At 51.3% G+C, this 256,555-nt stretch overlaps 10 protein-coding genes across 18 annotated transcripts; 4 read left to right on the top strand and 6 right to left on the bottom strand.

Annotated features, from left to right (window-relative positions):
• Positions 1–3,436: 3,436 nt before the first annotated feature.
• On the top strand, positions 3,437–17,102 carry LOC122369388. Of its 2 annotated transcripts, none has more exons than XR_006254393.1 (5): positions 3,437–5,655; positions 6,027–6,098; positions 10,580–10,612; positions 15,374–15,549; positions 16,033–17,102. XR_006254393.1 is itself a non-coding variant. In XM_043344101.1 (5 exons), exons 1-5 carry the CDS (start codon positions 5,586–5,588, stop codon positions 16,036–16,038), a joined length of 357 nt encoding a protein of 118 aa, XP_043200036.1. In that variant the 5' UTR covers positions 4,196–5,585; the 3' UTR covers positions 16,039–17,102. The 2 variants fall into 2 exon arrangements, 1 of the variants encoding a protein (XP_043200036.1); XM_043344101.1 differs by having other exon boundaries at positions 4,196–5,655.
• Positions 17,103–61,031: 43,929 nt separating this feature from the next.
• On the top strand, positions 61,032–88,754 carry LOC122369387 (cysteine-rich motor neuron 1 protein-like). Its single transcript, XM_043344100.1, has 11 exons — positions 61,032–61,119; positions 72,908–73,168; positions 76,327–76,509; positions 82,254–82,433; positions 83,188–83,392; positions 83,711–83,910; positions 84,238–84,393; positions 84,679–85,125; positions 85,332–85,514; positions 85,787–85,912; positions 86,230–88,754. Exons 1-11 carry the CDS (start codon positions 61,032–61,034, stop codon positions 86,493–86,495), a joined length of 2,295 nt encoding a protein of 764 aa, XP_043200035.1. The 3' UTR covers positions 86,496–88,754.
• On the bottom strand, positions 88,556–92,093 carry LOC122369381 (spermatogenesis-associated protein 17-like). Its single transcript, XM_043344085.1, has 7 exons — positions 91,705–92,093; positions 91,189–91,360; positions 90,787–90,941; positions 90,442–90,591; positions 89,986–90,115; positions 89,648–89,796; positions 88,556–89,262 (listed from the first exon to the last, which is right to left on the bottom strand). Exons 1-7 carry the CDS (start codon positions 91,770–91,772, stop codon positions 89,091–89,093), a joined length of 996 nt encoding a protein of 331 aa, XP_043200020.1. The 5' UTR covers positions 91,773–92,093; the 3' UTR covers positions 88,556–89,090.
• A 56-nt stretch (positions 92,094–92,149) lies between these two features.
• LOC122369383 (cysteine-rich PDZ-binding protein-like) lies at positions 92,150–97,076 on the bottom strand. 3 transcript variants are annotated; one of them, XM_043344088.1, is made up of 2 exons: positions 97,021–97,076; positions 92,150–93,089 (listed from the first exon to the last, which is right to left on the bottom strand). In XM_043344088.1, the coding sequence occupies exon 2, from the start codon at positions 93,069–93,071 to the stop codon at positions 92,766–92,768; it is 306 nt and encodes a 101-aa protein (XP_043200023.1). In that variant the 5' UTR covers positions 93,072–93,089; positions 97,021–97,076; the 3' UTR covers positions 92,150–92,765. The 3 variants fall into 3 exon arrangements, with proteins under 3 accessions (XP_043200023.1, XP_043200025.1, XP_043200026.1); XM_043344090.1 differs by having other exon boundaries at positions 92,150–93,088; positions 97,016–97,037; XM_043344091.1 differs by lacking the exon at positions 97,021–97,076 and adding an exon at positions 95,292–95,322 and having other exon boundaries at positions 92,150–93,088.
• LOC122369382 (mitochondrial dicarboxylate carrier-like) lies at positions 93,734–104,196 on the bottom strand. 2 transcript variants are annotated; one of them, XM_043344086.1, is made up of 2 exons: positions 104,173–104,196; positions 93,734–95,406 (listed from the first exon to the last, which is right to left on the bottom strand). In XM_043344086.1, the coding sequence occupies exons 1-2, from the start codon at positions 104,193–104,195 to the stop codon at positions 94,521–94,523; spliced, it is 909 nt and encodes a 302-aa protein (XP_043200021.1). In that variant the 5' UTR covers position 104,196; the 3' UTR covers positions 93,734–94,520. The 2 variants fall into 2 exon arrangements, with proteins under 2 accessions (XP_043200021.1, XP_043200022.1); XM_043344087.1 differs by lacking the exon at positions 104,173–104,196 and having other exon boundaries at positions 93,734–95,690.
• Positions 104,197–111,289: 7,093 nt separating this feature from the next.
• On the bottom strand, positions 111,290–226,007 carry LOC122369379 (girdin-like). The gene is made up of 30 exons (XM_043344084.1): positions 225,706–226,007; positions 218,879–218,967; positions 199,457–199,562; positions 151,221–151,427; positions 145,533–145,670; positions 142,781–142,950; positions 137,310–137,391; positions 136,248–136,426; positions 130,091–130,217; positions 129,682–129,820; positions 128,412–128,596; positions 127,494–127,646; positions 126,977–127,096; positions 126,034–126,180; positions 121,212–121,337; positions 120,178–120,486; positions 119,607–119,864; positions 119,148–119,332; positions 118,812–118,929; positions 118,185–118,577; positions 117,730–117,903; positions 117,308–117,442; positions 116,811–117,011; positions 116,210–116,448; positions 114,891–115,099; positions 114,372–114,560; positions 113,969–114,085; positions 113,631–113,758; positions 112,737–112,930; positions 111,290–112,416 (listed from the first exon to the last, which is right to left on the bottom strand). Exons 1-30 carry the CDS (start codon positions 225,757–225,759, stop codon positions 112,116–112,118), a joined length of 5,172 nt encoding a protein of 1,723 aa, XP_043200019.1. The 5' UTR covers positions 225,760–226,007; the 3' UTR covers positions 111,290–112,115.
• Positions 226,008–227,107: 1,100 nt separating this feature from the next.
• LOC122369386 (thioredoxin, mitochondrial-like) lies at positions 227,108–230,137 on the top strand. Of its 2 annotated transcripts, none has more exons than XM_043344097.1 (4): positions 227,108–227,250; positions 227,675–227,757; positions 228,524–228,760; positions 229,210–230,137. In XM_043344097.1, exons 2-4 carry the CDS (start codon positions 227,707–227,709, stop codon positions 229,417–229,419), a joined length of 498 nt encoding a protein of 165 aa, XP_043200032.1. In that variant the 5' UTR covers positions 227,108–227,250; positions 227,675–227,706; the 3' UTR covers positions 229,420–230,137. The 2 variants fall into 2 exon arrangements, with proteins under 2 accessions (XP_043200032.1, XP_043200034.1); XM_043344099.1 differs by having other exon boundaries at positions 227,191–227,304.
• Positions 230,138–230,563: 426 nt separating this feature from the next.
• LOC122369384 (eukaryotic translation initiation factor 2-alpha kinase 1-like) lies at positions 230,564–236,329 on the bottom strand. The gene is made up of 4 exons (XM_043344092.1): positions 236,126–236,329; positions 234,263–234,471; positions 233,849–233,992; positions 230,564–233,459 (listed from the first exon to the last, which is right to left on the bottom strand). The coding sequence occupies exons 2-4, from the start codon at positions 234,455–234,457 to the stop codon at positions 231,564–231,566; spliced, it is 2,235 nt and encodes a 744-aa protein (XP_043200027.1). The 5' UTR covers positions 234,458–234,471; positions 236,126–236,329; the 3' UTR covers positions 230,564–231,563.
• A 109-nt stretch (positions 236,330–236,438) lies between these two features.
• LOC122369385 lies at positions 236,439–248,208 on the top strand. Of its 4 annotated transcripts, XM_043344095.1 has the most exons (4): positions 236,568–236,609; positions 244,768–244,978; positions 245,099–245,436; positions 245,926–248,208. In XM_043344095.1, the coding sequence occupies exons 3-4, from the start codon at positions 245,166–245,168 to the stop codon at positions 247,380–247,382; spliced, it is 1,728 nt and encodes a 575-aa protein (XP_043200030.1). In that variant the 5' UTR covers positions 236,568–236,609; positions 244,768–244,978; positions 245,099–245,165; the 3' UTR covers positions 247,383–248,208. The 4 variants fall into 4 exon arrangements, with proteins under 4 accessions (XP_043200031.1, XP_043200030.1, XP_043200028.1 ...); XM_043344096.1 differs by lacking the exons at positions 236,568–236,609; positions 244,768–244,978 and adding an exon at positions 236,439–236,504; XM_043344093.1 differs by lacking the exons at positions 236,568–236,609; positions 244,768–244,978 and adding an exon at positions 244,528–244,726 and having other exon boundaries at positions 245,157–245,436.
• Positions 248,209–251,158: 2,950 nt separating this feature from the next.
• LOC122369389 (probable thiopurine S-methyltransferase) lies at positions 251,159–256,555 on the bottom strand. The gene is made up of 6 exons (XM_043344102.1): positions 254,939–256,555; positions 254,616–254,739; positions 253,962–254,089; positions 253,404–253,534; positions 252,692–252,845; positions 251,159–252,054 (listed from the first exon to the last, which is right to left on the bottom strand). The coding sequence occupies exons 1-5, from the start codon at positions 255,112–255,114 to the stop codon at positions 252,724–252,726; spliced, it is 681 nt and encodes a 226-aa protein (XP_043200037.1). The 5' UTR covers positions 255,115–256,555; the 3' UTR covers positions 251,159–252,054; positions 252,692–252,723.

Below are 256,555 nucleotides of genomic sequence, written 5' to 3'. Positions count from 1 at the left end.
CTCTCTCTCTCTCTCTCTCTCTCTCTCTCTCTCTCTCCTCTCTCCTCTCTCTCTCTCTCTCTCTCTCTCTCTCTCTCTCTCTCTCTCTCTCTCCCCTCCTCCCCTCCCCTCCCCTCCCTCCCCTATGTCCTATTCACCGATCCTCACTGCTCGCTCGGGCCGCGTAGAGTGAGGCTCTGCCGACTCGCTCTGACCGCCCGCCGGTGACGTCACGGCCCCTCCGGCAAGGTCAGGTCAGGCCACCGCTCGCTAGTGCCGGCCGGACTTGTCGGTCCGAAGCCATACTAGCTCCGGAACGCTACGGCAAAGACTGGTTAACCGGAATAGAGCCATATCGACCCAAACTCTTATTCCGACGGCGTTCCGTTTACACCGCCCAAATCTGGCGTGCCGGAGTCGCTAGGGCAAAACGGACTTGAGCCAAACCAATTGCTGGCTGGGAAACTTCCTTTAGTATTTTATGTTAGCTAATAGCTATCAATATTTGACAGGGCGCATAGCTGGATCATATGGGAAGAGGATGCTGCTTGCTGCTCTCCTACTCCCGTGGCAGACATAAAGGCGCGCAGCGTCACTCACGTAAAAATGGACGAGGTAAGACTGACTATGGTGCCTACATTTGTGTTGTTACCAGTTACTCAGTCCACCCAAATCTACTTGTATCTATGCTAATCAACACATCATAATTCAATCGTTTTTTCTGGTTTTTCTTTAGACATTGTTCTTTTTTTGGCTCACTACCTGATCCTACATTTTAAAATCACTCGCCGAATCACTGGTGATGGTTAAAAAATCAAGACAGCATTCATCCTCCTACCGCCATGCTTCCTTATGCGTTGCCATATCTTTTCTTTCCAGAAGTCCTCCCTTCATCTCCTGGTCAGCCGGCCGCGTGGATGAAACCCCTCCTCACACCACTGAGTATCATGTATACCACAAATATCCTGGACTTGACTTGACTATGACGACTCATGAGCTGCGACCGGCTACCCATGCGATGGACGGAGCTCCGCCGCCCGTCCTGACCCCGGACGCTAGAAGGTGGGATGCTCTCATCTGCGTGAGACTTCTGAGACTGCGACCGGAGCCCCGCCGCCCGTCCCGACCTCTGACGCTGGAAGGTGGGATGCTCTTCATCTGCGTGAGACTTCTGAGACTGCGACCGGAGGCCCGCCGCCCGTCCCGACCCCGACGCTAGAAGGTGGGATGCTCATCATCTGCGTGAGACTTCTGAGACTGCGGCCAGCCCCGCCGCCCGTCCCGACCTCTGACGCTGAAGTGGGATGCTCATCTGCGTGAGACTTCTGAGACTGCGGGAGCCCCACCGCCCGTCCCGACCTCTGACGCTGGAAGGATGCTCTTCATCTGCGTGAGACTTCTGAGACTGCGACCGGAGCCCCGCCGCCCGTCCCGACCCCGACGCTAGAAGGTGGGATGCTCTTCATCTGCGTGAGACTTCTGAGACTGCGACCGGAGCCCCGCCGCCCGTCCCGACCCCGGACGCTAGAAGATGGGATGCTCTTCATCTGCGTGAGACTTCTGAGACTGCGACCGGAGCCCCGCCGCCCGTCCCGACCCCGGACGCAGAAGGTGGGATGCTCTTCATCTGCGTGAGACTTCTGAGACTGCGACCGGAGGCCCGCCGCCCGTCCCGACCCCGGACGCTGGAAGGTGGGATGCTCTCATCTGCGTGAGACTTCTGAGACTGCGACCGGAGGCCCGCCGCCCGTCCCGACCCCGGACGCTAGAAGTGGATGCTCATCATCTGCGTGAGACTTCTGAGACTGCGACCGGAGGCCCGCCGCCCGTCCCGACCCCGGACGCTGGAAGGTGGGATGCTCTTCATCTGCGTGAGACTTCTGAGACTGCGACCGGAGCCCCGCCGCCCGTCCCGACCCCGGACGCTGGAAGGTGGGATGCTCTTCATCTGCGTGAGACTTCTGAGACTGCGACCGGAGGCCCGCCGCCCGTCCCGACCCCGGACGCTGAAGGTGGATGCTCTCATCTGCGTGAGACTTCTGAGACTGCGGCCAGCCCCCGCGCCCGTCCCGACCCACGCTAGAAGGTGGGATGCTCTCATCTGCGTGAGACTTCTGAGACTGCGACCGGAGCCCCGCCGCCCGTCCCGACCCCGGACGCTGGAAGGTGGGATGCTCTTCATCTGCGTGAGACTTCTGAGACTGCGACCGGAGCCCGCCGCCCGTCCCGACCCCGGACGCTAGAAGGTGGGATGCTCTTCATCTGCGTGAGACTTCTGAGACTGCGACCGAGCCCCGCCGCCCGTCCCGACCTCTGACGCTGGAAGGTGGGATGCTCTTCATCTGCGTGAGACTTCTGAGACTGCGACCGGAGCCCCCCGCCGCCCCCCGACCCCGGACGCTGGAAGGTGGGATGCTCTTCTGCGTGAGACTTCTGAGACTGCGACCGGAGCCCCCGCCCGTCCCGACCCCGACGCTAGAAGGTGGGATGCTCTTCATCTGCGTGAGACTTCTGAGACTGCGACCGGAGCCCCGCCGCCCGTCCCGACCCCGGACGCTGGAAGGTGGGATGCTCTTCATCTGCGTGAGACTTCTGAGACTGCGGCCAGCCCCGCCGCCCGTCCCGACCCCGGACGCTAGAAGGTGGGATGCTCTTCATCTGCGTGAGACTTCTGAGACTGCGACCGGAGCCCCGCCGCCCGTCCCGACCCCGGACGCTAAAGGTGGGATGCTCTTCATCTGCGTGAGACTTCTGAGACTGCGACCGGAGCCCCGCCGCCCGTCCCGACCCCGGACGCTAGAAGTGGGATGCTCTCATCTGCGTGAGACTTCTGAGACTGCGACCGGAGCCCCGCCGCCCGTCCCGACCCCGGACGCTGAAGGTGGGATGCTCTCATCTGCGTGAGACTTCTGAGACTGCGACCAGCCCGCCGCCCGTCCCGACCCGACGCTGGAAGGTGGGATGCTCATCATCTGCGTGAGACTTCTGAGACTGCGACCGAGCCCCGCCGCCCGTCCCGACCCCGACGCTGGAAGGTGGGATGCTCATCATCTGCGTGAGACTTCTGAGACTGCGGCCAGAGCCCCGCCGCCCGTCCCGACCTCTGACGCTGGAAGGTGGGATGCTCTTCATCTGCGTGAGACTTCTGAGACTGCGACCGGAGCCCCCGCCGCCCGTCCCGACCCCGGACGCTGGAAGGTGGGATGTTCTTCATCTGCGTGAGACTTCTGAGACTGCGACCGGAGGCCCGCCGCCCGTCCCGACCCCGGACGCTAGAAGGTGGGATGCTCTTCATCTGCGTGAGACTTCTGAGACTGCGACCGGAGCCCCGCCGCCCGTCCCGACCCCGGACGCTGGAAGGTGGGATGCTCTTTATCTGCGTGAGACTTCTGAGACTGCGACCGGAGGCCCGCCGCCCGTCCCGACCGCGGACGCTAGAAGGTGGGTGCTCATCTGCGTGAGACTTCTGAGACTGCGGCCAGAGCCCCGCCGCCCGTCCCGACCTCTGAAGCGGGAAGGCGGGCTGATGCCCGTCATCTGCGTGCGACTTCCGAGACTGCGGCTGGAGGCCTGCCGCCCGTCCCGACCCCGGACGCTAGAAGATGGGATGCTCTTCATCTGTGTACAACTACTGGGGCGACGGTTGGAGCCCCGTCTCGTGTTTCCCCACCTACCTCTGAGACGGGAGTTTGTGGGTCAGTAAAAACCTCTTATTCAACAGCACTGCCAACTGAACTGATCGACATGACGCCGTTCTCTGCAAGCGAGTACGACCTTATGTCACCCACCTGCTCTACTTCGAGGGCTTCAGTCCAGGATGCAGGGGACCATGGCACATGGACTTTTCCTGAGCACTTGATGTGCAATCAAACAGAGATCACGGCTCCCGAGAACCACCATTTGGAGGAGAACGAATACGGAGAACAGGGAGCTGAGTCTGATGTCAGCGACGGTGTTGAGGTGGCTCCGCCCCAGCACAGTTCTCAGTCGCGTACATCTCAGTCGGCGAGGAACGGCGCATCGTGCGGCGAAGTGCGGAAAAAAAATGTTTGCATATATTGCAAGCAAAAGAGAAATCTGATATGGCGCCATATCAAGACGGTCCACCGTGACGAGAAGGAAGTCAAGGATATACAGGAGTGTGATTCTGAGCAGGAACGAAAAATGAAAATCACCGTGATGATCAACAAAGGCAACATGGAGCACAACAAACTCGTCCTACAAAGGGTGAAGGTGACATGATCTTGGGAAGGAAGTCGGACCAGGCGTCCGTGGACGACTACGTGCCATGTCCTTACTGCTATCTTTTTGTGGTTAAAACCAACATGATGCAGCACATAAAACATCACTGTGTGGCTCGCAAAACAGAATGCCCAGACATTCCCACGGTGCTGGCAGAGAGCCGGACGCTCCTGAGTGACGGCCAAGAAAAATACTGGGTATCACAAGGACATATTGTCTCGTATGCACGACGATGCAGTTACGAAGACCATAAAGAACGATGAACTCCTGAAGAAGTGGGGTGCCAACTTGCACGCGAAACTTGGAAGGTCGGGTTTTGCGCAGATAAGCCAGCGCCTAAGGATGATGGGCGAAGTTGTCCAAGCAGCCGGAAAGAGCATGCAAGAGCTGATCAATGGCGAAGGATTTGATACGGTTGTAAGTGCCACCAAATCCGTCTGTGGGTTTGAGCAGGACAAGCTAAACGCCCACACGGGGCTGCCCACATACAAAACTCCTTCAAAGGCCATGCGGATTGGAGGCGAACTACGACAGCTGGCTGCTCTCAAGAAGGGCATTGCGCTGATCAAGAAAGAAGAAAGCGAAGTGAAAGATGCTGAGGCGTTCTTGTATCACGTGGACCAATTCTGGAATGTGAAGATCAGCAGCGTAGCGCTGAAGAACCGCGAGTCGAACAAGTATGACAAGAAAGACATGCTGCCCTTTACCAGCGATTTGAAGCTTTTCACCGAAAAAATGAAGGAACGAGTGAAAGAAATGACAGAAAAGGGAATACATGGCATGACAGACTATGCAAGGCTGAGCAAAGCGGTTCTCGCCCGTTTGCTAGTATTCAACAAACGCCGTCCTAAGGAGCTTAGCAGCATCCTGCTGCAATCATGGATCAACCGAGAGATGTACAAACAAGAGACGGTAGAAGAAGTGAACAAGTCAATGGGTGAAACAGAAAAGAAGTTGTTCAACGAGCTCGACGTCGTCATGTCCCGCGGCAAGTGCGGGAACAAGGTCCCCACCCTGATACCGAGCGACTGCGCGGCTCCGCTGCAGCTACTGGTAGACAACCGGGAGACGTACATTGACAAGGATAACAAGTATCTGTTCGCAAACCCTCTGGCGAGGACTACAGGACACTACAACGCAGGCGTGGTGCTTAAAGAGCAGTTGTCGGACATGGCACTAAACAGGGCAGATCTCTTCCATGCAACAAAACTACGGAAATATTGTGCTACAACGTCCCAGATTCTAGAGATGGGTGAATTCGATATGGAGGTGCTCACCCGGCACATGGGACATGACAAAGACGTGCATCGTGGTACTACAGACTGTCAGACGCTACTCACGAACTGACGCGTGCCTCCATCCTGATGATGAAGCTGGACGAAGGATGCCTCTCAAAATATAGCGGACGGAGCCTGGAGGAGATGCTCACTGAAGGTAACTAATCGTTTGTACATGTGCTAATCGTAACATCACCATTCGTCTGTCATTTTAGCAGACATTTCATGCAGTTAAAGCATTAATTTGCAATGTAGTGTTAAAGAGGCAATGCAATAACACCATGAAGAGAATCGTACAGAGCGAAGGCAATGTAAGACCGTTAAAGTTCACTGGTACTACTAGGTTATATGCAGACCCATGGTGCTGTACTTCAGATTAAGGACGAGCGCGGATAGCCAAAGCAGTCCGGGTACCACCGTAGCACATATGTTCCGTTCAGCGTTTTTTTTCAGAAATGCTTGCCCATTATGGCAGGCACTTATTTTGCATCACACATATTCTTAAATCTGACAGAGACGGTTTTTCAGAGGACTTCGACGAGCCAGGCTCTGAAAATGAGGGCGGTCCGGCTGATGATCGCCAAGAGGACGATGAAGGAGGTGAGGCGCATTCACTACATCTATAGTGTGTTCCATGTCAAGCTTGCGGCTGAAGTGCTCTGTTGAAGGCAGTGCGTGATTTCTGTGCATACATCTTACATTCTAAGACTCAAATTATTGAATGGAGTAGCGCGCTCAGCGAATTGCCTGGAACTGCCAAGGGGACTCCGACCGCAAGCTTGATATGGAACAGACTATAGTCCGGCCTGAAGTTTTATAGTGGGAGGGCAATTGCATAGGTGAGTTCATATGCATTTATTGAAGCACTGCGATCGATGCAGGATAATAAGCGTATCGCTCAATAACTGCATTGTCCATGCGAGAATGCCTTTACTCACGTCCGTCTGAGGAGGGAGGGAATCCGACCCATGGTGATTTTTTTTTTTGCAATAGCAGCTCGATGGCGGCGTGAAGCGCCGCCCGCCACCCAACCTCGTCTACCCTCGGCCTCGTTTGCAATTTTGCTAAATCTGTTACATATGAAATGTCATATGCAAAAAAAGTATTTAAGCAACACTCACTGCGTCTCCTTTGGTGAAATCTTGAGCTTAACGTATTGAGACAAAATATTTTGATAAAGCTCGATAGGGCTTGTTCTAAGTTATCGAATGCTATCTTAATTGTTCTAGCTTTTATGTTTTTTTTTCGAGACACGTAGCGTTTCGTGCTGAAAAGCGCCATTTTTATTTTTAATGCTGGCTTTTATCATGCAAACCCTCTAAATATTGATGTAGTTAGGGAGCGAGGACTCATGAGCCCCTTTCCCATGAAAATTTGCTGTTTTTAGTTCCATGGGAGCGAAACGTAAGTGGGGTCGTATCAAGCCCCCCCCCCCCCCTCAGTCGTTCTTGTTCGGGGTGGCAAAAAAAAAGCAGTAGACAGGTGCAGGTTTAGGGGACGTCGTGCTAACGAAACGACAAACTCAAAATCTTTAACAAGACATGAAGCGAAAAGATCTTTTTGGCCGGAGGAATCCAGAGCGTCGTAAGCCTCGTCGTAACTGCGACGTGTCGCAAGTTGTGTAGTAAGTCGTTTTTGGAGGGATCAATCGATGAGTAGCGTTACTTAAAGGGACTATCCCACCTTCTAAAATGTTATTAAAACCAGTTAAATTGTGCCCGACTTTATAGATTGGATGACCAGGAACACGGTTCTGGCATTTATTTTTCATTAAACATCTTAGACTTCCCATATTCCAAACACAAACTTTCAAATATGTGACGTCACAGCCCAAAATTACCTCCTTCCCCAGGCCACATTACTGTCATAAAGCAGATTCTTTTTACTTTGTAGGCACCACAACAAAGTTCAGACCAAGTTTTAAGCGATTTTTCAACGAACAAACCCATTTAAATCAGAACGACTAAACGAGGTGACGTCACACTAACGGTCGCTCCATGTTGAAGATAGGGCCTTGTACAAGGCCCATTTTCAAATGAAGGGAACGAATTTCTTCAACACCAGGAGGCCGCGGGGGTTGCAACCTAGATAGATATAGGTTTCTGAACCTCGCCGCAAACTTGGCTATCTCAACTCAAACCCCATGTTAAAGGTGGGATAGTCCCTTTAAGTAGTAAAGCCTGTCGCAAGTTGCCTGATTTGCGACACAACTTACGAATTTGAAATAGCAGTCGTAAGTTGTGTCGTAAGCTAACCTTGCTTTGAGGAAGAGGTCACAGGTCACAGGTCATTCGGGCCATGGTCACGAAATTTACATGGTTAGTGTAAAATTGTTTGAACTTGAGTTAAAATTTGGTTACAATCCGTTGACGCTAACGCGAGTTATAGAGCTTGAACCGACGGGTCATCTGTGAGGCCTCAATCCGTGCCAGCGAGTGTTAAAAATGGTGCATAATATGTTATATTCAAATTCATTGGGGTATTCAGGGATACAAAGCAGCCTTATATCATTCCAGCAACTACTGGCGAGTCCAGAAAGGCGATCTTGGACGTTGCGAGGGGCATCCCCCAAAAGATTCTCCCAATTCCAAAAACGACGTGTCTCAGATGGCCCCCATGACTCCAATTTAGCTCTGTGATGACCCCAGTTGACCTCTGTGATCTGCCGTGTCTCAGATGACCTCCGTGACCTCCCATTGAGCTCTCTCATTACTCCGAGCTGACCTCTGTGACCTGACGTGTCTCAGATGACTTCCGAGTTTTGTGATGACCCCAAGTTGACCTCTGTGACCTGACGAGTCCTATATGACCTCCAATTGAGCTCTCTCATGACTCCGAGCTGACCTCTGTGACCTGACGTGTCCCAATTGAGCTCTGTGATGAGCCCAAGCTGACCTCTGTGACCAGACGTGTCCCAGATGATCTCAAATTGAGCTCTGTGATGACCCCAAGTTGACCTCTCTGACCTGACGTGTCCCAGATGACCTCTATGACCTCTAAGTGACCTCTGATAACCCCAAGCTGACTTCTGTGACCTGACGTGTCCCAGCTGATCTCAAATTGAGGTCTCTGATGACCCCAAGTTGACCTCTGTGACCTGAAGTGTCCCCAGATGGCCTACAATTGAGCCCTGTGGTGACCTCAAGTTGACCTCTGTGACCTGACGTGTCTCATGACCCCCATGACCTCCAATAGAGCTCTGTGATAACCCCCAAGTTGACCTCTGTGACCTGACGTATCTCAGATGACCCATATGACCTCCAATTGAGCTCTGTGATGACCCCAAGTTGACCTCTGTGACTTGACGTGTCCCAGATGACCTCCGTGACCTCCAATTGAGCTCTTTGATGACCCCAAGCTGACTCTTGTGACCTGACGTGTCCCAGTTGACCTCCAATTGAGCTCTGTGATGACCCAAAGTTAACCTCTGTGACCTGACGTGTCCCCAAGTTGACTTCTGTGACCTGACGTGTCCCAGATGACCTCTGTAACCTCCAATTGTGACCTCCAACTTCAACTCTCTTACCTCTCTGTGACTTCAAACTCTCTGAACTCATTTCTTCTAAAGCATAGCTTCTAGATGCTCTTTAGCCACGAATCTCCTGTGATCGACCCCAAATTTTATGGCAAATTATGTGAGCGTTAGCGATCACAAGTCACCCAGTTGAGACAAAGCTTCAGAATCAGAGAACATGCTTGACCTGGCTGTCTCATAAGCTCTCAAACCAGAAAGGCGAATGTTCCGTTATGCGTGATAGAGTTTTCGACCTTACTGACGTTTACTACGGGATCAGCTGATCGTGTCCTTTTAACCCGCGCACCGACGGGGGTCTGCGCCAACTTAGTACCGACGGGGGGGGGGGCGGATGACCGCCCCCCCCCTGAGATCTCGAGAACGAAGCAAGATAGCGACAAGCGGTAAACGGCATCGGATACGCACGGTCAAGATCTACAATTTTTACTAAGGTCATTTTCAGGTCAGGTCAAAGATGACGTCACAGGGGTCGAAAAAGTCAAAATGGCGGCGCTAAATATGGAGATAGTTTTTCTCGAATAACTTTCGAATTAGTCGAGATAGGAACAAACTAAGGGCCTCATCGTGATCCTCTCGTCAATCCGCATCGAATGATATATATGTTGACCTCGAAAGGTCAAGGTCAAAGGTTGACCTCAGGTCACGTGACCTCGAGGTCATCATGTATATCATTCGATGCGTCTTGACGAGCTGAACACAATGAGACCATCCACGCGTCTGTATCTTGTTCCTGTACGGAGTTATTGGCCAAAAACCTTTGGTGACCTTTGATGACGTCACATGACCTCACAGCTGCCCAACAGCAAAACAGACCTCAAGGTAGTGAAGGTTGATCGTATATGAAGTCATGTATGGTATATGGGGCCATTCCGACCCGTTTTAGTGGTAAAAACAGGGAGTTGATTTTTCCCCCATTGACTTATAATGGGGAGGTCGCGAAATTGACCTGACCTTAGGTCACCGATATCAAAATTCCGAGATATACAAATTGTAGCTACTAATGACCTAATAACATCCTGCGACTTTCAAAGGCCTCCGACATCTACTGTAGCTCTGGCACGGTGACAAAGTTGCAAAAAAGTGACTTGAGGTTGGGTCATTCAAAGTGACCTGGTGACCTGACCTTGAAAGGTAGGAGGTTCAAACTTGCACACCATGTGTAAAATTGATAAGGGAATAGTCATACCAAATTTCGCGGCGCTACGCGCCACGGTTTTCCCGCTATTCGCGAAAAACCTCAGGGGGGCGGATATCCGCCCCCCCCCGTCGGTGCGCGGGTTAAATTCTCGAGTAAAGCGGGTATTTAAGCCTCGTCGTAGCTACGTTCTGTCGTATCCTCCGACAAACCCTCTTTCCTCAACATCCCTCCTTTTTCGCTACGACACAACTTGCGACGGGACATGTGTCGTAACTTGCGACGTGTCGTAGATGGACTTGCGACGCCCCGGCCAAATTTATGTTCTCATGCATAACCATGTAATGTTAACAGAATTACATGGTTAAGTGGTTCTATTCCTAATGTTAACTATATTTTTAATGTCCACAGGCCATGAACAGCGGAAGAAGGACCGCAAAAAAAGTAAGTGAAAGGTTTGGCGCCTTACATCGCCTGCATCAGCTTTACGTGTTGCATTATTTTCATAAACGTATTGAAATTTCCTGCATTAAATACCCTCTTTGTTAAATTTGTATACCTTTTTATATGCAAAGAAACAATAAAGTTGATGGTTTGCCCCTCCCGATTTTTTACTCGATAGTAGAGGCACCTATGTATCTTGCGGCAATGGCTAACAAACAAAGAAACGGCAGACAAGGAAGCATGAAGCACCAAGTCCAACACATTCTGCCGTCCAAAGTCAAAACCCCACATGTCAATTTTGGGTCATTTTTCGTTTTTTACACCATTGTGACCAGCTTGCAAAGCTCTATTTCATGCCATGAGGATTTTTTTTCAAAAACCAAAAAAAGCTTTTGGGAGAGGAAAAACAACTTTTGGAATTCACACGTCTTTGAAAAGCACGGAAGTGACACAGTCAAAACCCACTACGTAGGCGAAAACCCACACGTCATGGCTAACCTATGTGCCAGTGACAAAATCCACTCGGTAAACCCAAGACGTTCTTGCAGATTATGAAATGCTGCAACGTCAAAACCAATACGCGCTACACTACACAAGGACGACGTGGGCTTTGTGACATGTGGTTATATGCTGTCTGCATGAGTTTATCCTGTTCGGTCGCGAGGACGTATGGGTTTTTGCCGTCTTGAAGCATCTTTAAAGCCGTATCAATGGACATCAGTATCAAATGGACGATTTGAGATACGGAGAGTGGCACGACATGCCTATAGCAAGTCTCACGGTGTTGCCGAATTCCGAAATGACAGCAGGGGACGAGTTTTGCTGAAGTGGAAAGGATGACGTCACTCAGTTGCTGGAGAGCTGAGGGCTGTTCACGGGCCCTGTGTGCGGTCGGACCGCACACAGCCTCCAAGCTCCGCCCACTGCGTCCCCTACGTCAGCCTTCCGTCACCGCACACAGCGACCGCTGTGGCCGGTCGGGACTGGCCACAGCGGATCGTTCACCGCACGCAGCCGTGACGTCAGAGCCGCCTACCCATCCCCTACCCCCACGCCTGCTGGACGCACCGCACACACCGCACGCAGCAGTGTGCGGTGCCCGTGAACACCCCTCAGGGTCCTTTACAGCTGCCTCTCGAACCTTCTTCTCCGTTAGCGGTGATAGGTGTTCGCCCCTGACGCAGATGACGACCTTTTCCTCATCGGCTTCTTCTACGGGCCCTGTAGTGGACAGCCGCTGGCGTGACAGTGCGTCAGCGACAGTGATCCTGCTGGCAGGGGCGCTCGTCACTTCGTAGACGTACGGTAGCATTCGAGCCTACCACCTAGCAACAGGTGCTCCCGCCCAGTCTGAGAACTTAGGCGAGGAGCGTGTTCATCACGGACTGGCCAGTCCGGAGTGTTAAACGTCGCCCTCAGAGGTAGACGTTCCACCGCTCCATTGCTTGCACGGCACTGAGGGCCTCACGGTCGGACAAAGAGCACCGCTCGTCAGGACAAAGCACTGAGCCGTCAGGACAGCTGTGACATGATGGCACCAGCACCCAGCAGTGCTATCAAATGAATGATTCGGATGCGCGTGGCCGTGACGTCACCACTGTCGGTAGGTCTCGGTTTAAGGGCGTCAGAACCGGGCTGCTCGGTACCATTTTTGATGGTCTGGAACCTTGACTCTTCCCCATCCACTCGAACAGCACTCCTTCCGTAGAATCACAGCAAGTTGTCGGATGTAAGCGCAGACTGGGATGGAGCGATTCGACCAGCAAGTCAGCGAGAGGAAACTTCTGAGCTCCCTAACAAGTTGTGAAGGAGATTCTGGCAAGCAGAGTCTGTCGAGACCAGGCCGGAGGTGATTTGCAGAAATCGTATCAACTCACCGTGCGAGATGAACGCTGATGTTCCTGCTCTCCGGATGGGGTTCCAGTTGCTCACATGCCGACCGGAGATCGATGTTGCTGTAGACTCTGCCATGAAGTCGAGCCTGGTACTCTTCGATTGTCGAAAGAGGATATATCTCAGCCACAATATGTGAGTTGGGCCACCTGATGTCAACGCTGCCCGTTGAATTTGCGAGAGAAGACCTGCGGGTTCACCCATGAGGACGCTTCAATCTTCTCCACGATGTCTTCCGCTCCTCCTGCACCTCATCTCGAACAGAGAGCAAAAGACGGCGCAGCTTGTAGTCCGTGGGCTTAGGGACGAGGATGGGACATTTGGGACGAGGATGCTGTAATGCTGGTAGCCATTGATGGTCGGGAGAATCGCATCCCCCTCCTCTTGTATGGTGAAGACCTCACCTGATGTTGGGAAATGGTGACACCCAGCTTTGCATCAGACCCAGGCCTGTGATGGCTTCCGCAGCGGCCATGTATCCACCAGGAAGAGGCTGGCATCCACCGACTGGTACCGGGCTGTGGCACGCAGACGTCGCAGAGTATTTACCTGTCACGCTGAAATGCATTCTCCCGAACCTGAGGAGGTTGGATGTGGATGGCTCGTAAGTGCATCCCTAGAGACGGCAGACGTACTCTGCACTAAAGTCTCAAGGTCGAGCAGGTTTCACCAGCATCCACCGTAAGTGTCATCGCTTGCCTACGCCTCTCTGCCTCCAGGATGACAGGGCCGGTCACCTTACTTACTGCAGGTGTTTACCTTGCACTGCAACACATGAAACGCCATGGTGGCCTTCTTCACTCGTGTTAACTTCCTCTTTCCGACTGCAGCATAGTGACTTCCTTCCACAGACGCGTCAGGTCACTCGTCTGGCAGGACACTGAGGGGCCCTGGCTGTTGGCATGGTCAGCGAGCCCCTAGCTCCCGCATGGCCTTCTACAGATGCTGGGTGTTCTGTCAACCGCGGCTGTCGGCTGATATTAGCCACTGCGTTGTGTTCATGACGAGCCATCAGACGACTGGAGGATTGAACGCTCGTAGGCTTCACACAAATCGAGCACCTTCTCCAGGGTGAGGGCACCGTCTTGCAGGAACTTCGCTAGATGATGATGCAGGATCTGTTCCACCACGAGGTATCTGATCGTCTTATCTTCAATCGTCCTGAAGTTGTTGCTCTTGTTCTCCGCGGGTCGGCTCATGGCCGGCCGTAGCCCAACGGCTCTCGGTGACTGAGGTAGCCGCGGCTGAAGGCCGCCACGACACCGCCGTCCCAAAGCTGCGTAGGGTCCGATCATATGTTTCCGAGTAGTTGGAGCCTCGCTCCGGCCAAGCATGGGCACCCGAGCAACACGCGCTCCGGTGTGTCCGGACCCTCGCGGCACACCAGGCAGCGCGCCACTGCACTGGGCAGGCCAGGTCGCTGCACTGTGGACACTCGCGCTCGGGGTGGCGTCCGATCCTGCGCAGATAACTCTACGAGTGGCTCCAGTGTCCCGCCCGCAGCTGGTGGACGTTAACCGCCTCGTCCCGAGACACCAGAAGCACCGGCATCGGCATCCGGTCTCCCATAATGTTTTTTGAAGATGCTGTCTGTCCAGCTGCGATGCCATGCCTTGGTGGCGGAGCGGCCAAGGCTGACAGCCTTCACGAAATTAATTCGTATATGATTGTCCAATTCAATTGTCCAATTCAAACAATCAGCCTTTACGAAGCAGCGGACGTCCATCGGGACGGCGGCTTGCGACATGCTGGAGGCCACTTTAGCCAGCACGTCCACCCTTTCGTTGCCGGGTATTCCGCAGTGTGCCGGGATCCACTGTATGAGGACTCGGAGTCAGGAGCAGTCGCCATACGGCGGCACCGAGTGCCGTCGGTCGTCTGACTCCCAGCACCACTCGCCAGCGTGGCGAGCGCCGCCTGCGAGTCTGAGCAGACGATGACTGGGCTCTCCGCCGGGCCGCCTTCCAGCTGTAGCAGCATCTCCAGAGCCCCGCGGATCGTCACCAGCTTAGCGCGGGTACTGCTGCATATCTTGACTGCGGGGGCTCGGAGCTCGTGTTCCTCGCCCGAGGGGAGGATTATCAACGCTTCACTCCCTCTGGCTGAGACACCTCCCTCCGCCGAGCCGTCGCTCCATACCTACACGGCGTCGTCTGGAAGGGTGGCCAGATGTTCCTCCGTTTCCGAGCGCCGGACGTCGGCTGGTGCTGTGCGGCTGATGTGGCTGCCGATGTCTAATTTATCGTCCTGAAGTAACATATATTGGCTAGTGCTCGCAAAGCGGACACATATTCTGTAGTAGTCTCACCAGGCTGTTGGCCTCTCCGACGGAAGATGAGATGCTCTACCGCAACACTGTTTGGACGCTCTAGGTAGGCCCGTTTACCCGGTTGATGCCCGCTAAGCAGTGCTGAACTAAACAACCATGTCTGCTATTTATCACTAAATCACCCGGAGCAGACGAAAGTATATCATGCGGGTATAACAGATGTAAAGTCGGTATCACACCGGGCGTCAGTGTTTCCGAATAAGTATGTAATTAGAAAGTTAACTCTTTGAAACAAAGGTGATGGCCTGAGGTTAAATATTTTGTGCTGTGAGAAAATCATTTAAAGCAACCAGTAATTGGTTGTGTTTTACCTTTTTGTCTATCAGGAAGTTCGTCAACGGTGTCACAATAGAATAATTTTCACCTTTGACAACGTGTATAACTGTAGGGCGGCCCATTACCTGACTAGAAAGGTTGTGAATGCACCCTTGTCCTTCCATCGATGTATTGTGATTGGAAGAGCGTCACGGCGCTGGTAAAAAACTTGCCTCAGGCTAGTCAAGGCGTATAACAGGGTTAACATTTCTTTATTTTTTCAGAGCGATATGTAAAGTGGTCTGTGCCCGAAGTGCAGAGACTGCGGGCGATACTGAAAGCCCGCGGTGGGCGGGTACCCAGTATGGATGACCTCAGAGACCTGTACAAGAGGGAGCCGTTCAACGGCCATAATCTGAATGACATAAGATGCAAGATGTACAAACTTAAACAGAAGGCAGTAAGTATTGACAATGTATTGATGCACTTCTTTGTACTTGGCGCGTATGTTTGTTGCGATGCGCTATATTCGGTTGCTTATTTTAGGCGTGCAAGGGATGATTCCTCCTTGATACTAACTGAGTCAATCGTCAGTTAGTTCTTCAATGTTCATTGTCATAACTATGTAAGTGTGGATAAGGTGACCTATTTTTGAGTTCATAGAACTGGAGCCAGCAGAGCTCCAACCGCATTTTTTTACTTCAATAAGCCAAATTCCAGCGGTATTAACCCTCGCCGGACCTATTGGTTTTCTACATACGCGCCGGCCGAGGGGGGTACTACGACCCCCTCGCCGTTTCGCCCCTGGTGGAGCTAGCGCGTCGCTGAAAAAACGCTTTTGAAAACCGTAATAGGCTCAATATTGTATTTCCTTCACATAGCTCCATGACTCCGTCCGATTTCACGGCGTAACTAACATCAGTTCGGTGGTCCCTGCCCTCAGGAGTGAGCTGCTGGAGCGGCCGGGCCGGGCTGTTCTGGGTTGGGTCCGGACGGGACTTGGGGACCGGCGCCGCCCGCGGCGTCAAATACATGTGTCTGCCCGCGCCCCAATGCCGCCCGCGGCGACAATACATGTGTCTGCCCGCGCCCCGATGCCGCCCGCGGCGACAATACATGTGCCTGCCCGCGCCCCGATGCCGCCCGCGACGTCAGCAGTGCTCTCTGTGGCAGCCAGTGAACAGCCGCCACATGGCCTATGTCAGGATCGCTCGAGGCGCTGCAGTAGGTCCTGCTGGCCGTGTCCGGTGTTTGGTTGTCAAGCTCTGAAGCACCGTTTTTGTTGAGTTTGGTTATCAAGCTCAGAAGTCAGAGGCACCGTTTTTGCTGCGTGATACCGATGGCACGGACGCATGTACCATGTTCGGTTGTGTCTCGTGTGCCTGGTGTAAGTCTAGTGATTGTGTTGATCCGATCGAGTCTGTGCTAGGGTCCAGTGGCAGCGCCCGATGCCGTCGGTCCATGTGTGGTCGGCAAAGGGTGGCCAGCGGCCTAGCGTACGTCGGAGTCGTGAGCGTCAAGATGGCGTGTGAAGTGTGTATGGGTTGTTGTGTATCTCGATAACGTGTTTCCTCATAATGGTTTCGATGCTGTAAGTTCTCGTAAGTCCGTTGTCATCAGTTGTTCTCTGGTGTCCGTCCTTCCCTGTTCGGCACTGGCAGCGGTGCCCGGTGATAGGGCTGAATCGGGCCGGGGGCTGGGCTGTGCTGGGTTGGGTCCGGATGGGACTCGCGGCCCGGAGCCGCCCGCGGCGTCAGTAAGTACATACATTGAGTTTTACATTGAGACAGAAGCACCGTTTTTGTTGAGTGACACCGATGGCACGGACTTGAGTACCATGATCCGTTGTGTGTTGTGTGCCTGGTGTAAGATTGTGTTGATCCGATCGAGTCTGTGCTAGGGTCCAGTGGCAGCGCCCGATGCCGTCGGTCCATGTGTGGTCGGCAAAGGGTGGCCAGTCCGGCAGCTGCATTTTTGTGTCCTTATTGAAATACACTGTCAGTCGTCAGAAAATGAACCTTTTTGCACCGTAGCGGCATGCTGCCGTTGGCGTGACGCTGCACATGTCCACACGGAGCCCGTCGGTGGGCGAGCTGCAGGCGGGGCTGGCGCTGACGGGCGGCGCCAGCCCGCGGCTCGACGGCGCGCTGGCCGACCGGCTCGGCTCCTGCCGGACGCCGCTGGTGGCCTCTCAACTGCTCTGCGCCGTTGCATACCCGTTATTGTCCATTATGTTTTACCGTTCGTGTCTGATTCTGGTCTCCATGGTTGATCCTATGTCGTTCGTGCCAGGTTATGGTAACGTTCTTTCCTGATGTACATACCATCGCGCCATATTCTGGAACCGTTCGTGCCTGGTGACGGTACGCTCTCCAGTCCAAAATGGTGCCGTTTGTACCAGGTTCTGGTGCCGGGTCTCATAACTGTTCGTGTTAGATTACGGTAGTTACTAGTTATGCTTGACTGTTCTGTAGTTCGAGCCTGAATTGCCTCACCATTTGTACCAGCTTATGGTGCTGAGCCTGACGCTGATGCCGTTCGTTCCAGCATTGGATCCCGTTCGTGATATACAGTTGCGCCAAATTCTGGTCCTGCTCGTGCCCGATTTTGGCCACATCCGTGCCAACGATTATCTCAGTTGGACTTTATCGTCATATTGCCTTCATTATTGACCGCAGAAATGGTCCATTGAACTTCGGCACCTTACAAACATTTTATTTGTATGTGCTTGGATTGAATTTATGTGATTTGATTGATTTTATTTATCTTGGATTGAAGCACGCTTTACTCCACTTCGAATGGCGTATCGCCTCTCTCGTTACACATGGGCTCGCGTCGTTTTTTTTCAGCGTGACATTGACCTTGACCTTTGATTTTGAGCACATTTTCGAAATCCTCAGGTTCTCTTCTTTCGTTTGACACCCAATTTTTCCGGTTTGATGCTGCCTGCGGCCTGCCGTCCTCTAGAAGGCTTACTTTGAGATCACTACACATGTGCCGGTTTTTGCCTTTGACCTTGACCTCTGACCTTGAAAATTGACCTGAGGTCAAAATTTTAGGTGCTTTAGAATCGTCTCGTAAGGACCTTTCGTTTGGTATCGCTTCTGTTACCGTAGCTCCCTTATTTACGGAGTTAGACAGGGGGGGGGCGAAAAACGCCCCCCGGGCTGCGGTGGTTGGGATTACCCCCCGGGCCCGGCCGGGTTAAGGTGTAGACCTCGAGTCAAGGTCAGGTCATGGAGCCCCTCAGGCCTCAAGTCACGAAGTTGATCAAAGGATATCATATTGCATAGCATTCGATTCTGCAGGTCTTCCCGAGTCCAATGGTGTCTTTCCCGACTCTCTACTTAAATTTGATCGGGAGTTATTGACGAAAAACTCTTATGACCCTAGTGACGTCGTAAATGACGTCACGCAAGGTCAACAATGCAATAGTGAAGCATCGGACCTTGCAAGGAGTGCATGAAATCACGATTCCATGCAGGGACGTACCCAACGGGGGGCGTCCGCCCCCCCCCCCTTGGGTTTTTTAGGAGGCCCCAGATGGAATCAGGGCCCCGTGGGCCGAAGGTCCACGTTGGTTAAAATCACGTCGGAGGCGAACGAAATTCACGGGAATCCCCCCCCCCCCAAAAAAAACACGTCAGGACAATCAGGGCCCTCTGACCAGCCTGACAAGTGACAGCTAGGGTCCTTCTTACTTCCTGGGGCCTCCTGTGAATAACCGTTAGTGTCTGTGTCTGACCGCTAGGGCCCCTCTGACTCCTCAGTAGAGAGGAGGCCTCTGAAGGTAGGAGGCCCTCTGTAAAGAGGAGACCCTCTGTAGAAAGGAGGCCCCCTGTAGAGAGGAGGCCCCTTTAGAGAGGAGACCCTCTGTAGAAAGGAGCCCACCCGGGATTCCTCCGCCCCCATCCCTTGGCAAAATTCTAGGTATGCGCCTGATTCCATGTGCTTGGGATAGTTTTAGATCATTCCCGGCGCCAAAATAGCAGTTTTCATATTTACCCATTGACTTAATAATGGTGAGGTCACGTAACCGACCTAACCACGTGTGACCTTTAGGAAAAGATCAGAGATATATACAAGTTGTGAGACCTCTGAAGGTCTCACAGATAAAACTTACATCTTCGTAAGTTTCATCTCCCTGTGAAAGTTCCTCTAGCACTGAGGGCGTTGCGAAGTTGCGACATCTGAGGACCGTGCATAGGTTCACTTATGTTATAGGTCACGTCACTGACCTGACCTGAGCTGAAAATACGGCTGATCTCACAAGATCCGGCTTGAGTCAAAGGTCAGGTATGCCAAGTTTCAGCTCTCCATCGCGGGCGTGTTCCGAGCTATTGCCAAAAAAAAAGTATGGGGGCGGCACCCGCCCCCCCCCCCTTGGCCGGCGAGTGCTCGACTTCGACTATTAATTGATGGGAACATATGCCACAATATGCGAATAAACGTAAGATAAGCACCGAATCTGTCCATCGTGCACCTGATAGGTACACCTCAAGAATTATTGCATGTCCGTCCCTCCAGCATCTCAACCTCCGTGCCTCACCGGCGAGCGACGCAGCGATTCAATCCATGAAGGAACATATCCGAATTTTTTCTTCCTAGATAGGCAAAACCTTTCATTAAAAGATGCACAAGTTTATTGCAACATCCTAGATGATGCAATAAATCGAGGCAAAAATGTTGCGATAAACATGTTGCGATAAATTGAAATTTGTTCATCTTGTGTTACGATAAACGCGAGAAACTAGTATGTATGGCTATTTGTTTGGTAACAGTTCTGCTCTATGACAGTCTGTTACCACCTTTGGTTGAGTGGTCCCGGGAGCCGACACTGGCTGATCGGCTGACACGAAAACAGATCACTCCCGCGGGATGGGGCAGGCTGGTGTGGCGGTAAATCAGTCGTCGCAGCTTCGCCGGCACCCCATTCGGTGACATGATTGGAGAAAAGCGGCCGACTCCGTCAGCTGGTGCAGAGTCCCGCGGGTAAATGGCACCCCGACTTACAGATTTGATGGTTCAGGTTTGCGATCATTGCCTCTCTCGATGGTGCAATCCTTTTACCAAGTGCTGAGGATGCTGGATTTTGATATCTGACCTGGGAATCAGGCATACCTATTTTTATCCACCTTATGCATGATCAATGGTCAAGTGTAATTTATCCGTAACGTTCACTGGTGAGCCGCCACCAGTCACCTGATCTGTGACGATTGACATTCCCGGTTGGGGACAGTATCGGAGAGTATTGGTAAAAAGATCGTGATAATTTTTTCCTTACCTTTCCGGCGTTGAGACGATAGTCACTGATACTGTCAGAAATTTTATCATCCATTCATGTTCTGTACGTGTAAATCAGTATTGTAGTGGCTTTGACATGATATGGCCCACCTACACGCTCGTCGCTGGGCTATCGGCTGATTCAGCAGCTATGCAGTCAATCAGTCTTTCATTCATCCAGTCAACTCCAGCATTTGTTTGCTCATCAGCTGCCGCCCATCCTGTCCTGACGCGGTTGCGTCACCATGTAGCCAGGTAGCAGGGAACTCTGCCAGCGCGGTGAGCTGTCTGGTCAGGATTCGCAACTACCTTTTCTATGTCCCCTTACCATCAGTTTACATTATCACCCCTGCACACACACCCTTTACTCCCGTCCCCGCCGCCGGCGTGGCGCAGATAAGTTCCATTTGTCCGGTTACGAAATGTGTTTGGTTTGTGCAGCAGATGTGCGGTGGCCCCTCGCGGGCGAGGCCAATCCCAGGCGTTCCTATCGCGTCACGGGTAAAAATACCGACCGGCCCAGTACCTATCTAATCAGTGCTCGATTATTACTGGACAGTACATACACATAGCGCTCTTACCGAACCGTTAAAGGGAGATAATGAGCTTTCTTTTTTCTTAAATAAAAATTACTCGACATCTATACTATTTCTACTGTAGTTTCTATAAAATATGAAAATTTCCTAGCACATTTTCGTATGTGAAAAAGGTTTTTATTTTTGCAAAAAAGAAGCAGTACTTGCAGTACTTGTAACACCCACCGAAATGCGTTGTCCTTCTCTATAAAAAGTCGCAGTATATGGCGCTTTTGTTTCAAACAGCGACGCTTGGGTTTTTGTTTATGTTATCGCCTTGTTGTTGCTTGCTTGTAAGGATTCTAATTTGAATTAGAGTTAATTCGGTTTAGAATTAATTAGATTCTAATTCGGGGGTACATAGTGCCTACGCTTCTTTGTTTCCAAGTTTCCAAGCGCCACAAATGAACGGCATGCGCCAGAAACGCAGCCAAATCTTGCGATTGCGACTACGAAATTCATTATTTTGGCGTCAGAGCCTGAAGCGAAAAATACAAGCATATTTATTTCAAAAAGACTTCAGGTTTGTCGAACGGTGTTATGAGAATTTTGATAACAGTACTGCATACGTTTTTCAGTGATGCCGCAAAAGTGTTGTATCTGTCTTCTTTTATTGTGCAGTCGGCGGGACCGATTCAAAATTGAGTCGTTGCTACTAAAATAGCACCATATGGCGTCAGATGATGAACAGGAAAAATAGTTGCGTAAATTTAGACATAAACCACCCCCAAACCATGAATATCTTTTGAAGGCACTATAGACGACCATTAACTAACTAGATGTGATAAAGATCAAATGTAAGGAATACGCGCATTTTACAAAATTACATGCAAGTACCAAAAAGTGATGTAAGTACTTATTCAACGGTCATTTTCAGCGCTCCCCGCTAACGTGACTTCAAGTTGAGATATTTGCGGCAAGGTACCGAATTGAGCAAAATGGTTTTAATTTACATTATAACTTGTTGTGTTTTGTCAGAAAATGGTCCTAACTCATATTTTGTGGAAAAAGGTCATTATCTCCCTTTAATGGGGATATGGAAGGCTCTAAACATTAATATGCACTGACCTGCAATACCTGTGTTCTTTGGTTGTCATTTTACTTCATCTTGACTGCGCACGTGAAACCAAATAAGTTAAATAATATTTTTTTACATCACAACTCTGCGTCTTCTGCTACTGTCCTGCACTAATGGTGACAGCGACAGTCAAAGACAGTAGCGATGACCGCGCCGACAGCGTCAACTGTCACTGTCAATTGGCCCTCAGATTTGCTATTGTACGACCACCTGTCGCCCGCTGTTTGTCGCTCAGGTTTTGCGCTCCACGGGACTATGCGCGCAGTCGTGTCGCCGGCTTTTGCGGAACGTTTTTGCACGCATGGCAAATATTTGGCCGTCGTGTGACGCTCGAACGGCTCCGATAGCGGCCGCCCACCGATAGCCTCTGTGCAGTTTTTGTCGGCAGCTACATTTCCATGCGACTTTTTGCAGCCGGGTGGAGTGTGGTTTTAATTACTATCATTGCGCATACATTCATGCTGAACGAACTTCTTTCAACAGTGGATCTGATTCACTAATGGGGGTGTTGGTTTTTACAGCACAGTTACTGTCTCATTTGGGCAGGCGAGTGGCAGGCACTAGTCACATGCACAGAAGGGCAGTGTCGATCTGATCGACCTGATTTATGGAATTGCACCGACACCCCTGTACCTATACAAAACTATGCTTATTCCTCTGTGAATGCAGACGTTTTGCGTCATAGGCTATATTCGCCTTTACTACCTATTTCAAAGAAGGTCGCCCCTTTGGTGTTTGTCACCTTTCCTACAATGCTAGGCTGCGACGCAAGCCAGTGTATTCCACTCCTTACATTGCAACGCATTGACTAGCGACTGTGCTGTAAGCATTTTTCTGACGTTTTGTCGCATTGAGACCCGTCGGCCGCCTCCGTGGATGTGGGGACATTACAGCTAATGAAGTGCGAAGGCGCCGCGCTGGATTGGATGTGCGTCTCTACTCAATAGGCTGAACGCTTCTGGCACATAACTGTGTGCACCATTTGTTCTTATTAAGTTTTTTTCTTTCATATATCTCTCTTCGTCTTTCTTCATCTCTCTCCCTCGCTCCCAGTCCCTCCTTCCCCCGCTCTCTTCTCTCTCCCTCTCTCTCTCTCTCTCTCTCTCTCTCTCTCTCTCTCTCTCTCTCTCTCTCTCCCTCCCTCTCGCTCTCTTTCTTTCTGTATTAGCGATCGAGCGTGTTGATCTGTGGCAGAAGAAATATCACTCAGACTGTTTTCCTTCATGCTTATTGCTTACATTCTGGCGCGATATGTTGCTCTCAGTAGTAGTCTTGACGGCATGGTTTATGTATCAACATTCGGCAAGCAGTTCATTTGCTCGTGCAAATGACAGTTATCTTTACTCCCCTCGCACTACGTCTATTAGGATTTCAACGGGAATTGTGGAACAGTACGGATATCAATGCAGGTTTTCCAGGTGCCCACAGAATAAAAAAAAAAAACACTTAGCTCCCATCCAGACGGATCGAATATTTTTTATCTGTTCCGTATTTCATGTTAGGGCTCACATAACTAGCTGTCATTTGTTATACAGCTTAAGCATTTGTTAGAATTTGAAAGAAATACAGTTCTTACGTTGCTGCATTCGGCCAGCCGAACTACCGAACCGAACCGTTACAACCGTTTTACAAATGGTATCCGCAATTTAGCTGTTTCGGAACACCAACCATTCGAAAGCGGTTTTACTCGGTGTCTCTCGACGTGATAGTAGTGTTCTATGACCAATGGTCAATGGTATACGGAATACAAATATTCAGTATAACATTCAGGCAGAAGGCGTTCAAGTTAAAAACGTGCAGGATCTGCCCATTAGCTTGTGCACTTTGTGCGGGATCATACAGAGAGCGAGGTCTTGTTTCAGAGTAGAGTAGAAACCTCTTCATCAAAATATCTAGCTAGGTAGAACCAAAAACCGATTCAGAGCTACAGTTAACCTTACAGTGATAAACTCTTTTGCGCCAGCCCATAATATACTTACATACCTTAACCTACCGGTACTTGGCAGAATGGATAGGTAAATTGTGGTGATAGAGTCTTTAAGTGGGCGTACGGTGCAACAGAATCAAAGTAGTTATTGGTATATGAGCCAAGAGGCCTCAGCTAAAAAAAGGTCATCATAATGTGCAAAAGTGGTATGCGGCATGTAAAGCTTTAGTTCACGTGACCATTTTTCGTAAAATGTTAATGTTTCAGTGAACGTAACTCCTTTAAGATGAATGCGATGTAATCCCAAGTTAGATCAGATCACCCCGTTTTTTACTTAACAGGCTCACCTTCTCCACGATGCTCATAATCCACGTCAATTGGCGTGTTCAAAAACACCCATAATCAGTCGCCCTGACGCCAAGGTGCGTGCTAACTCGGCGCTCGTCACCATGGTTACGTCACAGTTTGACCTATCGATCATTGGCCCGAACAAATACCGACTAATGATGAATAAAGATGAACAGGCGGGCCAGCGCACACCAGTTGCCGTGTGTGGGACAAACACGATCTGTCACCGACTCTGTGCTCCCCCCTGCAACCCCCCCCCCCCTGTCCCTTCTCACCCCACTGCCACCGCTAGCACTGCAGAACGCTGGTGGCGGATTTCCCCAATCTGTTGTGGGTTGTGAGGGACGTCTGTCGCGCAGCTGCATCAAGTCTTTATATTGTGACGACCGTCCTTCTCTTTTTTAACATTTCCAGCACTAAATTGCTTAAATTACATGTTTTATATAATGAATGGTCGGATACGAAATAGCATATGAAAACACAAAAATCAAAAGTTTCTTTGTAATTTACTATGCTCTTGAACCACCTCAGGAAATAACTTTCAAGTTTCGATTGAAGACAACCATAACTGATCAGCCTCTAATGCGCAATCAGACTATGAGTGCACAAGATTAACAGAAAACTGACGAATCGGGCTAAAACCTGACTTGTACTCTGACAGCATGGACCAGCACTCTGTTTCGTGCTCTACAAAGACCTGACAATTGTCTCTGTAACACCCCGCTACAGTGTATGTACCAAGACGACGAACTAGTCGCACCCGGTCGTCGGGACACCTCCGCAATCTGATTCACACCTGTGACCTGGGTATAGGGTGAATCTCCGCGAACCAGTTCCGGCCCGGGTCTGTCCCCCAGTATGGATAACATAGCCTCTGAGAGGGTGCTGCAGTTATGGGATCGGTCTGCTGTACGGAGATCCTAGCCTCTCCCTGAGCTGCGGCGGTATCGTAAGCCGAGCTGAGAAACTAGCCTCTCCCTGTGCTACAGCGTTATCGCAATGCCATCTGAGCATCGCCCCAGTTGCGGTTATGCCATGAGCCGAGTTGAGGAATTAGCCTCTCCCTGGGTTGTGCCGGTATCGCGAGCCGAGCTTAGGAACTAGCCTCTCCCTGGGCCGCGGCGGTATCATGAGCCTCTGCCGGTGACGCCGGCGCGGTGACAAACAGCTCAGTGTTTGTGGGCTGCACCAGGGCACTGCATTGTCACCTGCACTTTATGGCTACCGAGGTATGTCGGGAATGCACCGGCTCAGCTTAGACCGCCGGCCCGCTCCGGTTTCACGGCTCAGCGCTGATGAGAGCGGTGCATTCTCAGCGACACAGGAGCCAGAGGTGGCAGCGCCGGTCACCGGAGCGTCACGGAAGCGTCCGACGATCACGAGGACACCGGGAGTGACGGCCGGGCCAGGTATGGACGAGTACGGATGTCCTGCAAATACAGCGGTGTGAGCGCAGACACTGAAGCACAGTGGTCGAATGATCGCAGGAGCGGTGGTATCGATGACAGAGATCACGGTTTCACATATCATCGTTACTGAATATCACTGTCAATATGTTTGGATGAGAAAGGCAAGTATCGGTTCTTTCAAAATCGGAAACCATCGAGCACCATAAGTGCCTCCATTATCAATGGAATGAGAGAGTCTTGCTGCTCATTGCTCAGGGCTTTCCCGGGTCATTGCAGCGTCAAGCCTATCATGCTCTCTTCCTCGCCGGGTTCGACGCCTGCCTCTCTCCGCGCCGTTTCCGCCTCCGCGCCGGCGCCGTCTGGTCGGCTCCGCCGCGGGTTTCCAGACCCATCGCCCATCCGGGTGCCTGGCTGGGGTACACACATACGGCGCCGTGCGCCGGAGACCGCCTCGAATCACAACTCCCAGACACCCCCGGATGAAGGTGGGCGTACGGCGCTGTGCGGGGGCGCCGAGTCTAGACTGGCTATCGTCGGCGGTCGCCCGGTGGAGTCCTAAGGTCGGCCCGGCGTCGGGAAAGACAGGCTCTGCTTTAGCCCCCGTCTCTGGCGCAAGGGCCAGGGCTCCGCTGCATGTCCCGCGGGCTGGCGCCGCCGGTATTTGCTGATTAAACAGCGCCTGTTGCGCGGCTACCGGTCGGCGACACGGTTCAGATCTGTCGGCTATCATGTCTGGACGGCTACCGTGCCGGGGTTTTATCGGCTACTGTGCCGAATGTTGATGGGCTATCTGTGCTGTTTTGATGTGTCGCAGCTGTGGCGGCTGTAGGTCTGCTACTGTTAGATTGCTCGCCCCTGTGCCGGCGCTCTTTTATTGCACGCTATTCTTTCGTCGAGTATTATGCCGATTATTCGCTGGTTGATTGGTCACCGGTCTGTCTGACGTCTGTTCCTTTGTTCACAAAAGCCGTGGCCCCTCAGGTGGGCTATTATGTTAACAAAATTTGGGCATTCCTCTTGGCATGCATTCCTCTTGGCTATGATACTGCGTGGTGTTCTGGAATATTCATCACCAGCTCACCACGCATTAAAACAATCAAAGAAACAAAAAATAACAATCTCTCGAATTACGCCCTTTCGACGAAGGGTCGCGACGCCACCGACTGCAAGCCAACACTGCCGTGACTTGACTGCCGGTCTCTCTCCCCACGACCCGGCCACGTAACCGTCCAACAATCCATATCGATCGCTGGCAGTCGCTCGGCGTCGGCCGGTCGGCGGAAGTGGCGACCCTGGCCGTGGCTGAGGTCCAGATGAGGTCACCAGCCGAACGGGCAGACCCCTTTCCAGAGGCAACTGCGCCGCGCCGCCGCTGCTGCGTCGCCACCGTCGCGTCGGTTCGCTCGGAGAGGGGCTAGCTGGCCAAATCCGTGGCCACTGATATTGAAGCGCAGATCAGAAATGAAGGGACCGATCGGCCAGGCTGGGCAGTGCATCCGTCGCCACAATAGGCCTCCGTGGTGGCCCGTGTGGGAGTCCGTCCACTCGCTGGCCGTGTGCCGGGCATCCGGGCCGTCCCCTCTGTCTACATTCCCCTCTCCATAGCCTCGCTCTCTGCGGCGCCCCCTCCGCGCACCAGAGCAGCTCTCTGTTCCCCGACGTCCCCACTGCCACTGCCCGATGGCAGAATGTTGTGGCGCCGGCACTAAACGCACGTCCAGACACATAAATAAGCTGATATCCCCCGCTGTCGGTGATTGTCTCCATTGATCCTGTGATCTCTCCCATACGACCCTATCGTGCTTCCCTTCCGGCGCGGTGGGGCGACACACACAGACAGACACACATACACACACTGCTCATCTGTGCATGTTCATGTGGCCCCTGTGGTACAGACGATCAGCGGATGCGATTTGGCGGAAAGTTGACAGGGGCGTCTGGATTCTGTCTGGACCTGCAGAGCAAGGCTAGTTGGAGACCTGACACATGCCAGATGCCTGTCGCTGAGAGGCTGAATAGGCTAAACGGCATTTGCAATTGGCATGCAATAGTGTTTCCTCGTGCTGTTCATCCGCTGCTCACTATATTCGACCCCTAATCGCCCAATAGGTTGGCCTTATCACTGATTACAATTGTGATTCAATAGTGTTAAATACAGTAGATACATAGCAACCACAACGCAATGTCAGAACAATGAACAGCATATGTTAATCAATCGAGTAAGAGAGACGTTCTCTTTTTCCACTAGATACGATATACCATCAGTCGAATTGTTAACATCCCAGCAATCGGCGGTATACCGAGATGGAATGTTATCGTTATCAAGTGCCGGTGGACTTCGATCAATTTAAAAACACCTTACGTGCTGATGGGGGACTGCAGCCGACTGCTCGTTCAGAAGGCATCTGAAGAATGTCGGTACCTACTCCCAGGTAATGGATCTTTACTCGATGCTCTGAAGATAACGGACAAATAGCGCTCTTGACGAGTTTGAGGCAGAATCTCCTACCTCTATCAGGTGTCGATCAGATCTGCTATCAATAAACATCCCAGTTTTGTTTAGTGTGCTTATGTAGGTCGAATACGAGTACCTACCTATAGAATGACGGTATGTCTATACCTTATCTTCTTCTAGCACAAAGGAGGTAGGTACTACAATTTAGGACAATCTAGGACATACCTACAATCTACATGTTCCGAGTGACCCAGTCCGTGTCCATCATCGCACTTCTTCGTTGCTGAGGTATCTAAGACAATAATTAAGTTGGCCCGATTTCTCCCATGGGGCGCTGCTGCGATGCGCCACATGGGGAGCGTCGGGGCCGCCCTGGCATCCGCCACAGTCCGAATAGAGCGGCGTTTTGCGATGTTGGAAGCGGCGCGCGGGGTGTCAGCCGTTGTTGACTGGTGGTTGGCTGGTCACCACTCTGTCACTGTGACAGATTGACTGGTCTGCCCGCTCAGAGCTGCCCGTCAGAGGCGGGAGCGAGGGGTCAGGTCGTACTGAGGTGGGCCAGAGGCACCTGTCGGTTCGCGCTGTGGAGAAACAGGGTGGGGCGCTCAGTTCTGCAACGCGGGACGTTTTTGGCAGTCTCACTTTGGATGGTTCTGAAAATAGGGTGTTTTCATTTTTTTAATCAGGGCTGACAGTTGACACATTACTTTGACTCTAGTGCAAAACAATGGTATGTAAATAGCATAAGGCATAGGTAAACAGAGCAGTTTGTCGCTGTTTTCGTCCAATGCACTTCCAATAGCGTTAGCAAAGTACCCACAATCCACATGTCATTCTTATCCAGCCGACTATGATGCATCATCGCCATATTGCCCTCCTCTCCCCTCCGAGCTCTACATCGATATGTGCGTTGTCACTGGTACAGGAAATACCGTCCTGCCGTCAGCAATCTCCCTGCGGTGTTCTGGGCGACCCCAAATATTTTCCCGGATATTGCCGGTCACGCGGCACCCCGCTGACGGCGACGATGTCACCACCATAGTTCTGTCGCTGATCGAAGCTGGGACTGTGCTAGCAGAGTCGCCACCTCAGTGAGTGGCGGTGGTTTGTGGTACATACTGGTGGTGGTTTGGCTAAAATAAACCAAACCAAGAACGGGGCAGATGTGCATGGAAACACATGCCGCTGCGGCGGGCGTGCCTTTGCCGTTCGTCAGTGGCACGTCGCGCGTGCCTCCAGAGAGTGACATTCATTATCTGAGCCTGGGAGGCTGAGTGTCACGGCCATTGTTTATTTTGCTAGCGCCAGCTGCAGCCCACCAGATGATCGAGGCTCACCGGAACACGCCATTTCGCTATCGACTGGCACGGGATATGGTCCGTTGCGTTGCGGGACGCTTTGTTTCACCACACTTGCATAGACATTGGACAACTTATAATCAAGAAATTAAACAAATGAAAAACATTGCGACTCTATTGATCAAGAGATCGTGATAGCTATGATCGGCTATTCTTAAGTATTTTTCAAGCGTGGTGCAATCCGTTCGTGGGACGTAGTGACCCAGCGCCGACTGCTACAGTCGGACCCCAGTGATGAAGTGGGCATTGCCGGAACTGAGACAGAGTGACGCAATCTGGCTCAGATCCAGCACCATGGGATCACACCGTGTCACCTGGGGGCACCTGCGCAGTCCGTACCTGCTGCGGAGAACCCCTCCTGCCAACAGTCCACAAATCTGCCCTGCCGTCAGCACCGCGACACAGACTAACGACCTCTGGACATCCGAGCCGGCCTCTGTGGGTTCTGTAGCGCCAAACAACAACAATAACAGGCCGCCTTGGCCCGGGCGGGGCCGTGGGCGCCGACTGACCGAAAGGGATCCACCCCGAACTGGCCAAGTTGGCATCTGACGTCAGCGCGTCGCTCGAGGCCGCCCGACGACCTGGCGGCTGTCTGGCCGGCAGAGCTGTATTGCCAGCCAGGTAGGTAAACAAAACATACTTTCCGTGACGTCATTGGTACACTCAAGGTCACCGTACATGCCAGCTGGCGGACACAGTTATCTCTGTCGAATGGATGTAACTTAACGGAACATCCGACGGCGCATCCGCTGATGGCGTGTTTTTGTGGGGTTTAAAAACCGTTTTTGATTTGATAGGGCAGTCTATCCGACTGGCTGCAGTGATGCTTTGATTCGATAAGTAAGAATATCTGTCGTCTGGGTTGAGACCAAATGGAGCTTCAAAACTGCGTTGCGATGATGCTTTGATGGGATCACAGCGAGTTTGCCACGCTTACGTACTAAGCCGAGGGCGGAGGAGCTCGCTCCGGCAATCTGTTGATAAGCGACTGAAGTGCACGTGACCTCTGATCAGTTAGGGCTGTCGGCTGTCCGCTAATGTCCTCCGTGGGCGGAATGTTGCGCTTCCACATCTCCTGTTGCTGAGGGACGTTCATATTGGAGGCTGTACCAGAGTTCTATGTCCGCCGGGCAGCGCCCCGGGCGGTGACCGGTCGGCTGGTTCAATGCCGAGTAACCCGACACTTAGCGCTCCTTGGATACTGCTGCAGCCACATATTTTATCAATAATCCGCGGTTTGACGAGAGTCAGTTGAATGTCAGTCCCGTCCCGCCCATTTGCGGGACCGGCATTCGTCTTTTTCTCTGCCCCACTTAAGTTGTTACCTGCTACCAATTTCATTCACAGTAACCTCTGTCGACAATCCCTACATTCCAGGCATTGCTCCGGTCGATCACAGCTCCCAGAGGCCGACTTTGTCCCCCGAGTCAACGCCTGAGCACCAATCGACACGCCCCATGTCGTCATCATTTTGATTCACAACGGAAAAATGCGACGACTGGCGCGTCTCTTGGGGTCCACGTAGTTCAAGCACTGCGGGAGGTTCCGGGCCCAAAGGTCCCCGTGGTCTGATGATTCAGGACTCTGGAAGGTGCCATACTGAACGCGGGACGCAGGGAAGGGGTCGGGGACGGTGGACGAAGGAAGCGCTGCAATGTCAGGGCACGTAACAATGGGGAATGGACTGGACACGAGACAAAAGGTATGGCGTGGAACCTGAGACGAGGTAGACAAGATGTACAGTCTGTCTTAAAAGTACCGCGCAAAGTGACGGTGGATCCATCGAGCCTGACTGAGCAAGGGCCTGCTAAATTTGGGTCACCGAAGCAATTGGTATCCTTGTCCATTCCCTAGGTCAATTGGTCGGTGACTTTTAAATTAAAACAGGCCCTTTCTCGGTCAGGCTTTTGGATCCACCGTCACTTTGCGCGGTACTTTTAAGACAGACTGTACGGGAGAGATATATCGCAGGCGTGTCCCGGGTGGATCCTACTGCCAAATTGACGCCAAGTCATTTATACACCTCCCCACATATGGAGGTTTGCAACGGCGGCTGTTGCCAGGTTCGGAAGTATCCGAGCCGTATGTGGTTATCGGAGCTGTTATCTTATCGCAGAAGCTGTTCGTAGAACGTCGGGACGCTCTCCATAGAGTTCAAACACAGCTCGTGGTCGTGCACGCTGTACAAGCTTGTGCAGCGGCGGCGCTGTGCAGCTCTGCATACCTCGAGCTGCCCACGCTCCCAGCGCGGAGCACCGCGGCTCTCCAGATGTCACTAAGCAGCCGCCGCTCTGAGAGTTCTGTGAATGGAGCGGCTCGGTGACATAGACACACAGACGGACACAGACGGATACATAGACGGACACCGACAGACACACAGACGGACACACAGAGGGACATGCAGAAGGGCACGGAGACCGACAGACGGACAAATAGACGGACACACAGAGGGATACATAGACGGACACACAGGCGGACACATTCCGACACACACACACGGATCCAGATGGGCCACGAACTGACACAGACTGACACACACACACACAGACGAACGCACACCGACCTCATCCTCGGGCGGTTGCGGGGCGGTTCTGACGCGGGCCGGCCGGCGGCCCCTGTCGACACCACGACGTACGAACTGCACAACGCACCTGTCAACGACGGCTGCACTCGAGATGTGCCTCCGTTGCAGCGCCAGTTTGTCTGCGGCGCGCCATTTATGTCGTGCTTGTCGACATGCTACAGCTGTTGTCCGTCAGCTGACCTAATCAGTGACAGATCAATGGGACGAATGGGGGAAAGCCCCGCAACAGTTTTACCTCTCTAAGCTGGTATTTACCTGACAGACTAAAGCTAGTTCATGCTTCATACGAGAGCCAGGTGGTACAAGTTAAATTCAGCATATGAAATTATAACAGGTCTTGAGCTGTACTGTATTTCCATCTACCAATCGGTTTCTCACTTCTATTAGGAGGGATCAAGTTCCATCCAATGGAGTGATCGTGAAAGCGGGGATCATAAAGCAGAAGACAGCACGACTCTCCTAGCACGACTGTCGTTGGAAGAGTGGCAGATAACCACTCCATTTTTCTGGCGCTGACGATTATCCTTCAGCACTCACTTGGATTTACGGGAGTTGCCGCCTGTCAGGTCGCCTCATGATTGCCATTGGCTTGTCAGAATCATCTACTGCGCTTCGCTTCCCATTTTCAAACGATTTCCCACTTGGTCAAACACATCCCTCAGAACAGAGCACCGACGGCCACAGCGGGTCGGCCGTCCTCCCGAGCCGCCATTGTCTCTAGCACGGGCTGAACCGAGTCTCGGTAACGCATGTGATGAGCTGACGACGTGTTAGTGTCAGCGGTGTGACGCTGTTACCCGCGTCCTGTCGGACCGGTCGGCAAAAACAGCACGGCTCCCATACAGCTCCTGGTGTCCTGCAGCGGATGGGCCTCTTTGAGGGAGACATCCCGGGACAAAGTGGACGGCTAAGAACACTGTGTGGGTGATGGCATGTCAACACAGGCTGAGAAGATAATGAAGCCCTTTTGGAACTTTGGTGCACTTTCTTCACAAAATATCATACTTAACAACCCAAAAAAGCATGCGAGTAGTGATAAGTCGGCTATTTTAAAAATAAATATAACATGAAATTTGATGCAAAAGGAAGGTAAATTAGCCATACCAGAATAAATATCTACACTACTTTTAAGCTAAAATTAAAGCACTATTATCATGCGTATTACACCATTCCTTCATCAAACCATTTGCAATTTTCAAAAAGTTGGACAATAATGGCTTGGATGCCCTGAAATGAACTATGTAATCTGAACACTAATCGATGTCAATGTGCATATAACTAATTAGGTAGCTGTGGAGAAAAACACTCCGGAATTAATAATTACACACTTTATATTTTGCATGTTTCGCGATTTATCATTGTTAATTAATCCACATTTTCAGGACTTTCTCATTAGTCAGGATTGCTACCAGGGCTCGTAGTTTTTCTTGGCTGATACCAGAATCCTGACAGTCACTCTGGATTTTAAAGACTGACAGTAACAACATGCTAGTAAATCATTTGATCGGTCCTGTTGCTCGTTTGTCTTTGCAATATTCCCACGTGTTGACATGTAAACAAACACTGGAACACGACTACCACAAATACGATCCGTTTATTATCTGTCCAAGTAACGTTGTCGCCAACCGATGATGTGTTACTGTATGATTCCTTATGCCACTTCATGTGTCTCTGTGTGCAACTGTAAGTGGTCGCATAGTTTGTTGCCCTATGTTTGAAGTCAGCTGTGCTACGCGACTTGTTGCTTTTGTGTGTGACTCGCTGTGTTTGTGTTTGTGTGTAGCTCGCTGTTTGTTTTTGTGTAACTCGCTGTGTTTGTGTCAGTGTGTGACTCGTGTCGTGCTGGTGTGTGATTCGTGTGTCTCGCTCTGTTGGTGTACAGTCCTCAGCAGACTGCGTGGTAGGTATTCTTTTTTCGACAAAACCAGTAATAACTCAAAGACTATGTTGTCAGTCGGTCGGAACTCACTGAAAATAGAGGCGCCATGCTCTACTCCTTCGATTGGGTATATCACTAAACAAAGTATATGCCTTGTGTGGCAACAAAATGCAATATTTGTTTTGGGGGCAAATATAAACTTTTAGGTTTTGTTGCCAAACTGGATGGAAAATGAATGCGATGGTAATGCCAATCTAAGGTGCGGAGTCTCGCGCATCTTCCTGTTATGATTTCCGAGCGACCGATAGCATAGTATTCGCGTTATTCTCGGTTTTGTCGAAGAAAGAATACCTACCACGCAGTTTGCAGAGGGCTGTACATATAACTCAGCGTGTCGGTGTCTAATTTGCTGTGTTTCTGCGCCAGCTGTCGGCTGCCAAATCTGCCAGCTGATACTGGGATTCTGCACGTGTACACAAGAGGAGGACTGCCCCGACGTCTCCCGAAACCCCACCGCCTTCTACAGCCGCACAGAGTGCGAGAAGGCGGCCGCGCGCCCGCCGCCGGCCGCCGCCGTCACCGCCGCGCCGACAGGTCAGTCCCGTCCGCACCTCGGACCCAGGACCCAGGGATCCGCGGGCCCACCGGCACACAGACACAGGGAGCCACGGGCACGCGGACCCACGGACCCACGGACCCACGGACCCACGGACCCATGGATCCCAGGGCCCAAGGAACCAACATGCTTTCGCCACGTATAAAAGAGTTCAGTCTATATTTATGGGATCAACCGCTGGCCGAGGACCTTGACTCTCGGTGTACTGCACTGAATGACGTCTCTAGTTGGCACTGTATTGATCTGTCACTGAAGCCATGAATTGATAGGTTAACCTAAGACCACGCCGACTAACGCGCACGAACGATGCAGGCCATTTTTACATCCTCGTCATGTCGTTCATTAGTTTTAGTGCCGTTGGCCAGCGCCTTACACAGCCATACAACCTGCCAGCTGTGTGCACTCTATATAGGTGCGGGGCGGCGGCAGTAGAGCCCCGTCTTCTGAGTTTTCCTTGCGCTGTGACTGCCCACGTGCGCCTACTTGTCGCTAATTGGAGCTGTGACAGCCCACAAGGAGTGGCATGGGGGAGCTCCAGCGGCCCCACGGACCGGCAACCCACGAGTCACTCCAGTATGGTAATGGAAGCCGGTTACAGGACAGGGATAATGACGATGAGTTCGACATGAACGGATGTCTTACCTTCTGTGAATGCACGATGGGTTAGGTATGGACTATAGAGACATGTCCTCGCTAAAGATAAAGCAGCAAATTTATATGTTACCAGCTAGGAGATGGTAATATCAAAGGAGCCGTTGCTCTTAGTTTTCTTTTGTTAAGTTTTATATAACCACTATCTAACAGACCAATATCCTTCGATGTTGGCGTCGCGCACTCGACTGGACCTATTGAGATACTCTGCCCCGCCGTGATTGATACAGCTGCTCTAGCGCAGAGTGCAGAGGACAGCCGACGCAGAGTGCAAGGGACAGCCGCGTGGGCCGTGTGCACACCGCTGTTGTTCCCGACGCAGTGCGGAACATATGAGAGACGCCGAGCGGTGTTGTGGCTGTGCAAGGCTGGAGGACCGATGAACCCACTCTGCACTGATGCTGCTTGCACTGGACCTTGGTGATAATGCCTGACGGACAGTTGAAGAGTGTAGGAAGTTGCAATGCATACTGTTACGGTGCCCTCCGCTTGCCGTGGCACGATGGTGCCGTAGCAGCGCGGAACGGTGGCGCAAGTGGTTAAGGCGCCGGGTTCGCATTGTGAGATGCTATGGTGAAGCGAGTTCGAGTCTCGTCGTTTCCGTGCTTTTGTCGGTGATGGGTGTTTTTGTCTGTGCGTGTGCGCGTGCGCGTGCGCATGCGGATGCGCACGGCGATGTACGTGCTGCACGTTGATTGGTCTGTGCCCGTGACCTCAGCTCGGGCCGAGGCTCGTTTTGGCCTAGCGGTCAGTTGAGACCGGGACTCTGCCAGGTGAGCTCGCTGTCGCCTCCCCGCTCCTTACCTGTGGTCCGAATTGATGGCAACGATTCGGTAACAGCGCCAGGGCGACTCTCTGGTATTCTTTCCCTCCCCTGTCGCGGTGCTTGATTGCTACGAGCACAGACTTTCCTCTTCCTTCCCCGTGCTTGATTGACACGAGCACTTCCTCTTGTACCCGTCATTGTTGTGTGCTAGCACTTGAACTAAAATGGTCACATTGTCATCTGATACTTGCCGCACTGGTCGTTAGATACTTGAACTCACTCGTTACGCACTTAAGTGAATATAAAGCGACCAGTGTACGAAATCTCTGATTCGGGGCTGATCTGGTTCTGTATAGCAGAAACTAGGACAATTGGGGGCAGTCTCGTAACACTGGTGTCAGAATTTTTGCGATACCCACACCTCCCGCCCTCCATCCTTATAAGTGATTACGCAAAGTCCGTTCGACGACATGCCGTTCGACGACATGGACGACGAGAAGAGGATCACAAGGAGCCAAGCAGAGAAGGAGAAGTCGAAGAGTCATATTTCAGATGAACTTGGGGAAAAGATAGCTGTATTGCTACATACGAAGCTGGAAGAGTGCGAGCGGCGGACACAGAAGATATGTGAAGCACAGGTACAACATATCGAGGAGCAGCTCCAGAGCCTCACAGATATTGTGCTGGATCAGAGGCATGCAGCGCAGCCTTGTGACGCTGCGGCACCGAGCAGCGTTCAGCGGTTTGCAGCTCCGAGAGGCCCTCAACCTGCAGCTTCTGATGATATTCGGCAGTGCGATGAGCTACCGACAGGGGCTCCTGAACATGATGCGCGAGCTGGGGATCGGCGCACTCCCCAGAACTTCGATGGCTCTGTATCTTGGGCTGCATACTGCGCTCAATTTGAAGCGATAGCATGCAACAACAGATGGACTGATCCGGAAAAGGCCATGCAACTGGCCGCCAGCCTGAGAGGACCCTGCCCTGGAAATACTGGGTCACCTTCCGGAAGAGCAATACCGTGATTTCAACAAACTCACCGCCGCGCTTAGACAGCGCTTCGGCGTGGAGCACCGAGAGGAAGCGTTCCGAGTCCAATTCCGTTCAAAGTGCAGGCAACCAAGAGAGTCACTTCCTGAGCTAGCTCACGATGTTGAAAGACTGGGACACCTCGCCTACCCATCTGCACCACCCGAATTCAGGGACATTCTGATCCGCGACCAGTTTATTGACGCTCTGGAGAGCGCAGAGATGAAGCTTGCCGTGAAACAGAGCAGACCGGGCTCTCTTGGAGAAGCTCTGGCATGCGCCATCGAAATGGAATCCATGAAGGCTTCATTTGGAAGACCCGAAGCTGTTGCGCAGGGGACCTCTGGTTTCAGGACACGATCGGCGGACACAGAATCACCAACACCAACAGACACTTCACTCTCATCAGTGTAACAAGGGATCCTGGCAACCTTGGAGCGCCTGGAAAATCGGTCAGCAGGAGGCAGGAGAAGTCCTGCGCCCCCTCATACGGGTTCAGGTAACATCCAGCGGCGACCGACGGGACCCTGTTGGAACTGCGGGAGAATGGGTCATCTTCGCCGAGATTGCCGGGCTCCGCGGTCGCAGCAGGCATCGAGGTCGATATCTGGGGGCCGGACGACAGAACACAACTCGGAAAACTAGAACCAGTTGGCGATGAAGGGCGCTCGTCAGCTGATCGGGAACCAAGTCCTGTGAAGCCCTCACCCAATACGAGACAGTGCGACGTGGCATCACTCTTCACAGATGGGACCATCAATGGTAAGCCGTACCCGTTGTTAATCGACACAGGCTCAAACAAAACTATCGTAAGAGCTGATGTCTTTGGTAACATCGACATTCCACTATCGCAAGTGGAACTATGCGGGGTGACGGGCCATCGTGTCCCATTAAAAGGGCCAGCAGAAGCTGAACTGGGTGTTGGAGGCGCACTTGTGCGGATCCCTGTGTACATCGCTGACATCGAAGACCCGTGTATCCTGGGACTGGATTTCCTTAACAGCCACCACTGTCAACTTGATATACCGAATCTGCGCATGGTGTTGGATGGCATGCACGTTCCAGTGCGTATGCACCAAGATGAGCAGCCTGTCCGGACGTTCAGGATAACAGTTCAGAGGGACATCCGGATCCCCCCGAAGTCGGAGGCTATCGTGCAGTGCCGAAAAGAGGGAGATGTGTTCACGGCATCAGCCATTGTCGAGAGAAGCGATGAACTCGACGAAGGACTCATGGTGGGGAAGACACTTGTTGACTGTAGCAGACAATGTGTGCCAGCATTGGTTGCCAATCTTTTGGACAAATCTGTCCACCTGTCACAAGGCACGGTTCTGGGCATTGGTGAGACAGTGGAAGAGATCGAGCAGACAGCACCGTCTAGTCACAAAGCGAGCAGCCTGCCAGAGCATCTGCGTGAGCTGTTTGAGCGAAGTCGCTCGCTCCTTTCAGCCTCTGAGAGCGAACAGCTGGAGAACCTGCTCATTGAATATGCGGATGTCTTCTCCAGGGATGCGACGGATCTCGGATGCACGAATCTCACCGAACACACCATCGACACAGGGGATCAGCGGCCAATCAAATGCCCACCAAGAAAAATTTCCCTCGGGAAACTTGAAGAAGCGCACAAGATAATTGAAGAGATGAAAGAGCAGGGAGTCATAGAACCGTCGAAGAGTCCTTGGTCATTTCCAATTGTCATGGTGAAGAAAAAGGATGGTAGCCATCGATGCTGCGTGGACTATCGGGCTCTCAACGAAGTCACGGTGAAGGACTCCTACCCTCTACCCAGAATAGATGACACTTTGGATGCACTGTCAGGGAGCCAGTGGTTCTCGACGCTTGACCTGAAGTCAGGTTACCATCAGGTGAAAATGGCTGACAGTGACAAAGAAAAAACTGCGTTCTCTGCTGGGGGAAACCTGATGCAGTTCCGGGTCATGCCGTTTGGGCTCTGCAACGCTCCGGCAACATTTGAAAGACTCATGGAGCGAGTTCTGGATGGTCTGACGTGGAAAGCATCTCTCGTGTACCTGGACGATGTGATCGTGCTGGGGAAAACATTCAAGCAGCAGCTATGTCACTTACAAGAAATCCTGGGTAGATTCCGCAGGGTCGGCCTAAAGCTAAACCCGAAAAAGTGCAACCTGTTCCAGCGGCGAGTGAAGTATCTCGGTCATGTTGTATCGGCAGACGGCATCTCCGCCGATGAGGAGAAAACCACTGCGGTACGAAACTGGCCAGTGCCAAAGGACAAAAATCAGCTCCGCAGCTTCCTGGGGCTGTGCACCTACTACAAACGATTTGTGCAGGAGTTCGCCCGAATCGCAGCACCTCTTCATCGTCTCACCAAGAAGGATGAACGCTTCCTGTGGACCAACGAATGCCAACGTGCTTTCGAAGAGCTGAAGGAGCGGTTGGTATCAGCCCCAGTCCTGGCGTACCCCAACGAATCAGACCCATTTGTGCTTGACACCGACGCCAGCAGCTGCAGCATCGGCGGCGTTCTCTCTCAGATACAGGACGGGCAAGAGCACGTGATTGCCTACTTCAGCCGGTCTCTGAGCAGTCCAGAGCGAAATTACTGTGTGACCCGTAAAGAGCTGTTGGCGATCGTGGAGTCGATGAAGCACTTTCACCACTATCTCTATGGTAGGCACTTCGTGACTCGAACAGACCATGCAGCTCTACAGTGGCTCCGGAAGCTGAAAGAACCCGAGGGGCAACTGGCCAGATGGATCGCCCGAGTGGACCAGTACGATTTTGAGATCCGATATCGCCCAGGAAAAACGCACCACAATGCCGATGCTCTCAGCAGGAGACCATGTGCCTCAGCCTGCAGACACTGTGGTTCCAAGGAAGATGCCAACAGTCTGCAGTGCAAACAGCTGACCGCATCAATGCCAGAAGAGGTAAAGTCCCGTGGTGGAAGACCACAAAGCAGCACAAAACCATCGCACACACTTCCCAAAGCCAGCGATTCCTCGAGACTCAGTAGTGATGCACAGCACCAGAGGGCAAGACTCCTGATACCTGAGGCAGTCTCAGTGGCTGAGCTGAGACAAGCTCAGCAAGAAGACGACAGCATTGGGCCCATTCTTCGTCATTTGAATGCTGGACAACTGCGACCAGCCTGGGACCAGGTCAGCTATCTGGGGCCAGAAGCAAAGAATTTGTGGTCCCAGTGGGATGCACTGAGGGTCAGCGATGGGGTTCTGGAACACAGATGGGAGTCTACTGATGGTCTAAGTTTTCATTGGTAGGTGGTCGTACCCAAGAAGGTTCGTCCAAACGTTTTAAAGCAACAGCACGACAACATTTCCAGTGGTCACCTCGGTACAAAGAAAACTCTGGGACGATTGCGTCAGAAATTTTACTGGTTGGGAATGCGGAATGATGTGAAAGAGTGGTGCAGATCTTGTGATGTATGCTGCGCCAAGAAAGGTCCTCAAAGGCAGGGAAACGCCCCGTTGCAGCTTCTCATCAGTGGCGCTCCAATGGAAAGAGTGGCTGTAGACATCGCTGGACCATTGCCGGTCACCAAGTCAGGCAACAGGTTCATCTGCGTCACAATGGACTACTTCACAAAATGGCCGGAAGCCATCGCTGTCCCTAATCAAGAGGCTGGAACCATCGCCCGCGCTCTCGTTGACAACTTTTTCTCACGCTTTGGAGTCCCTGATGAGCTCCATTCAGACCAAGGCAGAAATTTCGAGTCAAAAGTGTTCCGTACATGCTGCGATCTTCTGGGGATAAGAAAAACCAGGACCACTCCCCTCAGACCTCAGTCAGATGGCATGGTAGAGCGGTTTAATCGAACTCTGGGAGAGGAGTTAGCCAAGTTCTGCGCTGACGGACAGGACGACTGGGACGAGAAGCTGCCACTCCTGCTGATGGCATACCGTTCTGCAGAGCACGAGATAACGAATTTATCTCCAGCATGCATGATGTTTGGCCACGAGCTACGCATGCCTGTGGACCTGGTGATCGGGCGACCACCAGACACAGATCCCCCAGTGGACAGTGCAACCTACGTGGGACGCCTGAAACGGCACCTGGATGATGTCCATCAGGTCGTCCGACGTCGTCTTAAGGTGGCTGCAGATGCTATAAAGCAAAGACATGACAAAAACTCAAGGGAAGCTGCCTTCAACAAAGGAGATCAAGTGTGGTTGTACAACCCACGTCGAGTAAAAGGGAAGTCGCCCAAGCTCATGGGTGACTGGGAGGGGCCGTATGTCGTGGTTCATCGCTTGTCAGACGTCACTTACCGCATACAGAGGGTTGCCCATGGAAAACGCAAAATGGTGCATGTCAACCGACTGTGGAAGTACCACACACCCGACTTCAGCTGGGACAGCGGTACTGGAACCCTGAGAGCGGCGGATCCTACTTCCACTCCACGAAGTGATCCTCCAACTGAGATGTCGATTTATCCAGCCGATACAACCTCCGTCCACGTCAGACCCCCCGAAGCCACTCTTACAATTCCACCTAGTTTTTTTTTTAACGGTGGGTGACGTTGGCATAAGCATAGCAAAATGTTCTTTGTGTCATCATCTGCATGTTTTCTGCCGTTTTATGTTCTCCTCTTCAGGATGGATTTGCTGGAGGAGATCCTTTCGGCTGCCCCTGCTCAGGACGACCTAGAGCTGGACGAAACCGACCTGGAATGGCTACGAGAACTGCAGCCTCCGAGGGCCTTCCGTGATGCACGGCGCCTGCACATGATCTGCGGCGGTTCGATTGCCAGGGACGCCCCTGTCACGGTGAGGGAGCCCGACGAACTCCTATCACTAGCTCAGGGCGGCCAGACCTGGAGGCTTCTTCTCGACGCTGCGTCGGAGCATGTTCGGTCTTGGACATCAGAAGTTGAGGACCGTGGACTTGAGGTGGGCAGCGCTGTCATCTGGTTAACAGGAAATGATGTTTACCCCCGCCGACATACATCGGCGGCCATCAGCGGTCTTCCTGCACGCTGTGAGGCCCTCCGCAAGGTGGTGACGGGGACCATCGCGGCTCTTCATGTCGTGGCGCGGACCGTTCTGATCCTGGGACCGTTGCCTCGGCGCATGGACCTGGGGAGACCCTGGGAGCAGACACCTGCGTATCATCTGGAGCGCCATGTCGGTAGATTCATCGCAGATATGGACGACGTGTGCCTTCTTCCGCTCGGGCGGCGTCTCTGTACCAGGAGACGGAGCCGCCACCTGGTGCGAAATGAGAACTTTTTTCGAGTGGATGGGGTCCATCTGTCGGAGGAAGGTTATGCACGCCTTTTACCCGGCTTCCCACGTGGCTGACCTCCAAGTGAAGAGTTGTATCTGTTCTGATAGTGCCTATGGTTTGGTATTTATGTTTAATTTATGAATTGTTCAAGGATCCTGAATTTCGTGCGCACGGATAGTTTGCGGGTCGCAAACTTGTTGGGGAGGGGATAGTGTTACGGTGCCCTCCGCTTGCCGTGGCACGATGGTGCCGTAGCAGCGCGGAACGGTGGCGCAAGTGGTTAAGGCGCCGGGTTCGCATTGTGAGATGCTATGGTGAAGCGAGTTCGAGTCTCGTCGTTTCCGTGCTTTTGTCGGTGATGGGTGTTTTTGTCTGTGCGTGTGCGCGTGCGCGTGCGCGTGCGCGTGCGCATGCGGATGCGCACGGCGATGTACGTGCTGCACGTTGATTGGTCTGTGCCCGTGACCTCGGCTCGGGCCGAGGCTCGTTTTGGCCTGGCGGTCAGTTGAGACCGGGACTCTGCCAGGTGAGCTCGCTGTCGCCTCCCCGCTCCTTACCTGTGGTCCGAATTGATGGCAACGATTCGGTAACAGCGCCAGGGCGACTCTCTGGTATCCTTTCCCTCCCCTGTCGCGGTGCTTGATTGCTACGAGCACAGACTTTCCTCTTCCTTCCCCGTGCTTGATTGACACGAGCACTTCCTCTTGTACCCGTCATTGTTGTGTGCTAGCACTTGAAATAAAATGGTCACATTGTCATCTGATACTTGCCGCACTGGTCGTTAGATACTTGAACTCACTCGTTACGCACTTAAGTGGATATAAAGCGACCAGTGTACGTAATAAATAGTAAGAAAATTAACCTCACTCTCATTCTATCTAAAAGTAAATTCCGGATTCGAAATAAACAAACTTTTTGAGAAGCTTTCGGCATTGCGCCATCATCAGCTCTGGAGTTTTATTCGCAAACATTTGAGAAAATATGCATTCGGGCTGATAGTTTTGTCTGCAGTTATTTCATCCAGTACTTCCTTCATATTATATAACAGTTGGCGGCGCAAGAACATTTCGTTACACACATGCATGTACTTAGATCGACATCGTATCAAATAAACATCGTATAAGTTAACATCAAATAAACCTCGTATCGTATCGTGCATCATTCTTTTGAACAGATTCTTTTGAACACATAGGAGGCCCAGATATTGTGAAGTAAAACACCTTAAATACATTCATCACACAAACATACAGCGAAAAAAACAAACAAACACATACAACATACAAATAGGACATACACCTTGCAAACAGTCGATCGATGTCGATCAGTCTGTCAGGCTCAGGTACCACGCCGTATCAAAGACCACGATGAGGTTTGTGTGTTAAGGGTAGGTTTCAGATCACGAATGTATATTGATTCCCAAATCTTTCTGTCTGGACCGTCTTTGGAGACATGCAAAATTTGGATCGAGATGTTGTCGCTGCCCAGCTGAATATCTGGATGTTTGGTTTGATGGAAGCCAAAGGGAGTGTCTTCTTTTCTGTTTCTAGCATCTCTGATGTGCTCGTTGTACCTGAGCCTGACAGACCGGCGAGTTTCTCCGATATAAAATGATGCGTTTTCGTCGCACAGCTTACAGTCCATTCGATAGATGACATTTTTTTTGGTGACATTTGCCTTTAAGGCCTGCCTCACACCCATTGCACCGCCTACCGGCCCCCGGACACGGTGGAGGAAGGTAGGCTGACCTAACCAGTTTTTTCTTCAAGCTGGGACCTCCCTTCCACGCTACCCTTATGTTCAGATGACTACTCCTGATGATGCCTTCTGTCTTACGGCAGAGTTCATCATCCACGAAAGGGAGGGTCATGAAGGTTTGAGAGGGTTGTTGCTGAGTGGCATGAGTCAGAGAGGCTGATGCTCTTCGGACTGCTTCGTTTTTCAACCGATTGACTAAGTGAGGAGGGTAGCCATTTTTTACGAATAGGTCCTGGATTGTTTTCAAACTGCGCGCCCGAGGGAGTCCCGGGGAGGAGACCCTGATGGCCCGTAAGAATTGTGACCGTACTGTGTTTTTCTTTGTGGAAAGGGGTAGCGCTGAGAGGAAGTGAACGATCACTGGTGATGACATGGGTTTTACGAAAAGTTCACTTGTGTAAGACCCAGACTCCAAAATTGATATTTTGGTGTCAAGGAAAGCCAATGAACCTCCCTTTCGTGGATGATGAACTCTGCCGTAAGACAGAAGGCATCATCAGGAGTAGTCATCTGAACATAAGGGTAGCGTGGAAGGGAGGTCCCAGCTTGAAGAAAAAACTGGTTAGGTCAGCCTACCTTCCTCCACCGTGTCCGGGGGCCGGTAGGCGGTGCAATGGGTGTGAGGCAGGCCTTAAAGGCAAATGTCACCAAAAAAATGTCATCTATCGAATGGACTGTAAGCTGTGCGACGAAAACGCATCATTTATATCGGAGAAACTCGCCGGTCTGTCAGGCTCAGGTACAACGAGCACATCAGAGATGCTAGAAACAGAAAAGAAGACACTCCCTTTGGCTTCCATCAAACCAAACATCCAGATATTCAGCTGGGCAGCGACAACATCTCGATCCAAATTTTGCATGTCTCCAAAGACGGTCCAGACAGAAAGATTTGGGAATCAATATACATTCGTGATCTGAAACCTACCCTTAACACACAAACCTCATCGTGGTCTTTGATACGGCGTGGTACCTGAGCCTGACAGACTGATCGACATCGATCGACTGTTTGCAAGGTGTATGTCCTATTTGTATGTTGTATGTGTTTGTTTGTTTTTTTTCGCTGTATGTTTGTGTGATGAATGTATTTAAGGTGTTTTACTTCACAATATCTGGGCCTCCTATGTGTTCAAAAGAATCTGTTCAAAAGAATGATGCACGATACGATACGAGGTTTATTTGATGTTAACTTATACGATGTTTATTTGATACGATGTCGATCTAAGTACATGCATGTGTGTAACGAAATGTTCTTGCGCCGCCAACTGTTATATAATATGAAGGAAGTACTGGATGAAATAACTGCAGACAAAACTATCAGCCCGAATGCATATTTTCTCAAATGTTTGCGAATAAAACTCCAGAGCTGATGATGGCGCAATGCCGAAAGCTTCTCAAAAAGTTTGTTTTATTTCGAATCCGGAATTTACTTTTAGATAGAATGAGAGTGAGGTTAATTTTCTTACTATTTGTTACAATGTCTCTCAAGTTAGCGTTGAAACATATTCAAGACAGTGTACGTAAATCTCTGATTCGGGGCTGATCTGGTTCTGTATAGCAGAAACTAGGACAATTGGGGGCAGTCTCGTAACAATACGGTAGAAAACTTTCACACTATACGTGTATCGTAAACCCCATGAGTGGCAGCGCTCGGGCATTGCGATTTTTAGCTTTGATCGGTTAAAAAAACACCGTTTAAGATCTAAAGCATTATCTTTCATCCATGATAATTCTAGAATTCGCACATAAACCGGTGCACAGGTGTCACCAATTTAGGTTAGATGAAACTTTGATTAATATAGATTTCAGTTTCAAGTCCCCATGCCCCAACCTCACACTGACCTTCGTTTCTTTGAACAAGCACCGCCACTCCCCCCCCCCCCCCCGTGTCCATATAGGGCACCACGCTGGCTGCTCCTGTCAATTAGGGGTCTCACCAGCCGGCCAATCCCGCACCCACCTTAACAACGCCGTCAGTTTGTTCCACGGGGTGTGAGGGCCGCCGTCGGTACGCGGCCCGGCCTCACAGGACGGTCAGCTCACAGAGCCAGGTCAATCTCACGCATCACTGGGTGACCGGTCAGCCGAGACATGAGCCACCCGAAAACACCGTCTGGTCGGCAGCGATACGGCGCCGGCGGGGCTCCGCGCCGCCCGGCAGGCCCGGTGCACAGGGCGCCCGGCTCACGGCGGCCGCTGCGCCCGGCTCACGGCGGCCGCTGCGCCCGGCCGATATAAATCCACTCTGCCGTGTGCTGAGTGGCTGACGCAGCGGCGAGCAGAGGCCTGATTGCTTGTTTTTGGCCCGACGCTGTTGTTTATTGGAGCGGAAAGCCTGTCCAAGGTGTCGAGTCTCGGCTGATATACCGATCTATTAGGCGCTGGCTGCCTCCATAAATAGTATGGAAATGCTCCGCGGCCCGTCCCTAAGGAATGCCTCATTAGTTTGATTATCTCGCCGCATTCTTTCACAGTCAGACTATCTGGAAAACAATGTTTAGTCTAGACACACAGATTATGCAAGATAACACCTTCAGATAACAGGACTTCGGAATTTCGCACAATAATGACGCAACAGGGACACGTCTACCTGCGTTGTATACCTTGAGACGTGGGTAGTGATTGCTTTCGCGTGAGCTCATGATCATCATGTTGGACGATGCTTTGTTTATCCTTCGTAATGCATGCGATTGAAGAAAGACAAAGTGTTCCCCCGGCTTTGTATGACATTCGACACTCATCTTCTGTCACATAATCCCTCTACATCTGCGCCTGGCTGCAATCGGATCATCCCATCTGCTCCCGAGGTCGCGCGCCGCGCGTTCGAGGTAGCGCGGCGCCGTCGTGCCTCCGTTCATAGCGTATCAAATTCCGTTTGTGCTCGCCGGCCCTGGCGCTCCGATCCATACCGGTGTGCGTGTACCGAGCACCGAGCACCGAGCACCGAGCACCGAGCACCGAGCACCGAGCACCGAGCACTGTGCGCCGCGGCCACATCAGGTGGGCAGGCGCGGCTCAGTTACACCGCTGCTTTCACTGGGCGGCAGCACACAGAGCGTCCGGCCGAGATCCCGCCGGACAGCGTGTCGCCGCGGGTTTGGAGGCGATGTCGGGCCGCTTATCTCACCCTGAGCTGCCGCAGCGCGGTCCCAGGCGCTGTTCTGAGGCGTCACTAGCGCTGTTGCGCTGTTGAAACTGTCCAGCTAAGAGGATGGAGGCCATGACTGAGGTCGCCGGATTTTCCAACGCTGAGCCGCTCACAGAATACCCGGGAAGTTGTTCAAATAGGATTTGGCTAATACACTTTCGCGTGTTTGTGGAGCAACACGAAGAAGTTATCGAGGATTATTTTCAGCATTGTTGCATAAGCTGAGAAATGCAAATGAGGATGATAAAAATAAACATCGCTAGCCTCGACAAAAATCAGAGCTAGGTGAGATTATGGTCAGAAAAAGACTTCGCCCATGTCGGGTGTTTGTATGTATCGAGTACAACCAAGACCCTTTAGAATAGGAAAAGGTTATGCTTTATTCAGTTCTGCTAGCGTGCGCCAGAGTTTCCTGTCAAAAGATGGAGATTTACGTTTAGGCATTTTCGTTCATAATGCGCCAATGCTTCGATTAAATCCTGTCGATGCTATACAATTTCAATTTTTATTCTGTCACCCGATTCCATTTACTTGCATGCGAGGATTTACAGTGAATGAGATTCATACGAAACGATGCCATTCAATGTTTTGCGGATAAATCAGTTAAAGGGACCCTCCCACCTTAACATTAGTTTCGAGTTGAGATAGCCAAATTGGTGGCCATGGCCTGAAAATACCGGTTTGGGCATTCACAACATCGAAAAATGCTTTAATTCGGAGATATGGAATTTCAAACTTGCAGTTTTCGGATTCTAAGGGGCTAATGCATTGGAATGCCCCCTTAGAATTTGTGACGTCAGCGGAGATCTAACGATTTTTAAATCTTTTACTAAAACGTTTGGCAGCACGCGGTGGTATATGCTGCTTTGCGCGCAACAAATGCCGCACTTTCAAATAAAGTCGCTAGGAACAGCGGAGATCCCAAAAAGTAAACAAAAGTAAAAGTCTAATATCTTGAAAACCGGTGAATATTTTTCGATGAAATTTGGTAGATATTCATTTTTGCTCTTTCTGAACCGAGCGACATCACTTTCATGCCAATTCATTAACTTTTTTGAAGGTGGGAGGGTCCCTTTAACATTAAGTTCAAGCTAAAAGCTGTTTACAACATCATGAATGTCCGTTGAAAGGCTTAAATCAGGAATGATCGACAGAACGTCCTAACCATCCCAGCCCATGCGCCGTGCTGTGACCGCGAACACTGAGCCCGGACAGAATTGCCTGGCGTGGCCAGCTCTGTCTCCCGAGTCCGACCATGTCTGCGGGCCGGTTTTTCGGATACACCTCACTGGCACCTTAATCAGACGCCGATAACACGGGAGAAAGTGACCCACCCAGACGCTGCCCTTGATCATCTGACCCTCATCTCGTGGCGACCCCCACCCTGCGCTCCTCTCCTCCCCTCCCCCTCCTCTAACTGATTAGGCGCGCAGCTAATGAGTTCAATCGGCGTGCGCCCGATCCGTTGGACGGCCGTAGCGCACGCTACCCCCGGGCGATAGCACCGCCGGTGGGGACGGGGGGGGGGGCGTGTCGGCCGATCCTGGTGGTCTGATCACCCACCCCGCCAACGTCAGACTGCCGGCACGTCACTGAAAAAGGCTCGGCTTCCGTCCCGATGGCGTGCGCTCCGGCGCCGGCCGCGGGCGTAGGCGGGGGCTAGGGTAGATGAGTAGGGCGGGGGTGGTTATATCCGCCGTCACCGGCAGAATTAGGGCTGGTAGGGGAATTGAAAACAGGGGTCAGCTTATTCAGATCGGCGGAAGGGTGCATAGAAATTACGGTAGGGTTAATATTGACCGCATTGCAGCGGAGGGCGTTGAAATGGAGAGCCGGCCGTGTAGGAAGGGTGGGATGTTGATGAGGGAGGGGAGGGACGGACAGGAAAGGTGACGATCTGGTGCCACGCACGTCACACAGGCACGGCATGGCACGGCACGGCACGACACGGCACGACACGGGACGGAACATAACGGAACGGTACAGCGCCACACGGCGCCCGGGGAGCTCGAGAGCCGACCCGGGGCACGGCGCGGCGCAACATGACAAGGGACGGCTCGTCGTGACCGGCGTGGGTGTGTGGGATGTGCACACTGACTCACACAGGCGGGGCAGCCGCTGCCGGTGCTGGGAGACAGGAGTGGTGGCGATGCAGGAAGATCTCGCGACCGCGGAGCGCGGAGAGCGCCGGAACCCAGTGTTTTCCGGCCCCTCAGTCAGCACACGGTGATCGCACAGTTACAGAGTCGTTTGACTTCGGCGGGTGCCAAGTGCAATCTGCAAATCATCGAACAATCGCAATGAATCGTTGCCAGCTCATTGAGGCAAGGCATGAGTCGCTAAGTATTATGTTTGCACGCTCGCTCATGAGGCTCGGCTCTAAGTTATTCGGTATAAGTGATGCCTGTTGAGCCAATGTATAAGTGTATATGCATGATTGCCGACAGACCACTACTCAAGGCGTTATTTATGGTGTTGTAGTCTACTGCAGGGCGCGCTTCGCAATGGGTGCCAAACTGCAGTCTCGTTGGACCCCGTGTTTATTGTCGGCCATGGGGCCAGCGGTGTGTTACAGGGCTAATCTCTCAGCGGAGCAGAGCGTGATGTGAAAGATCCATCTTCCACTGATATAGAGCTTAGATACCTCTGCGCACTCGTTACACCAAGGCAACACCAAGGCCTCATTTGACTGCCCAGCAGTTCCAGTAGCCCTATCTAAAACAGACCCAACCCATCGTCGATACTGGAACTCCTACCTTCAGCGCTAGACCCTCGAGTCATCTGCCGTGTAATTGCTGGGGTGCGGCGGTGTGGCCTCCGCGGCGACTCTTACTGTTATCACTGCTGACTCAACCAGGCGTGGTTAGCAGGCGATCCGATGATCGGCCGCCCTCCCAGCGGTCCCCGGCCGGTGCCAGTCCTAATCACCGCCGTAATTAAGTCGCCTCGGACCCTCCGCGCCGCCATCCACTATGTCACGCGTTATCGTGTAATAGCCTGATAGGCATTTGATTGGTACCGGGCGCTGGCCGGGCCGGGACGGTGGGAATCGCTCCCCGGCCACAGCGCGTGACGGTTGAGCGTGGGTAACACGGATTTCGATACAAGTGGGAAGAGAAAATGGAAAAGAAATGCTCAGTCAGACTGAGCTATAAGCTAAGTAGTCAGACTATTTGAAACATGTTCCTTTGAATATTTTTGAGTGGTTATGGGCACACAAAACTGAAAACTGAGGAAGCGTGGTTCCCAATCCGTTTTGACACCTTATGCACAGGTAAATATAACCGATCATCAATGCCCTTGCATTTTGCAACGGTGTGAGAGCTGCCGTTGCCGCTCTCCTCGCGCTGTCGGATAATGCTTGGTATTATGGCATGTTGCGTGTGGAATGTTTTCCATGCATGACGAAAGCTGACATCGATCCGGCTACTGAGATGTTATTTTTCCATTCCAAAACTCAGCGCTAGCTTTTCCTTGTGTTTTTCATTTCCTCGTCGGATTGTGCCAACGCCTTGGCCAACGTTCCTTTTGTGACCAGAAAAGGAGAAGCCTTTTATTATTCTTTGCATTCTAATAAACCTCGGCATTTATCTGTAGCTGTATTCTTACCTCAAAACGAGAACGTTTTAAGTGCTACCAGAACCTTAGGAATAAAGATGTGCAGCGGTCCGCACACCATCACTTTAGCAAAGGCAAATTGTCCGTCTGTCCAGGCAATCTGAACCTTGTCAGCCCCATTTTTCCAGATGCAGGCTATCGGCCAGGCCAAGTATCTGTTTCGAAATGCTTATTTGCCTAGCTTAATGGGTCCACGACTCTATTCGAGACGACTATGAGGGAACGGTCGTTGCATAATAATCCCAATGCACATATGTTAGCTATCGCTCAACTCTTCTCTGTTTGAACATTCAGTTCGGGGCCAACGGCGATAAGTAAATACAATGTACGAAAAGCTTCTTTGTTGGAGCGTGCCTGGGAACAGTTATAAAAGTAACAGTAAAAAGTGTACCGTGTGAACAAGTGGTTACTGGTTATGATGGGTTGATATTTTAATTTTGTTTGTGTGTTATGTGACATTTATGAAGCAACGCTAATTAAGCCTCGTAACAAAAATACTCCCAGCTGTGCCAATATTGAGGATGGTTCACATATGTATACTTCCTGTCAATGAAAATTGGGATGCACATCACCATCCAATTTTTATAAAATATACATGCGTTATAAAATTGAAGGAAATACACAAACTCACATCCGACATTACCCCGAAGCACTCCGTCTGCGGTGACGTCTCTCTCGCAGTGTCGCGGCTCCGTCCGGCGGCGCACAATGGGTGCAGTGCGCGCCGCTCCGTGTCACAATGTATGCGCGGCCGCACTCCGGGGGACGGTCGCTCTGTCACGGGCACGTCCCGCCCCGCCCAGAGCCGGCGGCGGTCACGCACGTGCGTGACCAGTGCGCACCCTCGGCGCGGTCACGGTCGCGCCCAGAGACCGGCAGTGGCTGGTGGGTATGACGGCACGCAGTGGGTTCGTTTGCAAATCGGAGGTGCCACTGTGGGAGCTGGAGAGTGGAGGGGAGGCGGACGATAGAGGCGGAGGCGGGGAAGGCAGAGGCGGTACAGAGACCGGAGGCGGCGGATTGAGGCAGAGACGGGCGGAGGGGCACACCTCTCCACGGTGGGACTGCAGGCTGGGCGGGGTGCTGATGTTGATGAAACTGGCGGTCAGTGAGCCCCCAGTCACGGCCCGGCCCGCAGCCCTCAGTCACGGTCCAGCCCGCGTGGGCCGTCCAATTTGTCAGGATTTGGTCAAGGGCCGGTGACAGTAGGCCGTTTACGCGCTAACCTCAGCGTTTGTGGGCGACGCGCACTGCCTCAGGTGACTTTCAGTTGACGCGGTTAAAAATGTGTGAGACGTGAGCTGCTGTCAGAGGCTGATTTTAGGAGATCTTTGCGCCTCAGCCACAACTGGTGAATGATATATCCGTCGCCCGTCGGTGCTTTGCTGCTATCTGAACGGGGATTTATCTCACTCATGCACCTTGCACGGGACTGCTGAGTTCCCTAAGCGACTTTTGCAGGGAATTTGGGGGATTAGGCAGTTTACACACGACTGTAAATCATCCTTGACACATTAGGTAACTAATTTTATCAGTGAACGAACCGAGCGACCCATAGAGTACAGGTGTTATAGGCGGTCAATGACATCGTAACTGCACTGACATTTCCTACCTACTCGCCTGAAGTGCTTTCAGAAGTGCCATTGCATGAGTTCCTTCTTCCAAGACAAGTGACGATTGTGCTAATATTTTTTTTTTAATTTTATTAGCCGGTATGGCGCCCTTTTGTACTCAATGTCTACCTATCAATAGACATATTAGATAGACATATTGGCATGCTGCTTTCTGGATCAATAAACCGGCATTCATACTTGCGGCTGTGTTATAGGAGCAGTTAACAAAAGTAAGTACGTCATTTTAGGGACTGTGTTGGTAGGACTCTACTTTTGGAATACCAAAATCAGTTTACAATGTAGCGCAATAGGGCTATAGGTGTATGATCTTTAACCTTCCAGGCGGTGGGGGGGGGCATTTTTTGCCCCCCCCCCCCTTAGTTTTTTCGATATATCTCGAGAACACACACACACACACACAAAAAGTTTATTAAGGAACAAAAGATACACGAGGAATAAAGCATGATCAATGAAACATATGGCACAATGTAGCAACATAAAAGTGATAGCAGAGTGGTGCAAAAGCGCAATCGCTTAACTCGAGGCACCACTCTGGAACAAAAATAAAACATGTGAACCAACCGCCGCCGCCGCTGACCAGTCGCTCATGAGCGGTAAATTTTGGTGTTCCATCAGCCGCTCAGCTCTCGGGATTGCAAATTTTGAAAACTTTGAATGAATTTATTTGTTACTACGAAAATCTATTTGTTTTTGTCAAAAACTTTTGAAAGGCGTAAGCCATTTCTCGACTGCCCTCGCCACTCAAGCGATCTCCGTGGATAAGAATGTTCAATTTTTGGTCGGGTGAGTAATTTGCAAAATTTTCTCCCAGTATACGAGAAGCGTTATCAAATAGTGTTTTCCTTTGGGCATCATAATTTCGACAGAATATTACGTAGTGGCGGACATCTTCCTTGAAGTGGCCGCAAGAACAGAGAACCGCTGCGCCGATCGTCACCAAGCTTTCAGTACCCTCCCGAGAATAGCTATTGCACATTTTGGCCAAAAAATTTCCAAAGGCTATGATAGGTTGGACGCTAATGACGTCAGAGTGACGTCATTTCTGGCATTTTCGACCCCAAAAAAAAGGTTTCGCGATCAGGCTTTCAGGCAGGATTTAGCTATCAGGCATACAGCTTTAGAGATACAGAAAAATGTTTCAAACATAAAAGGTGTAGAATTTAGAGGGCTACAAAACTGCCATCTCGCATTTTTGAAATTTTTGGATTTTGACCAAAAAAAAAATGAATATAATAGCCGAAAAATCCAAAAAGTTTTTTTTTAATTTCGAAAACACGGAAGATATGTGATAGACCCTACCGCCTTCTATCTACGTACCAAATTTGAGATCGATACCTCTTTTTTTGGCCAAGTTATAGCGAAAAAAACTGTTCAAAATTGATGACGTGAAAATTTTCAAACTCAATTTTTAGCAATTCTAGACCTCGTAGCGCAAAACAAAGACCACCATTAGACTCTCCGTGACGAGCTGCATCGAATCAGTACCCATTTCATGCAAAAATATCAACTTTGAAATATGACCTTTTTGACCTGACCTTGACCTGACCTCCACCAGAAAGTGACCTAAACCGTAACCGCAGGTTGGCTTGAAATAGACAAACACTATTCGTTAGAATTGTGTTTTTCTATTGAAGAACAACCGGTACCTGATGGCCTTATCACCAACACCATTGAATTGGAAATGAAAAACTGGCCATAAAACATGCATCGCACAACCTTAGTAAAGTTGGGTTCATGTGGTGATCCTTGGTGACCTTTGGTGACCTGACCTGTGACCTGACCTGGTATGATCAGTGACCTCTAATAGCAACATATGTACTAGACAACTGACGCCCTATATCGCTGATTTTCGACAAAATGCGTTTTACTCGGTGTTATAGCGCTTTCCCTAGAAGCCCCGTGAACGGTGAAACATTTTATCTCTGACCTGACCTGTGACGTCATCGGTGACCCCGAGGTCAATGGAATTTGGTTTCCTTCGACAAATTTGACAGAGCTATCGAACGCCGTTTGAATTTTCCGGATCCGTCCAGTAGTTTCGGAGATAGGGGGGGGGGGCAAAAAAATGCCCCCCCCCCACCGGAAGGTGGTCGGGAGGCCAACCGCCTGCCGGGTTAAACCTGTGTGATTTCAGCAGGCGCATACTCACACAAACAACTACACAAGCACGCATACACGACAAATCCACAAACAAAGACACCTACACAAACAGCACAGAGTACTCACAGACACGCATCGTTTGACAGCGGCCGGAGCGATGTCCGCGCTGGGAATAAATGAGGCGCGATAAACTAATTAATTCGCCATCGCCGGTCATTATTCAGTCGGTGGCGATTGTTCTGGACGAAGCAGTCAGTGGCGACTGACGTAACTGACGTGAAACTCGCCGGCGTGTCACGTCATGACAGGGACCCGATCACACTGTGCCGCTAGTAAAGACAGTACCTGCAAGATAAAGGGACGTAGCGAGGCGACATGCACGCATTTGACAGGCCTCCGCAGACTTTTAAAACCTGACTCCATTGTGACTGTAGATTCTCGATAAGTGACACTAGGAAATCGGGGCACAGAGAGGAGTGAATTTGGTATTTTGGCGATCACGCCTTTGACATATCCAGATGCCATCTTGCATCCTCAATGTGTGGCTCGACAGTTACGTCCAATATGCTCCTTTAGAGGCACATTGTTAAGTCTTTGAATTGGCGTTAATGCAGGGCGATGAGCTGATGCCGCAATGCGTCATATACATTTCCAAGATGGTTATGGAGTCTGTCAACAGTTGGTCGATTAGAAGGCCTAGCGGTCGTTAATCGAAGGATGTTGACGGTATTTCAGCGCTGTTGAAACATTCCGCCGCTCGGTGTGCTCGTCTCCCAGCCCGCTGTTTATGCCAATGATGTGTACAAATGGCTGTCATATGACCGGTGGCGGCTCGAAGACCATTTGTAATCATACCTCGGCTGCATGGAGAGTCGCCGGGCCGGCGGCACGTCCGAGCGCGGGAGATTCCGACACCACTGACCGTGACCGTGCGTGGGACTTATAAAGTCGAGCAGAAACGCTCTGAGCATCAACCATTTTAAATTACATCCAGCAGAGGTCACTTTTTTGAATGCCTACGTTTTTCTTACGACACGCGGCTCAAATTAACAAGGTACGGACTTTATAGCAGCCTAATCCTTATTTTACCTCAGATGTGTTTGTGTTTCGATTTGTCTATTTGTAAAATAAAGATTTTTACACAGTCCTTTGAATATTACTCTAACTTTATTCTTCTCTGGCTTTGTCTATGTATTTACTTTTCAAAGAGTTTGTTTTCCAGTTGCCACTGTTCCATGTAGGCACCATGAACTTAATGACTACCTTGGGCGAAAAAATATCGGGCTTCGGTGTTGAAACAACGTCCCGACGGCATTTCTTTCCCATACCCGTGCCAATGCGGCTCCACCTGGAAGGTGTTCCATAACTGGCCGTCGTTTTTTTCCTGCTTTTCTCTGTGGCCTTTCTCGGCTAGCCCTGCGTCTGTTTGCCCGGTGCCAACTGTGGTTTATTATCACCATACCTCCGACGCCGTGGTGGGTCTCCTCCTCTGGCCTGAGTGGACTGACCGACGACCGGTTGAACGGGAGGCCTCAGAGGGCGGGTTGTGGGTCAGTCGGTCACACGAGTGAGTGTGAAGTTGTGAAGGCAGGGAAGCTGGCTGGAGGTCAGAGCAACAGCTTCCGTTGGTTTGGACAAATTTGGAGAATTCCCTGTCGAACATGCTGCATGGTCAGTCTATTGGTTTCCTTATACGTTCATGCGCCAAGCAGAACGCAGTGCTAGTGGTGTGCGTGGGTAACCGTAACGAGCATTCACTCCGCTCTCCCTTCATGTAACAACGCACACATAGGATCGCTCCTGAATCAGTCCTTTCACGTCAGTCCCTTCACCTGCTCATTGGTAGGAGTCGCGTGCCAATCACCGGCCATTCTTCGGAGCCGTGATGCATATCGCCAATGCACGGGGACGGGGGAGGATACAGCGTTTGTGTGGTGGCATTCATCAAGATCAGATTCTGGTTAGAAGTCCAGCAGGACGAGGATGACACGGTGAAACTTTTCTTTTTGAGAGAGCACGAATGAACGAACAACCGGGTTGGCTGTCGTAAGATACACTCCCTCCTTATCATGGATCATTTGGATCGAGCCGCTAATAATTGTCGAATGGGTCATTCCATTACCTGTTTTAAATTGATAGAGGATGTGTGCATCGGGGCTAAAATGTCATCTCCTCTCACTCACTGGGGGATTGCCAGTCTCTGTCAAAGGTTGGTTTTATCATCGAGCTCATTCCATGACTTATTTCTGTTTTTTTTTTTTTTTTTTTTTTGGTGCAAAGTTTAGACTTTGCCTGATCCATAGATACAGTACCTACTTGTTTTACCACTTATCACCAAACCTTACCCGTGGGCTGTGGCCGCTGTGGGTTGCCACGGTCCCCGAAATAACCTGATCATTGTCATTTTTCGATATTAAATGGGCCCTCATTTTTGCAGTCTCCTCTCGGAGCGCTAATAGTACGGTCCGATATCAGCGCGGCCATATCAAACGGCCGTGGCAGCCGGTACTTCAAAGGTGGCGTAATGGGCCGTGATAGCGGCGTAATGCTTGTAATGATGCTCCTCGGGAGACCGCCACGGATGACCGTCGGTGGAGACGGTATCAGCCAGATTGGATACCAGCGGGACCCAGCGGGGCTCCTCGGCGGGGGATGACGCCTCCCCCCGGTCCGACCTCGGGGGTCCCGCCGTCCCCCACGCTGACCTGAATTCCGCCGGTCACAGGAGAGGTCAATCTGCGCCACTTGCACGGCCGAAATGACCGCCTGCTTGTGCGGTGCACACTGCACAGATGGCTAATAATGGCGGAGAGAGAGAGAAAGAGAGAGAGAGAGAGAGAGAGAGAGAGAGAGAGAGAGAGAGAGAGAGAGTCGACTCGGGAAACGGCATGACTTATGAGAGCGTGATTGCGGATGCAGGCACAGGTAACTAGAACAAGGTAATCGGGACGAGCTGTCCGAGGCCTTGTCTGCTGCTCTGTTGAGCTCCGATTATTAGAAGGAAAGCAAGGTGGTTCCGCTCGTAAAGCCGTTGGGTGGATGAAGTGTGTGCCACTGTAAACTTCGAAACAAGTTCAATTGGCTCTGAGGAATGTAATCCAGTGCATCTGTGGGGTCTCACGATTGGAAATGGAGATTGAAGTTGATCTGTTGCTGCGCCCGCTGCGGCGTGCGGCGGCGTCTTTGTGGATGTCCGACGTCTGTTTTCTTTTCACGAACCACACCCCTTGCCTTCACCATATGACCGAGCAGCCTCTGCTCCTCCGCGACGGCGCCCTGCACCAGCGCCGTTCTAAATATTTATTTGCGATCAGCCCCAGTCGTCGGCCCGGGCCGCCTCTGTCGACTCCGACATCGGAGCCGCTGGAATGCGACGATTCTCAGACCGCGACCTCTGCATTGTTGTGGACCTGTCTCGGGTCTCGCCTCGGCGTCTGGACTGCAGACGCTGCCACTGGATCCGCCGGCGCTCGGCACGCGGGTACGCCCCGGGAGGAAATCCTTGTCTCAGGTGACGCCGCTCGGTCCGGCTAGGATTTGTCGAAGAATGTCGGGCAGGTCGAATTATGAGCTCGGTAGATGTTTTAGTTGACCGCGTACCGGGACTTTTGGAGACGGATGTTTATTCCCTTGGTAGTTAGCGAGAATGCCGGCTTCTACTCGTGCAGGACAAAGTGCTGCACAGTGAAAATGCGCCTGCTTGTGTGCTCGGCTTCAGTGGATGGGTTTCCGCTCTTTGTATGTAGATGATTCCTTCTCAGGTATCATTATGCATGAAAGGTCTGAAGGACTGTAGTTTTTTTCTTCAACCAAAACAGCTTCTGGACGATAAGTCATGAAATGCGCGCAAAGTTACTCGATAAATATATTGGAAAAAAACTTTTTTCATGCACATCTTCAATCGTTGATCATTTGTAGGTCTCGGTCGATAGATTCCACTCAGTTGGTGGTCGGTGGACGGTAGTCGGTGGGTGGTGGGCGGTGGATGGTGCGCGGTGGGCGGCGGGCGGTAGGCGTTCTGCGTGTGCGTGTGCGAAATCACATCTCCCTCGGGCGGATCCGGTGTCGTGTCGTGTCGTGTCACACCGTGTCAGGGTCCGCGGTCGTCTCCGGTGTCAGACGGGCCCGCCGATCCAGCCACTGTGGTTCGGTCCCTTCGGCGGTGGTTATGCAGATTCCCCGACCTCACACCTTACGATGCATGCTAACCACTACAGTTTGTTTATCATCGTTCTCTTTCTGCTCTTTTCCCTCTTTTCGTCACGACACGGTCCTGCCTTACCAGGTCACTAATCGTGCTGTCCTATGTAAAACGTTCTTTAGCTCAAAAACTTCCAGAACGAAAGCACCCTGATTCTTCGAAGCAGGGTTGCATGTGGAGAAACCGTAAGGATGCCTCCTCGCACGTGGCAACACCCTGGAACCGCTGATTTATGGCATGTCGTTACATTTCAGCGACGGGGGCCATATTTCACACCAGTTCCTCATTAGCCACACATCAGTCGACAGCTCCACCTCATGTATGAATTTGGACAATCGATAAACGTATCACTGTCAATAAGGTACTGCATAGAGTTTTAATGCCAATCGGTGTCAGCATTAGATTCTCACTACCTACGTTACTGCGAAGCAGTCTTGATGGCAGCTTTGAACCGTTCACATGGATCCGTGACGGAACGTGGTGATTTCTGATTCGACTCGTTGAAATGGTCTGCATGGAGGCGGAACAATCAGCAGTTGATGGAAGCTGTTGGCGGCTGATTACCCCTAGCAGCCTGTCGGCACGGCTGAGTTCACGGCTCTGTTCTCTCGTATCACGTCACTGGCCCACTGTGCCCGGCTGAGGTCAGCCCGGTCCCCCGGGGGCCGTCATATGACGTCACTGAACAGACTGGGCAGATGCCGGCGGCACCCGGCGCCCTGCACGCGGGGTGCTGGGCGCTGGGGTAGGTGTGAACAGCGCCCCGGGGCTCCTATGAGGTCACCTGGCCCTGGGCTGATGGCCGGAGCAGGATAACGCTCCCAGCCGGCGCCGGGCCGGGGCGGGCCGGACCGATAGCGGGCCGGCCGGGCCGCTGACGGGCCAGATTGGTGAATACCCGGTCCGCTGTGCGCCCTGACCGTCTACAACTGCCCGATGATGTGGAGACAGGAGAGGCTCTGAACAGAGAGTGATAAAGCTGCTCGCCAGCGACGCCGCGCTTTTCCTACGGCATCGCATCGACCACCGGGCGCCAGTGGTTTGATGGCTATGCGACTTCTCATTTCCCCTTCTTTTCCCCTATTCTCTTCCTCCTCGTTTCCTCTCTAGTTATTTATAAACATGAAGGTACCCATACGTGAATGGACGACTGTAAGTGCAATACTTGTTCGTAATGTTGGCGGGAAATATTGTTCAGCGTCCACTTTCCCACCACCAATGAAACTTTTTTTTTGGAATTAGTCCAATCATAGACCTCTGTATACCTCTGTATACCTCTGTATCTGTATACCTCGGTATACCTCTGTATGGTCCAATGAATGCGCACCTTGCTAATGCGGTGACGGACTTTTATCGGCTCATTCACAATAAACCTGACAACTTCGGCTGCGTATTTTTAGATCACCCGACAACGGTACCTTTAATGACCCGATAACGCGTTGAAAGGTATTCGAGATGCAATCTGAATTCCTCGGCCATTTATCACCGGCACATTCCTTCAGTCGCTATCCGTTAATCATGGGAGACGCTCTAATCTACCGCTGTCTTGTCGATGGATCGCAGTAGCCATTTATTCACACACATTTATCTCAGCATATCCCATAGGTTTGTATCTTGACTACGTGTGTCTTCACTTGAACATGTGCTAATTCCGATGTGTTTTACTACGAGGATTCTTTTTCATCTTCTATTGTTGTACAATTAAGATATTTAATCCTGTTTTAGCAGCACCAACATCAAAACATTTTTTTTTACTCAAACATCTAGACTAGACAACATCTATGTAGACATCCGCATGTCAAGAATGAACATTAGAGAACTTTGAAGTGCAGGGATGGTAGATAGGTCGTTTCTGTGGGCCCAGTGGACTGTGAGACATACGTCTTCCTCAGCTGCTGCCGCTCTCTCGTCATCACGCCGCCACATCTGTCCGCCCTCACGGCCAAGGCAGGCGTCATCACTGTCGTCATCGGAGGCGTCATCGGCGGCGTTTCTCGCCGGCGCCGACGGCAGACATGGAGGAATGCCACGCCGGCCCTATTTTGTGCTCTCGTCAGCTGAGACCAAGGCCGGAGGGGCTCGGAATAACCTCCCGAGGGCACTGCTGCCCCCCCCCCGGTCAACCCATGCCCACCGGCTCAAGTTCAGGGTCGTTGTCTAGTCAGCGATTTGGCCGCCAGAGGGTGGGCCAGCGGCGGGTCGGTCGGTCGACGGTCCAGGCCCGCCGGTACGACAGTAGTAGATCGGTGCGACCCGCTGCCGGTGGGTCGAGGGTCCCCGCGAATTGACCCGACCACGAGCCATGGCGCGCCTGTCCCGGACTGTTCTGCTGGTGGTAGTGACCACACACTGCGCCCTAGTCCGCGGCTCCGTCCAGCTCGTGCGTAATGGTAAGTAGAAGAAAGACGTGCTCAACGGGGCTTGATGAATAGTACCAAACCACACCAATGCGTTGGTGTGTTTTGCTAAGATTTGTGGTGATTCTCGGTCACGGGAAAAAATTGTTGCGCTGGACATTGGGTTTTATTTGAATGACTTCTGCTGCCTCCTCCTTTTATCTTTAGTTGTGGATTTGGTTGCCATTCCTTTCGGTTCCATGGAAGTGGTGCTGTTCGAAATGGTACAAATTAGGATAAAGGCAGCTAAGTTATCCAAGTGGACCTATTTTGTCTTAAGAAGCGGTTAAAGTTAAGTTGTCCTACATATTTTGTGAGGAAATAATGGCATTAAATTATCAAATGATATCTGATGCCATATTAGTACCGCAATGGTTATAAAGCAAATGTTCAGTCACTGGAGGTTAGAGCGTTGTTACTGAACCACAATCGACAATATCCGGGGAATCACGCACTATTTCAGAAGATCAAGCCCATTCAGCTGAACACTCCTCGCACGCCTTGGCTCTCTGAATCGCACAACCGCGCATTAAAACGATAGCACGGGAAATCGTATCATTCGCATTGAAAGCAGCCTTCAGTCGTATGGTTCCGGCAAAGACCTGTGTCGGGAATGCAATGCAAGGGATTTGGTGGTCTTTGTTCATGGTGCACCCAGGTGCTGCAAGGCGAGCAAAGGCGATTTGTAGCATTGTTGCAGGATTTATGAGAGGTAGGTAGCGTCTGGATTCTGTCTGATCAGATAAAAACAAACTCGAGGCTGAAGCATTTCCGAACGGACGGTTGGAGCTAGATAAAGTGACCCAGTATGATGGCACGTGCGAAATACGAAGATAATCAGTAGTAACACAGACTTAACACTTGTTCGGCTTTCTAATCTCCGTGTCATGCGACAGATCTTCCAGTTAAAGCTCTTGTAAAACCTCTAGATTATAATCACCCATTATCTCAAAGACCATAAATGACAATCTGCACTCGGGCGCTTTTAGGCCGGCTTTTATGTTCCGCAGTAACCGGCCAAACGACGTCCTGCCATGCTCTCCGTACCACGGTGTTACCAGATCCGACGTTCGAGACACAATCGCGGATCAGCGTTCATTGTGTGACCCTGTCGGTGTCTCTGATCCTCGCTGACGTTACAAGTCTGTGACAAAGACACTGGTCGGTACTGTTGAAACAGACGGTCGCCGTTTTCTCTTCACTGTAGATTGAAGCAGGGATTGTAGAAGGCCGGCAGTTACTGCGGTGGCTCGTTGCCTTCTGTTCTCTGCCATCGTGGTCAATCAGACGGCCGAACGGTGATTGAGTTTTCCGTATCCTTCCTTTCTCCCATCATCTGCTGCATTCGTCCCGTCAAAACTTTACCTAATCCCGCGTTTTTCCTTCGTATCTTGCTCCTGTACCTTGGCATTTGTCCCTTACCTTTCACCCACGTGCACATTGCCCTTCCCGCAGCCATATGGAAGAGGAATAACATCTATCATCCATGCTGTTGCATCTTTTCACTTTGTCATCATTTTCGGCCTTTATCTTACACCTGCAGACATATCTCCCCGCCGCAAAGTATTTACCCGTTTCCCCTTCCCACAGTTTGGCGGTCATTGGTGCTCCTGCGGACAACTGCACTTCCAGCACGCCTTCCCCATCCTCTGTGGTCGCCAGGTGCCGCGACCAGTAGCTTAGTGGTGACTTTCCGGCGATGTCAGTGATGTCTGACCTGCCTGAGCCTGCCACCTACGGTGTTTATTTAGCGGCGAGCTGTCCTAAGTGATCCTGAACCTGCCGGGACCCGCGGTCACTAGGCAGCCGCGGTGGGGTACTCTATCAGGCCTGACGTCCGAACCCTTTCATCTCCCAGCCCTCTGATAGGTGCTGACGTGCCGACTGGCTGGCAACTGGCCTCCCGACTTAGTTTTAAGCGTCCTGCGCTATCAACCGTCTACTGCGCTGGCAGCGCTGCCAACCAACACGCATGCGATGTGTCGGCGCATGGCGAAACCTGACCGCGGATGTTGGTACTGGCTCGGCTTCACTTAGTTTACGGCGTGTTTCGGCGAGGCGATCCGGTTTACTGCGTGCTTTAGCGCAGTGATATACCTGCAGTTGAGGCCATGAAGGATCGACCGACATTGAGAGTACTGGGATGGCGCTTTAGAGAGGCGCATTTGCACTTTGATGGTTTAGGTCATAGGTCACCAATAAGTTGGTCTGAGCTAGTTCTCATGCCTGTGCCATGATCTAGATTGGCTTGGAGTAGGTATGTCGTACCTAACTGGATGCCCGGGACGTCCAGGGCCGTGTGGCAGCCCGTGTGGCAGTGTGTGTGGGCAGTGTGGCGTGGTGGCAGTCGTGTGGCTTTCAACGGAGCTCTGTGAGACGTGACAGGCCCGAAATTGGGTACACCCGCCCGGAATTTATGAAGGGCACTATTACATGACTTTGGCATGAATCACAACAATGAAAAGACTGTGTTCGGCACCGTCCCGCGCTGAAAAGAATGCTGGCAGGGGACATATGCACGCACGCAGGCTCCCAAGGGTCTGTCTTTGCACTCGACCGTTTGTGTTGAGTTCGATAACTAAACGTTCACACCCAGCTATCAGCTGTGCTGCGCCGGGACCAAATATGTGTCAAGTGGCGTCCTTGTGTTTAAAATTAACATATCAGTAGTCTTTTCTTCCAACGGTTACAGGCCAGATGCTTTAGTGTGCACACTGGTCACACTTGTGTGTGCAGTTGCTCCGGGCCTAGTATCGCAATATGCCCCTCCATTGTTGCGAATAAAAGTCTTGGAGGAGTGCTATTTACCTTATTAAACCACATAATTGTCTGGGTTTCGTTATCCCCTGAGAACACCGCCTGTTCACGAACTCGCACGGTGGGTCGTTTTGTTTGCGAACGTCAGATGACGGCAGGTGATCGATTACTGACGAATGACGTCTGACACCGAGAGCCGTCAACGAGCGTCAGCAGGACTGATGACGCCTGACGGCTGACTGCTGACGGCTGACTGCTGACTGCTGACGGTCGAGGTCAGCCCACACGGCACGCAGTCGGTCATTCAGTGGAAGCGAGAGGATCAGCTCAGACAATAACGCCAAAGCAGGTTTTTAAGCAGCCTGCAGAATGACCGTGCTGGTGCCATTTGTGTCTTTGTTAAGGATTTCAGGAAAGAGGGCATGGTGTATTTGAACTTTGGTGTTTATCAAATACACATGAAAATACTTAAATACGGATTTTCATTTGAGAACTGTGCAGTGTGCAGGAACATTAAAAAGGCCTTAGGCAGTAACTAAACGTGAAAACACGACGTTTCATCCGGGAAAAGGTGTTAAGAAAGATCGAAAACTGCATAAATTTCTGTATTTTGATGTCTGAAACTAATAATGAAGCAGACAATGTTGAAACTGGCAGTCCCGATTGCTAATCTTTTTAGCCTTCCTGAAGCCCACCTGACCGGCGGCCAGCGAGCCCGTTCGGCCGGCCATCGCGATCACCGGGCCAAAACCGCGCCGCGGCGGTCTAAATCCGTCGGATCGCGGCCCAAAATAGCGGTCCTCTGCCGGCCTTCGGCCTGTGACCCCGGCGGCCGTACCCGGCGGCGGCGGTGGCTGGGGCCGGCAGGGTGCGTTTTCGCCTACACTTTAGGTACCGCCAGCAGTGCATGTAGCGGCTCAACGATGGTCAATAAGGAATAAACGGCGAAAAGAAGGGCCAGTGTCGATTATGTGTTGCTCTAATTTGTTCGGATTCCAGACAGACGTCAACTAGATGGTGATGGATGGGATAACAGTTACAAACTCGATGTCGGAATGCACTAACCGACAACAAAAGCTGACTGTCGTCAGTGACTGTCGGAAAATTGATAACTGTGTTCGTCAGGAATGCTAAGCTGATATAGCAGCTACTGTGCATTTCGTGACTGCATCACCACCTCTAAAAGAAGGCACCTCGGCTCTGAAAGGAGCGTGAGGAGGCTTCCCTTTGTATATCCCAGCGCTGAGCAACATTGATCAGAGGTGGCATGCACAAAGCGCCCATTCAGTGTCGAGCTGGGTGTGTCTGGCCCGTAGGAGCTAGCCCAGCAGCTGGCCCGTTCGAACCCAGGTCATATGTCAACAATCCATAACAATGACGGAATAGCGGTGACGCGCTGGACACTGAACATTCCTTGGAGGAGAGAGCGGAGGAGTTTGGAGAGAGGGGTGTGACATACGTACCCGTGGGTGACTCACGTGACACCCGACCCACTGATGTTGTCCAGTGCCGAGTTGTGACTCACTTTCCGTAATCGATACGCGGGCGTAAAGCTGACCGGCACACGACGAGTGCTGCGGGTGTACGGAGTTCGATGTGTCACCATTCACCACTGACCAGCCGCAGTGCTGCTTCACCAGTGGCTGGTGGCGTGGCGTGGCCTGGTGACAGGCGGTGAGGCACACGACACCAATACATAAGCTGAGATCAGCTGTCAGAGATTCAATATGTGTACGGTGGTTGTATCGTCACCATCGTCACATCACTTGCATGATCCATAGATCAACTGCAGATTACTTTTGCCAAATTGTCAGGGAACTCAGATTTGTTTTTCAATAGAAAAACACAATTCTAAAGAATAGTGTTTAACCCACGAGTTGCTGGGGGGGCGTTAAACGCCCCCACTTTTTTCGCCGGGCCATAGCATAAAAACGGCGCGCCGCAGGCGCGCCAAATTTTGGGTACCTGTAGGGAATTGATTGAAGTGTATTGTGACAAAGTTTCAAAAAAATCAGTCGGAAAATTTTTGAGATATCGAAGTTTTAGTGACGTCATGATTTCAGAGTTTTCGACCAAAAACGGCATATGTTAAAAAAATGATATAAAATCACAGAATAGACATACAGACATGCCGTAAACGCCATTAGACTGCCAATACCATGGACAATCAAATGGCTATCTTCGATTATTGATTATCGATCAGAATTTTCCAAAATCTTGAACTGAATCTTGGCAATTTCTCGTGACTACTTCACGACCATGATACATGCATTTCTTAAATTGAACTTTCTGAGCCAAACACGTACACATATGACAAAATGAATGTCACCATCGTGTTCTACGCCCTCAATTACCCATAAAACATGTGTCACAGGCTGCGAATATCAGTTTTGATTTTCGGGGATATGTGCCTACCCGGTTGACCTGACCTTGACCCTGACCTATGCCTGACTGACCCCTACATGGAGCTGACACTCTTGTAGGCCTTATATGATGGATTGTGCACCGTTTTGACAGAGTTTATCACGAGAACCGCCCATTGCGAAGTCCTGAAATCCATGCTACTGAAAGCCCGATTTCAGGTATTTGACCTGACCTTGACCCGACCTGTGACCTCGAAATTCAACTTCAAAATACTCATCTGAAGTGTCTCGTCGCGTTCTTTCGTTTGCCGCCTCGTGCGTTTCGCTGCGCCTATTGGTTCTCGAGTTATCGGCTGGGGGCGTTTAACGCCCCCCCCCCCCCAGCAAACGGTGGGTGGCGAAATACCCCAGCAACTGCCGGGTTAACTATTGACAACAAACCTTCGGTTACAAATAGATACAGCCAGTTTTCTGAGGGTAATATGGGTATGGAAGCGGTATGTGCGCACTACGCATGGAATCGCTCGTACAGGGACCCGCAGTTGCTTCTGTACACACTAGTATTTCAGCGTATTCTTTGCCTGTGACACCGTTGGAGGCGAATTGGGAAATGATTGTGTGCTTATTAAAACCACCATCTGAAGGGCTTTAAACTGATGTGCTGCTCTCCTAATTCAGTGAACTTTTTATGGCTATATCAGCAAAACAATGTTTCCAGCGGTTTTTCCTGCCCCATTCCTTCTGAAACCTGGAACCGCTTATTCCATTTACTCCTGCCATCTGACGATGGTCGTGCTGACTACTAGTTCCGGCGCTAGTTACTGCTCCAGTTTTGCACCCGGCACAAACTCAGGCGGCACCGGGCCGTGGCTCGACCATGGGGAGGGTCGGACCGAGCCGACTGCCTGGGGCGCGGTTAGATCGGACGCCCTGCTGGGGAAGGGGACGGGAGTGAGGGGGAGTGGAGGAGGTGGTCACGTGGTCCGTCCAAGCTCGCAGACGACCTGACCTGTCCTGCGCCCAGCCATGTTCCGTGATCCAAAATGGCACGAGAGCTGTGGAATGCCTGGAGGAGACGCTTCGAAAGCGAACTTCAGCAGCACTAATTTACCATATTCTGTGGAGATAAATTAATATTATCTTAATGCAGAAAAAATTGTATGCCCAAGCTGTATAAGCTGTATCTTTTTAAAAGTTGTAAATATAATTATTTTAGGGACTTATAGGTTTCGTATACACAGTGAATTGTGTTACAATTAGCCGTTTCGCTGTTATGGTTACTAACTGAATCTAGTTATCCTTTTTTCTCACAGGGAATGACAATACAATAACAATACGAATAAAACCAGACGTTTCGCACAAAAAAGTGCCTCCGTCAGTGGCAAGAAATAAGTAATTAGGCATACATGTTTTCTTTCGATAACATCGATCAAGTAGTTATCTTTATTTTTTTAAAGATATATTTTCAACAGTTTTTTAAGCACATCATGGAAGCTTATAAACATTTGTGTATTTTATCGGCAACCCGGCTGGCCAGACCGAGACGGTGCCGCATTTAGTTCTCATCGATGTTAAACCTATACACTCATTTTTCTCCACTGACGAAGGCACGTTGTTGTCCGAAACGTTTGGTTTTATTCGCATTGTTTTTATATTGTCATTGTCCGTGAGAAAAACATACTCATATGGACTGGTCTCAGTTCATATAGAAATTGTTGCACATTCATCAACAGAGATAAAATGAATATTAGCCCTCACCACACATATAAGTAGAGGTAAGTAGACCGCGCCCGCTGTTTTACACCAATAAATCGCGGCAAAGCGAAGGATTGCGACGATTCTTTGGTGCCCTGGAGTTAATCAATTTTACAACTTCCCGGAAAATTAAATAGCCCTTATCATTTTTGCGTCTTGTCTGAGAATTTTAAATCCCTGAACCAAATAACCTTTAACCTGTGATTATTTTTCTCAAGATCATGTCAGGCCAGAATAGCAATTGAAAGTCAGCGCACATCTTCTGTGTGTTTCCATAGTCGTTTCGTGATTAGCAACGTCACAACATGTGAAATATATTATCTAATGTTTGTCTCATTAATTGTTGTGGGTGCCAAGGTCACGTGAAACTCAGGTTAAGGTCATTTACTTGAAATGATCTCGGTTAACTTCCTTAAATTTACACCTTTTTACTGTGGTTTTTAGGAAGTGTTGGTTTGAAATTTAGCACCCATTTTAGCATTTGAAAACTAGGCATACTTAGGTATCAGTTATAATGCCTATGCAATATGATGCAAGGCTGTAAATGCTGGTTAACATTCTATATAGCCGGCAGAACGCCTAATGGGTGATCTGGCGTGACTCGTCCTACCCCAAATGCTTTGATACATCATCTTTGATCAAAGCAAGTGCAAATTCGGAGTCAGAAGCAAGCCAAGTCCCAGCAAACTTCACTTGTAGAAATTCTAGCAGGACCCAATTTTCCGTGCTTTTGGGTTATTAACCTGAGCTGGGAGGTCAACCAGTGACCTAGGATCTCAGCATTGACCAGGACATAAAAATAATTGGCTTTTTCTCGTCAGCGATGACCAGGACCCTCAAATCATCGGATTTCTCTCGTCACGAGCAACACGCTCTTTTTTATTTTTCAGCGAAGCTCTGGCTCTTTTTATCAAGGGCCGAATGGCTGAGGGTTTCTACGCCCCTCCGCTACATGTAAGACGCTGAAAAGAAATGCCTAAATAGGTGAGGTTTAAATATCGATTGCTTTTTAAGTGCCGAAGCCCGAAACACTTTAATTTACTTCGATAGCAGTTTTTAAGACCAACGAGCTCGAATAATATAACTTCTTGAACAATGTAAGCACCACATAAAATGAATCGTGAGAGAAGCGGCTCAAGATTAAGGAACTATGAGACACTTAATAAAAAACGGCATAGATTAGAAACTGCACCTAACTTGCACTGGTTTTTAAACCTTTTCGTTGCAGACTGGTAGATTAAATTTTAGGATTGATTTCAGCTGATGCTCAAATGGAGCTATTCATTCGTTCATTCATGCGACCATCCAATTCCATTCATAAAAGAAGCCAGTGACAAAATTGTTCATTTTAGATAAGTGTGAAATACAAACTCAATAAAAGTTTAATGATACGGCAAATTTGACAGCTTTTATAATGAACAGACAAATAACTTTAACGAATCAAGGTTGCGAGCCCCAAATAGGGGAGAGTGAGGTATAGATGAGCCAAGGCGCAAGTTTAGCCACCCCATGTTTCTCAGCTCCTACCGGTCCTATGGCGCTGATTGACTTGAGCTTCCATATGCCGTTCGCTTACGATGCTGCAGTCTTTCACGTGAGACGGCAACGTTCTCACGCTCAGCACCCGGTAACATGTGGTATCGCCCCTGATAACTAAGACATGTTTGGCTTTAAAATGAGATTGTTGTTATCTGCGGTGCATGGATATTTTCCTTAGCGGGTGTCATTAATCGAAAATGGCCACGGGTGGGGCAAGATGAGCCATTTTCACCTGGGGGAAGATGAGCCGGATAAGCCATTGATGTCTCCGCTGTCGAAAACCAAACTGAGCTGCGCTTGTTTCTGCTGAATAAAAATGGTAGGAAATTGTTTTTCTTTGTTGATTACACAAGTTGTAAGTGATTTGCAGATTATCTGAAGGATAAAATGATTTCTTCCGTGATAGAAAACTTGACGAGTTAATGGAAGGCTTAAAACAGTTACTTTTTGATGGAGGAAAAAAACTTTGCCATAAGTATGTATGCCATGGAGTAAATAAAAGAGCCCACTCTTCGCCGCGCCCGGGAAAAGAAGAGATTCGCTTTTTCCATCCATGCTCAACTTTCCCCACGACGTGTCTCAACTTACCCCGCCCATGGGGTAAGATGAGCAACGTGCAAGATGATTTTTGACGTAGCCTTTCAGTACAAAAATAAGCGGTATGAAACATTTCTGGCCACCATTACATGCGCAATGACCACTCTGTCCGTCCAACCCGTAAACGCAGAAAAATGATCAGTAAGGTAGCCTGTAGCTTACGAAAAACAAAAGCGGCTCAACTTACCTCATTCATCCCTACGTTACACAATTGAGGGCATTTTTTAGACCATCACAGTATTTGTCAACAATTGTTGTTTGGGGGGCTGGGGAGGGTGGTTACTGGCTCATACACTGTCCCCCCCCCCCCCAAATAAAAGAAAACGAAACCGATCATCCGCGAAAAGAACTATTGAGCTCGAACCAAGGTGACGAATCGATTTATAGGTATGCAGGATGACTAACGATGCCACTTTTTGACTTCTTGTGTCAAATAAATTCCATCATCTGGATAGCACGTCAACATTCTATTTGACATTTTACAACAAAGGTATACTATTTGGCGCGACTAGCCTCATAAATGTTCTGAAACTAAAACCGTTTCTTGGCAATTAACTTGGACCACGTCATCCCAGCTTATGCACGACAAAAATAAAATAATGCTTCAGGAACCTGGCCTGAATTCGAATGTTTAAAGTTTACTCAAAACGGGTGTGGCTGAGGCACTCTTCGCTACATCTCGTGACGGCCACCATTGTGTCGCATTTTTCGGTAAGCTATAAGTTAATAAGGAAAGGATTGGTGAGTGGGTTGAAAATAGCCCCCCCTCCACCCCCTCCTTCTTCTGGAAACATAAGTAATCGAAAGATCTGGCGATGGTTTATCCAGCTCCTCTGCCGCCGCGCTGCGAGGCCTCGATTCGTTCGGTATGTGGCTTCCTGAGCGGTCCTCCCCGGAGGCAAGGTGAAAGGTCATGGCCTGTATCAGAAATTTATACGTTGCTGAATATGTTTTATAGTTCTTCCAAGGCCTTGGACACCGTTTTATTATATCGGATAAACATTGCACTTTCTTGTCAATCAATACATTTAAAGAAAACTTGACCATAATCTTATACTGCGGCAATTGTAGTTCTGCTTACGGTTGCCTCTTTATGATACGGGCCACCACCACCTCCACTGCGCTGGAGCTCAGGCGTTCTACCCCTCCCCGCTACGGACCGGCCCTCGGGCTAGGTGTGTTAGTACTGAGCGCAAACCTGTAGTAGTCACGTGACTTTCATTCACGTAGCGGGAACGGAAGCTATAGGCGATACCAAGGACGGGCTCTGGGGAGGCAACCGGCGCGGAAAAATAGCACAATTGTAGTTTTGGAAGAATATCTGTTGCGGTAAGAGGAATTATACAAAACATACGTGCTAGGAGCAAACATGTGTTATTCCTCCATACTTTGCGCTACATTTCCTTTCTCCAATGGCCAGCACTTAGCAAATAATAGCGCAATTCTAAATTGGTAATATATGTGTACAGTAGCAACTGCGGGTCCCTGTACCTGCCATTGGCACCGTTTGCTATCGCCTGCGTAGTATCATAATTGGCTCGGCGGGGAAGCCTGCAAGTCTGACCGGACTCGGCGATCGGCGCGACCTTGGCCGGTCGGCAAATCGAATCAGAGTCGCGGCCAGCGACGCCCCACAGCGAAGCCCGATAGATGATTGACATGTGTTGGTACGGTGGCTGCCGCACGCCGCCACCGCCGCCGCTGCGCCACTGCCGCCGCTGCGCCACCACTGCCACCGCCGATAAACCCGCCGCCGCCGCCACCGCTGCCACCTGATTGCCGTCACCACGGTCAACCCATAGGTACGCTGTGGCTCTGTATTTCTACGCTTCATAGCTGACTAAGATGTTAGGTAGACGTACACCATTGGAGTCGGTGTAGGTACTTATATGTTCAGAAAATAGCAATGATTACCTAGATTATGTGGCAAATGCACAACATTTGCAACGCTCCATGGCTCCATGGCATCCTCTTGGTAGATGGGTATAAAGGCGAAACGAGTAGCTGCGCAATCTGGGATCACTCTGCACAGGCTGTCACTTTCTTGTGCATGTAGCTCATGCAATGACTGCGAATGGCGTCTTTGCCACCTCTGCAATGTGCACGCCCATCAACACCTGTGCTATGGTCTCAGTTTGTCCATCAACTGCTCATTGGATTCAGCTCACGGCGCCGGATGATTCATCTGAGCTTCCCTGACGACGTGGCTGACGGTCTGTGTGACGTGACCTGCCTCCGCCCCCTGCCGCCCTCGACTCGGCGCGGCTTCTGCTAGCTGTCGCTGAGATGTTACTCGGAGCGAGATCAATCCATTAGGCCTGCACAGGCCGATAATGCCATTCGGCGAGGATAAACAGCCTGGCGGCCGGTCACAGCCACCGACCCTGTTTATCGACGGAAGTGTATGTTTTGATAGTTCGCTCTGACTAAGTACGAACTGCACGGGACGCTGACACGGTTCGCCCCGGTCCGTGATAGCGACCTATCTCCACGTACGGTCATTGCTCAGCGGTACAGCGACCCGCTATCTCATCTGAGACACGCCAGGCGCCCCATTTGGGACCGTGCAGCCGAATCGTGTTTGCGGCGAGTCATTTGGCCGAGTTTTGGACGAGCAGCGCTTTAATGGTAGAGGAGGGATAACCGGTGTTGCCAACGGCAACCACGACGGACTTATGTATGTGTGGGGTCATTGTGCGGGCTGTACCGTGTTGTGGGAGTGCCGTCCCTGTCCGGCCCCGCTGACCCGATGTCGCCCCTCCTCTCCGCAGCGGCGGCGGACGCGTGCGCCGACGTGTCGTGTCTATCGACGGCCGAGGGCACTTCCCTATCTGGCTGTCCGGTGGACTCGGTGCTGAAACTGGCGCCGCCGGCCCGGCCCAACTGCTGTCCGTCTGTGGCCGAGTGTGTGTGTGACCTCGAGTCGTGCCCACGGCGGCCGCAGTGCGCGCACGGTCAGCCCACCCTGGTCCGCGCCGGAGACAGGAGGCCAGGCAGCTGCTGCAGCATCTGGGACTGCAAGGACAGCGCAGGTGAGAGCGCCGCGGTCAGAGGTCAACTGGGGTCACCGGAGATTAGCCAGAATGAATGTCGGGAGTGAGGGGGAGTACTGAGACCCAGCTGAGCGGCGGACTGTTAGAGGCCGCCCGGAACTCCGGTCATGAAATTTACCAGTCACCCTGGATCACCATCCATCAGCTGGGGCGGCGGGGTTCCGAGCTGCACAGCCCAACCTTGACCGAGATCATGATAACAGACCTCAAGTAGACTAGCATTGTAGCGATAATTAGACCCCTTTGACAGCTGACACTAAGCCCAGTTATGCTGTGTGTTCTCGAGTCCAATCAGATACCCTCAGCATGGTGTGATTGATCCTTTTTGTTTGATTAACCTTAATCTGCCGCCGTTTGTTGTTTCTGTTTGTCGCCGTAATTTTGCTTACCCTGTACCCCAAACTGAGTGTGAATACCAGCACCTAGCCGCCCTAACCCCGTCCCACACACCACTAACGCTCGGTGGCCGCGCCGCAGCCGCGCCCGCAGCCGCGCCCGCCGTGTCCGCGGCGCCGTGCACCAACGTGAGCTGTCCGCCGGCGGCGCCGTGTCCTGCGGACAGCTACCGGTCAGCCCCGGAGGGATGCTGTCCGGGCGCGTGCGTGTGCCAGCCGGCGCCGTGTCCTCTGCCGGCGTGTCCGGGCGGTGCGCGGCCCCGTGTCCTGATGGACGCGTCCGGACAGCCGGGCGCCTGCTGTCCCGTCTACCAGTGCGGTGAGTTGCTATTCCGTCTACCAGTGCGGTAGGTTAGAGGATCTCACCGGGTACCTGCTGCCCCGTCTACCACTGTGGTAGGTATAGCGACTGGGCACCTGCTGTCCCGTCTACATTCTAGTGCGGTAGGTATAGTGTAACCGAGCGCCTGCTGTCCCATCTACTAGTTAGTGCGGTAGGCATACCTACTGAGCGCCGCTGCCCCGTCTAATTTTGTTGTTTAACAGTGCGGATATGTTGCTGTTCCGTCTACCTGCGTGGTATGTTAGTGCTTCTCGCCGGCTGGACTGACTCGCCTCTCTGGAGGACAACTCCAGCGCTTTAGCGAGTCTTTCCTTGAATGGTAATTTGGCGTGGTGACGTGGTGATGACGTGTTTTATCAAAAATTGTCGATTTTATCTTTGTCTTGTTCATCGCTTACCGCAGCTGATCAATATGTCAGCGGAAAAGAAGCCATATCTCCAAGCATATAAAAGTTCTATTGATAGAAATTGTAAGAACCAATTGCATTTCTGCAATGGGATATTATTGTCGCTCCGTTGGATACATTATGAAGATCCTATTCATACCAATCCCTACAGAAATTTATCGACTCTAACGTAATCCCTTATACAGGGTGTCTCAAAAGTTCGTTTACACATTTTCCATGTCAATAAAGCATATAAGAATCGGCCAAAAATCTAAGGTTTTGGTGTCCGTGTGTACACTAGACAAATATGCATGCTTTGACAACTGATTCGGAAGGTTGGAAACCAAACCCTTTGCTGTATCTCCAAAAATATTTGCCCATACCGATTTTCGTCACTCCGTCAGCTGCCGGAGGCTGATAAAAGGTTACCAGCTTTCAAGCTCTTGTAGGGGAATCCCCCGCAGTTTCTGCGTCGGATTTAGGTTTGACGAGCTCCCCGGCAACATCCGCTTCTCCCTGAAAGCCGATAGCTTGCATCGACACCATCCGTGAGTATTTTGTAGGTCTTCTCTGGCGCTAACTCCTTCATGAATGACTGGCGCCGACCTCCCAAGCATCATTTTCCTTTTCAAAACAACCCCATTCCTGAACAAATGGGAAGTGCCAGGGGCAAATTTTTCGCAGCATATCGTAGCAGAATGTGTCGGCCATCTGTTTCTTAGACACATTTTGCAAAATTTGCAAATCCCGAACGCTCGTCATTCCCAATGCCAAGACCATCGCTGGGTTCCGGAGTGTTTTCCTCAGGAGAGGTTCTGCTTTGTAAACGGCCAAAACCTGTCCATCGTGCGGTTTTGTCCGGATTTCGTGTGTAAAAGAAAGCTATTTGCTCCAGATCTGCCTCTTGAAACTTCGTTAGATAAAACTTTACATTAATTGACACTTCTGGAGGGTCACTTGTCCTCGGCATTCACGATTTTTGCATTATTTTCCCTCAAAATTTAGCGTTATAGATATTATAAACAATTTTAAATGATATTTTGTCTTTATTTTATGATGACCTGCAATTTTTGAAACTGGGTAACCTCTGTCTGTGAGCTTCTAGTCAGTTTTCAATAGTTAGGACTGCATTTTCAGCTGCTTTCCGGAGCACGAGTCTGCTGCCGTACGAGGGTCGTTCAAAACGCTGTTAGTCTCGCATGGTTTTGTCCTTCAAAAATTTTAGCCACCGTTTTTATTAGATGATCATCATGTTGTACTCATCCTCGCCGACACTTTGCCATGTGTCATTTCCGACCTAACCATTCCCATTACTCGTGAAGCAGAGAGTTTCTCAGCCGACCCGAGTATGCGACCTCCATTTTCATGCCTGATCCATGGTCAGAGGTGAACCCTTTTTGTGAGCTCATGAAGGGTCGAATGCGCTTGAAAACAATGAAGCTGCTTGAGGAAGGTTGTTACCAATGCCCATGCAAAATTTCGACTGTTAATTTCATGTTGATTCAGAATTATTGACAAAAAAGCATGGCTGGTACCTGTAAGCGAACTTTTGAGACACCCTGTATTATATCGACACATCAACCCCTCTCTCTCTCTCTCTCTCTCTCTCTCTCTCTCTCTCTCTCTCTCTCTCTCTCTCTCTCTCTCTCTCTCTCTCTCTCTCTCTCTCTTTTGTATTTTTATACAAGATGAGTTGATATGTTGTCGTTAATGATAGAGCTGAGTCTCAGTATGACTAAACGACTTCTATCAACAAATTTGATTTGTTTTCTTTGGACATACAAGTTTTATACCGAGACGAAATGGTGTTATTTCGTTTCACACCCATAACGAAATTTTCGCATCACTTCAGCTCGTTCTAATACCGTAAACCATCGAACCTGCTTGGTTTTTTAACTAACCCTGCACAAAAAAAGCATAATAACGGCAATGTTCCCAATACGGTGAATCGTAAAAGATTCTCCGTTCTCGACCTCTATAATGACTGACATTGACATATTCTCCTCTCGGCAGAGGAGAACTCGACGTGCGTGCACCAGGGCAAACGGTACGAGGAGGGAGCCACGTGGCAGATGGACCAGTGCACCACGTGCCATTGCAAGGACGCCGTCAGCTTCTGCGACCAGCTACAGTGCCCCGAGCTGGGGCCGTGCCCCCAGGTGACCGACCCGGGCCAATGCTGTCCCCGCTGCATCGGTGAGTACTTTACTTACCTACAGTCCCACAGAGTACAGTCCACAGCAGAAGTAATGTGTGGTTTCAGTCATGGGTATGTTCTGCTTCTGAAGCTTAGGAACGATTAGCCAGACTACAATGAAACTTTGAATGCAGCTTATATGTATCGTCACCCTTGCAGCTGCAACTTTAGCTATTGACATCTTCTTTTCGATCACTCCGCATTAAACAATCGCCAGTCAAAGCCAACCGTTGAGATAGGTAAAACCCTACATTACTTTAGCGGTGGGCTGTACCAATGTAGCGTCAAGTAGTGGCAGTTAAGCTCCTGAGCTCAATCTTATGAATCCGTGAAATCGATATGGCAGCACTGGCTGACATTCAACTGCAGAAAACGGCTATCAATTAGTATATTGACGGCACCAAGGATTGTTCCGCTGAGTTGGAGAAGCATATGCTTATTTTGCTAGCATTGGTATCACTATTCACTATAAATGTTACCAAATTCCGTGAATAGAATAACACGCCCTTTATACCTATGATGGGGCCATTTGTTTTAATATCAAGTGACGCTTGGTGTTGCACTTCAGATTTTCCTAGTATCGCTAAATGTTAACAAGAAGACATCATATCCGTTTGAAGCACGCGCCGGGCCACCTAGCAACGAACTTTGGCTTTGTCTTTCGAGCAGCTATTGACCGGTCCCTACCTATGTTTGGCTCGGCAATCTGGCATGTTCTGCTAGTACATGCATTATGCGGGTCCCAACTGGTGCTATTTGAGGCAGATGCTTGACACCCGAGCACTGTTCCAAAGCCCTTTTTATGATCTTTAACTTTTGCCAGAGTTATAAAGAGCCGGTGTTGTAGCCGGGAAAAAATGACTTGCTGTTATTGAACCCTGGTCAGGGCGAGGATAGAGGTCTGCTTTTTGTGTCTTGCCAATAATGTCGAGCCGAAACTTCTCTAAAACAACTGTGGTGCGAAGATTAGTTACGACTCATTTCCATGGTCCATGGTAATACAGTGGTAAGCGGTGGCTGGCATTCAAAACAGTGTAGGAATCATTTGACATTTATTCTAAGGTCCATTACATTAGGTCCATTCTAAGGTCTGTGTACTTGCAGACACAACATAAACATGTTCTGGCCTCAGCCGAAGTTTGTGTACTCCAGATGTCTATTTCTATACAGAAATAAGTTATGTGTCACTTGTCCACCCCTCCAGTTTCTTCTCACACGATATGTGTCACAAAGTGGCATTTTTACACAAGCTAAAGGATGATGATTGATACTATCTGATTGATAGTATCTGCCACTCCGATCTGCGATTGCATCAGCTCTGTTGGGTAGCTGAGTAATCTGACACCGGGTCGGCCCGCTGCCGTGCAGCCGCTGTTGGTGTTGTGGCGCGTCCGTAACCGGTAACTCCCCGCTATCCCCGTATATCAGTCAACATGTCAGTCAACATATCAGTCACTCCGCCGTCTCTCATATTGGCCACCATCGGGTGCCCAATGTCGGATATTTGCATACAGATGAAACATGTGTCCGCTTCGACGGCAACACGACGAAAACAAACATCACATCTCAGTCAGTGTCGTTTAGCTGTTTGGCTGCTCACAAATTGTGTGGTAAATTGAACATTAAACTCGTGTTTAATGTCTTGCTGGATACGATTGAAATAACACGAAGTAGTAGAACGTAACAATTTAATTTTGATGCTCAACAATCGATTGGCAACGATAAGAATTAATCTTACAGTTATTCCTTCAACAAATTTATTTAATAGATTTATCATAAATGTTGTCTGCATCAACAAAACGCATAACTAATTGGTGTAGCTACAAGTGAGGGAGTATGTATCACTGGTTCTAATGAAGTGCTCGTAAGCCGGTGCCCATGTTCGTTGGCCCGGTTTCTGTGGTCACCCTTCACCCCGAGTCATTTCTCCGCGATTCATAATATGATCATTCATCCGAGTGGGCTAATTGCGTCATAAACCCAAATTGTATACACATCCCAGTGGGTAACGAGTGTGCTCTCGAATGTTATCGTCGGCGGTGTACGGGATACGCTCTCGTGGGGCCGCTCAACGTTACACTGCGACCGTCACGGCGTCACGGGGCGTGATACCTACTGCCCATGTAGGGGTCAGTGGCCTTTCTCAGCGCCGGGTCCATGCAATGTGAATGGCCTACATAGTCATATCCCCGTAGTAATAGTGAATGCCGGTGAAATAAGCGTGATTGTATCGATTAAGCAGAACACGAGCTTTCTATGAATACTAAAGGCCACTTAGTGACCCTTCGGCTTCTAAAGTCCGATTTGGCTGCCGCTACTCCACCCTTTGTGTCGAGTACGGCAAAAGCTAAATTCAGCTGGACTGCGGCCGAAGATGGCTGTCGTTCCATTCTCTGGTGCGCCCGTGCGACTGTCCGTTGTATCCGCAATACTCTCGGGTTATTTCACGAAACAGAGACGGGCGGACCGCAGCCCTGACCGTGAACCGGGTGCAGCATGCAGCTCCACCTCACGTATACCGTGGCGTGGCAGCGCTCTGAAGTTGCAGGGGTCACTGCAGACCCGTCAGCGGCCCCAACGGTCCCACATTGCTCGCGTCACCATCACCTTGCAACGGTCGTGCTGGCTCGCTACCGCTGCCAGCGCGACCTTGCCAAATATGGGAGGACCCGCCCGGACCCGCCTGGCTCGACTTCGACTAAACGGCCGTCCGGCCACTCCCCATGAGGGAGAGGGAGCGAGGGAAGGGAGGGAGTGATGTATTCATTGACCCGGAGACCTCGCAGGGAAGGGTTGGCGACTAGCGTCACATTTCGTGCCACCCCGGACTAACGATTAATGTCGCTGCCGCGCCGACTGCAGGGATGAATGATGGCAATAGTCATTTGTGCCTTGACGTGCGTGGGGCCCTGGCGGATATTACTTCAACCGCACCGGGCGCCCGAACACAGGCGATAGGGTATAATCCCGTGTAATTAGAGTGGAATTATGAACAGATACGACTGCACCGGGCGCGCCTGTCTGAATGGGGATGATTTAGCAGTATGGTGCAGTAGTGTTACGTCCACTGGGCTGGTGATGTCAGCAGAATGTTGCGATAACGGCACCGCCGCGGGTACGGCTGGTCTTTGGGAGCGGTCTGGGCGTCCCACAACTCCCCTCATAACATGCAGCTATGAGGGCAAGCGTCAGTGTAATTGACGCTAACTTGTGCCTTATTCACAGTTGGAGATAAAAGCATGTCACATAAAAATAGACGGTTTTAGAAGCTATACAATATACATTCATTGCAATTTCATGGTTATTTGTATTTAATAAAGTATCGCAAGACACTTTTTCTTTTACAAACAAGTAGCTCGTCCACAATGCTTGGTTAAAACAAAGATGTAGAAGCATGCATACTTCAAGCATGTTTACACTTATGTACATTTATGCATTATGCATGCATACTTACACGCATACACAGCGTAGAGTCGTACCTACATTCTCACATCTTTGCACTCAGTCTCCGTTGGAACGAGGCATCAGGCAGGGTACTGTCATTTCATGCGGCTATTTATAGACATGCAGCTTGTTGACACCGTATTTGAATTCCTTTATCTGTACCGAGAGCGCTGCTCGAGAGACACAAAGCCACCTATGTCTACACTTGTAGACGCTTGCTTATCGCCGCCTTACGACTGTGTTGCGGCTCTTTACGATGCTGCATAACACAGACGAACCGAGGTCGTAAATTGCACTTCCTCGTAAGAGTGCCATCCGTATACTGACTGGCATGTCATGTCTCGCATAAATGACGATCCAGTTGTCAGAAAGGTGCCTCAGCAACTCAATCGTAGGAGGTACTGGGAATATGGTTGGGCTTCTGCGGGGTTTATACGAAGGCCTATAAATAGCAACACTGCTAGAATTGAATGCATAATGATAGTAATTATTATTTCTGCTATCCCAGTGAGTGAGCAGTGGGCAGTGAGTCAGCTCAATGGCTTCGAGGAGCTACCCTTTATAATGTACAGAGTCTTGCCAGGGTTTATTTTGGTTTTATTCTTATTTCAGTTATTTTCATTTCGGCAAACGGTAATTGGAAAGTTTAGACCTTCTGCTAAACCATAGCGCTACAGAAACCACCGTTGATCACTTCATTTGCATGCCGAGATGTCGCTTATTGCAGAACTGTCTCAGCTTGTCGCTCCACTATACGGAGTGTCGTGTCGGAGTGAACTGCGGACCACCGTCCGGCCTAATGACGCCGTGACCCTTCGGGTGGGGACGGGGTCACATTACGTCACGCGTTCCGGCGCCCCACTGAGATCTCTGTGCCGCCGCCGCGAGCTTGTGGCTCGAGTCACCGGGGCGTGTCATCTAAGCCAGCCCACACTGACCAGGGGAGGAGGGGAGGGGGAGAGGCCCCTTCCGGTCAGTGTGCAATGTTTACCGTACGGCCGGGCCTCAGGCGAGATGGTACCGGAAGCCACCACTGCCGGTCCAGTGTCACCGGGAGCGCTGATTGCGGCCTCATTTAGATGTGGCGGTGTGTCGGAGCAGCTACACTGTGACGTAATGTGACTTGAAGCAATTACGTCTGTTTATTTAGTTAACTTTGTCATGCTTTCTTATGATTATGCTGATGTTTATTTTCATCTAATCTCGATTCTGCATATATGTGTGCACGGGACACAAAATTGTAACCTATTTCTTCTCTGAAAACGTACATAAGTGATGATACGAGTATAAGGTCATAACTCATAACGCTTCCGACCGGGAAGAGTTTCAGTTTGGAGAGAGGAGCTCGGTTGTTTCAGTGAGTAGAGCACATGTTTCAACGAAGACTCCGTCTCCATGGGCCTTGTTATCATGTATCCGACGGGATTGCTAGTACATGCCTCTTGTCGGAAGTGCAATACCTACATCACGGATGTACTGATACTAGGCCGAAAATAGACATGATGTATGCCGGCAATAAATGTCTTTTATTGTGCGTAACTCAAAGCGGGCGTTGAAGCTCGTCAGCTGCCAGTCGGCTTCGCTGAGATTTTGGTTTTACTGAATGCCTCCCACACGCCGTGGGCGGGTATGATTGAGAGGACCACTCGAGGCAGAGTTCCACTCCGTGTTTTCGCCACAGCCCAGCCGGGTCGGAGCGCTGCCGAGCTGACGTCACAGTCCCACTGTGCACGATGACGTCACGGTGGCGCTATCTGCGCGGTGACACGTGACGTAACGGCGAGTGGGTGTGACGCCGCCGGGATGTGACGGCGGTCCTATCTCGGCTGACGGGGCTGCAGGGGCGCGGCGGGGTGGTGGCGAACCGATCGGCAGCGTTCCTTGTTTGCGGTCGTTATTTTTGCTGACAGGACGGCGTCGGTAGCTGTTATGAGTAAGGAAAGTTTGACGTCCACAGGTGTAGGTATTGACAATTGATACCGTAAACAGAGCGTCACCTTTCGAGTTTCGGAAGAAAGTCCGTGCTGCATTCCACCCATGAGAATTTTCTCACATGTTTATTGAGAAATTTTATTACAAACATGCTGCCATCTGTCACTGACCTGTAATTCACAGGTTACTGCCATTGGCGCCATCACCTATTATTTCCACCCTTGACCTGGTAATGAGCACTGCTGGACTTGTCCCACAGCAATCACCATCACACATTCACTCCTAACCGTGACATGAACCCCGTCATACGTTTCAACAAAACTGTCACACACAAGACGGCGCACTGATGACCTTTGACCCTCCACAGACGGGTGCCTCTCTCGGTCGGGCGTGTTCCACAACAACAGCGAGCAGTGGGAGGAGGATGAGTGTACCACGTGCTCGTGCGCCGACAATGAGCTGCACTGCCACATCGCACAGTGCAACCCGCCCTGCAGGAACCCCGTCCACGTGCCCGGCCGCTGCTGCCCCGTCTGCAACCAAACAGGTCAGTGATATGTCAATGTAGCGTTCCGTTTTCCATGGATCATGGAATAGAACTTCAAGTTGTAACATCACTCAAAGCTTTGCACTGATGTGATGTGTGTGTTTGTATTGCTCACTGTTGATATACCGTAGGATGCTTGCAATAGCTTCATATTGCCACTTCTCAGGGGCCAATTATCATCGGCCACATTTCATTTATGGATTCAAGTATTCGTAAATGCTACACAGAGTATCGCTAAGTGTGTTTTATAATTATATTACCTTCGTTTTAACTTTTACCGGAATAATATCGCATGTCGCGTCGGGCCGTATGGATAGTATCAACTTCTGTCCCTAGATGGCAGTCAAGTCGTGCGCCTGAAGGTATACTGTGCCGCACGATCCGTGCGGGCATTCACACGGGGATGGCGCAGCGGAAACATCGGAAAATGACGGAAACTTATGAATATTTCACCGTTACGGTTGAAATGTGATGCCTGGTATATGTTATGAAAGAAAATATGAAATTCATTCATTGCAGCTTTCAAAAACAGTGCTGTTTTTCTGAATGGCAGCATGCGCGTGGGTGATGACTGACGACTTCGAGGGACGGGGCAGACCACTCCCGCGGGGATTGTACGAACGCCGCCGGCCATCGCACCGCCAAACGGGACCGCAGCACTACAAATAAATAGCGGTTCCAGTGAAATGAGCGGTGATTATTTGCCGGCCTGGTGGCGGCGTATGTGACGCGGCCGTGCCGTTTGTTGTTTCAGAGTGCGCCGTGGTGTGCGAGCACGGATACCGAACGGACAGCAAGGGCAGGCCGCTGTGCGAGTGTGTGACGGCCGCCCAGCCGGAGCCAAAGCTACAGCCGCCGCCGGAGCCGACACCAAAGCCACAGCCGCGCTGCCGCGACATGAGCTCCTGCAAGAAACAGTGTCCCCACGGCTTCAAAGTGAACTCCAAAGGCTGTGCGAGGTAGGCAGCCGGCCGTTCGTTACGTGTGTAGAAAAATGTGGATGCAGATTTCTGGATATTTTTATTTTCCACGCCGTTTGAAACACGGTGACTCAACACAGTGACACACGATTTATCAACCTTTGCCCGAAAGTCGCAGTACCCATGCTTTTACTATCGTGAGCCGAACTCCTGCTCGAAACTATACTCCTGGTCGAGGTCCCCTAGTTAGCTCTTGACTGCAGTCATGTCTGCCAGTGATGGATGGAAACGGCAGTGATTCTGTCTTTTAGAGCACCTTTTCAGTTCTGACCATCTCCCCCCCCCCCCCCCCGCCAGGTGTAAGTGCCACCACTGCCGCCGTCTGAAGGGCTGTCCTCTCACCTGCCCTCTGGACGTGAACGACCGAGGCTGCACTGTGTGCCGGTGTCGGGAGGGGGCGACCGGCTTCCCGGCGCCGGTCACCACTCCGACTCCGACTCCGACTCCGACTCCGACTCCGACTCCGACCGTGCACAGACTCAGCTGTGTGTCTACAGGTACGGTCTGAACTGAGGGGTCCCGGGGGTCACCACTCAGTACTCACCACCTAGTTCTGCAGATTTCCTGGATTTTTTTTTTTCTCGATACATTGCCATTTCATTTCGTGAGTCACAATTTAACGCAAAATGAAACTTTCGTGGTAAGGAACTGCATGAGACTGTAATTTCCCAAATTAATTTACAAGTCAGGGCCAGACTGTCGGAAAGGAAGGATCATTGACCATTTCGTTTTAATGCTGGGTATTAAATGAACTCAAAGTTCTTACAAAAGGGTCGTTACTATGCCACCAAACTCAGCTCATCCATGCCCCCCCCCCCCCGCAGCGGGCGAGGTGCACGCGCCAGGAGCCTCCTGGGACGACGGCTGCCGCCAGTGTTATTGTCAACAGGGCACTGAGATGTGCTCTATGATCGCGTGCGCGGTGCCCGCCTGCGAACACCCCGAGATCGAGCCCGGCCAGTGCTGCCCTACGTGTCCCGGTAAGACGGCCGCCAGTGGCGGACGGCCACGGGTTGGGTGTCGGGGTAGGTTTGGTAAAAGAAAGGCGGGAAACGTTGATGCGAGGCAGTAATGCAATCGTGAAATTACATTCGGCGAACTGCGAAGTGTTGGGCACTTTTGGGTCAGTGTTAAAGCCAGAGTAACATACTTGTAGTTTTCATTCACCTCTATGCTGCTTTATTCACATTGAATTCGGTCAAACTGCGTCGACTCCACGCATTAATTGTTCTGAAATAACTGACGCTTAGAACTGGTTGTTTCAGATGACTCTGTGGTGCCTTCACGTCACGTGAACCTGACAGTGTGCCTGTCGGCGACGGGCGGCACTTATCTGGAGGGTCAGACCTGGCACCTGGACAGCTGCACGAGCTGTTTGTGCCGCGGAGGCCGAGTGCTCTGCAGTCACCCGGTCTGCCCGCCGGCCGCCTGTCCCCAACCCGAGCGGCGGCCCGGCCACTGCTGCCCGATCTGTCCCGGCCGCTCGCCGACAGGTGGCAGCACCGAGCCGCCGCCAGAGAGCAGGCGCGGCGGCCGGGCGTGTGCCGCCGGGCCGGGCCCCTCCTGGCCGGACGGCGCCGCCTGGAGGAGCAGCGCCTGCGTCAGCTGCCGCTGCCGGAACGGCGCCACCCGCTGCTACCACGAGCGCTGTCCGAAACTCAGCTGCGAGCGGCCGGTGCTCAGCAAGGGCCGCTGCTGCCCTCACTGCATCGGTTCGTACCAGACATAGCAGACTACCGGTGTCACACACGGAGACGACTTTCCTTCCATTCCGCTTTAGTAATATGGATCAAATAGCCTTGCCATAAACTAGCATGAATTATATATTATTCTTAGATAATATTCACGTGCCCTATACAATCGGTCCCATAAATAGTTTGGCGTAACATGTCACAATCATTTTTCTTCCTTCCCACAGAGGCCACCCGCGACGGCAGCTGTTTCCTTGGTAACCGTACATTGGCCTCGGGCGAGTCGTGGCAGGTAGACGCCTGTAAGAGCTGCGTGTGCCGAGCCGGTCAGCTCAGCTGCGCCCAGAAGGTCTGTTCGACCGCGTGCCGCGGCCCGGTCCCCGCCGGCCACTGCTGTCCCGTCTGCAAAGGTGAGACAGCTGCAGAAGATACCAGTCCGTCTGCGACGACGAAAAAATTTGAAAGTATACTCAAAAGAGCTGTAATTAATGGTTTGCTTTTCGTTTCAAATGTCATCGTTTAATCATCTGTAGCCTGTAGGTGCAGACCTCCTCGGTCTAAAAACGACAATTCGTGCCTATTTCCTTCGTATATTCTTTGCACAGCCGATCAGGCTTTTCCAGCAAAATATCAGTGATTCCTTCGGATTTTCGGCCACACCTCCGCACGCTCCCGTTTTCAGAGGACGTTTCGACCAGCAGCTCCCGTCACAACTATCCGTTCCTGAACGGTACCAGTAAGGTGGCGCACCGTATCCGGGTTCCGGACCCGCCGACCGAGACTCCGGAGCCGGACCCCGAGGAGACGGGTGAGTGCCGGTAGAGTGCCGCTTCGTGGGTGTCCGGGCACTCACATATTCCTGCGGAATCTGGTAATAGCTGGTCGGAGCCAGCCAGAGGCAGGGCGGGAACGAAGTACGGTCCCCTGGCGGCCAACGCTAGTACTATTAGTTCAAACTCTGTCCATAGATGGCGATACTTGTCAGCGCCTGATAGTTATACTGTGCCGCATTACGTTGCCTCAAATCTTCCTTGTTATAAGGCGCGGAGTGGGCAGTGAATTGAACGTTACCCTGCCGTTTCTCGTACCGCTGACTGACGCCGTCTCCTTATGTCCACCTCACAGACGGAGCCGAGCTCACGCTGGTCCAGAAGTTGCTCATTTCGGGGCTGAGCGTACTCACCCTGGTGCTCCTGATAGCCGTGTGTGGCCTCTGCTTTTGTAAGGTACGCAAGAGCAACCGTTTCACGCCCAAAAAGCAGCCCCTCCAGGTGCTGGCTGAGGAGGAGAAGAAGCCACTGAACGGCGCGCAGACGCTCGACTGTTCAGCTCCGCTGAGCACCATCAGCTCGCCGCTGCGTCCGCCTGAGACGGTCATTGGCATGCGATGAGCGCCGCCAGCGCGCGCCCTGCCTTGCCACGTCATTGTATATACTTCATTGTGGGCGCCGCAACGGGGAGGGGTCATGGCTACTTTAAGGATCAAAGCGATTTTGTTCTTGTTTCAAAGTCAGAAGCAAAAGTAGTTGCCTATTAGCTAATGGTAGGATCTGCTAAAGAGTTTGTGTAGTTGGTTGCTTGACTTATCAAAAAGTGATACGTAAGTAGCTCTGCTCCTCCCAGTTGCCGGGACGCCCCTACGTTCATGTAGTCTACCACTGATGGGTTTTTAGAGCCGTCCCGCCAGACTTGTGTCCGCTTCCACTTGACTTGGCTGGCATTCAACGTCCGCGGTGCTCCCGAAGGAACTGAAATTCGAGGCCCGTTCCAGCCATAAAAATCGGTGACTTTTAATCGAACTGCCAACGCGGAGCTTTAACCCTATTCCTGGCGGGCTCCGCCGGGACAAGAAACTGGCGGGGGGGGGCCGATTCGGCCCCCCCCTGAGATCTCGAGAACGAAGCAAGATAGCGACAAACGGTAAACGGCATCGGATACGCACGGTCAAGATCTACAATTTTTACTAAGGTCATTTTCAGGTCAGGTCAAAGATGACGTCACAGGGGTCGAAAGAGTCAAAATGGCGGCGCTAGATATGGAGAGAGCTTTTCTCGAATAACTTTCGAATTAGTCAAGATAGGAACAAACTAAGGGCATCATCGTGATCCTCTCGTCAATCCGCATCGAATGATATATATGTTGACCTCGCAAGGTCAAGGTCAAAGGTTGACCTCAGGTCACGTGACCTCGAGGTCATCATGTATATCATTCGATGCGTCTTGACGAGCTGAACACAATGAGACCATCCACGCGTCTGTATCTTGTTCCTGTACGGAGTTATTGGCCAAAAACCTTTGGTGACCTTTGATGACGTCACATGACCTCACAGCTGCCCAACAGCAAAACAGACCTCAAGGTAGTGAAGGTTGATCGTATATGAAGTCATGTATGGTATATGGGGCCATTCCGACCCGTTTTAGTGGTAAAAACAGGGAGTTGATTTTTCCCCCATTGACTTATAATGGGGAGGTCGCGAAACTGACCTGACCTTAGGTCACCGATATCAAAATTCCGAGATATACAAATTGCACATACTGGTACCCTAACTAAAGCCTGAAGAGAAGAAATTGATCGGTCAAAAACTCTAGCTCTGGCGTGATTGCAAACTTTTCTGAGGTAGGGTCACGAAACCGCCTCTGGTGACCTGACCTGAGGTCAGATCAACTCAAAATTTTCAGACATGTTGCATAGAAGCCTGTTAGGAAAAGTCAGAAAATTTGAGCTTCCTAGCTCAACGCGTTTGGGAGAAATAACCAAAAAACCTCAGGGGGGGGGCTCCTGAGGCCCCCCCCCCCCCCGCCAGGAATAGGGTTAAGTCGCTCGATTTTGATGCTGATTCTGCTTCTGGTTAAACCTGATTAATTTTAAGCTATGGACAAAATTTTAACATATCTACAAGATTTTAGCATCTTATAAGACTTGGGGCCAAAAACAAAAAATAATAGAGAATCACGGATATGACGCCACATTTGTGATCGTTATGGGGCCTCTCTGCTTCTCGAGTGCAGCCGGCACAAGTCTGACCGCGGGGCGGCGCCGGCGGCGACCGGCCGCCGAGCGGTGTGGTGACCTTTGTCTGTGATAATGGCCCCGAATACATGGACAAGGAAATACGTATCACGAACGGGTTTTCCTTATTTGTTATCCGTTTGTAATACGCTTTTACTCTGCCCATGTATTCCTGGTCAATGCCTCTCGCCTGCGACCGTGGCGGCCTTCAACAGTACTCCGACGGACAGCGCGTGTGTATAACAACTGTGTACCGCCCGAGCTGCATGCTGTGGGGTGGTCTGCGCACGCGCGAACTCGGAGCTTCAGATGAATATTTCCTTCGGAAAGTGTTTTGAGCTCGCTGATGTGACGTTTCCATGGCGTTTCCATGTGCGGTCCTAGAGCCAGGACCTCTACATAAGTGTATATTCTGTAGGTAGTGGTTAACAATAAGGCGCCGTTCTTCGATATCGCTATATTTTCAGTTACTATGTTTTCAGATGTGCCAATAGATTCGGTTCGGTATTGTATCTGTGTAAAATGAGCTGCCTAGCGTACTCGCCTTAGTGCTGAGCTCGCAGAATGGTATTATCGAGCTGTCGTACGAGTATTTATGACAACACCAGTGTGTTGTGTCAATACACTGCAATAAAATCCAATAATACCTTTGTGTGCAACAAAATGCATCTTGACGCTCGCCCTTATGTATAGGGGAGGGGGCGGAAGGTCGAACAAACTTCCGGTTTTTGTTGACCATGGGAGATATAACATTCCCTCACATACAAATAATAAAACAAGACACAATTTTCTCACGCTTACAGACTGCAAGCATCCAGACGCTTCAGACAAACGAAATTTACCCAGCGCCAACCAGCCTCCCGACTGCATATCGTCTACTGCGCCGCAGAGATCCCAACAGCCACCTCCAGACAGCACTAACCGTCACCAAACAGTTCGTCAGACCACTATCACCCACCTCCGGCGACCCCGCCGGTCTACACACACCCGTCGAAGGTCTCGACGGGTCTCAGGACGCGGCGGAAGTCACCGCTGCCGACGAATCGACTGCTGTCCGTCTCCCGGAAGGGCGGTGGGGGACGATACGGGACGCTCGCGTGTACCGAGGATAGGAGTGGAGGTAGTAGGTGTGCAGTCGGAGGCCGGAACCTGCCGATGGGGGGGGGAGGGGGCAGTGTGAGACGGTGGAGGAAGAGGAAGAGGGATGTGATCGGTGCGGGGCAGGAGAGAGACAGTGCTGATTGGTGAGGAGCAATGTGATACGGGACTGGTTTTGGTATGATTGGCTACTAGTACTGACTTACAGGAACACAGCGGGAAGGAACAGCAGGGCAAACGAATAGACAGAAACATAAATCTGTGGAACAACAAGGGCCAATGACTATGAACCACAATGCCTTCCGTGCACACTTGGCAACTACCCACTGAGGCAACAGGTACTCAGTCGCTAATGCTGCGGCTATTTACGGCTACTGTGGCTACTCAGGGCTCCTTGCACACCATACGGCTCCCCACGGCTACTTCAGCTACTCACGGCTGTTCGGAGACACAGTGCACCTTGGCCAGTCGCCTCTGGTCGCGCACGGCCGCCTCTGTGTTCTCGAACGGCTCAGCGGTGCGCAGAGACTGACAGGGCCGCCGACTGAGGCGGCGGCGCAGCTCCAGCGGCGGCAGAAACGGGCCCTGGCGAACGAGCGACGACAGGTGAGCGACTGTGCGGTAGCTCAATATCTAGCTCGGTGTCGAACATCTCAAACGAATTCATAGAAAATAAGATATAGCTAAAGAAGAAAAACATAAGAAAAGTTTGATGTTTTGACAAAGTAATATCATAACTTTGCGAAATAAGCTGATCTATGCAACTAAACCTACCTGCAATTTGGAAGCCCCCCATGCGGATTTATCGTCTTCTACTTTGTCTTCGGGTTTGGTTTTGGGTTTCTTCGTTGGACGAACCGGGAACCGAATGCTGGCCAAATGCTTCTCGATACCAATCCTCTCCCTGTGTAAGGACGATCGTTATGACATCAGTTAAATATTATTTTATCACTATGCTGTAAAATTTCAAAGGCATGCAAGATAACGTCTCCTTAACCATCATACATTACCTACGGCACAACGTAATCGCTACTCCAATCCTTGTATTCTTATCATTCAACTCAATGGCCTAAGTCCAGGCAGTACCAAAAGTTCTAGCACTGGCCTACTTACGAGTAGGCCAGTGCTAGCACTCTAGCACTCTAGCACTCGTATACCAGCTTATTAGGAGCTAATAAGCACGTGCCTGCAGCCTCAGCCCGTCTGAGAAGCCGCTGTAACTGACCGCACCTGTGATATGGTGAGTTGTAGACGCCCGGTATCGTCTTAGTGCTGATCATGTGGTGTGTCTTGATGAGCGTCTTCTGCTGTAGGATCTCCGAGGAGCAGACCGTCTTCCGCTCCTCACTCAGCCGTCGACACTCCAGGGCGCACTGAACCCTGTCAGGAGAAAACCGAGAACACGTTAAATCCTTGCGATTGGAACCTATTGAACACACTGGGTAGTAGCAAATTGCACGGCCAAACCTTGTCGAGCAAAAGTTACCGAAAATAATTCTCGACAATCAGGAGCATGAATAAATAAGTCTAAGACATCACAGCTTGCCTCGCACAGCGGCATACTAGCATAAATACCTCAGCTCATCATTCTGGTCGGCCACGAAGTTCAGGTAGCCCTTCCACTCGGCAAAGTTGAACACGAAGAGGCGCGAGCGAAAACCGCGCCATGTTTTCTGGATCAGGGTCGCCTGTCTCCTGTAATAGTCGGCCTGCGCTCGCAGTACAGTCTCCTGAAAAACAAAGAGAGATGGCCAACAGCATGCTATCGTAAACGGTAAAACAGACGCTTGAAAGTCAGCAATGGAATGCAATCGGTGCTTGTAGGTGCAGCGCTCTTCGGGTTTTAATGCTCAAATGCCTACTTGATCATGGAAGATCATTACACACACACACGTTGAGGCTCTCAGATGTCGTTAACAGAGGACAGATGAGCTAGTTAATCACAAGCTTCATGTTCTTCCGTGTCCGGTGTCCCACCTGGAGCAGCCGGCGGTAGTATCGTCGGCCCAGGTAGCCCCGCCAGTGGCGCTGGATCACGGCCGCCAGCTGGTGTAGACGACGCAGCCGGTCCCGAATACGGTACCCGCGCACCCAGCTCTGCAGTCGCACGGCCGCCCGGTACTCCCTGGCCCGGTCCGTGTCGGCCTCACTGAGGGAGAGGACAGGACAGGACAGGACAGGACAGGACAGGACGGGACAGGACAGGACAGGACAGGACGGGACAGGACAGGACAGGACAGGACAGTCACACCACACGGCCGCCCCGTACTCCCTGGCCCGGTCCGTGTCCGCCTCACTGGGGGAGAGGGGGGGAGGGCAGGACAGGACAGGACGGGACAGGACAAGACAACAACACCACACGGCGCACCACCTTACATACATACGTCAGTCATGACGCTACAGCAGCATTGAAACCGAGATGGAAAAAGACGTGTTAAGCCTTCAACTCATTAACAGCATTACTCAAAGACACGCGGATAGTTGAATACTTACTGATGTCTCAAGACGACGAGCTCAGGAAATGTATCCAATTGAACAACGAGTCTCTGATATGTTGTCATGGTGTCCAGCTGGGCGACATACGAGCATTTCGATCTTGCACCCTATTTCATTGTTGAAAGACTACATATCTTTGATCTGTACCTATCATAAGTAAACATCTAAAAGCATAATAGTTTAATGTGTAGCCTATCGTTTGCCTAAGCATGTCGCAAAATGTAGCAATGCGGCACATATGTATCAGAAAATGAGTTTATGAGCCATATGCTCGCGAGTTTACAACGATGACGACCTCCATATTGATGTGCTCGATTACCACCTTCCCAACCGTGGCCACGACCCCTATACCGCTATCAAGATCCGCCTTTGATACAAAATGCACTATCCTATGGAACCGAAGAGTCGCGTTAGAAAATTTAAAAGACGTCAACACACGCTCCCTAGTTCACAGAGATCTTTATTGACACAATTCTTTCTATCTGCATTGTTAAACCAGATAAGGACTTAAAGCTACTTCAGATGGAAAGTAAAGTGCACCTTCGAGTACTCGAGAGAAATACCAATGAATTGCAGAAGTAACGAATGATAGTAAGCGTCGAGCTGGAAGCAGCGTCTACCTTTGCTTCTCAGAGGCATAGAAAACACGATCTTGTGGTGACGAGCAAAAATGACCACGTCACAGTACAATGTCCACATTACTTAATAACTGGTGAGCACCGCACGCTTCACCGGCTTCATCCTTTGTTGAAGTCTGTACGATGAGACAGAAACTAGACAGGTACACGGGACAACTGCTGGGTCACTCAGCGACAATTCACACCGTATGTAAACACAACAACTGAATCTGACACAAACCCACTTCATCAGTTGTCCAATAAAAGTCACGGCTTCACACGTCTGTCAGTCACACCGCATTATCTTCTGTTATTCTGTCATCCGAGATTACTTGATCTCTTACATTATATTCCCACAGAACAAGCACGACGCACACCACATATTGAAGACACGTCATCTGTCCACCACACCACCCTGCAATCACCAGTTCACATCACCGCTCACACTGAACTCTGTTTGTAGTTTTTCGTGTCGAGCAGCTTCTTACCGCACATGGCGCAGATGCCTTTCTTGTAGGCGCACGCCTGACAGTAGTGTGAGCCCACCTGGTGCACCTTTGTGCGGCAGATGCGACACGCGGTGAACGAGCCGCTCGAGTACGGGCTGAAGCGGTTCTTGTTGGAGGTGAGCGCCTTGTTTTCGCCCACCTTTCGGCCGCCCCCCTCTGTGGTGTTCCGTGCGCCCGACTTCCACACGTCTGGCGTGATCACCTTGCCGAGCTTCTTCTGACACTTGTCGCACACCATGTTGGTTAGTCTGATGTCTGTGGGACGGAGGAAAAGATGGTCAGCACACTGACGGGAGATGAACAGGCGAACACTCCTTAATATGTATGACGCAGTCATGTGGATCTTTCGCGCATTTCAAGAAAGTATGCAAAAGGTCAGTAGATAAGGCAAAACATTACAAATGCAGTTTTTGCTTTGATGATTGCCCAAGCTGAACACCGTCGATGTGAAGGTGACAAAGGTGAGGCTGATGAGCTGATGAGGCATCGATGTGAAAGTGACAAAGGTGAGGAACAGCTGAAAGGGAGGAGCTGATGAGGAACACATAGATGGGGCAGTACACTGCAAGATTACTTTACCAATAGTACACTACACTGTAGTGTCCGTATTGAAGGCTTTTTCACCTGCTAGTGCGGGAACTCTGACCAAGGATGAGGCGAGCTACTGAGGACGAGGCAGAGGAAATTTGAGGGGGAAAAAACGAAACAAAACAGAACCTGCAACAAAAAAATCAAGCATAGGATGTTATGAAACGCAATGTGCTGAATATTGCGACGATGTAGGTTTCCTAGAACCCCAATGATGTAATATGCTGATGTCATTGTCAGTTCAAAATATAACAGTTTCAAAGTAAAAAAGTGATATAATGACTCCTATGAGTCCTACTTAGCTGACTCAGATACATGCCCACCGAGGTTTACCACAAAACAATGAGCGACCCAGTTTCAGTCTCATCTGCTCACAGTGCAAAATCTTTCTTTAAGTTATTTCATGTTTATTCAAAATACAGTATTGGTCAATGGTTCAGATGTACATTTTTTTCCAAATTTGTCAACACTTCACTTTCGACAACCAAAGGTAACGAATAAGACATCTCGACCAGTTGTGTAGGCATACACGCGTCACGCAAACATGATCCCCTACCCAAACAAGCTTTAACACTCGCAGCTATAAAGTCGTCGGCCCAAAAGCACATTCAGGAAATAGGCGGAACAGGCTGACGTCCAGAGAACAAATACTCAAACAAGATTCCACGGTCACTAAGAAAACAACTGTAATAAAATGCAGTTAATAAAGATGTAAAATCACTTATGAGATATTGACTGCTCTCACATAAGAAAGCGTCTTGACGCTGGGATTGTGCTCAGTAACGCACATATCAGGCGATCGCGCTTCAGAGGAAGACTTCACCGACACACTGTGTAAATGTCCCTCGGTCTGCAATTCAATTGTTGATTACTGCAGCGTCGATGCACATAATACATCATTATATTGCTATAATTATATCTCAGGTATTCCACGTAGGTAATTGCCACACTAGTATATGCATACACTTTCAAATCATCCTTCAAAGCCAATCATTTCGAATCAATTGCACCTGATCTTGACTGGCCACAGGACAAGTGCCTTGTCGACTTCGAGTGCAAAGCGTTATACTTCAACCATGCAGTCCATCACATGACAACACTAGCTGACCGATGGTAAATCACCAAAGTTGAGTCTCAGCTGCTCCAGGAAGACGAACATGAGCACCGTGTGCGGTCCCAGTCGAACAAAGCGCGGCACGTAGCCTCTGAAGAAGCCCCGCGGTCCCAGCTTGGCCGTGTGTGTGATGATGTGCCACATGCCCCGAAACTCTCCCTGTTTGGCGTTCATAGTGACGGTCTTGATGACGTCCACCGGCTGCGTCATCGTGGTGGCGATGCCGCCCGCGATCAGACTGGCCGTGAAGTGGGCGGTGACGTCGTCGGCAAAGTAGCCGGTGCGCAGCAGTGTCTGTTTGACCTGGTCGTAGAAGCTGAGCTGTCCCACGGTCATCAGAATGGCTCTGGCGGTGGCGGTGGTGCCGCCGGCGAACAGAGTCCTCACGCCCTCCTCTCGCAGCACGCGGATCAAACCGTCCACAGCGTGTTTATAGTTGCGGCGCTTGTCGGGGGCTAGTATTACGTCATTCTGCATGCGTACGTTAATCATGTCGGCCGGCGATCCTATCAGGCCTCCGCACGCGCCACTGCCGGCCGCGATCAGCATCTTCATGTGGAACGGCACCGGCTGGCCGGGCGAGAAGAGCTGCTGTTTGGCGGCCTCGTAGGCGGCGAAACGGAACGTGGAGTAGGTCAGCTGCCGGAGGAGTGCCGCAGAAAGGCCGCTGTACAGGGCGAGCACGCCCTGGCTGCGGACAATGTTCACCACATTGCGGCCGACACTCAGCTTCTTCTGCTGAGTTTGAAGGTGCACCTTAAGCAGGTCAAGTGGATGAGTAAAGCAAGCGGCTCCAGCTGATGCGAGTCCGCCGAAGTACCACTTGGAGATACGAGCTTTATTAGCCATAGCCGACAGACTTTTTTCTCTAGAATGAGAGAATGCTTGTGTCAACAATATTCTTACGGCTAGATTGTTGTGCAGGTGATGACTTTGTACCCAACTGCATCCACTTTTACTGCAACATGGCAGCCATCCTCAACAATGAGCTTGAAACCAAATGCAGTATGCGGACCTAAAGTAAATAAATACCACATCAACTGACAACTAGTGGTGACCACTGACCACCGATCCATAATAAAGCTCTCAACTTGAACCATGGATGCAATTCCAGGCTGCAAAGCATAGCAGCAACACCATTGGGGTCCAAGCTGAAAAGTGAAAATCCATACCAGCCATGACAGCCAACACCAAACAAAAGCCTTGGATTTTTGCTATAGAAGTAAGAAGTTCTAAATCTACACTGGCCCACTGGACTGCAAAGCGTGCCACGTGCGTCGTGCACGCTGAAGTGCACCCAACTTGATGGGAGTGCCCGCCTGGCAAGTAGGAGCAGACACATTTATCCATAATTTGCATGCTTGACACACAGTGTGTCAATATTATGTTCTAGACTCAGCACAAGTAAAACAAAGCCAAACATCACAGCAAAACAAGCAAGGCCCTATTGAAAAGGTCCGATACTTTCAAATTTCAATATCAAATTCAGTCAGCAGTCTTCCATAAAACCACTTGTGTTAATACAGATTTCCAATAGTTCTACACATGCAAGGAATCCTATCTACATAAACTTTTGTTGTTTCGAATATTTATTTTCTTTTGAGGCAAATTGACTTGATGAAATTGAAATTATGCGTATTTTGGCTTATGGGCAGGTTGTCACCCTGTATGCAGGCATCGGTAGGATTGTGATTGCAGGATTGCAAAATCCTGATTGCATTCCTTTTTGGTGGATTGCACCTGGATTTGAAATCCATTCCAAAAAACAGGATTTGATTGCGGATTGGATTGCATCATACTTCCAATTTTTGCAATCCAATCTGGATTGTGTTTGATTAGTGCTTTGAAATGGTTTGTTGCGATTGAAAATTATGAGATCGGCTTCATCGGCCTAATGTACTTTGCTATCAAGGGCTTTATATCGAAACTTGAAATAATTTAAACGCTTTTAATTTAAACGCCCAAAATAATATACGCTGATGAACTACATAGGAAGGGCAAAATTACGTATTTGAGGGCGAGTTTTAAAAATATAAAACAGTGGTTGGGTAGAAGTTTAAATGTGGGGGTGTTTAAGGCAAAAATATTTCCCATAAAATACCTGTGCCTTAGATAGGAGTTACTCGCAATACTAGGTACTACAAATGGGTGATTTGGGGATGGAAGCACGGCCCTATGCCCCCCTCCCTCCCCCAGATCCACTAGTGCACATAATAATACAACAGGATTGCAAAAAAGGATTGCGGATTTGATCACAATCCAAGTGAAAAAAGGGGATTGCGGGTAGGAATGCAATCCACTTCGGCACTAGGAATGTGGATTGGGAATGCAATCCTTTCAAAAAGGATTTCACCGATGCCTGCCTGTATGTAGTCATTTACTGGCATTTTTACATCAAATACAGGATATTAGCTATGCATAATTTACAATTTTATTAGAAAAATCAACAAAAACAAAGGCAAAAGACAAATTTTCACAACCTAGCCCGCGCCGTTTCTGGGTTTCTGCACAATATTGCTTAAAGGGACCCTCCCACCTTCAAAAAAGTGGACATGCCTAAGAGCTGGACTTTTTGCACGCGTTCCCCGCCAGGGGGCGCCACTGAGGAAGCACCCTCTGACGTCACGATAAAACTGCGCGCACTGTGCGCACGGTTCTGTAAGCAAGTAATATAGTGGTGGTTTCATGGTGGAAATTGGAATAAGTATTTTGACGTTGTAAAATTTTTAGCCGTTTTTGTGAAATTGATTAGTAAATGCATTTCAAAAGTATTTATTTGAAGTGTGAAAGGAGAATAATTAGAAGAACATGGATATTTTTGTTCCAAAAGCTTATTATGTGAGACATGATCGGTACTAACGGGTACTTCTAAGAAGTAGTGAAGAAGTACCAAACAGCCTGCTCGGCTACGATCGTCAGCTGTCCTTTGGAGCTGGACTTCAACGCTGTAAAAAAAATATGTGCTGAATTAATTTTTAGTTTCACCAAAATATAAGCATTTTATCATTTCTTTTTCACTTTTGTAATTATTGTTGAGTGAAGAGACATGTTGCTAGTTCTGACAATATAAATTATAAAACGAAATGCAACGATAAATATCTGCTACTAAATTATCACTTTAACCAAATACATGGAGAATCATGCTACCATTGCTTATAAAACGTGCTTATCAATACACAAATGTTTTATTTCAGACAAGAAGGATTTATTTGCCTGAAGTCTTGCGTCATGTGCTACTGCTTTGATTCCAAAGACGCTCTCCGGGTCGGGGTAATTTAGTTCTTCATCGATCGATAAGAGATTTTGATTCCATTGATATCCAAATTGATAAGCTCGGCACCATGGAGTAAGGGCGTCCCCACAGGGGTGACGCAGGAAATATGAATGGCGTTTACACCGACAGTAGTTTCCCACAGCCGGCAATGGGAATCTCCTGTCGGTGTAAACGCCACTATAGTCCCATCCAACTCAAATACTGGGGAATATCCCCGCACTTTTGAGGACGGAAATCTATGGACCCGCTCGAAAAATAGTGGATAAAATGCGGCGAGCTTTCAGTTTTATGGTTGGGTCTCCCTTCCGAGGCACATATTTACGGGGGATATTGGGTCATATTCCCCCGGCGTCCTGATGATCGGCGCCCAGCTCAACGTCGAAGGCGCCCTGATACGCGGCACTGCTATCTGTGAAGGTGCCCAGGTTGCTGCCGCTCGAATTTTGGTCGCCTACTTAACAAAACCTCCGTTGGTGCCATCTCAGTTTCCTCGAGGTCAGGCAACCTTCACACGCCGTTGGCTACCTTGGCTGGCCGGCGACTCGTTCCCCTCGTGGCGACGCTCTTGACATCCAGTCAAAAGTTGGAGTGGCTGGCGCCCCCAGTGGGGGCCGGGGAAGGGGCAGTGGGCCTCCACGTTGCTCTCTTCCCGAGCCTATGGTGACTTGGCTCAACTCTCCTCAATAGAATCTGGATTCTGCACGCTGTATTAACATGGGCGTAGATACCACTACGGACAATACGGACAGTGGGTGTGACAATCAGTAGTGCCATTCATATAGAGGGTGTCATATATGAGCGGAGAGGCAACAGTACAGCTGAGCGGAGAGACAACATTAAAACAACAGTACAGCTGGCGTTGCATGGAGCTGCAGGCAACCGGACAGCGGAGGCTTGCGAAAAATAAACAATTCGTCACTTCAACGTATAAACAATAGTATAAAAAGCAACATAAACACATATTCTCATGGTCGAACCCATGCACTAGCGGCTCACGGCGGGCACAGGCACGCAGTGCGGTAGCGGTACCGGATCACACGTCATGGGCGTTGTCTCAGCATAGGTTGTTATGAGCGGAGAGGCAACAGTACAGCTGAGCGGAGAGACAACATTAAAACAACAGTACAGCTGGCGTTGCATGGAGCTGCAGGCAACCGGACAGCGGAAGCTTGCGAAAAATAAACAATTCGTCACTTCAACGTATAAACAATAGTAAAAGCAACATAAACACATATTCTCATGGTCGAACCCATGCACTAGCGGCTCACGGCGGGCACAGGCACGCAGTGCGGTAGCGGTACCGGATCACACGTCACGGGCGTTGTCTCAGCATAGGTTGTTATGAGCGGAGAGGCAACAGTACAGCTGAGCGGAGAGACAACATTAAAACAACAGTACAGCTGGCGTTGCATGGAGCTGCAGGCAACCGGACAGCGGAGGCTTGCGAAAAATAAACAATTCGTCACTTCAACGTATAAACAATAGTAAAAGCAACATAAACACATATTCTCATGGTCGAACCCATGCACTAGCGGCTCACGGCGGGCACAGGCACGCAGTGCGGTAGCGGTACCGGATCACACGTCATGGGCGTTGTCTCAGCATAGGTTGTTTGCAATCTAGTTGAAGCCTAAGAAGACGGCCAGTGGGGTCTCACTGCTGCTGAGGCGACCTCGGAGACGATGCGTCGCCCCTCCTGTCGGCGACCTGCGGTGAGCAGGACTCCAGATCGCTGTCTGGCACGTTGCCGACACTGCCAGACGCTGTCAGCAGGCCTCACTGCTGCAAGTGATGTGCAGATGGACGCCAGGTGACTTCGTCTGCAGGCGATTCCGGAGACCGCGGCCTCACCAGGCAGTACCACCTGCATCGCCATGTCGGTGTTTCTAGAAATGGAAAAATAACAGTATCGGTGAAGGACAAGCAATACAATGTATTCTGTTTTCCTCTCTTGCAGGTATACGTAATCTACAATTATCATTGTTCCGATTTAATTCAACTGAACCTGAAAATTCCATATTGGCACATTGTTTGACTAAATTTGTGTAGTTGGGAACAGGGGCGACGCCACGAAGCGAATCCCCTCCGTCCCCCCCCCCCCCTGTGGCGACGCCCTTGGTTGGGAAGCAGATTTTTTTAAATACATGTTTGGCTGAACAGTGCGGAAAATATTTCATTGATCACTATAGCTGCAACAAAAATACTGACACAGAAAACATTTGCGCTTACCTGGCTCCTTAGTCAGTCCCGCACAACGGAAGTGGTACCATTTATCGCAGCCGTTGCATCCGACCATCAGTGCTGCACTGATGCTGCTGCACTCCCCACATTCCCAGTACCTTAGGAGCGTCTTGGCTGTGAAAAGATTACATGAGTCATGGCGCATACATGAATAGTAGGATGTTTTATATGTTTAACATCGCATAGCAAAGACACAACAGCTGGGAGTCAAATGTAAGCCAAAGTGTAAGCCCTGCCATGTTTTGCAGACTGGATTTTGAGCAAGAAAAGCTTTGCTAAAAATGACGCTTGACGAAGCCTCATCCTACTGGGCTGTCTGACATGTCTCCCTGTAAAAGCATGTGGCCCTTATATTGTATATATGATGAATATGTTAATAACGCAGAGAAAACACAGTATAAATTATACCCAACGTTTCATCTTAATCGACTTTGTCAAGGGTGTTTGAACAGCTTGAGATGAGTGAAGTGGAAGGGTACCTAGGTACATCTGAAAATAAACTGAATCTGCGTTCAATAAACATTGATTTTGATAATACATTTCACAAATCAACTGCTAATAACAATCATACTAAAATAGCACGACAGATAACTAACAATCGCATGAAGAACTTCTTGATTCGCCTTGACATTGTCGTCCGAACGGGCTCTGGTATTAACTGGATAATTCGCCAGCTGACGCCGTATGGTGGCGCTAGTGGAGCAGCACCATATGACGTCAGCAGAAAACACCGTGAGCAGCTATGAAATGGGAACGAGCACCACGGAAATATCGAAAGGTGATGGACATGTACTGACTTTGGTCATTCAAGTACCACCAACACCATACAAAAACCATATAATATTATCAAGACTGATTCTGGAATCGATTTGTTCGGGTATTTAAAACACAAAAAAAATGTTTGTTACCGAATTCTGAAACAGTATAAGGATATTCTTGTTCCTTACTTTTGCCTTGTGGAGTACTTTTACTTGCTTTCTAGTGCGCCCATCACTATCTTGAAATCTGGATTGCAACGCTGTAGGAAAACTTTATTTCATTTGTCATTTCTTCCACTTTTGAGCAGTGATAATTTATTTGGGTTTATACATTCAATAATGAAGACGGCTCCTAACTTTTTAGGGATCTGCAGTGGCTCTGAGAGTAAAATCAGATATTTTCTAGAAACTTGAGGCCACTATTTTCTTATATGCTAGATAATATACAAATATTGACATGTAAAGAATGATACGGGTGTATAATTCTGCATAAATATCAATTCAAAGTATTTAAATTTTTCAAGAACCTTTTTAATTCTTCCATAATGACTTCTTTCAATACAAGCTGGAAGCAATTTCAATCAATAAAGCAGCACAAGGCAGTACATTGAGCTACAATGATCCATAACCAATCGGCACCTGCAATTTGATTGATCTTCGAGATGTACCCTGCCTGTTTCCTGACTTTCCCTTTTCGTTGTACTGGGTGAAGTGAATATTCTGTGAATATTCTTCTGACAGTCAGTTTTTAATCCTACATTATGTTGTCAATCAGATTTAATTGGTTCAAAAACCGTCGTAGTCCGTCTCATTCGCAGTCTACATCTCCACATGCGCACCCATACATGCTCAAAATTTTCACTACGTATGTACTATGTACCCTGCAGCGTATCCTGATGAAAAATGTTTTGTTGAAATCAGAGACACTTCCCAAGGTAGGCCATAGTACATGGCCATATATTTAAGTCAAAACAGATAAACAGATAAACACAATTCCAATCATCAAGTCAACCAGCATCGACAATCTGCACATAAGTTCTAAACCTATTGTAAGACTACTTTGTATTCAAACTTTGTATTGCAGAAGGGTGGAAGCTGCATGGAATTATGCGACAATTTCAGCGTGCATCCACGCTCGAAAGAGCAGGGTTAATTGTAACAATGTCAATACCATAATAACGTAATTGTAGGTGTTGTGATTCGGTTGTCTCTTGTCTGTGCTGGCCATTGCGCGGGCGGTCCAGCGGCGGAACTCGGCTTCGCCGCCGTGGCGCGCTGGCAGTTGCTTCTTCTTCTTCTTCTGCATCCCATTGCCAACCCGCTCAGGGGGGCGGCGGCGCAGGCGGGTCGAGCGGCGGCTCGGTCCGCCCAACATCCTCGATGAAGGTGACGACCTTCGTCGCCGGGCCGCCGAGGACGTCGACCAGGCGAGGGTCGACACCCCAGCGGCGGCGGCGGGCCGCCTCATAGGCCGGACAATCGGTCAGTAGGTGCGCCGCGCGGTCGGGCTCCCCGCACGCGGGGCATTCGTCGTCGGCTTCCGGGCCAATCTTGTGGAGCGTGTCACGGGTCAGCGGTGATGTGCCGGTCCTCAGCTGGGACAGCGTCACCGACCCCAGCGCGCCAGGGAGTCGTGGCCAGGCGTGGGGTCCGGGTGCGGGTGGGCAGCGGTTGCCCTCTGTCGCGACAGCTCCCGGACATGGCGCGTGACGGCGGCCCGCGCACTCGACAGGTCGATCGGTGCGCTGTCTTGGTCGCCCGCCGTGGCCTCGCCAGCCAGGAGGTCGGCGGTTTCGTTGCCGTCCAGCCCGGCATGGCCTGGCACCCACTGGAGCACCGTCTCGGTGCCGTTCTCGGTGAGGGTGCTCAGCACTCAGCAGCCTCCACACCTCGGCGGCCAGGGCCATGGTCTGGTTAGCTGGGCCGCGGCCAAGTAGTTGGAGCCCAGACCTTGAGTCGGTGAGGAGGCGGACCGACTTGGTCGATGCCAACTCCCCGTCCTCCAGGCCGGCCACAGCCGCGAACGCCTCGCGCATGGCGGTCAGTTCTGCTCTTAGGCTGGAGCAGACCGCCCCTGCAGGAGCGCGCACGGTCTCTTCTCTGTTGAGGTGGTGGAACTGGATCAGCGCCTGCGCCGCCCTGTTCCGTCCGCCGCGAGCCGAGCCGTCCGACCAGATAGTGACGTCCGGGTGCGGGAGCTCTGCAATGGCTCGCAGGGCAGCTTCCCTGCGGACTGCAGGCGGGTCCGACCGGCGGGTGGCCACGGGCAGGTCCACCCTGAAGGTGATGCCGCTGCGGTGGCCCAGCCATGGCGGGTCGCAGCTGTAGAACGCCGAACCTGTAACACAATAGAATTGCAATTGTAACAAAGACCTGCATGGTCAGCACACATCTGTCATCTGCAGTGACTGTCATCCCAAGTTGGTATGAATTGGCACAAAGTTGGGTCATGGTAGCACTAGCAGACGTAGCACAAGCTGTTGTGATATGCCATACCGTAGGACTAGGTCGTAGGTTGTAAATTTTAGGTTTAAGGCTGTAGGTTGTAGGTCAGGTTAGGTAAGGTTTGGTTAGAAAGACCCATTCTCGTGCATCGGGCAGCTTGTGCTACATCTACCTTACCAATACCCAATTTGGATTCCCAAAATTGATGGCAAACAGGCTTTTTGTATAACAAGTGTGGTTAATTGTTCTAATCCCCGCTGCAATGTGAGGGTAACTGCTTTTCTACAATCACAAAATTTGAATTCATATAGGTAGGTGTTTACATGTTCAGAAAATGATACAAAATATGACACGATTATAGCTGCAACTGGATAATGGATACCAACCTCAACTAAAAGTTTCTGCAGCCTTATAACCTAACAAATGACTAAATTGCCAAAATAAATCCCTTAGTACAATAGCTTGACTCTAAAAAATAACAGAAATTTTGCATGCAGACCCTCTGAAATGGAGGGTTTATGAAAATTAACAAAAATAAACATTCACCAATATCAATATGTTGTTATAAATTTCATATGTAGCATAAGCGCCAATACTGCCTTCATTTACAATGTTGCTACTGTTTTCCACTCACAAACGCTGCCCTCCGTGGACAGCAGCAGCAGCAGTGAAACGTCACCCGTGGTGTGACATCATCACCCATGACGTAATGGAAATCCAGTTGTTACCAAGGCCCGTCCGAACGAATGTTGTCTGAAGAAGTTACACATTTGTCTTTTCTGCGCAGCATTTGTGTTTGCCATTTACCGCACCAATGTTCGCCAGCGGTGGTGACTTTTCCTTACCTGCTCACGAAACGTCACACACGACATGACGTCACCCGTAGACGTCATCAAAAAGTCCAGCTCTTAGGCGTGTCCAAAAAAGTTTATGAATTGGCATGAAAGTGATGTCGCTCGGTTCAGACCACAGGGGAGCAAGCATATTTACGTCTGGACAACGAGTTGCGGGGAAGAGTGCTGATTGTGTTGCAGTTTTAGGAGCCGGTGATTAGGCTGGATTTTTGGGTTACTTTTTCGTTCCGATTCATGTATTTCATAGTGTTTGGCTTTTGAATATTTTAGTTCTTTCAGATAAATATTACTTGTCTTACAACTTTTGTAAAAACGTTTCATTTTTTATAAGCCGACGTTCAGAGTCCTAAAAATACATCAGCACTACAATCATTGTAAACAAACAAATGGAGCACACCACTTGGCTCTGTTCCAAGGCCATTTTTGTTTATCTGGTGGTTTTCTTGCTCTTGTACGTCATTTTGTTGGATGTTTTGAATCCCTTAAGATTGACTTATATCATATTTAAGAAGCATGTTGACTGAAAACAATCTGAAGTATCCAGGAGGCTGACAGAGGTCCTGACTACTGAGCAATATCAATATCAAGTTGAACAAGTTATGAAATTTTGGTTGATAAACGCAAGTTGATCGGGCTCATCTATCAGCAAGAAAAAGTAAAATTAAAAGAGCTTATTGTCCAAAAACAAGCTATAATATTGCAGACCTTGGAGCAATACTGAAGAGCACGCTGAGCAGGATCATGCCAGAAAATGTTGACTGATGAGCGCATATTGATGTATTGGTATGAATATTGAATGATAACTAAAACTTACAACAGCAAGATAAATTAGTGCTAACTATCAGGTTAAAATCTAGAATGAATGGACTTGGGCAGTTTGTTAGATGCTATGCAGATTGTAATGTGCATCAGGTACTCAGTGTCTGGCAAATGAAACATGTGATCATTCCATTGCTACTGGAGGAGAAAGCTTGGATCACTAAATCCACTTAATGTTTATTTTGATGTTAATCATCATCACTGTATTTCTTGAAAAAAGGATTGTAGTAAAATTGTCAATGTGACAATCCATGCAACGATGTGATCATATTATGTGTTCATAGTCATTCGTGATAGTCATTATTGGTCCAATATACAATGGCAAAGCTCTCAGTCTCAGCGTTTCTTCCTGTGGATGGCCAGCAGTGACTCAGAGCTTAGAAGCATTAGTTTTCTTCACAGGGCTGGGATAAAAAGTATTGAGGGTAATCTTCCACCAAGGAACTCTACTTTGACATGGTATGAGATGTAGGCACAAGTAGGTAGGTGCTCAGTTCCTATAGTCAGTAGTTGTGTATGTTTAGTCGGGTTAGCTTAGATCAGATTGTTAGTTTTTTAATTTGCCAAATGTCCATAAAAATGTGACCTGAGCAATGAGCATACCTGAACCTGACTAACCTGACAGCTGACCTAACCTCAATCATCACACATATTTGCAGCCTACCCAAGACCTGCATGGCAGTAGCACCCAGTTATAGGTAGGTACTCACCCTAACTCAATCTTACCTGCTAACCTTCAACTTGCCAAAAGTTAGCTGAAGCTCACATTGCCAAGCTGTGTCCAGGGAAACAGTCAACTGAGGAACTGGCTCATTGGGTGGCTGGTGTGAGTCTGTGCATTTAAAGTGTTTCTTCTCTGAAGCTGCTCTGCACTGCTGTATGTCATGTTAGATGCTCAGAAAATGTGGGAAATGATTACTAAGCTACTTTAGTGCTTTGTTAATGCTCGAGACATGAACAAGTACAGATCCTGCAGGGTACAGCTATGAGTTAGGTGCTAGGTGAGTATGTTATGTGAATGTGCTGTTCCCTGTTTGACCGTAAGTATACAAACAAGCACAGGGTCACAGTTATATTCAATCTCCACATAAACATACAACAAAAACGGTCATATAGCATAACTCCGAACACACCACAGATAACTTAAGCCCTTGAAGGCACAAAAATGTTTTGATTAACAGGACAGGTTTACAATATATCCTCTGTCCTTGGGGGATCTTGCTGCCAAGTTGAGGTATGATGACTAAACTTCAGGATTGATCAACCTTTTCTTAGCCACTGCTTATATACGAGAAAGACCAAATGCTTGTTTGTTTTGATTTACAGGACCTGTATACAATATATCCTCTGTCCTTGGGGGATCTTGCTGCCAAGTTGAGGTACGATGACTGAACTTCAGGATTGATCAACCTTTTCTTAGCCACTGCTTATAAACGAGAAAGACCAAATCAAAATGCTTGTTTGTAAACTGCGTTGAAAATTTAATGATCCACCTTCAATTCTGACATGAGGGCACAAATGATATAGTTCCCTCTCCTTTTGGAATACACAAAGCAAAATATTTAATAAATTTTAGTGGATGGACAAGAGCAATTAGCATAGCTTTCCCTCAAGTTAACTTCTGGCACTGTTCTGGTATATAGGGCCTTGGCACTGTTGATGAATTACACTGACGCTTATTCGCTTCATATTTTGTAACAAACGCGCTAAAACTGCAATATAACAGCACTATATGCTTCTTGACAAAATAAAATAGTATTAAAAATTTAGCCCTGATGGCATTCATTCTTGGTGGAAACGTAATTACAAAATATTTTGTAGTAACTATTGAATTCCGGCCGAAAACAGTGCACGGTTTAAAAAAGAATCATTCCAATGACGGTCCATTGTTGCGGTCCTGAAATCGCCACTATTTCCGGCCTCTCCAACGCAACTCGTTGTCCAGACGTAAATATGCGGGGAGCAATGCCGCTTCAACCCTATTGGCCGTAGTGTCTAACGGTGGCGGCCATATTGCGCAGACCAGAAACCGGCTGCCGCCTGTGTTGAGGAATAGGGAATTCGGGACCTCGATTTACGTTTGCGGCCGCCGTATCCGTTACGTTCAAGTTACGTAGATACGGAACCCGGCATCTTACGCAGAATTGAGTGGGGAACACGATCGTATCTTCAGAATTCCTCAAATTCACTCGCCTGACCTACATTTGCCCCGGCCGAGGGGGTTGGTTGAACCCACCTCGCTAATGCACCGCTAATTAAACTAGAATTAAGCGGTAAAGTGGTCGTATGCGGCAAAGTATAATGCAGAGTGACTGGTAGGAACCCGCTGTAAGGGTCTCAGGTCAACCGGTGACCTCTGAGGTCAGGTCAAGTGATCTAAGGCACGGGTTCGGTTTTTGGTAAATAACTTCGCCAAAAATGGCCGTAGAGCCGCGATTTTGATATCATCGTGTTCAGCTAGCTCAGGCGCATCGAGTGATATACTTTTTGTTCGGGTCAGGTCAACTTAGGGTATTGACCTCAGGTCAAGGTCAGGTCAGCACCCCCAGGTCACGAAGCTGGTCGAAAGAGGTCATGTCGCATATCATTCGATTCGGCAGGTCTTCCTGAGTCCATTGGTGGCTTTCCCGACTCGCTAGCTCAATTTGATCGGGAGTTATTGAAGAAAAATGGTGACCCTTGTGACGTCACGAATGACGTCACGCAAGGGCAACAATGCAAATATGAAGCATAGGACCTTGCAAAGAGTGCATGAAATCATGATTTTATATGCTTGAGATAGTTTCAGATCATTCTCGGCGCCAAAATAACAATTTTCATATTTCCCCATTGACTTATAAGGGTTTAACGTATTAGTTCCTTATAGCTGATGATTTTTTAGGATTTCATCTTGTTCTCCACTCAATTCTGCGTAAGATGCCGGGTTCCGTGTCCACATAGCTTGAGCGTAACGGATGCAGCGACCGCAAACGTAAATCGAGGTCCCGAATTCCCTATTCCCCAGCACAGGCGGCGGCCGCTTTCTGGTCTGCGCAACATGGCGGCACCGTTGGACACCATTTGGCGGCCGATGCGCATTCCACATTATAGAGTTCAGTGGTTCAGACAGAGCGAAAACGAATATCTACCAAATTTCACCGAAAAATATTCACCGGTTTTCAAGATATTAGACTTTTACTTTTGTTTACTTTTTTGGGATCTCCGCTGTTTCTAGCGACTTTATTTTAGAAGTGCGGCGTTTGCGGCAGATGTTGCGCGCAAATAGCATATACCACCGCGTGCTACAAAACGTTTTAGTCAAACATTAAAAAATCGTTAGATATCTGCGCTGACGTCACACATTCAGAGGGGTATTCCTAAGCATTAGCCCCTCTGAATCAAAATGCTGCAATTTTGAAATTCAATATTTCCGATTTAAGGCATTTCTCGATGTTGTGAGTGCCGAAACCGGTAATTGTGAGCCAGGGACCCCATTTTGGCTATCTCAACTCAAATCTAATGTTAAGGTGGGAGGGTCCCTTTAATGCTTTGTTGCAAGGTTTTGATCATTTCTGTAACTGAATGTTTTCAGCTCAGCTGATATTTATGACGTCATAAAAAGACAACGAGGGACGGACGGACCCGAGACGGACCTTGGACGGACTCATGACGAACCCATAGCAAACAGCCCCCGTTCACGAGCTTCAGAATTCCTTTACCGTGACGTCATCACGGCGCATGAATTTTCCTTCACCCATAGAAATGCATGCAAAGCATGGTGTGTTTCAGGCGGGCCAAGGAGAAATCTAAGGCCTACATGTGTTCAAAAGACGTACCACTAAGCCAATGGATTCGTCTCATTACGATAAATGGGGTTGAAATCGAAAAAATCGGCCTATATTTGACTAAAATGGGCCTATCAAATGGTCCTTGCAACTCATAATAAAGGATTTCCTCTGCGTTAAAAAAATTGTTTCTTGTGATTTTTATCAGCTACAGGGGAAATCCTTCATAATTGCTACCAGATTACTACCATATTCCCTCGCATTTCTGTTGCGCATTGCCTCACAAATCAGAGTTTTGTGAAGTTAATATTAATTTAATTGTCATATTTCGACTGATTTTGGCGATTTTCAATTATTTCAACGCAGCATGGATCAGATAGCTCTCATAGTTTGCTGAAGAATGTGGCTTTTGCTTGGTTATTTTCAAGTTATCTGTGATTTGATGCGCCGTGATCGTAGCATTATACAAATTACCTATATCAACTTTAAAAATTGAATCAACTTTTGAAGTGAAGTTCACATGAAAAATCAAAAGTTCAAGCATAATAATTGTTTAAAGATAATGATGCAACATGTGTCTCCCAGATGGAACTTATATTTCAATTAAAAACTGAAAATGGAAAACAGAAGATGGATCTGCGGAGTTACTGAGATCACAAGGTGCTCTTGATTGTTGGTAATTGAAGATGTTGAGAGAACTTGTGAATCTACATACCAGTCCTGACTTGCTTGATTGTTTAAAACTATTTTAATTCTCATAATTGTGTAATGTGTAGTGACTGTGCACACTGCGCAGCACATGTGCGCAGAAATGTGAAGGTGGCTGGTAGGTGGGTTAAACTTCGGAGATGCGAATTTGGATGTCAGTTATAAAATTAATGGTTATGCCTTGTAGAGTAAAGCTCTGCTGTTTTTTTGTAATTGCCTTTTTTATAATTGTAACCTACAATGCTGTTAGTTTCATTTTTATTTAAATGCTCGACCAGAATTTGCACTTGTTCATGCATGAATGGCTAAGTTTAGGGTGTTTATTCAACCCTGACTGCTCAAGTTTTTCAAAGGCACATGACACAGCACGGCTAGATCAGCTGGTACCTACCTGTTGACTATTTTTGTTTTTGGTGGTGATGTGTTTGCTGTTTGTCTTTTGCAAGGTGGTCAATGAAATAAAATAATGCATTATTTTGGAATGTTTCCTTGACAGAAGCCAGGAGCCGGATTGATGTGTGCTGGTGAATGAGATGGTTCAAAAGCATTATCTGATGTTTTTCAATGTGCATAAGCCATAACATCCCTTTCATACGCTGAAGTTTTAATAGCTTCTCAGTCTCTGTCATTTTCCTGAAATATTGGTGTACAGTAGATAAGAGACAGTACCTTCTCAGAGGTACCTGCCTTCTGCTGGATGAATATTTAATTGGTTGGACGAAATGGACAGGTAGCCTTATGATAATGTAATGTGAAATCTTATTTCTATAAAACTTTGAAAATGAAGTTCTAATTATTCATATGTGCATACATTTTTGATGACTAAGAAAGTTTTCCACAAGAGTAGAAAATGTGGGAAAGTCTATCAAATAACACATTCTGAAGGCTCAATGCTGACAGAGTGCTGCCTCAAAGAATAACTGACTTGCTGGGTTACGAATATTTCTTTATTTTAATTTTCAAATGTTATGTACAATACATTGCATTGAAATAACAAAATAGTGCAGTAAAATAGTATTGGCGACGATCAAACAACACGTGCGCCATTGATGTCTGCAAAAATTGCTACCAGATTGCTACCAAATCCGTGACGTCACCACGGCGCCTTTATTTCCCTAGTGAACCAACCTGAGTAGTAAAGTAATCTTGCATAGCAAAGTCAGGGCAGTCAGGGAAGCAGCTCAGGTTCCGGAGGAAAGTATATAGTTTGGAGAACGAGGTTCAAAATGAGAGATGAAATTAATTGTCACCGGTGACCACCTCATTTTGCATGGCTTCAGCCTTCAGGGCCGGGACAAGTGCGGCGCACGAGGCCCCTGAACCAGAACAGTGTCTAAACCTTCTTTATTTCTATGGTCTAAACCCCGAAACGCACAACTATCCCTTATTAAACATCGTTTCTAAAGAATAGACTAATATCAGCTCGGCAAGTCGCGAGCACTTACCAAAAATTTTGTTTCTGTAGAAGCCCGGCAGGGGCGCGGAGCCGGAGCCGGAAGTCCGGCTAGGGAGCCGGAGCCGCCGGAGCCGGCATATTTTGCCCTGAGCCGGAGCCGGAGCCGTGAAACAATATAGCCCGGAGCCGGAGCCGTCAAAAAAGGTGGCGACTCCGGCTCCTTTTTTTGAAGAGGAAAAATTATTGGCTTAGTTCGGTTTGAAAGTTCAAGGCAGTAAAACATGTCGTATGTAAATATGAAAATAGCCTTGTTATACAAATACAGAAGCAACGTGCACCAATCCCATCGTCTTTTTTCTTCCACCCGTATTTAATCGCATAGGGGATGTACTGAGTATTGGAGCCGGAGCCGGAGCCGGAGCGGGAGCCGGAGCCGTCTGAAATTTCCACGGCTCCGCATCCTCAAGAAGGTTTTACATTCAACAAAAAATAGCTGTCATAACTTCCATATATTTCGAGACAAAGCGACACGGCACGGTCACATTCAGGTGTACTCTACAGCGCAACGCCTCCTGACTACAACAGATATCACATCGCTTCAACGGTGACAGGACTGGGCGGGAGGCTAGAGTAAGCATACGGGAGCAGACAGCCAGCGCGGCCCTACTACCAGCTAACGGGCGAGGGCCAAACAGCCAGCCAGCTCCGACCGGCGGAGACGGACAGAGATATAGGGAAAAGAGGAGAGGCTAGGGAGACAAACAGACGGACAGACAGACGGACAGACAAGCAGATACTGACTAACGCGCCGGCAGACGCGGGGCACGGACAGGCCCGGCCCCGATAGGAGTCACGGCAGTTGGCAGTGTCCGGTGGTCTGGAAGATTACCGGGGGCGCTCGGCCCGCCCTCAACACGCGCCTCACGGCCGATCCACTCCGGCGCCGCACGCAATACCTCTGCCGTCACCCGCAGGAGAGCCGCACACATCGAGATCAGGAAGATAAAACAATAATTTCCCACTCTGCTACCGACATAGGTACACATACGGCAAACATAAATAATAACACACGACCGATGCGCTCATGATTGTCTTATTCATATAAATGTGCGTTACATAATGCAATACCTACATAAATGAAGAAATGCCACAAGCTGCCATTCGTTTCACTCACGCGACTCGCAAACCGATTCAGCGGCGACTCTGACACAACGAGGCCGGCGCTCGAGCGCGAGTCGATCACCACTCCGCCGCGACAGCTGATTCAGCTGCGGTCTGTAGCACCGAGCGCGGCCGTGTGTGTGTGTACACGCACCCCTACCTACACGCACCCATACTCGTACCAGAGCGCGGCGGCGGCGGCGCGCTCCTTCTGACTGACACCGTCGTCGGCCGCGGGCGGCGGCGGCGCCTGGCGCGGAGGCACGGTCGGCCGCCGCCGCTGCAGGGGTGTGGCCGGCATGCTGCGCGCGCCGGCCGAGGGCGGCACCGGACTGGCCGAGTAGGGCAGCGAGCCCGGCTGGCTGGGCGGCGGCGAGGCGCTCTGACTGGAGCTCGGCGAGTCACACTCGGTCAGCTGCGGCCGGCGCAGCGCTAGTGACTTGGCCGGCAGCGGCGGCGTCCTGAGCGGGGAGCAGAGGCATGGCGTCAGCACGGCGGTACGGTAGCAGCTATGCATACATTCTGATAAAAGACGTGATGAATAGGCCATCACGAGAATTAGGTAAGGAGTTAAGAACGAATGAAAATCGCGAGAAAGACTAATACTGCGGCGAAGCAATAATAATAAAAGACATTCGTCAAACACGTTTTATTTTATTTATTTATTTTTGACTTGATACACAAAACATTTAACATTTAAACTCCGGCAGATTTAAAACGGTAAAAATAGCATTCGAGCGAGTGACCTCTCAAACACGCCATAAAACTGTCTCGCACACACCTGACGTCCGGTGTGCCGGCGGCGGATCTGGCCGGCAGCTTGGGCGGCGGCGCCGGCGACTGGCCGTTGATGGTGATGGTGCCGGTGTCGGTGCTGGTGCTGGACGCGCTGTCGCCCGCGATCGAGATGGTGGTGCAGTGCTCGGTGGAGCCGCCCACGCCCGGCGCCGGGCTCGTGCTGATATTCACCAGACTCTGATGATAGAAGAAAGAAGACGGGTTAGACCCCGGTATAAGGAAGAGCCCATAAAGAGGGGAGAAAGGATGCTGTGACGACCACAACAACCGAAAGGGGGGGGGGCAGACGGAACGGAAGAGAGAATAGCAGGAGAGAATAGTTGGATATAGCAGGCAGGGAAAAGTGACGGGCAAGATAACAAAAAAGGACATGCTCAGTATGCGCATTCCAGATTCCACGTACAAAAGAGGGAGTTGAGTGGCATGGTAGCAAGACAAGACACGAATTAAGGATAAGAATGAACGCCTTTCAAACTTGTCATGAGAATGCCCCTCCTTTTTCATGACCAGTGACGGTATGGGGTACAACCGCAGGCAGGTAAAGGATATGGCATTGAGTCGACCGCCGGATTGATATCGAATCGAATCTAGGGCTGAATGGCCAGAATCGTAGAAAATTCGAACAAGATTACAATGTACAATAATGGAATTTTCAACATCGCATGATTTATATCGCATCGTTCAACGCAAATTCATCACGTCATTTCCTATTCGGCGTGAACTTCAAGACAACGCCACATGGGATCACACCGTCCCACGAATAATCATTCACACAACAGAATCCACCGCAGACCCCTCTTCATGCCGAGACAATGCTCCGCCTTTGCTCTCCACCACGATTCCCTAGACGCGCACCCATGCCATGCTCTCGTCTCACCTGGAAGCATCCTCCGTTGGCGGGCGCGGGCGAGGTCTTCAGTGACACGATGTCGGCCGAGTGTATGCTGGAGATGGAGCCCATCGATGGCCGGATCAGAACCTCCGAGCGGCACGCCGGCAGGCCGTCTGTCGGGAGGGCACCCGTGCGGTCAGCTGTTATAGCTCATGAGGTCAGCTAAAGAAGCATTTATTGGTACTGAAAAACACGGAGTATGTCCATAACTCACATGGTGAGGAAACCCGAGCAAAGCAGCCTGAAGTAAAACTGAAGTCAAGCAAACAAGAGAACGGACTAAAACTGACCGCGTTCGGCCCGTGACCCCTCCCATTACTCACTGGGCTGACTGAGGCCCACGTCCCGTGTGGGTATCGTATCGTCCTCGTCGTTGTAGTACATAGCACGGCGCGTTCGACCCATACCCGGGCCCAAACTGAGCCGGTGGCTCAGCTTCCCTGCACGCGCAAAAAAAAGAACCGATCGTTAACACATATACACAGACACTGTGATCGCAATAAGTTACAAACCGGCAAGGAGCCAGGCATAAGCGATGGCAAAGGAAATGCTTGAGTGGCATCTGTGAGTCTAATTTACATATCACAATACGTTTGAGCATGCTGTTCAGACTTTTCACCGGAAATCGATACTGCGCTACCCTACCCCTCATCAAATCAAGTCTCACCGATGCCTCAACCCCACCCGATTCCAGCTACACTCTCGGTGCGTAGCGCCTGCACTGACCGTTTGCACGCCGGTCGCCGCCGGGGTCGGTGGACCGCAGCAGCGCCGTCTCGTCGATGGAGACGGAGGACCGGTAGCGGCGCCGGTCCTCTGCCAGGGAGAGCGGCCGGCCGCCGCCGCCGCCGCCCCCGCCCAGAGAGCGGCGGGAGGAGGGCCGCTCGGAGCACCGCTCGTCAGCCGCCTCCTCCTCTGCAGAGCGGGGAGAGGGAGGGAGGGAGTCAGACGGCTGGGGAATTAGGGCGGGAGACCAGCTGAGAGAACGAATGTATGCAATAAATAATACGCTTTTAATATTGTAGAATATAACATTTTTTTACAAACAATGTGCACAAGAAAACAAATTTACCCTATACCACATTTCCGTATGCTTCCTTACACTGTGAAACAAAGCAAGACTCCAACGTTGAAAGTTGAAACATGTCTCAAGTCTCAACACAGCCGAAAGCTAAAAGATGCACCCATCCACCCACTTCCAATCAATCCCTCACGTTCCTTTCCCCGCTGCTGAGCTCCACCCACCCTGCTGAGGCGACTTCCGCAGCGAGTCGGGCCCGCTGTCAACGCTGTCGTTTCCGCCGCTGCCGCTGCCCAGACTAGCCGAGTCCGGACTGTCAGTGACGTCATCGAGTCGCGAGCGGGACCGAGAGCGGGCCGTGCGCGGCACCCGGCTGATGAGGTCCGTACCGGCGCGCTTCACTCGCCGAACCAGGTTGGCCCCGAAACCGCGCCTGAGGGAGCGAAGGGGGAGGGAAGTTAGAGAGGGAGTAGGTGTTAAAACTGCATATGGATATGGGGAGAGAAGACGGTAGGTAGGTTTGGAAGGAACACACTGGATGTGAATTTTATAGCTACGCCTACATCAGTGAAAAAAAAAAATGTTCCGGAACCTAAATAGTAGATGAGTGAATAAATCAGTAAAACGGTTTTCAGAGGTACCAAAAGGAGCAGGGCATGGGAGAGTAAGGTCGATAGATTTCCTGGTTTTCGACTTAAGCTGATGGCATCTTCCTGTGCTCACGACTCGTGATGACCAAAAACACAGCATGTGCTCACAAAATACAACATCAACCATCAACATGCAACATTCGGCAATTACTGACAGAAACTCTTATTGCTTTCAGCTGAACAGCTGCAAATTGTGAACTAAGTCGATAAGTAAATACATCTTTGAGCCTGTAAATTCATCAGCCAATCAGTGTGCCGGTATCGCCAGTCATAGATTAATCCCGGCGAACACTGGCTCTGAGACGGCTTGAAGTGGGGTGTTGCGTCGGACTGGTCGTCACAGCTCGCCCAAGAGACCTCAGACTGACTCATGCTCGAAAAAAAAAATGTCTATGCTTAACTCAACTGTTCTGATTATTCCTTCAGGAATAGCTAATTCATAACAACAGCATGCAATAGACTAGCATACAACGACGTACAAACAGCCAACGACACATCCGAATTGTGTACAAGACAACGTGTACGGAACTCACGAGTATTGAGGAGACAGAGATCCACGGTCGCTAAGAGAGCACCGTGGGTTAGTTGGCACTGAGTCGATGGACCTTTAATACAGCACAAGTTAGTGCATGCCCGCTGATTGTTATTTCAGGACATGAATTGATACACAGCAGAGGCAGGTACGTACGCCAACTTTAAACCTAACGACAACCACACAACTCGGGTGTTAAACAAAATACCGAAGCTATTCAAAGTTGAAGCTTGGCTTAGCCAGATGCTGGCATGTGAACAGCGAAGCACTTCGTAGACTAGCAGACTACGTTATTAACCATAGCTGTGCACTGTGTTAGCAAGGTGTCTACCAGAACCCATCGGTCCATATAGGTACTGACTTTTTCGGCGTGTAGTTGTCCATCCGCCGATACTGCTCCATGATTTTCTCCTCGAGTTTCTCCTTCTGCCGTCGGAGGTTGTTGAGCTTGTCGGCCAGGCTGCGCTCCTCCTCGTGGAAGTGGTCCTTCTCCTCGAGTGTGGCGGACAGCAGGTCATGGTACTGGGTGAGCAGCACCGTCACCTGGCCCATAAGGGAGCGGCGGTCCTCCTCCAGTGCCGTGTTCAACTGTGTCAGCACCTGACGGGGGGGGGGGGACAAAGGGTCAGTCACTGAGCTGTGTCAGCACCTGACGGGGGGGGGGACAAAGGGTCAGTCACTGAGCTGTGTCAGCACCTGACGGGGGGGGGGGGGACAAAGGGTCAGTCACTGAGCTGTGTCAGCACCTAGAGAGAGGAGACAGCGGGTCAGTTACTGCAATGGCGTGTTCAGCTGCGTCAGAACCTGGGAGCGCGCACACACAATTAGATGAAATATGACAGGACACGCCTCCAACGTCCAGTCAAATGAACTCGAGTTTCGATACTTGTGCAGAAAACGGCACAGCCTAGATAGCTCCAAGAGCTCAATCCTCTCTCCGGCACACCGCGCGGCCGTCTCACCTCACATCGGTTGGAGAGTTTGGAGATTTCCACCTCCAGGCCGTTGATGTGGTCCCGGTTGTCGCACATCTGGCCGCTGACCTCTGTCTGCTTCAGCTTCAGCGAGTTGTTCTCAGACTTGAGCGACTTGTAGTCCGACTGCAGCGACTTGTACTCGGTCTTCAGCTTCTCGTTGGCCGTGAACAGACTGCGGAAATCGTCCTGCGAAAAACGGCGGCGGCATGCGTTAGACGGGTGACGTAATTGCTGCCTAACGGCGTTATATTGTTAGAAAAAAAAAACAAACAGCATCGCTGTCATATTGTGGGATAATAATGAAAAGCTTATGATGCACTGGATGTGCTTTTGCAACATTTAGACAAATGCAAGCATTTGAGTTAAGCGATGAGTCAATGATGAGACGCACACAAAATGCGAAAACTGACTTTGGGATTGACTATTGGAATATCATTGACGTTACGCTATTCTCCATACACCACTCATGAATCGGTCCAAACCTTGAGCCTGGAGTGTTCCTCTCGCAGGTTCTGTAGGGAGCGGGTGTCGGTCCTCAGACTCTCCCGTTCCTCCTCCAGAGTCTCCTTAATCCTGACTAGGTCATCCTGACCGCTGGTAGCCGCCTCATAACGCTCCTGAAACGGCAGCACAGGGTCACACAGGTCAACCCGAGAGGTCAGTCCGGGCACAGCCGCACTTCAACGTCCTGTATTAGAATGGAGGTCGGTGTGTGATCTAAGGTGCAATTATTTTCGCTTCACCTCGTTTTACAGGAAGGTCGTAACTGTCTATGAATTCTAAAACGCTACGATACAAAACGTTTCAACCATCTTTTTCAATGTCCATTGCAGCCCCGACCTGAGGTTTTCTCCCTTCTCCACGACGGTGGTATCACCAGGAAAGTAATATTGGTGCTATATACCTGCAGCTGTCGGAACTCGTGTTTGACCGTCTTGTTGGCGCTCTTGAGCTGCGCCTGCTCGCGTTTCAGCTGGTCATACTCGACGGTCAGCTGCTCGTGCAGTCGCTGCAGGGTCTCGTGGTCGGTGATCAGCTGCTCCTGGGAGGCGCGCGCCTCCTCCTGGGTACGGCTCAGCTGTGGAAGGACGCGGCAGCGGGGTCAGACAGTGGCAGTCACACACAGGGAGGAGCAGAATGTGACTAAGAAAGCCCGGCGTAGACATTGTGAACAGGGATGACAGCTTCCGGGATACCCATCTGCCGTCCTCTACATATAATCCTCTTCCCACACCAACTAAACTGCTCCCTCTCTTGTCTTTTTTCCTGTCATCCCGCCTACCCACCCCTCCAACCCCACTACGACCGGCCCTTCCCTCTTCATCCTGCCTTCCCTCCCTTCTCCCTTTCCGTCCTTACCTGGTCCTTCTCCTGCTGGGCGGCGGCCGCCTGTGTGCGCAGCCCGGTGATCTGCGCCGTCAGCGAGGCCGCCTGACTCTGCACGGTCGTGTGTTCCACCTGCAGTTTGGCCAGCTCCGACTGCAGGTTCACGTTGTGCTGCGTCAGCTGGGAGAGCTGCGACTGCACGCTGGCCAGCGCGGCACGCAGCTGCTCCAGCTGATCCGTCAGCGACTCCTTCTCGCTGCTGAGGCTGTCCCGCTCGGTGGCCAGGTTGTTGTTGCGCCGCTCCATCTCTGCCAGGCGCGCCTTGACGCCGCTGAGCTGTTTGGAGCTGTCGCTGGTCACCTGGCCCGTCTCCTGCTGCAGCTGCTGGTACTCCTGGCGGACCGCCGACAGCTCCTGGCGCACCGCCTGGCGGAGAAAACACGAACTAGCTCAGCACACGGCCGTATACGCAGCGCTAAGAACGTTGGTTTTTGCGAGACTGAAATAAGAAGAGCTGGCCCAAAATAGGCAAACAAATTTTCTATTTATCATGACAAAATGTCCATGAAGAGAGTAATTGCTACAAGCTTAAAAGAAAACTGACATTTAGCTCAGTCAGCAAGAACACGCGTGACCGGTGAAGACCGTAGAGTACCGTACCTGTTGCCGTTCCTGCGCCTCCTTCAGTTTGTTCTCCAGCAGGACGATCTTCTGGTCCTTGACCTCTGTGCTCTTCTTCAGCGCCTCCTCCATCATCTGCTGCAGCGCCTTGAACCGGCTGCAATGGACGGCGTCGGTGATTGAAAACTAGCCTCTAAGTGACCGATAACAGCTGAGCTGCTAGGCAGTATAAAAGTAATTGACTATATTCCATCCCCTCCCATCCCGTCCGGTATAGCCAACGTCCTCTCCTCGACACTGTAGCCAGAGCCCACCCCCTCCCTCCTCTTCTAACCCACCTTCCCCAAACACTGTGGTCTGACCTCCCCTCCTCACCTCTCCCCTGCGCTGTAGTCGGAGGCGGCCAGCCGGTCCTTGTCAATGCCGACCCGTTGCAGCTCGCCGTTCAGCTGTTCCAGCTCGGCAGTCAGCTGCTGGCTGCGGATCTTCTCCTGAACCAGCTCCTCGCGGAGGGTACAGAGCGTCTTTTTGTCCACCCGCGTCTCCTGCAGTAGGCTGGTCTGGAGGTGGAGGGTGGGGTCAGTTAGTGTAAGCGTGGCACATTGGTGAAGTATAACAACGTCCGGCCAGTCATACAGACCATATGAACGAAAATTGCCGCACGCCCTCTCAGCATTTAGAAAACCAAGCAAGGATTTTCAGCAGTTTCGGGTTGGTATCGTTGTTACAAATTGGTGCTCGTACTAGCATACAAATCCATAAACCATGTCAGCAGCACATCCCTCTAGGTTTCACATCCCTCCCTCGTATCCCAATATCCATCCCACTCCTTACCTTCTCACTCTCCAGCTGTTTGAGGGCGGCCGCCTGGGCGTCCCTCTCCTCCAGCTCCTTCGCCAGCCTCTTCCCCTCTCGCTCCAGTGTGGCCACGCGCGACGACAGCTCGTCCACACTGGCGTCCTTCACCTCGAGCGCCTGGCGCAGGCGGGCCGTCTCCTTGGAGAGCGAGCTCTTCTCCCGGGACAGCATGTCGTTGGCGGCCTCCAGCTCGGTGCCCTCACGCTCCAGGTCGTTCAGACGCCGGGTGGACATCTGGTGAGGGGAGGGGAGGCTAGTCAGGGGAGGCCGGGTGGGAGTCAACAGTGGAACCGCCGATCGGTGCAAGTGGACCGATAAGTGAAAAGGTTTAGATGAAGATTACAATGGATTAATTGATGTAAATTTCTAAAGTTGTTTCAAGGCCGTTTGAAATGGCAGATTTTTTTTTTTTTAACTACTGACATCACTGTGGTTCAAACTACGCTGGAAACACTCGAGCGAACGGAGCTAACAGGCGTCTCTCCACAGCGATTCAACACGTCACCAGCTCGCAACCCAGCCAACCACTAGCGTTCCCCATCCTCACCTTGAGCGTCTCCACCGTCTTGAGCAGCTTCTGGTTCTCCGTGTCCAGCTCCTTATTCTCGGCCTCCAGCTGCTGTGCGCGCCGCTGCCCGGCCTCCGAGGTCTTCTGCAGCTTATGTTTCTCCGTGTGCAGTGCCGACAGCTGCACGTCGCACTTGACGTGGGCGTCCCGCAGCTGCTGCAGCTGCCTCTGCAGCACGTCCCGCTCCTGCTGAACCTCCTGCAGTCGCTCGGCAGCGCAGCGCTCCTGCTCCTGCAGCCGGCGCGCCTCCTGCTGCAGGCTCGAGTGGTCCTCCCGCACCGACTCCAGCTGAGGAGAGGGGAAGGGGGAGGGGTCAGTGAGGAGGAATGGGGATGGAAAAAAGAGGTAGATGCCTGGCTGACAAGTGACAACATCAATTTTCAGCAATGAGTGGAAACTGATCGAACCCTAACATAACTTTACATATCCAATCAAGCTTTCCATGCAAATAAACCACGAGTCGTGAATAATCACTGAGGTTGAATGTGCCTCGTGCTTTCATCCGCACGACCTTATCCTCGTCTTTGCTTCTCCTCGCTCTCCCAAACCCCACCAATAATTTGCCGGAACTAACTCTAGATTCGCTCTCCCTGTAATCCGACCGTGCATCATGCATATCGAGCACGGCCTTGGCCGCCCGCTATAGGATCCTTTTTCACTGCTGACCGCACGCTCACGCACGGGACAAAAACAGGGAGGCACCGCGATCACGGCAGGGTGTTTTTGTGACGTCATGATCACAGTGTGTGACGTCACGGTCCGATGAGCATTCGGGGGGGGGGGGCTGACCCAGCACCAGGTTCTGACAGCACTGCTGATGTGGTATACAGTGACAAGCAGCCCACTGTGAACTGTCGTTCCGAAATAGAAAAACGCTCCGACAGCGTTGTAGGTCACACGTAGAATACCATGGCAGCATGCGTACACTGTTGAATCAACGCAAAGTTTCTATCATAAATTATCGCCACATCGCGGACTACACTGAGCCTGCTAGCCTCCAGACGTTCTCTCACCGTTGCCAGCTGCTGTTTCATGTTCTCGACCAGCTTGGTGAGCCGCTGGTACTCTGTCTCCAGGTTAGAGTGATCCTGTTCCAGCTTCTCATGGCGCTCACACGTCTGACGCAGAGACGCGATGGCCTGCGGGGATACGAGGTCAGGGGTAAAATCAGCAGTCGGGACTTGAGAGGTGAGAGGTGAGAGTATGCTTGTTTATTTGAGATGAGGGCTAACGATTCTCAAAGATATCGCTTAAAAATATGCAATAGACATTCCACCATAAAAAGAAGCAAAGACAACACCTTCATTTGCAATTGTTTGTCATCAAGTCAATATAACAAAATACGTCGTTAACCCTCGCCGGCACAGGCCATTTGTTGTTGTTGTTGTTGTTCCTCCCGGGCGACCTCTAGGGTCGCCCGTCAGCCAGCGGCTCCAGATGGCGCCTGAAGCCGCGGGCCAAGGCCGCGACGACGTCGCCGTCGCGCAGCTGCGCAGGGTCCACGTGTATGTTGCCGAGCAACCGAAGGCGCAGTCCGGCGAGACTCGGGCATCGGAGCAGCACATGCTCCGGTGTGTCCGCCTCCTCCTTGCACACGATACATCGCGCCGCAGGGCAGTCCTTCTCGGGGCAGCCGGGGCACGAGTTCGTCGGAAGGCGGCCGATACGGTGGAGATACTGGCGGGCCATTCCCCAGTGACCGGCCCTCAGTTGGTGTACATCCACCGCCTCGCTCCTGCTCACGCCGGAGACCGGGCTCGGCATCCGGTCTCCCCAAATTCGCCGGAAGAAAGAATCCGGCCACGACTTGCGCCATGCCTCTGCAGCCGTCCTGGCCACGGCGCCCGTGATGGTGCGGACATCCGCTGGCGCCTCCTGCTGGAGGCCGGCTGCTTCTCTCGCCAGCTCGTCCGCCTTTTCGTTGCCGGGGATACCGCAATGCGCTGGTACCCACTGCAGCATCACCTCTTGGCCTCTGGCGGAGATGCTGAGCAGCAGGGCCCAGATCGCCGCGCCCATCGGGGTGGTCTGCGATCCCGCCCCTCCGGCCAGCATGGACAGCGCCGCCTGGGAGTCGGTACACAGGACCACGGGTCCCTCTGCCTCGGCACCTGATAGGTTGCTGACCTCCTCCAGCGCCGCTTTGATAGCGCACAATTCGGCGCGGGTGCTGGAGCACAGGCGTCCTGCGGCGACCCTGATCTCCCTGGCCTCCCCGTTCCTGAGTATGAGGAGGGCGCCGCCGCCGCCGTTCGTCGTGCCGCCCTCCGCCGAGCCATCGCTCCAGATCCAGGTAGCGGCTTCTGGGAAGGTGGCGAGGTAGTTCTCGGCGGTCTGGCGGCGAATCGCGGCGGGGGCGTCCCGGCTAGCAGCCCCGCTCATGTTCGGGGATATCCTGATGGTGCCCGGGTCAGACCACGGGGGGAGCATCACCTGCAGGCGCTCCTCCACCGGCACATCCTCCAGGTGGCATGCTCGGAGGGCCTCTCTCCCTAGGCGTCTCCAACCAGTGGTCGACTTCAGTCGGCGAGGGGGGTCTTGATCGGCGATCACTCGCAGCGGGTCGTCTTCAGGTAGCGATCTCGCCAGGCAGAGCATCCTGGTGGCCAGAGTGCCTCGCCTGACCTGAGCGGCTGGTAGTCCGGCCTCTGCCATGAGCGGTGCTACCGGGGTTGAGCGTGTGCAGCCGGTCACCACGCGAGCCACCGATCGTAGCTCGCGGTCCAGCTGCTCGACATGTCCGGGGGGCGTGGCGGGTAGCCACGCCGATGCCGCATACTCGAGGGCTCCTCTGATGTAGCCATTGGCCACCGTCCGGAGCTGCTGTTCCTGCAGTCCCCACGACCGGTTCGTCATGGAGCGCAGGTGGGCGATCCGGGGTTTGGTTTTTCTCCTCACACTGGCACAGTGCTCGCCGAAATGAAGAAGCCTATCTAGCGTGATGCCGAGGAGCTTCAGGTGAGGGCTTCCCTTGACTTCGGCACCATCAACCTTGAGCTTGAAGTCAGTGGCATCCTTGCTCCACTGGGAGAGGACGAGGGCTTGTGTTTTTTGGCCGGCGATCTTCATTTTCCAGCGGCGCGCCCACCCCGCTAGGGTGTCCGCTGCCTGCTGCGCTCTGGCCTTTGCTTCGGGCATCGAGGCTCCTGCGCTCAGTGTCGCCGTATCGTCCGCATACGCGAAGACTGACGTCCTCGGGACGCGGCCGAGGTCCTCGATGAGGTCGGCGGACCAGAGGGTGAAGAGGGTGGGGGCCAGGACCGACCCCTGTGGCAGGCCCGCTCGAAAGGGGCGCTCCGAGCTGCGCACCCCATTCACCTCGGCTCTGGCTCGGCGGTCCCTCAGGAAGCCGAACACCCACGTGGCCATGCACCTCGGGAGGTGACGGAGGAGTTTTGAGTAGAGCATCCGGTGGTCCACTGTATCGTAGGCGCGGCTAAAATCGAAGGCCAGCAGGACGAACTTGTCAGCGGTAGATCCGTCTACCGGGCGTCCCCGTGGCTTCGGCCGGTTCCAGCCGTCCTGTACTGTCTGGATCAGTCTGGCAAGGCTCTCCTCTGCGCCTCGGCCTCGTCGGAAACCAACCTGTTCGGGCGGAACCAGGCGCTTCTTATCCGCCACGTAGGTTAGTCTAGCGGCGACCATCCGTTCAGCCAGCTTCGCCAGGTGACTGGTGAGACTGATGGGACGGTAGCCGCTCACCGAGCCCGGGTTCTTGCCTGCTTTAGGAATTGGGATAATGGTTGCCCTTCTCCAGGTCGAGGGGATGAGAGCGGTATCCCAGGAGCGGTTGATGAGGGAGAGGATGACTCCCCGCGCCGTAGAGCCCAGGTGTGACAGGTACTCGGCGCAAATATCGTCTGGGCCGGGGGCCTTCCTCATCTTCAGTTTTCTGAGCTGGGCCTCCATCTCCTCTTCCGAGAAGGGTTGACACGCGTCGGTTTTTCGGCCCTCACATGAGCACGGGCGCGACTTCGCTTCGACGATTTCCGCTTTGACCGCACGGTCCCGGTGTCGTAGGCGTACGTTCCTGCTCACGTTTGCGTAACTTGAGATGAATGCCTCGGCCTTGGCACGGTCCTCCACAGCCAGCTGGCCGCGGTCCCCGTTGATCGCCTGGCCGGGGCATGCACTCTGTACGGCACCCTCCATCTTCTTCAGTATCTTGGACACCTTCCCGATAGAGGTCGTGCGGTTTAGTTCGTTGGAGGCGAAGTCCTGGAATGCCTTCCTTCTTGCGGTAGATTCTTGTTCCGCTGCTCTTGTTTTGGCAGCTTTCCATCGGGCTCTTGTTTCCTCCGAGGGGGCCCGTTGGAGCTCCGCTCTCGCTTCCCGCCTTTCCGATATTGCGTCCACCAGGTCAGGGTCGGCGGCCCACGGCTTCGGATCGGAGCGCGCGCCCCGGGGGACCCAGTTCCGACTGGCCTCGGCGATGACAGCAGTCACCCTCACTGTCAGGGCTTCCACGCTGAGATCTCCGGCCGGGATCCTGGCCATCTCCTGCTCGCATTCCGCTTTAAACGCGGTCCAGTTTGCCTTATTGAAGGCCCACTTGGGTTTCCTGACGCGGCGTGGGAGGTGTCCAGTCGTTGTGGCAGTGACGACCTGAGGGAGATGATCGCTCCCCAGGTCTGTCCCGATATTCCATGTACAGCGCCCCGCGAGGGTCCTGTGAGCCAGCGCCACATCCGGCGCAGTGAGACGTGAGCCCTCTCCGTAGCCAGCACGGGTGGGCGCCCCGGTGTTGAGCACCCTCCAGTCCGCGGCCTGCGACCACTCGTAGATGTTGCGCCCCACCTCGTCCGGGTCCGAGCAGGAGGCATCCCAGGAGGGGTGGTGCGCGTTGAAGTCCCCGACGATTAGAGTACAGTCTGATGTGGGGAAGGCACAGGCCATTTTGAGTCCTTCGACGGCACAAGGGGGAGGGGGTTGGTACGACCCCCCCCCTCGCGTTTGGCCCCTGATTGAGCTAGAGCTTCGCGGAAAAAACGAGCGTGTTGCCCGTCACGAGACGAAGCCGATGATACCCAATTTTAAGGTCCTAGGCCATCGGGTGACCTTCCAGGTCAGGTCAATGACCCGAAAACCGGGAAAATCGGGACCTGTTAGAAAGTCGTAAAGTGTGGCTGCTATGTGGTTTTCCGGGGTGCTGATCACGAATATCGTGTTAGTTTTGATCAGAGATGATGTCTTTAAGCATTTAGACCAGGTCAGGTCAGGTCAGGTCAGGTCAACCGGTAGGGGTTGTGACGGGTATTCGTAATACGTGTCAACCGCCTCTGACAGCTTCGTAACATATTACGAAGGCACCAAAACTACTTCGTAAATGTTCAAATGGTTGCTAAATTCGAATTCAGCTCCAAAAACTAGCCTAGAAACATGTAAAACTCGAAAAAGTGAACTGAGGTCACCCGAGGTCACCAAAGGTCAATGACCTGACCTGACCTTCAGGTGACCTTGACACCCACCCTAATGCATGGGAGCAACATCAAATCACATGTTTGAACGTTTGAAACCACGAAAAGCTTGCAAACGCGCGGCTAATGCGAGCCGACATGCGCCGAACCGCGATTTCGGCCAAACATGGTCACAGAAAAGAGGTCACAGGTCAAAGGTCATTGGGGTCAGGGTCATGAAATTTTCAGGGTAGGTGTAAAATTGATCAATGCGAGGGTACTGAAAGTTTCGTCGCGATCGGCCACTTTTTACGCGAGTTATTCGCGAAAAACCTTAGGGGGGGGTTGCATCAACCCCCCGTGCCAGCGAGGGTTAATGATAGGTCCAAGCAGAGCACACATTTTGTTCTGCTCTTATGACGCCAATTAATTTTCTCACCGTCTGCAGCTGTCGGTTGTCGCGCTCCACGCCGGCCTTTTGTTGTTCGGCCTCCTCCAGTCGGACGGAGGTGTCGCGCAGTCGCTCCGTCAGCCGGCTCAGCTGCTGCTGCTGAGCAGTCAGTCGGGACAGCTGGCTGTTCAGCTCCTGAAACACGTCAGCAGAGCCGTCAGCAGAGCCGTCAGCAGTCAGCAGTCCGATCAGCAGTCAGGAGGCCGTCCCATCAGCTACTGCTTCTGTCGATTTGGGAAACTACCGGAAAACCAAGCTAAGGCTTACGTAAAACTCCAGAATTAGAATTCCTTGCAACGCGTAAGAATTGCATTCTTATCTACGAAACTTCGAAACTTGCACACCAGACCTCATAACAAGAATAGCAGAGTTTCGCAATTCAAAATAGCAGCCTGTATCCAGCCCACTGAGGCCAGCCGATATTGAAACACCAGACGCGAGTGATTTATGGTTATGTGCCCGCCGCAGTTTCCGGGAAGCCAGAAATCATTCGCAGAAATCCTTTGAATGAACAACCGCTTACGGATTGCCCACCTGACAACGCATCAATCAGAGACTGAAAACTGAGAGCAGTTCCACAAAAGCGGGAAACTCAAGCACTAAAACAAAACTAACAATTGGCTGCAATAACGTTGCATTTCCCAGGTGTGTGCATTGCTAAACAACAACGAAATATGAGCAGCTGCAGCCGCGAGCTCAGCGAACGAAATATACGGAGAATGCTAAAAAAGAAGCTCGCTTTTGAGAATGACTGTGAGCCACGCTGTAGCAAACTTAACTCGACATTCGAGACCATTGAGTTCAGGAATACTCCACCATCAATCCTAAGTTATATCTACAGCTCTAGTATAGAACGTTCAACCTTAGCAACTTTCAAGACAGCTGAACTGAACACCTCAACCCTGTCGCTCGGCAGGCGGCGGACACGCACCTGGTTTTTGACGGTGAGGTCGCAGTTTTCCTGTTCGACCTGCTGCAGCCGCGTGTCCCTGGTCTGCTGCTGACGCACCCGCAGCGTCTCCACCAGCTCCTGCAGCTGCTGCTTCTCCCGCTGCGGGATCGGTGAAATAGGGGAGGTCAGGGGGAGCAGAGGGGTGGCTCAGAGGAGAGCAGGGATGCCAGTTGGATAGCTTATAGGTCGGGAGAGTGCCATAATAACACTTTTGGCAAACAAACTGGATGATGTGTGCTCAATATTCAACAGTTATACTCGTACATCCCAAACGAAATCATAGGCTTTAGCAGCCTTCTGTCGGAATTAAACTAATATGACCCAGTCATTAATACACACTAAAAAATATACTATCCCCATAATGCCACCATATCTGCTCACCCACCCCTGCAATTACTGCCGGCCAACTAAGCCCACTGTCCAGCGGCTGAACTAGGTATCTCTTTCGTAAGGGGGAGGAGAGAGGAATGAGGGAGGGGGAGTTCGTACGGCGTACCTGAAGCTCGGCCTGCTGGCGGTCGCTGTTCTCCCGGACCGTCTCGATCACCTGCTGCAGCCGCTTGGTCTGCTGTTCGCCCTGACACCGCTCCTGCTCCAGCTGCTCGGCACGCGCCACCTCCTCCTGGGAGCTCTTCTGTAGCTGCTCCACCTGTGGGAGGAAGACGTGGGGGTCAGAACAGTATGTAGCTGCTCCACCTGAAGGGTTAGAACAGTCAAGGTTAGAAGGTTAGAAGGCCAGAACAGTCAACTCCTCCTGAGAACTCCTCTAAAGCGCGGCTCGTGTGCCCGGTTCGTGTGCCCATTGAATTCGATCCATTGTTTCATCCGATAGAATAAAGAAAAATGCTCCGATATACCTGCAGTACTTGGCTATTTATATATATGGACATCTAAAAAAGATTGAATGGCGTTCCTGTGTGTAGGCTTTGCGCAACGGTCAGCTTTATCGTGAGAAAGCAAAATTGCTCAGTTTCGTTGTCGTTGATTTCTGAAGCCGGAAAATGTGATACAATCCAACGTGCTAACGTTCTGATCAGAATCGACCTAGTACCTGTCAATGGCTTTTTATCATAGAGCGATCGGGCGTGACCGTATGTGCGAGATATATTGAAGCAATTACAAATCTAATTCCACAAAAATAATCCCATGCTAGGTAGTCTCACGGTGTGTCTGGCAGCTCCAAGGCCAAAAAGTATCCAACACATCTACAGATATTAAAGTTTAGAATATTGCCTAGTAGCTTCGTGCCTTCTCAGATCTTCACGGAAGGAGCCACCGACCAAATGCCGGATCGAATCAAGACGGCTCGGCAGCAGGCGAAACGTAGGCTGTTTCCACACTGTCCACAATCCGCAGTCACAACTTCGTATTCCCGCTCTCGTGCACCCTCCCACTTTCTCCCTCTGCCACTCACCTTTAGACTGAGCCGCTTGTTCTCCTTCTCCAGCTCGATGATGCTCTCGCTGGTCTGGCGCGCGCTGGTCTCCCGCAGTGTCTCGACCAGTGCCAGCAGCCGCTGGTTTTCCAGCTCCAGCCGCAGCGCGCGGCCGTGGGCGTCCGAGGACAGCTGGTCAGACAGGCTGCTGTGGCCCGACGAACCTGTGGACAGGGAGAGCAAACACTGAGCTATGCTTACAGCACCGGGAGATTCCAGAGCATTCAATATGATAACATGAGCCAAAGTACCAGCATCCAGCTGCAATCATCCTACTAAACTCCAACATGGACATGTAGGCACCATATAGGCACCACATAGACACCGCATTGGACTCCTCACATTGAAATAATACACTAAAAAAGACTCCATCTGTTGTGGTCTGGAGCATTCTGCGGAAAATTACTCCAATTTCCAGTGCTCCTTCTGTGACAAAGGGAGCGAGTAACTGCCGCAGCTTTCGCTCGGTGGGATAACATCTAGGTCTTCGGAGGAGCCAGGGCGGAGGAGCCACCATGGTTGGTCGGTAGGTGAACATGTGGGTCTTCATGTGCGTGGCGAGGCGCTGAGCCCCGTGCGTGACGTATAGTGGAAACCACAAACTGGAACTAGTTCCAGCTTTAAATATGCATTTTTGCCACAGTAAAATAAGAAATTAAGGAGTTAAATCGGAGCTCAGTCGGTGGCCGCTCGCAAGTCAGCTGGAATGCGGTAAGTCTCGTCGCTTTACATTGGACGGCGTTTATCCTTATTGTTAGCACTAACTACTCATTCTACGACAATCAGTCTGATAGACACGGCGAATTGAGTTCCAAAAATACGAGGCAAAGTTGGGCGATTAATATCGCTAATGGTCCAGCGAACGCTCAGCGAAAATAAAACGTGACTGAACAGTAAAATGCCAGTGAATGCACGTCTGCAAACGCGGTAGTTGGTGTAATAGGCTAGCAGGTCTGCTTTTATTATAGGGAGAGCGGAATACCAAACGTTTCCGTTGGGAGCCCGCTGGCACACTAACGCGCTTCCTGTTTAAATTGTCCAATAGCGAGCGTAATGTCCTGTTGGGTTTTTGCGTTATTCAGCATACCAAGAATTGTATGTTGTCAAGCATAGGTACCGTCTTTCTGGTGTGAGGACGGGACACAAAACGCATCATCCTCCTGGTCCCTCAGCAGGGATGTACCGTCCTTCTGGTCCGAACGTACCGTCCTTTTGATCCAAACGTCCCGTCCTTCTTTTCTGAACGTACCGTCCTTCTGGTCCTTGCGCAGGTTGTCGAGCTCGGCCACCAGTGAGGCCGACTCGTTCAGCGTGTTCCTGCTGCTCAGCTGCAGTCGGGCGTTCTCCTCGAGCAGCTCCTGGATCCGGTCCCGATCCATGTCGCGCTCCTGAGGAGCACAAAAAACATCTTAATTGAGCATATTCCAAGAAAATGTCCTACTACAGACAGCAAGCCTTCTTCATGACAAGAACGACACAATTCGACACAATTAGTAATCCGTGACAGCAGCCCAAGACGATGAACGACATTGGAAGGAAACCTTCACTCAGATTTCAATTCCGCTCAATATACATGTCAGCATAGCATTTACGGTTTTCTAATGACGGCTAAATAATCTGTTCAAACTATAGTCGGCAGAGGCCTGAGACCTACTCACCAGACTAATATCGTTAATTTGCTGTTTGTATTTGAGCACGGCAGTCTCGAGCTCGACGATCTGCTCGCTGCGCTTTCTGGCCGTGTCCAGCTGTTCCTCCAGCATCTCCTTGGTCTCCACCAGGATCCTGTGACGTCATATGCCGAGGGTCAAATACCAGAATCAGAGGTCAGTGGACAAGGGGTCTGGGGTCACTGTCATGGGATACCTGACCTAAGAAAAAGGTATGGTGCACAATAAAACGAGAATAGGTCTGGCTGATATAATCCTTTCACGAGGCAGACGTATTTGACGACAAAATTACATTTTAACTAGCATGAAGGTCATTCGGTGAATAAACAGTTAAAATACTTCAGAAGTATAGGACAGATTAGCATCAACACCATTGTTGCATAAGTTGTGCAAGGATTATGAAGCATTCAATTTAGGAAAAAAAACTTAAAGCGGTCAAAATCCCAGGTGACATGAGCTAGGAACAATTGAGAACAATCCTCAGAAACGGTAATCGCATTTGTTTGAATGAAAATGACAGGAAATACAAATATAATTATTCATGCACGCAAGGATGTAATTATGATAGCGCTAACGGCTAAATGGGTTCGGCCAATGGTGTAATTTCCAGCCAGCTTCCAGTTACCATGTATTTCAGAATTGCATCAACGTACATCCGCTTTTTTATATACCCAAGCATAGACCCCTTTAAACATGGACTGTGCACTGGCTTGGCCTAATCGACATTTGAGGCAAAATTTTACAAGCTTCTTAAATCACTTTAAATTGGTAGAATGGCCGCGAAAAATTATCTACAGATTCGTCTGGCCTTCATCTTTTGAATGAAAGTTCTATAATCATAAACAATTAAATATTTTTGGATAAAATTGATCTTTTGTAGACTCTGTTCTCTATCGCAACTGCAGGATTAAAATATGCAACCGAACGGAAGTGTCCCTTAACCCTCGCCCGTAAACGGCGATCTGCCACCTTCGCCCATGCAGGGGGGGGGTTGGTGCGACCCCCCCCTTGGCGTTTGAAAACGGAGCGTCGTAGAGCTTAGCGGAAAAGACCAACGGATTGCTCTCGCCGAGATCTCGCGATTGGTGGTATATTTTTTGGTCCTAGGTCAACATTTGACCTACTTTTGACCGGTCAAAGGTCAAATTTTCGGAAAAATAGACTTTTTTCAACTTTCCGCGGCGATTGCGGCAAAACGGTGGGAGATATCGACTTGAAACCTTCACTATCGTGTTCCTTGATCAATTCTCTATCGTTTGGTATGTATTTCGTTTCCCTAGCTCTAAAAATGGCGCGTTGGGAGCGCCGGAAGTCGGCAAGGTCACAGTCGGCGGCAGAAATTCGAAAAATCAAAATTTAAATTTTTGAAATCTGATTGTATTTTTGGATTTGGAAGGTCCATTTGCTCCCTATAGAAGCTAATATTGCTGCATATTCCCATTGAGGTGACAAGAATTAGCAAAATAGTGGTTCGGGCGCTTTTCAAAAATAGTACCGGACGCTGTTCCTCTTGTGACGTCATAGCTCCGTGACCTGACCTGACCCGGTCAAGTTTCTTATACCATATGATAGCCAATACTTGCCCCAACATGCATGGGAAGTTTCATCACGATCCATCAACCGATGTCCGTACCACCGGCAGGAAACCTCGGGCGTTGGCACTCAGTTTGTGAAAATCCGGCCGGAGGCTGTTCCCTTTGTGACGTCATAACTCCGTGACCTGACATGACCCGGTCAAATTTTTTTTTTATCAAAAGATGCGCAAGGTTTGCCCCATAAGGTACCCAAAATTTGGCGGCGCTGCGCGCCGCCGTTTTTGCACTATTTCCGAAAAACCTCAGGGGGGGGGGTTGCACCAACCCCCCCCCTACATGGGCGAGGGTTAAGACGACAAACGTGACGCGATATGCAGCGAAATTTTGGAAAATAAAATCTTTCACATGGTTGTTATGCACATCGAAGGACATCTCTGTCCATCTTGCTGTCCATCTGTCAGTTTTTGAAGTGTATTGGTAAGTTTATTCATGTTTTAATTGTTAACACTTCGCTGATATGTAGATTTTAGTAGGCATACATTTTTAAAATGGCACGTAAATGTGCTGTTCTTAAATGTAGATCTGGTTATAAACAGAAAAAGTCTGTTTTCAAATTCCCTGTGGAGAAAACCCGTCGTCAGAAGTGGATAGAGGTACTAAAGCCCCTGAAGCCAATATCTCTGGACTACAGTGGAGTGTGTGAGCTGCATTTCTCGACGGAGAGTTTTTGCGAGGAAGCACTAACAGCCAGAAGAACTGACCGAAAAAATCTGCGTTTGAGACCAGATGCAATTCCAAGCATATATACGCTGCCCATCAAGTAAGTGCCTGACTATATATATATATATTTTTTTGTGAGAAACTACCATTTCGTCAAAATATGTAAAGTAATCGTAACGAACTTCTCCAAGTCTTCTGACAGAGTGTGTGTGGGTAAATATTTTGCGTGTGGATGGCAAAATCTTTTTCTCCTAATAAAAAGTTTGAGTGCTCATCATCGCTACACCGACTGAACGATTGCCTTGCCACTTTCAGCCATTGATACGATTAACAGTGTCTGTAAAATGTACCTTTCAAAATGTTGATATTGGTGACCTAAGGTCAGGCCAATTTTGTGACCTTTTCATTTTAACCGCGCTCTCTGGAGGCTAAACCGTTGATCTAAGGTCCAATCTAAGAACACATTAGCGAAAGAGCGTCAAAAGAGATATCTGAAATGCGGTTTTGCACGGCGCTGTAGTTCTGGTTTCCGATTTATGCGCCAGTTTGTCGAAAAATGTTGAAATAGGTCATGTTTGACCTTTGAAGACCTCTGGTGACCTGACCTTTGACCTGACCATAAAAATGACTGAAGTAGTTTCGTAATTAAGTTAAAGTAACAGGCGAACAATGAATTAAGTAAATACGCATTTCTTTTCTTTTCAGCGACGGCGGGGATGAGGCCGAGGTGTCTCAACGTCCCACGTCGCGCGCAACGCCTACAGCGAGGCGGGAACAGCAGAGGCAGATCTGGAAAAGTCAAGAAGACACCATGTTTCAGGAGGAAAGGGTGCTCTCTGCTGTTGAGATGGCCGAGAAACTGGCTTCTCACACTATGCCGTCGGGATTCATTCTCGTCAAGATGCCAGCGACTGAGCTGAAGGAGGACGTTTTGTCCATCCGAATGGAGACCCTGGACGTAGCGCGAGGCCCTCTAGTGGTGCGCAGTTTGACGATATATCAAGATCTGCGGTACCAAATGCATGTGTCTGGCCGAGAATTGTCTACCTCCGCCACTGCCCACTTGGTAAGGAACACAGAACGATTTCAAACCACGTCGGAAGTGCTGAACGTGCTGGCGTTTCTAAAGGCGCAGCCTCTAGAAGAGTGCACAATGACATCCTGCCTGGAACTGCTGCAGAAGCTGGCTGAGGACGACACAACCGACTGCAGAGTCTTCAGTGGGTTCGCTGTCGAGCAGCTCCGACTGAGGACCTGTCCCAGAACCGCCCGCAAGTACAGCCCATCACTCCTCGGAACAGCTGTCATCTGGAGCCGGACAAGTCCCCAGCTATATGAAGAACTCCGAAACTCTGGACTCTTCATCTTACCGCACCGGTCCACACTAAGGAGACTTACGTCTGCACTCAGTGTCCAGGAAGGCCTTGAAATCGGTACGATGAAGTACCTGCAGATGAGGAACGCGAAGCTGACGCCAAGAGAGAGGATAGTAAATCTCGCTATGGACGAAGTCTATTGCGCCCCAACGCTGGAGCTCGCCGGCGGAAGACTGCATGGGGAATCAAGTGATGGCTCTGGAAAAGCGACCACAACGCTTTTCTGTACCCACATTTCATCTGTCGCTGGCAGATACGAGGATCTGGTCACGATGTCACCAGTGGCGCACGTCACAACGCAGGAAATGGTGAAGATGTTCTTCAACGTAGTGAAAGGCCTCACGGAGCTCGGATTTCGTGTGGTCTCTGTCACCACCGACGGACATCGCACAAATCAAAGCTTCCACCGAGCGCTCGGAGATGGCACCCACCCCGAGTACATCGTGAACCCGTGGAGCAGTGATGGGCTGGGAAGAATCTACACGATGTTCGATACAGTCCATCTGTTCAAGAACATCTTCTTTAACTTGTTGAACAAGAAGACTCTTCTCTGCCCGCCGTTCGAAAAGACCGGAGCTGCCCTAACGGTGAAATCTTGTCACCTTGAGAAGCTTCACAGAATGGAGTTCGGCTCTCCAGTGAAGATGGCCTATCGTCTCTCCGATAAAGTCCTCAACCCGACGAGCATAGAGCGCGTGAACGTGAAGCTGGCAGACTCCGCGACCCACGAGACCACCATAGCAGGGCTCATGGTGTACAGTAAGGAGCCTGGGTGCGACGGATTCGCAGACACTGCCGAGTTCCTGAAGATAGTAAGGACTTGGTTCAACATTGTGAACGTGAAGTCGCCATACAAGCACGTGGCCAAAAGGGACGATTTACTCAAGCCCATCTGCCTGGAGAATGAAGACGGTCTGAAGTACCTGGAGAAGTTTGGCGCTCTGATGGAGGACTGGGATCGACAACCGGGAACAGCAAAAATCTCCTCTGACACTCTTCGGGGTCTCGTCCTGACATGCAGAGGCCTGGTGGGCCTGTCAAAGTACCTGCTGCAGGAGTGTGATTTAGAGTACGTCTTGCTAGGTAAGATACAGTCGGACCGCATAGAGGGTCACTTCGGCCACCTCAGAAAACTTGCCGGTGGCAACTTCTGGGCCAGCCCGCGCCAGTTTACAGAAGGCGAGGCTATCATCCGTGCCAAGAGCCTGCTGTGGCTGTCTGGGTACACTCCGGATGAAGTAGCGGTAGATATGCGGCTCGTTACTCAGCAGCGAGAGGAGAACGACCACCGTGTGGCAACAGAGCTAACACAGATCGCTGCGGAGTCTCTCCCCGCTGAGGAAGGACCAGAAGAAGGCAAGGACGCGGTGTTTCACATGGCCGGCTACTTGGCCCACGCTGTGCAGAAGAAGCACAAATGCAACCCTTGTCGTGACCTTCTCGCGGATGGCCATCGCAAAATTTCTGTGAAAATAGCAGTCAGCGGAGCTGAGGAGCAGGAGGCTGCCGCTACATTCACAGACCTGCTGAACCGGGGAAAGCTGCTCCAGCCATCTGCCACTTGTCTCAAAATCACTGAGGACATATGCTCCATCTTCAGGTCCCTGAGAGTTGAGGCTAAAACCCGCGCCATTTTGTTTGGGTGCACAAACCCCAGGAGAGTGTTTAAGGAGATCTCGCTGAACCTCTTGGAAGAAAAAGAAGGCTCCCAGCTGGAGTGCGCGGCTGGTCACAAACTCAGCAAACTCATCTTGCCCACCATGGCGGGGGCGCTGTTCAACGCTTGCGTCTCCAATCATGCCAAGGACCTGAACAGCCTAGCACACGCCGAAAAGAGGCCAAAGCAAGCACAGGGACGCGCTGGTCGAAGAAACTCGGATTCCGACAAGATCCGAAAGCTGACTGGATCGAAATGAGTGATCATTTGAACGCCTACGTTCTCCGGAACCTGATCTCAGGTTCTCAGGTGCATTCAGACTTCGGGTCAGAATTGGGTGGGAAACTACTGAGAGAAGTAAATAGGAAGGCATGCATGTGTATTTTTGCACAATACAAAATAAACTACTCGCAGCATTTTTTAATAGTTTTCGTTTGAAAGGTGGGGTGTTTAACTAAGCGTCAAGTTTCGAGGACAGCGCAACTTTATGCGGGAGTCGATCCCCGATCATTAAAGTGCAGGGGTCGCCCCCCTCGCCCTGACCTCTCCGTTGGCCATGTCCCTTAGAATAAGTTAGTTGCGTTTCTTTTAAAGCTATTGTGATTATGAATTATCTAAAGCGCAACAAAAAGCACCGAATCGAATGTAATGCTAGATTCATTGTTTACATAGGAGGCAAAATTTTGCCTCAAATGTCGATTAGGCCAAGCCAGTGCACAGTCCATGTTTAAAGGGGTCTATGACCCAAGCTACGCTGAATACTCAGTGTCGGTATCCACCGGCTACAGGCTGTCTATGAGCCGCAGTTCGGCTCCTCTGAGCCCCCCTCTGACCCGGACCGCTCCTGCCGTCCTCACCTGTTGTCTTCCCGCAGCTCGTCCACCCGTGAGCGATAGAACTCGATGTCGCTCATCCGGTCCCGGTAGCGCTGTAGCTCGGCCTCCAGCTTATCCACCTTGTTGGCGCGCTCCTGAACAATGTCCAGCTCGTCCCGGTACGCCTTGGCCGCGCGGGCGTCCTGCACCAGCTCCAGGTTCTGCGGGGGTGCGGGTCAGGTCAAAGGTCAGATCATAGGTCAGATCATAGGTCAGGTTATGGGCCAGGTCATAGGCAAACCGCAACAATTCTGCCAACAAGATTAAATTACATGGTTCATTCATGCAGGGCTTACATGTATTGCTATGAACCAATGCAAAAGCCACCATTCATCATGGAGTGAGACCCAACGCCGAGGCCGCAGCTCAATCTTGCGTACAATAACAGCTCCAGCCCGGTCATATGTTAGTACAGAGGTCTATTTAGTGATCCAACTAACCACAAATCGCAGGGAGGTAGGTAAGTGTAGCGCACATGTCAAGAAAGTTAGAGGTTGGTACCGAACCCAGGTTATTATTTCAGTCCCTTGCAAAGTTTCCGTGTCAGACTCATCCAACACAATAACCGGCTATTATTGGGCAATTTGCACGTCATGCAGTTATAACAAATAGGTACGGGGGTCGGCATGAAGGAAGAACGTTTTCGCACCTTCCGGAACGAACGTTTTAATGACGACATCATACACCATGAAGTTGACAAAAGAAGACCAGTTAAATTGTTCCACAAAACGGTTTGGTAACTGGACCATTTTAAATGCGTCGATAATTGGCAATTTACGTAAAATATTGGCGAATAAGACGTAAACTGACTCCGAAAACTGGCATTGCAAAGGAAGTGTGTTTGATGCATTGCTCAGTGTGCTCCCAAGCCTCAATTTCAATTCGCGTCTTGCGGGCACCTCCCGTAAACATTGACAATTGACATGCGCGATATTAACCCTCATTTCATTTTCCAGAGTGTCAAGGAAGCGTGGTTGGCGAGTCGTGTCCAAGATAACGACACTGGTGAGTGGTGGGGTAGGGGATGCGGCGCTCGCTACTGACCTCCGCTCGCAGCTTGCTCAGCGTCTGCTTGTTCGTCTCCAGCTCCTCACGAAGCTCCAGCAGCTGCTCCGTCTTCTCCTCACTGCAAACACGCAGAGAAGCGGGTGTCAAATGAGGAAGTGTCACCTGGGTTTCGTACACCTATAGCGTAAGCTCGTTAGACGCTATAAGTTGCACCTTATATTTACTGCCTACAGACGACCTCCGACATGCACTTGACACGCATTAGGCCTTTCTGGGTGTTTTTTTTTCGCCATAAGAAAAAGGGGTTCCCGTCTTGGTAGCATATGTCCAGCCCAGCTCATCCTAAATCCATCAACAAAATATTCGTCAGCGGTATTTGCCGATCTCAATATCGAACGTCCATCCCACAGCCAGACACTGGAATCGCACCTCGATTCGGCCCGCACCGGCCGCCCCGGGGCGGGAGCCGTCGTTCGTGACCGACCACCTGAGACGCGCAGTTCGGTCCCGAAGAACAATGGAGCAGTTACAAACAATTAGCCGTGGCCGCCGGTCTGTGTGTATGTGTGTGCGTCAGCGTATGTTTGTATGTTCCCAGCGCTCGGCTGTTCGCTCGTAGAGTCAACGACACCACCAGCTCACCGCTCAGCCGGCGCCGAGGTCCCCGTGAGCGACTGTCGTGCGCCATAGCCCTGAAGGAGACCTTCAGTGAGACCCAAACCAACACCACGAAACCATCGGTACTTGGTGTGTATCAAGCCACTGTTGACCGACTAATGATACTCGTCCCAAATTCGACTTGAACAGTGCACAATGACCCAGACTGCGTAGAAAATAACCCATCACAAGCCCTCTACCACTTCCCAATCACATGGCCGTACATAGAACTAAACAAGCCCGATGCGCGCCCCAATACACATTACACATGAACCAATGCCGTGCGCGTGCGCCGCTACAACGGCGCACAAAAAGCGTCAAACGGGCGCCGCGCGGCCGCGTCATTACATCTCGACTCATTTCCATTCGGTTTTTGTGGCCGTCTTCGCCGCAGGCCATAGGACACATTCCGAAGTCCGAACCCTTCCCGGTCGCTTCCTCATGCTGCTCTGGACTCACGGAATGGACTCGGGCTTTGCTCTAGATTCCGACAAATATACTCTGATGGCGGCCCTGTTTACGAGCTGCTGAGGCTCCTCAGCGCTTTCCGCTCCAATTCAACGCTAACCCGCGATCGGGCGCAGCCTCCCGTTCACCCTTCTATACCTCACACAGCCCCAGAGTCCGACCCTACGACTCTCATGACTCCTCCCATGCCAGCGGCCCACCGCCGGGCTCAACTAAGGCGCTCCGACGGGCGCTTGATTTACAGCGGGACATTGATTTTCCTTAGCGGTCGGCGGGGCGGTAGATCACGGCATACCAGACAGTTTCAGCCCTCACCGACCGCAAGCTGATGCAGTTGTGCCATGGAGCTGGTGGCCCGGGAACTGACGAAAGATGGCCCTCAGAAACGATGCTGGCGGATGTATGGTCGAAATAAGTAATATGTGTGTACGATTAACAGGCAAATGATCGCGCTTGATCGCAATGGAGCTTAGTTCAGCATCAGCCTCTTACGCATCCATGTATACGGGTAGCAGTTAGCACTACACAATACACAACCGGTGAGGCCTAGCTAACCACATGGGGTGCCAGTCGCGAACCAGCTGATCCATCACTGAGCTGAGCTATTATGCATGCCGGTCGGCCCAGATACAGCGGATCTCTCAATATCCGGACTGTGGCCACAGAGCATCGCCGCCAAAGGAGGAACACCGACCATGCACGGTAAGGCAATGGGTCACGTCATGCGCGGTGGTGTCCCATTTCTGACGGTCAAATAGCGTCCGTCTTTAGCCGGGACGAGCCATCACCGGCCGTCGCCGTCGCCACTGGGTTACCGCCGGGTCACCGCCGGGTCACCGCCGGGTCACCTGCAGTCACCAGTGGATTCGCTGCCTATCAGGGTCCGGCGACCGTCCGTTCCTCCACTGTGCCCGGAAGACAGAGTCACCACACGTCCGGCACTCAAGCTCCAAGCCAAGGAGGTCCACGGCGGTCAAAATGAGATCTGGGGCGCGCCCGCTGTCCGTCCGTCGGGTCACGCGGTCAGCCCGGGGTCACGGCCCGGTGACCTCGCGTGCCCTGCGGGTGCGCCGGGGTCACCCGCATGCGTCGACTGGGGCTCGGTGGAAAATGAGCGTGCCGGAGTGCGTCGAAGGTCGGTGACGAGACTGGGGTGGTGGGGGCCAGACGGGAAAGGACGATATGGCGAGAATATGTCACAGGAAGCCCCGGGTAGCATCTGATGGGACTCAGTGTTAGGGGTGAGACAGGTCAGGGGTCAGACGATTCCTTCTAAGGTGAGATACAACAAGACGACCCAAGGTCCTTCAGTATGTCGAGACATTCGGAGTTGCAGCCTGCTTTGTACTCAACGGAACAAAGAGAAAACCCTGTGTTCGTGTTTGCGAGTGACGGTCCCTGTGCCACAGGCACCCAAAGACGAAACTTAGCAGCAGCTATCTGACCACATACAGTGCACAGTGATGCAAATGGGGTTCACGAGTGGCCATAAATACCAAAAAGTCAAGTTTACCAAACCGAGTAAACCTCTATATGGCTAATCAAAGAAATGTTTGGCGCATCTGAAATCACATAGTTTTCATATTTGTGTCAAAACCGGTCTCGTGTATGATTGTCAGAAGTCGTGACATTTTCTATGTCGTAAAATGACTGTCAGATACTCGCAACTTCAAACGCCGCTAGCGTGCGTTCATTTCATACAAATGACAAAATTATACATGGCAATGATCCCTAAAACCTGCTGCCTCTCATGCCGGGTCACAAAAAGCCGCATCTTTTTTGGTTTGACGGTGATCTAATCATTTGTCATCATGTTGCAATCGCAGTTTTTTACTAAGAAATATTTGCTTTCGTTTCACCTACAGCAGTTTACACAATGTGTGCCCGTTAGTGCATCATACCATATCATTCCCTAACCATTTCTGAGTCACACCGTGAAAAAATTAAGGCGCTAGCACAGGGCAGACCGGCGCTATTGAAGTTTTTGTCCGGCGCGGTGGGGTGTGGCGTTCGGGGCGGATTGCTTTCACCGCGGATCGCAATTTCGACAGACGTTTAACTTTGAACTGCTATAAGTAGGTCAAATATTGACCTTAAGTCAAAAGTAATATGCTCACTCGCGAGATCTTGTCAAGAGCAATCCGTTAGTTTTTGTCGCGAGGCGCTAGGACACTTCGTTTAGGAACAGCAGAGGGATGCACCAACGAACCCCCGCTGAGGCCGCCCGCCCGCGGCGCGGCCGCCCGGGCTGCCCACCGCGCCGCGGCACCCGACCGCAACGGACGAAAACTTTAGTAGCGCCGGTCAGCCCTGTGCTAGCGCCTTCATTCTTTCACAGTGCGGCTCAGAAATGATTAGGGAATGCTATGGTATGGTGCACTAACGGGCACACACTGTATAAACTGCTTTAGGTGAAACGAAAGCAAATATTTCTTAGTAAAAAACTGCGATTGGATCATGATGACAAATAGTTAGATCAACGCCAAACCAAAAGAGATACAGCTTTTTGTGACCCTGCATTAGAAGCAGCAGACCTTGGGGATCATTGCCATGTATAATTTTTGTCATTCGTATGAAATGGACGCACGCTGTCGGCGTTTGAAGTTGCGAGTATCTGACAGTCATTTTACGACATAGAAAATGTTACGACTTCTGACAATCATACACGAGGCCGGTTTTGACAAAAACATGAAAATCATGTTTTTTCAGACACCCCAAACATTTGCCTGACTGACCATATTACGATTTATTCGATTAGGTGAATTTGAAATTTGGGCCTTTTCGGTATTTATGGCCACTCGTGAACCCCATTTGCATCACTGTGCAGTGCAGCGCTGACCACTGACCAGGGACAATAGACAAAGGGCGCCACCACATAAACCGCCGAACGTGGGTCACTGTCCGCAGAGCGTAGCTTACCTTCGAGACCAATGACCAGGGGCCAGGGACCACGGGTTCAAGACCACGGGCAGACCATATATTCAGGACCACTAACAGCCGCCGCGCTGGCCCTACCCAAAGCGTGCAGTTCGTCTCACGCCACAGTGCACGACTGTGTGTTATTCTGTCAGTATAACGGAGGAATAATATAAAATTCTGTCAACTCCAACGATAAAAGCCGCCTTCACAGCCTCGAAATAGGCGAATACGAGCTGGGTAAAAACTGATCATAAACAGTTCGTCCAGCTCACTGAATGGCGAAGGTTTCGAGGAATGCCCTAAGACTGTCAGTCCATCGTATGGGCATGGGAAACCCCATGCAGTTATATGCCAGTCCCGGTCACCGGCGTCCGGTAAACGCTGTGGTCTACTGTATGAATCTAGCGCAGCGGCGGTACGGCCTGCGAGCCCGCCCACTTCCTGCCGGGTCAGCCGCAGGTCGCTCCAGTCACGAGTGACACGACCGGTTCCTCGGCTCATGACGTCAGCATCCTGACGCTAACCCCGCCGCAGAGCCAGCCGTAAACCTCCTGGTACTCGACTGACCGGGATATATTATACAGCCGGCATATGCGGAACGGATTGATACTGGGTCGAACCGGAGCGCGTGATCCTCACGAGCCAGCGGCGGAGCGTGGTTATCAATAGCGTCACGCCCCGACCGCACACCGCAGATTAAACGCAGATACACGGAGGTCGTGAGAGGTTCGTGGCGCCCACGGCGAAAAACGCCCGCTTCGGCCAGTTCGCAGGAACGGCGGAGATAAAGGGGTGTTCAGAGCGGACCGGAAACTACAGAGATAAGTTTATGGCCAGGGTTGGGCCGGTCGATAGTGAAAACTGATAGTGATTAGTGATCCGTTTAGTGCTCAGGCTTAGCAAGTTCAATCGACGCAGAAAGAGCAGATTTGTGCTGTCACCTGATGCAAATTAGCGAAAACAAGAATATTATCGAAACATTAGGTAAGTATTTGGTCATGTTGATTGCACCAGCACAGGCTCGCTATAATAAAAAATGTAAATTAGACTTTACGTGAAGCCAGAATTGATGTTCCGTATGTTAGACCTTTGCAGAGGCCCAGTCACTCTAAGAAAACAAAGCCTTCATTCTTCCCCGAAAGTGTTGACGCTATGGAAACATTCTCGGAAGCCTGCGGAATGTTTAGCCGGCGCATAACTTCCTCGTCCACCGTTCAACTCATCTCCAGAAAGGTAAACAATCTCTCACTCGTTTTAGAGCTCGGTCATTATCTACGCGTTAGACCGGTTCCGTGAGTACGAAAAAACATCGTAGAAGCAAGCGCGATTTATAAAAGCACCTTCTTACAAGCCCTGTTCTTTTTGTGCTGATTTGGCTATTCTCTTTTCCTCTTGTCGCGCACAAAGCCCAGGCGTCAAACGGGGACACCGCCGCCGGCGGGTAGGTAGGTATTGGTACTCACAGCTCCTGTTTGACCTTGCGCAGTTTGGCCTTGCAGTCTGCCAGCTCGACCTGCAGGTGGGTGGCCGGCTGGCCGGAGCCCTGGCGACACCGGGGCTGGCCGGGGCTGTCCGGTGGCCGGCTGGGGCCCCGCTCAGAGAGGTGCTCCTGCAGCACCAGCTCCACCAGACGCTGCAGAACGGCACGGGGGGCGGGTTACACGCTGCGGGTAGGTGTCTGATCGGCACAGGACAGCCACAGGGAATAAGGTGACGAGCGTCTGCAAGTCTCACACATGATTTTACCAACAAATTTGGGTCCCGGGCACGTCGACTATACGTTCGTGAGGTGTTTTTGGTATAGAAGCTGGAGCAGTCTCGTCTGTCTCAGCCATCTTTGGCGTTATTGTTGGATATCCCAGACATTACACAATCAAAACACCGTTAGATCGTATTATCCACATGTACCGGCTTCCAATTTCCCACCCACTCAAATGCACCCGGTTCCTTGCTTGCAGCAGTTGCAAAAGCAGCGCCAATCTTCCGCCAAGCTTTATCGTCCCCACTCTCGAAAAGGCTCAATTCGCTCGGCATACACAATATTCGCGGGCTGCTGCACTTCGTGACCTCATATAACATGATGTTGGCCCATCAAATAAAGCCAAATGGCGTTTATCCTGTATTATGCATAATTTACGGGTGTGAGGTGGATGATTGTGCCCGTCCATGAGCAAGCAGGCTGCTCGGCGTAATTTGAGACCTGCAGCGCAGCGACCCCTCACCTCGGCACCTCATTTGAAACCAGCCTGGCTTCGCAAATAGATTGAGACGGATGGAATTTCGAGGATCGACAGGGAATCTAAATTCGGTCGCGACAGCGCCGTTGTCACCAAATGCTGGCAGAAAAAAGTTCGGAGAACGACAGCTTCTTCATTCGGCGCCACGTGCTCTGAAAACTGAGTAAAGCGAATCAACAAAACCGCACCAGAATGCAGAATGAACAAACGCCACCATTTCCTCCATTTCCAGCACTGTTGGCGCTCCCAACGCTTCTTCCCCTACGACGGATTGAAAAGTATCCTCCGTCATCCCTGCGGCCTCTGGTGTCACTACCATATCCCCCTCCGGTCATTGGCACGCCACAGGGCGCACACACTGGAATTGGATGGTCTCTGGGTCCCTGGTCCCTTTCTACCAAATAGAGCTGGTGGCTCGGCGACGAGACGTTATTACAAGAGCTCAGCCGCCGTCTAACGGAGCTCCAGTGCGGTGGAAAACATGCTCGGAGATGTGTGCGGCTGGTTTGCAGCTATGATAAAAAAGCAAGTCATTCCAAAACGCACACCGCGTGCACTTCCAAAAATAATGATAAGTAATATAGGCCATGAAAACAAAAGCAGCTTTTTGATACCTCCCAGGATTACTATCATATCTGATCGGCAGTCAATTGTGAGGCGATTAGAATCTGCTCGTCATGTAATACCGGCACGAATCTCCATTCAGCATGTCTGGAGTGACCTATAATGATAACGGGAGCTGACATGCTGGAACTAGGTACGTAGGTACTTCTAGTTCGCACGCGACAAGCAAGGGTTAGGCGAATTACGAGATGTATTTGTGAAGATTTGTGGTTCTCGAGCTTCCTAGTAGCCAACTGAAAACCGGCATTCTCACGAATTACAGTGAATTACTTTGCAACGGTCCATTCAGATTGATCCCGTAATCTTCTTTTCTCACGTTCTTCTCTTTGGCTTACAACAGCGACCAAATAAAGCTGTTCAGCAAATGAATACATCAAGTATATTCTAAGTCCGCGTCTACAGTAAACATGCAAACAAGGCAGCCCGGATGGTGCCACTACCCTGCACCTCCGTGAACTTCGCTACGGTGGATGACCACTAACCATCATCTAACTATAGCCGGTACGCTAAACCGTACCGAGAAACCGTCGAGTGAGGATGGTCACCATACGGCAGTGACCATTACCTATACTGTCTCAGAACGCGGTAGCGTGATGCGAACGGCGAAGGTCAGGGCAGCCGGTCGGCCGTGACGTGTCACGAGCCCTCACGATACATCACGTACCGTCAGAAAACATCACAGCCGGTCACGGAATGTAGAGGAAGCACTCGGCTTAACACTGAACTGTTAGATTAAATGAAAGAATCATCACCTAGCGAGACAAGAAAATACGACAAATTTATGTAACAAGCAATTTACAAGACAGCGACTTATGTTCCGTCAACGTGTTTGATCTTAAAAATAGTTGTTTCGGTCTTAATGGACGATAGAAACAGGCTACAGACATCTGTGCAATCTTGATGAACAACATATTACGGACAAGAGCAGAAATGTAGCCCAAAACGGGAAGAAGAATACATCATAAGTTTTTTTTTCTGTTAAGTCATGTGTATCATCTGGTCTAAGCAGGACCGCGGCATCGTTATCATATAGTAAATGTCAAGTCTTCTAAGCATCTAACTGTAACAAAGCTTCGGTACATACATAAACCAGTAAAAAGTTATAGGTATGTGGCATTAGATCACAGCGATAAAACGACATCCCAGGAAAAAAAACTTCGGAAATTCCCACATGAACTGTCTATATTTATCCATTTTATCTTTTACCCACCCCATGTCTCAGTCGCAACCACTTCCCCATCCCGTATACCACCCACGGTCCCTCTCTTACCATGTTGAGGTCGTGCCTCCCCCCCCCCCCCACTCACCATGTTGAGGTTTTCCCTCCCCCGTCCCCCACGGTCCTCTCCCTCACCATGTTCAGGTCGTCTCTCTCCCGCACCAGTCGTCGCACGTGGCCCACCAGCAGCTGGAGGTGCGGGTCGTCGTCGGCAGAGGCTGCCTGCTGGTCGCTCCACTCCTGTGTCCACACCGTCTCCGGGTTGTCCGTCACCTGTCGGAGAACGGGGCGGGTTAGACAGCTGGAAGTACAGGTCTCGGCGGGTCCTTCACGGGGACGGCAGCGGTTTAGCTCAGTTGCAGATATCTTCCAAGCGCCCCGAGATCTAGCATCGTACATAGTGAGTGTGCGTAGTGCGTAAGACGGGCCTAGCAAAGTTACATTCGCCTCAGAGGATCTGCCGGGTGCATAGCCTCAGAAGGTCCAGCTGCGGACATGGGTCGAGCTTTTCCAGGAAAGTTGGTGGGGCAAAAAGTCATCATAACAGCAAGGCCCGACTGTCAAGTCGAATAAAATGCTAGGCTGAAACTATTCCTGTCATTACAGTGATAATCATTAGCATCGAAAAGACATTCAAAGGCTCATCAATTGATTTGCAACGCCACAAAGTCCTACAAATGAGCTGAAGTTGGTGGGGCACAACTCTTATTGGTGGGGCAAAATGGCAAGTTGGTGGGGCAGCCGCCCCACCAACTGTATAGGAAGCTCCGCCCCTGGCTGCGGGTACGCACAGCGGCTCCGCCCAGTCGCGGTGTCCAGGGCTAAGGGATTGCCGGATGCCGGACGAAGTGTCGGTCCCGGATGAAGGCCTCGTGACGTACCGAGGCTGCGTGGTCAGCACGGTCAGAGAAGGGCGTGGCCGACGAGAGCGCCACGATAACCAAAACGCTTCAGAGTCAGATTTCAGACCTCGTAAATGATTCGTGAACGTGACTGTCTCAATCAAGCTAAATCAAATGTGCCTGTGCAAACTGTTATTAGTAATGCAATCTTACCGCCGTAATTGACGAACGATATACGTATATTAATAATTAATGAAGCTTGATTAGTTATCAATTCAGCTAAGCCATCAGCTCAGTAGCAGATTTGTTATCGATGAAATTCCCATCAGAACCAACGCGGGACACAACACAATGGATCGAGTTGGATCGAGCCGTATAAATGGATCGAGTTGAAAACCGTAACTCCCTCGAGCATAATTTGACCGATATTTACCCCATTTTGAACCGGAAATGGTCATTTCCCTTGTCCGCAGACTAAAGGAATGAATGCATATTCAGCTTGGTTTACGAGACCCGGATTAGAATGATGGAAACCGGCCAGCAAACAACACTACTTTTACGGCATATTGTGACAGACATAACAATGTCCGTCCTGTAACAGCCCATGAAACCAATACCACGAATGACTGCTGGGGCTCACCTTCAGATCTGCCGCTGAGAACAGCGTGCCGCTCAAGTGGAGCTAATCACGATAATGGGGTGGCGTCCGGCACTAATGGGGTGCCGTCCCGACGCTTTACGGACCTTTCAATGAGCGATGCCCGTGATGGCGTGAGAACACGGGTGTCCGGTACTGGAGGGATGGGGAAGGAGGCGGACCCTGACAGACGCCACCGTCCGGGTCTGCTCACTTTCTTAGCTACTCTACTGGTCGAATGGTTATTCCAGTTAGTGTGCTCATTCTAATATGGCTAGTTTTTATGCTATGCATAGGCAAACGCATTACTCGCAAACACGTATAATGCATACGACTGAGAGTTACAAGACCGAGTCCTCAAGTGAAGAAGTGGACCGTATGAAAATAGCATGGATAATAATTAGGTTTTCGCAATAACTCACGATTGAAAATACGAAGGGCGCGATTGTGCTTTCATTTTGATCGTGATTATGAGCGTAAGCCAGACTTTTTATCAGACTGCGTATTACGAGGCAATGGTAGGGCCTACCGTATTATAATTAACCGTTATACACATTGTCTGAAATTGTTTGTGCATTTTTTGTTTTTTAATGTATAACGACAGTGATCGTATCACATGATCGTATCACATCTGGAAAGACAACTGTGGACAGGACAGGCATTGAGAGTGTAAATATCGACTATCAAAGTCGTTTTGCTTGGTCAGGTAACAGTTACACGGCGACCATTGAATTGTGCGTTTACATGTCTACATAGGATTTTTGTTTTTATTCAAAAAAGGCCCATCAGATGTCGATATCACAGCAAGAATCGCCTTGAAACTGGTCCATTTTTTCTTCGAAAAAGTGCACAAAGAAACGCGGCAACGCCGCTGAATTAATTCTAATCACATCAAATCCATTTCCTCCGTCGCAAGCCACCTGTCAGCGACCCAACAGCCTCTAAATGGAAACAACATTGAGCCTGTCCTCACCCCTGATTACGCTGGTGACCGATACGCTCCCCTGGGCGCCACATTGTGCGTCAATGTACGGAAGCAGGCCCCCGAAGGTGTACCAGGACAGCGTAAACACACGAATCGATACCGGCCGCCGGAGGAGGGCAAACAAATGGCCTCAGATCACGCTCTGGTTTGCAGGAGCACGCTATCCGTACGGCAGTTGGCGGTGAGAGACGAACCGAGAAAAAAAAACACCAAGCAAGTAAGGCAAATACTTCCCAAGATGATGGCAATACATTGTCCAGCGTTGGCATGCGTCAATTCACTGCAACATTCAACAGAGAAAAAGAGTGTGCCTTGTTATTTAGATTGTGACAAATCAAACTACCACCAATCGCCCAGCGAGCACGTTTACATACTCCTTTCTGCTAAAACCCTGCTCTCTACCTACACCGGAAGACTGGGGAGGGCGGGGAGTGTGCCAGACATCTGCGCCATTCACGCACGAGTCGACATACACCGCGCCCATCACATTACAGGACAACGCCCCCGGGGCTGTCAACACGGCTTACACAGCTCGGCGAACGGGATGTGGGCCACGGGCGCCGCCAGGCACGGCAAGAGGGGAGCAGGGGCGCCGACAGACACCGCAAAAGGGGAGCATGAGCGCCGACAGGCATGGCAGGAGAGGGAGCCGGGGCGCCGACAGAGACCGCAGAAAGAAGTATGACGTAGAGAACTCCACATACTTAGATTCACTAGGCGAGTCTATGGGGGAATAAGTCAAACGGAATTGTATCTGTAAGGCACAGGGAGCCCACAAGGATACGGTATTGTCATAAATGTAGTAATGGTCAGATTAGAGAGAGAGAAAGAGAGAGGGAAACCGAGAGAGAGGCAGAGAGAGCGAGAGAGCGAAAGCGAGAGGGAGAGAGAGAGAGAGAGAGAGAGAGAGAGAGAGAGAGAGAGAGAGAGAGAGAGAGAGAGAGAGAGAGAGCGAGCGAGAGCGAGAGCGAGAGCGAGAGCGAGAGCGAGAGCGAGAGCGAGAGCGAGAGAGGGAGAGCAGAGAACAGAGAGCAGAGAGAGAGAAGGAGCAGGAATGTCGGGGAATAAGCCCAGCCGGCCTGTCAGCCCCTAGAGCAATACATGTATATGGCGTCAGTTCACTGGTCAGCTCAGCTCCCGTGACGCCTCTGACCTATAGCTCACCCCAAAATGAGTCCGAACGCCCCAGGGAGCTCCAGGTCATCAGTGGACATCACCAAAATTGAATCACGATCCTCAGAAAAGGTTACAAATTTATCCAAGAGCGTTATCCCGACGCCGCACGGCAACAAGCTATTCGCTGCATCGCGCAAGAGCCCATCCCAATCACTTATATCAAATATCAGCACGGGAGCCATCGCACCACGTCACCACGTAATTGAGCTGTTGACAACCGTATCAGGTTACCAGCCCGCGGGTCGCCAGGAGGCTCATATGAGGCAGGCGGCGCATCGACTCTACAGAGACTGATCGTCAGTGGCTTCATCTACAAGACGACACGGCGCACTGAGGGAGGTAGGGCCGGTCACCGTTCAGAGGCGATGGTGCCAATAATGTCACCGATCGAAACCTCTCAACGGCAGCTTCTGACGCAACACCGCGACTTTTTATAGCTACTCGGTCTTTTTTGGTATGGTGTTCTGCTTGCTAGAGCACGGTCAGCACTGAGTTATATTTAGAATTTATGGTGTGCTGTAGTAGGAATAGCAAAAATAACGAATACGAATCCCGCTAATAACCGAAACAAGCCTGAGAAAAAAGCACCAAAACATAAATGGCGTAGTCCAGCAACGGTTGATCCCCATCTACACTGCACAGACCGAGCTGATTGAGGGTGAAATACAAATGAATGCAAATTCCCGTAAAAGTAAAAAGTTTTAAAAAAAGAATAAAGCAAGAAATTTGTATACGCCCTGAGTAACTGTTGCACCATTGACCAAAACTAATCCTCGTTCACCCATCTCCCTCCCTGAGGTCTGACCGTGTGAATCCACCCCGCCCCCTCCCCGGCCGTCGCTCCAGGCCGGCGCAGCTCAGACCAGCGGCGAGTGACGGCTGACAACCGAGACCAATCGGCCTCTAATCCGCGTGACGTGCTCGCACACGAGCACACAAGCACAGCGGAGAGCGCAGCAGCGAACAAACAGGACCGTCGGCCAACGGACCGACCTGGACCGGACCACCCAGGACCGCGCGGCGCGCCCACAGAGGGGCACACGCGGCGGAGGTGCGTGGAGGCCGCGATATAGAGCAGGCGTCTTGGAACGATTGACAGATATGGCAGGATGTCTAAATACAGTGTCTTCTGTGTTATGTTTTCCGAGAGATTTGTCTTTGAGCGGTTCCGAAGAGTTTACTCAGCGTCCGCTGTCACAGAGTTCTCTAATGCTATTTTTGCTAGCTGATTGAGGCCCAGCGCTGATCTGCAAAACTGTCTTCCCAAACTGACACGATGTAGGCATTGCTGAAGAACATATGCTGTTGAAGAGTCAGCATAACTCCGATAATAATTCAGAGGCCTCCTGGCTCACATTCATCATCACCTACCCCATAAATTCCGTCAGTTAACATCGCCACAACTAGGACCATTTCCAGATACTTGACATCGTTTTAAACTGCAGTTCCGCAGATAAATTACCCCGGCCAGAGCAGAAATCTCACCGATTACGGGTCGGCAATTTACTTCTCTCCAAGGAGCCCTAACGTCAGCATGAACGTCTGAGTTGTAGTTCGATCTCCACTAGGCCTGCCCCACTGGGAATATGGTCTGCAATACGGGATGCGGTCGAGCTCCTCCCTTTTCATACCAAGTTCGGGCCTGGACCAGGCACTGCAATGGTCATTAGTGGATCGCGTGCGTCAGAGGCGGTGTGGCCCAGTGCCCTCCATTGCGCCACGGGGCCCCCAGATGGAGATTGCCACGTAAATTACCCCCGGCAGAGCGTAATGTCACAGAGGGAGGGAGTGGTAGAGAGGGAGGGAGGAAGACGGACAGCCGGCACGGATCAGGGTAGACAGGCGGCCTAATAAGAAGGTATCATGCAAGGACTGTACTTAGCATTTAGTGCTCAGAATGAGAACTGTGCAATGAGCCCATCACAACTTGTGCAATTCATTAAGTACACCCAGAGTACACCCAGAGAGTCCTTGGACGTCTCCATCTTCCGACCTCGGACTCTCCCCATGCCGAGTTGTTTGTCCGCCTGCTCCGGACGAGTTCAGGGCCGATTTGCTCGCCGCAGTCGCCCCGACCCACCGCGACCGTCATGGTTACCCACTACCCAGCCAGCCTTTTTGTGCAACTCTCTGTTTGCTGAGTCCGCTCCTGTGACGTCATTAAATCTCCCTGGCCGACTGACCTGCTGAATGCACTCGACGATGGCGTGCTGCGTCTCGTAGTCCATCAGTTTGATGTTCTCGACCACCTTCTGTTTGCAGCTGCACTGTACGGCACATCCGAGCACTAGTAGGAGCAGTCTGCGCATCTCATCTGTGGCCGCCTCGGCCTCGGAGCCCAGGCGGACCACGTCTGGCAGGCGGCTGACCACCGTCTGACTGAGTACCACCTGGAACAGGCAGGCAGACAGAGCCATGGTCAGAAGCAGAGCACAAAACAGACAGGGTCACACAACAGACTATAGAAAGACACGAAGTCACAACAGACTACTGGATGACCAATACCACTACGGGCTGAAATACAACCACGCATGAACACTGGGACGAACATTAGTCGCAGCTACTGCACCTCACCCCTTGCTTCTATATTCACTTCATTAATCGCACTAATTGCTATGCAATCCTATCTAATATCTGGAGGGACCCGGCGACCCCGCGGTATGTCCACACGCCTGTGTAATATCGGCGACAGGATATGAGCGGGGCACCGGGGCGGAGGGCTATGCGGCCAATGAGATATGACAGGGCGTGGAGCTATAAGCCCGAAACTGGAGCCGGCCGAGATAGTCAGCAAGGATCGATACGGGGTGACGGAAAAGGGAGAGAGAGGCCGAGAGGAGGCGAGAGAAGGGAGAGAAAGGAGAAGAGGAGAGGAAAGGGTTTATTATCTCCAAAGTAGACAGGAGGTAGACGAAAATGAAGCCAGTGAGATAAAGGCGGTGACAGAATGATGAGGTTGAAGACGCGACGCGAACTCAGTCTAATATCCTTCTAAAATACGTCCCCCGTAACCTCCACAGTTTACACGTCGATGTTGTTACACTGTTTCCCGGACAGCTTTGCACAGCTTTGCAATGCCCGACGTGAAGAATCGCAAGGGTTGGAAGATGCAGGCAAGCTGTTTTGCTTGAATGCCTCACAACAAATGCCGAAAGTTGCAGCTGCTGTAGCTTCCGAACAATGCGGATCAGGTAGTCGGATCGGGTTTCGGATACATCCATTGTTGACTCTGATTTCTGAGTAACGGCGGTGCGGAGCTGGCGTTTTATCTAGAGCCGCGGGGCTGCCCCGGCCCTCTTACCCCAGGTTCCACGGAACAGTACAAAACGCGAAAGAAGATTGCATGACTTTACATCGCCAAGCTAAGGTCTTTGATTTTTAAGTCAACCGCGAAATACCCGCATTCCAGTGCAATCATCGTAAAAAGGCGTCAAGGAACTATATCTAGATAATCGCAAGACAATACCACTGGCATTTGTATAAGATGACATTTTTGATACTGTCGAACAGGTTTGTCGACGCTTTGTCACGAACCCACCGAGGTGCGAACGGAGCCCACGAAAACATCATGGACCTGCCAATCTGGGCTTGCCATACACCATGTTCAGATGCAATCACCCACTGCACTTCCATTGATCGGCGAGGAAAACGACCCCCGGCGCCCGATAGCCATCGGACAAACACGCGCGCCCCAAGGTGTCACAATTCGACACCGGTCGAAGTCGTCGTTAGCGCCTATCGGGCCGGAGAACAGACGTACACCAGGAAACTCGAGCCGCGCCGGACTGTTCCAAATCCGTGCGTTGGCGGCTGGCGGGGTGGGTGGGGTGCGGTATCTAGGCGGAACACCGGTCCACCTGCACCGTTCGTGAGGAGGCGGTGCCCGTGCCACCGGAGCGTCCAGCGTTCCGCTCTGTCCGAGCCGTGGAAGCGCTCCAAACATAACACGGCGCGGGAGCGCGCACACGCGCCCAGCTGTGGTCCGGGTTCGTCGGCCGTCACGCGCTCCGAAGTGAATGATTGCCCGGATCGTCGTCGAGCGACGGGCGCCCAAGAACCCGGTTCGAGCACACGTAAATGTCTCCCACGGAGCAACGGGATGCGAGTGATGCGCCACACACTGGCTGCTTGCGCCTACGGTGAGCTGAAACCTACAACGACCTCACAGAGCAGCAGCAGTGAAAACAGTTGCAGTGTCATAATATTTCAACAGAAACGCGTCGAGTAATTGTCAGCGGAAGAAGAGACCAAGCAGTATACCTCATCGCTGACAAACAGCTTGAGGCCGCGTTTGGAGCTCTCCGAAGCTTGCCAGGATTCCCAGGCCCACAGCCTAATCACATAGTGCCATTATCCACGGTGAGCCGGGCCCGACATGCTTATTATGCTCAGTTTAGTTCCAAACACCGTAATCAAAGCAGTTCCACCGGGCTCGGGAAGCGACTAAGTTAGGAAGTGATGCCCTAATCCAGAGGGAACGCCGCTCAGTCGCATTACACATTAAACGACCCCGAGAGCCAGATCAGTTACCCAACACTCGAGGTAATCTGGTAATGCTAGTCTAATGCACATGGACAAATGAGACACCAAGCGAGCATAACGCTGAGCTACGCCCATCGCAAAAAGTGTATGTCAATCAGTAGGTATTGAACGACGAATTATTGACACAATTGTCCAAACAGAAAACCATAGACGAGGGTGACCATAAACCACAGACCAAAGCGATAGCGCACCGATAATGCTCCCCTACATCACTGCATTAACGCAAGTGCTATCGCAGGTTATACATATAGTGGAGTCGCCACGTCCCCATGCTTTAGTATATCCATACGAACATACATGCTACACATCGAGGTCACTGAAGTCGACTAGACGCGACCCAAAGACGGAACGGGACGGTTTTGAGCTCCGGCGGTGAGCGGGACAGGCACGGGCGGGGCCGACACGCTCTCACGGAGAGCAGAGACGTCCACCGCACACGTGCGTCGATCCAGCGTCGAAAACGAACCAGAACTCCATTATCCTCACGCGTGTGAGCCTCCCTCGACTGTGGGATTTTACTCTTGGAGTGAGATACCTGGAAGCCATGATACAGCTGGCGGACAATACCTACAATCTACACGTGAGCGAATGCCGAAGCCCGAAACAAAGGCTGAGACTAATACGCACCAAAGAACAATCTTCCTCATTGCTCCCTTGTGTTCTGGCCTAGCTATGGCCAGCTCTGTCCATACTTATGTCCTTTCGCCCCCAACCGTCGGACGTCCTAAGGGTTCAGCCCGAGGACGATCATCCCTTTGTATTCCCTGGGCCCCAGCACAGTCCTTCCGGCCCCCGGCCCTGTTCAGCCCGTGCCTGCTCCGTCTCAGGGTCGAGTGGCTCTGAGACAAACAGAACCAGTGCGACGGGTGTGTGCCCGACACCGGACCGGGGCCTACAGCCGGCCACCGCAGTTCCCACGGGCACCCCGACAGCTTCCGACGCGGCCTCGAAAACAGGGGGCCGTGTCGGCCGGCCGAGGTTCCGGTGTTGATTGGACAGATATGGGGAGAGGGAAACAATCAGGAGGCGGGGCGTGAAACTTCACAGGTTGTGATTACTGCTTCAACGACGACTTTACACCTTTGGTTTTAAAATGAAGTTTGGGTTTTTTATTTACACTTGTTGGTAGACGAAAGAGACGAAAAAACACACATGTTGCACAAGCACAACACACATGTTGTGCAACCCAGGACAGCAGTTTAGCTGTGTGTCGTTTCTAAGCGTATATCCACTCACGCTGCCGCCCGATCTGACCCAAAGGTCGCAGGTCGCATCTCCAGGCCGCGGGCACCTCCCACGGCTGGTCGCCTACAATCCCTTCAGATTTCGCCCGCGCCTCAGTGCACCTCGGGCCACGAAGCGAGGTTCACCGCTCACATTCCCCTCCTCCACCGATTGCGGCCCGCCATTGTTGTGGCCCACGGGGCATTGTTTTGCCCGCGTTGCGTCATGAGGAAACCGCCAGGTAATCGGCCACGCTGCGGCACGCACACCGTCCAAGCGGGCTCCACTGAGCGGCCCTCGGTTGACCAAGATCTCAATGCATCAGCTGGTTCCTGCCCATTCCGTTGTCTTGAACCGACCATGTTGTTTGACAAAGCGTGTGCGTACGAATAAAAACGGCGATCCGACTTACCAGCCGGTGTCACTCTTCGGCTAAGCAACCAGACTCAAAGCATATGCGTCATCCCGAGTGGCGCTGGGAGAGAGAGAGTGTCAAGTCACATTTCTTCAGAAGACTAGCAACAGTTCTGACAATATCCGACTCATGGGCAGCGGCCAATGGGTCATTCGTCTACAACCGCGAGATCAATTTCAATTGAAACTCAGCTCTCTCCTCACTCGTGACTAAGTGGCCAGCCCTTGGAACCCTTTGGGACCCTCTGTAGTCTGTAGTCTGTGACACGCTGACATGCCAAAACAGATGCACCACACCGGCGAGTCTTGGCATCGAGTCACCGATACCGTCTGTATCGCCACGTCAAGCACAGCCGCCACCATTCAACACAGACTCCCCATACTATATATTGCACTCCAATCCCACGATCCCCAATGTTTTCCCGATGATGAGCCCGGCGTGATGTACCGGCTGACCGAGTTCCCTGCTGCGTGCCACGCTGGGATCACGGACCCGGGGGGCGGGACGGACGCTCACGCACGGCTCGGACGCTCGGATCGTCCCAGGGTGACTCTTTGTGCACGGAGCTGGTATTGGGTGGTCCACACGCGGGTCAGAGTGGCCAAAGTGGACGTCCGTGGAGGGCGGAGGATGGCGACAGCGCTGGGATATCATGGTTTGGTCTTCTCTTCATATCAGACTACAGCATCACGGTAATTGCATTGATGGGATCCTGACTGTGACAGCAATATGAAGCTGAGACTATGGATGCTTCGTCGATATCCACTATCTAGCTATTGAGATCCTCGACATAGTATCATTAGTAACAATGATCCAGATTAGCTCCCCTGCCAGGACAATCACGCAAGACGAATCGGTCCCGCCCCAATCCCGCGAGCGATTGCTGCTTTTGCCATTGCAATCGACGCCAGTTGATTCAGAAACTCCGTGCCATCAAACTCAGTGAGGGTCAATCGAACGTAGTGCGCTATTTCGGCGAACATCAGGTCCACTCGATGGGCAGGGCAGGGTTCTCTGTTGGTTGTAAACAGCTTCCAAAGATCGAACGACGCTGTCCGGTCAGTCCACCCTGTCAATACACACCACCTGTTTACTTAACTTCAAACGTTCGATCCGACTTTCAATAGCCTCCCCGTAGTATTGTCATCGATCCTCAAACACATCGACTGGAGGCAGACCCGCGATTCGGTGCCGCACCGGTGGGGAATCCGCCGTGCGCGGCACTATCCTACCTCAAATGACTTGTTTTCGCCGCGCGCTGGCACACCGGTGTAAACGGGCGGCCTCCAGCGCCAATGGGGTGTCAATGGCTCTCCAGCAGCTCGTCAGTTTTCACAACACGCCAGCCCGTATTCCAACACACCATTCGTCAAGGCCGCGAGGCCGAGAGCGTGCAGCAATGTTGCAGAAAAATGCAGAGCCCGAGTAAATAGGTCGGACCGCAATTGTGCCGCGTTCAGCCACCGCACGCTCTGAAAGCGTTTTCACGGTTGTGTAGGAGCCACCAAAGCAGTGGAGCCACAATCAGCACGGACTGCATGTGGCGGACGGCGAGCGTCGAGGACTGCCATAGCGGGACAACAGGCGGGCGGGCTGGGTGGTGGGGTGGTGGAGGGCGCCGCCGCAGGGGTACGCACTACGCACTCGACCGGTAAAACTCCTGCCCGGCTGACAGCCAATGAAAGGGCTGTGATTCACCGCCGGAATAGTTCGTAGCACCGTGAAAAGGCTGCGGTGGGGTCAGCCGGACAGCAGTGCACCCTCCCCTTCCCGGGCCATGAAAAGGCTCCAGCAGGCCGCCAACAGCAGGGCGGCAGTGACCACCAGCTCGGCGCCGGCCCAGAGGAAGTGGTTTTTCAAAAAGTGGACAGCAGGAGGGTGATCGGAAGCGTGACCGGTGACTCAGCCCCTCACTCGCTCCCCCGTTGGAGTTAATAACTCGGCGGGGAGTCAAGGCCGCTCAACTGCCTCCCCAGCAGGTAATGACTGCCCTCCACGACGAGCACCGCCCACTGTCAGTTCAGGTGATGGGCTGCGCATTTCACTGTATTTATTGAGAGAAAACCGGGGACATTGACAACTTGAGAGACAGTTTAGTGATTTCAGTGATGAAATTGTTCGAGCAGCTTGACAAAGGAACATGAATTTGGTCAGATCCAAGTCCAACAAATCGAACAAACCGTCTTGCCTATTATGTGAACTGTTGAGGCAATTCCCACTTCTCAGTCCATAACTAGTTATCTAAGCCGATTGTTGCTACCCCAGAAGGATAAAAAACGTGTGCGGCACATCTTCAATGCCACTGATTTATAATGAAAGCTTGAAAACATCTCATTATTTAGAGTTAATAATATACGATAATTCATTACCCAACGCATAACGAACCTTCTTGAAAGTCTCCGACGGTCACGACTGTTTTCCAAGTAAGCGATTCTGATTGGAACCATAAAGCTAAGCCTTACAGTTCGCCTTTCCTCACGCAGTTCGCACAGAATCCATTTGGCAAAGGCAATATCTACTTGATCACCATCAGTAGCAATCATCCCGCTTTAATGATGCCCTCAATCACAGAGGCTATACCAGCAATCAGGGAGCCGGGTCCACTGTACGCTGACAAATGCCCACATTCACCTTGGGGCGGTAATTTTCTCAGACAGACCGACCGCGGCCAGCAAACGGACGCTTTTTCCCAGCCGGCCACGGGTCAAACAAATCACCGAGCGGTCACGAACCATCACGGCATACAGCCCACACTGGACGGCCTGCAGCCCACACTGGCGGCCCGCGGTCTAAACGCGGTGGTCGGGTCCACGGAGTTATCCACCGTGGACTCCTATACCAATGTCCTGTCCGCCCTGACATGCTCCAGCCCCCGTCCCTAGGTAACAGACGTCCACCCCGCACACAGGCGTCCATTTCGGCCCGGAAGCCGCGGTGGTTAACGCGGATCAGCCCTTCCGAAGTGGGGTAGAGTGACGACTATGGGATCCCGAGACAGGCTTTGTTTCAACCCCTGCCGACAGTCCTTGAAGGCGGGTCCTGACAGACCCCACTGCCTTATGCCTGAAACAGACTCTTTCCGCAGTCAGGAAATCGCATGCGAGAGCCTATGCAAATACATGGAAGCACTCTCGCATCAATCGCACGCACCTCCCGGATGCGATTGATGCGGGAAGAATTATAATGTATTTGAATAGGTTCTCGCATGCGATTTCCTGAACGCGGAAAGAGTCTGTTTCAGCCTTTAGACATGACTCACGTCCCAATCCCCTTTTTATTTCGGATTTGCGCGACACCGCATCGTGGAGCACACTTCAGCTTTGTTACTCCAGCCCAGCCCAAGCAGTTAAGCACCTGTTCCCAAGGTCAACAGATTGCTGCACCCTACAATGTGCGTCCCTCCGACCAGAAGCCGCAGGCCATCGCCGGGCCGGGCCGTCTACCCGGCTGGATAAGCCCAAATCCACCCAGTCGGCACCCACGCCACACGGAGTGTCCGTTACACCCGTCACGGAGTGTCCGTCACACCCGACAAGGAGTGTCCGTCACAGCCACGTCACACGGACGGGCACCCGTCACGGCGGCAGGGGCGCCCGTGGGTATCATTAGCCGGACTCGGCGCCGGCGCTTCCCACGCCTCCGGCGGACAGGTGCGGGTCCGTGCCTGTCTGGGAGCGGTGTGGTAGAGGGTCTGTCCGGGACCCCGGTCCCTCCCCGCCGCCAACTTACCAGGTGCGGAGGGAAGACTGGTCCGTCTATAATCGTCCATCCGATCTTGGACCCGATTTTGTATCCTGAATCAACCACTGCGCACCAGCGCAAGTCCCCAACAGGGTGCACCGATCGCATCTCTTGACTCAGCCTGCCCGCGGTCTCAACCCCGTAACCGAGCTCCCCTCGGCGCCTCAGATCCGTGGCCAGTGGGCCACGCCGGGAGCCGATCGCAATCCGTCACATCTCCAGGTCTTGTAGAACGGGCACCCAGATCGGCCCCTCAGATCTCCGAAGCCCGCTGAACCGGGCGCAGATCTCGGTCGTGCCTGACGTCACCGGTGGCCAAACATGGTGCACGGGTAGCCGCGGATGATCCGCTGACAGCTGGCCGACTGGCCCCCTGACCGGCCGATTGTAGTCAGCACCGCTCAGTGATCCGTGCAGACATCGCAGCGGGCCACCGGGGCACAACGCAACAAGAGCCCGATCGATGGTATAAGTGGATGAATGTATGGGTCTAAAGCAGGCCACAAAGCGATAACAAATGGAGCTTGTGCACTGCACTCGTAAGCGCGGGAGAATTAATAATCCAAAGAGTGATGCTATTCGATAAATTTTAGTAGCAAAGCCAAGTTTCACGACGTTCCACCATGTCACACAAAGCAGCTTCATCGCAAGACAAAAATGTCGCATATCTTTTAACGAAAAGTACCGAGAACTCAAAACATCAAAATGTCATCCCGGCTTGAATACCCACCCTAAAGCTCGCGAGCTGACCTCCGCAACTGCGCGTGCGGTGAGCTCGCGTGAGTCGTCGGTGACCACCGTCGCAGACCACTTCATCTTGACGACCAGCCGAGCCCGCCGTCGCCGCGGAGACCATTAGCGCTATTGTTACGGGACACGCGAGACTGATGTATGTGCGGCCTTTCGAGGTCCCGCGGGAATCGGGGAACTATGGCCGGTGCTCGACACCAGAGCGGCCGGGAAAGTTGGGGTGGGCGCGCTCTGAAGAGGCTCCAGGCTGTCCGGGGGAAGAAATACTGGCAAAAGTTTCGGAACGGTGACAAATTGTGGGCGTCGACTTCATCGACGTGGCGCAGAACTTGTGAGAGAGGAGCGCGTTCGGTCTCACTAGAATATGTTGCATAATGCCAGCGCAAAAAGATGAACGCCTCTGCAAAGTGCGACTAACAGCCGTCACAAATTGTGATTATGCAGTAGAATAGCTGACAGCATACTGAGATGAGATCACGTCATCTCCAGAACAGACCACAGACTGCTGGTACCGGGCAGATACGTCACCGCTTGTGGCGTGTCCACTGCCAACATATCACCGACGCCTCTGAGAACACCCCAGCATCAGTCGAAGTACATCAGATCGAATGTCGATCACTGTTCCATAAGTATCCTCCTGTCCAGTCTCCCAAGTCGACGACATGGTATAAATGACCGTCGCGGCATCGTCCCCCTCCCCCCCCCCCCGACCGCGCGGCCCGACCGGTCGACCAACGGTCCGCCCTGGAGTGGTCACGGTCCGCTTTGTTTAGGCTGGCTGGCAGCTGGTTAAAACAGCAGCCAACTGTGCCGCCAGACAGCAGCGCCGTGACATGGCACGCTTATACAGAGCGAACGGATGCAGCAGTGGCAGAGAGTAACGGAAACTGACGGCAGCATGGAGCCCAACGTCGGGCATTGTCATCACCATGCATCAACAGAGGCTTACTTGCTTTTGCACATGGATCATCTCAGCAAGCGTCTGCAACAATTTCGTGTCGTGAAAGCAAAGCAACTTGCTTGGGAACTTCAATGAATACATGTTGGTAAAAACAGTGTTTTTATACTAATCAGCCGAATTTCTCGTCTAGGATGATATCTGAACAATTAGCAGGTAAGCAGTCAAGTCAACCACCCAAGCTACCCTACGTCCAACGCCCTACCCCTTTCCCAGCCACCTATCGCCCGTGCCACCCCGTTTGCCTGCAGCCCCGCCTATGAACGATCCACCAACTCCACCAGCTCGACTCGCCTGGACGTGTCGGCCGCGTGGCAGGGCGACCCGCTCGGCGGCGCATGCAGGTCGCGTGCCACGCTCCAAGCGACCAGCAATAATGGAAATCGCATCGGCGCGCTTCATCCCAGGCGACTCCCTGTTATGCGGAAATGAGGAAATCAGGATGGCAACATGAAGGATATTGAACGGATATTCGGATTTGGTATATGAATTTGAGTGCATGCGACGTTTCCTGTGGATAACAACAGCAGCTAACGAAAACAAGGCACTGATGAAGTGTACGTAGTCATATAAAGCACCTCATGCATCCTTCGTTAAGACATTCTCGCCTGAATGCAGCTAAGCCTGTGAGACAGGTTTGATTAACGAGAGCCTCGCCGTAGCATTCCTTCCAGGCAGGAGGCATCCCAGAGTGGCACGGCGTTATAACCGTCTGCCAATGGGTCCCGGGACCGGCATCCTGCCCTTCTACTTACCCAGCTTCGCCTGCCTGCTTCGGGGTCTATGGGAGAAGCGTTTTATCCTTACCACTGGGTCCTGTCCCTTTCACTGCGTATAGATCGCCGATCGGGCAAGGTTGCCCGGTACAGCAGCATATCGCTCTGATGGGAACTTGGCGTGACTGCAAAGATCACGCGCAGTCGGGGACTATGAGTGATAAACGACTATAAATGATTATGTTGTGAGCAATGATGCGTGATTTGCAAGGTCGTAAGAGGGTATCAAGGCTCTCGGTAGTCACGAAAAAAAAGGATAAGTGCGGTAGCAAATAGCCAAAATCCTCTGAATATTATCGTTATTAGGCATGCAGGGTCAATACGCATTGACCCTGTATTTCAGCAGTCAATACACTGGCTGCACCATATACTAGCTTCCCGACTCTGTTCCTGTTCTAGTGACCCGCCTTATCATGACCTCACCTAGCTCTGCCTTTCGACAAGTCAAACTCTTCTGCGACCATGGGTCATCTGTGGTGATCTGTCATGCAGCGCCTCCCCACAGTCCCTTCCTTCGCCGCCCCATCCATCGCTCCCCATTTAGCCGTCTCCCATCCTCTGTATTCCCGCACGTGTTCCCGCGCGCGCCAGGCGGGCACGGACGCTCACTGGGGACCGATCCATAGTGGGGCAGACACGCCGCAGAGCTGACAGCACCCGTAATGTTAGGCGAACAGAGTGGGCTGGGAGCTAACAGAAGCCGGGATGGGAGCGCACGGAGGGCGGACTGGGAGCGCACAGAGGCCCAGCGGGGAGAGGATCATCGCGGCCGGCCCATGGAGAGGCGGCTCAGCTCCGGCACACGTGCACCATCGCGCGCGTGCACAGCAGGGGTCTCGGTAGGAATGAGAGTGTGCGTCAGGTTAGACGGTAAACCGGACTGGTTACTACACTCGACTGGCAGGCGAAAGCAACTCGATGAGGTTCGATTCTGAGCGGTTTGGGATGAGAACCCCAGAACTGGCCATAAAAGCTACAGACAGATGTACTAGCGCCGCAACAACACAAAAAAATATTAACTTTATACCAATCGGAGACTACGATACGTGTTGCGATAATGCAATGGGTTATATCACATACCGATCATGTCAGTTATCACATACCAATCACGCCAGGCAAGACGAGCCTGCTCTGGTTGAAGGTCGTAGGTATTTGGCCAACCTTGGAGATAAAAACTCCCGGCAAGATGAACTCACCAGCGGACAGGGCCTATTTTAACATGTTAACTGGGGGGGCAAATGCCCCCGCACTCAACAGAATTGCCCCCCTAGTCGTCGAGATTTGCCCACTATAAAAATGGGCATAAAGGAACAGGGTGACAAACATACTACGTAACTACTGTGACTTGTTTTGCAATGGATGTCAAATGAGTCAGTCTGTAAGTAATGACCAGTGGTGTATCTAAGGGTGGGTCATATGGGTCATGACCCCCCACCCTCTTGGGGCCCGGGGATACCACAGGCCTGCCAGGGGCACCACCGGCCTGTCAGGGGCACCACAGGCCTGTTGGGAGCACCATCAACCTAGCAAGAGCACCATAGGTCTGCCAGGGGCACCACAGACCTGCCAGGGGCCCCACCGGCCTCGCAGGGGCACCACCTTGGGCCTGTCAGGGGTACCACCACAGGCCCGCCAGGGGCACCATAGGCCTGCCAGAGGCACCATAGGCCTAGCAAGGGCGCCACGGAACTGTCAGGGGCACCAGAGGCCTAGTATGGACACCACATGCCTGGCAGGGACACCACCGGCCTCGCAGGGACTGGGACACCTTGGGCCTGTTAGTGGCACCACGTGCCTGTCGGGGACACTCCAGGCTTGTCAGGAGCACCACAGTCCTGTCAGGGCCCAGGGGCACCACCAGCCTCACGTGGACACCACCGGCCTCGCAAAGGCATCATGGGCCTGTCAGGGGCACCACGGGCCTGTCGTTGGAACTTCAGGCTTGTCAGGGGCACCACAGTTATTTCAGATGCACCGGCGGCCTAGCACCATGGCACCATGTTTGGCCGAGGTCGCGATTCGGCGTATGTCGCCTCGCATTAGCCGCGCATTTGCAGTCTTTTCGTGGTTTCAAACGTTCAAACATGGGATATGATGTAGCTCCCATGCATTAGGGTGGGTGTCAAGATCACCGGAAGGTCAGGTCAGATCATTTACCTTTGATGACCTCGGTTCACATTTTCGAGTTTTATATGTTTCTACTTTCTAGGCTAGTTTTTGGAGCTGAATTCGAATTAAGCAACCATTTGACCATTTACGAAGTAGTTTTGGTGCCTTCGTAACATGTTACGAAGCTGTCAGAGGCGGTTGCCACCTACTACGAATACCCGGCAAAACCCTTACTGGTTGACCTGACCTGACCTGACATGGCCTAAATGCATGAAGACATCATCTATGATCATAACTAACATGATATTCGTGATCAGCACCCTGAAAAACCATAGCAGCCACTCTTTACGACGCTCTAACAGGTCCCGATTTTCCCGACTTTTGGGTCAATGACCTGACCTGGAAGGTCAACCGATGACCTAGGACCTTAAAATTGGGTATAATCGGCTTCCTTTTATCACGGGCAACACGGTCGTTTTTTTCCGCGAAGCTCTAGCTCGATCAGGGGCGAAACGGCAAGGGGGAGGGTCCAACGGACCCCCCCCCCCCCTATACGCTCGCTACTGGAAACACCAATACGGGCGAGGGTTAATGGATTATTAAAGACAATTTTCCAGGTTGCCCCCCCAGTCAAATTCCCTTAAAATAGGCTCTGCCAGCGGAGATTAATCAACGAAGAGCTAGATGAGATTAGCTGAACGAATACGTAGTATACACTCGGAGTTGGCGTGATCTCAGAAAAAAATTAATATCTGGTTCCGGCTTGAGTGCAGGCATGAACTCTCAGACTCGGTCTAATGTGATGTCCGAAGATACGGCTGTGACTTTGTTCCGTCACACGAGACACTTAATGCCGGTACAATCTAACTATTCTATTAGCAAAATACCACCGGGAATGATATGATCACTCAATCCTGCGTGCATGACAGGATCACTCAATCTCGTGTGCATGACACGATCACTTCAGACGCGCCAAGCAGTCGGGTAGGGCGAATGAGTAAAAGGCCGCCTGCATTTCTGAGGCGAACAACATTACTACTGAGCAAAGCTGCACTTCCACGATGGTCAGCATGAAGTTTTAGCCTCCTTAACCCTCACATAATATTGTAACGGAGCCGCATTCGCTGCGCTAGTTCCCACAGCTGAACAGTGAGCAGTATCTAGCTTCCTACGGCTCAGAGCTGGCAGAGCGAGCACAATGTGAAAGCTGTTGCCTAAGCCTGAAGCGCTGATACAGTTGCTTCGCATCGTGGTGACTTTCTCTGTGCCATGCATTCGGCGGAACTGCTTTTGCATTTTCCCATATTGATGAAGAAACTAACTGGGTGGGCAGCATAAAGGAAATCCGGACGTGCTGGAAGCACAGGGATTGCATGGGATAAGGCCTTAGTCTATTTCCGGTATCCGCAATTTTCCTGGGAGCCCTACAATCAGGCGATGGCCTAAGACAGGCCATATCGTCAATGGTGGTGTGGCAAGAAATCTAATATTATTTCAGCTGCTTAAAATGCAGTCTAGCATAAGAAATAAGACGCAAAATGGGGTGCCAGGTGCAGGTTAACTCGGCTAATTGCTGGGTGGGCCATCAAAGAGGCTTTAGTCACCGGCTGTCATCTGACCAAAGCAGGAACCACCCAAAAATAGCACGGCTACCCATGATAGTAATATGACACACCAAAACCAGACCTCAATGAAGGATTACCAAACATTCGATTGAAAATAAATCACCACTGCAAACATTCAGTCTTTATGATGCTACTGGGAGACACCACGTCTCAAACCCTCTCTTTGTTTCAGTGCCCGGGGCCATTTTTTGCTGCTACTCACTACATGACTTCTTAATAATATCGTGCTGAGAAAATTGGAGCCCCCATATTGGCGCGTAGCCCTCGGGGACGTGAAACAAATGAGCAGCGTCGTAAAAACGGCCTGTGTCCTGTCAGTTGGCGTCCAGACGGGTTCCAATCGAGTCTCCATCCTATCAGGATTTCAGGGTGAGCAGCCCGGGGTCGAGGGCAACATTCCACAGAGGACCGTGAGACATTGCGCGGCACGGTAGAACTGACTGAGGGCAGCAGAGGGAATGGCGTAAGTTCTCAGTGAAAAACTGGCGATCCTCCGCACCCTACGGAAGGACATCAATAAAACAGTCGAACAATGTCGATCATGGCATTCAGAGAATGGTAGTTGAAGGTTACCAAGAGTCTGGCTACACAATTCATCGAGGGCTGTCCGTAGCGAGCCGACATCAATCGGAATTCGTTCGATCTGGCAGCGATCGAGCCCACACAAGTAGCCCCCACGTGTTCCGGTTAGTGAAATATTAATAACCGCAGGCAGCAGTATTGAACGCTGACCTGAGGGTTGCGAAATAATCAGAATGTGATTACCTATGCAGACTCTGATCAGAAAACATCTACTTCTAAAGCATCGAATAGCAGCGACAGATATTCCATCCACGGGAGCTAACTCTTTCACAAACAATGACGACATTCTCCATACGGAGACATTTGCATTGTTGCCCAATAGTTCACAGGTTTGCATAATAATGTACCTGAGACTGTGACGTTTCCTATCGACCTCAGCTAACAGTCCCGTCGCTCACCCGGACCAAGCCCCTCCACCTCGGCCTGCAGCACCTGTCGGGGGTTCTGCAGACCTTCACAGCGGCACAGGAAGAGGGCTATTTGCCACGGTACGGTGCGGCCGGCCGGCCGGCGGGGCGGCACGCACAGGGGACAGGCCGCGCTGGGGTGAGGTCAGCGTCCACAGCACCGGACGGCAGTGAGTCAGACCACAGCGCCGGCCGCCGGCCGCCGGCCGCCGTCCGCCGTCCGCCGTCCGGTCCGTTAGGCGTGCAGAATGGAGTCCGGATCAGTGTGGCTGGGAGGAGGGGTTATATCAAAAGGAATGCTTGCGAAAGCAATTGAAAATGTGTTTGCAGCTTGGGACTTTCCAGGTTTCAACCCTTATTGGGCCATTCGCTCAGCGAAAGGATTCGTCATATTGCGCGATATTGACATATGGTTCGTAAAGGCGCTATATAGCTAAAGGAGGTAAAGGCGCAAAAACAATACCAACCGAATTGCGGACGGAACACTGGTAGTGTGACGCCGTCCTCAGCAGTCAGCATGCCACTGCGGAGCAGCGCGATACGCGAGTTTCGCTGCGCCTGACGCTAGCTGATGATACTGCGCCGCAAGGCTCCCAACTCTGTCCGCGAACCGGAGACTGCAACGGCGACCAGCGCAGTACCACCAGGCTGCGAACCGCGCCGGCGCGGGACATCCGCAATAACGAATTTTATCGATAGATAGTGGTGATTGTTGAATGAAGAGCGAATAATTCAGAGCGAAGAATGCAGGTCTTTTGTTATGTATGGCAGAATGTAGCAGCGCACCACCACTCGTCCGCAACCAGCACCCTGTTGTTTGAACTAATGCAACTTCAACAGCGAACGTCTGGTGTAGTTTCCGGTTTCTGCAAGACCTTCGCGCCCAACAAACCAAATCCCAAAGTAGTCGTTTGAAGCTTCGTAAGGAGCATTTTGTACCCATTGAAAAATTGTTAGGAAGCAAGTTCCGCAAACGACAAATCAACAATTGGGTGACGAGGTAGCGCACAGTAGCAAATCAGCTTCACTTTAGTTTGGTTGCAAACGAATAAATGACCAACGAGGGTCACTACTTAAGAGGCCCCCTTCCAGCAATGGAGAATACGAGTAGACAGCAAACAATCAGTCATATTTCAATTTAACCATCTCCGGTGTGTCCTCCCTCCAGGCTTCCGTCTCCCTATGTCCGACGCTGGGGACAGAGGCGGCAGCAGCGATCGACTTCCGCCACCGGCCGCGCGACTAGCGGTCTGGACGGCTCCGACGCGCCGCCACGCCGGATAACACGACTTTCCGTCGTCCCCGCGCCTCGGGGAGGCCGATGAGAGACGAGGGAGGAGCTCAGAGGCGGGCGAGGAATCCACAGACAGCTCAGAGGCGGGCTGTGGCTCTCAGAAACTGCTCTGAGGAAGGCTGAATAGTGAACATCACAGCGCAGGCTGGGAGAGGATCTCAGAGGGTTAAAGACTCGACATTGGTAGTTATTGGTCTGTTCTCCTCCCTGGGACCGCCTCTGCCAGCGCCACCGACCGATGATGCCCTGTCTCTCGTTTAGCGCTGAGTGAGCTGGGCTGATGCTGGGGCTGGGGCTGGGGCTGGGGCTGGGGCTGGGTTCAGGCGCCGCGCCGCTCTGGAATGCGCTGACGAGGGCCTGACCGCCGGGCCGGGCCGCCGGGCAGACGCGGCGCCGGCTATTGTTTCCGGTAAACGATCCCCGGTTCCTGATCAGACGCTGCGTCATCGACGGCATGTGTTTTTCAGAGTGAACAACTTGTGAAAAGAGAGAAATGCATAAAATATTATTGAAATAGACATTTTGCTGGCAAGCATAATTGAAGGAAAAAATGCTCCACTTTGATTCGTTCACAATAGAACATTCATTTTTTACTTGACTGAAAAGCTTCTCTAGGGCAACATCCCCTAGAAATATCGGGAAGGGGCTTTGGGCGAGGCTCATAATTTAATTCATCTAAACCGGGAAAACCGTGCAGATGAAGCCCAAAAAGTCCCGCGAGTGTGCCACAGTGCAAATTTCAGCTGTGCTGGGCAGGACCCGGTCGGGCGGGGGCGGGGGCGGCAGACGGACGGGACGGAACCAGGCCGACAGCCGGGCGGCCGGCGCGCCGAGGCCCGTCGGATCGATGTTTTCTCGGCGCCAGGGGATCGCTGGACGTCTGTGGCAGCCGCCTCTGACTCAGACCGGCCAACAACAATCACCGGAAACTGGGCCCGAGCCGCAAACAACACATCCGCTGGCCTGTGGTCGATCACCCTACACCATACGATTCGTCAGTGATAAGTGTTAAATGATTGAAGTTGCGATCACTTTCCGAAGGGTGTCGCGAAACTCCTGGGGGTCACGGAACCCTCATCGAAGCTGTTATGTTTTTAATGTTACTCATGGTGGCTAACGTTCCGTCTCGTAACTCTTTTTCCGGTTGACATTGACAATGAAATATGTTGTTTCCGCTCATATGACGACAATTGAGGTAAATTACGACACATAACTCATTAAATGCGGTCCAAGTGTCCCTCCAAGAAACCGCAAATGAAGCCAATCGTCGGCGCTTCACGGTTAATTGAGGTATCTAGTCAGCTGTATGAGCAAAACAAAAACAGCCTAACGATGACGGTATTCGGTTGAAATAGCGTCTTTATGTAAGAACAGTTACTGCGTAGGTATATTTCACATAGGATTCAGAAGCTATTAATTAGCTCACCCTAAATAAATAACCACACTTGCACGATAAAATTCAGTCAATGTGTCGTGGTCTAAGTCACCATAAGTCGGATTTTTTTTTTTAAATTTAGTCTTCCCGGCATGCCTAAGGCAACCGCCAGGGAAGGGGAAATTACTAAGGCTGGCAATGAGCCAGATCTTTCGTTTTACTTTACTTTACTGTCAGCTATTTAATTCTGACCCAAGCAAGAGAGAGAAGCAAACTTTACTTTAATTCGGCTCATGTGGCGTCCGATTAACAAGGCAAGGGTGTCCAGAAAGGGGTAGAATATTCATACTTGCTGCTGTAAATCTTGCTGCTGATGGTGTGAGGTGTTGCAATGTGTGATGTTTGTTGTGGGATGTATTTACCAGGAAAAGTCCTAACTAGAAAAAACCTGGTGCCTAAGTCAAGGGGCAAAAACTGTCGGATATTATACAGTGAATACCTATGTTTCAGTACAGACGCTTCAGGGCAGGGCCCATATATTTGTCGATGGGCTGGAATGCAATAGCTGGTTTCGAGACAGGGTAAGACATGGGCGCAGCGGTCGACCACGTTTAACGGGTTGGGAAGTGGCGAGGAGCCGGCAGGGGCGCAACTAGAGTAGCTGACAGGCAGGTCGATGAGAAAGACAAAAAAAAAAATAGTCAGAAGCCAGTGCTACCAACATGTGTTTCATGTTATCGCACTTTTCATAATGACTTGGCTCTGACAAACGTCTATTCGAAATAGCCGGGTATGCACCGTTAGCAGCGTCAGACAGTCCCACCTCCCCTGCGGCCTCCCTGGGCTCGCCTCTGCTCCAGGTGAGCCCGGTCGTCCACTATGGACGCCCAATCAGGCGGCGCTATCAGTGAGGTAAACAATCCGGCCGCGTGCCCGCGAGACGAGACGCCCGCAGGCGACACGGGCCGCCCGCCGCCGGCCGTTGTCATGGCAACCGTATGGCATAACCACACGCACTGAGCGGTAATCGGGCAGGACGGGCCGCGGCGATAGGATGAGAAAAACTCCGAGAGCCCCACCGACTGAGCGGATCTGTGATAATGAAAACGAGTGAAGTTGTAATGAAACTCCGGAAATAGCGGAAACCACAGAAACCTCGGCAAAACCACCAACCACCGGCAGCATCGGTCAAAATATAATTGAAGATCCTGAATCATCCTGTAAGTGACGGAAGATACCGAAGTAAATCGTCTTATTTATCCCATTCCCCATCCACACAAATCAACAATGTCCGAAAATGTATGACCCGGCTGTAGACATAAAAACCAGGGGCTGGTAGGCCCGTCAGACGGCCGATGTGACCCACACACTAGGCTCCATCACTTTGCAGCCGACCCCGCGTCCTTCTGCCGACCCTCAGGCGCTGTTCACACCAGTCGCGGCCGCCAGCTGGCCTCTCCCACGCCACGGCGCCCGCTCAGCCGCCCCTAGGCCAGGTGTTGGACGCTCGTGCGCCCTCGACAAAAACACCCGGCGCCCGCCCCGGGCGGCGCGGACGGGAGGGGCAGCCAGCCGGGCCGCCCAGCGCCCTCACCCAGCCGTGTTCGCTCCGTGCGCGTGTCACTGACGGTGTTAACACGAGTCACCGCGTGTCACCGCGTGTATCGCGCGCATAGCCACGTGTATAGGCAACCCAGGTGACCGGCCACGTAGCACAGACTTGTCAAACAGCAAGGCTTGGCTCGAACGCCTGTCCAAAGCTTGTCGAACACGGTGGATAAAAGGCCCGGTGATAAAGTGGGGTGTAATGAAAGCATCTCGATCGAGCCATTCAGAGAGAGGTGACGGAGGGTGGGAGAGAGCAGGGAGGAGGAGAGGCAGAGGGGCGGAGGAGTCCGGAGGGGTGATGGGTGCGGCGGAGCGTGACCGTGCCCGGTCTCGTTGACCTTAGTTTCGTCGGATACGACGCCTCCGCGTCGCCAGCACGACGCCTCCGCGTCGCCAGCGATGACACCGACGCGACAGTGCGGCGCCGGCGGAGCATACAGAGGGACTGGGGAGAGGGAGAGAGCTGAGGGCGGATAGCAATGTGGGACAAAACAAAACAATGCAGGCAGCGATAGGAACGACACAACTCGTGATAATAAAAAAGGTTAAAAAAAAAAATCAGCATCAGTAGAGACCCAAAGAAAGACTTCAAACAAAGCTTTTCTGCCAACCTTAGTTAGTTCTAGCGGAAATAATTTCCCATCACCAACACACACCAACAAACCTACATCCTAAAAGACAAAATAATGTAAACCTCACACACCAACAGACCAAGTCCCTCCACGTCGCCGGCGAGGATGCGTCCGTCGCTCCACGGGGCGTGTCTCGGCTCCGCGGCACCCACCGAGCCGGGGGCTGCTCATAAAGCACGGCATCCATCACGGTGAGCGGACACGCCCGTGGGACCGCGACAGGCCGAGTCGCCGTCTCCGCACCGGTGGTGACGGCGGTGGTGATGAGGGTGATGGGTGATGGTGACGGTGTTGATGGTGATGACAGTGACGGTGATGGTGACAACACTGACGGCCATGATACTGATGTGTGAAGGTTGGTGACTGTGACGGTGGTGGTGGTGATGGTGACATTGAGGTGATAGCGGCGATTGCGGCACAGCTGATGTGGCCGGCACCGTTCCCTTGAGAGCGGACATCTGAAGACTTGCTATCACAGGAACATCAGTACAATTGCTGCTGACTAGCAATGTGAATTATGAGCGGCAATAAGAAATTCCACCCTGTCCCCAGAGACAATACGAGTTCCCAATGGCGACATGATATTTCAGACCCCACCAACTTCAACGCTATATAGGTACCGTCCACACGTCATGTCACCTGACACCACACATCACAAGTCACGTCACAAGTCACGTCACACGTCACACGCGCCTCGGTGACTGACGACTGATCGACCCCAAGCGTCCCTTGATGACGCCAAACGAGGCTCGGAGAATGACGGACGACGAGCCGACGACGGCAGTCGGCCGTGCTAGAGAACCACCCACGCATGGATAAATGCAGCCATCGGTCATCATTACCATACAGATACTCGTACACGTTCAGAGGCCAGAGCCATATAGCCAGAGAACTATAGGCAATTAATTAACAATTCCAAAGGATGAATGTTTGACTTGTCCGATGCAATGCAATATTGTCTAAGTTCTACGAAGAACGGCAGAGCCCCTAACCAGCTCCACGGCCAGCAAGGATCTTTACCGAGTGCGAGTTCACCCCCTCCTACCCCAGAGACCGGCAGACGGCATGGCCCTCCCACCCCAGAGACCGGCAGCCGGCGCGGCATCCCTTATCGCTGCGGTAAGCGAGTCGCGTCATCTTCACGTGCGCCCAAAGAGCGCCCGGTGCGCGGCGATGGACAGACGCGAGCGACAAACACGTCACAGGAGAGCGTCTCGAGTCTCACGCCGACTGATTTACGGTGTACGAACGGGGGCAGGAGCGGGACGCAGTGACGAGGCGGGATACCGGCGCCACAGCGCGGGGCGAGCACGGCAGGACGGCAGCGGCCGGCACGGGTCAGCTCACCGCACCGTCCGTGACGGGACAAAGGCTGCCACGGCCCGGCTGGTGTGATGGGGTGGTGGGCCGCTTCCGGTCCGAGTCATGACTCACAGTGGTGAGTCATACTCTCCCAGCGCCGAATCCCAGCGCAGTGCCCTGTGCCAGTGCGCGATGCGCTGCAACCGAGACTGGTTGGTAAGACCGACCGACACATTGCGCACGTAGCGGCAGCGGTTTCCAGCCGACCGATCGTGCGCCGTGTCGGGTTCCATCGCCCGACCACGGGCCGTCGACAGCGGCGGCGCGGCGGGCGCGCAACCACCGGCGCCCGGTGCACCGGCGCGGCGGCGGCGGGCGCGCAACCACCGGCGCCCGGTGCACCGGCGCGGCGGCGACGGGCGCGCAGTTCGCACGGTCAGCCTGGGAGAGTCGTGCACGCGGCCGTCTCTGATTGCAGCAGCGTTCCGGCGAGGAAGGTGAACGGCCCCGTGTCCGCCCTGAGCTGCCGTCATAGGCTGCTTGACAGCCGCGGTCGACCGGGAGCTTCGCTGATGACGATTCAGCGACAGTGGAATGCGGGTAGGATCAGGCCGCAAGGTGACCGATCAAGGGCGACAAGGTGACAGTGGATCCAATCGGCATCAGCACGCCGCTGGTCACAAACAATCCCCAATCACTCTCAGTCTCTCGTCTGGAGCCGATCGCTGATCAGATCAGCTGCCCGCAGATTAGCGGATCGAACCGGCACCGTGACCGGCGCTCGCGTTTTTCCGCCGCCCACCATCACGCCCCGTTCAATCGTGCACACGTTTCCGTGCCGGCGACGCGCAGAGCGTGATCGAACACCGCGCTCGCCATCACCTTCTCAAGTGTTTTCGACTCGGCGGCGGCGCAGACCGTCGACGGTTCCTTTCGCCGCGGCGTTTCGTTCAGCGCCAGATGGCACGCGGCGACACGGCGCAGCGTCCTGACAGCCCCGACCAAAGCCACTCGACTGTGCCCGCCGAGGGCGGAGATTACCATACGAGAGGTTCCACCACAGTCAGGGTCAGAGCGGGAGAGTCAGTTCGGTACGTTACCGTCTAGGAGCAGAGGTTATTGTCCCTCCCTCTCTCCTGCGCGATCGGCCTGCGGACCAGCCACAGGCAGTTCAGTCGCTTACCTGGAACAAAAGGGCATTTGTATCAGAACTCGAACTCATCCATCACACTGAAAGGCTCGATATCGGAGCACTCTGGTGGTCCGGTCCGGTCCGGTCCGCTCTAGTCCGGTCTGGTCCCCCTCCCCGCTATACAGTCGACAGCGCCTCGCTGCCAAACAGCCATACATCACTTGCGGGCGGCGTCTCAAAGCGTACGACATAGCGGCGGAATCAGAGCAGGTAGACGAGAGGTCAGAGCGGGTCACTGAGAGGTCACAGCAGGTCACCAAGGGGTCATAGCGGGGATTGCAGTTGAGGTCGCTGTCGGAGGTCATTCTGAGGTCAGTCTCGCGTTGTCACTCGGCAACAAAGAGCGCTCCGGACAGGTGGCCCGTCGCTCGGCGTTCAGCAGACCGCGGCGGCACGGAACGGGCGGCGTCACGGAACGGACAGCGTCACGGTGCACGGAATCACGGCCGCGCCAGGCACGGAACGGGGAAGGTCGGAGAGAGGAGGGACGGAGGGAGGTAGGAGGAGAGGGTGTAGAGAGAGGAAGAGAGGGAGAGAGAAACGAGATGACCCATAGCTGATTCTGGCACCAAACCACGTGCCATGGTGTGTTTACTGGGCATGGGTAGATGAATAGGTAACCACTTCTTTATAATTATTCGCACATTCGCTTGATATGCAGTCAAATGTATACCCTATGCCGTGCTATTGCCTCGCGTTGCCGATATCGAAATCCACCTAATCACAGACACTTACTAGTTTTTTATCATCACGATCGGTCAATGAACTATCAATAAAAATGTGCATAGATTTTTGTGAGATGATATAATTGCTCATTGTTCCTCAGAGCGAAATTCGATTGTTAAATTCAAACAGACATTTATTAAGGAAAATCACGTACGGTATAATCCAAGAACAGTCTGATAAATATTGTTGGCGCCTGTTCTGACCTAACAAGATCAGATAGGCTGCTAAGCTGCTACGAATGAATACCTACTTGTTATACCTAACTAAGTATGCTATTCCTTTGCCACCCACCACGTTTGACCCAGTTACGCAGACTATGCCGCAGTCGTTGCCTTACGCCTTACCTTACGACAATGTGACGTCATCGATGTCTATTGACGTCACCTCGGAAATCCTTTGATCCCTCCTCAGCCCACCCTCGACGCCTACCCAGAATCTCGGCTGACCCCAGCCATTCGCGGATCACCGTCCCGATATACAGCCCCCCGGGGGCTGACCTGACCGGGGCAGCTCAGCTCCGTGTCCGGGGGGTAATGTACCGAAACACGGCAATCTCACAGTATCGCCAGTGCTGTCCTGAGGAAGGACCACCCAGGGGCTGTGGGGCACATTAGCCACTACCTGATAGTGCGCCCAGGCACTGGCAGCGAATGATAGTTTTTTTTTTTTGGTCCATTACCGAAGATGCGTTATGTGTGCTTCTACATAGATAGCTGCCAGGGGATCTGACACCACCTCCGGGGAAATTACGCAGAACTCCTGCAGAAAAAATGCATAGTTCTAGTTTTCAGAATTATGAGGAAGGTTTTTATGAAGTCCAAGACGTATTCGTCCAACATGGTAGGTATTCGTCTCTCCCAGCCACCTCTATCCACTAAAATGTCGTAGCGACAAGGCCGTTGAAAGCTCGGGAAAAATAATAAAGATTATAAGCAAATCCCACTACCCAACATACATATCCATAGATCGATGTTAAAACTCCAGCGGGGTGCAGTGCAACACGACGGATGGAAAAAACAATGATTCGTCTCTTGCATCATCCATTCCTCGTCTGTCTACACCGGCCAAATATCCATTTCGGGGCTGTGCATAACGCGGCGATGTCGATGTGAAATCTATCAGACAGCGACTGCAGCACTTTGTCACTGAGACGGCAGTGCACACCGTCTGCATGGCAATCGCGTTTGATGAGGCTGCTGGTTACAGCCAGAGATTACAGTACCAGCGGGGGGAGGCCCCGCCAAGGGCACAAGAGGCCCCGGTAAAACCTACCTACAACAGAGAGATCCAGCCATCAATCTTCAGCGGCCTCCTTCAAAGACTAATTCAAAAGCATGATCTCACAGCCCATTGCTTTATAATAACTCTTCCGTGATAATCTTACCACAATCACTGCAATGGTTGTTTGAAAGAGGTCTGAAGGAATCTCGTGATTACGAACTATGCATCATATGTTGTACCCGAAAATAGTACGGCATATTGTGCTCTCGAGAACCGCATGCAACGGTGAGAAACTCATAATGTTACCCATCAGGTAGCAAACAAGCTCAAATCCCACCCGCTTTGAATTCCACTATACAGCCGTGTTCGGCGGGCACTGGACAGAAAACGAGGCGTTCGCACGTTCGTCAGAGCACCTCGCTCCGGCCCCGGGGCAGTCTCGCCCGGCGTCTGCACACAACCGTACCGGATGTGTTTATGTGCACTACGTTAGCCGGCCAGAGGCGGCGGGGAGCGGAGAGCGCCCTGCTCAGAGAGCAGCGGGGAGCGAAGGAGGGCGCCCTCCTCTCCCTCCACATCGCCCACAGGTACAGTCACCAGCACTTGCTACTAATCACCTCGTTTTTGTTCAGTAGTTTGAAGACCGATCAATTCTCAGTCGCGCAAGATACGTCAAACGATCCGTTTGGTCCTCCGATTTTCGAATATCTAACTTGTTTTTGTATATTCGAAGCATTTTGGGATGGGGAGCCAAAAAACCTCTTTTCTGCCCTAAAAAGTGCCCCAGGAAGTCGTAGAACCTAGCCCCGCCTCTGATCCACAGACCACTAGTGCCATCTCTTGTCAGCCGAACAAGCCGCAGAAGTAAATAATGTCACGTGACCTTTGCACACGCTACAATTACTACGCAGCTGTAGTGGGGGAAGCGGGGCGGAGGCATGGAGAGGGACGCGATCGGTCGGCTGGGGTCAGGTCGCCGAGGTCAGAGGTCATCCGCCGGAGGGTGTTTGAGCGGTTGGGCCGTGTGGGCTGGGGCCTGCGGAGTGGGGAGCGCCTGGACCTATCTGGAAGCAAGCCCTACAACGCTGTGACAGTCGAGAATATTGTGAGGAAAGAGAGAGAAGGAGAGAGAGAGAGAGAAAGAGAGAGAAAGGAGAGAGAGAAAGAGAGAGGAGCGAGAGGGAGGGAGAATAAGAGGGAGAAAGAGAGAGGGAGAGAGAGAAAGAGAGAGGGAGAGAGAGAAAGAGAGAAGGAGAGAGAGAAAGAGGGAGAGAGAGAAAGGGAGAGAGAGGGGGAGAGGGAGAGCGAGAGCGAGATAAAGAGAGCGAGAGAGAGAGAGAGAGAGAGAGAGAGAGCGAGAGAGCGAGAGAGAGCGCGAGAGCGAGCGAGCGAGAGAGCGAGAGAGAGAGAGAGAGAGAGAGAGAGAGAGAGAGAGAGAGAGAGAGAGCGAGAGAGAGAGAGAGAGAGAGAGAGAGAGAGAGAGAGAGAGAGAGAGAGAGAGAGAGAGAGAGAGAGAGAGAGAGAGAGAGAGAGAGAGAGAGAGAGAGAGAGAGAGAGAGAGAGAGCTAAGAAAGACTGGAGGGAAGGGATAAATAAGGACGGGAGGAGAGAAAAGAGAGACAGAAAAGGAAAACCAGAGAGGGTAAAATGAGAAAGAGGACAATGTGGTAAATCAGTGAGAGCGAGCGAGAGAGGAAATATTTAGTTGTGTCAGCTTGTTTCACATGTAAAATGTAAATTTGCTTTTCATCATTACAGCTTCGGATTGGAAATTAAATCTTAGCATCCTTATGATAAACCCACGTTGACGGGATGCAGTAGCGGCGGAATACCTTCAATTAAGGTGGCGACTTACTGCCGACTTTTGGTCCTATTCTTTCCATGCAACGCTCATAGGGCTAATGTTGAAATGCCAAAATCAAAGGGGGGGCCACGGTGCCCCGGTGCCCTCCCCGTTCCGCCGCCTATGACGGGATGGGGACGCTTTTATGGTCGTCGTTGGGGTCGTTGGGAGCTCGGCACTAATGGGGTCTGGGGATGATGTTGAAGGTTTCGCAAATCTATATTATGGATTATGTTTCATAAAAGAGATGCTATTTTTTGCACAACCTATTTAATATTTTTTTTAACGTTTGCTATGAAAATGTTAAGCCCAGTTCCTTCAAGATTAGGTCCACAACTCCACAGCTTGCAGCAGAAGCTAGCTAACATAACAATTAAACCGCGCCGTGTTGGTGGCATGAACTTTCCGTCGAGTGCTGGGGGGGGCCTCCGTCTAACTCGGCTCCTGGGCCACGTAGCGACACGCGGTAAGCGGCACTCGAAAGGGCGTCAAAAATAAGGAGGAAAACACTCGGTCATTTTAAGGTCAGGGCAAAGGTCAGGTCACCAGGGTTCATCAAAGGTCAAATTTTGTTGATTTCAACGATTTTTAACACCTGACGGCTAACTCGGGAACCAAAAGAGCTACAGTGCCGCGGAAAAGCGCATTCGCTAGCTCTTTTAACACTTTTTCGCCAACATGTCCTCAAATTTGACCTCAGATCAACGGTTTAGCCCCCAAAGGGCACCGCTCTGATTGACCTCAAATTTGACCTCAGATCAACGGTGTTTTCACCGCTCTAGCACGTCTCTGTCAAAAGTCAAAAAACTTCTGAAGACCTTTTATGTCCTAAAATGACCTCAGGGGCACACACAAGGGTCACAGGTGCAATTTTCCGATTCAGTGTGTCATGTTTACCTATGGACCAATCACGATGTTTGAGAGGGTGTAGAACGAAATTCGTCCAGAAGAGGCGCATTTCAATTTTCTCCCATTGACTTATACCTAATGGAGCAGTCGTAAAATTGACCTGACCTTAGGTCACAGACATAAAAAATCCGAGGTATCCATTCTATACATACTGTTACCCTAAGCAATTACTGAAAGTTTTAACGTGATCGCTCAGTCGGTGTAGCTACAGCGAGCTTTCGATTTTTTTCTGAGGTAAGGTCATTTGACGTTATCTGCAGTGACCTGACCTTGAATGACGCTACGCGTCGCGTCGCCGTTTTTGAGATATTCGCGAAAAACCTGAGGGGGAAGGGCATAAAACGCCCCCCCCCCCCCCCAGCACGGCGCGGGTGGTCGACATAGCGACTCGGACTGAACAAATGCCTTTAACGTTTCAACGGATGAATAAGGTGAGAGGATTGAGGTGGCTTGTATCGGACTTTCTTCTGCTTGTCGGTAGTTTAGGTTGAAGTTAATTTCGCGGGCTGTCCATAATCATTCAAGAGGGAAAATTCAGCTGCACATCGTTCGGGTCAAATTAATACCAAACATTCTCAAAATTTTGTAGTAAAGAGCCAGTAGTCTACGATATATTCAAAAAACAATTAGAAAAGAATAAGCGGACCGGTTTTGTCTATCAAAGACTTCATCAGCGCTTTTTCAAAAACGTATAAGAAGAAAACTATAGCACAGTGACAATCGTTTGAAGTAAAATTGGATTCAGTAAGAACTAAGAACTTCATTGTTTGAAAACCGCTGACAGTTGATAGCTCAATGACACTTAGAGCCGTGCATAAGGAGGCGTGAAAACTCTCTCCTCATCTCGTTCTATTACGAGAGGACCATGTCATGGCGTGAGAAAGGTGTTCTCAAAATAAATGACACTGTATGAGTGAATGAATAATCCGCGCCCCGTCACAGTTGGGCTATTGGCGGACCCTACCACCTGATCGGGTGGTGCAGCCGTTTCGCCTTCCACCTGAGGTCTCGGAAAGGTACCGACCGATTTTGAACATTCAAAGAGCGTTCGATAGCCCCACCAGGGAACTACCTTGTTACCAGGTTTCGTTGACCTAGGTGCAACCCATGACGTCACAAGTCAGGTCAAAGGTCGCATTTTTCACCGATTTAGTCTAAGGAATGCGTTACAGTCAGTTAACACATCAAATAAAAGGCATGTTATCGAAAAACATCGATGGAGCGTTGGTTGTCTATTACATATGTTGTGAAATAAACAATAAACAATAAACAATAAACATATGCTGCCTAAAGAGGTCATTGATGCTAGGTCAGTTCACAGAGGTCAGGTCAGAACGCAACTGTGCTAGGGTCGTGTGATACATGTTTTATGGCCAATTTTACATTTAAAATTCAATGGTGTGGGCTAGACGGCCATTGGGGCCAGTTTAGATTACATTCTGGTGGAGGTCAGGTCAAGGTCAGGTAAAAGAAAGTCAAATTTCAAAGTTGGTATTTTGCATAAAAGGGGTATCTATTCGATGCAGCTCGTCACAGGAAATCCAATGGTGGTCTTTGGCTTGCTCTATGTGCTCTGTGACGGCTAAAAATTGAATTTGAAAATTTTACGTAATACCTACATTTTGAGTAGTTTTTTGCCATAACTTTGCTAAAAATGGAGCTATTGAGTTTAAGTTTGGCATATCTAGAGCAGATGTTCTATAACATATATTCCAGTTTTAATTTTGAAAGTTGTTGGTATTTTCGGGGTGTTATACTTCTGTAGTTTTGATGGTGAAAATCAATTTTTGTTTGGAAACAAGAGTTGGCAGTTTGGTAGCGCTGTTTATGTTACATCTTTTTGATCTTGAATATTTTTCGTTATCTTCAAAACTGTAAGCGTGACAGCTCTTCCCGCTAAACCTTTTATTGGGTCGAAAATGACAGAACATGACATTCCTCTGACGTCATTTGTGGCTAACCTTTCATAAGAGCTCTGGAAAAGTTTTATCACAAGGTGTAAAAATGATGCCCGGAGGGGTCTTGAAAGTTTGGTGGCGACATTTGCTATACTTTAGGAGATATCGACTGAAAAGGAGAGAGGGGGCCGTTTCGCGCCGCCCTCCCCCCCCTCAACGGGGCTTTCAGTTGCTGCTCTCACAGAATCACAGAACTCTTGGTTATATTACAACGTAGTGGAATTGCAAGTGGCAATATAAGCTTCCTGCCAGCGCCGGACCAGAGTTTAAACATGCAGGCTGAATTTTAACATTTAACTTTTGAATTTTTAAACCGTTGAGCTTTTTAGAAGGTGTATGAACTGTTCAGCTCCTTTTTTGGTCCATCACAGAGGGCTTGTATGTCATTTGTCAACCAAAATCGAATTAAAAACTTTTTATTTGGTCTGGCTACCTCGCCAACTTCTTAACTGGATCGTTTAGTAGCTTTTGATTGGGCACTGCCCACGTTGTCTGTCTAGCTTTTCGTGTCATAGACACTTTCTATGACACGAAAAGAGGCTGCTGACATCGTTTGTCGCGGTTGGATAATACCAATCCACGTCCCAGTTGCAGTGGCTGCTCGATCGCACTTTCCCTGGCCCACCTCTCCCACCGGCCACCAGGCTAGACTTTGCCCGGCACAGCCGTCGCCTCAGTGCCTCGGGCGGTGACCCGTTCAAAGGGGCTCACAATTCGTATGGTGCCGTGGCTCTCAAACCAATACAGAACAGTGAAACGCAAAGGCTCACTTTCCATATAAGGCGAACGGCTGATTCTGGCGCCCACCTATCCGTGCTTCTATCCTCAGGATACTGAAATCCTTCTCCTCCACCCCGCAACCCCCCTCCGGGCTGGACAGGCAACTTTATCTCATGCGGGCTGCTCCCTTGGAGCGGCACCGCTGCTCCTGAGGGAGCGCACCCCGTAGCCGGGTGCAGTGAGTGCCTTGGGGCTGGGTGGCCTGTCCTCTGGACGGGCTCAGCCCCGGCGACTCATTAGGGTGCCTGCCCAGACCAATGTCTCCCCCTAATTCCTATCTTCCTTCCGGCTCTGCAATGGTCTTGTTGACCGAAAGGGCCTAACCCAACAAAACAAACAATTCTGGCGCCGGGGCTCCATTCATGCTAAGGCGCCCAATCACAGCGCCGCATTTCAGTTAGTGTCGGGCGCAAAAGCTACTATGCTCCGCCCCTCCATCACGTGACCCTGCCCTCACGTGGCCTCAGTCACGTGGTGTTTCCACTTCTTGGCGCATGGCGGCGCTAGTCTCGCAGGGGCGGTGTTAGCTTGCTCCCCCGCCGTCCGGGGGTGATGGGTAGCAACTGCTGGTGACTGTACACCGAGTACACACCACCCGACACGCCGCTGGCCGCCGGACTCCAAACATCCGACAGCGCACCGGAGAGCCTGTTTGGCGACAGGAAGGGTCCGACCTCCGCCGAGCGAGCAGGCTATCCAATATCGCAGCTGATGAGGCCCGGCTGCCGTGGTGAGCGGCCGTCGTCGCCCCGACATCCGGCGACGGGTCCGGTGGTGGCGGGGAGGGTCACTGCTGAGCCCGGGGTCAGGGTCAGGGGAGGGGTCGGCGAACCTGACCCGCATATAGCCCGAGTCAGCGCGGAGAGCACAGCGTCAGCGGCTCGGTGCTAGCCACAACTAGAGGCCAGGATGGGTGTCTGCAACTATTTGAGGACAGGATGGACATTGCTAGCTAGAGGCGGTAAGGTTGAATATTACTAGCAACTATAAGGGAGGAGACTCAACAATAACCACATTTAAGTCCTCTCACAAATCCTCGATAATCGCCATTGCGAATACAACATCCTAGTGGCAAACGTCAGTCCTCCAGCGGCTGACAACACCTGGCTAACGGCGAAGCTTGAGCTAAGAGACCCACGACAGACGACAGGCGAGAGTGTCCCAAATTGGCACCTGATCGCTCGCAGACAATGAAGATGTGTGCCAAGATCAAAAGGAATAAGACATTTCGCCAACCAAATCCTGATGCCCAGAAAAAGAGCAGCCACAGGTGAGGTAATGTGTGATTTCATTCCATAGCGCCACACGCAATTGCTCATTTTCGACAGTCACACAATGTGGACGGAAATGACAGTTCTGAAGACGGCAGTCTGTTGCTGGTATTGTGCTAGTTGCTCAAGAGCCGTACCATTCAGATGGACCACCAAAAGAAAGGAGCGCTCAGTCCCTAATGGACCACTGGATGCCGACATTCATTAGAGGTACTTCAGGAGAACAATGTTCCGCCAAGGACCGGCGAACGATGTTGCTGAAAGGAATATTCGTCGAGCTACAATCGGTGCCGTGCCCGCCTGGCATAAGGCCAGCAATGCGGCTCGTCAATAACTAAATAGTAGCCAAACACGTCACACATTGCTCGGCCACATTCCTTTAAAAATGCAGCATGTCTGGACTACGGTGAATCCGAAAGATTGACACAGCCTGAGTGTCTATAACCTTGTGACAAAGATAGGTACAATCCACTCACACCCCACCATGAAGCCCCACAGTAACTCATCCGCAGACCAACCCCGGCAGAGTGGCTCGCCCACATGGTGCCCCATTCAGCGGGTCTGCGGCACGTTCCCACAGCACTCCAGGGCGCCCCACGGGGCCGGCGAGTCGAACCGCCCATTGTGGGCGGTGACACGGCGGTCGGAACGTCCGCACAAGAGGAGGCATTGTCCTCTGAGTGCCCCAGTCCAGGTCAGCAGAGGCCATCAGTAGAAACGCGTGCACTTGTACGAAAATTGCAGGATTGCATCTCAGTGCGTGGAAATGAAAGGAATCTAGCTTGAGGCAGTTTACGAAGTTTATGTTTTGCTTGATATTTGTATGACAAAGAAAAGATTAAAAATTTATTATTAACGTACTTTCACAAGAGTTGAGACTGGTGATTTTCGATGGGTAAATTTTGGTCGACTTTCGTAACTACGCCGTCTCGAAGGGGGGGGGGGGGTGTCCGGTCGTCCGGAACCAGAATCTTTATCATAGGCTTCAATCGTTCGATAATTACGTGACTATTTTGTCCATTTTCCCGTTTGTGATCGGCGGCGTAGTTTCCGAGATAGGCTGTCGGAAAAATCCACGGCCACGTCCGATAACTGCTCCAAAATGGCGTCCGGAGTGGACGGTCACCACCGGAAGCGGACACAGTAACGCGCGAAACGCTCACACACAAAGCGGCAGGCGTGGGATCCTCCCACATTACTAAAAGCGAATTTCAGAATTTACTCACAAGAAACCGGGCGCATATTAGGCGGCGGTTCGCGGTAGAGCCCTGAGAACGTCGCTGCAATTTGACCACGTTTAGGTGGAAATAATTCACCCAGTCTAGTCAGCTAAGCAATTCAACCAAAACAATCCACTTGGGAGATTAAAATCACAAGTCGGAAATGGTAACCAAGCTGGTTTCAACTGGTTGGTAGAAACACAAAAAAAATGTAGAGAGCTAAAACAAAACGGAGGACAACCGCACATAAAATAAAACAAAAAAAGTAGCATAGACAGAAACGAATAAAAACGAAACTAACCCAATTTGCTCACTAGCCCTCAGTTGCAGCTAATCAGCCCCTAACAACATCCTTCAGTCTTTGTGCATCCAAGCACAGACTTCTTCCCCCGAGACGGCAGCCAGCGGCGGAGGGCGCAGAACAGCCAAACAGAGGAAATCCATCATCCGGTCATTAGCCAGGTTAACCCGGGACATCGTTTAGGGTGGGGAGCTCCGTCCGGGATAGGGGTGAGGGAGTCGCTCTTAAATGCCGTTCAGGTGGGGGACTCGGTCATTGACGTGGAAGCCTCCAGGGAAAATACGGGGGGGGGGGGCTCAACCGAGAAGAGAGTTGGAGGAGAGTTCTAGGGACAAGGGTGCACATTGAGGAGCGTGGCATGAGACGCCCTGTGACAGGTGCGGGGAGTGGTGTCACCTCATCATCCCCGGGCATGCGGCTACCCCCGGATACCGACCGCATGACGTGGCAGAGGCAGAAGGAATGGCAATCAGAGGAAGGTGTCCGCGGCAGGCGAAGAGCGAGATTGATTGGGAACCGGATATGGGAGGGAGTTGCGCTAGAAATAGAACACGAACTGTGACAAGATGAAATAAACGGGATACGTAACACAACTTTGCGCAATGTGGAGCGAGAGGGAGAGGATAGTGAGAAGTTAAAGCGTCGCATTCCGGATAGCATGTCAGCTCCAGTGCAGAGCCAGTCAGCTGGGAGCTGGAACTGACAGCTTCATTACCGGTCAGATGGGCGGCCGGACGCGACGTCCTCGTCCATCAGACGGGGTCCGGCAACTGAGCAGTCGTCTGTCTCCGTCGGAGGGAGCCCGAGGGGCGAGCTGGCCCAGAGGGGCACGGGAGCCCGAGGGGCGAGCTGGCCCAGAGGGGTACGCTGCTGACCGCGGTGGAACGCAGGCATCCGCGGGCAGCGCCTCATCACTCCGTCAGAGTATATCGGGACTGACGGACGGACAAAGGGTGACCGAAAGGTGGCGCTCAGGTGGGACCGGCTTCGGCGTCCAATTAGGAGCGCAGATGTTTGAGCACAGATATCTAAGCAGTTCCTTGTGTTTATGGGTTCTTGTACTAAACATTGACTCTCAATTTCATCATCTTCGCTTTCCAGATTGCATGCAGCTAGCGTCCAATAGCGCGAGCAATCATTCTTGACATTCCTTGAAGTGGTCATATCGATAGGCATCCCAACCCCAGCTGTGGAGTATGACAAGTGGAGGCCTAGGGAGGGATTCCAACGACCGGTCTAGCGCTGCACCTTAATGGGAAAACTTCGACACAAATAACTCCAGCACAAAATGACAACAGCAACAAAACCCAGAGCTTATTGGTTCGGGCTGGAACGGTGAAGGCAAAACGACACTCTTTCCTTGAGTTGGCTCTGAAGTCTGACAACAGACCTCTAAGAGGTTCACGTAAAGGTCACACGCAACTGACATAAAATATGATAGCCACAACCATGCGGTAGAAGTCGTCCGTCGTTTATTGTACACCTCTCCCAAAACAAGCCTGCTGCGAAACCTTGACTTCGAGTCCCGTCGTTCAGCACGCACGACGTTGAACGCTGTCTCCGATGTATGTATAACACAGCATCTGAGCTCATCGAACCGCGGTTGCCAGCCATCCCACGCCGTTTCCAAACCGCCACTGTCACCACAGCGTTCCAGGCGGCCGTGATCGGGTCATTATTGCGGACCCGGCGGATCGTGAGTGACCTGTAACCCCAGACCCTCCCTCCGGGGTGCGGCCGGACGTGACCAACAACAGTCGGCGGCCATCGTAGCGCGCTGGCGGTAATTATGGAGCACTGGCGGCCGTGGCGCACTGGCGGAGACAGCAGCGCACATGCAGGAAAGGACGCAAACTCGCTCCCGACCCACCCCGCGCTCATCGCTCGTCGACGCGACGGTCCGTGGAAAATGGTCGTGTCGTCCAGATGGAGACGGTGAGGTGACCCTGGTGCTCGCTGCCATGATTAAAAACGGCTCGTCAACTGATAATGACAAGACATTTGCATGACAGACTGCGAATGGCCCCGTGAGCTATGAAATTACTCATTCCTTGGACCCTGGGAATATGATCATGCTGCACCGTGCCCTCGGCCACTGATTCACGAATGCAGCGAGCTATGACTTCCTTGAACTAACAAGCCCCGTTGCAAACGGTGAAATTATGGGCGGGTGAGTGACCACCACGTTTAACACCTCAACTAGCCTTACTGGCATATCGCGGCAAACCCTCCGGCCGCCGATCTATGTTGGTATCGATTGGATCTGACACCGTCTCGGTGACAGGGCCGGACTAATAACACATGTCGGCCGATATCGGTCGTGCGGGGCCGCGCCTAGATGTCATCGACAGTATCGGCCAGATCTAAACCAGCTGCGGACACGACACGACAGTGAAGGTGATCGACTTCCCCGTTGACTTTCTCGCGGAGTCGAGAAACGATAAAACACCGGGCGATAAAAGCTGCGGAGCTGTTGATCGGATTTAGAAGACAAAACTATAGTGTAAAAATATGTCATGAGGAAGCCGGTTTGGTTGAGAAACGGCACCCACACCGGTCGGTGACGCTGTCAGAGACGTCTGTTGAGTCGTGTCAAGGAGGGGAAAGTTGCCTCTGAGGCAGGTACTTACTGCCGAGGTGAGCTCCCGCTACACTTTGGAAAACACTGCACAGCGTGTACTGCAACTGGCACTAAGCTCGAAAGGCTACAGCCGGGTCATGTCAGGTCAGGAGGGTCAGACGAGGTCGACGGAGCTGGGCCGAGAAACAGTTGCGCTTCGTGCAATCAAGCTGCCGCCCGCTGAGCGATGCTACCGAAAGTTGAGAGCAGACGATAAAGTTTTTTTCGGATAGTGAAAGTTTTGATGAGTGGTACCAGCAGTCAGTCACTCAACGAAACTTTCTAGGAAGCCAGATGCAGCGCCAAACATCATATGAAATGAAGCCAGTGTTCCGCACGCCTCCAAATCGCATCAACGTCTCATTAATTTAACGTGACGATGCTAGGAGGTCCGAGGTTCTGCATTCTATTGACAAACATTACTAAACAAATTCTGTCAGTCATAACTGAAAAAAGAAACTTAATGCCTAAACTACAAACGGTTGTGACAACCAAGACCTTGCTAGCGGTATCCGAAACCATGCACTACGTGCATCAAGGTGAAGATCCAGCGACCACACTATCGCCACCACATGGCACGACTTGCGCGGCTCTCTCCGCCGAAAACACGACTCTGTGTCTCCGTCAGCTGCTCCCGCCGTGCTGCGGTGAACTGCAAGAAACACAGCCATCCTCGTATGCCGCCTGCCTTATCTCCCAAGCTTCCTAAGGTATTCAAAGTGGCTCTCATCAACCACAGTCCCCTCTTCCGACTCCATATTACTTCATGCACCGTTTGCTACTGTTGGTTCTCTGCTTGGTGCAGCACCCATGTTCCGTTGTCTCCTGAGAAGTGTCCATGGACAACGGCCCAGGTATCAAGACGTTACGCCCCTCACCGGCCATTGACAGCGGGTCCGATGTAAGTTCATCACGCCTCCACAGGCTCAGGGTGTCAAAGCGTGCCGACATGCCGCATGGCTGGACGCCCCTGCAAAGCCCGAAGGTCACCAAAGGTGACGCCGATCTTCCCGATAAGCACCTCGCAAATCGCTCGGAGCACCTGTAGCTGATGGCTCTGCCCTCGGGCGTCGCAAACCGTGAAGGCGGAAGTTGGGTTCGGGCGTTGGACAGTTTGCTGAATGACTGTCACAGGTCAGACGCAGCGGGAGAGCACGATGGAAGCGCTGAAGATGGAACGCACAAGGTCGCCTGAAGCGGCCGACACGCAGCTGGAGCTCAGCCGAAACAAAAGTGGTCGTGACGCAGAGGCGACCTCAAAGAGGCCGCAGTGCTCTCCTGTCTAGCAATCATGAACTCGTGATGAGGTGACGCGAACAGACGTCGTGAGATAAGATCATCCAAGGCGTTCTGAGGACTGGACGTCCTGATGATACCGCTACACGTTGAGAACAACGCGTGACGCTTGGAACAGGCCGAAAGGGCAGCTATCGCATCTGTGAGAACATAATGTAGACCAGGAAAAAAACGATTGCGAACCACAAGGACGTTTGCTCGCCTGAATCAACGAAATACCTCCGTGACTACCAAGCAAAAAAGAAAACACGTGCAACGTGCATGTCTGAGAGGCAGCTACAAAAGTTCATAAGCTGCCCGAGTGTCAAAGTACCGGTCAAAGCGGAGAAACGCGTGAGTATTTAGGAATTCTTCAAGTGTCACGAGGGATTTAAGCTGGTGGTGGTTGCAACAGGAACATAAGAATGTCTTACTGATCTATAAAAAGGGAAACCCTGATTACCGATAAGAGTGTCGGGTAAGTAAAACAGAAAACAGTATACCTATCTAACATAAAACAGCAGTTAAAAACTAATTAATTAGAATTCAATGCATCTTTGCATGCATCCAATCTTGACAAAAGTGCAAAATGGTCTTGGATAAAAAAACTCCTTTCATACGCCTAAAATAGTCCACATATCTTAATCAATCTTCGGGGGAAAATGCATTGAAAATAACACGAAGCGAAAACTGCACTACCCATCACCTACAATTTATCTCTGCCGACACCTGGGACCACCCACGTGCCACAGCTGACCAAACAATCTCCCCATGCCCCGGTTCCTGGCCCACACGCATCCCCGTGACCTGCCCATAAGCATCCTCCTCTGGCACCGCGCCGGAGAGGCACGCACAATGCTGGCGCGCGCCTCCATCAAAGAAGCCCACCGACGTCTGGTGTGATGGCGCGACCCTAATCGCACGTCACTCGACGAAAGCGCCGACGAAAACGATGTAACGACGTCGTCCTTGTTGGCGGGACGCGGGCGGTGACGGCGACGACGCTTTGTGCGAAGGCATTGGCAGAGCGCTGGGTGGGATAGGGAAGGAGGCGATGATTTAACGCCGGCCCAGTTCGGCCTCACAGGTGCCGGAAGCGGACGTCAGGCCTGACAATGATCAGTGGTTCTGCTGCGCACTGAGCGACTTTCAGGTCACGCAATCTAGGGCCGGAGAGGGCCTTGGAAAATGTCATTTGCTATCAACGTTAGATAAAGAAACAACCACTGTGCAAAAGTTCATAAAACAAACGGCAGTCAGAAATACGGACGAAACCTAATGTTATTGATTAGCAATGACCCGAGATGCTGGTTTCAGATGAACGATGACAACAACCGAGTCGCTGAAATCCCTGGAAAATGTCAGCAAGAAATAAATAACTGAGTTTGGAAACGAAGTTCGAATAGCTCTGAAGTTTTGACGTTCGAATATAAATTTTCCAATAACTGTTAAGTGCTGAAGCCTGGGACAGAGGACAAATTTAGACCAATGCTAAGTTGGGACCACGATCTCCAAAGGTGCCGAGACCGAGCCTGACCGGGGATCAGGAGGCCGCCCAGTCGCCCGATAGTTTGGTTGAAATGATGGCGAGGACGGCAGAATAATTCAGAGTCGCCAGTCCCACCTCCATATATAGAGCGGTGACTGGAAGCACTCATAGGGAATTGCTCGGAAACATTTCAAATTATTGCAAAAAGCAAACCGGGGATACCATTCCCTACGACAAATGTGATCATACTACGTCAATCTTTCAATCTACGCCATGTCGGGCACATGTTCATCTCGCTGTTTCAGCCAGGCGGCGGCCTGTGTTGGAGCGCGGACATGGGCCGGTCAGGCCGCTCGGGCGGATGTCAGGCCGGGGGTGGCCGCGCCGCGTGCCGCGCGGTCACTCGTGCGCAGCGCTCGACCGCCGGATGGCTGTGATCGCCGGGTCGGTGGCCCACCAGGGCGGCACGCGACCCCGCACCCTGCGTGGGAGAGAGTCGGGCCTGACAGAGGTGTGACCGCCCCACCCCGCCCGTGGCGTCCGGCCGACGGAGCGTAGACGTGACCCTGGACGGCGCCGCCACTCGTGTTACATCGGGCAGGAGAGGGGAGGGGAAGGTAGACCGCCCACGGACGTGATAGTTGAATGGCACACTCAACGTGCTGCGATCTGAGCAGCGTGGTCCGTGTGTGCAAAGTCAGCTGCGCAGTGTGCACTGTATAGCGTACAACAAAGATGAATTAATCATGATGTGTTATGAAAGCAATAGCGAATCGCATACCTAACTGATGTCAAATCGCATATGATTTCGGTTGACCCAGTCCTATCGCCGTTACCAGCAACTCGCTAGCATTTCACCAAATCCACTCTTCTAAACCGAAGCGCCATAGCCGACAGCGCTGCGCGCGTCGTATGTAGGTACCCGGGAGGTCACCGGTCACCGACGGCGCCCCCGGAGGCGGCTCGAACCCGTCATTACCAGCGCCGCATCCCACCGGACGCAGTCGTTAGTCGTTACCAAAGAGGGACGCACGGCGTCATCACACCGTTGGCCTTCCGTAAAAAGGCGGCTGGAATGGCGAGAGGCCAGGAGCTGCTAAAAGTGTGAGCTTGATTACCCGACTCACGGATAAGCGTTCACCCACAAGCACATCTGGGTTGTATTGCAAATAAATATATCATGTCTCAAATACACAAACAGGTTACCTATCACAGTTGCGCGTACACAGCTCGACCCATCCCACCCGTTTCCAATGCGTCATCACGACAGATGGGACGTTCGCTTCGCCGAGCTCTGCGAGACGGAACTGCGCCTGAGCGAGAACGTAGGCGGTGCGCCGGCCGACTGGGCCTCGGACGTCGTCGCAGGGCGCGTCATGGGTCCTGCGGGCGCGATGAGGCACTCAGGGCGACGGAAGGGCCCGCGATGGTCGGCTGATAAGAGTAGCGCGTCGAATGATGAAGATATTTGCGAGTCTTGTCAAGGTAAATATTCATCGATGCACGGTGAGCGGTGACATTCTTTTAGGATCCCGAAAACAAGATGTTTTAGTTTTGAATCTGACTGCGGGATATTACATGGAGCGTTCATATGTGGGACCGCGACCACCCTGTGAGCTTTGCAGTCAGACGGTAGCGTGCAGCAGTCGGGCCCGCCCTTCGCGTGCTTCGACCGCCCTGCGTCACAGGGAGCGTGATTCGGGACCGGGAGAGGCGCCTTCCGCTGCTCTGGGGTGGCCCTGGCAGGGACCACTACTGCGGGCTGCCGGGAGGGTCGGAGATGTCCGTTCAGGCAGACAGACAGGCGGATACACCAGCCGGGACAGGTCGGGGCGGATCCGGCGATCGGTCCGAAGACGTCCTGCTACGTCCTTGACCGGCTTTGATAGCCGTGTAGGGAGTGGCAGCTCCACCTAAAGCTGTCATGGCAAATGATGCAACATACGTAAGCCATACTCTTTCTACATGTCATTAGAACGCTCATATGAATGCTAGCAGACGGCTGGTTCACTGCACTGACACAGCCGCGTTCCTCACCCAAGTGGCGCCCCGTGCAGCTCGGATTCACCTCCAGACTCCGGCTCGGCTTCACCTCCAGACCCCGATCTAAACGAACGTCGGCATCGATTTCACGCTTGGATTCTGCCGCGGTCGCGTCTCTCGATCACATCGAACCGGCCTGGGTCGCGGCCGGGTCCGATCGAGGTTCGACACAGAGGAGCCGTGACGCCGCAGTCCCGCGCCAGGCATCGCTTCGTTTTTGTGTCGTATTTCACCAGCTCTGAACGCGCTCAGCGGTGACTTTGGGTCAGCACGTCGACGCTCAGAGTCGGCACCAACACTGCCACCGGCACCGGCACAAACACCGGCGCAAACATTGCTAACATCATTGGCACCAGCACTAGCACAAACACGAACACAGACACCAATCTAAACACGCATGATACTGAGATCCGAGCGGCAGCGGCAGCAAAACCAACATCAGTGCCTGATACCTCCACCGGCGTCTCCCCATGCACCAATAACTTACGGCGCCGTAATGTCGACGGGTGAAATCAGACCGGGTCGCCGTGTCACCGGGCCGGGACGGGGTTTACGAGCGGCACTCAGAGAGGTGACCAGAGCAGGACCGGTGCGACCGCTGGGGCAGCGGGGTCACGGCCGGGCCGCGCTGCCAGACCATGACAGGTTATGGGCCGGGTCTAGAGTAACATGGGTAAGACGCGTGTCGTGAACGGGTTATTGGGACCTGAGAGGCTAAAGGACAAGAGAGCACACTTTGAGAAGGTGACTTGAATATATTTTACTGTCAGTCAAATAGCTATTACTTGAAAAACGTGACACCTTTAGTAGAATAATAAACCTCAAGCAGATGCCAGCTGCCACCCTACGGTCACCGGCACAGCAATAACAGCGCCCACCCTTTCATTTGTCACCACATGATGCCACGTGCCAGGCCGTGTCAGCGGACGTCAACACGCGCCGGGCACGTAGCACGGTCGCTGTCACCCCCTCCCGAGGCGGCCTCCCCAGATGACATGTGGCGTCGACAGTTGGCGACGACGTCCGACGCTCAACACCCAGAGGGACGGCCACAGAGGCGGTACGCCCGACGTCTAGAGACGGCGGGTCGTAGAGATGAGTTGGAGGGCTTTGATTGGGTTAGGACGTGATCAGGATGGACAAAGTGACTGAGACATGCTTTCATAGCCCACTTGTGCTGATGTGTGGCACCGAACATGCTTAAGCTCTTCACCGCTGATATGTGTGACCCGTACTCATGTCACAAACGGATGAGCACGTCGTGTTGTCATTGATCTGACGACCCGCCCGAGAAAGGCTAACTAACGATCAGATTTCACCGGACACTCGACAAGGGTTCAGCAATGACAGGCACCGACTAACACCTATTGACGACGTTTCTCCCATTCCGTGTCAACGATTCATAATGCGCCAGTTTCACCCACGTCCTGTCCTGGAGAATGTGCGACGCCTCCAGAGAAGTCGTTGTCCGAGTTATTAGGAACCTCTAGCTCGAGATCACCAGCCGTGACGGTTCTGGTGCCAGGGTTCGCGCTAGCAGTCAATAATAATAATAATAATAATCCATTTATTTCGCACCGATATTTCACGGTACATATTCAACACATAACAATACACACCAACACAACACACGAACATGCAGACATAGCACAGCTACGTTTTGCCCAGTCAGGCAACTAGGTCATTACATCTAGGTGGTCCCGCCTTGGTCCCGCCTCATCATGCGTTCATTGACTATACGCTCAATGTTCGACATAAATATGTTTTGTAAGTCAAATGGAGTTATGACACTGAAATCCAAGCCTAGTAGGTCGTAGCGTCTCCGTATTGCGAGGCTAGCTTTCGCAGATAATCCATTACGGCCTATTACACTATTTCTAATACACTGGACAATACCATTACTGCTTTGATTGATGCGACGGTGAAACATGAGCTGTCTTTTAGCCAGAAGCATAGGACAAGTAAGTAATTTGACTCGATGACACAGTTCATGATTTCTGGTTCCAAGTGGCAAATTCATAAGCTTTTTAATACACCGATGATACGCTACATGCATTTCACGAAGAGATCTCTGATTGGTATCAACATTCCATAGTTCACATCCATACATATGTGTACAGTATGACTTAAATAATTTTATAAGTAAACTCTTATTAGCATGCCTGAGCTTTGCATAAAGCATGTTGGTCATATAGTACATTGAACGCTTTACCCTTCGAATATCGGGCACATCACATAAGTCATTAGAAATGATATGGCCAAGATATTTAAATTGACTGACCCATTTCAGATTTTCACCACACAGTGCGATTTTTGGCTCCTTAGAGTTCATTAAATGACTAGCTTTATAAGGCTTCCTAGGGTTAAAAACCATGCACACAGTTTTTTGCACATTAAACCTTATATCTCTGGACACAGCAAAACATTCACACTGATCCACCAGAGTTCTCGGTAGACAGCCGAACGTTTGTTTCTACGTGCGGTCAAACTTCGTGCTTTTTTGTCGCACAGTAGTCAACACATCGCTAAAAAAAAATGTGGATTAAAGTTCAAAACTTTAACCCTATTCCTGGCGGGCTCCGCCGGGACAAGAAACTGGCGGGGGGGGGGGCCGATTCGGCCCCCCCTGAGATCTCGAGAACGAAGCAAGATAGCGACAAGCGGTAAACGGCATCGGATACGCACGGCCAAGATCTACAATTTTTACTAAGGTCATTTTCAGGTCAGGTCAAAGATGACGTCACAGGGGTCGAAAAAGTCAAAATGGCGGCACTAGATATGGAGAGAGTTTTTCTCGAATAACTTTCGAATTAGTCAAGATAGGAACAAACTAAGGGCATCATCGTGATCCTCTCGTCAATCCGCATCGGATGATATATATGTTGACCTCGAAAGGTCAAGGTCAAATGTTGACCTCAGGTCACGTGACCTCGAGGTCATCATGTATATCATTCGATGCGTCTTGACGAGCTGAACACAATGAGACCATCCACGCGTCTGTATCTTGTTCCTGTACGGAGTTATTGGCCAAAAACCTTTGGTGACCTTTGATGACGTCACATGACCTCACAGCTGCCCAACAGCAAAACAGACCTCAAGGTAGTGAAGGTTGATCGTATATGAAGTCATGTATGGTATATGAGGCCATTCCGACCCGTTTTAGTGGTAAAAACAGGGAGTTGATTTTTCCCCCATTGACTTATTATGGGGAGGTCGCGAAATTGACCTGACCTTAGGTCACCGATATCAAAATTCCGAGATATACAAATTGCACATACTGGTACCCTAACTAAACCCTGAAGAGAAGAAATTGATCGGTCAAAAACTCTAGCTCTGGCGTGATTGCAAACTTTTCTGAGGTAGCGTCACCAAACCGCCTCTGGTGACCTGACCTGAGGTCAGATCAACTCAAAATTTTCAGACATGTTGCGTAGAAGCCTTTTAGGAAAAGTCAGAAAATTTGAGCTTCCTATAGCTCAACGCGTTTGGGAGATATAACCAAAAAACCTCAGGGGGGGGGCTCCTGAGGCCCCCCCCCCCGCCAGGAATAGGGTTAATTTGAACAATTTTTAGGAAGGTCCAAGTGCAGCATACGTCAGCTATTCATTCCAAGTCCTATGCGACGTCGCGAAGCTTCTTCGCAACTCGTCGCCGCTGCGGCGGTATTTGTCACCGCTGCGCCACCGCTCGCCGCGGAGGAGACAATGCAGTCTGATCGCGGCGCGATCGACGAGCCATCTGTGACGTGAGCGCGGCGCACGGAACACTGGCGTGATTTCACGCACCAGATACAAGCCGTGAGGCAGCAGCGCGGTCACGGCTAGGGAAAAACGTGCAGTACCTGAAGAAGCGCTTCCCTGGGGGACTTTTACTGTGCAAGTGACGCGTGTGATATCGGAGACAGGGCGCGCAGAGGTGATGCTTGAGGATGGGGGAAGGTCGTGGATCCCAGTGGATCCCGGAGACGGAAGGTCATTTGATCAGGGGCGGGGCAGAGACAGGTGGCGGGGAGAGCGGGAGGAGGGAGGTGAGAGGTACAGCGCAGCGGGCGACAGAGCGGAGCGCCGCAACGAACGGAGCGGATCGGTGCCGGACGGGGTCGAACGACAGCCACTGGGCCTCTCCCGGGAGAGAGGCGAGGCGGCCACCCGACGACAGAAGCCGTATACCAGCAGCCGACGACGCCTGCGTGGGGGAGGGGGAGGGAGGAGCAGAATGGGGTCAGTTGAACGCCGACCAACCACCCACCGCGGGCAGTCGCCTCCAACCCCCGATCAATAGCCTCCGTGGAGAGTGAATTCTGGTGATTGACTGGGCTGTTTGACGTAAAAAGAGGGAGCGTAAGAAAGAAGCCAGTGAAAACCAGGTTGGCTGAGTGTGGAGGTAAGGAGCACGCTAGGTGCATTTCCACGCACTATCAGAAGAGCTCCATCCAATTTTGCATCTCAAGTATCCATAACGATTACCCACATTAATGGCCGTATGCCACCTGGAGTGAAATCTCTACTTTTCTTCAGGTAATCTGATAAAGCTGTCAGATTCAGCGAAGTAGCGCCCAACTGCACAAGTTCCTGATGTGCAGCCAGATGTCGTCGCCAACGTCCCTTCGTTACCGCACTGTATGTCCGCGTCGCCGCGGCGTCCAACAGGTGCGCCACAAATGCGTCAGTCGCGCCACGACCGTCGCACCGTCCTGACCAGCTCATTAATATCCACAGAGGACTGGCAAACACGGCAGATGTGACCGCTGACCGGAGCCCGTACGACCGGCTGGCGTTCGGCCATACGCGAGCGACGGAGATTCAGCGACCCATGGGAGTAACTCAACTCCTGGAATTCCTGCCTGCTTACATCCAAAAAAGGTAGCGTGGCGAAAAAAGGTAACATCATAAATTGAAGGAGGGTTACAATTACATCTGAGTCGTATCCACTTAAGTTTACTAAAAGCCAAACCTGTGTTTATTCATTGTCACATGAGCAACGCAACTCGTAAGCAAGAAACAGCTAACAGCAATCCGTCACCGACATTCGGTGGCCATTCCGCGCCGGCCGCTGCGTGGTCGTCAGTACCGCGCGCTCTCCGGTCGACCGGTCACGGCGGTCGGCGGTCGCCGGCGACCCAAGAGAGGCACGTCGGCCCATAAAGGCCCCAGCGCCGGCGGAAATCGAAGCCGCTCCGCTGATAGCATTTATAGGGCCTCCATCCAGTGTGGGAGGCTGCCCAAAGACTGAATGACGTCGCTGGGTTCCAGGCTGGTGGGTAATCTCAGTGATAGAAGCTTCAAGGGATCGGAAGTCGACAACAGCCTCTACAGTTTCGGTCGAAAACAGTCAGCAGCAAACATATGCCAGCGGTTGGATGGCAGCGATGAGTCAACGGCCGCTTGCTTAGTGTTATCACACTGTCCGTGAACGACAAACAGTTACTGAGGAAGATAAACAATGGTAAAATGCCGAATTGGGTGTTCTATAATGAATAAGACGTTACCACAGCTCATGAACTGCTGTACGCGATAGTGAACACTGCAAAGGAACAATCGCAATCACTAATACAACGAACATTATGCAATCGAAAATGTACGGAATCTCGAGCAAGTTGATCGTGTCCGTTGCGTCATGGAGTGCCACGTCCATACTCCACAGTTAACAAGCCAGTAACGGACGTGGCATTTACCGTCACCTTGTACCATGCATTCGCCGTATAAATGCATAGGACGGAACAATGCGGACTGCCATGTTGCAGCGACTGGACGCTGAAACCAAGCACGACGTTACGCAATGAAGAAAGTGGTGACAAAGTAGCCCCGTGAACAATCGAGCTAAGGTGTGAAGTGTCCTGCTTGGTTGCAAGAATGACAAACAGACCACTGGACAAACTCTAGGTGGATGGGTCCCGACCTTCGCACGGCCGCTCCCAGCAGGTGAATGAGGTGTCATCGATGAACGTCCATGTGGCAGGGGAAGTCGTTGACGTTAGCTTGCACGAAATTCAGGTCACCGACACCTGCCAGGTTACAGCGAGTTGACACCTCGTACCTATTTAGTTCAAATGATACAGGCCACGTTCGGCGCCGAAGTAGTCTTCGGCGTTCGTCAAACGGAAACGGGAACAAACCTCATGCTCCCGGACTCGCGGCCTAAACTCGCCGCGGAGTCAGGCGTGGTCCGCCACAAGGCGGTGGCCTCCCTGACCCAACGCTGACCCGTCTGTGACCCGCAGATGACCTCTCCACTGACCTCCGCGCGTCAGTGGCGTGCGGCCGGAGCTCCGCACGGACACCGCCCTGTCGGAAACGGGCACGGCACAACACCGGCCGACAAATACCCGTGCGGAGTAATCGGTCTGTGGTGCTGCCAGCCTCGACCCTGGCAGGTGCGGCAGCGGCAGGGCGCATTACTGGACAGTGAGACAACTGGTCAAATGGACACAAACACGTGCTGGTGGCTCCAGAACGTCACGCAAAACCTGCGGGCCCGCATGGTCAAGATTGACTAATTGCTGAAGAGGAGCGCAGAAGGAAAGCCTTAATTATGCCACGGAACTGATCTAAAGAAAGCGTGAGCAGCTTTCATGCAGTTGAGCAACAATGACGGTCAACGCATAGCTCACGTCATTGTAGTTCAGCTCGTGATGCGTATCATGAGAGAATGCCCTAATCGCGAGCCGAATGATGGAGAGAGTGGGAGGGCACTGGTTCCAGGTAGGAGGATGGTGACCTCTTCACTTCGAGGCCCGGCCCAAATGATGGGTGTCGACAGATGGCCATGGCCAGAAATACCTCTTTTTATCCACGTGAAAGGCATACTATTCGCCTATCTACGTTCCTAAGACAAAAGCCGACGAGGTCGGGCGCAGCGGAGCAGAATTTGTCGAAAGCAGGCTCTCATTTTTCCGCGTCTACCAACGTGGCTTCTCAATAGGGCCCCCTAATTGGCGCAGCCAAGTCATGTACCACGCACCTAAAAAGGTTCGCTTTCAGCACTGTTCAAATGTCCATTGACATGCTAATGCACATGGCGACTGTCCAGCACGCTGAAAGGAGCCATTCCAAACGGAGAGCTCGTACACGGTGCATGTTGGTGTGGTGGCCAAAGTCGCCTTATCCTTCCCGAGAAACGGTACATCCTGCTTTGGAACAGCCGCACCGCACTCATGGTCCACAGACACCGCATTAGCGTTATCTTTACGTCAGGAATTTATCGCCGGTGTTACCAGATTGTGAGGCGGGCGCCTAACTGTCTGGAGTTGCCAGTTTATGTAATAAAAAAGACTTCAAGGGTACTCTAAAAGTTTTTTTTTTTCAACGGAGAACATGTTTCGCTCATCAAGGCGAAACATGCGAAGAATATTTAGGTAATGGTAGTACAAAGGGCGTTTTAAAATAAAATTCAAATAAAAAAATCGAAAAGTTATTTAGCTTACGACTCTGGAGGCCACCTGGCCCGAACGAAAACACGAAACGGGGTGCAGAGGCCGATAACCTTTGACAGCGTACCAGAATCTGTGAACGTCGCACACCTGTGTTCCGAGGAGCAGCCGGCGGCGATTTTGTTCGACGACGCAGCTGGGCCAACCAGACGCGACGTCCCCGACCCGCGATGGGAGGGTGCTCCTTCCCTTGGTCCGACACCCATGGAGATTAACGGGCACGGACCCACGATAGCGTACGATAGCGGCGTGGGCGTTCCCGAGACCATTATTGGTCCCAGAAGATCGGGTTATTGCCATTCGCGGTGCATGGCGTGGCGGTGGATGGGGAGGCGGATTGCGCCTCCAGAGGACGGGACACGCCAGTCCACTGGGTGTCCCTCAGCTAGGAGTGTGCACTGTAAGCAAACGTCCGCTGACTACCCACATTGGACGCGCTAGGTGACGGAGTAAGGTGGATACCTCGCGCGAATAACCCGACGCGGGTACCTATTTAGCTAAGGCATGGATCAAACGAAAGCAACGTATTTCTATGGCTTCTCTCATATCGTTTGCGAATAACACAACGCAATGTTCATCCTGTATAGCCGAAGTTTATCTCTGGTTTGGACAGCCCTCCTCAGATAAATCGATCCCGTTATGTCTCTCGCCTTCGCTCGCGCCTCGCGGCTGGTCCACAAAAGAGCCCGACCAAGGCCGGTCGGTGGCTCGGATTAGCCCAACGGATCATCGGTGGCCACAGCCAACAGAGGCGACAGGCGACCAACGGAGCGACGGCTGCGCTGACAGTGTTTGCACTGACCTCATAGAAGTGTTTGATGTTCTTCAGCACGGTGGAGAGGTTACGGATGCGCGCGCTGGCGTCTCCGGGGCTCCGTGTCATCTCCCGGTGCGGCACGTCCGGGTAGCTGTGAATAGAAAGGTCACAGTCAGATATCAGCGGGATACGGGTTAGACTGACGGTGACGGTCACTGGTTAGCTACACACAAGTGGTGGGTTGTACGCATTACGCAGTCGAATTGTACGTAAAAAATCACACTAGACAGACCACTCCTAACGCGTAGAACGCAAGCTGTATCGACGATTCATAGGTCCAAGGTGACTGGTCACGGGTCAGACCGACAACTAAAACAGGTCAGTTCGAGGGGTAGCTGGTTAGGCGGGTTATGTCCATGACTTGTATGTTTTCATCCGATTACAAGCCTAACAGTTCAATCAGAGGCAATGACTCTGTATTCATATCGGGTCGACCACCACGGCACCACGTCGGTTTGCATTGCGCTTGAGGTCACGCCAGGTCAGACCACAGGCTACAGAGACCATGGGGTGGGACCGACGGCCTCCTCAGACTACAATCCGCCCCATTCGCCGTCCTGGGAAAATGCTGCAAAAGTCGGCACATAAAGAGTGCGGTTACCTGCGCAACTATAGGCATTACATCGTAAAATGCAAAGTGGCCAACACGTGAAACAACAACATCGGGGTTAAATTCCGCCACTTCGCGATCCGTTCAGTCTGCAGGCAGACATTTTGACGAACAGACAGGCTCACGCTTGCAGGGCAAGAAAATGTCTGCCGACAGCACCAAAGCCGACACGCTACCGCTGTAAGCCGCCGAATAAGCTTTCCGCCACACCCCTGTGCATGCGAGCTCACTTGAATAATCATGTCAAGGACCCCGTGCGTTCCTTTTTGGAAAGGCATCAGCTCTGTACCGGATAGTCAGAACTAGAACTCACAGCTTGAAGGCACGAAAGGCCAAGAACTGAAAAACATGTCGAATGAAGAGCGAGACCAGTTCTGTTTCATTGTGAAATGTTGTTTTCTGTTACCAAGTGGCATCATCTGCAGGGAACGTATCGGGATATACACCATCCAACCAACACAGAGAAACAAGGCGATAGCGCTATGCCACACGGACATCCGCAGTGACAATATTGGCGCAGTTCGGCACAAACGATGTGAGAGCGGCACTTCGCCGGCAGTGCTGACAGCGCGTGCCAAACACGGGTCAGTAATGCGGACAAAAAGTGGGCGTCCACTGCGGACCGGGCGGGCGGCGGATAGCTGTCAGCCGACACAAGGACTGAGAGAGGATAGCAGGGTGGGCCGCTCCTGCAACGGACCAGTGCCGTCGAGATAGTCATCCTCAGTTATTGCGAGTAGTAAGGGCCGATGTCTGGGATGGACCATCGCGGCACCTCGTTCACCAAATGTAGGTACTTCAATAATGGATAACAGAACGCCCGCCACATGCATGGGATAGATCCATTCACAATAGTGTCACGACCAGAAGATATCGACTGAAGAGGGCGATTTGTCGAACGGGCTCTATCCATCCGTTATGCATGACGCAATGTCACGCTTGAATTGAGCTCGTGATGTTATCCGAGCCATTATGTGAACTGTGGGATGCGGTGTACGACCGTTGGGTTGGTGGGCAGCCAAACGAGATGAGAGACATTTCAACCCACCGCAGGATGCTATAGACACTCTCAGTCTCGCGAGACCCAGACCACATCAGCAGACCCAGTCCACTGAAGCTCTGAGGCTGCGCTGATCTATGGCCCACGTTTTGACGGCCAGGACCACCAGTTTGAGTTTATGCCCGCGGGAGTCGGTCAGCAGCACCACCTCGCGCTCACTGGACCGTGGAGGACTCCTCCGACCTATCTCTATCACACCAATCACAGTCCATCACAGGGGCACTATAGCCAGCCTAGCTCAGCTCGTCGAAGTCCAGCCCTGTGCCAACCCCGACACAAGCATAGATTCAGCCTTCCACGAATAGCATACGGCCGCAGACGGTCATCATGACAAAGGGCTTGCAGTTCAAATGCAGAGCAATATCATGCAATACATTTATCCCAGACCAAATGTGCACTTAGGGTGCTGTATCGGGAGCCACTCTAGTCAGATACGTACCGGAGCAAAATAAAATCGACGTCGCGCTCGCCGAGAGACACACGGCAGAAGATATCGCTCAAATGGAGACTCCTAAGCCACCGAAGGGTTTATGACTGATAACTTTCGACTGTCATCCACTAAACATAGGTCGTTCTGACTTCACAGCCAGACTCGAAGACTATTTTCGTCTCTTTATGAGACGTCCCAAGTGAACCCCAGGTCATTCCTCAGCCTCGTCTTCGCCTCAGTGGCTTCTTCGTCTAGTCTCTATGCTGGCCCGATCCCGATCCACTGGGTCACGCGGCCACCAGGCTAGCGGGCCTCCCTGCAATGCAGTCACGACGCCGACCCCAGCGCCAACCGTAACGACGCACCCGGGTCGATGGCAGCGGGCGGGGGCGGGGGCGGGGGCGGGGGCGGCGGGCGGCGGGCGGGGGCGGCGGGCGGCGGGCGGGGGCGGCGGGCGGCGGGCGGGGGCGGGGGCGGGGGCGGCAGAGGGAGGCGGGCCGCAGCCGCGTCCGTTACAGAGCCGACGCCAACTCGTTAAAGCCGTGCCGCCAACTGATTGCCCCCGACTGGGATGGCTGGGGAAGACGGCGGAATCTGAGCCAGCTAATGACATGGTCGGGAGTACGCCGGAGCCGCGGCGGCGGAGGCCACCAGGGGGCGTGGACCTCTTTAGTTTGAGAGGTCATCCCAGTAAGGTCGTGACCAGGGCTTCATCAGGAGGCCTCTTGAAGATACTCGTCAAGTCAATGAGTCTTCAACTTGGCCGACGGAAACGTTCCACTTAAGGTCATCCTGCGGGCATGTAGACCAGGTTTTAGATGACAATTGTTCGTCGGGCCCTCGCCTCTTCAGCTTGGAGCTCCTTTCGAGAATTCTCGCTCGGTGCAGAATCGTAGACAGCAGTGATGTTTGTTGCGCTCCGAGCGCCTCCGGTGCATCTGGAGGGCGGGCGGGCCGGTGAGCGCCGCCCGGCCGTCGTGACCCGGCGCACTGTCGGCCGCCGGCTCCGGTCGCCTCGTTAGCGACTGCAGGGAGGAAGGAGACTCTGTTGATGAGCGCGGCACGCCCACGAGGAGTGGGCACTCAGGAGGCTGTTTTTACACGGCCGTTTGGGTGGAGTGGCGGCTGCCGGACGGTGGCCGCAGCCGTAAACAGACGGCGATTATCACGGCCTACTGGACGCCCGCGCGAGGAGACGGAAGGGACGTCCACACAGGAGTCATGTCGGCCGGTATGTGGAACGCAGCAGGCGCATCAATACCCAACATCACTTCTATGAACGAAGATGAGCTTCCGTAAGCGAGCCAGGGTGAAGTGAGGGGCATTTTCGCGCGCCTCAACACTGGGCGGATACAAAAGGCTGGCTCAAAATATGCATAGTTACTTAGCGACTCTTTGTCCTTGAAATTGAGCGAAGGAGTATTGTAATGCCCGGAGGGTTGAGTGCAATACGGTCTCAGCTATGGAAAGCCGTTTATTCCTCTGTCCAGAGTGGCAGAATACGTCCACCCTGTCCCTCTGCGCTGACAAAGTACTAAAAATCCCTCGCACAATACCCAGCTGAGACCAGCATGTCACAATCGCATGTATTACAAAATAGAGCATGCACGATAATCTGCTCTAATTGGGTGCGTGACCTTGCAGTGTTGTCAACTGCTGAAGGCTGCGTGATCGGTGCAGCTCATCACCCTGTGAGCGAAACACAAAGGAGCAGAAGTTTACCTTACTGGCTGTAATTCATGTAGTTGCTCATAGGTGTGCGTTTACGAGCTGAATTTTAGGACCACAAACGTCTTCCAATCCGACTGACAGGCAGGGATCTGGCGGATGATGCCACGTGCCGCGTGATACGCGATACCTACTGTTGCCACGCCGCCGTGGCTCGGTTCCATCTCTCCTGCAGGAGCGGAATGCGAAAACGGGATGGGCAGAGACAGATATCATCAGAGCAGCCGTTTGGCTTCACAGAGGAGTGTCTGACCCATTCTCGGAGCAGATGCCTGAGCTGTTACTCATCCTTTCCGCTGAGCAAAACAAGAAATCGCGACCTTACGCCGGTCTTAAATAGGCCACGACATGAGCTGGTGAGCAGGTTTGAGTTACCAAGCCGCTCCAAGTTCGTGATAAAAAAGCACTTCATCCACAGCCAAACTCCCTGCTCTTGTATCGTTCACCGGTATCATCTCTACTTTTCGCGAGCGTCAAAGGCTAACGGAGGCGAATCAATGCGAACTAGTAGCCAGTCATCGCTTCAGCGGAGCTTGAGCGGAGCCATCCGGACAGCGGTTGTTGGCCGCTGTCAGTTGAGGCCAGGTGTGGCACACTCCGGTCGGAGCGGCGCCGGACGGCAGCAAGGCGAGACACGGGGCTGATGGGTCGGGGGCTGATGGGTCGGCGGCAGCCGGTCAGTGGCACACTGGCCAGAGTAGGTGAGCAGGTGCACGCTGCTGATGGAAACGAGGAAGGGAAGGGTTCAGGGCGGTATTCGAGACGACTGTGAGCCAGCGTGGGGAGGCGGCTGGCCGGACGAGGTGCAAGTCAGACCACACTCCGAGATAAGTCGGTCGCTGACTCGAGGTCGGGTGTGGGAACATCGCTCCGCCAACGCGTGTCACAGGTGACTCACACACCAACCCGTGGCATTCGCATTCATATCGGCATTGCGCAACAAGAGTCGTAATGAAGTCCTAAGAACACGTCAGCTTCCACAGGCATGATGCAAATCTTCGTCATAATCATCAACTACCACCAGTCACATCAGCAACCTGTCGGTGGAACTGACAGTCCGAAACTGTCTCGACTCCTCGGCGCCGTGGTCGCCCCCACCCGTCCTCTCCTGACCTACTGCGAGCCCAGCTGCAATCATCCCGGCCCGCGTCGTCGATCGCGGGCTGGGTATTGACGACCGACGCCATCGACGACCCAATCTAGGACAGGGCGACGTCGCCGCTCCCATCCGTAAGCTGGGACATGGTGGACGACGGCGACAAGAGGTCAGGCTGACAGGAGATTCGGGGTAGAGTGTACTCCTTAGCGATTCGAGCGTAAAATTGACATGCATGTCACAATTCAGGAAATTGAGACACCCGAAATTATGCGCTGCAGGTGCGGATGTTCCGACACTTTTTAAGTGATGGCCTCCGTACAGTATTGTTGTTCTAGCCATTGACACCACGACTCGTAGAGTCCAATTACAGCCGAGTGAAATTCCAGCGCCCACAACAAGTCAGTGTCTCTGGACATGCCTAGATAGTTGTCACACAGTACGACCCATTCACGCCAAAACATGCAACGATTACAACGGCTGCATTGCCTGCATGAGCAAACGGATAGTTTACGATAGGCAAATGCGTCGCATAATGTCCATCCGAACCATGGCCAAGAACCTTCCTATCTCGTCAGTCAGGCTGGGTACGGTTTCACTGGAAACGCTCAGGCATCACAAGAAAAAGCCAGCATAGGTGCAGCACGAAAACGACAGATAGCCATTACGGGAGAACTCTTGGCGACGACGGCACGCTGGCCTTCTTGGGGATGTTTTATGGTAATACAGTCAATCCACTGCCTTCCGAGACAAAGCCGTCGTCAGTCACTACATTCTCCTGACATGACTTCACTCAACCGAAGTCAAGCCGAGAGTGAATAGGACAGCTTCTCGGTGACATTCTCCTGGTTTGAATTTGCATATTTGTCCCTCTCACACCCCAGCATTGCAGCACCATCATTGCGCATCATGGCCGACTTGAAACCCGGTTTTAAAGTCGAGGCCCCGTGGTCAGTATGGTCCACATGGTCCTCGAAGCGCACACCCATCGTCCAAATCGACGACGTGCTAGGACAGCTGGCGTCGGCAAATATAAGTATTGAGTAGCTTTGCCGCAGCTATAACCCGAATAAGCTAGAATTAGATTGGTAACTGGGAACCACGATCCACTGACAGCCGGACGGCTGGGGTTGTCATCACGGAACGAGCTGCTGAAGTTCTCAGCAGTTCAGTAACGAGAAGCGAACGTTAGTTCTGAGAAGTTCAGGATTTCAGAGATAGCCTAAGAGTTTCGCAAAGCGAGCTCTTGGATGTCATCCATAGAGGTCGCTACCGCTGAAAGCACTCTGAATAATTAAATAAACATGCAAATTATACTGCCGAGTATGAATGAAGGCGTAAATGTCCCACCTTCGCAAATTAAATAAACATGCAAATTAGCCCACAAAGTGTGAATCAGACCATAAGTGATGGCCGGGGAACACCTCCAAAATTTACATATCGACCCCTGCGACTAAAAACGTTATCAATCACTGTGAGCGGCGGTCGATGGGCGTTTCCGTCCCCGAGAGGTGCTCATAAAAGCACCGCTGGCCGACGGCGCACCGGTGCCGCGCCGCGGTGCAGGTTCGGATTTATACGAGCGCTGCGCTGGGACCGGGTCGAGTCGTCAGCGCTCGTCGTCTCTGTGTCACGCCACAGTTCACAGAGGAGCGGCGGCCGGCGCAGGGCCGGGTCGGGTCGGGACGGGCCACAATCGGAGGAGGAGGACGCGACGTAACGGTGCGCCAACCATTGTCACAGACGGAGAGCGCCGGCGCGGCCCCGTGACCCACGCAATCAGCGCTCCGAGCTCGTGGACTCGGGCCGGCGGAACTGTTGAGAGTCGCCGAGCATGGAAAATAGGCAGGTATGCGGCTTTCCGTGTCAAGACAAAACGGCAGAGACCCAGCAACGAACGTAGCGTGTGCCTAAGTAAACCCACGCTCAGTTCGAGCAGTCGCCTTGAGAGACCTTAATGCCTTCTCCAAAAAAGGGACACGAAAGTAGCGCCGCCGGATGCCTTTCCATAGCGGGATTGTGTGCTGCAGGCAGGTTTTGGTGCCAAGTAGGCCGACGATGCTGCTAAAACGAGCAGCAATGGCGTGCAATGCTGCAACTTTTCTACGGCGCTGAATTCAGTCCACGATCGTCCGATCTTGTGCCACGTCCAGGAACCGCAGCTATATTTCATCGAACTGCTCGGGAGGAGGTGGCGAGTCTGCCGGGGCCGGCAGACGGGCCAGACTGGCGCCGGGGGACCGGGTTATCTGGGCCAGTAGCCCTGACCAGCCCGGCCCCTGGAGAGCGCCCAAGGTCAGGACTTACTGAGAGTGTAACTGCGCCGCACGTGCTAATGTATGCGAGCCGAACACAGAGACAGAGACAAAGTATCGGGCTAGGCAGGAACAATGGCGAGCAAACAATGACAAAAACGGTAGAAAAACACCTTCCATGCGGCCGCACAGAGACGAGGGGACGCATTTCGTCCGCTTTTTTCGTTGGCCAATCAATGTGATCGCATGATCGGTCATGATTTCGAAAATAAGAATCCACCGGAGCGGAAACCAGCAGCGTGCTCTCGCGTGCGTTTCGGCAAACCATTGCGCCACCTGCTGTGATCTGCGCACGGTAGCCCGGTCCGAAATCCGCCAAAGATGCCCCGACGCCGGCGGCCATCTTTGTTCCAGTCCAGCTGCGCCCAAGGTCAGGCCAGACTGGCCGGCAGTGCGGTCACAACAAACAGGCCGTTATAAGGACTACGGAGGAAGCTCTCACCGCCGCAGTTCGTATATAGCTCACCATCAGATCGATACTGTGTTAATATAATGCTTTAAGTTTTGACAAAAGATGCGCCAATTTAGCCCGAAACGGAAGCTTCAACAAATTAGATAGAATTTAACGAACCATTTACATATAGTCCGACTGGACAAAAATCCCGTCGAACACAGCCACTTGTGAAAATGCAGGCACCAGCACGCCAGTCGCCGTCACCAGCCCACCAACCGTCATCGGTCGTCACCAGCCGCCACCACCACCGACGCCAGCCGTCTCCAGCCGCCGTCACCAGTCAACCAACCGTCACCAACCGTCACCACCGTCATCAGCCGCCGCCATCACCGTCGCCGCGGGTGGCCGGTCAAGGGTGGCGTCAGCACCGGCTACGGACGGGGTGGTGCCTGAGGTCCGTGACGGGACACAGGCGACAGCACCGCCCGACCGCCGCGCCGCGCCGGGCCGGCCGGTCGGTCGGCTCTGGGTGGAGCTGTAGTTAGGAGGTATAACGTACCGATACGCTCCGTGACAAGTAACGGAGAGCTTCCAGAAGCTGCTGCCGCATTGCTGGAGGCATGCATTCATTGAACAATGCAAGGAATATGCATGACAAGTTGCTTGTGCGCCTTCTATGCTTCAGACTCTCATGTTTTAGCTTTACGTTCACAAGCATTGTCGACAGCATTACTGCTGCTTCTCGAAGTTTGGACAATGTCGTCGAAAAGTCTCGCGGAGTGCGGGTTCCCGATGAGAAGACGTCACGCGACCTCAGATTATGGAGCACCCCACCGTGCTTCCCGGGCCTTGCTCCCGTTTTATTACTGAGGGCGGGGGCGGGGAAGTCGAACGGCCAGCCGAGTCTGACGGTGACGGACCCCGCCGGAGCTGAGCGGGGCGCCGGACCGTATCGCACCACCTGCAGGTCACCTGCTGCTCAGAGGGCTTCGTACCCACAGGCCCAGCGTGTCCGACGGCACGAGACGGACGGAAGACGAGACGGAAACGCGGAACGGTTTGGACGACCAGACAGACAAGTCTTCGAACTAAATCAAGAGCCACAGACCTCACCACACAGCCGCGGTTCAACAACGGGACAAATATGAGAAGGAATTCCCACAGCAAGATGCTCGAAGCTGTGAAGCTAGACTGCAAACAAGCTACGACATCTGACATAAACATGACGAGACACAAGAACTTTGCGTTGTCGGGAATAGCGGGACAAAGTACAAAGAGTACCGAACTCTTTGTGAGCCTGAAGTGGCAAGCAAGCCAAGTGACCAAGCTCATGATTGTGCAAAAGTACACCCTAGCTATCCCACGGGCAGGAACGGCACTAGGATGACACTGGTAAGGGTCTTCGCGGACAAAGGCGCACAGTTCGAGCCCGGTCGCTGGGAGCTGAGCGCTGTTTGCACAGGTGAGTTGACACTCCCGTCCACTGTTTGTCCGTGAGAAGCGGCAGCTGACGGCCAGTGGCTCGCCTCGGCCAGGCGGCACGATTCCGAAATTCCCAGACGGCATCAGAAGCCCGATGGCACGCCGGGAGTGTCGCTAATCGGCAGCTCGTCTGTCGGAAATGACGTCAAAGGGGCGACAGACCAGGACCCATGCAGAGACAATAATCGCTATCGGTAGTTGTTCGTGCAACGTGAGCCTTCGAGTCCCTGCTTTGTTAAGGATAGCAAAATGTTTTTAATAGCATTGCATTGTAGTCACAAAGGTCATGAAGCCAATGGTCCCTCGAGCCTCTGATGTTCCCATATGATAATTGTCGTTCCGACAGTCCAGCTAATCTCAAGTTCTTATAAAACATCCAGCTGAACAAATCAAGATACCCAAGCTGGTCTGCGCTTATCCTATCAAGCACCCCATCACGGAACTCTGGTCACATTCTGTCGCGGCCGGTCGTCTGCCGGCGCGCCTCTGCTGAGCCGGCACGGACCAAGGTCGGCACACCGGGCTGCACCATCCGGCTCCGGCGACCACCGACGGACCGTGAGACATTTCCGTGAGCCGGCCGTGACGGCATTTCCGCGCCAGGGTGTCCCTGGTCCGGCGGCAGGCGCACGGGCCGGGGGCCCTGGCCGAGAGGCCACGGCTCCCAGCTCGGTATAATATGGACTCGGGAACTCCAGCCGACGAGCGGCCGTGTACGGGGCCGGGGGACCCTGCCGAGCGGCCGTGTACGGTAGCCCGCTCGAGTGGGGGAGTCCGGCCGCTCGGTGGTCGCGTGGACAGGAAGAGGGCTGGGGAGGGACGTCCGGCCGGCCTGGTATCGACCGGGCGAGCGGCCGTCCGCTCGGTATTCGGGGGACCAGGTGCGGTGTGAGGAATAATCAGCCCGCCGGGGCCACCGCTCGGGACGGACGGGACGCCGCGTCGACGCTGCACACGCGGGGCACGCGCAGCTGGCCGCCCCCTCCCCATGTTCGCGCTCCCCGCAGGTATGTCGCCGATTCGGCACGCTTCAACCACCTGCCGTGAAACCAAATGCCCCACAATGCAACGCAACACGGAACGGAGCTACCGAACATGGCCGGTGTATAACGTGCTCTGACAATAGTCGATGTAGCCATGCAATAGTCGCATCGATGTCCTTCCATGTGTAATTTCAACAAGCCAACGACCTAATCCCAGCCTGTTCCTCGGCCAAAATAATTCCAAGAATGTCCATCATGCTGCTCCTACACTGTAATATCCGCATTCCACCAGCAATGCCCGATAAATTTGCCTTTCTGATGAGTTCCGCCTACACCATCTTGTCCTCATACAGATCCCTGATGTCCGTTCACTTGCACCGTCCCCGGGAACAGACTCCTTCTCCTGTCGTCCCCAGAGGCCTCCCTCTCGTTCTCCCTAGCCTTCCTTGCGACTACCATCCGCTAGCCATCGCCCGGGCGGCCGGGTCGGGCCGTCCTCGGCGGCAGCTGGCGACGGCCGGCGGTCGTCAGCCTCCGTTAGTCGCCGCACCCCGGCGGCTCGCCGAGTTCCGAGAGCCGCCGGCGAGGCCACCGGACGACGGCCTGGGAGGGCCGCGGGAGTGCTGGGACCCGGCGGTGGACACTGCGGGGCCGCCTGGGAGGGCCGCCGGGGTGCTGGGACCCGGCGGTGGACACTGCGGCGACCGCCTGGGAAGACGGTCAGGGACCAGGGTGGTGGGACCCGGCGGATTGCCAAGGGCCATGTAAATACGACACACAGGAACTGCTGCGCAGAACAGGCATCCTAAGGACCCAGGATGCAAGCTGTCGTACAGAGCTGCAAGTAAACAATACAAATACTGAGTCACGCACAGTTCGAAGGAATATCATGACGTTCAGCACCAGAAAAGAAGTTCGCCGCAGCTAAATCAAATCGGTGACTGTCATGACGTAACTAAATGACTGCTTTCCATGTCACAGAGCACCATTCGAGCGACAAGCCTTACTAATAGTAGGCGGCTAATCATTGGTCCCATTCAACCAGTATCAAACTCCTCCACCGAACACTATCCGACATGCCCTCCGCTCACTCCATTCCAACAGCGCACGACCGGCACACGCCCAACGCCTGACCGACCACGGCCACTTTGTGCAGTGTTGCAACGGCTCTGCCACCGCGGTGAAAGGCCGCGCCGACAAACGGCCGTGCCGCTCCGAGAGGACGCACGGGGAGCACGGGGCGGGCCGGACAGCACGGACCGGGCGGCACGCCCTCGTGACCGGCGTCCCGGTGTCCCGGCGCGTCCCCGGCGTATCCCCCCGGCCGGACGGAGCGGAAATGGCCGCCGGTGACGATGGGTGGTCGATGACGTCACACAGGTTCAATTGTGACGTCATCCCGGCCTAATTGTCACGGCACGCGGTGGTGGCCTCACGAGGCGACATAGGGCCCCTGGCGCGGGACTGAGTGCCACCTGCACTGAAATACCGCATACGGCAGTGGGTGTCATAAATTCACGATTCGAATCAAGATTCGTAGACTCCTTGGGGTCTGACCAAAGCACAGTCTCGGCGAGTCGGATGATCAATCTGTTGTCATCATATTTCGATACACCCCAAAGATAAAACAATCCTCATCTGAAAATAATCCTTGAAAAGATCTACCGGAACAATAGCGTAACAGAGTAGCAGGACGTTCCATTTCGACAGGCGCGGAAAGTCACCTGTCAGCTCAATAATTGCTATCTTGCACAATGAGCCGATCGCCAATTATCTTTGACAGCTGGTGAGCTGGGATTGGCTGGAACCAGAGGAGTGCTGCCGGGAACTCGAGGAGTGTCGGGAGGAGTACTTCCGACCGCCACCAGTCCCGTCTCGCTGCTGGCGGACGGTGCGCTGCAGAACGGAACGGGTCGAGGTCAGCCAACACAGCTCGCCCCTCCACCCCACCTGACATCGACCGTCAGTCGACTGCGTGGAGCTGACACGACGCGCCGCTCCACCCTGGGCCTCCACGGCGCCCGCCCTTCCCTAAACCCACCGCCACCCCAGCTCGCCGACCATCCCACCCAACCTGCGCTGCATGAGCTGACTTTAGTTCACCTTACCTCACCAGAGCCGGTATCCTTTCGTGACCTGGCGTGCCCTGCCCGACTGCCCTTCACACGCCGACAGTGATAAAATCCCTCATATACCGCAATCGCCATTGGCAAAGCGATGACGCAAGCGAGCATTCCGGCACGACAAATGGGAGAGGTGTGAGGAGGCCGAACGGAGCCCGACACGACGGTTGCAGAATCCTCGGCGGGCGGCGTACGGCCCCGTGCTGGCGTTCTGAGCACAGTGCTGGAGCTGGCGCTCTGAGCAATAAGTACGATGGGAGCAGCTGCTTGACAGTCCGCCAGTCGCACCTGCAACGAATTTAGTGGATGGGATACCTTGCGATCGAATATGAAGACTTTTCGCCACGTGGTTTGCCTCTCCATCATTAGCTTCACATGCTTCGTGAAACATTAGCCATACCATGCCTGCTGGTAAAGCGCCCAGAGAAAGAGAGACCGCGATGCACAGGACGTTAAGTGACCCTCGACTAAACGGACACATGACTGACAATCATCCGAACACGACGTGACGGCCAGTTGGCTGCTGGTCGGTGGTCTGGTCTGTCCCAACGTCCGGCGACTTGCCAGATGACGCGCCTGTGCGAAAACAGACAGTACCTACCGTGCGTCACATGGGATGGATGTGTGCCGAGCGAGCCCATCGGACGAGAACGGGCCATCGCCACACCTCCCGCCGGCCTCGAGTCGGGTCTCGGGAACGGGTCACAAATAGGAACATACCTAAGTAAATAGAGAGTACTTTGGGTTGGGTCTACCGAGGCGAAACTTCAGTATTCTCGAGCCCGGGGCCAGATCACCACCCGCTTCTCCCTTCCTCCCAGGGCGGCACAACTTTCCCGTGTGTTATCATGCAGAAACCCGACAAACAACGTTCCCTGAACAATGACACTACGAAACCGGCCTGGCACGCTCCCGAGCGGCAAACGCAGCGCAGGTCCGCACCAAGTGCGACGAACTGTGCGCGGCGCCGGACCCATCGCGGCGAGCACCGCCATTGTCAGCCTCGGTCCGCCGACAGCAGGTAGTGAATGATGACGTCACATGATGGGTGATGACGTCACCGTATCATGGCAGGAAAGGAGGTGACGACAGTCAGTGATGATCGGCACAATGATTTCATGGGTCGTTCATCACTATTGATGTGATAGCCAATAAAATAACCGTTGCTTACTGGCATATCCACTTGCCAAAAGTGCGAGACCACATCAAGATTAATGATAGGTATCATTTTTTAGCTTTAAGGTTAAATTCGTCAGAAACTTGACAGTCGATATCTGGATTTATATATGAAGGAAAGAACGTTATTGGCAATAAATGAGGGAAATGAAACCAAAAGCATTGTCATCAAATTGAACCCCGACATAGCTACCCCGTTATGTCGTTTTAAGTCGTTATAGATGATGGTATATGCTGAATAAACTGAGGGTGAGGTGAGCTCCCTCCAAACGTTCCCTCCGAGACCATATGTTCAAAATCCAGATATGTCTCGCATACCTGGCACATACCGAAAAAAGCCTGTCTCACCCCATTGAGATCGACAGCGAATAGTCCATCTGACGAGAGCCCCTGGAACCCAAATCCCACCCTTCGCACGTACCGAACAAGGTCCCCATTGTGTGGGAATGGCCCCATAAAGGTGAATTAACGAGCTGAAGGATCATTGGCTGCCGGAAAGAGTAATCATCTCCAAATCAGCCTGCTACCTGCTGGCCAGCTCCGTATAGTCCGGACTGATTAACCGCAGGGTATTTTATCTCTGACTCCGACGTTCAGGTGGCCTGGCTAACCTCTGAGCGAACGGCACAATTAGGCGGACGGGACCGATTCTCTAATAAATCAGCGCTGATTGGCGCTCAGTGACGTTAATCCATCGATAGGTAATGAGCGGCTATCCCTGTGTGGCGTGCCAGTGCCGGAATATCGGAGGTCCAGATTGGCAAACATCAGTACACACGGAATGACGAACTTGAGCGACCATCGGTCAATTGGACAGATATCAGCTAAATGGGCCGGATATTGCCTGATATTGAGACTTGGCTGAGTATATGGAAGACCAATGAGCATTTCGGAAATGCTCGTAATAATATACCTATCAATCATTATTTCCAAATAATCGCTAGCGAAGCACAGTCGGCAACTGGCATCGATGATGTTCCTCAACATCGTGACATTGCTGTCATTCTCTGACCGTATGACATTGTAGCACTATCCTTCCCTCGGTGGTTACCCCCCTCTGTGGTTACCCCCCTCCCCCGGATGACCTCACGTGACCCATTTTTAACGCCAGTGCACGATATTCAGCGGTCCCTGCGTCTACCACAGGCTATCACGTGGCCCTGCAGCGGTGACCGACGCTGTGTTTTCTTGCGGTCACGTGGTCGACCAACCCTCATTCGGCGCTGAGGTTGGCCGGTGAATCGTGACGCGTTGACCGCAGGTGAACAGAGCAGGCCATAAGAAGAGGTGAACAGGCCAGCTATCAGAACAGGCGAAAGAAGAGCAGAACACAAGATACACGTGACCCGAAAATGTGAGGAAACAGGCTAAAAAACTAATGATTGAAGTAGGTGAACTGAAGAGACACACTAAAAACAATCAAGAGTCATAAGAATGACCGAGATCTGGTGGCTGACGGATCAGTTAGCCAACCAACGCATCTGGCTGAACAGAGAACGTAGTGAGGTCATCGGGTCTCATGTCCGTGCCGCTCCCCGCGCGACTTCTGAGCACAGCAAGGCTTCAATGTTTCAGCTCCGACAGAGAAGCTTTCAAACTACCTCAATAAGCCACTGTGAATGATATAACATCAATAGAACACCTAAGTACTTCGCGCCTAGTATCTGCAACTGCCCACCATAGGAACTTTTCCAGCAGGTCCGTGAATCATTGAGCGCGTCTTCAGACTGGTCTTAGCCGCCAGATGAGCGGAGCCCAGTCGTGTCGGTCCCAGAGCGTTCAGAGGGTAGGAGCGACTGTCCCTGTGGACCCGACGGAAGGGACGCCACAGCCGGTCCTCCACAGTCACAGCAGGGGCGCGGTGCTCGAGACAAAGGGCGCCGGCGGGGCGCCGGGCGTCCGCGAGGAGGTTCCAGGGGCGCTCTCGATCGGAGAGAAGACATGGCTCAAAGAGTCTCAGGCACACTAGTGTGCCCGAGTGCCTGAGCGAGCAGCGAAGAGGCATAGGGTTTGAGCTATACTGAACGAGTCTCAATGAGCTTAGGGCTCAGTTCTTGGTCATTAGGGGAAGTTTAAAACCAGCGGCACTTGCGACCAAACATAAAATACGGACCACAGCTGAGGGAGGTCACCGCTCAGCCAGCCTTTATCTTAATAGTCGCAGCTAGGCCCTTATGAGACCCGAAAGTCAGCTCCTTTGTATAGTAGGTCAGCAGGAGACTTCGTCACTGCATCGCTCGCATCGCTCGGCAGAAGAGGTTCGGAAGCGGTCACTCCGGCGACAGTCGCGGCGGAAACAACAAAGAGCGACAGCAGCTGAGTGCGCAGCTCGTCAGACGCGGCGCGTGCACAATGCACGGGCATCTTTATCACCGGCCGATCCCCGGATCCGTGCGCCGGCGCGGCACGTGCATTGTTGCAGACCTGGTCAGACCGCGAGGCATCCACGGACCGGAGCGTCCATACCAGGCAATGCGTGACTTTTCACGAGGCCCAGTTTCACCTTTCAGAGAAATCTCGCGCGTAAGGCAAAAGCGTAGCCAGTAACGTTCCCAGGGGTTGCAGAGTCTATGAATAGCACAGCAGTGTCGAAACTACAACCCGAAGGAAGTCCCGTCATCATGAATTAGAAACTTAGTCATCTATGTCATCAGCTGGAGGCTCGGCGCGATGAGCGATGGCATTGCCAGACACCGGCCGTCGCCGCCGGGGCCGGGCTCTAACCGTCGACCACCGTCTGCAGCCGGTAGCCTGTCACGGGGTCATTTCACAGCGAGCTGGCTGTAAAGGTCGACCCGCCACTTTGGTGACGTCACTGATGCGTGCAGACAAGCGCCGGTGGCGTCGTGACTGCGCCGTTTGTCGTCGCAGACGGGGCCGCGCGGCGTGCAGCGGCGCGCGTGCGGCACGAAACCTCCGAGCCCGCTTTCAGCCACCGCAATTGCCATTCCCTCCAACACAGGCCCCTTCGATCCGGGGAGCATTTGTGGACAAAACAGGCAAAATATCAGGGCAAATTGTCTGCCCAAGAAACCGGACAAAACATGTGGCAGGTATAGAAAAGGCAAATATGAAATACAGCAGAAAAAAACATGAATATCTGTAGTCACTTAAGTGCTTTAAGCCTGAGTTTAGACCCAAAGTGGATGAATTTACTGTTCAGCAACACCATTACACCCTCCTAATGCTCGGCTAAGTACTTTATTGGTCCGTGCTCCCCTGGGTGTGGCCTCCCATCCCAGACGCGCCGTGTCAGTGACGCCGCTGGTCTGAAGAGCCGCCCGCCCGGGCGACCATCTTCACGCTCCAAGCCAGAGCGACGCTCCGACTGGCACCGGCGGCCGGGCGGAACCGGAGGGCGACGAACCCACCGGAAAGGCGCCAAGAATGCCGCCGCGCGCCGACCTTCAGCGCGCGCGTCAGCCGGCCGAGGGCCGCCGAGCGGTGGCCAATCTGGCGCATCGATCACAAATGGGTCGCTCCAGTGGCGGCAGATGAAGGGACGCTGGTGGCCCCAGTCTCGCCGGGTGTCAGGGAAGGTAGAAGGGCCCGCGCCGGGTCAAGGTCACAGGGGTCGCACGGTCGCAGTCAGAGGTGAGACCTTGGCGAGGAGTCTGCGAAGACGCATCGCACCATTTAAGGACATGAAGCGAGAGCTCGACCTGGCTTTGATCGTCGATAATGATTGGTTTCTGGATCGAGCCATGAGAAACTCATCGAGTAATTGATGTGTGGAGACAGTGGAGTCAGAGGTATAGTATGTCGGAGGAGTCGATTCATTGTAAATTCGGCCCAATATTAACGTGAATACTTTACAGAGCGAAAACCCCGTATAACAGCATATCCTGGTCTTAGGAAAGAAGGTTTCCTGAAGTGTTCGAGCCAACAGTGTCGAAAACCTATCTTAACTACACTGAATTTCAAAATGACAACCTGAATGCATCACCACACTCACGACGTCCATGGTTCCAGCTAACTACAGTCTGCAGCATCGACTGTGATGTGACTGAATCACAGACACAGTTTTCACGGAAGGATGAAAGCGGCACTAGTGATGACGCACTTTCCTACTCTTATTGCAGCAACTACCGTGAACTTGGTACGCTGTGTGGTAAGCTCCTGGGAGGAGTAGTCTTGGCTTGACCCCGCCCCTCCCTCCCCTCTCTTCAGACCATGTGTGACAAATGCCAACTCTATCTTCCCTCCTTGAAATGCGGAGCTTATCCTCCGACCTTGTTCAGTTTTCGCTAACAAAGGATGCAGACTTTAACCCGCGCCCGGCTGGGGGTCCTGGATTTCCACGCCCTGCTGGGGGGGGGGGTGTTTGAACACCCCCCCCCCCTTCTAACTCGGCTCCTGGGCCACGTAGCGATACGCGGAAGGCGGCGTTCGAAAGAGCGTCAAAAATAATGAGGAAATTACTTCGGTCAATTTTTTGGTCAGGTCAAAGGTCAGGTCACCAGAGGTCATTGAAGGCAAAATTTCGCCGATTTCCGGGTCGAATGTCGAAAACTTCCAAGAAGCCAACGCATAACTCGGGAACCAATAGAGCTACAGCGCCACGGAAAAGCGCATTCGATAGCCCTATTAACGCCCTTTCTGAGCAATTCTCTCAGATTTGAGCTAACGTCAATGGTTTTGCCTCCAGGGGGCAAAAACTGCAAAAATAGCCGATTTTTTCGGAAACAGTTTTTCTGCAATAACTTTTGACCCAAGCCTTGTACGAGCTTACTTTTACCGGCATCGTGTTCCTCTCGTCAAGACGCATCGAATGAACTATAACTTGACCTTGAAAGGTCAACTTGAAAATTTGACCTCAGGTCAAGGTCATGACCTGACCGGAAAGGGTCATGTTGCATATCAGTCGATCCGTATCGTCGAGCTGAACACATCTAAGGCGTTTTCATCGCTCTAGCATGCCTCTATCAAAAGTTATTTGCGAAAAACTGCTAGATACCATTCGTGACCTAAGATGACCTCAGGGCATAAACAGGGGTCACGGACACCATTTTCATGTTCAGTGTGTCTAAACCACTTGTAATTCAGTGTTTGGGAGTGTTTATAATGTCTTTCGTCCAAAAGAGGCGCATTTCAATTTTCTTCCATTGACTTCCATGGGGTCTTCCATGGGGAGGTCGCAAAATTGACCTGACCTTAGGTCATCGATATCAAAATTCTGAGATATACATTTTGTACATGCTATTGCTCTTAACAATCGCTGAAAGTTTCAAAGCGATCGGTCACTCGGTGTAGCTATGACAGACATTGAAACTTTTTATGAGGTGAGGTCACTTCAAGTGACCTGGTGACCTGACCTTGAATGACCTTGGTCTGAAATTTTCACAACATGTGTAGAATTGATGTATGATAAGGTGTACCAAAAACGGCGGCGGAGCGCCGCCGTTTTTGAGATATTCGCGAAAAACCACAAGGAGGGGTGTTCAAACACCCCCCCCCCCCCCCCCAGCAGGGCGCGGGTTAATTAGGTACTGCGCTGATACGCGAGTCAGATTGGAATGCAGGAAAAGGCGGACGAAGTAGTGTCCATTTGGCGGATGTGGTTTACGAAGGACTTATGTCGTTCAGTGCAAGCTTGGAGGCGTAGATCAACGAGGGATGGATCCCACAAATTGATTTGTGGGCGTCCCAGAACAATGGCTACCTAAGTACAGTGAGATTACCTATTCTGCTTTTGTTTGATGACTGATTTAAAAAGGGTGTTAAAAACACCCAATTGAAACCATAACAGTTTCAAGATGATCTAATTAGAAAAAAAAATCATTAGAAGAATGGTGATGTCTGGCCATATGCAACCCACAAGCTAGAGTGTCGCAAGAAATGACACAATCCAACCAATATAATCAGCGACTTCTATTCACGTGGCGCAGTCCCAGTAGACCACAGAGCCATTGTCATGCATGGGCCCACCGCCGGGACGGTGCGATTACCGTTGTAGCAATGTAGCCTCGCGCCCGGGTCGTCCCAGGAGGGCGGCCAGGAGGGTACTCACATCTGCAGCATGACGTCCTGCAGGAAGAGGCCGTCCACCAGCGCGCCGTACGTCACCTCCGGGTACCCCTCGTCCTGGAACGTCCGGATCTGGAAGGCAGCGACAGATACAGCGGTTATGGACGTCGATATCAGCAGGCTTTTCAGTGCCACGAGTGAGCGGTTGGCGCTTATATCAGAGGGCCGACGACGCTGGTGTCAGAGAGCTATAAACTATATCGGGGGACGGTGATAGTGACGTTATGACGTCATAGGTCATGGAAGGCACATAACCAGCTGGAAAATGTCAAGTTGGGTAGCGAGATAGCGAGTTGGAAAGAGCTCGTGTTACGATGGCGCTATGCATAAAAAAAAAACATTTGAAAATCAAACCGGGAATCGTGAAACGCCGAGGAGCGCATTTGATGGCACCGAAATGGCGATTCATTAAAAATGTCGAAATGTCGATTAAAAATGTGGACATTTCCTTGAAATGTCCACATTTCAAGGAAATGACCTCTTGTCAAACCCTAAAAAAAGGGGAATAATGCATGGCTCAATGGTAATCTTGCTACTTTTTAGAAATGAAGTTCCAATGCTTGTCGGTTAAAAGCAAGAATAATTCCTAGCTTTCAATCAAAATGCGCCCTAATCCCAAACCAGTATAGCGCCTTTTGGGGCGACTAACGGAGCGAGCGAGAGGGTGAGCCTTGCACGTGCGAAATTTCGAGGGGGTACCTCCAACTGACTTGTGCACGGCACCCTACTGACCGGTTTCTAGCGATGTGCCAAATTTGAGCACAATCGGCCCAGCCGTTCTCGAGATCTGGGAGCGGCACCCTGCACGTGCGCACGTGCAAAATGGGTCCCGACTGACTTTTGCACGGCACCCTACTAACCGGTCCCTAACTGTGTACCAAATTTGAGCGCAATCGGTCCAGCCGTTCTCGAGATCTGGAAACGACCCCTGCACGTGCGCACGTGCAGCAGCACCCCAACTCTGGCACATGGATATGCAGTGCCTAGTGGGTGCCTACCTACATGCCAACTTTCAGCGCAATCGGCCAAGTAGTTACCGAAATATTGCAACAATTGCAAAACTGACACCTCTTCGTTTTGCACGTGGCACGTGCATAAGGGGTCACCCACATGCATCGGGAATAGTCCAATACTTGGTAGAAGGAATGAAGCTACCCTATAAAAATTACCGCGTGTAAATCGGTCAAGTGGTTGCTGAGATATAAGCCTCGCAAAAGCGTCCGCACGGCCGGCCGGCCGGCCGGCCGGCCGCTCATACTCAGAAATTTCCGTTATTCTACGTAAGACTCCGCTCGCTTCGCTCGCTCCGTAACGATGCCGATTGTTCAAGCGCCTCCAGAGTTTTCAGACTTTTGTCGCTCAAATTCCTTCAGAGAAAAGACACCGCGCTGACGCCAGCGTACCGCTGGAACCCGATTCATTTTTGCTGGGCAATTAGCCTCCGGTGTACCGGTGTTCCACAAACGTCCTCACCCGGATCAAACGACAAACACGAAGACGAAAGTGGCAAGTCCGGTCGCCCGTCACTGAATCGAGCAGCGACCAGTCTTGTTCGATGGGTTGCAGGTCTCATGCGGCTGGCGGCCCGACAGACCACTCTCACAAAACCTTGACCGCTCCTCCCGCGTGGTTGGATTACAAGTTCTCCCGGCTCGTGGCTGCACCCGCCGACGCCTGCCATCAGCCAGCGTGGAGCTAGTTAGGCACACGTCACTCGAATCGGGGAATTCATGCCAATGAAGTCAGCTTGCATACTCCGTCGATTGAGAGAGCAGACGTGAAATGCCTGTCTGTCTTCCACCATCTGCCTGATTGAGTCCGCTCTGACGGCAAGATCCGTCTTCGGACGCTCTAAGCCCTTTTCCTGTCATTGAGGAACATGAGACGCAACATCCATTGGATGCAAACATGACATGTCCGGGAACATGGACACTGATTCCGCGAGTCCTCGAGGCCGTGGCCGGACAGGCTCGCCGCCCCACGGGTACCGAGTTAGAGGTCTCCCGGGTCTCTCCGTCAGCCAGAGAAGACACGCGACTCGCCTGGGACAAACGCTGGCTGTCACCGATTTAAATTCCTCCACTGCAGGTTCGGTCCTAATCAATGATTTGTGTTCATTTCTCGTCTACGCATTTCCATCCATCGATATTTCTGAGATCAATACCTACCATATCCTGTGGCATTCTTACGTTATCATAGAGATTATGTCTTTATGCTAGTGCCTACCATAGATTCCCAGTCTCCACTATTGACCTGTTTAACAATGCAACGCAGCCGCTGAATGCATTGTTAATGTACAAATCGGCCAGCCGCGCCATAAAATGTTAACCAGGTGGCCGGCACGTAAATAGAGCAGTTTCGACCGGGTCTCATTAGACCGTCGATTCGACCGGTACTGCGTGACTGGCAAACACATACGGTCGTTACGGGTCGATTAGATTAATTGAAAATTGTCGACAAACTGACCGGAACAGGGACCAGTCCGTTCAGGCAGGCTGTCGTGTAGCGTTACGGTAGGTATGTTCGTCACTTCGTGTAGAAGCGCAAATAAAAAACTTTCTATGGTAAACACAAAGCTTATAAAAGCACATGATAATTAAGTAAAATGATATCCAGTTGACGACAGTTAAAAATTGCTGCAAAGGTAGGTATAACTTAATTGTCATAACGGTAGGCAAAGCATGTTGTCGGCTATCGGCTATCGCTAAAAATGGCAAATTTAACTTAAATCCGTGACATTTGCTACGGCTTTAGTAACAACACGGCATGGAAACTACCGTATGTCAGCGGCTCGGAATGTTGTTGCAGTTAACTAAAAAGCTCTGCAAGAGTAGGTACCTACGCACCTGCAGGACAATGCCTGACCCATCATTTCATATCTAGTCGTTAACTCAGTTATCAGGAAAAAGGTACAACCTAACAGCGCATAACTATGGTAATTGCTCACGAGGCATTGTACCTACCGTTAACACACAAAACACTAATGCTAGGTATAGGTACGGAGTCGCTAATGCAGGTACTTTTTCGGCGAACTGGTTCTTTGAAATTTATCTTCCCCTTTCATTGATGGATGCATTTTGCACGCACAACTCTGCTCGTAACGCAAATGACGCACATACCCAGGGACACTATGTTCGAAGAAGTATCATCCCCGTCGAGAGGTTTTATTTTTCACACCGTGCCAATGACAAGATATAAAAACAAGCAATATCTCTCAGAGTTAAATGTAAAGTAGGTGGGTACTCACTTAGCTAAACGTAGGTATTCCCTGCAAAAGGCATATCCAGCGCCCCAGTAGGTATACCTACCTAAGCATGCAGTTGAGCCAACCCTGCCGAAGGTAATCAAAGAAATAGGTATTGTAGGTATTTCTTTAACCCGCGCCCCACTGGGGGGGGGGGCTATTCATAGCCCCCCTCCCGTTTTTCTGCAATAACTTCCAAACCGCTTGACGTATCGACGCTAAACTTTCAGTATCTTCGGCTGCATCAATTTGACACCTGGTGTCAAAATATGAACTTCGTAGCTGCCATAGGTCGGCTGGAAATGGCATCAGAGTGACGTCATGTTCGGCCGATTTCGACGCAAAACATTGAACCACGGCAATCGCTCCCAAGAGCTCAGCTTTTAAAGGTAGTGTGCCACCTTTGAAAGATTTCCCATTTTATTTTTCCTAGGATAAGAAGCTTCTGTTTTTACCTAATATCGCAAAAAAAAAATCAAAAATGGGCCTGGAATAGTGCCTTTTTCGCCTAAAAGTTTTTCGGTTTTTAGATATGCATAACAACTGTAGTGGGCTCACCTGCAAACAGGCGTCGGGCAACAATCGCGAATGCGGCGCACTTGTGACAATAAGCAAAGGTCATTATAGTGTTACGACCATACGACGTACGGGAATGAGTTATCAGCTGTCTAATCGTAGACAACACAATGTCGAGCCTTAAACTGTAAGCCCGTATTGGTATTGTTTCTTTTATTTGGCTGTCGAACATTATTTATGGTTTGAAATATGATTTTATGTAAAATAATTGATATGAAAAAGCCGTCTTATAAGTTATGACCCCATTTCACCACACGCAAGTGGCAGAAATGACAATGATCAGCTGACGCATTTTTCTTGGCCGAAGTCAGAGCGCGCGGCCCGACGCACCACGCGTATTTGGAAATTCCGACCTCGACGAGCATCAGAAGCCACCTAACAGGCGTGTTCGAAACCGCAGGAGATGATGATGAACGGGTTTATCGAAACTTGATTGGATGAGCATATCGGTAATAGCGATTTCAGTGTGTGCATTTATTGTTCATAGTGGTGTGAAATGTGGTTGGGGTACGACCGACAACCCGTCGGGGCGAATTTCGCACTGGGGTACTCAAAATTTGAAGAATTTAAGACGTTTCCATGAGTTTTGAAGGTATGGATAAGTTCTAAAAATCCGGTTCTCCTTATCTGGGCCATTAACTCCATACGGTCCAAGAAAGCTGGCACACTACCTTTAAGCTAGATCCAATTTCTTTGCATGAGAGGACTCAGAATAGACTGCGCTATCAAAATGCCATCTCGGATTTTCAAAATTTTGAGAAAATTTTGAAAATTAAATATAATAAAATAACAAAATTTATATTTTTATATTTTTCCAAAAACTTCTTGACAGTTGACTTTTCGAAAAAAAAAACGGAATATATGTGATAGAACACATGCCTATGACTATGACTAACTCTAGCAAGTTTTAGCTGAATATCTTCAAAAATGGCCGAGTTATACGCATTATTGCCAAAAAATCACAAAAATAAATTTTTCAAAGCAATTTTTAAGTACGTATTTGACATCGTACACCAATATAAATACCACCATCGTGCTCCTGAGCTAAAACTGCTTCCAATAGACACCTTTTTTGTTGAAAAATTTTAACTTTAAAATTTGACCTTTTTTTGACCCGAAAGTGACCTGACCTAAGCTAACTTCAACTCAAAATGACCTCGAATGGCACAACCGACATCAAATTCGAAATATATGGCCTAAATGGACCATAAAACATTGTCACGTGACCGACGCATGACACAATATTTCCGTGACCTTTGATGACCTGAACCTGACCTGAAAATCAAAGTACAAGTTTAATACCCTCAGGGTATCTAAAGCATCTGTTCACGAGTGTGTAAACCAAAAATGAGCCTGATCTGTCTCGTAAGACGGCGGCCAGAGCCCAAAATGTGAACAAGTCAAAATGCTAATAATTTTTACTTTAACCTGACCTGTTACGTCATCGGTGACATCGAGGTCAATGAAATTAGGTTTCGTTCAACAGTTTTTCCGGGGCTATCAGACGCCGTTTGAATTTTGACGGTCGGCCCAGTAGTTTCGAGGAGGGGGGCTATGAAGAGACTCCTCCCCCTCCCCCAGTGGGGCGCGTTATACGCAGACCCCAGTGGGGCGCGGGTTTAAAAGAATGCTTTGAACATTTCGTATCTCTCTCCTCGGGACGAATGGATTTATGAAAGTACGTACCTCAACACTCGAACTTCCGATACCTATCAGTGACCCAGGTCAGGTCAAATTGCGGTCATGCCATTGAAAAGCAAGGAGAGAAAATAAACCGTTGATTTCGTGCGAAAGTCAGTAAAAAAAAAAAAACAATCTCAAAGAGCATGACAGGGCATATTTTAAGGCACTTACTGCGTCCCATTCCGGGACGCAGCCCCCTCGCCTTGGGACGTAGCCCCTGCTGATTTGACCCACTGCGTCCCTGCCCTGTGCCCTGTCCGGTTCCCTGACCTGTGCCCTGCTGTGTGCCCTGACCTGTACCCTTCCCTCTAAAATGTCCTGTGCCATGCCCTGTAACCTGCCGTGCCCTACTTTCTGCCCTCCTCAGTGCCCTACTCTGTTCCTTGCCCTGTGCCCTTAGTCGTAGCACGTGCCCTCTGCTCAACTTTGGGACGCAGTAAAAATTTGTTAAAATATGCCCTGGAGCATGAAGCATAATACATAGGCCTCCACTGGCATCCATTTAATTCAACTGAGGCTACAGGTCACGAAAAGGTCATATTAAGCTTTCTTTTCGAACATGTTTTCTCGTCATCGTATAGAGGCCAAAATACCATCTCAAACAGCATGAAGCATAATGCATAATACACAAGCCTCCACTGGATTGATTCCATTGAATTGAACTGCCTTTCAGGCTAGGCAATGTCACGAAAATGTCATCTTAAGCTTTCTTTTCGAACATTTTTTCTCGTCATCGTAAGGAGGCCGGTAAACAATAAAAATACATGAGAAGTGTACCTACGTACAACACAGACCGACCGATATGTAGCACTATAGCATTTCCGCGGCCTCGGTTTAGGTTAGGTCATGAGTCCATGACCTTGCTAAGGTCAAGTTTTCATTACAGGCCATCATTAGTAGCGGATCGACGAAAGAAACACGATGGTGGTGATAATGTCATACAAACCCGATGGCCGATATCTAATGATAACCAGGTATAAATAAAAATGGCACTGCCCCTTTTGTTTTAAGAAGTACAAACCAATACTTGAAGGTCAAGCATGGATGCACGTCTAAGTAGGATCCTCTTAATCCTACCTTCTCGTCTTGTCGTAACTCATTAATTTGTCATCATCGTAAATCCTCTCCCGTAAAAATTGTGAGTCTCAAACTGCTTGTGAGAGATCTTCGCAAAGTATTTACATCAAAGCTCCAGTCTCCACGCACCACATCCCGATCCCGACCTGGACCGTGGCATGATGATGACGCGTGGACGTGGCATGCAAGAGCGGATTGAATATTTTATATGACCTCGGTCGCAAACTCACCCATAACGCCAGGGGTCCCTCCATGAACTCCTCTGCTGCGTTTTTGGTCGCCATGGCTCCTCGCTCGACCGCTCCGTTCGCAGTCGCCGCACGCGTGTTCCGTCACCACAGTTCACCACTCGGAGGGAATCGCGGCGCCGCCTCCGGTGCCACGCATGGCCCTCCCCACTGGGCTTGAGGCTGCTAACAACCCTGCTGATGACGTCCCACCTTAACCGGCGCAGACACAATAGGCTAACGGGGAGCACACGCGATAGCGACACCCACCCCACCGCACTCCACTCGCGTCTGCGGCCCGCGGTCGAGCGCCGGCCGGCAACCGCCCCAGGCGGCGGATAGATGGCGACACCGGCGGGGCAAATCGATGCAGCGTGCAGCTGTTGAACTACTGTTTCCTGTTGCTACCTCTAGGTGGTGCCAGGCCACTGAAGGATGGTGCCGGTGACGTGCATAATACTGCTAAGATCATCACTCTGCATTCGGGCCGCAAGAGAACCACCTCTCGCAAATACGGAGCGGAGGCCCAAGCATCACAGACAATACCTATACGGAAACACAATTTCATACTAATTACTAGCGTTTGAATATACGTGATGTAATGAGCACTAAAATGTGCACCGTTCCGTGCCTCTATCCTCACTCCTCAGGATACTGAAATCCTTCTCCTCCACGCCGCAACCTCCCTCCGGGCTCGACAGGCAACTTTATCTCATGCGGGCTGCTCCCTTGGAGCGGCACCGCTGGCGCTGCTCCCGAGGGAGCGCACCCCGTAGCCGGGTGAAGTGAGTGCCTTGGGGCTGGGTGGCCTGTCCTCTGGACGGGCTCAGCCCCGGCGACTCACTAGGGTGCCTGCCCAGACCAATGTCTCCTCCTATATCCTATCATCCTCCCGGCTCTGAAATGGTTTAATTGGACCGAAAGGGCCTAACCCAACAAAACAAATAAACAAACACTAAAATGTCATTTTCTGTTCCGATAGGGTCAAGAGGAAAACGGATCCAGCGATGTCATCGATGTCAGATTATTTTGCGTAGCATAAGGATGCTATTTAAGTATTGATAAATGTATAACTCGAGGACACTGCAACCACGGAATATACAAAACTATTGCAATAAATACCAATATCATGAATTACTCTAATTTCCATTACTTGTAGACATTTTCCTCTATCTGGCAGCAAACTTCAGCGAGCGTTCATGGCGCAGGTTTGACATTTGAGTCTCGAAACACTGTTCAAAAATAAAATAAAATCAGCAAGTATCATAGCAACTCATTAGCAAACAAGTATTTATGCAGTAGTTGCCTAGCAACAGCTGATTACACTCCGCATGATTGCTTCGAATTATCTTTAGTGAACACTTCTTAACAATATTTTGTTGTCTTTTTCTGTTATTATGTTACGCAATATCACACAGCTATTCAGCTTATATATCCTAAGCCTAACCCATACCAACAACAACAACTTCAGCTTATACACCAATTATAGGGCTCAAGCCGTCGATTTAGATTAAATCGACTCCAAGGAGAAACTCAGCTTCAATATAAGTAAGCACTTTTCCAACAAAAGCAAGGGAGGGTCGCCAGTCACCACCCTCTTACGTACGGTGACACCTCACTGTCGCGCTTGTGTTGTTCTGAAAGTCAAGGTGATTTTGGCAAATTTGGGGCACCAATTTGGAATGTTTCATCAATGCTGATGCCTTTTTATGAATTCCAACATGAATTCCAATGATTTTCATAGATATTTCCATGGTACCTCTTTGTTTGAAGTTGCATTGAAAAGTGCTTAGATTATAGGAAGGATTATGGGAAATTGCAAGCGAACAAAACCCAGGAAGTTTGGTATTGTATACGAGTTAATGTAACAAATGCAGTCTTATTCAGTTTTCCTTTTGAAACTGTCTCTGGCCTTGTGTTGTCAATAATATGTCAAGATCTGATTAATTAGATATTTTCTCTTTTCTTCCAGGACCGTAACAGCAGGACTTCCTCATATTAAAAATGGCTTCCAGGCTGCTGTTTGCATGTTATAGGATGGGTGGAAGGGCTATGGTAAGTTTATATAGACCTGCGGTTTCTTGACAGCGCTTTGTACTTGGGTAGGTAGTGTTTCTTAATTCTTGGTTTGGTACCTTTGTCTGCGGCTTAAATTTAAACTTTGGTGTGATTATAGGTAGCATTATCAAGTGTGGTTGATGCCTATTAAAATCTAGCCAATGTAATGCACTATTTGTTGTTCTTTTTCCTACAATTTTAGCAATGTTGTTTCATTTGAGTTGTGACATTTTTACCCAATTGTGAGTGGGGGCATCATAATTTTTGTGGATTCTATTTACTGATTTTGTTGGCTTTGTTTTGTTTGGCATGGGCTGCTTCATATTTTCAGCCTGGCTGGCAAAGACTGGTGCAGACCCCTCTGGCTGGTGTGGCTTGTTCCCAGGGGGAGGCACTCGCCTTGGCCGTATATGGGCCAGAATGTCTAACAATTTCCGCCATGTTGTGTATACCAAAGTCTTGAAAAGTTGATCACTGCAATCAAACTGCAAGCATGAAGCAGCAGCACTTTTGAGTAGTGTACCTCTCACTTAACTGCACCTCTGCTACCGTACATGCAATTTACATTTCTGGTATACACAACATGGCGGAAATCGATAGACAAAAACAAGTCACCAATGCTCCTTCCAGTATATATTAGAGTTCAGTGCTTGTTCCTCATGCTGCAATCTTTTTCCTCCCCCCCCCCACACACACACATACGGCATGTTAAGGCTCATGCCACGCCGCCCACTCAGGTGCCTGCTGTTCCCCATCTCCACAGACGGCGGGTCCGGCGCGGCCGACGCTGGCCGTCGCCGCCGCTCGCCAGTTTCACGGCTCAGCGCAGAGGCTGGCTCTGCTCCAGATCAGCGACCGAGAGGACTTCCACGAGCGCGTCATCCTCAGCCCCATCCCCGTCATCGTAAACTTCCACGCCGACTGGTGCGAGCCCTGCAAAGACCTGACGCCAATGCTGGAGCGCCTTGTGAAGCCCAAAAGAAACCTCAACCTCTGCTCGGTGAGTGAAAATCATCTCTTTATTTCCTTTTCATCTTTCACCATTGTTTATTTCTTACTGTAGGATGTATGTGCAGTTTTTCGTCTAGCAATCTTATTTCATCGTTAAGAATGTTGACCGATTGAATTTGATTCACATACATTTGGAAATTGGAATACATCGGAATCGACACTGTCCGCCTTTTATCTCCGAGGGGTGTTCACGGGCACCGCACACTGCTGCGTGCGGTGTGTGCGGTGCGTCCAGCAGGCGTGGGGGTAGGGGATGGGTAGGCGGCTCTGACGTCACGGCTGCGTGCGGTGGACGGTCCGCTGTGGCCAGTCCCGACCGGCCACAGCGGCACTTCTACACTTGTACAATCTCTCTCCTCTCCCCTCCTATTTCTCTTTCTATCCTCTTCTGTGCTCTGCTCTTCTCTCATTTTTTTTCTGTTCATCTTTGTTCCTCAGCTGGACATCGAGAACCACGTAGACCTGCTGCAGGACTTTGAGGTGCAGGCCGTGCCGGCCGTGCTCGCCTTCTTCAACGGCCAGGTGGTGGAGAAATTCGTCGGCCTCGTCAACGAGCAGATCGTCACCGACTTCGTGGGCAAGGTGATCGGCCGCCTGAACGCCTACACCGACCTCCAGGCGGCGCAGAAGGAGCCGAGAGACTCGTAGCGCCCGCGGTCGGCGGCTGGGGAGAGACTGAGGACCGGGGCGGCCGCCGGAGAGTGAGGGCTGGGCAGGCAGGAGGACCGAGGAGGACAGTGTGGGTTGAGGAGGACGGATGAAGATCGGAAGAGGACGGAGAGGAGTGCAGAGGAGCGGAGGTGTATAGAAGAGAGGAGGACAAGTATCGGAGGAGTGCAGTATATCGGAAGAGGACGACCAGTGCGGTGGTATTCAGTTCAGTGCGGATGGACAGAATCACAGACTGTGCTGGCGGTATTGGGGAGTGACGAGACAGTGTCGTGACCTTTGTGCACGGAGATCGAGAGGAGTGATAATCGACTCTGGAAGACGGACGGGCTGACCAGACGGTAAGCGAGTTCTGAGCGGTGAGGCCAATGGGCTAGATTGGTGGAAATCGCCAGGGGGAAGTCAAACTATCACAAAAAGCCACATCAGGAACGTGAAATAGTGGCGAGAGGCTGATGCATATTGATATGCGTGCTGTTCTTCGGTGTGAATTTTAAGACCCGAGAGGATTAAATGAAGCGGCTCAATTATCGTGTGAGCTAAACTGTTGTGTGTGCTCAACTATCTGCCCGGTTCATGGCACGCTACCTCCGTGCCGTGATTTAAATATCTATAACCACTAATCGCATGGTCTTTCGAAGGGGTTCATGTGGTTTTGAAGTAAAAATCCTATATGCAACAAGCCAGGAAAACGTGTTTTTTTTTATTACCCCGCCCCATCATGTAACCTTACTTGCCAAGCGCTTCATCCGTTTTCGAGTGTGGTGTAAGATCAGGTTCGGTTTTTGCAAAGCCCAGGCGTGGGCAAATTACGTAGCGGCACTTGCCAGTAATTTTCAACAGGTCGTGTCACGGTTGAATGTTGATACGCAAACCCTGATAGGCTGATAGTCCTGCAGCCAGCCGTGCGACTGCCCAACCTTTCCGGGCGTGTCAGTCTGGAGCTGAGCCTATAGTGACCTGGCCCACGGGGTGACGGGCAGGGCAGTGTCTGAACTGACCGGGCAGGTACAAATAGGGTCCCCGGTCACATATGACCGACGACGGGCCATCAGTGGCGGGATTCTCTCCCCTCGGCGGTGGAGGAGCTCGTGTGTGTATAACTCAAACCCAAGAAACAGAAGAGTGTATAAAATGCTGTGTATTTGGTCCAATACATTGTGTGCGTGTGTAATGGTCTAATTCTTAAGTTCTCAGTGTGAACGCTAGAACATTTGAAGCCGCTGGCTATCGCTAAGCGACTGCAGGCTCTTCAAACTTCGTCTCGTCGAATCACATTCGCCTCTAAACTTTAATATCAACATACAGAATAGCAGGTCAAACCTGTTTCATATATTTCATGTAAATAAAAAAGAAGAAATGACTCGATGAAAGCTGGCGAGACCAAGCAATAAATACTATACCAACTAAAGAGCGCCCATGACATGACCCGCTCACCGAGTGAAAGACTCCAAATGGAAACTGGCACCATCTGACACCGAGCGTGGGTCACTGAGACAACCCTGGCCAAGCGCGAGTCAATGAGTCAATGAGACATACTTCCTGAGCGTTCTCTCCACCAAACGGCACCAACAATGTCCCTGGCAGCAGAGCATATTGCACAAACGAGAACTTGTCGCCAAAAACGTACACACATCGACTTAAGTACGCATTAAGCAGACCAGAATTCAAACAGTTGGAACATCTAATGCCTACCACCGTGATCACTCTCGACTCTACACAGCTCTTGCTTCAATGGCACCTTTATATCGGTGGACAAACTCCAAACAATTAACGAGTTCCACCATCACCCAACATTACAGTACCGTTCCTAAAAACAGCTCAAGGCAGGGAAACCCGCTCAGCAAGACCACGGTCCATTCGATAAGCTCACTGTGACTGCAATGATGACTAGGGTCACTGGGTCACTGGACGTGGTGGGAGACTGGCAGTCAATCCGACGGAATCCCTTGGTGCTTTCGGCCATGGTCCCTAGCGATCGCCCTGTCCTGGCCACTACTTCCAGTTCCAATTAAAATTGGGTGGATGTTCAAGAGATCATGCTGGCTACCTCTTAGAGCTGTGCGTAAAGCGTGCTACCAGCTAGCCACCGAAGCCTCACAACCATCCAAAGTCGGCGGCATCTACGGCGGCTCGATGCCGTGCAGCCTCAGCACCTCCCGGAGTTTCTCGACCTCTCGGTCTCTCTCGGCCAGCTGGCGGCGCAGCTGGTTGCAGGTGTTGCGCAGCAGCCGCTCGGTGACAGCCGCCTCGTGTCGGCAGCTGTCCAGCTGCTGCGCCAGCTGTCGGCCGCGGGCGGCCCGCGCCTCCAGCAGCCGGCCCTGGTGGGCGGCGGCGGCCTCCAGCTGCAGCAGCCGGTCGGCGGCGCTGCTGAACAGCGGAGAGGTGAGCAGGTGTGCCGCGCACGGCCGGCGGGAGCGCTCGTCGTCTGTCAGCGCCAGCACGGCGTCCGCCACGGCCGGCCAGCGCGCCGTCACGTCCTCAGCGCAGCGGCGCTCGTGGCGCAGCCGGCGCAGTTCGCCGCTGCGCTCCATGGCCGTGGTGAACGGCGCAAACAGCTCGTACAGCACCACCCCCAGACTGTAGAGGTCGGTCGACTGGTCGTAATCTCCACTAGCAGCCTGCTCGGGGGAAGCGTACGTGGCCGTACCCACACCGCAGGTCTGTTCACCAGGTCGGGGACTGCCTCCACCACAGCTCTCAGCGCAGTCCCCAGCGGCCGCACGGACCCGCGCCAGACCGAAATCACCGATCATCGCGCGCCCAGAGAAGGCCAGGAAGATGTTGGCCGGTTTTAGGTCGCGGTGGATGATGCCGCGCTGGTGAATGAAGTGAAGTCCCAGCAGGACGTCCCTGAGCAGCCGTCGGCACCCCTCCGCATCCACACGGCTCAGCCGGTCCCCCGCGGCTGCAGACGCCGGCGGCGGGGCCAGGTTGCGATCATGCAGCCAGTCCTTTAGTGTCCGCTCGCACGGCTGCATCTGGATGTAGAGCGTCAGCCATCCGGCGGTGGCGGCTGGAGCGGAGAGGCTGCGCTGGTACCGGGGCACGCAGCACTGCGCCACGGCGCACGCCGAGGCTGCCGACAGCGACCGGGTGGCCTGCGCGTGCCGAGCGGCCGCCGACGAGACGCTCGTCGAGCCGGAGCTGCTGCCGGACCCCGCCCAGAAGCGGCCGCCGCCGCCGCGCGCGGTGCCGGTCCCTCGGGCACCGAAGGTTCCTGCAGGCAGCACTGCGGGCGCAGAGCTTCCCGACGAGCCGTTCTGTGACAAAGGCGCCGCTGAGGCGTCCGTTCGGGACGCTGTCGGGTCCTTGGAGCTCTGCGGATCGGCCCCCGCCCGTCGGGACTCGGAACTGTCCGGGGTTCGCGCGGACGCCGCCGCGACTCTGTTGAACACAACACCCGATGAGCTGTCATGACTCGACGTGCCGTTTGAGTTCTGAGCCGACTCCAGTCCGGCACTCAACACCTCAGCAGTGTGGTTTTTAGTGTTCGAGTCGCGCTCCCACGTCACCTCAGAGCCCACGGAGCTATCGGTGGCCGGTAGACGCTCCCGCTCTGGCAGCGCGCTCACTGACCCCAGCGACCCGGCGCCGGTGGTCGTCTCTCCCTCAGCCAGCTCGGTCCAGGCGTCTGACCCGCCGGCTCCCTGCCGACCGGTCGGCCGCGGCCCGCCCGCCTCCAGCCAGGCCGTGTTGTACTTGACAATGTTGGGATGGTCGAGCGAGGCGAGCACGGTCACCTCGCGCAGCGTCCGCTCGGCGGCGGCCGCCGACCGGCACCGGAACGGGATCCTCTTGACGGCGTACTCCTGTCTGTCCACCAGACTGCGGCACCGGCTGACGACGGCGAACCCGCCGCTGCCCAGCAGCGAGAGCTCCTCGAACTCGGTCCGGTAGCGGGACGGGTGCAGCAGCGGCGCGGACGGCTCCGAGGGAGCCGGGCCGAGCAGCGGCGCGTCCGTCAGAGGGCCCGGCAGGGAGGCGCGGTGAGCCGCCACCAGCAGGTCAGCGAACATCTGCGGCAACACAGAACCGGGGGCGCTGATACTGCGGAGCGCTGCGAGATTCAAAAGGAAACGAGTTACAAAATATCGTACTTCCATTGAAAACAAAAAATACCGGCAACTCGAATCCTAAGTGTTCGAAGAACTACTTGAGCACTATGAAGCAAGTACCCAAAGCTGCAATAAACTCGAAAAACTCTTAAAGACAGATTCATTATGGGTCATTATACACAAAACAGCAGACCCATCACCATTCGAACGACTCACGAGACGTTGCGGCAGCGGGTGATGGTCCGTGAGGTGCTCTCACCTTCTGTGCGTGAGGAGCTCTCACAACAGTTCATGAGACATCCTCACCCTCTGTAAGGCACTCTCACCCTCTGTGTGTGAGCCACTCTCACCTTCTGGTACATGTGCCTCAGCGGGTCCAGCTGGTCGCTGTGCGGCGGCAGCAGGCGCATGCTGACCAGCTGTCGGTGTACCAGTGTGTACATGGATCGCCAGTCAGTTCCGCGCTGCGAGCGACACGCCAGCTCCACCAGCGCCTGCCGAACGGAGGACGGTGAGACACAAACGACACGTGAGCGAGACGGCCGCGCAGCGGTCACGGATGCAGATTGCGAGGGGAGTGAATACCAAAGTGTAACAACAAGTACAACACATTAAGCACAGTCATACAGAATTCCATTCTTTAGTTGAAAATATTGAACAAACATCATACAAGTTTACAACAAAGAACCACATCAGGCCGACGTATCCTGGCTGCGACCCACCAGGCGGCCGGACTGATCTACCTCTAGGGATCTTGAACTGACCTCGATGGTGAGATAGCTGGGCACGGCCGTCTCGATCAGCTGCGCCACGGTGCCCGAGTCGGCGGCGCCCGCCGGGCCGCCGTCCAGTGCGGTGACGGGAGCCGGCAGCGGCGGCAGGGCGCCGAGGGTGCGCGGCCGGCGGCGGCCCCGGCCGGCCACCGGCACCGACCCAGCGCTCCGGCACGGCGTGGGCATGGTTCAGCTCATCACTGGGGGACGGGACAGACGGCATTCAGAACACTGTGCTGCTGACTGCAGTCAGGTTTAGATTGGTCATGGGTGTATGAATGAGTCTGCAGTGGAATCAGAGAAAAAGTATGCATGACATGATGCGCATGAAAATATATATGGTTTCCTGACAGAAGAACCAGTAAGAACTGAATAACTGAACCAGTGGCAACTGAACCAGTTGATAACTGAACCAGTTGATAACTGAACCAGTTGATAACTGAACCAGTTGATAACTGAACCAGTTGATAACTGAACTAGTTGACAACCTGAGTGAGTGACTAGTGAACCAGTGGACAACTAAAACAAAGGCAGCTGAATAAGTAGAAAACTGATCCAGTGGACAACTGAACCAGTTGAGAACTTAACCAGTGGATAACTGACCACTGTGGACAGCTTAACCAGTGGACAGCTGAACCAATGGATTACTGAAACAGTAGATGATTGAGCCAGTGGATGACTGGGCCAGTGACAACTGAACCAGTGGATTACTGAACCAATTGATAACTGAACAAATAAACAACTGAACCAGTGGACAACAAAACCAGTGTGTTGGACAAATAACCTGTAACAACTGAACCAGTCACAACAGCTGCACTGGTTGGTAAATCACAAGTTACTATACCAGTTGAAAACTGAGATGCTTTTATTTTGATCAGCCAAAAGTGATGTCCTTATATCAGCCTTATGTGCCAGCTGATTCTTGGATGTCAACTTTTAGTTAGCATAACAAGCAAATGCAACTTCCTCTTAAGAAGCATTGCAGCCCCTAACCCTATTGGTAAGTCATTCTGCCTGTGTTTGACATCAAGAAATCTGCTGACACTGGATAGAGATATCAAGAGAGACAATTTTTTTGATCATGTATAAAGTGTCCCCATTTTAAACCTGATCAGCTGTCTCATCACCAGTTCATTTTTCCACTGGTTCAGCAGTTACTGGTCCAATTCTAGACCATGTCCAGTCTGGCTCAGCACTGGTTCAGATGTTACTGGTCCAGTTCTATCAAGACTATATCCAGCTGTCCACTGGTTCAGCTGTCCATTGGTTCAGTTGTCCACTGGTTCAGATATCCACTGGGGCACTGGTTCAGTTGCCCACTGGGTCAGTTGTCCACTGGTTCAGTTATCCACTGGTCAGTTGTTTACTGGTTCAGCTATCCACTAGTCATCCACTCACTATCCACTGGTTCAGTTATCCACTGGTTCAGTTATCCATTGATCAGTTGTTTACTGGTTCAGCTATCCACTAGGTAGTAGGTTCAGTTGTTCATTTGCATTGGTCCAGTAATTCACTGGTTCAGTTCAAGTTGTGGTTCAGTTGTTCACTGGCTCAGTTGTGCACTGGTGCATTTATTCACTGATGACAATAACAAAGGTGTAGGGGTTAGTCACAAGTCAGATTACAGCACCAACTATCCCAATCCTAGATATTGAACGTAATGCTGAATCTGACAGAAAAAAAACTAAAATGACCTAAGATTGAGATAGCTTAATTTCTTGGATGAATTTGAATCTGAATTTGGCATTTCATTTTTACAATGGGCCAATGTGAGGGTCACAAGTAGTCTATATAAATAACTAATAACGCTAGCTTGATCAAGATAAAGATAAAGATCAAATCTGACTGACTCACCTCAATAATGACCATAATGAAGACCACAGCCAAGGTGTAAGGGGCTAGTCAGGTAGGTACATCAAAAATGTAACACTAACTTGGAAAACCATAGGCTTGTGTGACACCCCCAAAATAACTGCAGGAATGTTAAAAACAATTGAAATGGGTACTCAAACCAAACAGCACATGGAACACTAGGGACTTCTTGCTTCCTTTACCGTCGGAAAGGAAGTTTTTGGTTACGGTAAGATATTTTTACACTAGGGCTACCAAATTATTTTAAAATAGCTGCCAGATGAATCTGTCTCCACAAATGTGCGCCACTTTTGCCGGCGCATACTAAACACTATACGGCGTAGGACTTTCAAGGTTGTAGAGAAACGGAAGGTAGTAATAGGTAAGACAAGACCTTGATAATAAGTATAATTTTTCAAATTTGTGATCTGGGATGTTTATAATGGTTGAAGGTCAAAATACACAGCCATTATCAAAAGTATTTTTGGTTAGAGCAGGCCATAATTGCAATCCATTCCTGCCTATGAAACTACCGCCAGCGGCAGTCAGTTCGTGTTTGGTTCATTTTGATATCAATATTGCTGTATATCGTAATTGCTTTACTCAATGCAAAAAATGAAATATTTGTACCAAGAACAAGAAGGACCATGCACATGGAGCATTTTTAACAGGCTTCTTATTGTGCATAAAAGGCATGTTCATTGTTCATTCATGTTACCTATATAATGATTGCAACTACATTTCCAAACTTTCTATGATGCCGAAACCTTTTTTCCTATCTTATACTTAGAAGTTCCATCCCTGTTTTGTGTTAATACTTTTGCACTCACAACTTTTGAAAATTTGACTTCTTCTTCTTCTTCTTCTTCTCAGTCGTCGGTTCCACCCATCGGGTGCACCATCAGGTTGTCCTCCCTGATGACCCTCTGCTGTCCCTTATCTCAGCCTTTACGTTAGGTACTGTGCAAGACGCTAGTGGTGGCACCGGGCAAGGAGAGACTGGGAGGATGAGGACAGGATTCTTTTCTTGTCCTGCTCGTTTCAACTGCTGTCGACATGCAGACTGCAGTTCCTTTTGTATCCTTGTCTTGTATAGGTAATTGATCAACAAGGCCTCTTCTGAGTCAGCATTGCGGACAGTCAGCTTCGCAGGTAGAGTCCTATTTAACCTCGCATTCCACCTCCTCTGTCCTTCCTCACGTTCTTGCCGCAGTTCCACACACTCATAAAGAAAGTGTTCAAGAGTTTCTGTTGCTTTCATGCATAATGGACAGATCTCATTTCGCTCAGCGTGCCTTCTTAAGACTCCTGTGGCAAGAAGCGACTGCTCCGTTAGAAGTCGTATCCTCGTGCCTGTCGCTTGTCTGCCAATAACACTTAGTCTGTTTTTCGGCCAGAATTGATTCGCTGGCTCGTATTCTTCCATATTTTGTGCAATATCGGCGATCCACTGTATAGTTTGTCTCTTGCTAGCTTCTTCTATAATCATTGCTTTAGTATACGCGTTGATGGCTTGTTTGCAAACTTTATACCAGCTCTTACCCTGTACTCCATTTGTTGTCATCATTTGTATTATGCCTGGTAGCTTCAATGCGGTAAAGTAATGTTCCCATTGCCTTAGTATGCTCGAGCTCCTGTCCTTGTTGAGAGCACCGTGCAGTATCATGTATTCCGTCAGTGCATGCTCCCGCGCTGCTTTAGCGAGAAACTGAATGAATTGCATAGCTGCTTTCATTATCATCACCTTAGGGGGTAACGCTCCAAGCATCATGTACACAGCTAAGTTCTGGGTTCTTCTGGGTAATCCTTGCATAGCCCTCAGAAGTCTTACCACCATCACCTCCAGGTAGTTAATTTCTTGATTTGTGAAAATCGTCACTGGCATGGAGTACAGGAGTATCGGTTCAGCATATATTTTCCATGTGGTGTAAAGAGACAGTGGGCTTGTACGGGCAACGTCAAGGCCTTCTGGGCACCTTGCAAACATCGCTCTTCTCGCCCTTTTCATACCCTCTTCGATTCTCTTTCTTCCTTCAGCCTTGTTGGTCATATGGACGCCCAGATGGGTATATTCTGTGGTTACTTCAATGTGCTCTTTTCCTAGTAACCATCTTCTGCCATCTACGCATTTCCCATATACCATGATTTTGCTCTTACTTGCATTGTACTGATATCTCCATTTCGTGCTATGACTGTATGCAACATCGAGCATTAACTGCATCTCTGTCGGATCTGTACTAATGAGAACTTCATCATCTGCATATGCAATGATAGGTACTTGTATATCTCCAACTCTTGCTCCAACACGTGCTTGCTGCAGAGTTTGTATCTTATCGTGCATGTAGAGACAGAGCAGGCTAGTGGACAACACTCCACCCTGCTTTAGTCCTTGTTGCATGTTTCCCATCCCAGACTTTTCATTTGCAACCTTCACTCTGACTCTGAACTCTTTGTAAAGATTGTAGAGTATCAATACCAGTCTTGGGTGAACATTGCTGGTGATTAGCTTATAGATGAGACCATCGTGCCAAATCGAATTGAAACATTTCCGCACATCCAAGTAGGCGACATATACTGTCTTGCCTATATCTCTATTTGCAGATATTACTTCTCTAAGGATGAAGTTTGCCTGCAAAGTACTCCTGTCACTTTGGTACGCGAATTGTAAATCAGACGGTATTCCGGCTTCTTTGAGCTCCTCACCTAGTCTGTGAATTATAGCCTTTTCGAATATTTTGCAGGCAGTAGTCAGGACAGATATATCCCTGTAGCTGTCTGTTTGCTCAGTGTTACCTCCGTGTCCTTTGTAGATTGGAGTGACTAGTCCACATTTGAAGTTCTCTGGAATCTCTGTTGTTTTCATTATATCCTGGAGACAGGTTCCTATATCTTGAATAAGAGCGTCTCCTGCCTCTATGAGATGCTCGGCCATAATATTATCTGTTCCTGGTGCTTTCCTTCTCTTCAGTCTTCGAATAATGTTGGATATTTCTGCTTCTGTTATTGGCTTACAGTCTTCTAAGTCTCGTCCTTTTTCCTGGTATTTGTTACATGTTAAGTTGACCACTGCCGTGACATGTTCCTTCCATTTCCTGTCGAAACACGGGTCTTCTATTGGCATGGCTGTTCTAACAAAATGGTGGAGGAACGCCTCAGCAATCTCCAGGGGCTGGTAGATTTCTTTTCCTTCAATTTTCAGTCGTTGTACTTTGCTTCTTCGTACGCATTTTTGTATTCTTTGATAGTACTTGTTTGATAGTTTTTGGCATTCTATCTCTTTTTTAGCATCATCTTCCTTTCGGGCACGTAGCCTGTACATTCTTTGCGCATTGATATACTGCCGCTTTTTACTTCTGTATGTCGCTTTCGCAATATCTTTTTCTTCCGCCGGACATTCTTTCCATTTGTCTTTAGCTGCTAAGCATTCTCGTCTCATTTCCGTGAGAGCGCTGTTCCACCACTTACTTGCCTTGTTCCTTCTTCCCTTCTTTGGAAGCATTCTCGCTGCTTCTATAATGGTCTTGTTGATACTGTCTATGTCCACTCGCGTCTGTCTATGTTTCCATAGGTAACGCCGATAGGCTTCAATGCTGCCATTCCTTCGTGCCTTCTCCCAGTCAATTTTTTGCTCCTCTGTTTTTTGCTGTTTACATCTCCTTTTCATTTCAACACAGACACATATCGGCTCATGGTCTGACGTGTTGAGAGCGCTTCTTTCTGGAATCTTATACTCTGTTACATACATTGAGTGACCTCTGTCAACCATAAAATAGTCTAGCAGTGATGTTGCTTCAACTTCATTCTTGTAAAATGTGTTATGGCCCTCTATGTTGTTGCAGGGAATCATTAATCCATAGTCAGCTAGCATCGCTTCGACATACTTCTTGTTTGGATGCACGTTTTTAGTCAGGTCCACATTGAGATCACCTCCAACAATGATCATCTTCTCTTCACCATACTCCTCAATTATGCCTGTCACCTTATCTATTGTCTCTTGAAACTCAATGGTTGTCTTCTGAAGTGTGCCAGTCGGCAAATATACAGCAATGACTAGGATGTCAATCTCCATGCCCTTTACAATTGCCGCCTGAATCCTAGTGCTGCCACGGTGGTCCACTTCAATCATGCCTAGCTCCTTTCTCGTCATAATCGCTACACCCCCGTGCCCACGACCACTTTTGTTCTGTAAGACGGCATAGTCTATATATTCATCATAGCTTACTGCAATCACATCATGTGTTTCGGTCAGTAGGGTTTGACTTTGATTTGCCTTTGAAGTCCATGTTTCATTGAGCAACAGAATATCTGCTTCATCTAATATGCTTTGCATAAACTCACTCTTCTGGTATCCTCTACAGTTATACTGAACGAGTTTTAATTTCTCCCAGTGTCTCCTTCTCTTGTTAGTGCCATAAGACCCTGCGCTCTTCCAGCAGGGCTTCGGCATAGCTTTTCCCTCTCCAACCTGGGCACTGATCTGGGTTTCCACTCGCCCCTTGCCGGTGAAAATTCCCATGCTCTCTCCGGACCCGTCGACTTTCCGGATAGTTCCAGCTCTGCTCTTCTCGACTGTACCACTTTTCTTGTTGGTACTGCCTCCTCTGCTGCTGATTTCCGGATGCACCACCCTCTTCATTCCATTCCTCAGTGGTCCCATAGTTACGTTCGTCTTCCATATAGTCCCTGGAACATTCTTGGTTTTCATTCCCAGTCCCTCGCTCATGTGATTGATTGCACCCCTTGTTGCCATTCCAGTTCATCTGTCTTTGTCCTCTCAGCTGCCAGTCTTGGGGTTCATGATGCTCATGTCTGCCCCACTTTCTCTGACCTGGGTGTCCATCGAAGCGCCTACCGTAATAGGGTGGTTCTACTTGGACGCGGTTTCCGTTTCTTTTGTCATGTCCGTCTGCATTAAGGTCCTGCTTTCCAAACGCTCTGGCTCCCTTACCTTCTTCGCGTTGTTCTTGTTTATACACTCCTTCCCTGTACCTGCCTGTCCTGTAGTAGTTTTTTCTACTATTTCCATTCAACCTGCGCATGTTGTCTTCTCCTGTAAAGTGATGCACAGGCTCCCATTCCCTTTCTTCGTACTCCCTGTATTCGTCCCTATTTCTATACCGCTGATTGACGAACACTCTAGTTCTATAGTATCGTGGGTGTCTTCCACCTTGTCCTCTTTCATGCCCTGTAGCACCATTGTTTCTTCCTTGCTCTACGTTGTTGCTCATCAGAGGATTTCTTCCATGTATCGTGTTATCCTCATGGTTTTCCTGTTTGTTGTCCTCTCCTCTTTTCTCTATGCCACCTTTGCGGCAGTTCATTTCCTTTCTTTGCTGTTCTCTCTCTCCCCATCCTTCATTCTCATTTCCCACTTTCGATCTCGACTTTCCTGTGCTCTGTGAGTTCAGGTCGCATTGTACAGTTTTGTCCTTTGTCAACTCCTGGTTTCTTTTGGAGTTACTTGATTCCCGCACTTTCTGTGTGTCTTCATTATCACTGCTTACCACAACAATTTCATTCTCTGTTTCTTCTTGTTGGTATGTGTTTCCCAACATGCCTTGTTCTTGTCCCTGCCTGTAGTGTTGATTTGCCGTTGGTGTGCTGTTTTCCTTCCCTTGTTTACTCACATTTCTCAGCTGATTTGCCGCATCCATGCTTTGGTTTTGCAGAGTTCCACACTTTTCTTCTTCTTGTCTATGTAGCCATAGCAGGTATGCTGCACACGCTCCACATAATCCTTCACCTAGAACTTTTCCACCATCCACTTGGTCAACATTCTTTTGCACTTCTTTTCCCTGTTCCAGTTGATGCAGCTGTACTCTCAGTTTTTGATTTTCCGCTTTGAGCTGCTGTATTTGTGCTGCTAACCCAATTCTGGGACTTTTTAGTACGCCGTTAGTTAGCCTAGCCTTTCTCAGGCCTTTCGGTTTACCTGTAGGGTCTTTCTGTCCACCTTTTCCTGGTACAGTCACATTAACATTTTCTCTCTCATTTCTGCTATTTTCCTCTCTGTTGCTAGTTTCTCCCTCATGCTTTTCACTTTCTTGACAGAGCGTTCCTTCATCCTGTACTAAATTGGTATATCTGACTGTTTCCTGTTGGCATGCCTCGCTTCTTTTTTCTGCCTCATCCCCCTCTTGCTCCCGTCCCCCGTGCTGCTGGGCCATCTCTTCAACCCTACCTTCATGTTTTCTTCCAACCGATATTTGTTCTTGGCTTCGACCTTCTTCCTGCAGCTCTTCATCAATCACCAAGTTTTGTACTCCTTGGCTTCTTTCACAGCCCTGCGACGTGCTTGGTCTCAGTTTCTCTGTGTTGCCTCCTTCTCCTTTCTCCCTCTTGTCTTCACTTTGCTGCATTGCATTGCTTAATGCTGCCTGTTGCCTCCTGTTCTCCTCTGTATGCTTTCCCACTTCACGCATGCTATCCTTGTTCACATTTTCTTCAGGTCTCCTTTTCTTTGAGTTGTTCTTGCTGCAGGCTCTTCCTGCCTCCAGACCAGCATCTTCATTCTGCTGGGGTCCCTCCTGTGCATCGACTTGAACTTTTTTGTTCATTCTGCTTCGTAGATCAGTGACCTCTATCTGTGTGCTACACCACTCGGGTTGCTCAATTGCTTCCCAGTTTGTGTCCTCACCACAACCTTCGTGAAAGCCTCCTGTTTGGCATCCTGAAACATTTCTCATGCCCTGCACTGTGAGATGGAAGTACCCAGTTTTGCCTTTCTCAGTTGCACATACTATGGCATATGCCTCACTAACATCTCTCTGTATGGTGTACTGTGTATGTACATCAATTGAGCTCATAAATGTATCATAAATGGGGTGAGTATGTATCCACCCCACCAGAATGAGATCGTCTTTTCGAATGCATTCTACCACTTGTTCCTCCTGTCTACATTCACATGTTGATGTTGTTCCTATCTGTTCAGGTATTATTATTGATGTGACGCGCACTCTTCCATCATCTTTTGTACCTGCCAGAAACCCTAATGTCTCTATCTTCTTTTCCGAGTTAGCTTTGGCCGCTTGTATGAAGGATTCAACAGTATCCCTTGGCATAATTACAGCACTCCGCAAGCTATCACACTCCTTTTGACTCCCAGTCAAAGTTTCAGTGTCATGCATATCATCATGCCCATGCAGATGCGTCTCATCATTTACACATGGTGCGAGTTCATTTGCAGTGCTTCTCATGCAACCACCTTCTTCGCCCTCACACATATAGCCATCCCCCATTGCATGGTCTTTGCGGAGCACCATTGTTGAATCCGTCTCATGCTTCCCGTTTGCATGGCCAGTTTCAATCATGCCAAATTTAATTGCGGAATCGCCCCCTGTTTCTGAGATCATCCCCCTCAGTGCACTGTCAGCAGTATCATGCCTGCCACACCCATTTGCGAAGTTAGTTGCGCTCTGCGACATGCACATGCAACAAATCCATTCAATATCACTCAAATCCTGAAGCTGATCTGTGACCCCAGCACATGCAAAGTGAAACCATTCATGACATGTTTCACATTCTATAACATCCATCTCAGCCTCCTTCCCACATTTAGGACAAATGTAGCTATTTTCAGCTTCATTAACAGTCCTCACATCATCATTTTCCCCTGACCTCGCTTCTCTCGACGTTTTCACATGCGCCACTTTCGTCTTCTTACCTCTTGTTGCTTTGCTCGGGGCTTTCACACCAGCCATTTCTAAGCAAAGTAGGTTTAGATCGTGGTTTATGCGATAATTGACTCAGAAAATTGCGTTTACAGGTATTACTGTCAGTATTGTTGAATAAAGGATGGTATCAGGACAGGAGCGTGCCACCACTTACCACCGTGTTCGTAAATGTGTGAAAATTTGACACATTTGTTATGTCAATGTTAAAGGGACCCTCCCACCTTAACATTAGATTTGAGTTGAGATAGCCAAAATGGGGTCCCTGGCTCACAATTACCGGTTTCGGCACTCACAACATCGAGAAATGCCTTAAATCGGAAATATTGAATTTCAAAATTGCAGCATTTTGATTCAGAGGGGCTAATGCTTAGGAATACCCCTCTGAATGTGTGACGTCAGCGCAGATATCTAACGATTTTTAAATGTTTGACTAAAACGTTTTGTAGCACGCGGTGGTATATGCTATTTGCGCGCAACATCTGCCGCAAACGCCGCACTTCTAAAATAAAGTCGCTAGAAACAGCGGAGATCCCAAAAAGTAAACAAAAGTAAAAGTATAATATCTTGAAAACTGGTGAATATTTTTCGGTGAAATTTGGTAGATATTCGTTTTCGCTCTTTCTGAACCGAGCGACATCTCTTTCATGCCAATTCATAAACTTTTTTGAAGGTGGGAGGGTCCCTTTAATGAGTAATGACAATTGACGTGTAGGTATCTATTTCCTTTTTGATTCATTAAGATGCTCATTGCTGAGATATGTGCTTCAAGTGAATGCACTAAGTAACAAACAATGATAATTATCCATAAAATTCAGTTTGACTCACCACATACAAATACATAAGCAATAGGTTTGGTAGGTAGTTACCAGCCAAGTGCAAGTATGACCAACCTTGAAGTTGAATGTGGCCTCTGTCTCCATCTCTGACTGCTGTCAGTAGCAACACTTTCTTTAATTATTTATTGTCCAAAAGCCAAGAATATGAATTGCAATGATACAAAAGCATGTGAAGATGAAGTTACTTTGTCAGAATTTACTTTGTTCAAAAGTCAACATTATATATCAATGAATAAGTAAACACATAACATCCTTTACCCGCCTAATGGAATGTCTATAAAATAAGGGCAGAAGTAAATGCGGGATCACAAGCATTACTCATTGCACCATTTAAGACATCAGGCTAGGTAAGTGTGTCTAGTTAATTAAAATTTACACAATCTTGATGAGTATGAAACAGTCATTTTGTGTTCATTCTGTGGGATTTATGGCACGGGCATTACCGCATTATTTTTCTGCTGTTTCAGCTGGTGGTAGGTATCTCCTGGTCCTGTGTGAGGTGCTACTCCATCTGCCATCCAGTAGCCTGCAGTGATGGACTCTGGCGACGTGGCGGCAGTGCCACAGGCCTCCTACCACATCGAGGTGTCGTCAGCGGACGGCTCGACGCCACCGGCCGAGTCGGTGCAGTCGCCTCCACCCAGCAGTGGCGGCGCCGCGCGCTCGGTGGTGGTGTTGCGGGCCGGCTCGGACGGCGGAGAGGCGCGCGGCGTCAAGTATGTGCTCACCGGCGCGACGGCGCGCCAGGGAGCCGCCGTGGGCGTCACGCCCGTCAAGTCTCCGGCGGTCGGCCGACCACCCAGCGGTGAGTGCGCGATACCGACCACCCAGCGGTGAGTGCGCGACACTGGCCGCCCCCGTCACGCTGCTCCCGCACCAGTTACGCTGTTCAGTCTTTTGTTGTCCGTTCTAGGTTATTTTTGCGTCGTTATGCGTGTTTTATCAAAAAGGCCTGATGAGTATGCTGCTGTCTCCCTGACAGTCACAAGATCCATTGGCCTGATGAGTATGTGGAAGAACTGATTATCTCTATTGTGTTTGATATGTTTTACTTTTAGTGTTCATTTGATTCTTTCCAAGTAATTGTGCATGTTTGCAATTTAAATATATTTGATAAGAAATTGCTCATCTGCAGGTACATAAGCTTCCTTGCAGAAGTATTGTTACTTGTCGAGCTGCTCACTTGTTATACATTACTTGTTATACGCCCATTACCTACCTCCAACGTTTTTCGAAAGACTTTGCGCAGTAGACTCAAACGCCATGACTGAGTAAATAAATATCCCTTTGTCAGGTCAAGCCACATCGGCGGCGCGGGCGCGTCAGATCCTGAAAAAGCGTCACGATCTCAGCATGGCGGAGAAGAAGTACACCAAGATGCTGCACCCGGACCTGAATGCGTCCGGCGCCGAGCTCGGCGACGGGGCGCAGTCGGGGTCGGCGCCGGTGATGATCTGTGAGCCGGAGCCGGAGGCGGGCGTCCAGCAGGGCCAGGCGCGCACCCTGTTCTTCGTGGCCAAGCCGCCGGAGGAGGCCATCAAAGAGGAGCAGGACGCCGTCCAAGAGGAGGCCGAGGCGCCGGTGCCCCAACTGCCCGATGGGCCGGCGCCGTCCACCGACGACCCCGCCGACGAGCTGGGCGTGCTGAGACGGCTGGCGCGCTTCAAACTGTCAGAGCGCTACGAGATCCTACCGGCCGCCTCGTTGGAGGACGCTGAAGAGATCATGCACCGGCTGCGCGTACAGAACCTGGCGCTCAAGACCGAGATGGTGCGGCTGGCCACAGAGTTCGAGCGGCACGACGACGAGCACGGGCTCCGCTCGCGCCGCGGACGCAAGAAGCGCACCACCATCGTGGCCGTGGATCGTCTGAGGGAGCTGGAGAAAATCGAGGCCGGCATGCACACACTGTTCACCCCCTCCCAAGTGAAAACCCTCTCGCGTGACTACAAGAAAAACAGCGTCCAGTGGCGCGACGAGGATTTCCGTCGCGCGCTCGGGCTTCTGGAGCATAGCAATCAGCACACCTTCAACTATGTACGCAAGGTGATGAACATACCGCTGCCCAGCATCGGCACGCTGAAGCTGCGCTGTCCGTCGCAGCCGGAGCTGCATGTGCGCCTGGAGGCGGCGCTGCGCGAGCGTGGAGACATGGGCCGCAGCGGTCGCCGGATGAGCGGCCATGGCGCGGTCGGAGACGCCGGCGATGGCGTGGGCGGCGAGCACGCCTACCCGGAGATGCAGACCGACGACGGCCGCCAGGAGGACGACTGGATCGCCGTGACGCCCACGCGCGGCATCCTCAAGAGAAAGCGGTCCTCGGGCGGCGCGGCCTCGGCGCGCAAGGTGACGCACCAGGACGAGGAGGTGGTGTTTTATGAGGCGCCGGCGCCGGTGGCGCAGCGGGGGCGAGGCCGGCGCGGCGTGGGCCGGAGAGGCGGCAGCAGTGCCAGCACGCCGCGCCACCAGAGGGGTCTGGTGGAGCACTACGAGCCGCCGCCACCGCCTCCACCTCCACCTCCACCTCCCCAGGAGGAGGAGGAGGAGGAGGAGCCCGAGTTCGACGACGACGAGGAGGACGATGAGGACGATGAGCCCGAGGACGCGGAGGACTTTGAGGAGGAGTTTGGCGAGGAGATTGAGATCGACCCCGAGCAGCAGGAGGTGCCGGCGCATTACGAACAGTACCAGACCGCGTACGAGGACGGCGACGGCACCTGGACCACGTGGGACCCGCGACAGCTGCAGTGAGACGGCTCTGCCCAGTCGGGGCGCAGGTCAGAGTCCACAGCGTACATTGGGTGTGTGGATATCACATGGTTTGCCACGAGCTGTATGGGCGCCATTGAGTGAGGTTGGGTTTGGCAGGATGCGAACGTGTAGTGCTCGGCGAGTGGTGTGATTGGGGAAAGAGGAATGCAGTTCACCACAGATGTCTGTGGTATATGGATGACCATGAGTACAACAGCCTGTCGAAGGGAGTGTGGCCGCCTGCCTGCAGAGCAACGGCTGGGCTCCCTATACGTGTGAATAATTCGTTTTTGCTATTTGTTTTTCATCCTTCGTCAAATGCTGTCCAGCAAGCCGGGATATATGTATTCCTTGGATAGATGGCAAGCTACGCGCTTTTCGTTAGCTTATGTGTAGCTGTGTTCTTGAGAAAGCAGTGCGTTTTGTCTAAGCTTCCAAGTTTAATTTAAGGTCATCATCCATCGTCATTTGGGGATATGTGGGGTGCGGTTGAATACAACATGCTCATTGCAAAGTCACTTAGTTTTGTATTATTTCTCCCCGCGATGTATGATAGCATTGCGCGCTGTTACGAACTCTCGGAGCCTGCACTAGATGATACCCACGCCCGCCGCCTTCACATTGCGCTGACGGCATATCTCGGGAAGCGTGCTTTTGCCAATTCGTTGGTCGCAGCGAGCGTGTGGTCTGTGGGTCTGGGAGTGCGTTCGCGACACCTGCTACCACCCGTGTGTCGTTGGTTCATCTTTGGTTCATTTTGTTTGATTTTGATTTGCTGTACCTATGTTTACGGCCACATGAAATATGAATACAATATGTGACTTTATTTTGTGTGTGCTGTTGGGCAGTCCATGCATAGAATCGGAGACAATAGATAACTTTACACGGGTTGGCTGGTGATCCACGAACATAAGGGTAACAATACCTCGTGGCTACCTGGCGCGTGCTGACTTGATTGCTCTTGGGTTTACTTTCCAAGTTCCAGCGATGGGTGTTAGTATACCAAAAACGCTAATCTTCGGTGGTAGAGGATCGAGTAACATGATGCAATTCAATGGGGGGGAGGGGGGGCATTCGTTCTGCGTGAGTCATTCCAAGAAACTTAACGATAAAAATTCGTTAATTTTACCTCTTGGTTCATCGGTCGCCGTCGGGTTCGCCACTTTTAGCTATATAGGAGCAGAACGTCGCTCTCGTTATAGTTATTGATCATATCACGCAGGTCAGTGCCAGGCGCCCTCGTAGATACGGCTTACGTAAACCGAATTCACTTGCCCCCCCCCCCCCATTCCCGAACCAAATAGTCCGCCCAAACCTCTACCTTGAGTGGCAGGTGCGTCAGAGAGAAAGTCTCAGATGAATAGGATGTGCTATATCTGCGCAAAGGCGAGATATCCCATGTCAGCAGTCAATGTCCTGCCTCCAAAGGAGCGCTCTTCCAACAAGGAGCTGGAGTTATGATCGAGTTGGCATGGTGACCCGATGACTTTATAGGGTCGCTGACGGTGGCCGCCCCAGTAGATAACGACGCGGCAGTCGCTGAGCGGGGTGGATTCTGAAGACTGACTGCCAGCCTTTGACGAACAGACTCGACTTCGAGTCATCATATCAAGAACCAGGGTGAGTTAACAGAGCAGCTCAACATACGAACCGCCGAGAACAGCTGCCCGTCGACTCGCTTCTGCGGCGTACAGTGATCTGTCCTATTTGATCGGGTCCCTTCTGCAACTCGACAATGATCGGCTGGTTACGCATAGGCCTAACGCTGGGTCTGACTCTGATCTTTGCCTTTCCTCTGACGGTGATCGCCAGAAATCGGATCATTCGGGGAGAACCGATGATCATCCTCATACTGAACATGACCATTATTCTTTTTCTGTTCAGCTTCATGATTCTCCTCATCTCTAGTGTGGACATTCTGTTTGCATTTAACACGCCTCGGCTCCTCTGCAGTGTGTTGAGGTCAGTTTCCTTGGGCCTCTTCGGTGGCTTCAAGGTGTCGACCTTCTTCTTGGCGCTGGAGCAGTATATCGCTGTGGTCTGTGCACTGCACCACTTTACCATCATGAGCAGATGGGTGAACAGGATGAACGCCCTCACATGGTTCTACATCTTCACCCTAGCTTCGGCCGGACTGGTCTGCGACCATCTGGGACTCGAGACTATAGCCGACTTTGACATCCGAGTGTTCGGCACTGACCACCAAATTCGAGGATGCGACTGGACAAAAATACCGAATGCGTACATGGTAGGCGTCCAGGCGTGCGTTTCCCTTTTCTCCGTGTTAACGTGCGCTCTTCTGCTCTACACGGCCGTTCAGGGATGGAGGCACGAGAAGAGGATCGCCAAAGGCGATGTCAGCCGCCAAACTCAGCGGTTTATGCTGCGCTTCAAGTCCTTCAAGCGTATCATCAAGCTGCTGGTTGTATTTCTTCTAATCGACATCATCGGCACGGCGATTCACATCGCCTCTCGATCGTTTGCGCTGCCTTCCGCGTTCGAGAGCATCACAAACTCTGGCAGAATCCTCTGTCTCCTCGTCGAGTATTGGGCGTACGGCGTCAGTAACACCATCATGCGAAAAGCGATGAAGTCGTTTCTGGGGTTGCGCCAGAGGACGGTCGAGCCCCCGGTACCGCCATCAGCCCCGGAGCCCACTCCTCGTCACATTCCGTTTTGCCCGCTCGTACTGGCGGACCTGGAAGCAGCGTCCGCGAATTGAGGCTGGCAAACAAAGCTGAAAAATTTGATTTGTGCCGGTTAATGGTAATGTGGGCACTGGACAGGCACAATAAGTCGAAGAACATTATGACCCAAACTAACGGAAAAAAATCCATGCATCAAGGCGGACATTGGGCACAGGAAATTGGTCAGCGAACCCAAACCTGCACTCTGCAGTCCGCACAGAAGATGAGGGAATTGTACACTTTCTTGTTATCAATATGCCTGGAGTATGATATGCATGCCCGACAATGAAGACTCCAATCAAGTATGTTCAATATACATGACAGGAAATTGCTGACGTTGACGTCAGTGGGCGCCAGGCATCCGTTCACTAATGCGAAGGATGTAAAGATTCAAAGGCATCTGTAGTTTTTACGTGTGCAGGCAGAATAGAAAGAAGTGAATATTGATTAGGTTGATTTGTGGTCAGTTAGGGATTTGCACGTTCCGAGGCTCTCGGCAGTAAGCGCCACCAAGTCGACTATCAGCTGACTGCCTCATTACCATAAAGCAGTATAGGTAGTTATTCAGTGTCAAAAACGGTGCACTCCAGCGATTTGTAGAGCACAGATCGTCATCGTTCGTAAATCCACCATTTAGTGTTTTTGTCGCACTTGAAATATATATATATATATATATATATATATATATATATATATATATATATATATATATATATATATATATATATATATATATATATATATACATATTTATCATCATCACTGAGGCTCTCATTGACTCCTACATATGTATAGTGTATGCCACACAATACCTGACACCCAAGCGGCTCTGCCGGCTAACACCGGGCTAAGCGTGACCTTGCGCTCTGCAATGAGCCAAATGCTCGGCAGCTGTATCTGTTTGTGACCGGATAAAAATATACTTTCCTTTAACGCACTGCTATTTTCGTGACAGCGCTACGGAAAGCGTCGTAGGGCCTACCGATGCTTATGTAGGCAATTAACGAATACGATTGAGACGTACATTGCATATTGTCACTGCCCTGCATATTGCCTCATGATAAAATCAGTCTCGGTATACACTAAAAATGCCCATAAAAAATATTTATTGTCATAAAGGCATTCGGTCCAACAATCATTTCGGCAATTATAATAAATGCAACAACGAGTAAAAATAGTCATTACTGCAGTTGTAAAAACCCTGAACATTAGCGTAACTTAACCCGAAGTTTGGCAGTAAAAACGGCACTACACAGCCTACACAGTACCGCGATGCAGGGCATTAAGATCCGAATGCCTGCGGACTTCGCATCTTGAACTTTTCGCTTTTTGCATCTGTCCTCTACCATTATTCTTACACTTAGTATTTAGACATACCGGACGGTCAGTAGTTGGCGAGCCTCGACCCTGCTGGGTCAACGTTGGACAGACGAATCTGGCTGTTCGTCACTGACAATATGAAAACGGTACCCATCATTGAAATGAAGAAGACTGGATTTTGTTAAGGAAGAAAAATAAATTCCATAGATAGTCTCAGTTGCAGCTATTTCAAGTAAACCCAAAATAATACGCAAAGTTCTTTCACAATGACACCGGGTTGACGGTCCCAAGCTGTCTCTCGCTAAGTCATGTTTACACCCGTGGTTTTCAGGCATTGACGAATAATATCAAATCATGAGGAGGCATATTCAAATACTGCAACTATGAAGTACGTAAATTGTGGTACATACTTTCACATATGGGCGACAAATATCCCGAGCCGAGTAAAAAAAGCAGACTATTTAAGTACATAGGTACAAACATACCAGTATGTTCCCCCTTGAAAATATGACTGGCTCAGCGACTTCTGCAATTCACATTCGCGTCAATATATCAGCACAGCCTTGGAAGGCAGCCATCAAAACGACTTCATGCTACGAGACAGTATGCCGCACGTTACCTCCCACCGCCAGTGACGCTCCCTCTAGCTAGTCCGCTGGTTGCGGCTGAAACACAGAAACACCGGCTGTTACCATTACTGGGCAATATACGACACTGTGACACTGCCACTAGCGCGTATCACATAAAAACGTGCTATACTATACCATCCCCCCCCCGTCCGTCGTCTTCATCCTCAGGACGTTCAAATCCTCCTCCACGCCACAACCCTCGCTCCAGGCTGGACAGGCAACTTTATCTCATGCGGGCTGCTCCCTTGGAGCGGCACCGCTGCTCCGAAGGAAACACACCCGTAGCCGGGTGCAGTGAATACTTGGGGGGGGGGGGGGGGGGGGGCTGGTCGGCCTGTCCTTTGGGAAGGGCTCAGCCCCCGGTGACTCTCTAGGGAGCTCGCCCACACCAATGTCTCCTCCTAATTTCTATCATCCTCCCGGCTCTGCAATAGTCTCATTGGACGGAAAGAGCGTAACCCAACAAAACAAACAAACTATACTATACTACACCATTTCTAGTTATACTATTTGTTAGTACTCATAGCGTGGAAGTAAAAGTTCAGAAACAGGAGACCATAATACATGTTATAGTAGAAATCTGCAAACAATAAATTCACATCAAACCACACAAGTTGGGGTCCTCAGTACATCCAGTGTGAACCAGGCTTTCGCTCGCCAACCAACACCTCACCTCTACTAAAGGCTGGTGTGACGTCACGCCGCTCAGTTGGGCGTGATCAGGTACATGACCTCGTCCAGCACCTCCAGGTTCCAGGCCTTGAGTCGCTCCCAGTCCTCTGCCGTCCTCTGCCGGCGGCCGAGACACTCCAGCTTCACGCACTCGTCTGGAATGTAGAGAATGGAATGTGGAATGGAATGCGTCTTTAGTAATGAACGGGTGAAGTACAGTGGTAGCGAGTGACCGCCGTAAACGCACAACACACGACGGCATTTTACTGGTAAAGTGGCAGAAGGCAAATGTTATAGCTGAATTGTGGCTTACGCAACAAAAAAAAAAAAAAAAAAAAAAAAAACGAGAAAAGAGTCAAGACCGAAACCCGCTCAAATTCGGCGAGTACCGTCCGAACCATTATCTGTAACTCTGGTCCTCTCACTGCAGTCTTGTAAAGGCCTCTTCCCACAGCAATTAGTCCTCTCGCCGCAGTTCTAACCCTCCCACTGAAGGCAAACCCTGTAAACCGTGACCAGCCTATCAATTTCTGACGACACCCTGTTCAAATCTTCCATTGAGACCTAACCAAATCCAAGGCTCACCGAGGACATGTACAAATCCCTCACTTCGCCCTTACCCAGCCTCCAGCTGCCCACCGGAGTCCTTTTCAAGTAGCTCACCGAGGTCCTATTTAAATATCTCACCACGGCCATAGAATATGTCAACTCACCGAGGTCCTGTTTGATGTCGGTTTCGGTGAGCGCGCGCGGCGGCCCCGAGTACCGGCTGGTGTCGTACTCCACCGCCCACAGCAGCCAGCGGCAGCCGGGGGCCATCACACCGCGCATGAACCGGCAGTACCTGCGATATGGAATCACAGTATGATGGCACCAAAGAAGAGGTATTAACTGCGGCACGAATTCAGAGCATGAGGACGAGATTGATAGGACGCGCTCGGACACATGACATATCGACGTGACATTCTACAGCATAGATACTCGTCTCTTAGGTCCACGACTATGCGTCTTGAACCTTTAGCTCAATCTATTGGAAAGCTCCACTCACTAAAAGCGGAGTCAGTACGTTCGATAGGAATGGCAAGAAGTCTCCCGGATTTCGGAGTCTACCACACGACGAAGATTCTACGTCGTCCGGCCAATGCCGTTCGAGGCCGGCGGGGGGCTGGGCTGCGGCGGTCATCGAACGGGATTGGAAGGGCGACGTAGAATCTTCGTCGTCCGGGAGACTGCGAATACGCCCTAAATGTGACCGCTGATTGTGCACTCACGCCGGTCGGTCATCCCGGGTGATGGCCACATAGGATCCGCGGTCCCAGATGGCCTGCACGGGGCCGATCAGCTGGGGGTTCAGCTCACAGAGGTCCGCCTGGTACAGCCGCATCCGACCGTCGGCAGTCTATGGGAGGGAGGTCAGGGGGTTCAGCTCACAGAGGTCCGCCTGGTACAGCCGCATCCGACCGTCCGCAGTCTATGGGAGGGAAGTCAGAGGGTTCAGCCCACAGAGGTCCGCCTGGTACAGCCGCATCCGACCGTCGGCAGTCTATGGGAGGGAGGTCAGGGGGTTCAGCTCACAGAGGTCCGCCTGGTACAGCCGCATCCGACCGTCGGCAGTCTATGGGAGGGCGGAGAGAGTTCAGACGCTGGGAAGGGACACATTTAAGGACGGAGTTAGAGACAGAGCAGAGACTGTGACCGGTCTGACAGCCGGGGAAATTCAGACAAACACGAATAGACATTAGATATTAGATAGATAGACTTGAGGTCTTTCCTAATTAGTTGATAGTACAAGCAACGGAACGGAAATTCATGAAATAGTTACCTCATCTTTCACCAAACTTAGCTGAATATCATATGAACCGATAAAAGCTCCTATTACTTACCGACATGTAGAGCAAGGAAAAACATTGCCACACAGCACTTACCTGAAAGAGGTTGCCAGCTTCTGTCGTCGTTTTGGTGAACTCCAGATTATTTTCGGTGAAAAAGTCCGTAATGGCCTTCTCGACGCCCTCGATTCCAATCACAGTGTGCCCTTTGTTGTACAGCCTGTAGGGCAAAGATAATGTCGGCGATAAGTAATAATCTTGTCCAACATACAAATGCCTGCCTTCAAGTCTGAAGCGTTAGAAATTCTGGCGCTCCAGGTTATGTATTAGTGAATGATCAGGGGTCAGGAGTGGGACATCAGTAGAGTCAGTCAGGAGTTTGTGGACTTGTGGAGTCCATGAGACATCCCTCGACTCACCACATCATGTCCAGTGTCTTGCCGCAGAGGGGCACCAGGAAGGCGACGGGCTTGTCGTCGCTGGCCGCCCTGTGGTACCACTGCTCCAGGTTGGGGTTGACGACCGGCATGTGGAAGCGAATGTTGTCGGCCTGCCACTTCTCGCGCCACGTGTCCATCCGGTGTGCGCCGGCCATGGCTGCTGGGCTGGCGGCAGGGAGATGGGGCTGAGCTGGGGGTAAGGGGTGCTGAGCTGGGTGCACGGGGAGGGTGCTGAGCGAGGAGGGTGCTGAGCGAGGAGGGTGCTGAGCGGGGAGGGTGCTGAGTGGGGAGGGTGCTGAGTGGGAAGGGGGCTGAGCGGGGAGGGGGCTGAGTTGGCGGCACGGGGAGGGTGCTGAGCATGAGGCCCAGTCACTAGCCGCACGGACATTTCATGGACACTACGGCAAGGGCGGGGGCGCGGACTGCACATGGTCACAGCGCGAGGTCCAGCAGCCACAGCCAGCAGCCCGCCTACACAAGCCACTAGTACGCCATTCGGGGCAGGAGTAGTCAGTGGAGGCAAAACTAACGGTACATGAAGCCAAGAATGCCCGTCTAAAGAGTAAGGACAAGCAGAAGTATGCATCTTCGGAAAAGATACATTGAAAGCAAGGCACTAATTTCATGCGATACAAGCGAAATAGAAACGAGCTAGGAGAAATAAAGCATGCAGAATTGGACAGGTGCAAAAGCAAGCTGCTAAGATGAGAGTAACAAAAAGGCGCTGCGAATATTATGTAACAAACTTTCGTAACGATAAAAGTCCGTTCATTGTTCATACACCATTAGCTTCAACCAGCTGAGCTAGAACATACTTCACAGCACTGCATGCTGAAATAACTACACTCTTTGCTACGCAGCGTCGAGCAAATACAGCAAACCCGTCCCATCCGCACAAACTACGTTTGGCGATGTGGTAGGGAAGCCAGATGGTAGCGCAAGCCTAGCGGACCAAAGAACTGCAGGCTGCGGGTCGTACCTTTACTGCGTGATGGACTCATCAGCTTGGCACCTCCTCGTCAACACCAGCGCGATTATATCTCATTGAGTGCACATCGCACCTAATGGGGGCACACTCACACGGGAAACTATCGTGCTGCACAAAATAGGTTAACAAAATAGGGAGCAAGAAGGGCAGAAAGTTTGTATTTCTTTTGGTCGGAACAAACACATAACATCATTCATATGTACACCCAACACATTTCAATCACAAGCATGATGACGACAAGTTTCAAATAACGAAATAATGGTTGGATGCACTTGCTTTGGATCTAACAAGAATAGTCAGCTTATCATAAAACACATCGTGCAGACATCGAAACGTGATTCGACTTTCAAACAAATCTAGCCAATCTTTCGACATCTGTAATTGGTAATAGGCCAAAATATCCTGAAACAATGCATATAACTTTTAGTGACTGATAAGTGGCAAGAAGACATGCGAGTTATGAACAAACAATGAGTTCAATCAGTGAATCTTTGACAAATTAGTGATTCAAATAACAAACTATGTATGCAAAAGTTCCTTACCGCGATTGTGGGGATCATGAGGCACAAAATATTAGGATTATTCACAAATTAACTCTGAGTAACACA

Source organism: Amphibalanus amphitrite, unplaced genomic scaffold, assembly GCF_019059575.1.
Source record: "Amphibalanus amphitrite isolate SeventyFive unplaced genomic scaffold, NRLGWU_Aamphi_draft 001030F_arrow, whole genome shotgun sequence".
In the NCBI taxonomy this organism is placed as follows: domain Eukaryota; kingdom Metazoa; phylum Arthropoda; class Thecostraca; order Balanomorpha; family Balanidae; genus Amphibalanus; species Amphibalanus amphitrite.
The sequence above is the reverse complement of the archived record's forward strand: the minus strand, read 5'-3'. Positions and strand labels throughout refer to the sequence as shown.

Bases quoted from the DNA above. Each gene is read 5' to 3' on its own strand.
- LOC122369384 (XM_043344092.1), bottom strand. From the start codon at position 234,457: ATGCCCACGCCGTGCCGGAGCGCTGGGTCGGTGCCGGTGGCCGGCCGG. The intron at 233,993-234,262 runs GTCAGTTCAAGA...TCCGTTCGGCAG, and splicing joins CCAGCTATCTCACCATCGAG to GCGCTGGTGGAGCTGGCGTG. The intron at 233,460-233,848 runs GTGAGAGTGGCT...GTGTTGCCGCAG, and splicing joins TGAGGCACATGTACCAGAAG to ATGTTCGCTGACCTGCTGGT.
- LOC122369386 (XM_043344097.1), top strand. From the start codon at position 227,707: ATGGCTTCCAGGCTGCTGTTTGCATGTTATAGGATGGGTGGAAGGGCT. The intron at 227,758-228,523 runs GTAAGTTTATAT...CCATCTCCACAG, and splicing joins GGATGGGTGGAAGGGCTATG to ACGGCGGGTCCGGCGCGGCC. The intron at 228,761-229,209 runs GTGAGTGAAAAT...TTTGTTCCTCAG, and splicing joins GAAACCTCAACCTCTGCTCG to CTGGACATCGAGAACCACGT.
- LOC122369382 (XM_043344086.1), bottom strand. From the start codon at position 104,195: ATGCCAATTCATAAACTTTTTTG. The intron at 95,407-104,172 runs GACACGCCTAAG...ATTCTCTCATTC, and splicing joins CCAATTCATAAACTTTTTTG to TAGAGAAAAAAGTCTGTCGG.
- LOC122369381 (XM_043344085.1), bottom strand. From the start codon at position 91,772: ATGACAACATATCAGAGACTCGTTGTTCAATTGGATACATTTCCTGAG. The intron at 90,116-90,441 runs GTGCGGTCAGTT...GTCCTTACACAG, and splicing joins TACAACTCACCATATCACAG to GGAGAGGATTGGTATCGAGA. The intron at 89,263-89,647 runs GTGAGTAGCTGA...CCCCATCGGCAG, and splicing joins CACTGTGTCTCCGAACAGCC to GTTCCGGCCTCCGACTGCAC.
- LOC122369387 (XM_043344100.1), top strand. From the start codon at position 61,032: ATGGCGCGCCTGTCCCGGACTGTTCTGCTGGTGGTAGTGACCACACAC. The intron at 83,393-83,710 runs GTAGGCAGCCGG...CCCCCCCGCCAG, and splicing joins AACTCCAAAGGCTGTGCGAG to GTGTAAGTGCCACCACTGCC. The intron at 85,913-86,229 runs GTGAGTGCCGGT...TCCACCTCACAG, and splicing joins GCCGGACCCCGAGGAGACGG to ACGGAGCCGAGCTCACGCTG.
- LOC122369385 (XM_043344093.1), top strand. From the start codon at position 244,697: ATGTGGCCTCTGTCTCCATCTCTGACTGCT. The intron at 244,727-245,156 runs GTCAGTAGCAAC...GCCATCCAGTAG, and splicing joins TGTCTCCATCTCTGACTGCT to CCTGCAGTGATGGACTCTGG. The intron at 245,437-245,925 runs GTGAGTGCGCGA...TCCCTTTGTCAG, and splicing joins GGTCGGCCGACCACCCAGCG to GTCAAGCCACATCGGCGGCG.
- LOC122369388 (XM_043344101.1), top strand. From the start codon at position 5,586: ATGATGAAGCTGGACGAAGGATGCCTCTCAAAATATAGCGGACGGAGC. The intron at 6,099-10,579 runs GTGAGGCGCATT...TAATGTCCACAG, and splicing joins CCAAGAGGACGATGAAGGAG to GCCATGAACAGCGGAAGAAG. The intron at 10,613-15,373 runs GTAAGTGAAAGG...TTATTTTTTCAG, and splicing joins GAAGAAGGACCGCAAAAAAA to AGCGATATGTAAAGTGGTCT.
- LOC122369383 (XM_043344088.1), bottom strand. From the start codon at position 93,071: ATGGTGTGCGACAAGTGTCAGAAGAAGCTCGGCAAGGTGATCACGCCA.
- LOC122369379 (XM_043344084.1), bottom strand. From the start codon at position 225,759: ATGGCGACCAAAAACGCAGCAGAGGAGTTCATGGAGGGACCCCTGGCG. The intron at 118,930-119,147 runs GTGAGGAGGGGA...CGTCCATTGCAG, and splicing joins GACTACAGCGCAGGGGAGAG to CCGGTTCAAGGCGCTGCAGC. The intron at 113,759-113,968 runs GTGAGTAATGGG...CCCTCCCGACAG, and splicing joins CGTGGGCCTCAGTCAGCCCA to ACGGCCTGCCGGCGTGCCGC.
- LOC122369389 (XM_043344102.1), bottom strand. From the start codon at position 255,114: ATGGCCGGCGCACACCGGATGGACACGTGGCGCGAGAAGTGGCAGGCC. The intron at 254,740-254,938 runs GTGAGTCGAGGG...TTTGCCCTACAG, and splicing joins AAGACACTGGACATGATGTG to GCTGTACAACAAAGGGCACA. The intron at 253,535-253,961 runs GTGAGTGCACAA...TCCATATCGCAG, and splicing joins ACCCGGGATGACCGACCGGC to GTACTGCCGGTTCATGCGCG.